Genomic DNA, 288,358 nt, shown 5'->3' with positions numbered 1-288,358 from the left:
AATACTAATAGAATTATAATGCAAAAAGGAAGGATCTCACCCGAATGATCGGTAATCAGCCCGCCTCTTCGTGATTCTTAAGATCAATTGTTCTAGCAAATGGAGCTCCATCGCCTTGATCCTGATAATAACAAATCATATTTTTTTCATCAATAGTCTTTCCATAAACTTTAAATGGATCATTGACCACTCTTGAAACCACGGGATACCCTCGGGGGAGTTGCGGCCTTTTCAATTGTTGGTCTTGATTTAAAGTTTAAAGAAAGCCTATACATGAAAAAGAGGTGTCGCATGGCATGTTTTGGTGTAAAAATGTAATTGTCCCCTACTACAGGTTCCCCCGGGGTATTCCGGAGGTTCCGAGAGCGGTCAATGGTCCATTGAAAGCCTATTGATGAAAAACCATGAAGAAAGAGCTGTCGCAAGGCATGTTTTGAGTGATTAAAATATCTGACCACATTCAGAATACTCCATCAGAACCGATGGAGGAAAGTGGCCATATTTCGATTGATTATAAGCCGATGTCAGTTATTGACATATCATTCGCTTTGGAAATTGTTTTTCTTTCTGTGTATTTACTTTAAAAATATCGATTTTTACCCCGGCCTATAGAAAAACACATCACAAATATAACATGTTGAACAAGCTCTCCGGAAACCCGGAATATCTCCAGTATCCGGTGACCATGGTTATTTTTGTGGTTACATCATAAAACTATATCAGTTTTTCAGTCGAATGCTTTTGGAAGAATAAAAATCGGACCATATTTGACAAGTTACAACACTCCAAAGTTGACCAAAAATTTGCCTATCCTAGTTATTTTGGGTAACCCTATGCCCTATGATTTTAATATTCAAAATTGGCTTACCCTCACTAGAAGTTAGGGAGCTTTTAATAATTGGAGCATACGTCTCAAAAGAAAATACATTATTTATACAGATTCATCGAATTTCGAAACGGCTTCATAATATTTTGCAGATCCGAATTTCACTTAAATAAGATCCTTTTGGTTGTTTCTTTTGTTGGCCACATCGGAAATTTATCGCAAAAAAAAATCAATTGTTTTTTTTAAAACGTGGTTTGTAAAATCAAGACATTTTTTTAATCATTGTCCAGGCAAATCGGGGAAAAACCGAGGAATTTTAAAATGGAAATTCAGTTGTCACCCTACCCGAGGAATTTCCTGGCCATTTTCTCACAACTCCAGGCCGCATTCCTAAGGATCACAAGTTATTCTAAATAATAATCGGTGTCCCATATAACAGTTTTGGTTTTATCGTGCTCTTGCAAAACTCCGATAAAGCTTATCATATTTAGCTGTTTCAATCAGCCCGGGAAACTACGTCCCCTATTATGTTGTTTTTTCAGTTGCGTCGTATGTCACAATAGGAATGTATGGTCATGACTGATCCCTACCGCATTCTACCCCGATCGGTTGGCAGGTTCCTGAGTTCAAATTCAACCTCCATGGGACGGCATTGTATTCTTTCATGTTCAAAGATCACCAACCAAACCATGTCAAAGCCCCGGAGATGTTCCGCGTCGTATCGATTTCCCCGCAGCGGAAGATAATTGGACAAAAGGGAAAACTTTATTGTAGGTCAAGAAAACAATCGCAATTGAAATATATCTAGTAGGGGAAATGGCTCTAATGTTGGCCGCCTATGGATCTAAGATTGGGCCCATCGCTAAAAATCTGCTATTTACCAATTTTATCTAGATGAACGCGGTATTGGGATGTTACAAATGGATATTTTTGGCCGCTATTGAAAATTTAGTCGATTGCTGAATTTATGTATCATGGGCCCAAGTTAGGGGCATTTAGGCCGACATCCATTTCTCCTATAGGAGCAGTTCCAGGCAAAATAGCAAAAGGAAAATGAGTTTTTGAAATTGTTCAAGCTGGCGTACTTCCAACCAAAGTGCCGTCTGAGACAGTGTTGTACGAAATGATAATTCCTTTTCAAGAAAAATATGATATAAAAAATAAAAAAAAAACTGTTTAAAACTTAAATAACGAAGAAAAAAATATTGAATAGTTCGTGAAAAATGCTATATTCTTTAAAATTTTTAAACGTTTTATTTTTAAAAAATGTAAAAAATGTAAAATGTAACCATTTTATTGAATTATAGGGACATTTTCTGTTATTTAAATTGAATTCACTTGTTTTGATTTTTTACCCAAAATTAATCCAAAAAAATTACCGTGCCTATTTTTGCTGAAAAGGAATTATTTTTTCTACTTACTATTTGTTGAAAAATTAAAAAAAAAACATCACTTTGAATTTTTTTGCGGAATTCTAGCTCATATTGGCCAAAACAAACACTTATGTAAAGTTTCATGCAAATCGGAGAAGGTCGCGTCAGATCGATTTGTCATTTGGCGTGGAACTGCTATATAAGTACCTAGTTAGTACCAGCAATCGAACACAAGCGTAGGTACTTTTTATCCCGATCGAAGCTCGAGACAATTTCCAGTGAACTCTGCTGTGAGAGCAAATGAGCATCATGTGTATCCGTACTTGCATGGAGTGGACTGCACTTCGCTCTGTGGTACATAAGCAATTACTATCCGCTTAGTTTTTCGTCCATCGGAAGTACACCGAACCGTAAGTGCGGAGAGGGGCAGTTCGTCATCCGTCGTCGTCGTCGTTTGTGGGTTGATGACGACCGTCTCTCGTGAAGCGTGCAGTCTTTTGACCGTATAGTGCATAGCTTTCCAGCAAATGAAGTCAGCATTGTCTGTCTGTGTAAACAGCTTAGTTGTAGGTATATGGTATACTGACACTGTTTCAGCGAAAAGGGGATTTAGGGTTCAAAGCACATGTAAAATGGTTACATCCAAAACTTTTCCCATACAAATTTCCAAAATTTATATCCTATGGCTCCTTCAATATCAAGTACGGACGAGTTGACTGTGCCATCATTTGAGTCCATTTTTCACTCAATCCTCAATTGTATGAAAAATATCGACATAGAAATTGTTTGTTCGTGATCAAGGCGTCACAATATCAGCTTCAATCGATAAAATCGATGCGACGAAGAGACTGCTAGGTTTATTTTTTTGTTGACGTCGAACACCTTTGCAGTATTCTAGAACCTCAGTCGACGTCTACAAACAAACTTTCAATCGTTTGTCTGTTTTTCTCCCGTCGCTTCATTGGTCTTTCCTTTATTTCGGTGAAGCGAACGAGTGAAAGAGAGCTTGGCTTTGATAATGAAGGCTGTCATGAAACACATCAACAGAGGTTTCATGAAGTATATGACGGAAAATGAAAATATATATTTAAATCATTTCTCACGTGAAAACACTTGAAAAAGCGGTGATATAGTGTCGGTGAAAGGGATTGAAAGCCATAAGGAGGTTTCGTTTCACCTCGATAATCGACGTTACTTTCATTGAAAGTGATGAGCAAAGCGACGACGAGAAGATCCACAGCCAGCCTTTCGTTCCAAGTGTGCTTCTTTTTCATTTTCATTTCGTGCTGATAGTCTAGGTTAGGTGTTGTAGAAATGATGCGTTGAACACGTTGTATGAAAAAGGCAAAACTCGAGTTCATTTTAGAGCTTCGAAAATGAAGAGCCCTGTTCATGATCCCCCCATGGAAAATGTATGCAGTAGTCTCAAAATGCAGGAGAAAGTATTTTCTTTTAAAATCCCCTGGTTCTTCTGCAGAGTGACAAGTGAACCGGCATATCGGGGAATTCGAAGTCACCGAGAAAACCCCATGAATTTCAAGGACAAATCGGGAAAACATATAATTCGTTCTAGAAATAAGATTTAGATCTTGAAAAAATTTCAAGACCCTTGGACTGGACTAGATGTTTAGGGCAGGCTTGATGGAGCCTCGCTCGCGAGTTTGAAATGAGCCGAGCGTAGCATTTTTCTGAGGAGTAGAATGCCTACTGCCAAATCATTTCAATGAGCTTCAGAGCTTGTGAGCGAAGGGGAATAAAATGAGAGTGAAGTTTGCTGCCATTCTTGTTCATGTTTTCTATCACTCGCTCTTACTCTCACTCTGGATGAAAATCATCCTCTCGCTGAATTTCACTCTCCCTCGATGAGTTTTTGTTTACTTCTTCCAGGACAAGAGTGTTTTAAAACTTCCAGTGAGTTAGAGGAGTTTCAGCAAGCCTGGTTTAGGGTTAATTCATTTAGAAGAGTAATTAATCGAATTTTAGCAATTTTGAGGAGATTTTACAATGAATTCTAGTAGTTCCAAGCAGGGCTGTCATCTGATCACTCAACGCGCGCAATGTACTGATTTTCTGAAATAAACAAAATGAGAATCAAGCAAACACAAAGTTTGCTTGTCTTTCACCCTGCGCAAGTGTAAAGAAGAGAGACAGACACACACCCAGAAATAACGAAAGCTCAATGTGTAGTCATCCTTCCGACGGATCCGACACAAAGAGCGCCACTTAGTGTAGGGTTGCAAATAGTAAACCCAGCAAAAAGACAAAATTCTTCTTCGTTATGCTAAGTCTGCACAGAACTCAAAGAAGACATTAGCGCTTGTTGTATTATATTAGCTTCCTGCGCCGCACGGAGTGTACCGCTCATTGTGTAGGTCGCTTTCTCACAGTGTTGTGAGATGCATGCACAAAGTTGCTTTGCTAACGCTCTGAGGCACTTTCCAGCCCTGGTTCCAAGTATGTCAGAGAATCTTTCCAAGGGAGTTTTTGACTAGAACTCTAAGTCAGTTGTGAGAGCTTAGAGGAATTTTTTTTAAGATGCTCCAGGATTCCAGGATTCGTTAGAAATACCAAATTTTGAGTATACAGTTCGAGAACATTTCGAAAAGCGTATTTTTTTTTTTAGACTTTCAAGGTGAATTCCTAGTGAATGTTCATAAGAATTAACTTAATTAACACTTTTACGTCAACGCAACGCAAACGGATATAGTGTGGGTGGTCCTCAACAATGTATTTCATGATTTTTTTCTGAGTGTTCTACATAAAGAAAATTTGTCCGAACTGAACTGTCCGAAGAAATTTTCAAAGGATTCCCAGAGGGAAGCTCAAATTTATTTTGGAAGGATTCTGAAAAGAACTGGGAAATGATTCTAAATGAAATGGTTTAGAACAATCCAATAAAATCCTGAACAGAGTTTTAAACAAATTTTCAAGGTAAATTCTGAAGATTTCGAACGCAGAACCAAATTCAAGATCCAGGACACATTCTAGTGTATTAGTAATAACCCAATAATTCTAGTGTCTTTTTTTCGGCTCAATCGCATTCGTTTTTATGCTTAATTTAAATGTCTATTGCTAAACCGGGAAAATTATCTAAATTTCGGAAAAAAAAAACGAGAGTACCCTGGAAACTGCAAATCAGGATTTACTGGTCACTATGCTTCTGACTTCCTTAAGAAGTTTCTGACTTTTCCTGAAAATTTCTCCCGAATTTTTTTCTGATTGATCCCAGAAAGTATTTTAATTTTTTCCGGAATTTTCTTCTATCTTTCGGCGGAAACTAGTGCAAATTTAAATAAGAATAGTTCCTATGACTTTCCCCGGAAGATTTTTCAGGAGTTTTCTTTCGATTTCTCCCAGAAGTGATTTCCTCCGGAAGCTTCTCCCGACATCATCTGTGTGTTATTTCCAGACTTCTGCCAGAACTGCTGTTTCTAACTCACCCTGGATGCTGATTTCCTAAAGAAATTCTGTCAGCTTCCCCCGAATGTTGCTTCCCATATTCTCCGGAAACTTATTTTTCTGGAAATTCTCTGGAACTTCTCTTAAACCTCTCCCAAAAGTTTTCATCAGCATCCAGGCTGTCCCATTGTTTCGCAATGTTCTCTGATTTTTGCTCCGCGTCCAAAATTCCCTTTCTACATAAACAATCAACTCATTTGCTCATAACAGGACCGAAATCCTGGCTGCGTCATTGTACGCCGTACATCTGAGCATATAATTCATAATTCATTTGCTTGTTATTTTCATTCAATTCCCCTGTACGACAGTTACGTCGCGAGCGACGACGACGACGATGGCCATCCATTTTAAGCCGAGTCCAAAAAAGCGCTGTAGGTCTTGGGTCGCGTATGTGCGGGTATTTTTGTTGTTACTATACCGATGTCGATGATGATGATGGCGATGATAGTGACGATGGAATGCGGGATAATGGTTCGCTTGCTGCCGCCAGCTGCCCTGTTGCAGTGAGAGAAGGTCGTAACACAGCGCTGTATGCTGCTACCGCGCATTTCCAATTATTTGAGGCCTTTTCTACGAGCAGCCAACGCAAGCGGCGACTCCGGTGATCCGGGCAGGCCGCCCTCCGTTTTCTAGCCCATGCACCGCGATCCATTGATCATTCGCTGTCAATGATTTATGCAAACCAAACCAACCGACACCGCACACCAATGTCAGCTGACGACGTCGTCGTCGTCGTCATCGTCGTCATTTGCAAACTATCACCGACCGTTTATTCTCAGTGTGTGTCACTGAATGCTCGGTGCGATTCGGTGCAGTGCTGCCAAAAGTATTGCGTGTTGTTCAGGTCGAGTTAAAAAGTTGCAAGATTTTGTTATCATGAAATTTATAAAGCTCCTATGAGGGTCGATAGCGAACCTGGATTTTGAAAAGTAGCCCGGAAAACCGGGAAATCTGGAAAATCAATAAACAATTAGTGAACCAGAGCAAGTCTTTACCAAAAAGAACGACTTGCTCTTTTTGCTGCATAATTTCCACCAGACATTATTTTTTTTAGGATTTAATTACCCTGTAATAATCGGATTTAATGTGCATGATCCTTGAAGTGAAACATTCAACATGCCGGAAAAAATATGCGTGAAAGTCGCAACATATCCAAACAATTGCCGGATATTGATTTGTTTAGGGTCTCACGTTAAAATTACCATGCAATGCTTTTCAGATTTCCCATGGTATTAGTCTCAGGAATACAATGTAATTCCACTCAGAATTAACATGACGTTCATATTATCAGAAAACTTTTATCGTAAGACAGGCCATGGAATTCCATTGAAACTCTCTTTTGAATTTCTATGGAATTCTTCTTGGAATTATTTTGCAACTATCTTGAGAATTCGATCCATTTTAATTTCTTCCCAAAATAGTCTTGGAACTCTATTAATTCTCTTCTCAGAAATCCTTCAGAAATATATTGGAATTCTCCTCAGAAATTCGTTCGATTTTTCTTGAATCTTTCCTAAGAATTTTAATTAACTTCAGAATACTATTCCTTTGGTATTTTTTCAGGGAATTCTTGTTCCCGTTCCTGTTTATATTACCCTTGAATGTTCATAATCATTCTTTAGGGATTCTCCTTAAAATTAACCTGCTGTTTTCTAAGAATAACATAGCAATTCAGTTTAAAACTTACCATCTTCTCCCCGGAAATTCGTTGTAATTAATCACAGAATTCCTTCGGACATCAACTCAGAATTAAGGTGGAGTTTTGGGCAAAACTCCTTGAAATACGTCCAAGAATTTTGTAGGAATTCTTTTCAGTATTTCTTTGAAATTAACACTGAAATACTTTTGACTATATGTTTAGTATTACTTCTGCGTGAAGTCAACGATTTACATAGATTTCCAAACCTACGACTGGATGACTTCCTTCAGATAACAACTTAAGTGCGGTAAAAATCGATAGAACTGTTTCAAACACATCGTCGGTACTTGAGCGTGTCGTTGATCATCTCTTTTTTCCAGTGGTCGCGGGGGGAATACCCCTCACCATCCCTCTCCAACGGGGGAGTTTGGTAAAGAGAGATGATCAAACCGATTTGTACCTCCCTAAAGTTGTCCTTGCTCGCTTTCTACTCTCTATATACGATTTTCACACTGCCGTATTCTAACGGAACTATCAATTCTATACTTTCATCTCCTCATCTATCGTATGAAAATTACCACTTTATTCTGTTATTTGAAATTAGCATCTTCAACTATGTACTGAAATACTTTTTAATTTTTCCTCAAAATTCCAAAGGTATTCGCACTAACATTCTTTAGCATATTTTTTAAATTGTTTAAATAATTCATAGAAGTGCCAGAAATATTATTTTGATCGTTTTACAATGCAACATAATTTGATCGTAATGTTTGGGAAAGTGGGGGACCGAACATCCGTCCAGGTCCAGGAAACGCCTAAATGTGATCAACGCCTATGTGATCATCGATGATCAACCAACGATTTTTTGTAAATTTTGAGTACTTCTACCGATTGGATATGCTTAAAATTTAGCAAAAATCGAGACTAATGTTTATTGGAACTAACTATTTGATTAATTTGGAGTCGCAATAATGCTAAAATCGTGCATCGAAAATTAGCAATTTCCTATACATTTTTGTACGGCGTCCGTACATTTATTTCCGTAGGAGAAAATCACATTTCCATTTATTTCTCCTAGGTAGATGTTCATTCTTAGGTTTATATTGAAACATGATAATGTGACTTCCAAACACACATGATTTAGGATTAATCTGATTCTTAAAGTTTGGAAGAGCCATGCTTTTGAAGGGTCTTATTAAAGCATTTAGTTAAGTAAAGTAGCTCTCAAGAATGTCAAAACAGTTTCTAACACAACCAACTTTATCTTCCTCGTTATTCATTTTTGATCAATGAACAGACTAATTCTGGCGTGGATTTACCTTCCGCAACAGGGGGCGACTCCGGCGTAGTCGTTAGAATCCATACCTCTCACGCCAAAGTCACGAGTTCGAATCTCACCCCCGTCACGAATGACCCAAGAGCGTTAAAGTGACCATAACAAACAAACAAAACCTTCCGCAACAACATTTATTCTGATATTTGAATTAGATGGAACAGTTAATCCCAAGCGCCCAGTGGCGTTCCATAGCCTCACTTTTTGCCAGGGAAAAATAGTGATTGTGTGATGAGTTTCAGGTGCCTCTGAGGATAATTCTAGTCGATTGTGAGGAAGATTCCAGGTCCAATTCTAATAAAGTTTCCCAATAAGTGCTGAGAATTCCAAGAGGTTTCCTAGGATGAATTATATAGACAATTTTAAGGGAATTCCGAGAAGTATGCCAAGGGCATTCGAAGAAGATTTTCTCGGGAATTGTGAGGAGAAATCCAAGTGAATTTTTAGAAGAATTAAAATGAGAAGTCGAAGATACCCAGGTAACAATTTGATGCTTAACAAGTGTTGATTAATCGATTTCAATTCAGCCTTAGATTGAATAATTGCTGTACATAGACCACGTTAACCTCTGTCCAGCTTTTAAACATCTAAATCTGGTGATTTTAATCAGCCAAAAGCTTAACAGTAATATACATTATAAGTTTTTTAAGGCATTAAATAACAGTCTTTTCCAACCCTTGTTCAGTTCAGCCTTCTAGTTTTATTTCAAAAACAATAATGGAAGACCGCTTCATATCTTGTGCATTTATATGGAACTGCTTTAACTTGTTGCTGATTAATTGGATTAACATATTTATATTGTTAATATAAGTCTAAAGATTACCTTTGCATTTCGGGATTCAAACCGGCAGTCGCTGATTCATAGGCGTCAACCATACCTACTGGACCATTTAGGCATATGTGTGGTAAAAGGTATGATCATTAACATGAAGCACATCAAATTTAAGTTGAATAACAGCAACCGAAAGAGTATTATACAGCAATGCAGAATTGTAAGCAACAACTGGTGACAGTTCAATATTTGATAGTCATTTGGATGCTATTTTAGTGCCATAATTGAGTAATACTGTTGGAATGCGGTCTGAAAATTCAGTGCAATATAAAGTGGTGAACAGTTAAAACACAGAAGTACAATTTGTTAATACTTCCGACGACACTTCTACCTGGAGCTATTCCTAAAAATCTCCTTTGCCTTGTCTCTACTGCTGCCACTGCCTGTAATTAGAAAGGTAGGCAGTGAATTTAGTAGAACTAAAATGCCGGACATGCAACGAGTGACACAGACACTGACGACATTTAACAAATCAAGCTATCAAAATATGTGTAACGCATTGCTGATTTGTGGAGTTGTGTTAAGCTTAAATAAGGCTTGTTCAATCTTTGGATCAGCTAACCTATTGAGGTTGGATTATGGGGATACAATTCGCTTCATGCACTACTAATCAACTATATATTCAGCCTGATGTTAATCAGCTTTGTACACCTTAAATCAACCAATAATCAGCTTCTGTTCTTAATGTTCAGCTTTTATTGTTACTTGGGTAACCTTGAGCTAAATTTCAAGACATTTCAGAGATGAATTGGATGAGAATTCTAAGGAGAATTTAAGTAAATTTTTCTAGGGGAATTTACGTATTCTCGGCAACCTAAGCAGCGACCTTCTTTCTATAGCCTTTTTCTCTAAGGAACGCACACATATGCAGTATTGGTTTGTTTACAATCTATTGCTGCCAGCTGCTCTAACAATTTCAGTCGAAAGAATTGTCAAAAACTGTTTTGAAACGCTTTTACAAAGCTTCAATCTTCTCTAGTGAGAGCGAGTATTGTCGGCAACCAGTTTTTCTTCGGCAACCGTTCCATTTGAACTGCATGTAAATCTGCTGTTCTATTATCGGCAACTCGAAATCAGCTACAATTTGTAGTGCGTGTGTTTCATTTCAAGAAAACCCTGCTAGATTGCTTTTTCTCAGTGGTAAAAATATAGTCAAATTGAAGCTGAAAGCATAAAGAATCGTTTGCATGCATTCAGCGAAGTGTTTTCGTAAGAAAATCCAGTGAAAATAGTGTTTCAATTTGGGTTGCCGAAAATAGTCTGGCATGCCGAAGCCGTCATTTCCCCTATATAATCAAGAAAGAAAGCTTCAGCAAATTCTTTGCAGAATCATTGAAACTTCAAAGAGTATCTATAACAAATCTAAATTCCATGAAATTTTCGGATTATTTTCTAGAGAATTTTTGGATTGCGAATCGCATTTTTATTAGATAGGAATTCTGAAAAGACCCAAAAGTAATGATACTCAGAAAAGTATTGAGAACAGTACAAAGTACAGTTACTCATGGAGAATCGACTCACACCGCTTGCCGTCGTTAACTTTCTCGGAGAGCCAACAATTAAAAAGTGAACTGCGCACTGGAGCGAATGAGAAGTGACAACAGTGATTTTCACTTCATTTCAAATATTCATCGTCACAGGAGAGCTTCAAATCTTTTGAAAACTACGTAGCTCATGGACAGCCCCCTAAGGGGCATTGATTATAATTAAAGATAAAAACCTATAGCAATACAAAATTCTACAACTTGCTCCTGGGAACAGCAGCAATTGGTAAATTCTGGCAACACTGCACTGACCACCGACTCAACGTTGAGCACGTTGCGAAGATCTGCAATGAATGCAGAACAACGACGACGCAACCCACCGTAACGCTGTGTTTAGAGACTAATTGAACTCGTTTCCAATAATTACGGAACCGTTCTTGGTCTGTGGCATCACCGGAATCGAATGACAATTTGCCCTTATGGTGGATGCTAAAACTGCATAAGGAAACTGCTCCACTATACCGATGATGAGTGAGTCGTCGTTTTGGCATGTGGAGAAAACGTGCTCATCAAGCGTTATTGTGTTAGCAACTCTCTTCCATCAGTGTGCCAGTGTATTTTTTCTGGTGCAAATTTTCATCTGGTCAACTACTTACTAGTTGCTCCGCTGGTGTGTACGTACAATAAGATTGAATCATATTTTCTAAATGCATATTTCACGCTGTGTGCCATGCCGAATGAAGAATGTGCATGCACACGACAACCCTAAGTAGCAGAAACCCCCGAACCACTATCGTTGCGTCATCATATAACGCGAGAAAGCTCAAAGAAAACTAATGAAACTAGCTACTACTACACTCATACAGCATAGGAACATAGCAAAACGAAAACCACATGAAATGTGGTGCCCTTCACTCGCGCAATGGGTCTGGCTCTTTCTCCGGCTGCTGGTGCTGCTGCTAGTGGTGTTGCTAGTTTAGTAGTTCGTCGTCGTCGCTCTGGCGAACAAAAGTCGAACACTCGAACACCACCGCTCTATAGCAACCAAGTGGGTACAAACACCAACAGAGAGCATCGAGCAAGGAACACAGCAACTGAATCATAGCTACAGTTCATACCAAGATCCATCCAAGTTAAAGGTTACTCGGATTGCTGAAGCGATGCAACTGACCATTTTGACAGTTTGTATATTGTTTACGATAAACTCTAGGAGTCCCATGTGCTCTATTCGTTTAACTGTTCTCGTTCCCAATGTATTCCAATCACTGCTGCAAAGCAGCTTTCGTCACTATCACAAAATGAAAATGATCTTTCTAACGGTCCCATGTAATTTGAGTCAGTGACGAACATGTGCATGTTTTGTTTTCAGGTAAGGTGAAAGGAGGGGTCATTAATTTTCAAAAATTCAAAAGGAGTTTTTCGTTCAAAATCAAATTACGTCCATGAAAATGAGGTCATTGCATTTTACTTGCCTACCGGAACACAGTGAACAAATTTTCATTGACAGAATTTCGGTTTCAAACGAAAAAAAATGCCTTTGAATTTCCAAAAATTAATGACGTCCCCTTTCCCCTTACATTTCTTGCAAAATTAAATTAATTGAGTCAAGTAAATCCATAGACCCGTCAAAGTAAACACGAATATACGTTCTCAATAATGTGAACAAGAATGAACAAAATTACACTTTTTGTTACCAGGTGAACCTTCGTCACTGAAAAAAAAATAATGAGATTTTGACGATGGTTTAGTTGGGAGTCAATTCTTCCAGTGACGATGTCAAACATAATTTTAATGTTGTCAATATGGCGTGAAATCTGTCAGCGACAAAGCCAAAACTCAGTACTGATTCCAATATAACAGCAAAGCACTAGTCGAGTTTTGTCCCGTTAAATTAGTAGTTGTTTTGCCTTCCTCCTCCCCGCAGCGCTTTGGCCCGCAAACTGTGCAATACGAGTAACCTGCAAGTTGGATGGATCTTGGTTCATATAACTAGTGCCTGCTGCTGGTTTGTCGAGCAGTGATGTACGTAGACGGATGTGAAGTTTATAGGAAGCATTAGGGGGGCGAACATTTTTGGTCACATAAATTCAAGCGCACAGAAACTTTTTGCTCAGAACAGTTATGTACAATAAGTCATAAAACTTACAAATTATACTATTGTAAAAAAACCCATCGTTTTTTGGATTTAAGCTTTTCGAAATTCTTCACAAATTTGCAACCACCATTCTCCGGTTTCAGTCAGCGTCAGAAGTGCGACTCGCTAGCACAAAACTCGTCTTTATCTTTTCGCTGGTAGTGTCTTTGGTTCTTCTTCCTTTTTTTTTGTCGTTTAATTTTCCTGCGCAAATACACTTCGTGCTGTGTCGTTAATAATCAGATTCTTGTTGCTCTTTCACACTACGTTGGAGAACACATATTTTGCGTCTCCGAAGTCGTTCATCATCATGTGTCGCCTCGGTTCGTAAATCGATACACTGTTTTGATTGCGTTGTCTTGGCCAAAACAATCTAGTCTGGTTGTCTAGAAGAAATTCTGCGTTGGGAGAGTTGTTGTGTGAATGATGTCCATTATTAACTAAAATCCATTCGAAGATGGAGTTTTTAGTAGAATGAGGTCTCGTCACAGGAGCACGAAACGTTCGGAGGTGTTGTCTTAAGGATGATAGATGTACTTTATCCGAGACTGTATCATCAAGTCTACATCAACTACCATCATATCTTGAATGGAAGATCTAGATCATTATAAACTGAGGTAATCCAGTTTAAGGAGACACTCATTTCAGAGCGCAAAATCAAGGTTGCAAAGACTCATTTCAGCTAAAACAATGTTTTTCTAAATTATGAAATAATTAGATGCCATGATCAAATTTTGAATTGGTAGGATACAAGAAGAGGTTACAAAGAATGTGTTTGACATATTAAACCTGTTTATTTCACTTCATGAGAGTCACAATCAGCGATTTTTCACAAACTCACTCACTCACTCAGCGATCAGCAAATCGCTGATTGTGACTCATAGAAAGCAACATTTACAGGTTTTATGTTTCCAACGCATACTTTGTAACCTCTTCTTGTAAGTTACATGTAAAACATGCCATCATACCATCTTTTGGTTTTATTATTCCGAAAAACATTATTTTAGCTGAAATGAGTCTTTGCAACCTTGCGCAAAATTTGGAACATTGTGTTTCGATTAATATACCATATAAATAAGCAAATTCTCCCTTAATCGATGAAAATCCAGTTCTAGTATAGTCTATCTAGTGGACTGTAATTGTTTTATAGTTTTTTGGTTACAGAAAAATGGAGTTCTGAATAGAAAAATGAACCAAATTCGAATTCTTCTGACAAGTGGTCCCAGGAAATAACCGGGAATTCGATTGAATCCTTCAAATATTGTTTTCTTTGTCCTTTAATCGAATTCTGTTATGTTAAATCCATCTATCTCGTATCTCGAATATTTCTCTTAGAAACTAGAATATTTCTACAAGGTCAGATTTTTGTTAACTTATCCATAGTACAGGATACCAAAAATGAAGTCTGGGATCTGAAAAAATGCATTTCCCAGAGTCTGGCTTTTCACGTAACAGAATCTGGAAACGAACTTCATTTCTGGGAATACTCGTCCAGACATTTCCTAGCTTGGGATCACAGATTGCTTATTGTTACACTTTTCTGTAATTTTGAACAGTTTTCTAATATCTAGTTGTTGAAATTTCTTCTCAATCAAAGTGTCATAATCTTGAGATTTTTTTATTAATCTTTGATCTTGTATTTCTGTTTACGGATTCTGGATGTTTCTATTTCCAATGTTTGAATTTACTTATTTTATTCTTCTGAACTTATCTAAGGATATCCTGGCAAATGTCTCAAGGATTTCCTTAGGATCATTCTAAAATGTAGAATTACTTTTACTTTCAGGATTACCCTTCAATAGCTCTATAATTCTGTGCGATATTCCTTAGAAATGTGTTCCAAAACAGTCTCGGAATTCAGTACAGAACATTTAAGCAATTCCTTAAAAAAAACTTAGGAAATTTACTCTACATTTATCTTCTTATATTCTTAATAAGTCTCGCGAGAATATTCTTTAATTTATCCATAATGTTCTTAACAATTCGCTTGGAAGATTCCTCGGATAGATTTTCTTCTTTTTTTCAATCTTTTATATGCTTGGCTCAAATGTCTTAAAAGACTCTACGGAGCCGAGGACCACTTCAATAATATTACATTCCCCATGCCCGTAAATCCCTTCTTTTCTTCGTTTAGCTTTTGCAGTTGCTTCCACTGGTCCAAAGTTTTTTTTTTGTCACACAATCACAGGGCTGGTGGTGAGTCTCTTTTTAGTGAATTGCTTTGTGACGTTTAATCGTCTTTCTATATATCTACAGGGTGTTCAATCATTTTTCTACATAAAATTTCCTGGGTTTTCCAGGTTTTTCCAGAACTTTAACGGATACATTCTAGGCTTATAATAAGAAAGCTATTTTTTTTAAATTCGTTCAAAATATGATTTTTCTGGAAGATCAAAAACAACTGTAATTAACCCAAACGTTTTTATGACATGTCAATCATTATAATCTAATCCATTGAATTTTGAAGTTTAGTAGGGGAATTTACGTATTCTCGGCAACCTAGACAGCGACCTTCTTTCTATAGCCTTTTTCTCTAAGGAACGCATACATATGCAGTATTGGTTTGTTTACAATCTTTTGCTGCCAGCTGCTCTAACAATTTCAGTCGAAAGAATTGTCAAAAACTGTTTTGAAACGCTTTTACAAAGCTCAAATCTTCTCTAGTGAGAGCGAGTATTGTCGGCAACCAGTTTTTCTTCGGCAACCGTTCCATTTGAACTGCATGTAAATCTGCTGTTCTATTTTCGGCAACTTGAAATCAGCTACAATTTGTAGTGCGTGTGTTGCATTTCAAGAAAACCTTGCTAGATTGCTTTTTCTCAGTGGTAAAAATATAGTCAAATTGGAGCTGAAAGCATAAAGAATCGTTTGCATGCATTCAGCGAAGTGTGTTCGTAAGAAAATCCAGTGAAAATAGTGTTTCAATTTGTGTTGCCGAAAATAGTCTGTCATGCCGAAGCCGTCATTTCCCCTACTTAATTAATTTCTCACTTTAATAAAGTTAAAAAAAGACGTGCTTAATTTGAGTAAGTCCAAGATCTAAAACTATTCAATGTCTTGTAGTTTCGTATTCCATGTACAAGTTCAAGATATTGAAAATTTTCAAAGTGTCTGAATTGAGGTAAACATGAAATGATTGATTCCAAGTTCGTAATTAACTTTATGAAATATTAAAGATCTTCATTGCAGTCTCATTAGCTTCACAACAATTTTTGGGAACTTTGAAGAAGTTATGAGGGAAAGGAAATGCTGAGAATTTCTGTGAAGCTCCATAAACAAACTACGGTAACATAAGGGAAGTTAACACACTGAAATTATGGGGAACTTACTGGAAGCTTTAAGAACCTCAAATCGGTTCTTTTTACATCCGAAAATTTATGAAGTTGCTAGAATTTCAGAGCACATGTGTCAAGTGAACTTGAGAAATATAGAAACCTTGAGGGGTAGGATTAACTACCCTATTTTCAGCCTATTAAGCACAACCCGCACTTAGTCTTTCCTAATCTAGCGCAGTTTAGCACCAAACGGAATGCTATTATTACTGATGGCTTCCAAATTTATTTACCTTTCTGTAAGTACCGTAAGATTTGATAAAGAGGAACCAATCGTTGAGATATTGCCAAAAGTCTAACACTGCTTCTTGATGCCAAACTCGGCCTACGGATTCTAAACTCGGCCTAACGAATTGAAACGCAAATTAATTCACTTCGGCCTATCGGATCAAGATAAAAATTGATTCGGTCGGAGCGCTTCTTTTGGTTTTTGTGAAGTATGGGTACAAACCTTCATATCACGCGTTCTCATTGACTTCGTTCGGTAGCTTTTTAACTAAAGTATCGTACCAAACTCATAATTGACTTGTTAACTCTGAAATCATGGAAGTATTTTGTGTTTTCTGCACGATAGGCCCAAAATGGGCGATTAGGCCGAAGTAGTTCTCTACCCTATTGTGCAATTTTTTTTGAAAATTTCTAAGCACCTCAGAAAAGCTAGATCTAGAGATCTTTGGGGAATTTCAGATCTTAAGAGCAGTTCCCATGGCTTTAGTTCAGACTTTTTGGAGCAAATTAAATATCTATGATCGCAAATTTAGAAAAATTGAGAACCCTTAAGATGTTTTCAAAGAATTTCAAAGAAGTACAAAGACCGTCAAAGAATTTATGAAAATAATTCAGGAACTTCACAGAAGTCCAAAGAATTTCAGGGACATTTATCAATATGAGAGCTTTAGGGAAGCTTCGAGAACATCAAGACAGATCAGAGAATCAAAGGGCAGTTCAAATAATTTCAAGAAAATTGTAGAAACCTTAAAGAAGTTCCGGACACTTCAGCAAAGCTCCGATAGAACTTCTGGAACGCGATAAAATTTATATGAAAATATGGAAAACGTGAGAGTATTTTAAGGGTGTTATATCATGAAGATTTCAAGAACTTTAAAAAAATGCGACAATTTAGCTAAGTTGATAAGAGAATATCAACGAAGTTCCATTAATTTAAAAAAAATGCGAGAGCTTTTAGCAAGCAGCAATATCTTCAAGAAATTCCAGAGAACTTAGAATTTAGATAGTTTTAAACTATCTAAATTCTAAGTTCTCTGGAATATTCAGCGAAGTTCTTAATAGCTTCAGAATAATCCCATCAACTTAGGCAAATTTGCAGACACTTGCAAGGAATTCCGTGGAATTATGAGGTATTCGAAGTATTCTGATTGATCCAAAAACGTTAGGGAATTTTGAATATATATATATCAGAAAATTTGCCGGATTATTAAAAAAATAGAGAACTTTAAGTAAGCACAGGGAAAATTAGTGAGGATTTATAATGTTTAGAATATTTGAAAAAAATTGTCGAAACTTAAAGGCAAATCAATTAATTTCAGTAAAGTTGCGGGTTCTTAAAATATACTGATCAATTCAGGGCTGTCTAGAGAACTTCAAAGAAATTCAATAGTCGGTTAGGTAGTTTTAATAACACCAGGAAAGTCTAGACTATTGAAGAAGTTTTAAATTAGCGTCGATAATTTAATGGAAGTTTCATGAACTTCAGAAAAATCATGCGAACTTCAGTGTAAATCATAAAACTATATTAATTATTTCGTTCTAATTCCATGAAAATTGCGGGAGCACAAAAGTTCCAGAAATTTAGAAAAATTTCGAAAACTTTACAGAAGGACAGTGGTCTTCAGCAACATTTCGAGAACTGCATAGAAATCTACGGAGCTTAAGGGAAGATCCGCGAACTTCAAGATTTTGACGTAGGACTACGTCTGTGATTTCTATATGGGGGTACACTTTGTGAAAACCGAAAATGGAACATGTAACAAAATTATGAAAGATTTTGAACGTTAATGACTCAACTACCCCTGGACCAATTCCAATAATTTTATCAATAATCGATCAGAAATATTCCTACGCATCTGTCAAATTTAAGACTTTATCATTTTAAAAAATGTCACTGTTGAAAAATGCACTAATGTGCAACTGTTGCTATGATAATTAAAATTATCACTGATTGCCAGCGAAAAGCGATTTTCCTAACACAGATTTCAAAGTTGAATTCCATCCGGTCTCACCAAATGATGTTTATTCAATCACCGCGTGGTGAGTGGTGGTGTTCTCTGGTCAAGGCTGACCTCAACAGCTGATCGGATTCAGTCACAGTTATCGTGTGTGGTGGTGTACGGTCGTTGGCATCAGCAGCAGCAGCAGCAGCAGTGCTTTCGGCACGTGGCGTTGAACATTGTTCTCCAGTACACAACGAAAAGGTGCCTGGAAACAGCGAGCTGCAGCCCACATGAGCATCCATAGAAGGAGGAAGAAGCTGCACCGCTAATGATCGGAATCAGTAGCTCGTCGTGAGTCACTGTGGGTCATCTATGTCAAGCGCGTCATACTAAATAGTATAAACAGAGAGAACCCCGCTTACTATATAAGACCACGAAGTGCTACGTCGCCATTGCGTACAACCCCATAGGGCTGTCCCTTGTAGTTTTTTATGAACATTAGCAAAATTAGCAGAGACGTTAAAAATTAAATTGAGGTCTTCGCACAAGTTCAAAAGTTCACTGAAGCTTATGCATTTTAAGGACGGGTCAATTAAATTCAGCGCAGTACAACAAGCTTCATGAGAACTGCAAAAAACGTTAGAGCAGTTTGGAGAATTTCAGATAAGGACATAGAACCTCAGTTAACATTAGAGAAGTCACATAAAGTTTAAAGAAGTTTAGAGAACTTCAGCGAATTGTTAAACCTTTAGAAGAGATTCATGATCGTTAGAAAAATTAAGGGAAATTTAAGAATTTGATGAGTAGTATTGTGAGCATCAGCCTAGTTTCTCAAAATAAAAAAAAACTTCAAGGTAGATTCATTAACTTCAGGAAAAACTTGGGAAGTTCTCAGAATAGTCCATTCCATATTCAATAGTAATTACGATGAAACTATCCTCCGAACTGAATTTTATATTAGTTTTCCTCGTAATTACCTTGAAATTCCCCACAATAAGACACCCTTTGGAAAGATTATCAGAATATTCATTGAATTCATTTAAGATTTCCTTTTGAATCTCACTCCTTCCCTTGGAATTCTACAAATTCCTTAGATTTCTTCTCATAATTTGTTGGACTAACTCTCCTGAATTTATTTTCCGAATTCCTTTGAATATGTCCTGGAGTTATTCTCAGATTTAATTGTAATCCGTCTTTTAGTATCTTCAAAAAAAAATCCAAGGACTTACGTTCCGAATTTGTTTTCTACCCCAAACTTTATGAAATTATCCTCAGAATGCCATTGAAATTTTCCTTTGAAGTTCACAGGAGTTGTGCTCCTTAGAAATTTCTAAGAGTTTTCAATAAAATTTACTTTTAATTCAATTCAGGGTCACTTTTTGGTCACTATTTAGTCGCTTATTTCTTTAACATGGTCACTAAAATCACTATATTTGACAGCAGAGATCAGCCCTGCAATCACACGATGATGGATCTGGACTTCGTCCTTAGTCTTTTCCTCACTGTTTTCTGCAGTGTTGGGGGGCTCCATATCTTCCCATTTCCATACTACCGTTCGGTTTATCTTTAGTAGAAAACTTTCAATAGGTAACAGTGCATCAGGAAATTTAATGCTGATACGCCAATAAATGAAGGGCTGGTAGTGAGTCACTTTTTAGTGACTTGGTCACTTTTTAGTGGCTTGGTCACTTTTTTCAAGCCAGTCACTAAAAAGTCTCTTTTTTTAAGGTCAAGTCACTAAAGTCACTTTTTCTTGTAATCAGTCACTATTTGCAACTATTTTAGCGTGAATTTATTTCAATATTGATCATTATATGCTTTGAGGCATTTAATCGTCTTTCTCTATCTACTCTACTATCTATGAGTTTTAAAGAAACAAGTTTGTAATCAAATCCAATGAATGTTGAACTTAATTTTTCACTGTTCACAGTTTAAAAAAACGTACTTAATTTGAGTAAGTCCAAAATCTAAAAACATTCAATGTCTTGAAGTTTCTTATTCCATGTACAAGTTCATGATATTGAAAATTTTCAAAGTGCCTGAATTAAGGAAAACATTAAATAATTTATTTCAAATTCGTAATTAACTTTATGAAATATTAGAGATCTTCATTGCAGTCCCATTAACTTCACAACAATTGTAGGAAATTTGAATACGTTCTGAGGAATGAAAGGAAATTCTGAGAATTTCAGTAAAGCTCCATAAACAAACTGCGGGAACATAAGGGAAGTTAACACACTGAAATTATGGGGAACGATCCTCAAATCGGTTCTTTTAACATTCTAAAATTTTCAGAAACTTTAATGAAGTTCCTAGAATTTTAGAGCACATCACAGGTGTTAAAAAAAACTTGAGAAATATAGAAACCTTAAGGGGTATTGTGCAAATTAAAAAAAAAATCTAGGCACCTCAGAAAAGCTAGATCTAGAGATCTTTGGGGAAATTTAAGCAGAAAAAACTGCTTAAGAGCAGTTCCCATGACTTTAGTTCAGACTTTTTAGAGCAGTTTAAATATCTATAATCGTAAATTTAGGAAAATTTAGAACCCTTAAGATGTTCCGAGAATTTCAGGGAAGTACAGAGACCATCAGATAATTTATGAAAACTTCATAAATATTTCAGGAACTTCACAGAAGTTCAAAGAATTTCAGGGAAATGTACCTTTAATAGAATTGAGAGCTTTAGGGAAGCTTCGAGAACATCAAGACATATCAGAAAATCAAAGGGCAGTTTAAATAATTTTAAAAAAAATGTAGAAACCTTAAAGAAGTTCCGGAAACTTCAACAAAGCTCCCATAGAACTTCTGGAACGTGATAAAAAAAGAGATTATTTTAAGAGTGCTATATCATGGAAATAACAAGAACTTTAAAAAATACGAAAGTTTAATGAAGTAATGAAATTGGGTTGTTAGCGGAATGCTTTAATAAAACAGCAAAAAAGGTTATCTGGTTATGCACATTGTAGTCGAAATACGTATCTGTCATGGATACCAAAATTAATTAAGTGGAATTAAATGGAAGATAACCTTTTTTGCTGTTTTATTAAAGCATTCCGCTAACAACCCAATTTCATTACTTCATTATGATGGCTACCAAGCCTTTGGGATTTTCCTTATTAGAGATTTGAATAGATTTTTCTCCTTTAGCTTACTTAAATCTTTGGTTTTAATTAGTTAGGTAGGTTCCGATTCAACACATTGTAGTTTCATTTATATACCTGTGATCTTGACATTTATACCTAGGGGATGAGTACTTAAGGGGGTTAGATTTTGATAAGTTCTTTAGTGGGAATGACACTGATGAAGACTGCACATTGTAGTCGAAATACGTATCTGTCATGGATACCAAAATTAATTAAGTGGAATTAAATGGAAGATAACCTTTTTTGCTGTTTTATACGAAAGTTTAGCTAAGTTGATTAGAGAATATCAACGAAGTTCCATTCATTTAAAAAATGCGAGAACTATTTTAGCAAGCAGCGATAAATATGAATTCCGTGAAATTATGGGGTATTCTAAATAAATAATTGATCTAAAAACGTTAGGGAATTTTAAATATATAATATATATTAGAAAATTTGCCGGACAAACAAATTCAGAGAACTTCAGGTAAGCATAGTTCAGGGAAAATAAGTGAGCGTTTTTAAAGGTTAGAATACTTAAGAAAAATTGTCCAAACTTCAAGGCAAATCAATTAATTTCAGTAAAGTTGCGGGTTGTTAAAAAATACTGAGTAATTCAGGGCAACCTAGAGAACTTTAAAGAAATTCGTTTAGGCCGTTTTAATAACACCCGGAAAGTCTGAACTATTGAAGAAGTTTTAAATTAGTGGCTATAATTTAATGGAAGTTTCATGAACTTCAGAAAAATGATGAGAACTTAAGTGAAAATCATAAAACTATACTAATTATTTCATTCACAAAAGTTCCAGACATTTAAAAAAAAAACTTCGAAAACTTCGCAGAAGGACAGTGGTATTCAGAAACATTTCGAGAACTTCATAGGAAAAATTTGGGAAGTTCTCAGAATAGTCCATTTCATATTCAACGGAAATTTCAATGAAGCTATCCTACGAATTCAATTTTCTTTTAGTTTTTAGCGGAATTATCTTGAAATTCCCCACAATAAGACACCTTTTGGAAAGATTATCAGAATATTCATTAAATTCATTTCAGATTTCCTTTTGAATCTCACTCCTTCCCTTGGAATTCTACTCACATTGAAAGTCTCCTAAGAATTCATTGGCATTTCTACTCACAATTTCCTTAGAATTTTTCTCATAATTTGTTTGGAAAACTCTCCTGAATTTGTTTCCCGAATTCCTTTAAAGATGTCCTGGAATTATTCTCAGATTTAATTGTAATCCTTCTTTTAGTATTTTCAAAAAAAATTCCAAGGATTGCCCTTGGAATTTTCCTTTGAGTTCACAAAAGTTGTGCTTCTCAGAAATTCCTAAGAGTTTTCAATAAAATTTATTTTTAATTCAATTCAGGGTCACTTTTTAGTCACTATTTTTACAACTAACAGTCACTATTCAGTCACTTATTTCTTCAACATGGTCACTAAAATCACTATTTTTGACAGCAGTGATGGCTACCAGCCCTGATGATAAACAGGATAGTAGGAAAATCGCATCATCAAATGTCAAAGATGACGATGGTCCCGCTACTTACCCCTACAAAGAATTGAGCTTGATGATCTTCTTCTTATTATTCGCATTTTCAAGCTTATTGCTTAGCGAATATTTGCTTATTGCGTGCTCTCAACTTAGTGTTCTAAATGCACTTCCACAGTTATTACTTGAGAGCTTTCGATGCCAATACCAATGCATGAATTTGTATATTGTGTGGCAAGCACAATGGTATTCTATGCCCAGGGAAGTCGATAAAATTTTCAACCCGAAAGATTCCCCCTACCGGACCGGGAATCGAACCCGCCGCCTCCGGCTTGACTAGGCTATGAGGCCCCTTAAATTTAATGAATACATTTAATGAATACATTTTGAACAGGTTTGCAAAAAGACGAACTGATTTCATCTACAGACAATTTCTTGGAAATTTTTAAATTGCTTTACAGCGACATAAGTGTGAAAAGGCTGTTGGAGTCAACCACAAATATTAAATAACCCATTTGTAATCGTAATTACAGCATCCAATATAAGGACATTAAACAATGACATCATTTACAATTACATTTGTTAGCTATCCATTGTACTGCATTATCGGCATAAAAATATCGCAACACCATCAAATTCGTCGCATATTTTGATATACCTTATAAATAAAACAAGCTCTAATACACTTCCCTGAGGCATACTTCGATTATTTCCCATGGAATTAAAAACAGAATAATTTATACCATCCTTTGTTCATCCTTTCCATCGCGAAACATTTTTCGTGATAAATCCGAAAGTTATATAAACAGAGTGTAAAAACACGAACCGTGATAAAACCGAAACTCCACTGTATCCACCAAACTTTTGCCTGCCTTGCAACTCCGATATCTACCGGCCAATAGTTGAATGTCGGTATACTTTCAGATTAACAAACATCAATTAAAAGCTAATTAATTGGATGTTGATTGCTTCCCTTCGGGTGCTGGCTGTGCCAGGTACACCCAACTGGATGATTTGTACAAGTTTGTATAGAAGATTTACAGAATCTGTAGTAAATCATCGCATATGAATTTGTTTGCGTTTGCCAATTTTATTTATTTATTAAATTTTCACCCATCTTGTGAATGTTTAATCCGAAAATATTGACTCAGGAAAAAGTTGCTTGTTCATTACTTTTCTTACTTACATTTCCCGTAAGAAACATATACAGATAATGTACTTGCCCTTTGTTTTGCGTGTATATACCTCTCATTTGGCACATCGAAAGTAAATGAAAGTTCTCCCTCCACGCAGCACTGTCTGATTCTGTCTGGTATGCTTCCAATTTCCACTTCACCAGATATTAAGCCAAAAGTGAACCAGGTGGGGTTCGTCCCTTGTGGTTATCCTTAATTTTCGCTTCAGAAAAAATAAAAGTTGCTCTTTCGCTTAGTAACAACATGACAGGAAGGAGGTAAAAGCCTCCGCCTGTGCTCGGTGGTGTATGTATTACCATGCATAACTTGTGCCAGCTTAGCTGCGCAGAACTGCTGCGGATACAGCGAGCGATAATAAATTCTAAAGTTTATGTGAGTGTTCAGAAAGTGTCTTGCACGAGCGCAGATTTTGTTTGTTTGCTGTAGGTTATGTAATTTGCTCGATCGAAGATCCCACAACAATTTATGCTTCTAGCCTGGGAATGTCATACCAGCATTAGTCACTGTCGGTCGGTCGGTTGCTGCTGCCCGCCAATAAAAGCGTGTGATTTTGAGCGTGACAATGGGTTCGATGCCAAACATCATCGTTACCGGTGTTGGTAGTGTTGAGAACAACACGCATATGGGAACAATGTCCATTCGGTTTCGCGGGAGTGACAAACCTTGGCATTTTTTTTCAATCTATGGTAACTAGATCAAGGCAGATGAAATGCAAATACAACATGCCATTCCTTTCGATTCAGCAACAGTAATTTGCTAATTGATTGCCAAACCTCCAGTTCAGTTCCAATTCACACTCCAATATCCAAAAGCCGGAATAGCAAGTGGCGTGAGAAACAGCTCTGCTAATCGACCGAGCCGGCACCAATAAATGCAAATATGCAATCACCCAACCCCGCCCCAATCTTGCCCATCCTGGGTCCGGGGTTCGTTCAGTTCGATTGAAGTCTGAAGTCAACCAGAGTGAGATAAGGTGCAAGCTTCTCGCAACCTAAATTGCATATATAGGTATGCACCGCAAATACTACGACCACTGTAGGCTTTGCTGTATGTTTCGGGTACGTAGGTATACATTTTTTCGCTAATGCGCGTAATTTGCGAGAAGAAGAAAATCGTACGCTTTGCTGCTGATGTGTGCAATAGAGCGGCGGAAAGAAGACAAGATACGGCTCGAAGACTGGCTTTGCCTGGCTCGGGTTCAATGTACTTTTGACATTTCTTGCTCTCCATCATCATCGGCAGCAATAGCGGACAGCAGCAGCGCAGTGGCATCATCTATATACCAAAAATTGCGAACCGAGATTTGGTCAATGCACACACCAAATCTAGATATTTTCCATCATCCTCTTTTGCTTGTGTCCGCCCTCTTCTCACGGTTCACAGCTCCATCGTCAGCCATCAGCGTGATTCGCAAAAACTCTTTGTAGATAAAAAAAAAACCGTATACATGTAACGTAATGGACAAACACATCAGCTTAAATCGTGTGCCTTGACGGTATAGTGGATTATTTTAGCGTTCAAAGCATTTTTTTTTTTTACGTTTTGCAGAGTCTCCCTTCTCCGTTCAATCTCCTTTGTGTGTGCAGCAAAAAGTGGTGAAATTGCTCTAATAGCCAAACAACAACAAACGTGAACCACATTTGCAGCAGCAAGGCACGTGAAGTAGCTGGTTCGCCTAACTTTGGGAACCTTCACTCATGGTTTTCTGTGATTTATTTTATGGTAGTTGGGCTCGGTCAACCATGCTTTGGGGACGAACCTTGCCGCAAGCTGTCACCTTTCTGCAGTGGCACTTCCATTCACAATTTGCGAATGGACATGGCACATCCGGACGATCCCTGATGGTAATGATGATGGTACGACGAAAAACAACAATCGCAACGTCGCTGTTTTTCGACATGCCTCGGTATTTATTTTCTCTCGCCTGCTATGTTATGCACCTATTACTCGTCGAACCGTTCGCTTTTTTTTTTCTCTTGCTCGCCGCAAGACGGAGCAGGCGTATTTGCAAAAATTTGCGAAAGTGTCGATTTTGAATGAATAGGTAATTTGGCGTTTTTTTTCTGCACTCTTCTCGCTCTCCGCTTGCATCGAATCTTTTTTTTTTTCGTTTATGTATTGCGTTAGATACATTATCGTGGTTTTGAGGCCTGCGATTGCTTCGCAAGGGTGCAAAAAGAAATAGTCGATAAACACCACTATTTAGGCGTTTGTCTTGGCACCACTCGAGCTCTGCAGAGAGGTGGGTTATTTCCTATATTTAATACCAGTCAGTTGGTCGGTGCCGGACCAAGTAGGGAGAGCGGCGGCTATATTCGTCGTCGTCGTCGTCGTCGTCGTGGGGATTAAAGTGGCGTGTATGAATACCTGATGATAGGAGACACACCTGACTGACTGACTGACTGTGACCGGCGACCTACGCGGAAGGTGCCAGTGTTGCTGCTAATCAGAAAAGTTTTTCTCTAATAGCCGTCACTGCACTCTGTGCGTCGATGTCACCAATCTAGTGACTTGATGAAATCAATGCCGGAGTGGAATCAATATGGGATGTTCGTATGTTTGACCTTGAATTAGCAGAACAATAACGAACAGTTCACCTTCTAGTCAGCATGCACTCCACGATTCCAGGTGAAACGTAAGCAGGATTCCAAGGTAGTTTTGAGTAGAATCCTGATTAGGATTCTTAACAGGGGGATTCCATGCGAGTTCTGACTAAAATTATTAGTTATTTTGAGGAGAATTCTAAGGAACGACCAAATGACAGCTAAATCTATTGTCTAACTGTCAAATTTACGTCAAGGCAGCGCAAACGGATCTAATGTGGGTGACCCTTCAGGGATTTGTAAGGAGCACTCCTAGAGAGAAAGGAAAATCGAAAGGGACTTCTGAAAATAGTTCCAAACAAATTCTGAAATTTTCGATGAAAATTTTAAGGGAATACTATACTATACTATTCAAGTCTATTTCTGCAGTTTTTTTTAAAGAATTCAAAGCAGAGTCTGAGGCGCATTTCAAAGAATTTACGGGACTGCTCCAATGAAATTCTGAGTGGAATTCATAGGGGATTCCAAATATAAATTCATGGGAAAGTATTCAGAAGAATTCTCTGGGTAATTCCTAGTTACTGTAGTACAGCAAACCCAATTAAGCAGTTTGCGAGAATAACATAGTGAATCAAAGGGTTTCCTATAGCGAAATTCTAGATTAGTATGAAACAAATAGTAAACATGTAACATTTCTGCATAAGTATAATTGTGTGGCAAGTACAATCATACTCTAAGCCAAGGGAAGTCGCGTCTGGCTGAAAATCTCCTTAATAAAGACAACCAACCAACCAAGGGAAGTCGAGAAATTTGTCAACCCGAAAAATGGAATCTAGCCGCCTCCAGCATGGTTTTGCTTTAAGCTGCGCCTTTACCGACTGACCTAAGGGAGGCCCCATTTTTAGAGTATTATAAGGAAATTCTTTTTTTTAACTAGTTCGTTCATTTGGAAGGCTCAATCGCGTTAGCTTTACGGAGCCGATAGTTCATTGTTCTTTGTTTGTAACAAAATTCACTTAATTCTATGTCTAGTAGGAGTTGGGCCGAATACTCGCGGCTTACTCGAGGTTAGAGAGGTACATTGTCGAAGGATAGGATCAGGGGAGGAGCTTGGGGTAAGGTTTCGTTGTCTCATCAGAGCGTTGTCGCCAGTATGAATGGTAGTGCGGTTCTAGTTTCGTCTGGAGTTCGACCGGCTATGGTGATCAGTGGGCGACGGGGAGACAAGATAACTTCTTCTTCTTATTCGCATTTCAAGCTTATTGCTTAGCGCATATTAGCTTATTTCGTGCTCTCAACTTAGTGTTCTAGATGCACTTCCACAGTTATTAATTGAGAGCTTTCGATGCCTGTGCCATTTTTGCATTGGTATAATTGTGTGGCAAGTCCAATCATACTTATATGTCCAGGGAAGTCGAGAAAATTTCCAACCCGAAAGATTCCCTCGACCGGACCGGGAATCGAACCCGCCGCCTCCGGCTTGGTAATACCGTGCCTTTACTGACTAGGCTATGAGGAGACAAGATAAACAAAAACTATTAAAGAGAGACAAAAAACAAAGGAATTAAATTCTTATACTAGACATTTGAAGAAACACATAAACCGACTGCATATAGCAGATGTTGCTGTCCACGAGGTTTATTCTATTGAGATGAGCATCTAGCGAGTAGTGGTTGGACATAAGTCTACTCATCACGCGAATGAAGTCACGACTTAAGTCCAAGCCTTTACACCACGCTCTCGAAGAAACATTAGGAATAATTGAATGTAATAGGTTTGCCAACTCGAAAGGGTACTCTGTAGCACTAAATGGTAAAATTCATCGTGTGAAATTTGCCTGTCATAAAATTCACCTTCCTGCGCGCCCACCTTTGCGAGAGAGTCCGCCTTCTCATTGCCTGGGATTGAGCAATGTGAGGGGACCCATACAAAGGTAATCATATATGATCTTTCGACCAGCACACTCATCTGCTCCCTTACCTTTGAAAGGAAATAAGATGAGTGCCTACCTTGTTTCATCGACCGAATAGTCTCGATCGAACTGAGACTGCGGGCACGTTGGAAATCATCCCCAATGCGAAGTTGATTGCTGCCAGCTATAAAGGAAATTCTTGTGAGAGTTCTTACGGAATCCTGTGCAGAGTTGACATTCGCTTCCATCGTCAAATTCTCACAAATAACAATACATATCCCAATTGGATTCTAAAAAGTGAGGTTATCTCCGAAGGTGGTGTTACTATGCATGGATCAATAGTTATTTGCAAGAAATCGGCGATGGAAGTGAAGAAAAATCACTTACGGATAATCGAGTCCAACCTGATTGAAAGGTCTCGAGCAAAGCGAGTCAAATCCAACCGATTTGAAAGGTCTGAGACTCAGAAAGCAGCATCCTTGTATGTATCCAGGATCTTGAGATGTCAATTGTTGTTCATATAAACACTAGAGCCGCCTAGTGACAGAATTCCAAACTACAGTGTCCACAACTGAAAAAGTCTTTGTTGACCCCTGAACACAATTACTAAAAATAGCAACTTTGTATATAGCCTGGATCTTGAGATGCCGATGTGTGTGTGTATTGTGAACTAAACTTGCTACCTTTTAAAACGTCTAACCCTCTGCAAAAAACAGCTACCTTGTATATAGTAAGGAAATGCCGATCCTGCATAAACACGAAGCTTGTCAGAACACTAGTACTGCCTAGTGAGAGGATTCCGAACTTATCTGCCCTCAATTGCAAAGGACTTAGTCCCTTGAGCAACATTGTCGAAAACCGGAACCTTGTATATAGACAGCACCTTGAGATCTCGATCCTGCAAGTACACGAAGTTTACCATAACACTAGCGCCGGCGCCGGTGGTGTAGTGGTAAGCGTGACTGCGTTCTAACACCCCAGTAGGTCTGGGTTCAATCCCAGCCGAGGTCGGTGGGTTTTTCTGAGGCATAAAAATCTCTGGTCACATTTTCCTTCGGAAAGGAAGTAAAGCCGTTGGTCCCGGCCCATGTGTGTTGTGAATGGGTGCGATATCCTACGCAGGTGTGGAAGCTCCCTTCCTGTACATTCGGTTGCCGTCAATGGATGGCAATCGATGTCCGTCGGTGATTGGCACTAGATTGCGGAACAAAGACCGACGTTAAATAAAGGAAAAGAAGAAGACTAGCATCACCTAGTGCGAGAATTTCGAACAAAGCTGTTCGCCATTCCCTTAGTTCAGTCGGTAAAGGCGCAGCTACAAAGCAAGACCATGCTGGAGGCGGCTGGGTTCGATTCCCGGTCCGGTCTAGGAATTTTCCGGGTTGGAAAATTTCTCGACTTCCCTGGGCATAGAAGTATGATTGGACTTGCCACACAATCATATCAATGCAAAAATGGTACAGGCATCGAAAGCTCTCAATTAATAACTGTGGAAGTGCATCTAGAACACTAATTTGAGAGCACGCAATAAGCTAATATGCAATAAGCTTAAAATGCGAAGAAGAAGAAGTCTTCGCCATTCAAAACTTCTAAGCCACGTGAACAAAATAGCAGAAAACAGCAATTTTATTTAGGCAGGATCTTGAGATTTTGTTCCTGCAAGTACACTTAGCTCACCAGAACACTACAGCACCTAATGAGTGATTTCCGAACTAATGTCTCCACAATTCAAAAGGTCTTATCCCCCTGAACAAAAAATGCAGAAAATAGCAACTTTTTATGTTGCCAGGATCTTGGAATGTAGATCCTCAATACGCGAAGCTTACCAGAACAATAGAGCCCCATCTAATGAAAGAATACAGAACTAAACTGCCCACTATTAAAAAGCTCTAAACGGCCTGAACTAAATTGCAGAAAACAGCAACTTGGAATATAGCTAGAATTTTGAGGAACTAAACTGTTCACAATTTAAATCCTCTACGCCTAGTGAACAGTATTGCTGAAAACATCAACTTTTTATACAACCAGGATCTTGAGATGTTGATCCTGAAAGTACACTAAGCTCACTAGCACACTAGAGCCATCTAGTGATATAATTCAAAACTAATTAGTTCACAATTGAAAAAGTCTTATTCTCCTAAACAAATTTGCAGAAAACAACATGCTTGTATATAGGAAAAATTTTGATATGACAAGTTTTTCAGCTACCTAGTGAGAGATTTCCGAACTAACCTCTCCACAATTCAAAAAGTCTTAGTCTTAGAACAACTTAGTGCATGGATGGAAATGGATGTTATGTCGGCCTAAATGCTCCTAATTTGGGCCCATACATAAATTCAGCAATCGACTACATTTTCAAAAGCGACCAAAAATATCTATTAGTACCGTCCCAATGACGCGTTCAACTATATAAAATTGATAAATAGCAGATTTTTAGCGATGGGCCCAATCTTAGATCCATAGGCCAACATTAGAGCCACTTCCTCTATATAGTCAGGATCTTGAGCTCCCGACCCTGCATTTACACGAATTATCAATGCAAATTCTAGTGCCGCCGCCTAGTGAGAAAATTCCGAACTAAACTGACCAAGATTCAAAAGGTCTTAGACCTTAGTCTCCTGAACAACATTGTAGAAAATAGCTACCTTTTATGTAGCCAGGATCCAGAGATATTATATGTGTACTATGTTCACATGAGCACTAGAGCCACCTAGTGAGTGAATTCTGAACTGGACAATCCAATATAATGTTGGTCTTTGCAACATTAACAACATTGCCGAAAAGCGTAACTTTCTAGATAATTCAGATCACGAAAGCTAAACGATGCTTTCCATATACATTAGCACAACCTAGCAAGTGAATTTCAAACTAAATTGTTGCTAGGAAATATTCCAGAGAACAATATTGGCGAAGACTTTTGAGCTCAAGCTTTTCGACAGTAACAAAAAATGTAACTCTATAAATAGATCACTGGGCGTCTGAGAATTTTAGTTTTATTTTAACTCATTAAGGACAAGATTGATAGAATCCACAAATAACCGCTATCATAGCTGATTTTTTTTCTGTATTGCGCTGAAAGTGTCTTAAAATTACTCCCAGAATTTTGTACTGTGGTTTCTTAACATTTTCCCCTGAACTTTCCTCCATATTTCAGCGGAAGCTTGTTCCAGTTTTATTAGGATTATTTTTTACGACCCACTGGAAGGTTCTTCTGACTTCCACCGGAAGATTCCTGCAACCTCTCCTGGAAGCTCGTTCCAGTTCCTCCAGAAGTGTCAATATCGGTGAAACAGTTCCTATCCAGTTCATTTGGACTAGTACTGAACATCATTTTCAGGGCTGATTTCAGACGCACGGAACGCCAGTACCATCTTGCTGACCTGTATACTTGTTTGGACCAATAAGCGAGTTCGACTTGACATGGCCACTTTTGGAATATTCTTCCCAACATTCACGGCTACACGATGCAAAACCAACTGTGGAATTGCTTCTAATCAGCATCCTGGAAAATGATAAACATATCTCCAACATTTTACTTGTCTATTTGGTATATGTTGCAGAGATGGGCAAAATATTTCAAAACGGCCAGGCCTACTGTGCAGCATTTAAGGGGCAAGATGATTCAGAAACATCGGGCCTGTTTAAGTCAAAGATTTAAACACAATGCTTCAGAATCCAATAAATGGATAAACCGTGGACATCTCGTACCACGTTGTTATTTATAAATGATCGGTCGTTGGGAGCATCTAGTCTAAAAATGTTAAGAGATGCTCCATCTTCCTTTAGTGGTCCGGACATGAGCACTAACTCTTGTCTTAGCCCTATATGGCCTATGGTTATAGCGCCATTACTCGCTTCTTTCTAGAAAAATATTGCAAAAAATCAGCTGTGGAATTGCTTCAGATAATAATCAAAGGACAGCCTGCGAAGAAGAAGCCACTACAGCAGCAGAATCACTTTACCCGGATGAACTTTCCCCGTCAAGGACCTCTTCGAGGATATAAACAAGATCTTTATAAACTGCAACAAATTCAATGTCGACTTGTAGGCCACTGATGAAGCCATCTGATTACAGTTCGCTTACCTATGAAGCCGAAGGAAAGAAACTAAAATATCGTGATTGTGGGACCATCAGCAATTATCCGTCAAATCAACATCCGTTGATTCCGAGCGATCATTTTTGGTGTCCAGAAATTTTGGAAGCGATATTCATTCTTAGCTGAATGATGAAACTTACAATGCTTATAATGATTATTTTGTCAATCACAAAGATTGAATTGGTACAATAGTCGGTTGAATAAAGCTGCATATTTTCATTCCGCCTCTTTTTTTCTAATTTTGATTCAGTAAAATGCATTTTACCAGGTATACCGGTGTTTTTTTTTTGAATTCCAATACCGGAAATACCGGTTTTAAACAATTCCGTCTCAAATGACGAATCGCGTATTTGAATTTTATTAATAAATTGTATTACGGAAACCGTCACTTCTGATCGAAATGACGTCTGAGACAAAATTTTAGAAAAAGTCTTTCTGGAAAAATATACAAAGTCAATTGTTTTAAGTAATTTTGAGCAAAACAAAAAAAAAGTTAAAAACTGAAATATCTCGAAATGCTCTTGTTCAATATTTATATTTATTTTTATTGAAAAACAAAAGCTTATGACAAATGCAATTTTTTTGTTCTATTTTAAACCTTGAAATTTGAGAATCCTAGAACAACAGTTTTTTTTTAATTTTTTTAACGTTTACGTACGTTTTTTAATTAAATTTATACACAGGAATCAATATTTGAGAAACTTTAAATTGTTTTCTATCCAAAAACTACTTTTTATTTACTTTGAAAAAAAGTTTAAAAATTTAATCAAAAGTTGATGTTTTACAATTTCTGACAATTTTCAAGCGTCCAAGTTTTTCAATATTTTAAATGTTTTAATTTTTCATGAGCTTATTTTTAAAAACAAAATTATAGGAATTTAACAACTACATTATGAGATATTTAAGTTGTTAACACTTTTTTATAATTTTTACTCAAAATTATGATAAAAAATTACTGTATATTTTTCTCTACAACTATTTCTCGGACGTCATATCAATCCAAAGCGATGTTTTCGTGCTACAAGTTATTGAAAAATGTCAAAAGCGTTATACCAAAATGTGAATGATTATCCACAACAAACAATTATACAAAGCTTCATGCAAATCGGAGAAGTTCTAGTCAAAAAATATTTTTTTTTTGCTTTTTGGAACTGCTCTTTTCAGTGTAAGTGCCTCAGTGTTGCCAACTCTACATTGAGGCAAAAGAAGGTAAAATTTTTATAAGAACCACTCATGAATTTTAATCACAAGAAGTCGGTATGAATTTCATTGATTTGCCTTATGAAAAATAATGTTGAGAAAAAACATTAAACAGAGCAACTGGAACCAAACCATGGACGTTCGGATTACGGGGTCCGTGTGTTGACCACTCGCCTTTCAACGCTTGGGAAAATGAATCGGTTTAAGGCGTATAAGAGCTGCCTAATGTTAGACGAAAATCATTCTTGAGTCATATGTGTCGCTCATAGGTTAAGTCTTATGAAATTCTTAAGTTTATTTGCCTCAGTGTACTTCTAAACCTTCATTAATCTTTACCATTATTTGCACAGGAACATATTTTGGGGTTATAAACCGAATGTTGGCAATTTTTTTCCGGTAAAGCGCCCTACTGATCATGTTGCACTGGTTTAGGGATAAAAGGTCGAAAGGAAAAATGCTCATGTAAATATTCTGAAACTGGTTCCTCGTGACTTCAACCAAATTCTCAAAAGTAAAATATGATTTTCTACTATTTCTCCTTCTTTGAAAGCTGTTCGTTCTTTGAAATTTGGTTTTCGTTGATTTCGCTGTGATGTTGAATGATATGATAAAAATATTATCTATTCAATGTACCCTTAGAAAGTTTAATAATGAGAATTATTTGAGATACTGTGTTGATTCTCTAGAAAGTATTAGGCATTTCGAGGAAGTTCAGGGAATTCTTGAGCAGTTCAAGAAAGGCACTTTTTCAAAATTTATAGTGTAGATTCGCTATATTTATTAATAAAAATGTGTCCAAAGGAGTGATTTGCTTCTAAAGGCTAAAAGCCATGTGACGTTCAGGCTAATCTCTATCCATTTCAAGATCGTTTAATTTTGATAATATAAATTCTAGCAAATTTGGCGTGCGTTTGATTGGCGTAAATGTCAATTCAAATTTCCCGTAACAACATTGCAATTAGCAGGTGGCTATATCCTGCAATGCACTATTAATTCGTCCTTGCGTACCAAAACATCTTTTCTGATGGAACTAACATTCCATATGGGTAGGAACTCTTGCTACATCCAAATATCCCATATCAAGTGCCCATTTTTACAATGATCCCTTATCACGATAGATCCGCCCATTTCCCCTAATCATGTACAATTATCAAATGAAACTGCTCGCGTACGTTTTGCACTTTTGTGTCACATGATTTCAGCGTTTTACTATCACTACGACGGAGGCTAACAGCTACTACCATTGCCCATTAGGTCAACAATTGCCTAATTGAACTCATTCAATTTGATTAGATCCGTCGTAATGCCATTCAAGCCAAGTACCCGCAGCTCTTCTCGCCCTTCCGCCACCGATGATTCACCACGATGGTCGGTGATATAGGTCATGCCTTCGTCGTTCTCTAAATCTCTCCGGTTGCAGATCGCATGTGTTCTCCCTCTTTTCCATTTAAACCATAACTATACATCACCTCCGGCAGATCCATCCTCTCCTCGTTTCACCAAATCATACTATTTCCATGTCACCGAAAACCTCATTTTTCGTCAATTTTTGTTTTCTCTTGTCTTTTACATATACATTCTTTTTCCGGTTCTTTTTTTCTCCCATCTCTTCTAGATTCTGCTGGCTTGTCTCTGTCTAAGGCCAGATCTGCTGGTAAGTGTGCCACCACCGCCGTGCGCGCGCCCGCCACCATTATAATTGTGTCAATATCAATCGATTTTGTGTTTGTTTCGTTGTTTTTCTTTTCTTTTCGCCATTCGATTCGGCTCCTATTCTGTTTCTTCTTATTTGTTTACGTTTTTACTAATTTATCCCCCGCATCTCCTCCTCCTCCTCATTCTCCTCCATACCTAACAAAAAATCGGATTGTGGCTGATTTCATTATTTCCCATTTAATCCATTGTATTTGATTTTGCTTTATTTTTCTCGTGCTTCCTGATTCCAAATTTTGCGCATCTAACACCTCATGAATTTTCCACTCTGACATCGATTTCATCCCGCGAGCATTTCTGGCCTTGGAAAAACAGACAGCGAGAGCAGGATCAGGAACGGCAGTTGTTGTTTTAGCGGCGGTTTCTTTTTTTTTTCTGACGCGTGTCCTTGTGTCTTTCCATCCCAACAAACGGCTCAAGAAGGCAAACCGAGGGGAGGGGTCGCTGTTTTCGCCCCATTCAAAAGTCTATACCTCACGTGGGAACCGAACCGAATGCTTTGGAATGCTCTTTTGTTTGTTTTTAAGCTTTCTCGAATTGCGCTTTTGTTTGTGTTCGTTTTGGTTAGTTTCCCCTTCCGTGTTCTTGCATTCGACCGTCGCTTCCAGCAACGAGGGATGTTGCGAAAGAAGCGTACATTTGGATAACAATTACTAATTCGTTTGCTTCAAATCATCATTAACATGTTTAATATGCACCAAATTTTCGGAATCAATTTGTGAAACAGGGCCATTCTTTACCAAAAGAAAGATTTGCTCTTTTGCTGCATAATTGCCATCAGTTTTTCGCCTTATTTTTATTGCTCAACAATTTTGGAAATTAATTTATCGTCCCTACTCCAATCCGGATGAAAACTACAAGAGCCTTGAAGTAAAATATGCAAGATGCCGAACTTTGTGAAAAAATACGTGTTAAAACCAAAACTCAACACTTAAAATCAAAATTATAATTCACTTCTTAATAGGTATTAATCCCAGAATTACCGTAGAATTCTGTTCAGATTTATCGTGACATTCTTATTAAAACTAACAAAAAACTATTCGCGTAGAAATTTCTTGAAAATGTCCTAAGAATGTCTTTTTAATTTTCCTCGATTTTTTTTTTATTAATCTAAGAATACGATTTCTTTTGTATTTTTTCTCTCTGAATTACCATGAATCTGTTCCCTTGAGTTCTATTTATAATTCCCTTTGAGTGCTCATAAAAATTCCCATTGGATTTTCATTAGAATTAATTTTCTATTCTCCTCAAGATTCTCATACAATTATCAACGGATTTTCCTTGAAGTTCTCACAACTACATTGGAATTATTCTCTGAATAACAGGAACTCAATTCATAACTTCATTTTTCATTCTATCTAGAATCCCTTAGAATTCGTCTCAGAATTCCTTGGGACTTCATCTTAGAAATATGTTGGAATTCTTGTCAGAACTCCTTACAATTTTTTTATACTGGCGACAACGCTCTGATGAGAAAATGAAAGCCCACCTTAAGCACCTCCCCTGATCTTATCCTTGTACCCCTCTAACCTTGGATAAGCCGCGAGTATTCGGTCCAACTCCTACTAGGCCTAGAATTAAGTAAATTTGGTTACGAAACAATGATTTGACGGCTCCGTAAAGCTAACGCGATTGAGCCTTTCAAATAAACGAACTAGATAAAAACAATCATTTAATTTCAGGATTAGTCTGTCATTTCAGGGCATTTTGGCGATTTCTAGGCCATTTTAATATTTGATAGCCATAAGTATTGAATAGTTTAGCCATTTTAACATTATTGGATCATTTCTAAGGCAATTTTGGCGATTTATGTAATGTAATGTCGGCCCTAAATGCCCCTAATTTGGGCCCATACATAAATTCAGCAATCGACTAAATTTTCAATAGCGACCAAAAATATCCCTTAGTACCGTCCCAATCTAGATAAAATTGATAAATAGCAGATTTTTAGAGATGGGTCCAATATTAGATCCATAGTCAACGTTAGAGCCATTTCCCCTATTACTATATATCAAAAATTTGGGATGAGAGTGAAGATGTCAACTCCCTGTTGCTAACATTTCGTGGATAAAGGGTGGGCTCTTCTCCCCATTAATTGGGGCATCTTCCTGTTGGATGGCTCGTATAGTTCTTTTAATTGTCCAGGCTCATTCGCAGTAGCTTTACGGAGCCGCAAGTCAGTTTTTGTTTAACAGAATTACTCAAAACTTATATTAGTAGAGCGGGGGCCGATTACTCGCGGCTTGCTCGATGTTAGGGATAACAGTTGATAAACAGGAGGTTTGGCGACAATTAATAAACACAAGGTTTGGGGATGCAGTGCTTAGGATTTCGAACCAAGCGCTTTGTTTTGATGTTGCGTTTCAAAGGCATTTTAGAGATTTTTAGGTTATATTGGCCTTACAACATCTGTATTCCATATTGGTGGGTCGGTAGCCATAGGAATTCCTTATAGTGGGTCACAAGCGACAAAAGTTTGAAAACCGCTGGAATAGCGTAAATGACGGATTCAGCAATAGCTTTGCCTACTATCAGCAGGGGCTAAAAGAAGTCATATGAAATATACAATTGTTTTCAAATTTTGTAAAATCGTCTGAAGGACAGAAGGAAAAAGTTTAAAAAATGCTTACGTAGCATATGGACGGCCCCTTTTTTATGTCTACATGAATTCATGATTTTTTAACCTACAAATTTTTCACAATTTACTAAACTCACTCGCCAAAGTACCAAATTTAACGAGCAATATCCGGAGACAGAATGTTTACATTCCTAAAAATCTCCAGCTATTTTAAATATTAAAATTTTACAAATTTTAAACTACGCACGAGACAGGCAAAACTATTCCAATAATCCAATCATTCACTTTCCTGCTCAAAGCTGGCACCCTAGAGCTCTCGACTCGACCCCCAGCGGACCCTTAAACCGCAAAACTATGCACAGACGATGACGACAACACGAGTCTATCATGATTGCACCGTTTCGATTAAGCTATACTTATCCATTCGCATTGAGACGGGGAGCAGCTCCGGTGAAAGCTATCATTTTCAGCTCGCCCAACCAACCCAAACAAAAGTGCTTATCCTTGCCAACTGCCGGCGGGGCACAGCATAACCATAAGGGACGTGGCGCGCTCGAATCGTATCGTGTCCATCGGCCATTATTATCATCGGCATCAATGGACGGAGAGTCTCGTGGGAGACATAAGCGCGCCCACTACTCTCCTTTGCCTGCCAAACACTACTCGATGTTCGTTGATGACTAACTTTCCGAACTTTTCCACGACTACCTTTCTTTTTTTTTGGAGAGGGGTGGTAGCTTTTGCATTATCTTGCCCCCTGCTCCACGCTCTCTGGGAGGTCAGCCTAAGGAAGCTAAAGGAAAACTGCATCAACATTGCTGCTGGCATCATCGTAGTAGCAAAAGCGATCGATATTAAATCGAGTGGAAAAAAAATGGATGTTTGCGTGCTGAAAGCGTTCAATTCGACCAACGATTGGGCAGACCTAGCGGTCGACGACAGGGCGGCTACACAGCCACACATAACTACGTAACTACTAGACGCCCCCGGTTGGCTCTGGGTTTAGATGTGGCCACCGGCAATTATTCTTTTTGATGACTGTTGTAGAACGCCATGCATCCTCTCACTACGGTGCTATAACAAACCCATCTATATGTACCGTTATAGGGGTGGTTATGTCCAGCGGCCGGTTGAATCGTTCCGTTTTTAGGGCAAGGTTGAATTTGATGAAACACTGCTTTGCGTTGTTTAATTTAGCGCAGTTGAAAAATTTACGGTATCAGCTTCGAGTCTGGTATATGGTGGTTTAGATTGCAGATTTGTTGCCTCGTTTGAAGAACTCGAACCTAGATTGTTGTTTTTGGCCAGATTGTCTTGATAATCAGCAATACATTTGGTGGAAACATTGTAGACTAGACATTTGAAGAAACACATAGATCAACTGGATCTGGCTAGCAGAGATCGCGAGTTCTCAACACGTCTCTGATGGGAACATAGGGTTGTCTTCCTTGGGACTCAAGGATATTCAAAAGGCGCTCTCTGGCGGCGTCATTATTCGCATATTGCCAAACTGCAGATTAGAGACTTGACCTTAATTGTTTTGTGATCTAAGGTGCTTGGTGGCCTAGTGGCGATCGTTTTTGCCTAGTATTTTAGTTCAATAAATTTATGTTTTCTATGAAGGGTTACGGGATGTAAACTCGGCCTAGCCCCTCAACTCGATCTATCCAGCAAATAAATCCTTTTTCAGCAATAAATCCTAATTATATGGACACAAAAACTCACTACCCTTTTTTAATGAGACGAATTGCGTACATTTCCTGCTGAGAACAACATGAAGGTTAAGTTAACTTCAGGGAACTCGTGTGAAGTTTATGAAAATTTTGCGAACTTCGGAAAATGTTAACGGATTTAAGTAAATTTTATCTTTAGGGAAGTCTATGAACTTCAGAAAAACTCTAGATAAGGAAGACAACAAACTTCAAAATAATTCTGCCAACAATTCCTTTAAAAAAATCTGTGTGTTTCCTACAATACAGCACACAACTACAAGAAAGTTCTAAAAGCTATAATAAAATATTGGAAACTTCAGGAATATTATGCAAACTTAAAAAAAAGTCAGCTCACTTTTGAAAAAAAAAATACAGGCAAACTCCAAGGAAATTCTAAGCCTTTAGGAAAATTTTGTGAAATTAAGAAAAATAATTAGATCTACATGCAAGTTCATTGAAAATTGATCAAACTTTAAAAATATTGCGAAATTTTCTGAAAAATTTAATAAACTGCTGAAAAGTTTTGAAAAATTCAGAAAACTTATATTAACTCGATTAAAATAATGTGACCTACAGGAAAAATCTGGAAACTTCAGAGACGTCTGGGATCTTCAGCAAAGTCTGTAAACTTTATAAAACTTCAGAAAATTGTACTATTGTATTATATTATATTGTATCTATTGTATTATCAAAAAGAATTTCTGGGAAATTTCGCGAACTTCAAAAATATTCTGCCAATTTCAGTGAAGTTGGTGAGCTTCAGAAAAATTCTGCGAACTTCAGAAAATTTCAACGGACTCTTGAAAAGTTTTGAATAGTTCAGAAAAATTGCAAGAACTCCAGGAAAATTCCGAGGATTTCAGGAAAATTCTGCAAATTTCGGGAAAAACCTCGAAATTTCAGAACAGACTGGGAATTTCAAGGAAGTTTAAGAACTTCAGGAAAATTTTACTTAATTCAAGAAACTCTGCGAATTTAAAAAATATTCTGCCAACATCAGCAAAGGCGGCGAACTTCATGAAAATTCTGATAACTTCAGTAAAGTCTGCTTCCACCAAGAAAATTCTGCGAACTTAAGGAAATCTCTGCAAGTAACAGGGAAGTTTACGATTTTTCCCAGATCTGAAGGGAAGTTCTTCCTAGAATTTTAGAAAAGTTTTTCCCAGAACTCCAGAAAAATTGTCCTTAGAACTTTGGGGATGCTCTTCCCAGAATATCAAGGAAGTTCTTCCCAAAACTTCAGGAAAGCTCTTCTCCAAAACTTCACGAAAGCTCTTTCCAAAACTCCAGAAAGGTACATCTTAGAACCACAGAAAAGTTCTTACCAGAACTCTAGGGAAGTTTCATCCAGAAGTTAAGAGATGTTCTTCGCAATACTTGAGGGAAGTACTATCCAGACCTTGAAAGGATTTCTTCCCAGAACATCAAAAAAGTTCTTCTCAGAATTTCAGAAATGCTCTTCCCAGAGCTCCAGAAAAAATCTTCTCAGAACTTTAGGGATGTTCTTCCCAGAATATCAAGGAAATTCTTCCCAAAACATCAAGTAAGTTCTTCTATCAAGGAAATTCTTCCCAAAACATCAAATAAGAGCTTTCAGGAAAGCTCCTTCCAAAACTCCAGAAAGGTACATCTCAAAACTACAGAAAAGTTCTTCCCAGAACTCCAGGGAAGTTTTATCCAGAACTTCAGAGATGTTCTTCCCAAGAAGGGAAGTTCTATCCAGAACTTGAGAGAATTTCTTCGTAGAACATCAACAAAGTTCTTCTCAGAACTTTAGAAATGCTCTTCCCAGAGCTACAGGGAAGTTCTTTTAAGAAGTTAAGTAAAGTTCGCCAAAAAACTTAAGGGATGTTCTTTCTGGATCTTCAGAAAAGTTTTTCTCAAAATTCCAGTAAAATCTTCCCAAAACTAGAGGGAAGTTTTTCTCAAAACTACATGGAACTTCTTCAGTGGCGTTTCCTTAACCTCAATCTACCTGTGCACCAACTCTCAAAACATAAACAATCATCAAAATATTGCTTTCAATGGATAGATATCGAGTAAACTAGAAGATTAAGCGTATTTTTCAATTAATTCGAGTATGAATATGGCATTAAATCTGGTTTTGAAAGATGGTGCACAGGTAAAAAGTGAGGTTACGGGACGCCACACCTGAACTTAAGGGATGTCTTTCCCAGTACTTTAGGGAAGTGCTTCACAGAACCTCAGAAAAGTCTTTCCTACAAGTTCAGGGAACTACTTCCTTCAATTCCAGAGAAGTTCTTCCCAGAACTTTGAAGAAAATCTTCAGAAAACATTAAGGAAGTACTTCCTAAAACTTTAGGAACATTTTCCCACGACTTCAGAGATGTTCATGGAAGTTCTTCCCAGAACATAAGGGAAGTTCATCCCAGAACTTGAGGGAATTTCTTCTCAAAACTTGAGGGAAGTTCTTCTCAAAACTTTAGGAAAGTTCTTCTCGCAACTTTAGAAACTCAATCAGCACAAATCTGTGGTAGGATCTTACAGCAACTGGACTATGTCTAAAATAAGTCACATACAAAGTTGTCTCAACCGTTTTGCACCAAGTGTGCTGCTAGGAAAACTTCAGAAAAGTTCCTCACACAACTTCAGAATAATTCTTCCCAAAATTTTAAGGATGTTCTTCCCAGAACTTGAGGGAAGTTCATCCCAGGAGTTGAGGGAAGTTCATCTCTGAACTCCAGGGAACTTCTTCCATAAACTTAGGGATTTTTTTCTGAAGTTCTGGCAAGTTCATCCACGAACTCTAGAAAAGTTCTTCCCATAACTTTAGTAAAGTTATGGAAAGTTACAGAAAATGTTTAGAAATTCAGAAAATTTCTGCAAACGTCAGGAAAGTTCAAGCAAATTTTTGGAAAGTTCTGCAAACTTTCTGAAGGTTCAAGATCTGTTTTCAAAAGTCCATAGGCTTTTCAAATGTTACGCGAGAAGTATTTACATGCCAAAATATGCGACGAACTAGTGTCACTCACAATATGCCGTGCTCGTTACATGAACAGTGTGAATAGGATGTAAACCTATGATAAACTGTAAAAATGATGGTGATGTGTATGGGCTTGTATCCAGTTTATAGCAAACTAATTATGTTGTTGTCAGAATTTCACGCAAGAAATATGCTTTTGGCAACGATCAATTCTTGCACTATTCCAGTATTTTGGGTGTAACAATTGGCTTGTTAGAATGGACAGTAATTTACTACGCTAAATCTCTTGATATACCATTTGGAATTTAGAAAAGTATTCATGGATTTCCTCTCAGAATTTGTCAATCTTCTCAAAATGTCCTCGAGAGAATATCTTGGAATTTATTGCAACTCTGCTCAGAATTTCTTTGGAAATTTCTTGTGAATCTCCTGAAACAGTACTCAGAGTTTCTTTGTAAATATGTTCAAATATTCTGGCACCAGAAACTTCTTGAAATTCACTAATAATTATTATGAATTCTCTAATTGTCTTGAAGCATTCTTCAAACTAGCTTGAAATCAAGATCCTGAAGTCAGACACAAGCTTTCGCTCAAAAGTTAAAACTCCGAACAAATGTGAATCAAAATCAATATATCGAGAATTCAATTCAATAAAAATGGGTGAATTGTATTGTAAATCCATTAAAGCATCTACATCATAAAGTTGTACGTCATTATACGTCTAAATCATAAAGCTTTAGATACTACTGGCACTTCTTTAGTGTGAGCAATTATTGAAACAACGAAATGCAGTATTTTTCGCTCTGCCATTTATGACCAAATTATCGTTGCCTTGAAGCACAATTCCCACACGGCTTTTGGGCTTGTGATTAAATAATTCAGCTCCACCAATTAATCAAAACCCTTTCAGCGCCTAGCCACTGGGATTCAATCGATCCGTCTGGTGGCCCTGGCAAGCAAAATTACAAACAGCCAAAACATGAACATGGAAAGCTTTTAAACGGCTGCCCGAATGTTTTTTGAAACCGAAAACCCACCACTATGCTAGTCACCTTCATCTAGCTAGGGCATCATTATTTCTAGAAAAGAGACCGATCCGACCTCACGCGGCGATATATTCGTCCTCCCACACAAACGTGCCCCGCAGCTTATTATGAGACCCTGTGACACCTCATCAACGTCACCGGGATGCTCGAGAACGATTGAGCATTGATTTTTACGGCGCTGTTGCTCTGAAGTTTTGACATTTAGTCACACCACCACTACCCGCTTTATTAGGAGCATGCATGTGTTGCGTTTAAGTGCGTATATGTACAAGTGCCCGCTGTCTATGCTAATTAGCATTAGCATATTCGACGAGCCGAACCGCGCGTTCGGGCAAGGGTTTGGGTTACGTACAATAATCGTTATTGTCACTTCGCTATTATATTGATCATAGACGTGACCTCGTCGCGCTTGAAGGGAGTGAAAGCTGATGCTCCCCAATGTATTTACGTGCGTTCGTACGTCGTCGTAATGACGCGAGGTAGGAACATAGGAAGCGCACTAATCACAACTTCCTCTCACGCGACACTACATGCAGTCCGTGGCAAAGTGTATGTAGGTACCTTACTTCACCTTCGTCTGGTCGACGCCATTAATGGTAAAAGCTATTAGGGCTACAAATTTGCTTCGAGTGACAGCTATTTTTTTTTTTTTTCGTTTGTTTTGCTTTACTCGATATAAGTGTGTAACTGATGGTGCAAATTTAATCATGAATTTGTGATTCCGCCGTGGGGAAGTGAAATTGAACAACAATGTATTGCAACTCCGCGCAACATAAGGCCGATAAATCAAACGGATAATAGACCGATCAATACACCGCTGGCTGCAATATGTTGCCTTTTTCTCAGGGGTTGTCTTTTCCCATTACCTGCGATTAGTAGAGTCGCTACACTCTTTGGCGCTGCATCTGGCCAACTAATCCAGTACACCTAAATACCTTGACGTGTGGTGCCAGCGATTAGACTGAGTTTACCACCCATCCATCCATAGTGGATGCCATTTTTTCCTGTGCAACTTTTTTGCCGTGTCTCAATCTTCATGCGGCTGCACAGTGGGGCGACTCCATACAAAAACCGATCATAATGATTTTTTTTTTCGGTTAAAATCGTAAACAACATACTTTTCAAGCAATTTGATACTCCTGAATCCACATTTTGAGTTCAAAATAATTTATTTAAACAAATCGAGGGTGGTTCTGCACAATATTCAATTCTTGTCGGGTTATCCTAAAACTTTGCACTCCGAGGCTAGAATCTATCTGCGAATCTTAAAAAATATTTTCAAAATAATAGTTCACGAAAATAAAGTTAAATTACGACCGGCTTCGCCCCACTGTGGGCTGTTTTGTTGTTCCCCGGTTTCAGCACTCTTCGCCAAACGACGTAGGTAGTTGGTTACTTTTTGTCGTTGTTGTATTGTTGTCGTGATTCGCTGTTCCTTCGTCCGTCTGTTGTTTTGCCACCGGCCGACCGACCGACCCGACCGTGTCTGTGTGTGATTGCGCATTTTCTCTTTCCTAAATAAAATGAACTCCAGTGAACCGTAACAGCACCGATGACCGTTCACCGGTTGTAGGTTTTATTAGTCAACCACCAGCACCGGTTGCGAAACGTTGCATCGTTGAGTGCCATACTGGGACATAATTATACTTTTATACCTAGGAAGAAAAGAAAAATTTAGTTATAAGCCAAAGAGGTTGGTAACCATTGTTGATGTAAGAGGACAAAACAAAACTATTTGTAATCTTGGTTTTGCGAACATTTATCTTTATATGTGTGGTCAGGATCAGTCATAACAAATTTACAAGAGATGGTGTATAAGATAATATCCTAAATAAATGTCAAAAAGCTTACCGTGAACATTTTATGAAAATAGTCCAAATGTCTGAAGTTCCGTGAAATTATTTGAAGTTCGCTGAATAAGGCAGAATTTTTTAATCGACAATTCGACTCCGATTTGTATGAATTTTTGCATAATTGTTTGTTATGGGCAATGATTAACATTTTTGCTAAAATTTGGTGATTTTGAATATTGTAATATTTTCGAAATGGCATCCCTGGAACAACACGGAAACGGCATTTTTGATCGAAATGAGAAAGAATAATGTCTTTCTGGGAAAAAATACACATTGTTTTGAAGTGAGCATTTAAAAATAAATGTTAATTCAAATCTCCCAAAAATGTCCCTGGCAATCTTTGAAAAAATAATATTTTTTTTGACACTTTAAACCTGGCATAAATTCAGGGTGGCCAGCGCACCGGGAAAACCGGGAATTTTAAAAGACGCCGGGAATTTGACGGGAGAACCGGGAAAAAATTGAAAGTTGAATAACAGCTTGAGCTTAATCAAGCAAACATATGTTTCTTCAGCTCTTCTGAATCTTCCTCAGTATTCAGGGCTGGTAGCAGGTCACTTTTTAGTGGCTTGGTCACTATTTTCCAGTCAGTCACTAAAAAGTCACTTTTTTCGGCACAAAGTCACTAAAGTTACTATTTCTTAAAATTTAGTCACTAAAGTCACGTTTTTACGGCTAATATTGAGAGTAATGGTTGCTTTTGAATTTCCAAAAATTAATGACATCCCTCTAAAAGAATTTGTCTTTAAAAATCTCATAAAAACGCTTGATTTCGCAACAAATTTGTTTGCCTCGGGTCTCCTAAATAAAGACATCATACCAGCCAACAAATTCGTGTTAGGCCGATACCATATAGAGACCGAAGATAAGCGAAGAGGCGAGCGAAGCGTTGAAACGAATTTAAGGAATTGAATTATTATTTATTGTTCCATAAAACCACTAAACTTGAGATAGGCCCTATGGTTAAAATCTAGAGCACTAGTGTCATAACTGACTCCCATACCCTAGACATATTTTGCATGTCCTTTATCTTAAAAATTAATCCAGATTATATAACTTAAATTAATTCCCAGCTTGTGATCTCGAAATAGTCATAAACTTATCACAGACTTTCTTAGGTTAGTTGTCCAAACCTAAGAGGTCGAAAAAAGGGCCTAGGAAAATTTCCAAGCTCTACACATTTTCGCAGGGACCAGAACTTATATGTCCAGAATCAACAAATTTCCAAGTCCAGATTTTAGTAAACAAAATCAAGATCATGAAATGTTTTCTATCTTTCTAAAATTATTTCAGGCCGCAAAATTTTCTTAATTTGATTGTCTTAAGTCCTAGCATTGAATAAATAATGTTCCACAATCTCTTGACCACATTTTTCAAGATCGAGATTTTAAGGCCTAGATGCATGCAAAATTGTCTATGATCTCCCAATCTCATTAAAAATACTCATTACAGAATATTTTTTTTTTCTTATAGGGTAGAGCACTACTTCGTCGTAATCGCCCATTTCCGTTCTATCGATCAGAAAAGATCATTAATATCAATGATTTCACCATGCACAAATCAATAAATGGTTTGTTCCGATGCGTTAGTTCATTAGCTACAACATAAATCCTATTAGAACGCATTGTATGAATATTTACACTCATTGCTCTCAAAACAAAAGAAGTGTTCCTAGCGAATCCTCTTTTTCTACGTTTATCCGTAGGACGAAGAAAATCTAATGGTGTTTCAATGCGTTAGGACGGAATTGAAACTCGTAGAACGAATTTAGAATCAAGAAGCAGTGTTAGATTTTAAACAATATCTCAACAATTTGTAACTCTTTATCAAATCCAACGGTACGTATGGAAAGGAGAATGAATTTAGAAGTCATCTTTGACAGAAATGTTCCATTTTTTGTTTAAACTCGTTCAGAAAAGAGAGGTAAAGCGCGGGTTGTGCTTAGTAGGACGGAAATTAGATCAAAATCCCTATTGCGATCGAGAAAAGTTGCCTTGGTCCATAGTTATAAAAATTTGTTAAGAGTTTGAGGTTTTAAAAAAGTTTCTGCATCCGAAATCTTCAAAATTGTTTGTCCTTGAACTGCCAAAATTTGTCTAAATTCGAGATTTATTCATTTCAACAATTCACGTTCTGAATAAAAAAAAAACTTAGTGAATTATTCGTTTAAAAAAATCGAGGTAGATAAATGAGTGAAGAGCGAGAAAATGGAGGTTAGAATTAGATTATGCTCTTGCTTATTTGATAAATAACAAATTCATGGGATTCTTAAACCATGTGCATTATTTTAAAGAAGCATGATAACTGATCATGAGTTGTAAGTAGTGATGCACCGAATAGTGTTATTCAGCCAGGTAATTGGTATTTATACCGAAATGCTAACTGATATTTTGCCATTTTTCTCTAAACTAGCGGCCAGTCAAATTGTGATACTGCAAAGCTATATATTCAGCCGGACGCTATGGTGGCCGAATATTCGGTGCATCACTCGTTGTGAGTTTATAAAATTTCGCGAAGTGGGTAGCAATCAACGAAAGATTGAAATCATATCTTTTTGCTCAATAAATGTCACTATTGGTCACTTTTTCATAGTTTTAAAGTCACTATTTGGTCACTATTTTTGTTATTTTAGTCACTAAAGTCACTACTATTGTATCAGTATATATTACCAGCCCTGGTATTCATTTGAATCTATTATCCGAAAACCCTTTAAATTCTGTTTATTTTTTAATTCTCCTCACAATTCACACACAATTTTCTTCAAAATAACCTAGGAATTCTCCTTGAAGTTCTTCCCACAACTCCCTTGCAATTCTTCTAAGTGTTCGTCAGGACTTAATCCTAGAATTATTTTGGGATTCTTGTTAGAGCTCCGTTGATTTTTTTTTTCGAGTTCTTTTCAGAATTTTGAGCTTTCATGTTATTAGAACCCTGTACATTTTTCCAAGACTTGGCACTGTTTGGAACCCAATGCTTAAAAATTTTCTGATTACTGGCAGCACTGAGCTGGCAGTCCTTGGTGTTGAATGCAGTCAGCAGCAGATCCTCGGAGATACCGGGTGGGGTATTGAAGAAGTGGAGAATCTTACTCGGGAAAGAAAGCGATTGTTCTTGGAGGCGCTGTAGTCCTTGAAGCTGATCGAATTGTACGGCAGGGTTGGTGGACTCTGACGAGTAGTTCTGCTTGGAAAATGCAATCTGAATTTTACTACCATCATTTCCGATTGGAATGTTGTTCAAGTGCTGAATGTTCTTTGGTCGTCAGGAACTTTATCCTGACAACATTTCCGTACAGGCAGAACTGATTGAACAGATTATCGATGATGACTGTGTTGTTATCGAGTCCGTAGACCATCATCACTGCGCCCTGTTGCTTCGGTGCAAATCCGTTTCCTCCGCCGGCTCCCAGAAGGGCTGGTTCAGGATCATGGTTGACTAATAATTATTGACGGTCGTTGTACGGGGTCGGCCTTCTGTCGAAGATGGTAGGATCGTGTAGCAACGGGGCTCGTCCGCTGCAGGCATCCTTGGAGAAGGCTGCTTCCAATGTGTAGTCCCCCTAATAAAAAATACCATACCCGAACTATAACCCAAATTGTTGAACTATTCCACAAATGGTTGGGATGATACTCTGAACACGACGTTAAGCAAAATAATTATACAAATTTTATTAGGGCCCGTGTCGTTTTTGTCATTGAGTTTTTCTGGCTTGACATAGTCGATCTTCAGTGTGTAGCAACCGGAGTAGATGTCACAGCCGTTCATTGCATCGCGGGCTCTGGTGGCGGATTCAATGCTGTCAAACTCAACCATAGCTTGGACTCCATTCTTCTTGATACGTTGCACTTGTCCGTTGGGTGAGCAGATGGTGTGTAGAACGTCCACTGTAATAGGATAGACTGGATTAATGATGCTGAACAGCAGGATATGGTTGGGCCGGGTAGCTGACTCGCAATTTCGCCGAGACTCATCTATTACGTTGAGACAGTGAATCCAGATCGAAAATAACTGCAATCAAAATTATCCCGTTTTCGTGTACTTCCCACGCAACACAATCAATTCGTTTAGGTAGTTGACAGTTCGATAGGTAGATTTTGGTTTCAGTTTGCGTAACTCTTCTATTATCAACTCTGTACTTCACTACATGAGAATTCAAGAAAAAATCAAAAGAAATTCTGTGACAAATTTTTAGAACTACCGATACACAAAAAAAATCAAGATTTGAAAAATAAGGAATTTGCTCAAGATATTTTCATTGAAATTTTTGGAGATTTGAGATTTAACACAAGTTGCGATATTCCGAACAAAGTAAAAATTCAATCATATAGTATATTCTAATCAAACGGATCGCTTCTATTGGAATTGTGACCCCTCTCCTTTGTTTGACGCCTGGAGCCAGAGTTACATTTTCCTCGTGTGTGCAAAAATGTGCTGCCGAGACTCTCAACAAACCGTCTGCAGTCGCAACGAAAATAACAAGTGACGAGCGAGAAAGAGACACGCGAGAATAAGATACGAGCGAGAAACAAATGCGACACCCAAAAATCCTGGCGAGCCTCGCGCTGATCTCATGTGTCTCATCTCATGTGCTACGATTAATGCTAGAACTGCAGAGCTCGAAGTTCTGGAAGGTGTAGGTAAGCGAAATACAGGCTGTTGAAACTTGGTTACTTTGATCGACATTTGCACAAACCATTCCTATTTTAGAGGAAAGGTAGTATATATTTGCAGTGCTTAAATTCTTGAAATCCTCTAATAGGAAAAGCCTTTAATTTGCCGGTCAATTAGAATATTCTTTGTTTATTTTTTCCGGTTCAACACTTAACTGCACTTGCATGACTAACATCTTTAGACACGTTATTTTCAAAATATAGAATGGACAAAAATTCTACAAGAAGTGTATCGGTATTGTTTAGTACGGGGATTTGACCGTTGCAAGACGTTCACACATTTTCAACGTACATAATTTAACCATTCATCGGCAACACAATTGGTATACATTGTTAGATGGGATGTTACGTATTTTGAATAGATTATATCGGAATGCTACGAATGCAGCAATGTTATGATAATTCAATGGGTGGAGGATTTTTTGCAGAACATTTTTTTCTTGGCGTGTTACCTTTACGCTTTCACTTGTACTTTGTTACCATTACTTTAAAAATATTCAGATTTTTTTAATGTGCCTCATGTGATCGAGCATTCAGATAAATTCTATAACAGAAGCGATGACCCACTGGGTGATGGCGCGGTCTATGCTATTTAATAGCTGCAGCAAAATTTGGGCATGAACGGGCATCATTTGCTGTAACTCAGATGAGCGTGTAGACTAGTGTAGTGATATATTTACCATTCCAATTATTAATATCACCAAGTCTACCGACCTTCTGTTCCGTTCCTTCAAATCGCTTCCTGGTTGGCACGGTACGATCTAGGTGGCTTCTGCTGATCATTGCTCTGCGGGTTTCGATGGCATCGTTTTTGCGTCGATGTCCGTAATCGCTAAGAAGAAATAACCTTTTCGGTTGAATAATGGGCGACCTTGCCTTTGTATACCAACAGTGTCAGAAGGAAGCGCCTGAGTATCGGCACCAATTCCACAAAGTGACCACCAAGCGCCACCATCTCGCTACAACAAACCAGAAAGTTGTACAGCCATTGCTACTAGCTGCAACAGATCAACCAATCAAATCACCGTGTTGCCAGAGTGTATGGTTTAAATTTGGAAAGACCGTGTTGAAAGTTGATCTATCCATTTGAAAAATTATGATATTCAAAAACTTAAGCACATTCTTAAGTCATCCTTTTTTTCAACAACTCGCTAATTCAGATCAGAAGAACATCAGCAAATGCTGATCTTTTAAATCTTCCTGGCTGTCTAGGGAGCATATCTAAAAGAATATCCTGTTACTTATGCAGCGTTTCCTGAACATCTACAAAATTTCCTTAAGTTTTAGAAAATTTACTCAAATTTCAAAGTACCTTGAAATTAAACGATGGTGCAAAATCTTCATCTTCAGGAAGTTCATTTAGATTTTTAAGATCTCTGACAAACTGCTATGAAGTTCCCTAAACTAAAACTAAGATCCCTGAAGTCTTCTATTTTAACTTAACTAATTCCCTGAAGTTTTTCAAAATGCCCTGTACTTCTATGAAGTTATACGCAGTTCCTCGAATTATTACGCAGTCCACAAAACTTCATCAAAGCTTGCTTCACGTCTAACGTTTCTCGTTGATTTTCCGCAATGTTCGACGCACGAAATTTCCTGAATTTGTGCGGAATTATCTGAACTATTTCAAGTCCATGAGGTTTCATCAAAGCTCTGAAGTTATAAAAAAGGTCCCTGAATAATAAAGAGGTTCCCTGCCATCAAACAATAAACTTCTACGAAGATACCTAAACTTGTATAAAGTTCCCACTTCTACGAAGTTTTCTGAACTTTTACATGATCTCAGAACCTCAAATAATTTCACTAAATTAAGCTCATGATTCATCTGACATATGTTGGTCCTAATGCATAAAACAAAATATAATAATAATAATACCAAAGAAACATTCAAAATCAGGACAGTGTTCTAGTGAAAACAGTTAACGGAACATTAGAGTCAAACGAAGCATAATTGTTACTAATCACATTAGCGACAGTATGAATAGCCTCATTCGGCCCATACTGTCAATTACGAGCTGCGAGGTGTATGAAGTGTCGTTGTCTTATAACTTTTTCAGGTACGAAGAAGAAGAGTTACCGAAGCAGTTCAATGAAACTTTACGAAGTTCACTGAAGTTCGGTGAGCTTCTACAAAGTTAGCTGAACTTTAAAGAAGAATTGAAGTGCACTTCAAGAAAGTTTCCTGAACTTTTAAAAAATTCCCTGAAGTACCACGAAATTTCTTGAAGAACTACAAAGTTCCTTGCAACTCGGATAGCAGTTCGTACCCTGGTGTAGTGGCTGTAGGTGCATTGTCAGACAGCACCAGCAAATCAACAGAGGAAGTGGTAGAGGTGTTGCATGAAGAGGTGGTGATAATGGACTTGCCCTCAGGAGGCCGATAAAGCATGCAAAAACGAACATCAGCATCCTCGGCAGAAAGGGTTTGCGGATCTGTCGAGATTCGATGCGTTGCTAGCACAAAAAAATATAGGAAATCGATCTAGATCTCCATTGTAATATTTGTTTAGTCCTTCGGCTCCGCAGAGCTTTCAAAGATATTGAGCCTACTAAATAAACATTTTGGAAAACATGGTTTTCGATTCAGATACTGACCGTTGAGTGTGACAAATATGTTGGATTCATCCCAAAATTTACAATCCAGCTTTCTTATTTTTCATCATATTTTCAGGTTGACTACTACTTGGGACGAACACACCATGCTTTTTGTCTAAATATATTTGAACAGTTCTCAAATTTAAGTGCATGTTTGAATTAACTAGTGATGTCGGCTACAGCTTGAAAGGCTGAAAATACTGATGGATGAAGTCACACGAATCAATTTCAACAACGAAGTTTTTTTTAAAGGGCCCTCCGAACTATTGGTTCTCTGCCAGCTGCAAAATACCTATCAATTTGATCCACCAAATCAGGCTGATCAATGTCCCAAAATTTGAGCTAATTTGGTGGCGAACTGATTCTGCACTGGCTCTTTGAAATTTATATGGGAATTACTATAAGAAAAGTGTATTTTTTGTCCTCATCGTTCTAGCCCTGCACCCCCCCCCCCCCCCTTTCTTACGTGAAAGTTTCCCAGCTACAACTTTGTTGAAAACCACTTTATAATTGAATGTCAAGAAAATTTGTTATTAATTAATTTCCAAGTTGATAACTTGCTGGCAGGATTAATCGGCTGTTTTCAGGGCAACACTGCATCTTGCCCTTATGATATAATAGCCTCGATTTTTTTCCTATTATTCCCATGTTGTCTGCTGAGTAGTAAATGAACCATGTCAGAAGAACAACATTTTCCTGATCAATTAAAAATTAGTTATCCTAACGTTCAATCTTTCAATTCCCACATAAACTTCAACGGGGCAAGTGCAGTATGAGTTCGCATCCTAATGAGATCAAATTTTGTGAGAATGATCAGGAGCTGATTTGAGATCGTTTGAACTTGGTGGAGCTAAATCAATATTTTGAACCATGAAAATTCCATGCGCATGGATCGGTAACAAATAACCCCGCCGGTAATTGGTTCGTAATCGTTTAACTCATCTTCCGCAATCTCTCAACCCTCAAAAACTGAATATCAACTGATTGAAATCAATCAGTTGTACCAGCAACACGAGAATCTGACAGGACTACAACAGTTCTCTGCTGTTTTTTTTATCACCAACCAGCCACTTTTAGCATGTACGCAGGACGTAGGTACGCTGCCGATCTCCCTGGAGCTCGCCGAGCTTAGCTCATGAGACACAGCACATGTGACACGAATGAGGCACGTAGGAACAAAAAAGAAACGCGTCTCGAAATGTACCAGGCACCTACGATCTTATAGAAAGTGTGTCTCTATTACGCGAGATGGATGCACGTGTACATTAACTCTGCCTGGAGCTGCCTATGTCAGGACTTTAACAATTCTAGACTAAGAAAATTGTTAAACATTATTGACCTGAACAAGTATTTAGACCCAGGGAAAAATCGGATCCGATGCTTGAGAAATATCAAGATGTTTGCTATTCTGTGAAACTTGAAAAAAATCTAGATGTTATGATTTGAATTACCTATGCATCGAGATTAAGTGTGTTGAGGAAACCCAATGTTTTACGATTCAATGATTTAGACAACAACATTTTATTTTGATTCTACGCTTCTCGAAAGTTGTTCAAATGACTCCAGTAAAAGTAATGGCAATTGGTACTGCTTTCTGCATGGTCATATCAGCCTCACAATCTTCTATTTATGACTCGTAAATATGTTTTATTTAGGCAAAACCATAGATCGCATAATGTAAATATATGTTCCACAAAACCACCTTGAGACGATTAAACTTAGCTTCCTGCCATCATCTACCTACCCCACAATGCGCTAGATTCGAAGCATTTCTTGGTTCGTCCTAGAAGAACAAAGAACCAACCCACCACAGTGCAGCAGGCAGCGAGAAATTGGTCTCGTTTAGCTCATCATTTTCCTTGTCCTCGTGGCAGTCCGGTCGGTCGGTCGGTCTGTCTATCAGTTGTAGGTTGTAGAGTAGGATTAAGATGTTGTTTACTCCGCATCAGGGTTTCCCATCCATTTCCATCGTCCTTCTTCCAGTAATATACGAGACCTAGTTTTTACGATTCAACTGCCACCACCGACTGCATGGCCCTGGCTGGTGAATGGATGACTATTATCCTGGTTGGGGCGGACGGAACCGCCCTCGTCTGGCGTCGTAAAAAGTGCAATAAAGAAAAGAGTAGCTGCTGCAGCTCCATTCTTCTCACGAATCATCCACCAAAATGCAATTCCGTCCATTTCGCCCCGCTTTCCTTAACCCCTTCCTTTCTTTGCGATCGATGGTCTTATGCACTTGCTTCGTTCTTCGTCCTTGTCTTCCCACTTCAGAGGCGGAGGGTGGATGATAAGAATCTTATTTTCCTTGCAATTTCTCGTTCCTTTCCCCCAGCACGACCCACGTATCTCTCGTATCTACGTATCTAGGTATACGGGGAATGCAAGCGAACAGTGGCGTAGATTGATGATTTGAACGTGTGGGAGCCGCTGCTTGTTTGCTATTCCGGAAAATTTCCCCAATCCTTGGACCGAATCGTGTCTTGCATATATCTATGTAGAAAATTGCTAGAAAAATGTTGCTAATGCCGTGTTTCTTTTTCTTGATTTCCCTTTTGCAGGTTGACTCATTCCCACTAGATCAGCAATCGATCGAAATTCCAGAGACCGAGTGCTCGGATAGCTGCGAGAACGACGTCGACATGGATGAGTCGGACAGCTGCGACAACGATGCTGACGATAATGAGGATTCCGAAGGTGGGTTAATATTGATTGGATAATTTCAGTTATTTTTGGAAATTCTGAAAATAATCTCTTCATCTAGACGACGAGGAGGACGACGATGATATCCACAGTACGGTCGTGACGGGCAAGTTCCTGCTGGAAAACGACGACGATATGGATCACGAGAGCGGAGGTGGCGGCGGTGGCGGAGGCGGTGGTACCCACGACAAGAAAGCCCGCCTCGAAGCCTTGCTGGAAGCTGCAGGTATGCAGTTTTTATTCTACCTATCAATAGATGTGGGGACAGAGTTTCCGGTGAAGGATGTTGGCTGCCGGAAGGGCCAGGGTTTCCTGATAAGTGGATGATGGGACCAGGCGAGGAAGGTCCATGCGGGGAATCAAATGGATTCGAGGGAAGGTGGCATTCCGGGGCCGAAAACATTCCGGATGGAAGTGCCTGCAGAACCGACAGATGGCTTCGGCTGTGCGCATCGTGATTGGAGATTTGCGTGATGTGAATTGTTGTTCCTGAAAATGGTCGAACAATTTAGATTGGTTACGAATGGAATCTTAAAGATGAAAAACGTTACCCGATTAGAAACTTCAAAAGGGTACTTCATGGCAAGGGTTTTCTTCCTGCAGATATCCATTTGAAAAGTTGTTTGGAAGTAGTGATCTATCATCATTTGCTCGAAGAAACCAGGCTTTCGGAAGAAGTTTGTTGCGTTGGTGCATTCTTGAACATCTGGATTCAGAAGATGACGGCGTACACAGCGGCAATGATTTCCGCGACGGCTACTGGGGATTTGATACTCTTGTTGATTTGTCGTGCGCCACATCGCTCAAATGATTTTCGGTTTGATCAGACCTGTGATGAATGGTCATGGCCTTCTTTGTAACTATGCAGGGGAAGTGGGGGTAAAATGAACGCAGCAGGTGAACCGAACTAAGTCCTGACTTGTTTAACGGTGAAATCAGCAAAATTATGTTAATGTAAAGGGGTAGAATACGCAGCGATTGAATTGCCTGGATGCTTAATTGGTTGATATTTTGATAAATAAGACCTTACAAACGTCAAGTCTCGAGTACTTTTTCAAAAGGTCCTAACTACCAAATGTAAACAAATAGAGTTAATCGATGCAAACTATTGCTCTTCTATCATTTCAATTTTCCACTGAATTTGGTATCATTATGATGGCCAATCTGCCTACTTTCCTCTATAAGAAGTTTCATACACTTTAAAAATCGTGACGTCCGATTTTCGTCAAATTAGTTACTTTGACATACATTACACGTCATGTTCACTAAAAATTTTGGTGAAACGACCGTATATTAAGCTTCAACGAGGATATGAGATTTTCTGAAATCTAGATTAACTTCTAATAGACCATTCGGTAAGCACCTAGACAGGATGCAACTTAGAAAGCACGCAGCCATTTTCTCTCGCATAGTAGAGAATATCAAGGTGTGAATATATTCAGTCATGCAGGCAGGCGGAAGAAGAGCATTAGATTAATAATTGAAATAGTCGGAACAACCAAACGTAACGCAAACTTCTTGAGAATCAGAACCCAACAATGCCATTCGGAAGTTTGCTCTTTCCGATGCTGGTGTTAGATTGCATGGGTCTGTTTTGATTCTCGTGAAATTTGAAATTGCTGCTTTAGGATCTGCCGTCGATGTTGGAAGCCGTCTTCGTATACCTACTTCTATCTTGTCCAATGAAGCCAGTTCAATTTAAAAAAAAGCATACCCAATACATTTCTGGACGATGATGCTATCCAAGAGGTATAAAACAAGGGAGTGATTGGTGATGGTACGTCAGGTGGGATTAACTTTGATCATGCCGATGTGTTTTAGGTTACTGGGTGAAGTATGCGACAAGACATTTCTATAATGCAGCTGGATATTGTAAAGTCGTGTAAGAAGATTATTTCGGAGATGCTGTACTGCGGATTGATGATAAAGGAGCACGCTTCTCACCGTCAGCATACTCTTACGAATCACGACAGGGTGTCGACTACCTGGAAAATCAGGGAATACATTTTTGGACCTGGAAAATCAGGGATTCTCAGGGAATTCAATTGAAATTCAGGGAAATATTTCTTAATCACAGAAGTATGTGTAGTTTGAGGATGTTTTAAAATTATAAATAGAGTTGCGAATTTGTGGTTGCTCCATGCACATCAGTGGCATTTTTGCAAGTTAAGCAAGAATTACTAAAACAAAAAGGTCTTTTAATGATGTTGCTCCTAATATAAATTCAGCTCCTACTGGGTGTTAACACATTCCTGAGTTAAACTGAAATCCTGAGGGTTGATAAAAAAAAATCTATATTCGTCGACACTAGACGTTGTTATTTGTTCCATAATATATCCTCCAAATGGGTATGTGCGTCTTTTAATAGATGTTACGACTGATTGCGTCTGACGTAGATCCTTTGGGCGCATTGGAGCGCTTTTTAACAAATTCAAGACTGGTAAATAGTTTTTTCTGATCACTTGTAGTTCTTGTTCCTTATTATGTTCTTAACAGCCTTAGTCAGAGCTCAGAGAATAAACTAAATGAGTATTTACGATAATGGCCTTGGAATAGCACTTTTATGATTGAATAATGATTCAAGAAACGTAGACTAACATTGCCTCGACAGCATAGAGTGGCGTTATTCAGTATTCTAGTTCTTCATTGGATGCTTGGAAAATTATATTCTCAATGAAGTTTTAGCATTGCAATTGCGATGAAATTAAGCTACTGAATGTTGGAGGTGAAAGCGTTGTTTTTACAATTTCCCACCATAGGAATCTGCCCGTGAATTAGCGTAGTGTTAAGCGTATTATCCGGAATTATTTTCTTGTGCAGCTGGGTCGCAAATTTTTTAAAGGGATTAAAGACAAGTGTTTCATATGCTAGATGTAGGAGAAATTTGTAAATGTTTGCCCCTAGCGTTGATTGAAAAAGTTCACGATATTTAACGAAGTTCAACAAGGGAAAAGTTCGCGAGTCATTGGTGTACATATTTCAACACTGCTAAGGGTGAGAAAATCGCCATGCCAAGCAAGGACCTCTTCTCATATCATGAAGTTAATCCAGAAAATTTGCTGCCAACTTTAAGCGATTAAGAAAGCTTTGTTTGTAGATTGACATCGAGATGGTTGCAGTTTCCTTCACACATCACTAATAATCATGAATTGAACTGATTCCCTGGCGCTTACAATTTGTTAATTTAGAAAAATGCGGTGCCTTCCTTATTTTGGAAACATGCGATTTCTTTCTTTTTTGGCATCCTATAAAATGTATCGAACGCTTTATTCAATTTGAGATTGTACTGTACCACTCTTCATGGGTTAGAGGTCCATGTGGTATTTCATGAAAAACGGTCCATAAAGCACTACCCAACTAACAATGTTGGCTGCAGGCTAGCTAATACAGCCAAAAATTTCCTTATGCAGCCAAATTTTGCCTGATAGGCTGGTCTGCAGCTAGAATTGTTTGTTGAGTAGTACATATCTGAGGAAAGTAATTGCTGATGAGGTCGTGTTCACAAAACCAATTAGACACCGACCCTGGATTTTTTTTTTAATTACTGGAAAATCAGGGAATTTGGTTTTCTTCATTGAGTCGACACCCTGCACGAATGTGATATCGGACTTGTTAATGTTTTCCGTGAGTAGTTTGGACTGGTCAGCTCAACGCTGGGTCTCGTTGAAGAGAGTACGCATTAATAAGAGGAAGATGCTCTATAAATGACCTAGATGGAGCATTTATGGCAGGATCATCAAGCTTTTCTGGACCATCCCGAGAGTCCCGACATTTACCATCATTTATAGAGCAGCTCCGTCTTATTAATCGAACAGGATTGCATTTCACATCCAGTCCAAAACACTCACCCTTTAGTCACTAACAAGTCCTCACCCTTAAGTCAATCACTAATAAGCCCAACGAGAAGTTCATGGAACTTCCTTGAAGTTCCGACGAAAAGTTTAGAGAATTCCGACGAGAGGTTCAGAGAACTTCAACCAAGAAGTTCACAGAACTTCTTTGAATTTCCTACGAAGAGAGAAGTTAGTCAGAGAAATTCCTATGAGAAGTTCACAGAACTTTTGAAGAAATTTTTCTTAGAACTTTCCTTAAGTTTCCCAGTATTTTCATGAAGTCCACAGAACTTCATTAAAGTTCGCTGGAGTTCCGACGAGAATTTCAGAGTATTCCCGACGACAAGCTCAGTGAATTTCCGACAAGATGTTCATTGAACTTCGGACAAAAAGTTCACAAAGAATGTAAACAGAACTTTCGACGAAAAGTTCCCAGAACTTCCGGCGACAAAATTCACAGAACTTCATTAAATTTCCCTAAAATTCTTGGAACATCATTAAATTTCACTGAACCTAGAAAGTACAGTGAAGTCTCATCGAAAAGTTTAGAGAACTTCCAACAAGAGGTTCACAGAATTTCCGACAAGAAGTTCACAGAACTTCTTGAAAGTTCCATCGCAAAGTTTAACGAATTCCTACGAGAGGTTCAGAGAACTTCAGAGAAAAGAATGAAAAGTACAGAGATGATCAAGAAGATCAGGGAATTTTCGACAAGAAGCTCAGAGAACTTCCGACGAGAGGTTCAGAAAACTTCCACCAAGAAGTTCACAGAACTTCTTTGAATTTCCTACGAAGAGAGAAGTTATTCAGAGAACTTCCTATAAGAAGTTCACAGAACTTTTGAAGAAAATTTTCTCAGAATTTTCCTGAAGTCCACTGAACTTCATTAAAGTTCGCTGGAGTTCCGACGAGAACTTCAGAGTATTTCCGACGACAAGCTCAGTGAATTTCCGACGAGATGTTTTTTTTTTTTATCTAGTTCGTTTATTTGGAAGGCTCAATCGCGTTAGCTTTACGGAGCCGATAATTCATTGTTCACTGTGTGTAACAAAATTCACTTAATTCTATGTCTAGTAGGAGTTGGGCCGATTACTCGCGGCTTACTCGAGGTTAGAAGGGTACATTTTCGAAGGATAGGATCAGGGGAGGAGCTTGGGGTAGGGTTTCGTTGTCTCATCAGAGCGTTGTCGCCAGTATGAACGGTAGTGCTGTTCTAGCTTCGTCCGGAGTTCGACCGGCTATGGTGGGTGACCAGTGGGCGACGATGAGACTCATCGAGACGGGGGGACAAGACAAACAAAAACTAATAAAGAGAGACAAAAGACAAAAGGAATTAAATTCTTATACTAGACATTTGAAGAAAAACATAAACGGACTGCATATAGCAGAGATCACGGGTTGCCAACACGTCTCTGATAGGAACATAGGGTTGTCTTCCTTGGGCCTCGAGGGTATTCAAAAGTCGCTCTCTGGCGGCGTCATTATCCGTACATTGCCAAACTGCGTGTTCGATGTCATCGTAACCGTTTCCACACCGACAGATGTTGCTGTCCACGAGGTTTATTCTATTGAGATGAGCATCTAGCGAGTAGTGGTTGGACATAAGTCTACTCATCACGCGAATGAAGTCACGACTTAAGCCCAAGCCTTTAAACCACGCTCTCGAAGAAACATTAGGAATAATTGAATGTAACCACCGTCCAAGATTTCCAGTGTCCCAATCGGTTTGCCAACTCGAAAAGGTACTCTGACGCACTAAATGGTAAAATTCATCGTGTGAAATTTGCCTGTCATACAATTCGCCTTCCTGCGCGCCCACCTTTGCGAGAGAGTCCGCCTTCTCATTGCCTGGGATTGAGCAATGTGAGGGGACCCATACAAAGGTAATCATATATGATCTTTCGACCAGCACACACATCTGCTCCCTTACCTTTGAAAGGAAATAAGATGAGTGCCTACCTTGTTTCATCGACCGAATAGCCTCAATCGAACTGAGACTATCCGAGAAGATGAAGTAATGGTCTGTGGGCATATTGGAAATCATCCCCAATGCGAAGTTGATTGCTGCCAGCTCAGCAACAAAAACGGAACAAGGTTCCTGCGACGAGATGTTCATTGAACTTCGGACAAAAAGTTCACAAAGAATGTAAACAGAACTTCCGACGAAAAGTTCCCAGAACTTCCGGCGACAAAATTCACAGAACTTCATTAAATTTCCCTAAAATTCTTCCCAGAACTTCCAACAAGAGGTTCACAGAACTTCCGACAAGAAGTTCACAGAACTTCTTGAAAGTTCCATCGAACAGTTTAGAGAACTTTCGACGAGAGATTCAGTTTACTTCCGACGACAAGTTCAGAGATCTTCTTAAAACAAGTTCCGGGAAGTTCACAGGACTTCATTTAAATTCCCTGCAGTTCCGACGGGAGGCTCACAGAACTTCCAATAAGAAGTTAACAGAAACTTTGACGAAAATTTCACAGAATTTCCAACGAAAAGTTCAGAGTACTGTCGTTGAGAAGTTCAAAGAACTGTCGACAATAGCTTCAGAGAGTCTTGTTTCTCTGTCTCGATGAGTTTCATCGTCGCCCACTGGTCACCATAGCAGGGTCGAACTCCAGGCGAATCTAGAACCGCACTACCGTTCATACTGGCGACAACGCTCTGATAAGACAACGAAACCTCACTCCCAAGCTGATCCTATTCTTCGACAATGAACCCCTCTAACCTCGGGTCAACCGCGAGTATTCGGCCCAACTCCTACTAGACATAGAAATTGTGAATTTCGTTAAAAAAAAATGACTCCGTAAAGCGATTGGGTCTTCCAAATAATCGAAATAGATAAAAAAGAGGTTCAGAGAACTTCCGACCACAAGTTCAGTGATCTGCCGACAATAAGTCCAGAGAACTTCCGATGAGAAAATCCAAGATTTTCTGACGATAAATTCTGGGAACTTGTGACGAGGAATTCAAAAAATTTCCAACAAGAAGCTCTTAGTATTTCTGACAAGATGTTCACAGTACGTTGAGAGAACTTCCGAGCAGAAGTTCACAAAACTTCCGAAGAGAAGTTCACAAAGGACTTCGGAGGAGAAGTTCAGAGAACTGTGAAGGAGAGGTTCAGAGAACTTCCGGCGAGATGTTTAAAGATCTTCCGAGGAGAAGTTCAAAGCTTCCGAGGAGAAATTCAAAACTTCCGAGAAGAAGTTCAGAGAAGTTCTGAGAACAACTTACGAAAAATTCATAGAACTTCCGATGCGAACTTCTCAAAATTTCCAACGATAAGTTCAGAGAACTTCCGAGGATAAATTCTGGGAACTACTGACGATAAATTCCGAGATCTTTTAATTAGAAATTCGCAGTACTTTCGACGAGAAGTTCATCCAGAAGAGCAGCATAATCAGTAGCAAAATACCAACCCGAATAGGCAATAAGTTTCGTGTGGTGGACAGGCATGGAAAATCATTTGCATTCATTTCGTGCATTCATTTACATTCATTTGCCCCTTACTTTTTTCATCAACAGAATTCCGCTAAATAATGTATGGAGCTTTTGTAGGTTTTGTAATTAGCTACAAATTTTGTTAACATTTCAAATCCGTATCTCTTATGCATGACGAACCAGAGCGAACAGAAGCCACTACTGTTTTTCAGTGAATGTATTTTACATTCACTGAAAAACAGTAACAAGTTCTGCCCGCTCTTATTCGTGATGCATAAGAGATACAAATTTGAGTTATGAACAAAAGTTGTAGCTAATAACAACAGAAGCTCTATACATCATTTTGCGAAATGCTGTTGATGAAAAAAGTTAGAGGCTAATGAATGTAAATGAATGCATGAAATGAATGTTAATGATTTTCCATGCCTGGTGGTGCAAGAACTCCTCAAAGATTAAAAATTTCTCAGCAGCTCGACAGTAATTTTATTATTTTAAATTTATATTTATTTATATCCAGCTATGTATTCACGTAAATCGGACGTGAAGATTTTTCAGAGTGTGCGAATTGGAGAAGGTCGAGTCTAAATTTTGTTTTTGCTATTTGGGCTGGAACTGCTAACGTACGTAGATACGTAGTTACGTAGATGTAACAACTAGTCTTCTGAAATTATGTTAAGTTTTCAGATGTTTCAAGATCAGCGGAGCTTAAATGCAATTGAAAATATTTGCTTAAAATGAGAAAACACCAGGGATCTAATGTAGAATGAAGTTTATGCAAAACCCGAATGAGAAATGCATGAAGTCAGTCGGCTGCAATAGTCGATCCAATCCGAAGCCAGCTAGATGACATGAACCCGACATTGAATCGACATGTCAAATCCAGAACCTTTATCTGGTTTTACTTCACAGCCCATTTGGCAGTGTGAATGTGACTGAATCGACATTAAATGAGGTTCCTTTGAAACAGCTCTCTTCGACTGAAATTATGAATGAAATTAGCAGCAGAACCAAACAATAGCTCACTGATTTGCTGTTGACCGGGTAGATTTAAGGTCCCAACGGATTAGCCACACCTCACCCTTATTCCATTTTCTTGCTGCCACACGGTGTACAGATTCATGTTGAAAATTTTCCATATCTTCCGTCTCATTACAGATGAAGCAGCTCAAGCTCTCACCCGCATGCGTTCCAGCGAAGGTGGTGGAAGTCCGCGAGACAAGAAGTAAGTTCACAGCAGTCAGTGACAAGCCCAACTGCTGCCTCACCTGTCTATCTCTCCGACTATCTCTCTTTCTCTTGTTCTGTTATTATTATCGATTCGTTTATTTTGACCAAACCTATCTATGTATTTGTTTTTTTTTCTTTATTTTCAAAATTTATTTTCCAAAACCAAACCAAAACCAAAAATTGTTACCCGTTTCATTGACACCAACCAACATTTGTTTTGCTTCTTCTTCTATTCCGTGTAACACGCAGAAATGCTCTTCGTAATTTCAGCTTGCTCTCGCGCTCGCTGCTCGCCGCCTGTACCGACAACGATGTCAACACCGTTCGGCGGCTACTGGGCGAGGGCAACTCGCTGAACGAAGCCACCGACGACGGGGACTCGCTGCTGTCGTTGGCCTGTTCCGCCGGGTACTACGAGCTGGCACAGGTAACCACTGCCGTCGCCGTCGAAGCGTCCTGATCCGAAATCTAACACTGTCTAACACTCACCCATCTAGGTTCTGCTGGCGATGTCGGCCCAAGTTGAGGATCGAGGCCACAAGAACGATCTGACGCCACTGATGGAAACGGCCTCGGCCGGCCATGTGGACATCATCAAACTGCTGCTGAAGCACGGTGCCGATGTGAACGCCCAGTCGTCCACCGGCAGTACACCGCTGATGTTTGCATGTGCAGGAGGACACGAGGAGGTGGTCAAGGTGCTGCTGGATCATGGGGCTAACGTCGAAGACCACAACGAGAATGGGCACACACCGCTCATGGAGGCAGCCTCGGCCGGACACGTGGGAGTGGCAAAGGTGGGTTGAAGTCTTGGGAGTCTTGGTTCCTCCACATGAGACGCAAATGATTAGAACCGAGAACGGAGTCCTGCAGTTGGTTCGTCTTGGGAAGTGGCTGAACGCTTCATTGATGCTCTCCGTGAGCTTCTGAAGTCGGTTTTTCCCGGGGGGAGCTCAATTCGGACAATGAACCCAGTTTGATCTTATCTGATGTACATTGGTCAAATTCGTACTGCGCGCGCGTATTGGAAGCTTTGAGATTGTGACTTTCTTTATTTGTCTTGTTTCCGCAGATCCTTCTGGAGCATGGAGCCGGCATCAATACGCACTCGAACGAGTTCAAGGAAAGTGCACTGACGCTGGCCTGCTACAAGGGTCACTTGGACATGGTCCGGTACCTTCTGGAGGCTGGTGCTGATCAGGAGCATAAAACTGATGAAATGCATACAGCGCTGATGGAAGCGTCGATGGACGGCCACGTGGAGGTAGCCCGGCTGCTGTTGGACTCCGGTGCCCAGGTCAACATGCCGACGGATTCGTTTGAGTCTCCCCTGACGCTAGCGGCTTGCGGAGGTCATGTAGATCTGGCGATGCTCCTGATCGAGCGCGGTGCCAACATCGAAGAGGTCAACGACGAAGGCTACACCCCGTTGATGGAAGCGGCGAGGGAGGGTCATGAGGAGATGGTGGCATTACTATTACAACAAGGTAAGTTTAATCTGGAAAAGTTGACGAGACTTGATCTCATGCAATCTGAAATCATCCCACAGGTGCGAATATTAATGCTCAAACCGAGGAAACTCAAGAAACTGCCCTAACGCTTGCATGCTGCGGAGGCTTCGTGGAGGTGGCCGACTATTTGATTAAGCATGGCGCAGACATTGAGTTAGGCGCGTCTACCCCCTTGATGGAAGCGGCTCAGGAAGGTCACATCGACTTGGTGCGTTTTCTGCTGGAGAACCGAGCGGATGTGCACGCCCAGACGCAAACCGGCGACACGGCTCTGACCTATGCTTGTGAGAACGGGCACACCGAGGTGGCGGACATTCTACTCTACTACGGGGCGGAACTGGAACACGAGTCGGAGGGAGGCCGGACGCCTCTTATGAAAGCATGCCGTGCTGGTCATTGGTGTATCGTGAAGTTCCTTATCGAGAAGGGGGCGGATGTGAATCGGCATACAACCAACAATGATCACACTCCGCTGTCCCTGGCATGTGCCGGTGGTCACCAGAACATTGTGGAACTGCTGCTCAAAAATGGAGCTGATCCGTTCCATAAGCTGAAGGACAACAGCACGATGCTGATTGAGGCTGCCAAAGGAGGCCACATCGGCGTCGTTCAACTTCTGTTGGACTTTCCGCATTCGTTGATCAGTGCCAACACGGCGGCACAACAGAACCTTCTGAACAATGGCCAAATCCAGCTTCAAGCTCAGCAACAGCTTCAGCAGCAACAGCAGGCAGCCCAGCAGCAGCAGTTGATTATCACCCAGAATCAACAGCAGCAGCAACTGCTTGCGGCTCCGCCTGGTTTGCACGAGGTTCCGGAATCAATCCGGGTCACCAACAAGCAAATGTTCCAGCAGCATCCAGCCAAAGATGGCCTCGATCAGCAGCAACAGCAACAACAACAGCAGCAGCAGCAGCAACTGTTGGCAAACAACCAGATGCTCGCCAATTCGAACGTATTCCTCGATGGTAACATAGCTTCAACCGATCCTTCGATCCTCACCCAGATGCGGCTGATCCAGATGCAAGGCTTCAAAGACGGTCTAGCGCATGGTCTATCGCGAGCACCTGGCCAACAACCACAGCAACAGCAGCAGCAGCAACAACAACAAGCTATTCTATCGCAGCAAATCCCATCCCACTTAGCAGCTGCCCAGCAGCAACAGCAACAACAACAACAACAGCAGCAGATTATCCTCCAAGGTACCAACAATGCTACCGTTGTCCAACAGCAACAACAAACCACTGGTGTCGCTGGTGTTCCCGTAGGTAATAAACAGCGAAGCTTGCTAAGGAAGAAGCAACAACCAACGTCCACTGCGGCGGCCGGATCGGCTGTAGTTTCCCAGCAGCAGCAGCAGCAACCTTCGCCGTTTGAGGCAAATCTCACCAGCTCGGAAGCGCAACAGGTACGCAGCGAACCCATCGGCGAAGACAATGGTGGAGGCGGCCAACAGCAACAACGGGCAGGTGTGGTAATGCGCTCCGATTACGAAGTGCAATACCAGAAACAGATGCGGGAAATGTACCAGAAGGTAGGCTTTTCTTTTGTTTTCGCGGTTGAGTACTAATCATGTTCCTATCCTAACCCGCAGTCACAAAAAGCCAACATCCAATTCATCTGCGATTCAAATGGTCCACCACCAACGCTGTTACCACCCACGGGAACCTACATCGATATCACCACCCCAGCTCAAGGTAAGTGTGTTGCTCTGTGTGAAATCTGTTCGGACACTGCTTCCAGTTTCGATCTACATGAATTTTCCTTTCTCTCTCTCTCTCTCTCTCCCATGATTTTTGTTACAAACGATCTTATTTTTGAACAATTGCAATTGATGATTCACATCCGGTCCCAAATTTACAAAATTGTACCACCGAAACAAAACAAAACAATAGGATTGATCTGTGGCACTGCTGGTGGCATGAGCTTTGCCGCACCGAATGGGACACCGTTGCTAGGGCCAATGCCGACGGGAGGCGGCGGCGTTGGTCAGCAGCAAGTTCCGACGAGCGGTCTTGCCAACATCGTTTCGGCAGGCAAGTGGTCTCTTTGTTAACAACCTCCCCCACCCGCCCGTTTCCCCTTTTCCATTACCGTATGTAGAATGATTGTTTACTTCCCATGTTGAGTGCTTGTTTTAGTTGACTTTGACCAGTATTATAGGGATCCTTAGATATAGCACCTGTAATTGAGTCCTTAGAAGAGAGCAGATGGAATTTTAGGAATAGGGCACCTTTCTTCTCTTGCAGTGGTCTTGCGATTTTGAATGTATGCACTGAAAAAAATGTTCATGTTATTTCCATTGGAAATGCATGCATTTCGTTTCATTAACCAATCCAATTATGTGTAGGGTAAATTACGGCCTTGGCAATACGTTTACCTAGCATCGTCAGAGGGTTAAACAAAGTCCTTGAGCGCTCAGGTTTGGCCAAACGAAGCTCACAAACATTATGTATCCTCTATGCAAGGAATGAGCGCTCAAGGACTGATCTGGTCATCCAAACAAAGGCATATGTGCTGAACAAGCTGACAAAGAACTTACCGGACCAAAAGATTGATATTGGTCGTTTAAAGTGATTGGAATCATTGCCACTAGCGGATCCGGATTTCGACAAGGCAAATATCGACATGATTCTTGGAGTCGATGGTTTTCTCTCGATTGTAGTGGACGGCAAGGTGAAATGGAAGTTGGATGGTTGCTGGCCAAGTCGTCGTTGAAGCAAGCAACAAACGTCAGATGCCACGTCAAGAGGAACATTGACAAAACGCTCCGCCAGTTCTGGGAAGTCGAAGATTTTTCAAGCTACCTATCAACGTGAAGAATCTGACAGATTTGTGGTGAATCTTCCGTTCGACGAAGCTATCCGCCATTGGGAGATCGGCAGCGATCCACCGACTCAAGGCAATTGAGCGAATATTTGCAACCGATCCTGATTTCAAGAAGATGTGCTACGGTTTTATGTCTGATTATTTGGCACTTGGAAACACGAAAAGAATCCCGGACAACAAGATCGAAATTCCTACGGATCAAGCATTTTATTTCCCACATGATGGTAGTCCTGAGGAATGATAGTTTGACTACCAAGGTAAGGGTTGTTTTTGATGGCTCTTGCAAAACATCGACAGGAGTGTCATTGAATGATCCATTGGTTACCGAGGATGTACCATTAGTTGTTACCCGTTTCAGAACCTACGCCGTCGCATTCAAAACTGATGTAGAGAAAATATACCGCCAGGTACACAAGAAGGACATCAATTACCGGTTAGTTCTGTGTGTGGACACAGGGATCGGGTCATACTATCGAGCATTATAGATTATTGACCATTGGCCATTGAATCTCTCCGACAAGCTGCTCGAGATAGTCCATTGCAGTATCCGGCAGCTGCAGAGCGTGTGTTGAAGAATTTATGACCTGGATGACCTGCTATCGGGTGCCGATTCGATTGAAAAAAGCAGCAAAATTGAGGAGCAAGATTATTCAGATCACCTCGTCGGCTGGATTCAATCTTAGAAAGTGGTCATCAAATGATCCTCGCTTGTTCAATGGGTGTGCAGAAGCAGAAGAAGCAGTTTCACTTCATTTGGCACCGGAAGTAGACTCCGTTAAACCGTTGGGAATACAGTGGCATCCAGACACGGACACCTTTGGCTTCCAATCAAAGATGGATTTTGAAAAAAACGAAACACGAAGCGTCAGCTGTTATCAGACACATCCCGAGTGTTTGATCCCCTAGGCTGGATCGCTCCCGTTATCGTTCGTATTAAGATTCGCTACCAGCTGTGATCAACGATGAGTGGAACAAGATCAAGACGACCCTGAAGGAAATCGAAAAAAAATCCGCATTCCCAGGTGGATATCAAACCATAGTGGATTTGCTCCGCTGCCGAGCGTCACTTCCAAGGTTGGAGCTCAACGCTGCGGTACTGCTTACCGAGCTTATGAACCAAGTCATGCAGTCGTTCACGCACTTGAGCGTTGCTTATTATGCATGGACAGATTCGGAGTCTCATCCGACCTGGCTGAATCGCTTTTCATCACTGCCAGTCGCACAACGAGTCCTAGCATGGTGCAACCGATTCAAAAACTGAAGCCAAAATGCAATTCACTCGGCAGGTTTTTGGCCAAGACATAGTGCAGTGACGGGAGTGGCACACTACGAGTTGGAGGAAGGTTGCGAAATTTGGAGCAACCATACGATAGGAAGCATCCAGTCATATTGCCGAAATTTCATCGATATGCGAATCTTCTGGTTACAAACTCCCACATCCAAAACATGCATGCAGCACCGACTCTGCTCATGGCATCGCTGCACCAACGGTGTCGCAGTGTCGCCAATAGTTGTGTACGCCTCCTGCGATGGAAGGCCAAAACCGCGAACCAGCTTATGGGAAGCCTGCCAACTGCTTTTGAGTTTGTAGATGTCGATTATGCCTTGAAAGCCAGCGTGCTGCGAACGACAAAGACGATCAAAGGCTACATCGCTGTTCTTGTTTGTCTTGGAACAAAAACCACTCATCTCGAAGTGGTTACAGATCTCTCATCGAATGCGTTCCTTTCAGCGTTGAAGCGTTTTTGTAGTCGTCGAGGCCTGCCAAGCCAGATAAGGTCCGACATCGGGACGAACTTTATTGGCGCTAATCGTCAGGTCATGCAGTTAGCCTACTTTGGTTCTTGAGTCGATCATTATTTGAGTAGCCTGGGAATAAAGTGGACATTCATAAAAACGTTCTGCTCCTCACATCTCGAAGACTGAAGCAACACCTCGAAGCACGCTTTCCGACAAGGTTTCGGAACGACCACCTATTTCGCAACCCTAGGGGAAGTTCTCAAGAACGCCTATGACAGTGGTCTGCACAGCGAGATAGTATCGCTCGACATATCAAAGGCCTTCAACAGAACGTGGACGCCCTTCGTCCTTAAGCAACTAATCGACTGGGGTCTTAACGGACCCATCGTTCACTTCATCCTTCATCCAGTCGGCAACAAATCCCGGCTTTTCCCCGAGGAAACGGGTGTCAAACAAGGATCGGTTATCGCCGTTACCCTGTTCCCCGTGGCGATGAACGGAGTCTTCCGTCAACTACCGAAGAACATATATGTGTTCGTCTACGCCGACGACATCCTCATCGTCACCACCGGACCCACGCCAGTACGTACAAGGATGAGAGCCCAAGCGGCAGTCTCCGCCAGCGCCAGGTGGGTCCACTCATTAGGCTTTGAATTATCAGCCTCTAAAAGCCAGGTACCATGTCTGCCCTTCTCGACACAGAATTAGCGGACCACCGATCAAAATCGACGATCGCTGAAGAAGACCGTCCGGGTTCTGGGAGTTCTCGTTGACCGATTCCTCAACTTTGAACAGCATTTCAGTGTAGTCAAGAAAAATTGCCGCAGCCGAGTGAATCACATCCGGACCATTTCCCGACAGAATTGATCGAACAACCGCAGCATCCGTTTTCACGTGGCGAGTGCAATTATCGACAGTCGCCTTCTATAAGGGTTGGAGATGACCTGCATCGCAACGGATAAGCTTTTAGCTACGTTAGCACCAGTCTACAACACCTACGTCCGGATGGTCTCTGACCTGCTGCCATCCACGCCCGCTGATGCTGCATGCATCGACGCAGGCATCCTGCCTTTCCGCTTCCGTATAACCGCGCAGCTATCGCAACCAAAGCCGCTGCTTTCATCTCGCAGACATCCGGAAATCAAGGGATCTTCCTCCTCGACGAGGGGAACACCATTACCGAAAATCGAAAGCCGGATTAAGGACACGTTCAAAGCCGGAGACAATTCCGTGGCCATGAAAAGGACTGTAGCTGAAATAACCCCACACTGACGGATCTCGCTCTTGGGCTGCAGCTTACCGCCGCAAAGTTGTCTTCTCTGCTGAAGCTGCTGCTACTACAACGCTCTCCAACCGACCGATCCTGGTCCTCATGGATTCGAACAGCGTCATACAAGCCCTGAAATCCGAGGCCCCGACTCGATGAAGTCCGCGCCACCAAACACGGTATTCTGATGGGTTCCGGGGCACTGCGGAATACCAGGCAATTCGGAAGCTGACTTTCTGGCTGGGGCAGGACCATCTGCCCCTCGCTATACTAACGAAGTACCGTTACACGATGTCAAGCGCTGGATCGTGAGCAAAGTACGGGAAGCTTGGGACGCAGAGTGGGCTCAAAACCGCTCCCTCTTCATCAGACGGATCAAAGGGACGACGAGGAAATGGACAGAACACTTGAACCAGCGGGATCAGAAGATAGCGTCACAAGATCTCGCACAATTTCGGTGGAACGCCGTTCCACAGGACTTGCGTCGGTTGTAGAACTCCAGCCTCAATCGAGCACATTCTATGCGTATACCCTCAGTATCAGAACCACGGGCTTCCAAATGCTGGGTGATGATCCCTCCACACTGGCAGCAGTAATGCGTTTTTTAAAGGATGCTGCATTGTATTTTAAAGTTTAGTCTTTTTTAATTCCTTTCGGCTGTTGGGACATCTCTGGTGGGGGCCTTCCCGGTTCCCCCGGTGTGGAGCTCTGTCTTATTCAGATTTTAATGTTGTGTCCTGTGTAAATGTACGATCGAGCCAGGAACCAATTTTCGGTTGAAGTAAACACTGTAAAAAACTACTCTGTTGGGGTCCTCCTTCTGAGGCCCCACCTTTCATGAACTAGTAGTCCGCAACGTGACTCTTCAAAGAGATCAGACCACTTACCAGCGACCTGTGCATAAGCCGGTGCTTCTGTTTTCCAATTGGGGCATCCGCCTCAAGGCCGGGAGTATGTTACGGAGTGCTCATTTGTCTCATGGGTGAAACACTGATCACCCTCTGCAAGGAAATCAAACATTTTCTGAGCTTCTATGATGTTCCCTGGACTTCTTCCAAGGTCCATATTTTTTCCCCAAACTCTGTTAACTCGACCAAGATCTCAGAGTATCGATGACCGTCTCCAATCTTCCGACAAGAACCTTAAACTTTTCTAAGAACATTCCTAAACATCTGGGCGAAACAAAGTTCCCAAAACTCTTCCAGGGAGATAATTGAGCTTTCTTCTTTGATAAAATGATACGAAGATCCTTGAAGTTCTAAGCAATTTAATGAGCTTCTACGAAATTTCCTGCATTTCTACGAAGTTCGCTGAACTTCTACAACATTTGCCAAACTTCCACACAGTCCTTGCACTTCTTGCACAATTTGCTGCGCTAATATGAAGCTCGCTGCACGTCTACAAAGTTTCCTGAACTTCTACGGGATGCTCTAAACTATTCCAAGTCTAACAAACTTTAACGAAGTACTCTGCAATTAAAATAAGGTCACGGAAGCTCCCAAAATTGCACAAAGTTTCCACTTCTACGAAGTTCTTCCTAAATATTCACAAAACTCCCTGAATTTCTACGAAATTCGCTGAGCACTACGAAGCTCACCGAATTTCAATTAAATTTCCAGAATTTCTATCGGTTCATTTCCTAAAGTTTTGAGAAGTTCAATGGAGTTCCATTAACTTCAACGAAGTTTCCCGAACTTATAAAAATTACGTTAAATTACTGCAAAGTATGTGAAGTTTCACAAAGCTCTCTGAATTGTTTCAAAATTTACAGAAGTTCTACAACAATATCTACACTTCAACGAAGCTTACTGAAGTTCACTGAACACCTAAAAATTTTGCTGCATTTTTGCAAAGTTAGCTTAGCTCTTATTGCTGCACTTCTAGAAACTTCACAGAACCTCTACGCAGTTACCAGAACTTTTGGAATTTTTTTTTAAAGTTCTTCGAAGCATCCGGAAATTTTACGAAGTTCCCTACACGTCTAAGAAGTTCTCTGAAATCAAATGATGTTCTCTTAACCTCTACGAATTGCTCTTGATTATTAAGAAGTTCCCTGAACTTCTGTGAAGACGCATTTTTTTTTAAAGTAGCGCAGTACAACAGTGATGACGGATATGGTCCGATAAGGCCCAATTATGCAGGACTCTGCACGTCAAAGCCTCTATTTTATCCAGTAGGGGTAATAGGGGCATAGTGAACAGGTGGGGCATTTTTTTTTTTTTTTTTATCCAGGGGGGAATCTACTCCCAGACACCTGAGAAGATAACTCAGGGTGTGGGATGGGAGAAGTAGCTCTCCCGACCCACTAAACCTTACCCTGTGCTCTAGGCCCTTGCCCTCCCCGGAACCGCCCGAAAGCATTACGTCATGGGAGGGGGCCGGTTGCGCTATGGCGCATCACTAGGTGTTGTGTCCGACGTGACACTCGCTACTGCACAGTGAGCAGCTGTGCAGGGCCTTCCTCTTGTTGCTCGCTGTTCGTTGTTCGCCTGAGTTCTAGAGCAGACGTGATAGCCAGCCAACTGTCCAGGGCCCATACAGGACAGATGTGACCGCTTATCAGCTGCGTGTGCTAAGCACTCTAAGAACCCGGCGTCACTCCTGCCTTTGCACAACGAGGGTTTATGCAGGGCTTCTCAACCTCCTCTTGTTGTTCGCTGTTCGTTGTTCGCCTCGGTTCTAAGCAGACGTGATAGCCAGCCAACTGTCCAACAGGGTAGCTTAGGACAGATGTGACCGCTTACCAGCTGCTTGTGCTAAGCACTAAAAACCCGGCGTCACTCCTGCCTTTGCACAACGAGGGTTTGTGCAGGGCTTCTCTGCGGTAGTTCGTTTAGCTGCAATATCTCTCCCTTGGGTTCGACAATTAGCGTTTCCAGGGTACACCACGAGGAGGCGAACTACTTCATGCCCCGTTCGGAACACATTTATTGGTGGTAAGATCAATATCATAATGACCTACACCAGTTGATTTGTTTCATGCAGCTAGAGATTCCTCGCCAAACTGCGGGATGCTCACTATGCCCCTCCTCCCCCTACTCCCTTCCGTGGTCCACACAATGATCTTCCAGCACGAAATCCTGCCTGCTGTCGTCAGAAAGTGGCGTCGATCTTCACCTCAGGCACATCCCCCTTCCTAGGAACATTCACTAAGCAGTCCTTCATCCAATCGGCCGACAAAAATCGCGGTGTCCCAGATATTACATAACAATTAATGCAACATCTGTGCGGGATAGCATGGGGTCATCTTTGAGCATCTTGCATGATAGCAATCTCTGATAACGTCGAGTGCCTACACGTTTTTGAGGCAGTGTTGTGGACATATTTTCAACGGGAAACCTTCGGATACTCCGATGGTCAACCTCTGTTGATCATATTCAAAACTCATTTCAGCTTCTACTACTCCTCCTGTTCCTGCTTCTTGCTCACAAGGTTCGCTTCGACTTGTCTCCTTCGGGAGGGAATTTTGCCGGTGGTCCTCGGCTTTTTGCACTTAAAGCATTTGTTCTTCAGTCCATCGTAGTATACAAATAAAAGCAAAAGTTGCATGTGTTCACTGTTTTCAGTGTGTAGAGATGATCCTTTTTGTAAGAAGTGCTACGCTCCAAAGTCCCTACCCCCTCAAAAAAAAAAAAACGCCAAAAACGCTAACTTTCTACCATCTTCTTCCACAGGAGGAAAGCCGTCTGATAGTGGTCTAGTTATAGCTACATCATTGCCAACCGCACTTCAGCAGCAACAGTTGCAACTGACAACGACAATAGCTTCCTCAAGCACGACGGTTCCTTCTAGTGCAGCAGCAGCAGCAGTGGCAACAACAACTGCGAATACCGCGTCGTCCGGAAGTGGAACCCTTTTGACGGGCCCGTCGGAGGTATCCCAAAGCACGGCCATCAGCGATCGACCCAAGGTGAAACCGGTCTCGAAAAAGGATGCCAAGAATAACCGTAAATCTGCCGCCGCCGCCGCAGCAGCAGCAGCAGCCGCTGCTGCAGCCCAACAACAACAACAACAACAGCAGCAACAAGCCCAGCAATCGATTTGGCCAAATACGGCCAACGTCCTCCAGCAGAATCAAATGGTGTCAATTTACAACAACTTGGTAAGTCGGATGAACATTTTCCTGGAATGCATAACCCTAACGTTTCAACGTTTTTTTTTGCAGTCTGTGATTCCAACCTCCGAACAGAATGTTCAAGTACTACAGCAGTCGCTGTCAAACCTTAGCCTCCAGTCACCAGCAGCAGCAGCAGTAGCAGGCTCAGCGACTAGCTCGGGAGTGGGAAGCACTCAGCAACAGTTAACCATTTCAGTGTCGCAGGGCACCAGCAACAACAACAACAACAACAACAGCGCCCAGCAGCCATTGATTGCCGGCAATCGAATCAGCCTTGGCTCGACTAAAACAGCGTCGATTCCATTGAGCAACAACATTGTTCCTACGCCCAGTATGGTGATTACCAGTGCCGCTGCAGGTGCAGCCGGAACGGTCACCTCGGTGCCAGCGAATGTAATTCAAACCCGAAATAATCTAATCAGGCTTGACCAGCAAACGCTAGAACTAGCAAATTCCACTTCACCGTTTGCGACCGCAACGAGCACTGCCACCAGTAGCGCTGCCAGCAGCCAGAGTGATGTAACCATCCCGGAGATCGGCAGCAGCAGCAGTAGCAGTGCCAGCGGAAGCAGCAGCAGCGATAGTAGCAGTAGCAGCAGCAGTTCTAGCTCCAGTGGAAGTGGCAGCACAACGACTACCACTAGCAGCAACAACAGTGGCGGTACGGCGGCCAGTGGAACTGGTGTCGTCGGAGGTGGTGGTGGTGGTGTTGGTGGTGGCGGTGGTGCTGGTGGAGGTGCCAGCAGCAGTGGAAATAGCTCCGAACACGAAAACCAACTCAACCAGCTCGCCCTAAATACCCTATGCAATCAGAAAATGTTGCAGAAAATCGCTCAACGCTTCATGGTGGACCCGCCAAAGTCTCCGCCGGATACGCCTCCGCTTAGCTGCGCCAATCCGGACGGACCTTCCTCGCCACCGCCCAGTGGTAAGGGACTAGCAAACAGTGAGTGAAACGTCGGAATGATTTCCTGTGCATCTTTTACTAACGCGATCCTCATTCGTATTTCAGACGCCGAACTAGCCGACTTGTCGCGCATATTCTGCGAAGTGATGCACGACTTCCGTTCCGACCTGCTGCCCACGCCGGAGTTTGTCCAAGTGCATCAGCATGTATCTAATATCATTCAGCACAAAGCTGGTAGTAATGTAAGTTTGCGGTTGGAGCGTTGTTTTTTTTTTGTCGGATGATTGTTAATGTACCGTCTTCCGTTTCCCCCGAAATAGCAAATTAAAATCAGCGAAGGCGACGGGCACCATCAGTACGTGGAGGACGGAGACGAACACCTGCAGATGTTCAACATTGACGATTCGGAGAATGAAACCATGTCCGAGTGCGTCGGCGGGATCTATCCCACGTTGGACGAGTCGCTGGAGACATTCAACCCGGAGGACGGGTCGGTAGTTGCTGCAGATGGTTCGAGGGAAACGATCTACAACTACGAATGGGTCGAGTGTATCGACGAGGTAATTCACGCGCTGAACGGGTGCACCGACATACCGGTGGCTTTGCAGGTTTGTTACCGTAATTGCCTTTTTCTTGTTCGCAAGCTCACAGTCTTCGTCTTTTTTTTCAGGAAATGGCAGCCAACCTCAGTTGCCAGGATATCGATGCGTACGCCAACCTCATCGGGATGAACTCGTTCTGCAAGACGCGCTGGGCGGGCAACCAAAGTCAGCTCACTCCGTCCGGCACGTCTTCGCCCATCGAGGACGACGGCAGCACCATCAACCTGTCCGAGGCAACTGCAGAGCAGTGTGCCGCCTTTGCCGCAGGCCAAGCCGCCGCCGGTCGACTGATGACGTTCGATGCCAACCAACAAATATCGCTCGACCAGCTACAGCTGCTCAGTCAACTACAGGTAAGCTTTCGATGGTGTGAAAATGGGTCCTTTCCATCAGGGGATCTTACAAAACAACTTTTTTCCATTCGCAGGCAGCTACCGCCCCCGGAGCGACCGTATTGCATCACGCGGCTACAGCCGGTGGGGCACCAGGTGCTCCCGGAGCAACCACTGCCGATGGCCAGCAGCCCAAGTTTGTGTTCAACGTGGACGCAGACAAGGCATCGCAGGTGCATTTGCTCTTTCAACTGCCGACAGCCCAACAGCAGCAACAACAGCAGCAGCAGCAACAACAACAACAACAACAGCTGCAACTTACCCAGGAACAGCTGGATCAACACGCGCTCGCCGCTGGTCAATGTAATGTGACGCTCCAGCAGGCAGCCGCTTTGCAACAGGCCCAGTTGCAACAGCAGGCAGCCGCTGCCGCAGCAGCAACCGCAGCGGCTTATCAACAACAGCAACAATTCCAGTCGCCAAATATCGTTCATCCCAGTTCTGTGATTCTGGCTCAGCAACAACAAGCACAGTCCGCGCAACAGCTACAGCAATTGCATGCCCAGGCCCAGGCAGCACATTGCACCCAGCATGCGCAGGTACAGGTTGCAACGCAAACTCAACAGCCCCAAACCGGTGGACTGTTGATCCCTCGTCAGCAGAGCCCACAGACGGTCGATACGGCAACCTCCACCAAGAAGAAGAGCGAAAAGTCCAGGAAGGAGAAGAATCGAATTGCTGGTGTCCGCCAAGCCCCAGCCGGTCAGCAAAGTGCTACGGCCGGAGGGTACCAGTTCGAGGCAACTCCTGCACCAGCACCGATTCAATACCCGGCCGGAGTACCAACCAACGTGGTTCAGGAGCGTCAAATCGACGTGGACTCCGAAACCGACTCCAATCACGACACTGCCCTAACGCTTGCTTGTGCCGGCGGTCACGAAGAACTGGTGGAACTTCTGATCAGTCGAGGTGCGAATATAGAACACAAGGACAAGAAGGGTTTCACTCCTTTGATCCTTGCAGCCACGGCTGGTCATGAAAAGGTCGTGGAAACGTTGCTTCGACATGGCGCAGAAATGGAAGCCCAGTCGGAACGTACGAAAGACACTCCCCTGTCGTTGGCCTGTTCCGGCGGACGGTACGAAGTGGTGGAACTGCTTCTAAATATGAACGCCAATCGAGAGCACCGAAATGTGTCCGATTACACACCTCTTAGTCTGGCCGCAAGCGGAGGATACGTGAATATCATCAAACTTCTGCTCAGTCACGGTGCGGAAATCAACTCTCGAACCGGCAGCAAGTTAGGAATCTCTCCGCTTATGCTGGCAGCAATGAACGGCCATACGGCAGCTGTGAAATTGCTCCTGGACATGGGATCCGACATCAATGCCCAGATCGAAACGAACCGGAACACGGCCCTAACGTTGGCATGCTTCCAGGGACGTCACGAGGTCGTCAGCTTGTTGCTCGATCGCAAAGCGAATGTTGAGCATCGAGCTAAGACCGGATTGACCCCGCTAATGGAAGCCGCTTCCGGTGGGTACATCGAAGTGGGTCGTGTCCTGCTGGACAAGGGTGCCGATGTAAATGCCGCTCCAGTTCCTTCCTCGCGTGATACTGCTCTGACAATTGCCGCCGACAAGGGGCATCTGAAGTTTGTCGAGCTACTCCTTTCGCGAGGTGCCGCCGTAGAGGTGAAGAATAAGAAGGGCAACTCACCGCTCTGGTTAGCGGCCAACGGTGGACACCTGACGGTGGTGGAAGTGCTCTGCAATGCCGGAGCTGACATCGATTCGCAGGATAACCGCAAAGTGTCCTGTCTGATGGCTGCCTTCCGCAAAGGACACACCAAGGTGGTCAAGTGGATGGTCAATCACGTTACCCAGTTCCCCTCGGATCAAGAAATGACCCGATACATCAATACGATAAGCGACAAAGAACTGCTAGAAAAGTGTCACGATTGTGTGAAGGTGATCCGAGCCGCCAAGGATCAGCAGGCAACCAAAGCGAACATCAATGCTTCGATCCTGTTGAAGGAACTCGATTTGGAGCGCAGCAGGGAAGAAAGTCGCAAGGCGGCTGCGGCGAAGCGTCGCGAACGAAAGAAGCGCAGAAAGGCCGAGAAGCGCGAACAGCAGCGGAAACTCGTCGAGGGCGACAAACCGTTGGATAACAGTGATGACGATGACGACGGGGACGATGATAAGGATGACGATGACAGCGATCGGGACGATGATGAGTTGATCACGACCGTTGTGCATCAAGTGTCCAATCGTGTCGCAGTTGCTAGCAGAGTGCAGCCTCGGGATCATCACAGTGCGACTACAACTGCCACGACTACCACCGCCGCCGCCGCCACCACCACCAACACCACTAGCAATAGCTCCAACAACGACCGAGAGGAGGGTGATTCCGGTATTGATGCCAATAGTCAGGGTTCTTGTTCGAGTTCGGATGTCAAATCGTCTGCCTTGATTGAGCAGCAGAAACGGAACAACAAGAAACGCAAACAACAACTGCAGCAACAGCAGCAACTTCAGCAGCAGCAAGCACGACTCAATGTCATCAAACAGCAGCAGCAGCAGCAACAACAGCAACAGCAGCAACAACAACAGCAACAGCAGCAGCAGCAACAACAGCAACAGCAGCAGCAGCAGCAGCAGCAACAACAGTATGCTAGCCATCAACAGAATCGTCAGAGTAAGAGTCCGGATAGTACCGCCACCACGGCGACTACCCTGGCCAGTAACACTAGTTATGTGGTTCAGGATAAAAACCAATACCAGCAGCAGCAACAACAACAGCTACAACGAGAAAGGGATAAACTTGTTGCTGGTCAGCAGCAGCAACAGCAACGTCGTCATCAGCAGCAGCAACTTCAGCAACAGTTGCACTACGAAAACAGCCACAAACGGGAGAAAACCGTCGAAAAGGAGAATGTGGCTCCCAAGGAAGTCGCGCTTCACAAGAATGAATCGAAAAAGGATCACCATCACCATCATCATCCACATCAGCAACCGCAGCCGCAGCAGCCACAGCAGCAACAACAACAACAATCGAACTACGCCCAGCAGCAACAGCAGCAGCAGCAGCAACAGCAAGGGAATCGTAAGTCTATCATCGTCTTCGGCAATCGACATGCTGCAGCAGCAGCTGCTGCCGCCGAGAAGGACGATCATGACACCAGCGAATCGACCACCTTCTACAGCAATCTGAAGAAGAATCATTCGAACAACAAGACTACTACGTACTACCACAGTGAAGATCAGCTGCAGAAATCGACCAGCCCCACTAAGCAAACGAGCAGCGGTGGCGGTGGCGGCCAGCAGATTGGTGGTGTGATGTTGTCCAACAACGCGGTGTCCGCTGTGAAGCGCGAGGAGGGCTGGAAGGAGGTCGTCCGCAAGAGTTCCGTTCAGCAGAGCCAATCGGCATCGGTCATGGAATGTAAGAAGGTCCAAGTGCCAGTGCATGCAATCTCCCGCGTCATCGGCCGTGCCGGAAGCAACATCAATGCGATCCGTGCGGCCACCGGTGCCCACATTGAGGTGGAAAAGCAAGGCAAAGTCCAAGGCGATCGATCAATCACAATCAAGGGTTCGCTGGAAGCCACCAAGCAAGCCCACACACTGATTGCCACACTAATCAAAGATCCCGACGTAGACATTCTACAGATGCTTCCGAAACACAACACTGCCACCAGCAAAACCATTTCCTCTTCCTCCTCTTCTTCGTCGTCTTCGTCTTCATCCGTACCGGTATCAGCAGTATCGATTTCTGCGACTGTCAACATTGTCCCCACAGGGTCCACTGCTCCTACGCTGTCCGCTGTGGTTGCATCCGGAAATGTAGGTCCGCAGTTAACCTCCTCCGGAACACCCAAAGGGAAGAACATATTCGTCGCATCCAACCAGAACAAACCGGTAACGGCCTCGGCAGTCCTGGCAGCCGCCACGGGAAAATCCATGACCGGAGGAATGCCTGCTCGACCACCGGCAGCGAAGAATCTTTTCTCCGGCAGCTCGGGGAATGCCTCTCAAATGTCACGGATTATCTCTTCCAACACTACTGCAGCCTCGTCGCTGGTAGGACTCGGCAAAGATGGAAAGCGGATGTCTTCTCTTCCGCCGAACAACCTTTCGACCATGAAGACGTCCTCGTCCTACACACACATGATGCAATCGTTGAAAAATACCATCAAGAGTTCGTCCGGTAACATCGCAACCGGCGGCAATGTTGGTGGTACATTTGCAAAACTAGTCGCCGATAGTACCGTAGGCTCGAATACTACGCCATCCATCGCTGTTCAGAATCAGAAGAAGCCAATCAATGCAGCACCAGGTTCCGCACTGAACCTAAATCAAACATCAACATCTAGCGCTACCAGCAACAACACTTCCTCGTCGGTATCGGCCAGTGTCCCAAGTACGATTCGCCCACCGGTGCAAATACTACAATCTCCTGCCAAGGGACTGCCTGCACCGTTTGGAAGCTCATCTATCGTATCCAGCATCGCCAGCAGCAACTCTAGCAGTAGCGGTGTTCTAACCAGCATTACCAGCAGTGCTTCTGTTTCCATTGTAACGTCGATGAGTCAGGCAGCTTCTTCAACGGCTGCGCCATCTCAGCATCTTCCTGCTCCAATTCAACCTCCAACTAAGACAACTTCCAGTTTTATTCCGGCAGTCGCTCCGCCAACTCCTGCCGTAAGCAGCAGCAGCAATACCACCAAGATTGCCCCGGTAGGAACGGGCTCCGGTCGATCGATCACTCCGATCGGTCACCAACCAGCCCGTGCAAACATCACCCCATCTCCGTTGCTACACACGGCGTCGTCCGCATCGCCGTCCTCCCATTTGGACACGGTCATTGTACCGAGCAATAGCAGCAACAACCCAGCCTCCGCTAGTCCTATCGGAAGTGGTCTGGCAACGGTGGTTTCCTCCTCATCAACTACCACTTCAGCCATTGCCCAGCTGCAATCCAAAATAAACAACAATCTGCATGCCAATGCGCAGGCGCATGAGTATTCTCTATTCAATGACTCCTACGGCAGCAGCCAATGGGGTACCAATGCCAGCACGGGTGCTGGTAATAACAGCAATGGTGCTGGAACTGTCCACGGTCAACACCAGCATCATCACCATCACCACCATCACGCTGGTCACCATCATCCCGGTGGCCATCATGGCGGTAGTGTTGGTGTGTTGGACAGCGCCCCCGGTGGAAGTAAGACCATCTACAGTCATCCGCACGGTGCCGGTTCGTCCTTCATGGAAAATGAACCTCCCCTACAGGTAAGTGCTTTCCGTGCGCCTTCCAAATTTCCCCAATCTAATCGCCGTTTTCCATCCAGGTTGACGCCTCGAAAGCTCCTGGTTACCGTGGAACAACCGTTTCATCACCAGTTAGTTCCAAAGCCTCGAGCAATTCAACGACACCGCCGTCTGGTTCGTCATCTGTGTCACTTTCGCAGCAGCAGCAGCAGCAACAACAACATCAATCCCAGCAACAATCACATATGCTTTCTGGTCCACCGACCAGCAGCAGTGGTTCATCGCTTCAACAGCAGCAGCAGCAGCAGCAACAACAACAACAACAAGTTGCATCAGCCCAACAGCAACAACATCAGCAATCTCAACAGGGACCTTACCCAAACGAGCAGAATGTCATAAAACCCCCGCAACCGCAGCAAACTCCTCCCAGTGGACTTGCAGTTCAGCGTCCCATTCTGAACACCTCGTCTCAGATTCGACCGATCGGACCAGTCACTTCCGATTATGGTGGTCTGGTAAACTCGCGAGATCATCCCCCGCCGCTAGTGGGTAGCTCACGGCCACCGCCTTCGATGTTCGATGCTTTGCAGTCGCAAAATCAGCACGTACTAAACTTCGGTCCGGATCCCATGCAATCCTCCTATCAAGGTCACATGGGTCTTGGTGCAGGGGCGGGTGGTCTGCCACCACTTTCCCGTCTAAACCCAAAGGCATCCGCGTTTTCAGCAATTCCTCCCTCGCAAAACCATCAACCTTCCGCTCCCGGAAGTAAGCTTTCATCCTCGAATCAATTCGGAAATATGTTCCACCCGAACCCCCCGCCCGGTCCCATCGGAAAGTACCAAAATCTTCCGCCCAACGGTGGAGGACCTCAGCTACCTCCGTATGGACCTGGTCGTGGCAACAACCAGTCTCACGGTCAGCATGGACCGGCGCCTGGACCTCCGGGTCCACCGGGAAGTAACCGTAACGTAAGCGGTACCAATTGGTTCTCCGATCTGGCACATCTGCAGTCCCGAGATAACCTAATGAACATTGAAAACGGTATTGCAATGGCCCTGGGAGGATCTCCCAACATTTCGCCGAACAACAACCAACCGACTACGAATGGCGGTGGACTTGTGGGTGGCCCACAAGGACTTCCGCCACCACCAGATGATGGTCGCAAGATGGCACGAGCCATAGGATCCGAACGAGCCAGCTGGAAGTATAACTACGGTTCTAGCGGCGGAATGGGGGGCTTGGATAACGATCCAAGTGCCCTAGCAGCGGCAGCTGCTGCAGCCGCAGCCGCCGCTGCCGGAAGTGGTCACTGGATGGTGGACAAGAACCTTGCTGCCATGGGCGGAGGTGGAAGTGGCGCCGGAGGTGGACCGCAACAGTGGATGGGTCCGCCGCCGAGACATTATATGGAAGACCTGCACCTAGCGGATCATTTTCAGGTAAGTTCAGCTGGCGTGCCTAGTCTCGTTCAACAAGTGGACTCTAATTTCTATTTAGCCATTGCAGATGGAGTACCACAATACCTTGGGTGGCAGTGGCGGTGGAAGCGGAGCTGGGCCGAACCAGCCCAATATGAATTTTATGCAATCGCTCCAGTATCAGTTCATGCCGGGCGGACCGAACGACATGAACGTTAACGATGGACCATTGCAGCAGCCATGGGAACATGAGAAGCATGTAAGTACAGAGCCAAACGAAACATATTAACATTCGGCAACGGAAAATATCGTAACGTTATGTGCGTGAGGATTGTTTTGGTTTTTTTTTTTCTACACCGTGTGGTATATTCAAACGAATTTCACAATTTACCTCTCAGAATTCCATGAAACTTCGCATACTTTTATTTGCTATAGACAGTGAACCAAGATTGTGCTGTAATTCGTCCATTTTGGTTATCGCTAAATTTTACAAAATGGCGTATTCGATATTTTTTCTATAAATCATAGCACGAAAAGATATAAAAGATGAGCCATCATCTAATACAAATGACGTTTGGACAATTTTTTAGGAAAAAATCGGATTGTCTTTTCAGACAAAAATATATACTGAAGAAAAAATCACAAATTTTTGTCAAAAATTAAAATAAAAAAAAACTATTTGAAAACTTCAATAACTAAAAAATGCAAATTTCTCAGTTTTTAAAACTTATGTTTATTTGAAAGCTTATCAAAAATGCTAACTTTTCTGATATTGGACGTTTTGAAATTAATCAAAATCGTACATCAACTTTTAGAAAAATGTTTGAACGTTTTTTTTTTCACGTGAATCTGAAGAAGTTGTCTCCACTCTACTCTATCCATGGGCACATGTCGCCAGCGTCGTAGTCGTACCCGAAGCTTACCATTTACTGGTTTTTCCAAAAAAAGTTAGCAAGTGAGAACACTTCTGTTCCTTCTGAACTGGTTTTGTCCAGGCGAAGTGGGCTGTACTGGGCGGGAGCGAACGGAGTTGGCTAGCGTCAATCGAAGTTCTAAACTCAGGAGCTCTGAAAAGAGCTGGGGGTTTTGACGCTGCGGGGATTTTTATAGAACGGCACCGACCGTTTGCTCGTTGCTGATTGGTCGACGTTTGGTGACGACTCTCTTTCGGCGGTAGGCGGAACATCCTCCCCCCGGTTGAGAGATCTCAATATCTTTTGGCAGTCGGAGGGCTTTGACGGGGATCATTATCCTTGATGGGCAGATTGGGACACCTTATTGATGGGACGTCGATACGTGGTTCCATTCACGAAGACATCAACTGCTCGGACCAGGCCGTCGGTTCTAGGATAGACGGCTACGATGCGACCTAACTTCCAGTTGAGTGGTGGTTGGTTACGATTGTGAAGCAACACGATCATGTCTTCCCGAATGTTCGGCTTCTCTTGTCGATTTTTCTTCCGAGGCTGCAGGGTATTCAAATAATCCCGGCTCCAGGCTCGCCAGAATTGCTCGCGCATAAGTTGGAAATGTTGCCACCGTGTCAAGTGGGATGCTTTGACGTTTTCCAGGGATGGTTCAGCTGGGGCGATCAGCGGCCGTCCAATCAAATAATGCGCTGGAGTTATCACCAGCGGGTCCGCCGGGTCGTTGGAAATTGCGAACAATGGTCGGGAGTTCAAGACAGCCTCGATTTCTGACAGGATCGTACACAATTCCTCGAACGTTAGAGTCGTATTGCCAACTACCCGCTTCAAATGGATTTTGGCCGACTTCACGGCCGCCTCCCACAAACCACCGAACTCGGGTGTGTCGGGTTGAATGAAATTCCACTCAATCTCATGATTGCGATAGTCTCCACGGCTTGTTGGTCACAAAACTGCTGGCAAAGGTTGTTCAATTCGTGGTGAGCACCACGAAAATTGGTTGCGTTGTCCGAATGGATTTCTTGGACCATTCCACGGCGAGCGATAAATCGTCGAAGGGACGCCATGAAGGCATCGGTACTCAAATCGGAGACGCCCTCCAAATGGACGGCTTTGGTTGCCATGCAAACATAAACGGCCACGTACGACTTCCCCAAAGTTGGACGACGTGTGCCTTGCTTGGTCCAGAAAGGCCCGGCGTAATCCACGCCGTTAACAGCGAAGGGGGGCGACGGCACTACTCTCGATCTCGATACTGGCAGGTTTCCCAGTTGGTTGGGAGTGGTAGGATTAATCCGGAAGCATCTCAAGCACCGGCGTGTGATAAATCGGATGGTGGATCTTGCGTTCAGCAACCAATAACGTTGTCTCATGGCGTTCATCAGGCCCGTTTGACCGACGTGAAGGAGCTCGACGTGCATTTGTTGAATTAGTAGTCGTACTACCGGATCCTTATCTGGCAGAATGATTGGATGGCGACTTTCGAATGGTAATTGGGAGCGGTCCAACCGACCACCTACTCGAAGCAGTCCGTCGTGGTAAATTGGACGAAGACCGAGTCTCTTGCAGGGCTTGTTTGCCAGAATTAGCTTAATCTCGTCGGAGAAATGTGCCTTCTGCAAAACTTGATGGGGCTTTATCTCTCGATTGGTCGGGTCCTTTTTCCGACAATTGGCAGTGAATCGCAGGACATAGCCCACAACTCGTTGGATTTTGCGGAAGTTAATGAGCTTTGGAAGAAAAGATAGGAAGTCCATACTCACATCTGGCCCTGCTACCAAGGCCTTAAGTTCCGGTAGCTTCTCGTCTGGAACGTCTTCAGGGGCATCTACGTAGTACTCAACTCTTTGCAGGAATTCGGGCCCATTCCACCAAGGGCTGCTGTGCTTCAGGGATTCAACTAGTTGACCTCGGGATACGATGTCTGCTGGGTTCTATTGGGACCGGACATACTCCCACCGGTATTTACTGGTGTGCTCTTGTATAATTGCGATTCGATTCCGTACAAACAACAGTAGCTGGTTGAGAGGTTTCTTAATCCAAGCGAGGACTATCGTACTGTCGCACCACAGGACTATGTCACGGAAAGTCATATCCAGGGCTGGTAACACCTTCTGTACCAACCGGGTTAGTAGAAGAGCGGCGCACAATTCCTTTCGTGGGATGGATAGCTCTTTTAGGGGAGCCAGTTTCGATTTGCTGGTGAGAAGACAGATTCGCCGAGCCATCGCCAAAAATATTTGGCAAAAAGATGCAGGCTCCATAAGCCTTGTTGGAGGCATCAAAGAAGCCGTGCAGCTCGTAGGCGACCACGTTGTCAATCGTCACGCGCCTTGGGATCTCGATCTCGTGAAGATGCGATAAGGAATCTTGGATGTCTTCGTCCCACCCGGACTTAAGCTGCCACAATTTCTGCGCTAGAAGCTTCACCGAAACAATGACCCGTGAAACCAGTCCCAGGGGGTCAACAAACTTGGCGATCTCGGAGTACATCGTTCTTTTCGTGGGCCGTTGCGGATGCAATGTTGGATTTGGGCGATAGGCTATGAGTATCGAGTCTGCAGAGGGATCCCAGAGTAAACCATGCACCTTGATGGCTTCATTTACTCCATGCTCTTCCACGGGAATATGCTCTAGAAATTCCGGTGAATTTGAGCACCACTTGTGTATGGGGAAACCTCATTGTCCAAGGAGCTGCTTCAGCTGTTGTTGAGCCTCCATGTAGGTACGTTTCTTCTTTCACAATACGAGCGGCGACAGGAAAGTCCTCACCATCCTCTTCGACGAGCTTCAGCAAACACCTGGTTGCTTGATATGGTGCCGATGCCGTACCGTACGTAACGGTACAGAGTTCCAGGACTCGTAGGGGTAACGATGGGTGCTCTCTCCAAAAGATTCGAAGGAAACTACGATCCAACAGGGCTTTGAGTATTTGACGGTACATTTTAGAGATGTCTCCGGTGATGGCAACCTTGAATTTTCGGAACCGTAGCGCGATATGGTGCAGATCGTTCTGTACTACTGGACCAACTTGCAGTACATCGTTCAGGGAGAGTTTCGATGGCGACAACTTTGCACTTGCGTCGAACACGACTCGACATTTCGTGCTCGAGCTGGACGGACGTAACACTGCATGATGCGGCAAATAGTAGGTTCGCATGTTGGGTGGATCTTCAGACTCGTTGATCTCGGTGCAGTGGCCGAGAGCTTCGTACTCCCGGATGAAGTTCACGTACTGAGCCTGCAGCTCGGGATTGCGGATAAATCGCTTCTCCAACATCAGGAATCTTTTCAAAGCTAGACTGCGACAGTTATCCAATTGGAGAAGATTGTCCTTGAACGGCAGTTTCACGATGAATCTTCCAGTTTCGTCACGTTGGTAGGTGAAAAGGAAGTGGGCTTCGCATGCTGCTTCCTCGGTCGACAGCTTGGGAACGTCCGGCACCTCCTCAACTTGCCAGAACCGGTGCATCCTTTGCTCAATGTCTTCAACGGCTGTGTTGGATTCGAGCGACACCCCAAGTAACCATAGGCACGTTATTTCGTCTTTTTGGCTATATACAGCTGAACAACGGCTACACCAGTGTTTGCAAGTTCTGATGAGGCCCGTATATAGCCAAAAAGGCGAAATAACGTGCCTGTGGTTACTTGGGACGTTTGAGACGAGCTGATCATTGATGGCACCTGCTACGATCCACCCCAGATAAGTGTCTCGCAATTGTGGAAGACCTTCGGCTAGGCTCAGTTGACCAGGTTTCAGGATATCGAAGAATAACTCCCCACCGATCAGCAAGTCCACCTTATCCGGACTGTGGAACTTGGGATCAGCTAGGATTACCCCTTCAGGGATCATCCATTTGGTGATGTCTATTCTCGATGTAGGGATCGTGCCGGTCACTCTCGGGGTAACCAGACACTCGAGGCTTGCGTGGAAATTGGATACACGGGACTGGAACCTGACCACCACCTTGTCGCGGGCGAGGGACCGTAGGGCGTTGATTCCCACGATCGGAAGGTGAAGATGCGAGAAAATGACCAGCATTGCCTACGTTTCTTCTGGAAGGACGACGACCAAGCGACGGAGCCGAGTGTCTACGTAGTGCAGGTGATGACTTTCGGTGCTTGTTGCTCACCAAGTACTGCACAATATGTGAAAAATAGTAACGCTATGCAGTTCGAGCGGGATCATCCGGAAGCTGACAATGCAATTGTCAAACTGCACTATGTGGATGATATGGTTGTGAGCGTGGAGTCCGCAGTGGAAGCAATTCAGCTTGTACAGGACGTGAAAAGGATTCACGCATGGTTAGCGATCTTTCCGCAGATAGCAAACGTTGAAATACCACGCTGCTATCGAGTGCAAACACCTGGTGGATCAAGTACCGTAGTGCAAATGGATACATTTGTTGATGCAAGCGAGAACGGGTTTGCTGCGACGGTGTACCTACGATTCGACAACGGCGATACCGTCGAATGCGCACTAGTTGGTGCCAAAACAAGAGTTGCGCCGCTCAAGTTTCTGTCGATTCCTCGTTCCGAACTGCAAGCGGCAATCATCGGTGTGCGTTTTGCGGATACCATTTCGAAATCACTCTCGATCAACGTCAGCCAGCGAACGTTCTGGACAGACTCCAAGGATGTACTCTGTTGGCTGCGTTCAGATCACAGGCGGTACAGCCAGTTCGTGGCGTTCCGTGTCAGCGAAATCCTCGAGACTACGGATATCATCGAGTTGCGATGGGTGCCGACGAAACACAACGTTGCTGACGAAGGAACGAAATGGAAAAGAGCCCCCAACTTGTCAAGTGACCGCCGCTGCTTCCGTGGACCGGAGTTCCTTCTCCTCAAAGAAGAAGATTGGCCTGTGAATCCCTTTCCTGGAAGAACTACCGAGAAGGATTTACGACCGCATCTGCTTCTGCACACTCAATCTAGTGATCCAGCAATTCATCCACCGGATTTCTCGAAGTGGACCGACCTGCTACGCGTAACGGCCTACGTACTGCGTTATATCAACAACCTGAAACGTTGCTGCTACGGACGACCGCGAGTGTCGGGACCGCTGAAAAGACAGGACTTTATCGATGCAGAAAATCATCTGTTTCGCCAGGCTCAATCTACCACTTTCGCAGAAGAGGCACCTATCCTCATGAAGAACCGTCTGTTGAAGAATCCAGCAAAAACGGTTCCCAGATCAAGCCTGCTCTACCAGTGGTGTGCCTTTCTGGATGAAAATGACGTGCTGCGTGTCAAAGGTCGAACGAAGGCCTGTATATTTATCGATCGAGATGCAGCCGAACCGGTGATTCTTCCCCGGGATCATCCTGTTACTCGCCTCATCATCTCTGCAGTACACGATGGATTCAATCATCAAAACCACGAGACGGTGGTGAACGAGATACTGCAACACTACCGTTTTCCTCGCCTGAAAGCAGCGTACCATCAGATCCGGAAAGACTGTCAACAATGTAAAATCCTCCGCGCCAAGCCGCAGCCACCAGCAATGGCTGACCTTCCTCCAGCTCGCCTGGCCGCCTTCACTCACACGGGAGTGGACTACTTCGGTCCGATGATGGTATCGGTTGGAAGACGTACCGAGCAACGGTGGGGGGTTCTCGCCACTTGCTTAACCACTCGCGCCATCCATCTGCAGATCGCTCACTTACTGACCACCGATTCCTGTGTAATGGCTATTCGGAACATCATGGCTAGAAGGGGTATACCTGCTGCGATCTATAGCGACCGTGGGACCAATTTCCGAGCTGCAAGTAAGGAGTTACAGAGTGCTACAGAAAAACTCGACCATGATGCGCTAGCGAAGGAGTTCACCTCCAGCCACACTGAGTGGTCTTTCAACCCTCCCGTCACGCCTCACATGGGTGGAGCATGGGAGCGTTTGATTCGGAGTGTCAAGCAGAACCTCGGACGAATGCAAACGAGCAGAATCCCGACTCCCGAAGTACTGGAGAACACGTTGGTGGAGATCGAGAATATTGTCAACTCCCGTCCTCTGACCAACGTACCAAGCGATGGTGACAATTTCCCGGTTTTGACGCCCAATCACTTTCTCTTGGGATCCACCAACGGCCTGAGATCGTGGGCTCCTCTGGACGATAGCCCTATCCTGCTTAGGAACAGCTGGAAGCAGCCGCAGGTGATAGCGAACGCGTTCTGGAAGCAGTGGGTTCAGGACTACCTGCCTACAATTACCCGTAGGACTAAGTGGTTCACACCGGTGAAGCCGATCACAGTTGGAGATCTGGTAATCATTGTGGATCCGAAGCTACCACGAAACTGCTGGCCAAAAGGCCGAGTGATTGCCACGTGTCCGGCTCCAGATGGTCAGGTAAGGTGGGCTACCGTGCAAACCGCATCGGGGGGTATCTACGAACGACCAGCGGGGTCTTTGGCTGTACTCGACGTAGGCGTTTGAGACGAATACGCTTTAGGAGGAGTCTTCGCGTATTCCGGGGGGAGTGTTGGTTACGCCCGCTCCAGATGTGTGTACTCCCACCGCTGATCTACGCCACTGACGAGTGAGTGCAACCACACCCATCGCTATACGAGGGATTGTCACGCGGTGAGAGGAAAAAGTGGTCAGGATGTAAACAAATCAAATCCATGGAAAGAAGACAAAACAAAAGTGAAATTGCCCTGCCAATTGCGAAAATTAAAACTACTTATATATATACTTATTATATACATTAAATCTACTGCTTAAACCTAGTGAACTAAACCTAGTGAACTTGAGTGCTAAATATTAGTTGCAAATTATTGATTCTTAATCTAGAGGTGAGAATATGAAATAGTATGACAGGAAGATTCTTAACCTATTATGTGCTATTATTAAGGTATCGATGAACCACTAGAACTTCTACTTGCCTTCTGAATAAGTTATATGTGGCCCGGAAAAAGGTACCTTAGAATATTTAGCCTTTTGTGATTCGGCCTTCTGTACGGGTCCCGCTTCAACTGGTAGTCTTTTGTCATCATATGACTCGGGGAGGCGTGAGGTAGGAACTTGTGAGGACCAGAGCTAGGTACCCAAGTAACCAAAGGCACGTTATTTCGCCTCATCAGAACTTATAAACACTGGTAATGCCAAGGGGTAATCAACTCTGCACACTGTGCCAAAACACAGCATGGCATACTATTCGGCACTTTAGGACAAACGTTGACAAGTAGGATACAATCAACATAATATAAAACGGCATCACTGTCGAGAGTTGACGTTTCGCCAATCGTTGCTAAGGTTGATTTCTTTGTTTACTGCATTGGGCTTCAAATTGGGTTTGGATTCCAAGGAAAAATGCTGTGAATATTGCCTGCACCTGTCTGCACCATGAAACTAAGTTTATCTCATCCGATTCGTAGCGGAAATTCCAGCGGCTCGTGGTTTCGTCCTGCCAACAGAGTTCTTCCACACCATGGTCGGTTGAGAGGGTCGATACGACAGTCAAGATGGCCAAAATGGGTTTCCTCCAGTAGTCAGTAGTTAGTAGTCAAATGCCTGTAAGATCGTCCAATACGACGGTACGGGGTTGCATAGGGGGTGTGGGTGATGGGTTTTGTATTTCGGCCAGTAATGCCAGTCATTGGTTTCAATTGGTATGGGCTTCGATGAAAAATCTACAGGACTTTATAGGGATGTCCATACAAGTCCCAGTACTTATTGGGGGATGTCAATACGCATTAACTCCAAATATTCCATCAGATCTGGACGATTACCTTAGCGAAACAGTATAGGATTTATAGGAACAGATTAATGCATCAACGATCTAATCTGCACTCTTCTGTTGCATTAGTTTGTCTCTAAACGACCCGGTGCGATCAGAGACGTTGATAGAGACGCGCATTTGATGGTTTTCACTGGTGGTACATTGGCCATTGGTTTTGATTGGTGGTACCTTGTGGAAGGTATCACGTCTGCAAAGGATCGTGAACTTGATAGGCTTTTGAACGTGATGTTCGAGTTCTGGGTTTGATTTTGTTGGGGAGCATTTTACTGGCAGCTGGTGAAAATCTCGTCCACCGTCCGTTGTATGTGGACGGGTCGTATAGGTTGTATTGCTTCCAGTTCCTCTTGCACTGCCCAATCCGCTCTCATTCTAATGAGAATGAAGCTTAATATTTGCCATGAGCCATGGTCACGAATTAGAGAAATTGAAAATGTAAACACAATCACTAAAGTCTAACTTCAGGGTTGCCAAACTCATGGGATATTGACATCTTGATTTATACACTTGAATACCCCTTGGGTATTTGTTTATTTGTTTATTTGTTATGGTTGCATCAACAGACTAGAAATAGTCCCAATTATGTGTTGTAAAAAAGTACAGATTATACAGACGACATACATATACTACAGTTACTACAGTTATAAACGAAAATAACTTGGAAAGCATTGTCAAGTTACTAAAAATTTATAAGTCTTAAATTTTACACTTAGCTGTTGGGTATCAAGCACCTTCGGTCAGCAAAAAAGGCAGAGAATCTTCGGCGAAGCATATTCCGTGTCAAGTGGAAATCGAACATCGACGCTTCTCGGTTGAACACTAGCTGCAAGCCGTAAATAGCGCTCCCTATGCTATAATTAGTTCGAAGAAGTGGAAGTCTCAGCATAAGACTGTTGCGTAGTGATCGAGGTTGAACATTAATGTTCACTTGTTGCAGAATTGCTTCGCAGTCAATTCTTCCTTGCAGAGTATCGGCGACGGTTAAGGCTCTGAAAACATCTCTTCGGATACGTAAGGGCTCGATATTGATCAATTGGCAGCGATTCTCGTAGCTTGGAAGACGAATTGGGTATCTCCAAGGCAGCTTCCGGAGCGCGAAGCGAAGAAAACGTCGTTGAACAGATTCAATTCGCTCGGCCCCATTATTGTAGTTCGGGCTCCAGACAGCACAGCAGTATTCCAACGTAGATCGTACGAGAGAGCAATAGAGCGATTTCAAGCAGTAAATGTCCGTGAAGTTCTTAGTAATCTTGAAGACAAAGCCAAGCGTTCTGGACGCTTTGTCGACGACATACGATATATGGTGTGAGTATGTCAGCTTTGAGTCTAGAAAAACGCCTAAGTCTTTCACGCAGTGCACCCGTTCGATAATCGTGCCTAGTAGTTTGTAGTTGAAAATAATCGGTTGTTTCTTGCGTGAGAAAGTAATAACTGTACACTTAGCTGGGTTGACCACCAGTCGGTTTAGACTACACCAGTCAGCAAAGATGTCAATCTGATTTTGGAGAGAACGGCAGTCGGCGAGTGAGCGCATGCGCAGAAAAACTTTCAGATCGTCTGCAAACGATAATCGTGGCTCTGTGATAACATGGTGAACGTCGTCGAAGTAGAGGAGAAATACCAATGGTCCCAGATGGCTGCCCTGAGGTATACCGGACTTTGCGCAGAAGCTTGCTGAGCGACAAGTACCCAAAGTTACTGTCAATTGGCGCTCCGTGAGGTATGAACGAAACCATCTCAAAAGATTTCCACCGATCCCTAGCCTATCAAGCTTAGCGATCGCAATTTCGTGGTTCAGCTTATCGAAGGCTGCCGTAAGATCTGTGTAGATAACGTCCGTTTGGGTCCGAGCAATCAAACTGTCTGTGATGTAAGACGTTAGGCACAGCAGTTATGAATCCGTGTTGATCTGTACTTAGATATTGCCTGCAATGCGCATTTAGGGACTCTATGACAACCAATTCAAAAAGTTTTGATACAGCACTCAGCGACGTGATTCCCCGGTAGTTGTTTACGTCGCGTTTGCTTCCCTTTTTATGAACAGGAAACATATCCGCAGTCTTATACTCGTGGTTGAGTCTGACATAGTAGCATTTCAGTGGCAGTGTGCGGAGTTTAGTAAATCTTCTGAGAGCAGCCTTCTTAGTTCTTTTCAACGAGCGAAGATCCTTCGTCATCCACGGGACGTGAGAGTCGATATGGATGATCTTTTTGGAAACGTGTCTGTCAATGACATATGCCAAGACGTGAGAAAAGGTTTGTGCAGCAATGTTGACGTCTACAGGATCTAGAATATGCTCCCAATCTAGATTAGACAGCACATGGACGATACTGCAATGGTCAGCTCTACGGAAGTCATATGACACAGCGTTTGGAGTGCTGGTGAAATCATGGACAATATTATTTTCGATCACTGTTCCGTCTCCGCCGAAAGTGAACCAACCATCTTGACAATCGCCGCTGACGAACAGCGACAAACAACACTAACCAATCAGCGACGTCCATATCACCATGCGCAGACAGCGCGCTCCTATAAAAGTGGCACCCATTAGGCAAACTGAATTCAGTTTCCTTTTGACCGGCCACGAGCAAGCATCAGCAGCAGAAAAAGCAAACCTTTGTAGAGAGATAGAGGAGAGAAATAAAGTAGTTACTAGCGTAGCCGTTCGCCGTTTAAATAATTACCAAGCACACATCCCTGGTTCGGAGCAAGCGTTGAAACCCACCCCCAGCTCTTTTCAGAGCTCAAAGAGATTGATTTAGATCGACGCTTGCCTCCTCCACCAATCATTGCCGATACAGTCCACTGCCGAAAGGGAAAGTGCCTTCCCAGACCGAACAATCACGATAACTAAAGCAGGGTGATGATGCACTACCTTGACTAAAGGTTCGGGTGCCGTGGAGAGGAAAGGAGCTGTATCACGAGCACTCACAAAGCAGAGATCCAGGGTGCGGTTGTTTTCATTCAACAGGCCATTGATTTGTGACAGAATTGCGGTACTATAACTGTCCAGGAGCTGGATGGTTCCTACGTGGAAAGATGAACGCTCGTGATCAGGACAAAAGAAACCACTATGGGTTGGAGTCCATGCAATGTCCGGTAGGTTAAAATCGCCAAGAACAATAACTTCGTCGGAAGGGCCTGCTTTGTCTGAAGCGGCCAAGACGGATCTGTTCTGTGGTATAGCCACAGGAGTGGAACTTTGGATCAGAAAGTGGCTTCACTTGTCATTTGTGAACACTAGCGCACCTAGCGGTAGAAGGCATCTTCTGTCTGAAGTTAAGATAGGCAGCATCCTATGATAGTGTGAGTGCATATAGAAAGCCCGTGTGGAACGCTACCACAATACATCGCTTGTTGAGCAGAAAAACGAACCACCTTTTGATTCACCGATTTGTTTGCACTTCCCCTTCTGTTCTGTGGTATAGCCGTTGTTCAGCTGTATATAGCCAAAAAGGCGAAATAACGTGCCTATGGTTACTTGGGTATCTCGCTCCTTCCATGTTGTCAACTCATCCGTTTTGTAGCTGTTTGCACCTACGGGTACGAATATAGGATTTGTTCCTCGCTGACCGTTGTTAACAGGAGAGGAATTAGTGCCTGGTCGGGAACGTGGAGCGTTTCCTATCTGCCGCTTAGAAGAACAAGATTGTAGGATCACTTTGCGAGTCTTACATTCCCTCCACAATTTGAACATTTCAATTTCGTAGGATCTTTCTTCACAGGACAGTCGTCCTTTGCGTGAGAGAGGAATCACCACAATTCATGCATTTAGCTGGCATGTAGCAAAAGAAAGTTTCTCCAAATCGACTTCCTAGCAGATTGCTACAAGAATCCGAAGAGGAATTTTCCAAATCGATATCCAAGCAGGAACAAGGTAGAACATTTGCAGTAATATTCAGTACTGACAACAGCAACACTTCCTTCGACAAAAAGCAAATTGATCCGCACGGCAAGAGGGCACGAAGCGGACTGCATTGAAAGCACTTATTCCTCAGTCCGTCATGGCACATTTTCTCATTCGCAGTTCACGAGTCTCAACGGATTACTAAATCACATTGCAATCACTAACAACGGAATATTTTCTTCTTACCTTTCAGGGTTGGCCTGCCAAGTGGAGTGGACATTAGGAAGTGAAATAAAAGAAAGAAAAAAATCGTAAATGTTCCGCGTTACTAATTTTTGGAAGTCATTTGTGGAGGAAAAGAACAAACAGTAAAACCAGCACAGTGCAGAGTAGATACAGCTTTTGATTTGAACGCCTCAATAACAAAACACACACACACACACACAAACACTCACTCACACCCACATAACAGACACATATAGAGTTTGCGTAGTGGAAAATTATACAAGCGAACGAACCGCTTCGATTAGCGATCCAAAAAACACTGCTTTGTTTAGTAGGAAAAGAAAGGCGGTTTAGAAATGTTGGCAAAAACGGAAACAAAGAAAATTGTTTTTCTTTTTTCATCTTTGTATACTATTCAACAATATTATGCCGTTGTTTAGTTATGATTAGTTACTTTTTTTTCTGGAGAAATATGTATAAACAGTTTGTCGCATAGAAGTTCTGTTTTTTTTTTGCGTTTGCGTTTGGTTCGTTACAGAAAAAGGAAAGCATTGAAAGGAATGGAACTTCTGGGCAAAGTTTTTTTTTTGTGGACGGTCTTATTTATACATAATTTTATGTTCTTTTTTTTTTGTATACACTCCACGTGGCTTTCGGGCGAAAGTAGAAGTTTAGTTATAAAAAGTTACACTTTATCTTCTCTGGGACTTTGAAAGCGACTATATTATGGCGTAAATATAAAACTGATTGAAAGCTTATGATGATTTTTAGTTGTGAACTGTGGAAGGAAACCAGAAAGCAATAAAAAGTAGAGCAACTCGAAGAAACCCATTGGCTATTTTATTCCATCGCTGCAGAATCTGTTGGTTGAAAACTTTCCCAAACCTACCTACCCTACTCGCGCCAACTACTTTAATAAATCCGCTACACTCAGATAAAACAAAAAATTATACACATTGATATACCAACGGCTGAAAGCTAACGACATGAAGATAACCCCTTCTTACGATAAACAAGGAAACAAAATGTTACTCTAACACAAAAATTAACGTATTTCTAATACAAAACACAACAAGTATGAGCAAACATAAAACAAAAAAATCTACTTACATCTACTCAAATTCTACCCCATCATAACGATGAACTAGGAATGCTGACACATTACGCATAAGAATATCGATGGAATGGAACTTTCTTTGGCCTTGTGTTTATTTCGAATAATTTCGTTCACAATCCTCCTGCCTGTTGCAAACCAAGAAAAGCTAGAATCGCGAAATCTGTTTTTCATTCTAACCAATAAAAAAAATACAAGCTGCTAATCACAAAAAAAAATGGTAAAACTATGGAATAACACGTTTATGAAAAAAAACATATGGTAAACAATGATAACAAACAAAAAAAAAATATCTCGCCTAAAACATTGGTGTGTGTACTCTTAGACATTTTTCACTTTCTCCTACACATAAACATTATTTGGTGACCGCGTCTGAGAGAACCGGAAACAGAATTGAAGTGGCTGAACACAAAAACACAGAATCCTTATACGAATTGGAACAGCGATGACAAGAGGAAGAGGAGCAGGAGGCTTACGCGTTTTGGAGAAGTGAATATAACTAAACGAAAAAAAAATAAGTACTATTATAACTTACTACTACTAAAAAAAACCAATAGAATGATGAACATTGGTAGTAACTAAAACACGCAAGCTGTTGGTAGTGGATTAAAATGGGCTTAGTAAAATAAACTAAAAAATATATACCGCAGAAACGCAAGAGAAGCAGCAGTAGAACAGCAGCCGCCGCAAATGACGAAGTTGCAGTAATGATTCAATACAACAAAACGCTAGATTTTATCCTTATAACCATTTTTCCTTTCGTGCGTATCTTGTAGAGCTGACGATGATTATTTTCCGACTACGTTTAACCTCCAGGTTGGGGTCTGTTAGGCAAAACGTAAAAAAAACATGATGATGATTCAAATGCGAACGGTTCTTCTACTTGGGACCCCGGTCGGCAGGGCTGTAGCTAGTTCGAGCAGCGGACGGATTCAATTGGGCCTGAGTTCTTTTCCCGCTATATCGAACCGTGCGCATTGCCAATCGAAGGTTTGCCAAGCACAAGGATACGTTCTCAATCAAGAAGAAGAAGAAGAAAATACGATTCTTATCGCCGTGCGAAAAATTGATTCCAACACGCGCATGCATTGATTCGAAACATAAAATACCACTGATTATAGTCGTTATCAATGAAGATATAAAACAAGAAAAAAAAATATGCATACAAAGCAGACATGATGATGATTTGATTCATGGATTGATACAGTAAAAATAAAAAAAAAAAACTCGATAGTTACAATAAAAAAACAACAAGTAATGAAAGTATGATAACAATTGCATTAGCGTATGATTAAAAATATATATGATGATGGAAAAAAATGATGACGAAAAAACATTAAAAAATGATGCAAAAAGAAAAACATTTACTGATTATTAACTAATTAATGATTATTATTATATATTATTATTATTCTATAAATTATATATTATATTTGGAAAGTAACCATATAAAATGAAAGGAAAAATATAAGTAATGACAGAACAAAATATCCCGCAATGGAATCGAATGCTGTTTTGGTGATCCGAAAAAGGCCATTTTTCTTCTCATAGATTTTCATCAATTTACTCTCTATCTACTCAGCTCTCAGTCGAACTGGCTTTTTCGTTACGGTTGAAAGTATACAACTGGAAATGTCCGTTGAAATAAACTGCCCATAAAAGCGTAACAATCACATCCTTGCTTGATTTTCTATTTAAATGGAGCTGTTATGCGTTTATGGGTAGCAAAGAATACGATCAAATTCAGCTTCCGCAATCATCACCATTGGCAATGGAAACGCGAACACAACCATGGGTGAAATTAGGATGCTAATCCCGTTCAGATGGAAGCAACCTACCGGATTGCGGAAGTTCAAGTCAGAAGAATCGATGCTGCATGCATTGACGTATAAATCAGAAAATTTATCATTTTCTCGCTCCTCCAAATTTAAAAACTTATTATGTAACCTACTGATCTGATATATCATAATATACACAAAATCATACAAAACTTAAAACCTTAATCAAGCGTAACTATTCAAATCGAAGTATCTGCTTTTGTAAACACTTCAATAAACGATGTGTATTAACTGCTAACTCACCCACGCAAACAAACACTATCACCAGGTAGGGGAATCTTTTTCCTACTAGCTGGTGTTGTTAGTTTCTGTGAGCTAGCAGTCGATTTGAATAGTTACGCTTGAATAGTTCATTAACAACAAACCAATTACTATTATTGGTATTTCACATACAATGACTATGTGCGTTGTCAAATAATTTTTTGCATGAATTCAGTGTACAAATTGTTTTAAAAATGCACAAAAGGCCGGATCAAATGAATGCTTTTACCATAGAAGGAATCTAAGATGACACCAAGGGGTAGGTTACTCAGCACAGTGTGATGTGATGTGATGATGTGAATGGAACCCACCATCAGTGCAAGGATTACCAATGTCTGCAGATACTTTACCGGTTGTAAAGTTCTGCCTGATGGTTTGTTGCAGCAGGGTGAATCAGCTTCATTGAAGACTTTGGAAGACAAAACGACCAGATGGTCATCTGTAATCACGTGACAAGGGATTGGCAAATCCACGAACCCTCGTCCAGTCAACAAATCCTTTGATTCCCTTAGGCTGCCCCCCCAACCCAGTATATAATATAATGTTTTAATATACAGGGTGTTTGGTTCCGGGTTTTACATATTCTCAACTTTGAATTTTTCACAGATTTTTTAATTTTTACCGAAGAGTTCCGCAATTCAAAAACTCGGTAAAAATTACTGACTCGATAAGTGTGTACTGATGTATGGTTGGTGAAGAGGCTAGCATGTGGAGGGTATTCTCGGGCTAGTGAATGCCACCCATCCCCACTTATAATTCAGTAATACACTATTTATTCATTTCTGTTTGATATGTTTACAAAGTTTGACAAACAGAAATGAGCATTGCAGTGTAGTTACCAATTTTCCAAATCAAAGACTTCAGATAACTGTTCAAAGTCCCAGATTTTTTATAACGGAATCATGAACAAAAAACCAAAGACCACTATGACAAACGTGATCGTGAACTTCGAGTTTTCTAGGGAGTTGATCTCGAGCACTATTGTGATTTTAGGCACTAAATTGTCATCACAGTTTTGTTATTGTATGTTTTCCGGTAGCAGATAATGGACTCCTGGAAAAAGCGAAGTGGAACCAGAGCCCGAGGTTCTGAATCATATTACCTTAAAACAATTTCTATGTAAAGATCCCTTCAGACCGATCACGTTTGTCATAGTGGGCTTTGGTTTTTTGTTCATGATTCCATTATAAAAAATCTGGGACTTTGAACAGTTATCTGAAGTCTATGACTTGGAAAATTTGTAACTACACTGCAATGCTCATTTCTGTTTGCAAACTTTGTAAACATATCAAACAGAAATGAATAAATATTTAGTGTATTACTGAATTATAAGTGGGGATGGGTGGCATTCACTAGTTCCAGAATACCCTCCACATGCTAGCCTCTTAAAATCTAAAAAATTTGTGAAAAATTCAAAGTTGAGAAATGTGTTACCAAATTTTACAGACTAACTTCTGTTAACCCCGTGTAATGATGAAAAATAAAAAAAAAATCGATTTTATCCAATCTTTACGAATAACAGTCATTTGAATTTTAACCGAGTCAGTAATCCAAAAATCCAGTAAAAATACTAACTCCTGTAAAAAATCTAAGTGTGTATGCAGAAGCAGCGGAGTTGCATACTCCTCCATCGAAACAGCACCGCAGCTGAGCTGCGAGTGCTATGAAATGAAAAGGACATCGACTTATTACCACTACCTACTTCTCTCCCTTCCGCTCTCAAGCAAACCCCACACGCATCAATATATTGACGCGAAGGGGAATTATTGACAATAATATTGATGATGTGAATTCAGAAATATTGTCAATCTCGATATATTGTCGTCAATATAGAATGTATTGACAATACGATTATTGTCAATAAATGTAATCGTGTAGGGTCCACTTCAGAACTCGCCGATTCGGTGTCTCTCGTTGAGTTTTCTGCTGAGACTGAGCAATATTCGATACCGCGAAACATCTCCGCAGTTATGTTTTCTCGAGTGTTTTCTTTCGGCGCAGAAGATGTGCGGTAATCAAAAGTTAAGAATGTAGCTAAACAATTACAATAACATTCTACCAAATTTTCATGTGCGTAGTCCACTACACTGAAAAAAAATTTCATATAGTTTCCATTGGGAACGCACATGATATTTTTCCAATAACAAAATTAATGATTTTTATCTGAAATTCACATAACATTCTCATGATCACATGAATTCTATGTGATAAATCACATAAACTTCATTGGACACATAAGGTTCATGGGATTTCGTGGTGCGATTCCCAATTATGAGATCACATGAAAGTTATGTGAAATTCTAATGGATATTTTCCATCGGCAATGTGATTTCTTTTTTGAGTGTATACAACAACCGAACGTACGAACGAATAGGGTGACTATAGCGCATTTTATGAAAACGTCACAAGTTTTTATGGCTGTTTTAAATCAATAATTACGAAGAAACCATAAAGCCTACAAGCACAAACGAAGTGACAGACGACTAACTGGCGAAGAAATCCATTTAAATAATGTGGTTCACTGTAATAGAATTTTCTTGGAAGCTTGTGCCATCATCCACCAGATGGGTTAGTTTTTTTGTTTTGATTTGAACAAAGTTGATTTTGTGTACAATGATTCTTTGACAGTGTGCAAAGAGTGCGTATCATTTTGTCATTTTTTTATACATTTCAGTTTTGAGTAGAGTGAATGAGATAGAACCAAAACATTCTAGTACATTTGGTGAAAATGCTAGTTCAATCTAATAGTAGTGTTGCCATGTGGTACAATCCAGTAGTAGTGGTGTTACCATGTGGTACACTGAAAAATTGCAATAGCAGGTTAGTCACCAAAGTTTTCGAGCCGCTCCGTCTGTGACTTCGTTTGTGCTACAAGGTTACTACCAAAGGCACAAATCTAGGGAACTGAATGGAAAATGTTTTGTAGAACAACTAAATAAACAGAAATGAAAATTTTCAACTCAAAAACACTAAAATTTTTAACATTTTTTTTTGTACTTTCAACATACTTTTCAATTTTAATGTATGATAATTAACTTTAATCGAGTTCTTTTTCATAGAGCATTGATAGCTAAGACTTTAATCTTTCATTTGGTATGTTGAAATCAGAAAACCACATTAAGGTTAAAAAAAATATAGCTAACCAAAGTTGGCAATACAAAAAAACATAAAATGTTGAATAACTCACTTAGCAGTCATTTCCGACCCTATGTTTCATGGGGATTTTTTCATAACTTTAGGAGCCCTATCTACCCTGAAAATATGTAAAACCCGGAACCAAACACCCTGTATATGAATTACAGTAATGTTCCACCACATGTTCAAAAATGTGCAGACATTTGGCGTTCGATGATGGTTTCAAATACACAAAAAATGGGATGTGTGGAGAAAACTCCTTTAAGAATTTGCCAAATTTAAGAGAATCATGTAAATTTAGTTTAAGTAGATAAAATCAGATACGATCTCACCAAGTTAGTCCAAATGAATCCACAGGAAGCAACCGAGCTATTGTTGTATTGTAGTTCCAATCAAAGACGGTTCGCTTGATGGGGATCGACATAAACTAGTCCCGTCATAAGCATAAAAAAACTCCGAGAAAAAAACGAAAGTCATGTTCGTTCACACGCCCAGCCTACTGAGGTCACTCAGCACAGTGTGCCAAAAACACAGTAGGGCACACCATGACTCACTCATTGTCACACACCCATGGTACATATTTTTTGTGATCTCTAAAGTAACTGGCATCACTGCATTATTTCTGCGCATGCGCAGCGGGGACAGGGTGGCAAGATTTACCGATTTATCGGTGGTCGTACCGATTTTCGGGATGCCTACCGATTCACAGACGATAGGTTAAAAACTACCGATTGTTCACTTTTCCTACCGAGAATCACAGATTTTTAGTAATCTTGAAGAATGTTCAATACCTATGTTTTGTTTTCCGTGCAGTCAAAAATTAGCATAATTAGAAATATTGATTTCGACACACTTAAAGCAGAAGAACTGAAGGACAGTGTAGTTATCAAAATAGCCATTAGTAAGAGCTTAACGACGTGTTCGGCGTTCATCCGTTCATCCAAACCATTTCTGGGATTGTTCTACCATCCGGGTTACCGTTCGTTTATGGTATTTGTTTATTAGGGTAGTTCTGGAGGATGTGTCAAAATTTGATTGTTGAAGATCGATCTTCCAAATATCGATCCAAGATCGCCCAATCCTATTGTTGATAAAAACAATTTCGGCATCCGCCGAATTGACCACTTTGTCAAGCAGTTTTGGCGTGACTTTCTACCAGCGTTCTCACAAAACTGGAGCAACTAATTTCTATTTTTTTATGAAACGCACAAATGTTGGCTACTTTTCTAGAGGTTCTAGAAGAAAAAATCTCAAAATAATGATTCATTTCAAAGTTCGAGTGGTAGTAAACGTCATTTTATCTGCTCGAATGAAGTGGTTAATTCTAGATGCTCAACAAATCTCACACTAGCGAACCAATATTCGAAAAATCTTATTTCATTTCTCGCATCTACTTGCATCGTGCATCATCTTTTTGCAGGAAATCTTCAGAATCGACATCAATCTTCTTTATCTACTCAGCGTGCGTGCAGCTAACCCCAGCAAAACAAAAAATTTCCGGTATCGTAGATAGAGTCACCCCCTCGGTATCCGCAACAAATAATTTGCCGGCACCGGTGGTGTAATGGTAAGCGTGATTGCTTTCTCACCCTAATGGGTCTGGGTTCAATACCAGCCGTGGTCGGTGGGATTTTTCTGAGGCATAAAAATCTCTGGCCACGTCTTCATTTGGATGGGAAGTAAAGCCGTTGGTCCCGGCCCATGTGTGTTTGAATAAGTGCGATATCCTACGCAGGTGTGGAAGCTGCGTTCCTGCACATTCGATTGCCGTCAATGGATTGCCGGTCACCAAAATTTTCGAGCCGCTCCGTCTGTCAGTTCGTTTGTGGCAGAAACTGCCACGGAATTGGGAAGTTTATGCACTTCTGTCACAGAGAACAGACGTTGAGGCTCGAATAAAATTTCTGTAAAAACTAGTCTAAACATTCCTGTTAGACTTTAGGCACAGAGAACAGACATGGAGGCTCGAATTGATTGTTGCTTCTACGGCACGACCGAGTACTGCAGTCCGGAAGTGTTGGTAGGGAACCGCTACTCCTACCCTGAATTGGAAATGTGGGCTCTCTGTGTGACTAGTAGGTCCCGAAGAAACGTACTCAACTTTTTGGCTCAGCTCTGGTACTCTCTTCGGTCCCAAGCTAATCGATTCACCCCTCGAAACATAGGAAAATCCAATAATCCCTCATTTTATCTGTCAAACTTTCATAGCGAATCAAAACAAACATTGTGTAGTACTAGAATTTTGACTAGAATGGGGTACGTTAATCGATTTGCTTGGGACCAATAGGCTAGTCAAGTGGTGAGCCAATTTTAAATCGTTAGTTTCCACCGGTTGCTGGTACTCTCTTCAGTCCCAAGCTTATCGATTCACCTCTCGAAACATAGGAAAATCCACACGGAACCGAAAAATTACCCAAAATTAAGTTTTTTATACTCATCTCCATGTTCCGTTCAATAAGCTAATTTTGAATAAACCGCTTATAGTAGTTTACATTTGACTACGGCAAAAATAATTACTTACTGATGAGTATTTTCTACCCAAAATTAAGTTCAATTGACTCAAATTAGAGAATATCTCATATACTCACTAATAGCATAGAGGTTGCTAATAGCTTATTGAACAATAGTCATGAGAAAGTCGAATCTCTCGTTCCGTTTTTGACAACAACAAAAAGTGAGAGTGGGATGCAAAACTCTAAATTACCCAAAATTAAGTAAAAAGAACTTAAATTTAGGGTACTTTTTTCTCTGTGCACTAACCCCTCATTTTATCTGTCAAACTTTCATAGCGAATCAAAACAAACATTGTGTAGTACTAGAATTTTGACTAGAATGGGGTACGTTAATGGATTTGCTTGGGACCAATAGGCTAGTCAAGTAGTGAGCCAATTTAAAATCGTTAGTTTCGTATTGATTGTTGGTTGAATACCCCTTGCAAAATACCGGGTTGCCAAACATACAATTATTCACACACACAAATCAGTTCGATGACATGGCACTCTCGGCACAGAATATCAAACACACATGGGCCGGGACCAACGACTTTACTTCCCTTCCGAAGGAAGACGTGACTACCCTAATAAAAAATAACCATAAACGAACGATAACCCAAATCATTGAACTATTCCATAAATGGTTTGGATGATACCCAGAACACGTCGTTAAGCAAATTAACCATACAATTTTTATTAGGGTATAGAGATGATTTTTATGCCGCTCAAGAGCTTTGTTGAATCGGTAAATTGGCATAAAAAAAGTCAGCTCGATGTAAGGTCGCCCAATACTATCATAACCAAAATTCATTTTACAGCGGCTCATTTGACAGATCAACGAACGAAGTAAATATAAACAAACGGGTTTTCAAAAAGGTGGGCGCAGCTTTTCCCACTATCTGTCGGTTTTTCCAGTTTCCATTCCCCATCGATGGCAATTTAACGAAATTTCCGTAAGTAACAACAATGACTGATTCTGACGGAGTGCCACCGCAGCCGGAGAATCCGTTCGCTGGAATGCACATCGATGACACGACATTCCTGAAGGATGTCGAAGGTAGAAGCTCTTGTACGGGTTGCGGAAAATCGAGGAAGTTCTTTTGCTATCACTGCTACGTTCCAGTAGCCGAGCTTCAGGGAAAGCTGTCCTTTGTCAAGGTAATCTTTCGCGTTCGAAGTTCCCCACTAACAGAAATTTATTCCGTTGTCTGTTTTTGTTTTGTTTAGCTACCGATCAAAATCGATATCATCAAGCATAAGAATGAAATCGACGGCAAGAGTACCGCAATCCATGCTGCGATTCTCGCTCCGGAGGACGTAAAAATATACACCTATCCCAACATCCCAGACTATAGGCAGGAGGAAGGTGCAGTATTAATTTTCCCAACACCAGATGCCGATACTGTTGCCAGTTTGTGCAGCGGAGAGCCACCAAAGGTCAAGGACAACTACGGACTTCCCAAGGGACATCATATGGGCACATTGCTTCGGTGTCGATTGACAGACATAGTTGCGGAGGTTTCAAAGAGTCACGAACTAGCGCATCGATTGCCTGTTCAAAAGGCTGTTTTTATCGACAGCACCTGGAGCCAATGCCGAGGGATTTACAAGGACGAACGGGTCGCCTGCCTGAAGACGGTCGTTATCCAGAACAGAATCTCTCAGTTTTGGCGCCACCAGAAGAACAGTCCACGGTGGTTTCTGGCAACGGTGGAAGCAGTTCATCAGTTTCTCATAGAACTTCACATCAATGCCTACGGACTGGACTCGAGATATGAAGGGCTGAAGCATTTGGGATACTTAAATTTTCCTCACGATAAAGTTGTGCAATTCGATCATCTGATGGAAGGAAAACCGGCACCGTACAACGGCCAGTATGATAATCTGTTGTTCTTTTTCCTACACATGTACAATTTGATACATGACTACTACGAACATCATACGCTCAGAGCGTATCGGAGACCACTGTTCCTTGAGGATAAATACCAACAAAAACAGAAGCAACAGCAAGAGCAACAAGCAGACACCTGAAGAATAATCTTCTTGAGCTACTGGAAGAATAAAACGCGATTATGTTATTTTTCATTATTTTTAATTCTTATCAAATACGAGATCCCCAGAAAGCTATTTCTTCTTCTTCTTACTGGACTCGGTTTCCGTTCCACCGGTGGTTGATTGAGGCTCTGGTCGGGGTTTTTGCCAGCTCAATGGTTTGCGACGATAAATCGGCCATGGTGGAATGGTAAGCTGCAAAAGTGAAAAACTTGAGAATTTAAAGATATTATAACCTTGGCAAGGAGAGCTTACGATCGAAGCCAGCAGCACACCGGCAATCAGAATGTACACCGTTTGGGAGAACTGTTGGATGATGTAGCCCCAGATCAGACCGACCACACCGAACAAAGTGATGATCACTCGAGATAGCTTCTCAGCGCGTCCCTGCCCCTCATAGTCCTGGTGAAACAACGAATAAAGTTTAGGTCCGTATCACAACTATTTCGACCAATTTGTCCGATCCTATCGCTAGTCTCGCTTACCATGTGAGTTGCAATGTTAAACATGCTGAAATATTTGTGAAATGCACGGCTTTTCCAGAGATTTTCACGGAAAACTTAAGAATACTTGCGGAATGGAAACACGTCAGACGATTTCGGCCACGGATGAAATTTTGTTGGATTTTTGACGGCTGTTTATTTGTAAACGTCACCAAGCTCGGCAGGGTTGGCCCAAAAGACGAAACTCGTGGGCGATGTTTTTAAGCCCAGTGGGGCTGAATATACAAGAATAGAAGCGCACGGAAAGGGGCGGAACACCATAGCTGAATATATTAAAATATATGATTGATATCTTAAATTTCTTGATTTATATAGCTAATTCGGTTTTTATCGGGGTTAGAAATATGTTCATTAAAGATTCCTATTGACCTTTCTGACGTTTATAACTCGCACACTTGCGTAATCCCATTTTCAAGTGCGAAGTTTGCTATCCGCAATTTTGGCTCCAGCCAAAAATGTTGGTTTGTTATTGTTATCCTCACTTTCGGACCATCAAAACTCGTACGCAGAATGGACTATAGCACCTGCAGATAATACTCACCAGTAGGGTAGCTTGACTGATGTTCGGAAAAGCTTTAGTGTGATAATTTATTAGCTAGAGAATGGTCTTTAGAAGAGGGTAGGTAGATAGTTCCGTTAGAGTACGGCACTATGAAAATTGAATAGAAGTTGAAAATGAGCGAAGGGCCATTAATGCGACAGGACAAAGTCAAACGCACACCTTTTGCCTAACCCGTACGTAGTACGCGGAGATTTGAAGTATGTCTTCAAATCTTCAGGCAAAAAATGTGCACCCGCCTTTGATCATGACTGTCTGCGGTTGTGGAATAGTTCTAGCAACGTTTCATTATACTGTCGCATTAATGGCCCTTCGGTCATTTTCAACTTCTATTCAATTTTCATACTGCCGTACTCTATTGAATTCTACGACGTTTAATCAAATAATGTCAAATAGAATTAGACTCCTGGCTGTTGGCTTTCCGTAACAACGAAGAACTAAACAAAGTGATGTCTGGTGTTAACATCAACCAGAGTGGAGTTCTATGGAGACTACCCTGTTGCCTAATAGTGAATTTGTTTATTATCGGGGTTGGAACCAGTTTCTACCCAGTGCGAAACCGAAATTTTTGTCAGTGCGAACCTCAACCTGAGATTCAACCACCGATAAACCGACGTTACAGCTCATACAAGCTATCATACAATCGAGCTTCTTACTCTCCTTAATTTTATTGAAGAATGTCCTTCGGAAAGTTGTGCGAGGTGTTTGACGGAGTTGACCAATGATGCCAGTAATGTAAATTATTATTTCTATTTTTAATTTGGAGTTTCTACTGCAGTTTAGTTTAAGCTTGTACATCATTTTGCTCAACACAATAAAAACAACCATAAGCAAACATCAATATCCATCGCTTAAAACACGCAGAGCACTCAATTTTTCAACGTTCCTTTCGCAAATATAAACAATTAACAACGCCACTGACGTCAAAATTGATTCTGGCGTCACTGCCAGTCAGATTGATGCGATCCCTCTGTCCATTTTATTCCACGATTGCTACTGTCAAATCAACCAATCAGAAACTGGCTCGGATCTGACAGCAAATTGGCTCGAAATCGCTACCCGATTGTCAAGTCCCGTCCCAGGTTTTCAGCTAAGAGGAAGAGGTGACAATTGGCTTCTTACTCTTTAATTTATATCTCTATCTCTATCTTTATCTACACGGAGATAAAAAACTACTCAAAATTAAGTACTTTTCCCTCAATTCCAGAGTTCAGCCCAGTAACCCAAATTTGAGTAAATCGCATATAGTAGTTTCCATATAACACCAGCAAAAGAATTACCTACTCTTAAGTATATTCTACCTAAAATTAAATTTAATTCACGTAAATTTGAGAATATGCAATTTACTCAAAACTAACTCATTGGGCTGAACTATATCGTTGAGTCGAATCTCTTGTTCAGCCAATCACGAGCTGGTTCACGTTTGACAGAAAAGTGGTTCATAATTGCCCCCGTATTGTCACCTCTTCTCTTAAGTGGATCCTACACGATTGCTTTTATTGAAAATAATCGTATTGTCAATATTGCGCGTTTCACACCAAATTGGACTAATAAGCGTGTTTTCACTTATTAAAAAGTGTGATAAAACTGCAAGTTTACGTCTAATCGTCTTGGTGTCTTCGGTGCACTTATTCCTTATGAAGCAATAAGTGCTCCGAAGACATCAACACGGTTTGACGGACACGTGCACTTTTATCACACTTTTTGTATATTTATGACAGTCCAGTTTCAAATGCAATCAGCAATACATTCTATATTGACGTCAATACATCGAGATTGACAATATTTCTGAATTCACATCATCAATATTATTGTCAATAATTTCCCTTCGCGTCAATATATTGATGCGTGTGGGGTTAGCTTTAGGTTCTTAGTAGAAATACTCAGAGGGAGAGATGGGCGGAGAGAATGTTTTGAGCCAAATGAACTGTCATAATCTGAGCCAATCGAACATTCCAATTAGATTTTTTCTTATTCTTACTAGACTAAATTTGAGAGAATTGCAATAGAACAGAAATTCAATCACCTTTATGTTTTGTGTGCTTCTCAAATTCAACTAGTTTTTGGAATCATCTATTGATCAATTTATCTTCGCCGGTTAGCAAGTGGCACCAAGAAATCTCGCGTAACATTTGAATAGGGCCTATGATCAAAATGTAAACAAACCGATTTTTGATACCATTCTGTAGCACTGGTAATTAGCTACCAGTCGTATAGGAATGTTCCGCATTATCGATAAAAATCATTAAAAATAACTTGATTTTAAAAACGGCCGATCCACGAAATTTTTCCAATCATTCATGCTAAAACGGCCTAACCTCGGGCCTAACATATATTTTTTTCGTTCGATGAGGTTCCATTCATAAGCCTAGCGACGTAGAAGGGCCGATGATTGAAAAATTTCAAATCAAAGCTAGGCCCTACTGCTTGAGGCAGGGCCGATGATTTATTTGACGTTAAGAAAAGGCTTAGCAAAGGGCCTACAATTTATGATGACAAGCACAACGGCTTAACAAAAAGGGCCTAACCATTTAAAGATTCACAAAAAGGCTTATTACTGTGATATTAAATTTTTATCGATTTTCATGTATTTTTGAAAACGTTTCGCATGTTTTGGATGTTGTGTACTGAGATATAGTTACTATTGTTATTGTGAACAATATAAATGCCTAAAATGCTTCAATTTATTTATTTAGGAATTAAATACTGGCGGAAAAATTTACAATTCATTTTCTGGATTGTTTACATTTTGGACATAGGCCCTTTTCAAATGTTACGCGAGAAATGTGCCTTACACTCAAAAAATTTATCACATATCTAATGGATGAAAACCATGTGAATTTCACATAGCTTTCATGTGATCACATAGGTAAAAATCTCACCACTAAATCACATGAATACTATGAGGCCGATGAAATTCATATGAAAAATCATATAACATTAACGTGATCGCATAAATGTTATGTAAATTTCAGATGAAAATTCCATTAATTTTGTTTATGGATGAAAATCATTTGCGATTCCAATGGAAGCTACATGAAAAATATTTTCGGTGTAGTAGGGGAAACGCTCCTATAGTTGCGGTACGTTAGAAGCGTTAGGTTCCTATAGTTGTGTATGGAGTCTCCATACACAACTATAGGAACCTAACGCTTCTAACGTACCGCAACTATAGGAGCGTTTACCCTAGCATGTTTCTGCCCAGTGGTGTTCTGAAATTTTCTCTTTGAAAAACATCGCATCATTCTTCCCGGAGCTGGTGAAGCGACGGACGGACGGTCAACAAACCGAACTCCGGTCGTAAAGCTTTCGGGTTTCGCTTTCTTCATTCCTCAGTTGAGATTCGCGTTTCCCATCGTTCGGACGCACGCAAAGTGTTGGAGCGGTTTACGTTTCTTCTCGCGGTTTAGTTTTTTAGTTTTTTTTTAAAGCAGCCACACACCACTGGACAGAAGAAGACTCACACCGAAAAAAATCGGTCGCTTTTCCTTGGTTCTGTTCTGATGTTTGCCCTTCTCGGACGCTGATAATTTAATCCAATTATCAACGGAATATTGGCGATACATTCAGTTTGGACACTATCAGTTAGTGCGGGGTGACAAAAAGTGTGTGCAATGTTTCGTGGAGTAGTCCTCCAGAGGTGGTTCCGATTTGCGCTGGCGGAGGAAGAAAAACTGGCTGCCTAGTGTGTGGTTAGCGCGCATAGTGGTAGTGGTAGTGGTGGTGGCTGGTTGGCAAGAATCTAGAAGTAAAAAAGAGGTGTCCAAAGCAGCAGCAGCAGCTAGCAAGCAGTGCTTGTTTCGTGGGTCCGTGTCTTTTCTTGGGGAGCGAGCTGGATCTGGATATGGACAGCAGCTAATAAGAAGTCACGCTGGTGGTGTGAGTGCGAAGCAGAAGAAAGAAGCAAAGCATACTAAGCAGGGCAACAAGAAGAGTGTCGGGAAAAAGGTTTGGAAGAAGAGTGGTTTGGTGAGTGAGGTTCCCGCTTGCTGTGCCAGGCCAGAGGAGAAAGAGTGTGTCCGTCCAGTCCAAAGGGAAAAATCAAATAATATCGAAATACGATAACAGCCGGAGGAGAGTGGGCTGCGATTGTAGGAAGAAGGAATCTGGAAGACGAATACGAGGAGAAACAACGAAGTTTCGCTGCATTTGTTTTTGTATTCGTGTCAACCGTGGTCTTCGTCGTCGGGGTTCTGCCTCTGCTTTTGCTGGTGGTGGCCGCGCTGTCGTGGAAGTTTTCTGCTGTTGTTGTTATTGCTGTTATGGTGTGCGCTGGTGGTGACCAGTACAATAGGCAGAAGAAGAAGGGTCGCGAAATTCCGGTGCACTAATTGGATGGAAGACGTTTCGATCAACTCTCGGACTCGAGTGCGTGCGTGCGATAATATAGATAGGGAAAGTTAGAGTGTAAATAATAGAACCACGATGCTGAGGTTCCTGAGTCGACGGAAGACCCGGAACGTACCGGGGACGGACACGGCTGACAGTCAGATCAAGTCGCAGCGCATCCCCAACAACAAGAACCTGGTACCGTGCCGGGTGATACTGCTGGACAATACGGACCTGTCGGTGGATTTATCGGTAGGTGGATTTGCAAATTAATATCACCATGAAGATAATGTAGAATATAGATAGAAATCGTATGGGAATATCCACTTTCAGATATGTAGACACGGTCTTGTTGCTCCCATTTTACCCATCATTGAATCTCTCACACAAGAAACCCGAGGAACGTTCGGAATCAATGTGTTTAGATCACATCCAGGTTTATGCTACATTTACGGTGTTGAATCAATAAATTAGACTGATAGTTCCTTAAATATCGAGTTCGGGCGAGTTGGCTGTATTGTATCACAATATCATACTGTGGAAGCTCAAAAAAACTTTTTTTTTTAATTAATAAAGCTCCTTCTAGACGATTTCTCGCGTAACATTTGAATAGGGCCTATGATCAAAATGTAAACAAACCGATTTTTGATACCATTCTGTAGCACTGGTAATTAGCTACCAGTCGTATAGGAATGTTCCGCATTATCGATAAAAATCATTAAAAATAACTTGATTTTAAAAACGGCCGATCCACGAAATTTTTCCAATCATTCATGCTAAAACGGCCTAACCTCGGGCCTAACATATTTTTTTTTTCGTTTGATGAGGTTCCATTCATAAGCCTAGCGACGTAGAAGGGCCGATGATTGAAAAATTTCAAATCAAAGCTAGGCCCTACTGCTTGAGGCAGGGCCGATGATTTATTTGACGTTAAGAAAAGGCTTAGCAAAGGGCCTACAATTTATGATGACAAGCACAACGACTTAACAAAAATGGCCTAACCATTTAAAGATTCACAAAAAGGCTTATTACTGTGATACTAAATTTTTATCGATTTTCATGTATTTTTGAAAACGTTTCGCATGTTTTGGATGTTGTGTACTGAGATATAGTTACTATTGTTATTGTGAACAATATAATTGCCTAAAATACTTCAATTTATTTATATAGGAATTAAATACTGGCGGAAAAATTTACAATTCATTTTCTGGATTGTTTACATTTTGGACATAGGCCCTTTTCAAATGTTACGCGAGATTTCAAACATTCCTAGAAGTTCTGAACTTTCTAAAAATCTCTCCTAAAGCTTCTTGGGATTTAGTATTTTGTTATTTAAAATAATAGGTCCTATGGACGCGTCCTCTAAATTTTCCAAGCAAAATCTCCGTATTCACCTCAGAAGTTCTGCGAACTTGTTCTAGAAATCAAATCTTTCCTTTAATTCCTATGTGTGAACGAATTTTAAACGTCTCAGGAAGTTCTTCTAATTCAATTTTTACGTTATATGTTTTTCTGAAAAACTTAGGAGCCTTTCCGAACTTTTTCCGAACGTATTTTTTAATAACGTACGATTTAATTCAAAGTTAAAAACTTTACATCAATTCAGGATCAGTTTAATGATTTCTCGATTACTTTTTCGAAGGGATGTATGAGCTTTTTTAAACAATGCATTTGATCGTCGGTTTGGCGTAACTGGTAGCTCGCCCACGCATGCTGATCCTGATAGTAGTGCTAGTATGCGTGGGCGAGCTACCAGTTGCGCCAAACCGACGATCAAATGCATTGTTTACAAAATCTGATACGTCCCTTCGAAAAGGTAACCGTGATTTGTTCACTTTTACGGGTGCTCTAGACCTACTACAGTACGAATGATATTGTTGAAACGCTGTGGTCAAAGTAACGAAAGCAAGCAGCATACAATAAATTATAAAAAGTCATTGACTTTTCAAGTGCAATGTTTGAGGTTCCTCGCTTATTATTGCATGCAAGTTCACACACTTAATGAAAAAAAAAAAAAAAACAAACTCAATTTGATAGTTTGAAATTTTTCAAAACTATGATCAAATGGATAAAAAAAAGTATGCATGTCCATAGTATAAGCATGAGCAGTTCCACGCCAAGTGACACAAATCATTAAACAACTTTTGGACAAATTTTTGAACTTTTTAGACTTTCCAACTTTTTGCCGATAACTACATTTTGTACTAATTTTCGAACAATTCGAAGGTGTTGTGCTTTTATAGAGCTTTTTGACGCTTAATCGTTTTTCTCTAAAAACAAGGTGTTAACTTTATGAAAGATTAGAGATCTTCAGTGTAGTCCCATAAACTTCATAACAATTGTAGGAACTTTACAAAAGGATGCTATGCATCTTCCCACGTAATGAATCATAAGCTAGAAAGTGCATTTCCATTTAAAGTTCGTTCAAATACTAAACGCCGATATCGATGCAATTTCCGAGCAAACCCTTTTGCCACACATTGCAACGGACAGTAAAGCATGAACGAGGCACACATGTTTTGCTGACTCAAATTACTCATCCGAGTGGCCTTGCGCAGCAGTGCCAAACAGAAGAAACCAAAACACCAAACAATTGCATCGATGGGGGCGCGCAAGGGCAAAATACCAAATTCCAATATTTGTCAACACTCCGTCCCAGGCGTCTCTATCTATCTCTTTTTGATTCATTAGTTAATAGCAAAACCCAAATGTAAACCTTTGTAACAGCGAGCTATATAACGAGATGAACTAGCCAACGGCTATAAATCTCAAATATTAAGTTTAAAAAATGCGAGCTATAAAACCCCAAGGATTTCGAAATACATAATAGTCTTTTGTCAAGAATCCCCTTGCAAAAGCGATTCCAAGTCCTTGTGATGGAAGAACATCGCTCACTTGCCAGATTTTCGACGCTCTCGCATACATGTGATTCAATAGAATCGATCTTTTGAGACAAAGTCTCTAAACGCGAGCATACACGCGAGAGTATGAAGTAGTGACATCCGATAAAAGTTCTGAGGAATGAAAGGAAACAAACTGCGGGAACATAAGGAAAGTTAACATTCTGAAAATATGAGGAACTTACTGGAACCTGTAAGAACTTTAAAGCGGTTCTATTCTTCCCAGAAACAGCAGGAACTTTTAAGAAGTTCCTAGAATTTCGAAGAACTTCACCGGTGTCAACACTCGAGGAAAAATGTGGAAACTTAAGAGCAGTTTCAGTAACTTTAGTCCGGACTTTTAGAGCAGTTGAAAGATCATAAGCGTGAGTTTAGAAAAAAAATCTGAGAACCCGAGAAAAAATGTTTCGACAATCTCAGGGAAGTAGAGCGATCTTCAGAGAATTTATGAAAACTTCAGAAATATGTCAGGAACTTCACAGCAGTTCATAAAATTTTGAGGAAGTTTTAATGTGCTTGTGACAGTGGCGTTGCCCTACCCTCAATCTACCTGTTAAACAACTCTCAAAACGCAAACAAATAAAAAGATATTTGAATCGATACCAGGGAAACTAAAAAAACCCGATTTGAATATAAACATGGCTCTAAATTACGTTTTAATTTTGTTGAACAGCTAAAAAGTGAGGCTACGTGACGCCACTGGTTTACGAGAATTCCATTTATTTCAGAGCAGAACCTAGGTTTTCAAAATAATTGAGAGCTTCAGGAAAATTCCGAGAACCGATCAGTGAGTCAAAGGGCAGTTCAAATAATTTCAAGGAAATTTCAGAAACCGTAAAGAAGTTTGGAGAATCTCAGGGACTTTCCGGAAACTTCAACAGAGCTGAGAGAGAATTTATGGAAGGCAATAAAAATTATATGAACATTCGGAAAATGTGAGAAGTGAGAGTATTTTAATGGTGAAAATTCAGCTAAGTTAATTGGAGAACATCAACGAAGTTCCATTAATTAAACAAAATGCTTCGTTATACTCAGCGAAGTGCCGAGTACTTCGAGGATCATCAGATAACTTTAGAACAATCAAATTTATTTAAGGAAGTTTGCAGTGACTTACAAGGAGATCCGTGGAATTATGGGATATTCTGGGAATTCTATGATTGAACCGAACACTTCAGAAAAAAAAATAATGGAACATTAAACCAATTTAGAGAACTTCAGGTAAGCATAGAAAACATCAGGAATGTCCGGATAAGTTCAGGGTAACTTAGTGATTTAAGGCTAAGTTCCGTAAACGTTTATAAAGTTTATAAAACTTAAGTAAAGTTGTGGTAATTTCAAGGCAGTTCAATTAATTTCAGTAAAATTGTGGGTTCTTATAAAAAAAATACTGATAAATTCAGGGCAGAACTTTGAGGAAATCCAAAAATCTTTTAGGCAGTTTCAATAATATTAGGAAAGTCTAGACTATTGCAGAAGTTATACATTAGTGTAGATAATTTAAAGGGCAGTTCCATGAACTTCAAGAAAATTTTGAGAACTGCAGTGGAAATCATAGAACAATATTAATAATTTCGTTTTGATTCCAAGAAAATTGCGGAAGCTCAACGAAGTTTCAGAAATTTCAAAAATACGTCACAGAAGTGTGTAGTAGATAGAGTTAGTGGAAATATATAAATGAGTAGAATCGAGTGAGTGTAAAGCGTGATAGACCGTATGTAAACGGAATCTGATTGGTTCGGAAATTTTGATACAGCTAGAGGTATAAATATGAGGTACCTAAGCTCGTTGACGGCATTCTTATGACGGACTGTGGAGAGAGCGGACGACCAGCAAAGGACCACCAGCAAAAGGGATAGCGGCACTAGCGGACCAACAGAGGGAGCAGCAGATTCGTAGAACCGCGAATGGAGGCTGGAAGCCTCGGTCCAGTCACGACAATGGCGCAACTCGGTAAGTGAGAACCATCATCTTTCTTGCGAGGAAGCTACTGGTGCTCTCTGAGAGGGCAGTTGAAATTCCCCCGAAAGGGTAGATGAAATTCCTCCGAGAGGGTAGAAGCAATTCCCCGAAAAGGTAGAAGAAATTCCTCAGAGAAGGTGGAAGAAATTCCTCCGAGAAGGTAGAAGATATTCCTCAGAGAAGGTGGAAGAAATTCCTCCGAGAAGGTAGAAGAAATTTCTCCGAAAGGGTAGAAGTAATTCCCCGAAAAGGTAAAAGAAATTCCTCCAAGGATGTAGAAGAAATTCCTCCGAAAAGGTAGAAAAAATTTCTCCAAGGTAGGGGAAAAGTCGGCTTCGGCAATACCTTAACCTATTATCGTCAGGGGGTAAACCACGTCCTTGAGAGCTCAATTTTGACATGTAGATACATTGTGTTTCAGAGCATCTATTGGCCAAATTTGAGTGCTCTAGAACTTTGCTTACCCCCCTGACGATAATAGGTTAAGGTATTGTCGAAGCCAACATTTCCTCGAGAGGATAGAAGAAATTTCCCCGAGAGGGTTGATAAATTGCCCCCGATCCTCAATTAAGGAGATAAGGAGAGGGTAAGAATGTTGTAGATAGAGTTAGTGTGGAATAGAAATGACTAGAATCGAGTGAGCGTGATGCGTGATAGACCATATGTTAACAGAATCTGATTGGTTCGGGAATTGTGATACAGCTAGAGGTAAAAATATGAGGTACCTAAGCTCGTTGGCGGCATTCTTATGACGGACCCTGAAGAGAGAGTGGACGACCAGCAAAAGGGATAGCGGAACTAGCGGACCAACAGAGGGAGCAGCAGATTTGTGGAACCGCGACCGAGGCTGGAAACCTCGGTCCAGTCACGACAATGGCGCAACTCGGTAAGTGAGAACCATCCTCTTTCTTGCGAGGAAGCTACTGGTGCTCAATGAGAGGGCAGTTGAAATTCCCCGGAAAGGGTTGATGAAATTTCCCCGAAAGGGTAGATGAAATTTCCCCGTGAAGGTTGAAGAAATTCCTCCGAGAAGGTAGAAGAAATTCATCGGAGAGGGTAGATCAAATTCCCTTGAGAGGATAGAAGAAATTTTCCCAAAAGGGTAGATGAAATTCTCCCGAGAGGGTAGAAGAAATTCCTCCGAGAGGGTTGATAAAATGCCCCGAGAGGGTTGATAAATTGCCCCGAGAGGGTTGATAAATTGCCCCCGATCATCAATTAAGGAGATTAGGAGAGGGGAAGAATGGGGGGGCTTCCCTTAGCTCAGTCGGTAAAGGCGCAGCTACAAAGCAATACCATGCTGGAGGCGGCTGGGTTCGATTCCCGGTCCGGTCTAGGAATTTTTCGGGTTGGATAATTTCTCGACTTCCCTGGGCATAGAAGTATGATTGGACTTGCCACACAATCATATCAATGCAAAAATGGTACAGGCATCGAAACCTCTCAATTAATAACTGTGGAAGTGCATCAAGAACACTAAGTTGAGAGCACGCAATAAGCTAATATGCGATATGCAATAAGCTTGAAATGCGAAGAAGAAGAAGAAGGTAGAAGAAATTCATTCGAAAAGGTATAAGAAACCCCTCCGAGAGGGTAGAAGCAATTCTCCGAGAGGATTAGAAATTCCTCCGATAATGTAGGAAAAATTCCTCCGGGAAGGTAGAAGAAATTCCTCCGAGGATGTAGAAGAAATTCCTCTGAGGATGTGGAAGAAATTCCTCCGAGAAGGTAGATCAAATTCCCTTGAGAGGATAGAAGAAATTTCCCCGAGAGGGTAGATGAAATTCTCCCGAGAGGGTAGAAGAAATTCCTCCGAGAGGGTTGATAAAATGCCCCGAGAGGGTTGATAAATTGCCCCCGATCATCAATTAAGGAGAGGGGAAGAATGTAGTAGATAGAGTGAGTGTGGAATAGAAATGAGTAGAATCGAGTGAGCGTGAAGCGTGAAGCGTGATAGACCGTATGTAAACGGAATCTGATTGGTTCGGGAATTGTGATACAGCTAGAGGTAAAAATATGAGGTACCTAAGCTCGTTGACGGCATTCTTATGACGGACCCTGAACAGAGAGTGGACGACCAGCAAAAGGGATAGCGGCACTAGCGGATCAACAGAGGGAGCAGCAGATTCGTGGAACCGCGACCGAGACTGGAAACCTCGGTCCAGTCCCGACACAGTGCAGAGATCTTCAGCAACATTTTGAGAACTTCTGTAACTTTCAAGAACATTAGCCAAATGCGGGAGCATTTCAAAGAAGTTTAGTAAGCGCCAACAATTTGGGGAATTCAGTTTCTGAAAACTAGCAGAACATTTTAAGAAGTTCCCAGATTTCCAGAGAACTGTTGTGTTGTTAGAAACTTATTGAGGTCTTCACATAAGTTCAGAAGTTCACGGGAGCTTACACATTTTTAGGACAGGCCCTTTGGTGTGAGAGGCAATCAGGTTTACCACTAAACCACCGGCGCCGCTAATTTACAGATGTTCCAAGAACAAAGTCCAAAAGACGTCAAAGAAGTTAAGAGTGCCACAAACGTCATAAATTGCAGGAACTTAAATAAATTTTCAAGAACGTTTGAAAACAATTGTAAAAGTTTATTTTAGCTCCATTAACATGAGCAAAATTGCGGGAAGATCTGAGAGCATGGAAATTCCAATAAATTAAGGGAAGTTCCGAAAACATCCAGAACATTCAAAACAACATGGAAGTTTTAAGATTGTTTGGGTTGGTTCCGATAGCTTCAGGGCAGTTCAGGAATGTTTCAAGAACTTCAGAGCAGTTTCATTAAATTCATGAAAATTACAGGAACTTCAGAATCGTCAGTTGTGAAAACTTCAGTTGAGCTTAAAGATTTTAAGGGAAGCTACGTAACTTCCGGCAGTTCTGAGAATTTAGGGCGGATTCATGATTATCTGGAAAATCTTGGAAGCTTCAGATGAATGTTCAGTACTTTAAGACAGTTCCTTTAAGTTCAAGAAAATAGCGAGAACCTTCAAGAAGTTCCAAACATTAATGGCAGTCTAGAGAACATCTCTAAGGCAGTTTTATTCATTTCAGGGTGATTCCAGGAACATCATCAGAAGAGTGGCGAGAACTCAAGGAAAGATAAGAAGACTTCAGGACGGTCAATACATATTGAAGGAACTTTGAAGAAGTTTTGAGGAATGAAAGGAAATACCGAAGATTTTGAAGAGTTTCATGTACAGACTGGGATATTAGGGAAGCTTCTGTAACATTTCGGACACTTTAGGGAAGCTTCGAGATCTTCAAGGCGATTCCATCAGCTTCAGGGAAACTTCAGAAAACTTCAAAGAAGTTTCAAGAACCTCAGGGAAGATATGTCTAAAGATTATCAGGGGGGCACCAAAAAATATTTTGATTAACTGATTTAGAAAATTAAGGTCTTCACATAAAATCAAAATTAACCATTTTTAGGACAACTCTCGTGTCACTTTTCAAACAGACCAATGTAACATATCCACCATTTAAGGAAAATCGAAATTGAAGTTCGACAGATTATTTTATTAACTGTTTAGAAACAATGCATTTTGCAATACTATTTTTAATGTAGTCAGTGAATAATAACGTTGAAACTCAGTAGAAACGGTAAAATCACAATTTTGCTTTGAATTTCATGCTGCAATGTAGAAAAGACACATAGGTCGTTTTGTCTAGTCAAGTTGTACATAGGGCATGTTACATTGGACGATGTTTCTCAATGACATAATCAATGAGTGTTGCATTGGACGTTTTGTTCTACATGATACTAGATTCCCTTTCACAGATTTCAGAGTAGAGTACTTAACTTTAGATTGGCCTCGCCTTTAGAAAATGAGCACCAATCATGTTAGGCAGTCTGAATGACCGAAGTAACAATCATGTACCCATCATTTCAAATAGTACATTGGATAATTTTTTACCTATGATTATCTTAAATAAACGAAAGTAAATTTAGATGGGTGTGTTTGCATCATATACAATGATAGAAGAGCAACAGTTACAATGTTATATGCAATGATAGAAGAGCAATGGCAATAGAACATCGCTTAACTCGATTTGTTTACATTTGTTACTTAGGACCTTTTGAAAAGTGACGCGAGAGTTCAATTCTATTCAGGGCAGTACAACAAGCATTTTTTTTCCTTGATTTGTTTTCCGTCGATCTTGTTTTCCGTGCTGAGCACCAATGCTACCGAGGGAGGCAGCTCCCACACCTGAACCCTACCTATCGACCCATCAACTCAAGAACAGGCGACCAACGGGTTTACTTCCCTTCCGAAGAAAGGCGTGATCAGAAATGTTATGCCTCTGAACATCCCGGTGGCGCTGACTGGGATTGAACCCAGGCCTGCTGGGGTGAGAGGTAATCTACTGCAACAATTTAGAGAAGTTTCGATAACTTCAGGAAAGAACAGAGAACCTCAGAACAGCAGTTCCGTTAACATTAGATAAATTTTAAAGAAATTTCGAGAACTTCAGAGAAAATCCATGATCGTTAGGAAAATTGATAAAACCTTAGAAAGTTCGAAAAATTTGATGCGAAGTATTGTGCATCAGTCTAGTTTCTACAAAAGAACTTCAAGGCAGATTCATTAACTTTAGGAAAAATTCGGGAATCTTCAAGTAGTTCTGAAAGCTTCAGAAAGTTCATTCCACGGAGATTTCTTATGAAAATTTACTTGGAGTTCTCCTCAGCATTCGCTTTGTATTTCCTCGAAACTCTTATGAAATTATTCTAGTAATTCATTTGAAACGCTTTTCGGAATTCTCTAAAAAAAATCACCAGAACATACTTGGAATACTTCTCGCAGTTCCATTGAACATATCATCTGAATTAAATTTTCTATTAATTTTCCTCGGAATAACCTTGAAGTTCTCCTCAGTGCGACACCCTTTGAAAAGATTCTCAGATTTTCTTTTCAGAATGCTTTTGCACTTTTCCTCACAATTTTCATAGATTTCTCCTCATAATTTGTTTGGTAAACTCTCCTGGAATTCTTTTCCGAATTCCTTCGAAGATCTCTTGGAGTTATTCCCAGCTTTATTTGTAATTCTCCTTTTAGCAGGGTTGGTAACGAGTAACTTTTTAGTGACTTGGTCACTTTTTCAAAGTCAGTAACTTAAAAGTATATTTTTTAAGGCCAAGCCACTAAAGTCACTTTTTCTTGTAATAAGTCACTATTTTAAACTGTTTTAAACGTGAATTTATTTCAAGATTGATCATTCTTCTGGCCTGCATTTTGTTCTGTTTTTGAACAATTCGAATCATATTTCTCTATCTACAGGGTGTCGACTCAATAAATAAATAAACAAAGTTCTCTGAGTTTTTCAGGTTTTTCCATAACTTTGGTGGATAGTTTCCAGATTTATGATAAGAAAATTTGTTTTTAACGCAAACGTTTTTAAGACATGACAATCAGTTTAAAAGAAACAGCTTTCCTATCAAATCCATTAAATTTTGAGGTTGAACACTTACTTCATTTTAGTAAGTCTAGGATCACAACATTTTTAATGTCTTGATATTTCGTATTAACAAAAAAGTGGAAACTTTAATGAAGTTCTATTGATTTTGGGGAATTCCAGAGATCTTAAGGGGAAGTCCCCGAAACTTTAGCCCAGACTATTGAATTGGTTTAAAAAAAACTATAAGCGTGAGTTTGGATAAATTTAGGGTAATTCCATGAGGTGATCGAGAACCCATAAGATGCTCCGAAAGATTAGGTACAGAAACATTCAGAAAATTTATGAAAACTTCAGACATATTTCAGGAACTTCACAGAAATCCAGAGAATTCCAGGGATGTTTAAATGTGTTTACGAGAATTCCACTGATTTTCAAGTAGAACCGAGTTCTTCATTAGAATTGAGAACTTTAGGGAAGCTCCGTGAACATCAAGACAGATCATAGCATTAAAGGGCAGTTAAAAAAATTTCAAGAGAATTGCAGAAACCTTAGAGAAGTTTCAAAAAAATTTCCGGGAATATCCGGAAACTTCGGTTTGCTCTGAGAAAAATGTATGAACATCCGGAAAATGTGAGAGTATTTCAAAGTTTTTATATCATGGAAATTTCAAGATTTAAAAAAATCTAAAATATAGCTAAGTTGATTTGAGAACATCAACGAAGTTCCATTAATTTGAAAAAAGGCAAGAACTTTTAGCAAGCTCCGATATTTACAAGAAGTTCCAAAGAACTTCTAAGAAATTGAGATATTTTTAGATTGTTTCATTATATTCAGTGAAGTTCCGTGTACTTCGAGGACGATCAGATAACATCAGAAAAAATCACATTACCTTGAGGAAATTTGCAGCGACTTACAAGGAGTTCCTTAAAATTATGCGATATTTCGAGAATTCTATGATTAATCTGAAAGCTTTTTTAGAAGCTTCAGGAAATTATAAATATATGTCAGAAAATTTACCGGAACATTTGATCAATTTAGAGAAATTAAGGTAAGCATAGATAACTTCTTCCAGTGAAAATTAGTGATTTACGGCAAAGTTCCGTGAGCGTTTATAGACTTTATAACACTTAAGAAAAATTGTAGAACTTAAAGGCAATTAAATCAATTCCAGTTAAATGGTGGGTTCTTAAAAAAAATACTAAGGCAGCACAGTCTAGAAGATTTTAAGGAAATTGAGAAATATTTTGGACAGACTATTGAAGAAGTTATGAATTAGTTTCAATAATTAGGCAAATTTCAGGCAAATCTTGAGAACTTCAGTGAAAATAATATAACTATATTAATTATATTGCTGCGAAAGCCCAAAGCAGTTCCTGAAATTTCAGAATAACTTCGAAAACTTCACACAAGTACAGAGATCTTCAGAAACATTTCGGGAACTTCATTAAATTCTATGGAACTTAAGGAAAGATCCGAGAACTCCAGGAACTTTTATGATCATTTAGGGAGCATCTCAAATAAGTTTAGTAAAGCTCCAAAAACAAAGGGAATTTCAGGGGAGTTCAGTTTCATTAGTTTCACTAAATTAGCGGGAATATTCAAGAAGCTCCCAGATTTTCAGATAACTTTAGAGATGTTAAGAAAATTATTGAGGTTTTAACATAAGTCCAGAAGTTCACGCAAGCTTAAACATTTTTAGAACAGTTCAATTAAATTCATGGCAGTACAACAAGCTTCATAAGAACTGCAAACACTTAAGAGAAGTTTCGAGAACTTCGAGAAAGATATTGATCTCGCTAATAAAGCTCTAAACAAAAAACTTCAAGAAAGAACGGATATCCTCAGAGCAAAGGTATTCCAGAGTAAGGAAATTACATAAATTTTACAAAAGTTTCGAGAAATTCAGTGAATTTTTAACAATTTAGAGAAGATTCATGATCGTCAGGAAAATTGTGGAAGCTTTAGGAAGTCCGAAAAAGTTTAGATACAAATGATGAGAAGTATTGCGAGCATCAGCTTAGTTTCTCAAACTACAAAAAAACTTCAAGACGTCAGGAATATTTTGGGAACTTTCAAGTAGTTAGGAAGACCTCAGAATAGTCCATTTCATATTCAATGAAAATTGGCTTGGAGTTTACTATCTTAGGTTTAGACTTCACATGAAGTCTAAAATTTCTCAGAAGTATCATGAAAGCAGATTGCAGTTTATGTTTTTCTCATAGATTTTTTCCCCAAAACTTCCGTGGAATGCGGTCCTTAGAAATTATAATAAAATTCCATGAGCCTTAAAACTGTGCAAGCAATGTGACTCCAGATTCTTGAAAATTTTTTGAAGTATTATAACTTTTCATTCGTGAATTTATAAAAATTTGTGGGAAATATGCATATTCTAGGACCAAAAAATATCATTTGAAGAATCTGAATTTTAAACATGTATTTGTTACTGAAGATTAATCCATTCTGGATCTTTAAAGTTCAATGTGTTAATGAAAATAACTAGACATATTAAATGTTTTTTTTTTTATTTTAAAATGCATTCTTAGTAAGAAAATTATTAAATTTCCTGGCTAATGGTAAGATTCCCTGATACTTCCACGTATTTTCAGGAAAAATAAAATCCCCTGCGAATTCTCGGTTTTTCAGGATTTTCCAGGTAGTAGAAGCTTGGAGATTTAGTCATAAACTTTCCATTGAATCTTTCGTTTCAAAGGTTCCTATCGTACATTTAAGTGTTTTTGAGAATCTAATTGAATAACATTTATTTGGTATGCCATCAGAACAACTAATTTTCTTCCCTTAGGTCACTTTTTAGTCACTTTTTTACAACTATAAGTCACTATTTGGTCACTTATTTCTTCAACATGGTCACTAAAATCACTATTTTTGACAGCACTGATCGCTACCAGGTCTGAAACATCCCCTCACCCCCTAAGTATTCCCCAAAAAATTCCAATGACTCCGGATTCGTTTTCTCCCACAAACCTTATGAAATTATCCTCAGAATGTCACAGTAGTTCTGCTTTTCAGAAATTCCTTTGAGTTTTCATTAAAATTGAATTCAATTCAGGGTTTTCTTGAAATTCTACCCAAAACTACCTCAGGCTTTACATGAAATCTAAAATTCCTCAGAACTACCTTGAAAGCAGATTGCACTTGATGTTTTCCTCAAAGATTCTTTTTCTAGAACTCCCTTGGAATGAGGTCCTTAGAAATCATAACAAAACTCCATGAGACTTTAAAGATTCTGATTTTTTTTTAAATTTATTTGTTACTGAAGATTTCTATCAAAGATTGGTTCAAGTTTGCAGGGCTGGTAGCGAGTAACTTTTTAGTGACTTGGTCACTTTTTTCAAGTCAGTCACTAAAAAGTCTCTTTTTTTTTAAGGCCAAGTTACTAAAGTTACTTTTTCTTGTTCTAAGTCACTATTTTCAACTTTTTTAGCGTGAATTTATTTCAAGATTGATTAATGTTTGCGTTGGGACGTTTAATCTTCTTTCTCTCTCGGATAAAATTACCTGAGTTTTCCAAGTTAGTTAGTCCAAGATCTAATAATATTAAATGTCTTGAAGTTTCGTATTCGATGTACAAGTTCAAGATATTGAGAATATATTCAAAGTGCCAGAATTAAGTAAAAAAATAAATCCTGATGAATGTGGGCGTCTTAGTGGAATACCTGTATAATGAGAGAGAGAAGGATTAGTAATTTCCAGTTAATTTCACTACGTTATTTGCTTATCCTTGACAGATACGTGTATTTCGTCTACAGTGTGCAGACTTCTTCAGTGTCTTGTATTAATACTCGAGTATTAGTACAGGGAATTCACATTGACACCTTGTGAACTTGACTAATTTAGAAAACTTTAGGGATATTGTGCAATTTTTTAAGTTCTAAGCACCTCAGAAAGCTAGATAGATTAAAAAACCTATAATCGTTAATTTAGATCAATCAAGACCAACAATTGAAATGGCCTCAACTGCATTTTGTAAACAAACCTTGTAAGGCCATTTTCTCGCAAACCGAAGTCCGCCAAGGGAAACCAACATAATGAACAGGTAGGGGGAATTCTCCTCTACCCGACTGTGGTTTAGATTTGCGAATGTAGGTTTCGGTTCGGGAGAAAATGGCCTTACAAGGTTTATTTACAAAATGGAGTTGAGGCCATTTCAATTGTTGGTCTTGAAATTCAAGATCATTCCATGATGTGCTGAAAAACAAATCGAGAACCCTTAAGATGTTCCGCAAATTTCAGGGAAGTATAGAGACCTTCAGAGAATTCATGAAAACTTCAGAAATATTTCAAAAACTTCACATAAGTCCAAAGAATTTCAGGGAAATTTAAAGGTTACTATTCGAGCAGAACCGAGATCTTCAATAGAACTGAGAGCTTTATGGAAGCTTCGAGAACATCAAGACAGGTCAGAGAATCAAAAAGCAGTTCAAATAATTTAAAGGAAATATTAGAAATCTTAAAGAAGTTTCGAGGAACTCAGTGAATTTTTGTATAGTTCAATGACATTCAGCGAAGTTCCGAGTAATCGCATTAAGTTAAGCAAATTTGCAGCGACTTACAAGGTGTTCCGTGGAATTATAAGGTATTCCAAGAATTCTATGATTGATCCTAAAATGTCAGAAGCGTCAGGGAATTATGAATATATATTAGAAAATTTGCTGGATTATTAAACAAATTTAGAGAACTTCAGGTAAGCATAAATAAGTTCAGGGTAAAGCGAGTGTTAATAATGGTTATAATACTTAAGGAACATTTTGGAAACTTCAAGGCAAATTAATTAAATTCAGTAAAGTTGCTGGCTTTTAAAAAAAATACTGATAGATAACTTTAAAGAAATTCAGTAATCGTTTAGGTGCCACAAAAGTCTAGACTATTACAGAAGTTTTAAATTAGTGTCGATAATATAAGGGAAGTTTTATGAACTTTAGAAAAATCTTGAGATCTTCCGTGAAAATCAAAGAACTGCATTATTTATTTAGTTCTAATTCCATGAAAATTGAGGGAGCATAAAAGTTCCATAAATTTAGAAAAACTTCGGAAACTTCACAGAATGACAGTGATCTTTTTTTTTCTTACTGAAGATTAATCCACTGTTAATCTTTAAAGTTTAAAGTGTGAATGAAAATAAAGAGAAAAAAATAAAGGGTTGTGACACTAAACACGACCGCAGAATGATGCAAAACTACGCAAAATAGATGTATGTCATGAATTTTTTACTATTATGCTTTTATTAAATTTTTCAAGTATTTCAATGTTTCGGTTATGGTTCAATGTTGGTTCAAGTATTTTTCCTGGAATGTAATAAATTATGAAAATTCAAATGTGCGGATTTGCAAGCGCTAGTCTACTAGCCAACTAGCACATGCTGATAGACGCTGATGTCCTGCTTACAATATGCTGGCTGCTTTTTTGCACTAGCGCTAGCAAATTCACATAGATGTAAACACCACATTAACCGACGACTTGCTCCTGCTTGCTGCAGAACACAGTGCCACGCCGTCCGAAGCGATAATGAGCAAAGGCATGACATCAGCGCTGCTTGATATCTTACCACGTTCAAGCAGAACGATGTTCAACCAAGTGGTACTCGATTATGACGGCTGGGTTTGGGAAAATTGGTTTACTTCATGAAAACAGTGATAAAATTATCATTTGTTCATTTTCCAAAGTTTTTTGATGAAATATTGGAAATGTATTTATTTCAGCAGATTCGTAAAGTAATATCCTATCGATTGACTTATATGGATTTTATTTTCATCTATAAATGGCAAAGTTACAAGCGTTCAAAACCTAACACTATTTCGCCACACATATTTTTTGATTTGCACCCCAGTATAGTCGACAAAGACGTAGTTCTACGTCAAAATTAGGTGGTTGTATTTTAAAATTTATTATTATCTTTAAAACATCCTTAGTAAGAAAATTTTTAAATTCTTTGAGACTTCCAGGTATTTTATGGAAACAAACATTTTCCTGAGGATTCCCGGTTTTTCAGATTTTTGAAGTTAGTAGACACCGTGACTAGTACCGTGGGTTTGGTTATAAAGGGCGAACACGAAATTATTGCGACACATTCAACAGGGCATAACTTTTTTACCATTGGGTAAAAATCAACCAAATTTTGCACACTTTCTCATTGATGTGTATTGTGTACATGCTGTCAAACTCGAAGTCGTGTTTTTCGATTCAACGAAAATGGAGGTGAACCAACGCGAGTTGAGAGAACAAATTCTTTCCAAACACCTGGAATTTCCTGACCTGTCGCACCGGCAGTTGGGAAAAATGTTGAACATTCACCATTCAACCGTCTCCAGAGTGTTGAAGCGGTTCCAGGAGCGGTTGACGTTGGACCACGGCAAAGGAGCTGGAAGAAAACCGGGACCGGAGAACAAAAAGACGGAGGGAAAGGTGAAGCGGATGATTAAAGCAAATCCCAAGGTCTCAAGCCGTGATTTGGCTAAAAAGATCGGCATGTCGCAGAGCTACGTCCAGAATGCAAAGAAGAGAGCTGGACTATATACATACAAGGTACAGAACTTCCCAAACCACGATGAGCGGCAACAATCGACGGCTAAAACTCCGGCACGGAAGCTCTACGAGAAGATGCTGACAAAATATGGCTGCTGTGTGATGGACGACGAAACGTATATAAAAGCCGATTTTAAGCAAATTCCGGGGTTGGAGTTTTTCACCGGCAAGAGCAAGTTCGATGTGGACGACAAATTTAAGAAGAAGAAAATGTCGAAGTTCGCCTCCAAATATCTCATTTGGCAGGCCATCTGCTCTTGCGGACTGAGGAGTGAGCCTTTCGTGACAAAGGGCACAGTAAATGGCGAGATCTACAAATCTGAGTGCCTCGAGAAGCGCCTTTTGCCGTTCTTGCAGGAGCACGACGAAGCTCCGCTATTTTGGCCAGATTTGGCATCATGCCACTATTCTAAAAGTGTCCTGGAGTGGTATGAGGCCAATTCTGTCCATTTTGTTCCAAAGGACATGAATCCACCAAACTGTCCGGAGCTGCGCCCGGTGGAGCAGTACTGGGCAATAATGAAGCGGGAACTTCGGAAGAGCAAGAAGACAGTCAAAGACAAGAAGGACATGTTAAGAAAATGGAAAAAAAAAACTGAGAAACTGGTACCGGATGACACTGTAAATACTTTGATGGAGGGCATCAAGCGAAAATGCGTTCAATTTTACACTCAAGGCTCCATCGATTAACTTTTCTTTTGATTTTTGAAGTAAATATATGTATAAAACTACCCTAAAATTTTGGTTTGATTCTTAACATTATAAGAAAATTGGCATGACATTTTCGGTGTCGCAATAATTTCGTGTTCGCCCTTTAAACTTTCTTTCGTTTTAACGGTTCCTGTCGTACATAAGTGTTTATGAGATAATAGTTGAATAAATCTGAAACATCACACATTTATTTGATGCGCTTTCTCTTAGGTCACTTTTAAGTCACTATTTTTACAACTAGAAGTCACTATTTGGTCCCTTATTTATTCAACATGGGCACTAAAATCACTATTTCTGACAGCAGTGATCGCTATAAGCCCTGAGTTTGTTCTTCGATAAAACTCGGAGAACTTCGGGTCCTTCGATTTAAGTCTCAGACCAGAAAGTTTCCAGGAAAGTCTGCGAAGCAATTTTAGCGTAAGTAAGAAAAAAGCTGAACCGGTTTTACCCGTGCTATAAAAACACTGAATTAGCCAAAACTCTGGCGCACTGGTTAAATATTTATATACGACAAAAAAATTCCGCCGTCTGTGTTCATTTCCATCTTCTGCAACGTGACCGTAAACCGTTGGTTCTCAAACATCTATTACACGAGTAAGTAGGAATGCATACCTACTACACGGCCATTGAGATAAGATATCGAAATCTTCAAGCATCCTCTCCTCCTGCTCGTTTATCTCCTTCAAGAAACGAATGCCAAACGGCAGCAGCAGAAGAAAAAAAAAACGCATAGAAATGTAGATTCACAAACAGTCTTGTAAGCGGTCACGGTAGTCGACACATTTTCTGTGATAATCGACTGCTTTTGCCTCCGACACTTGGAAAACAAGCTATCATAGTACAGTACCAAACTCAAATGTCATACGACAGGCTCTGTCATATGAAACTGTCGTCGAAGACCGTCACGAATGTATGTATTTTAGTTTTTCTCATAATAAGAGCTGCTGATGTTGTGCCTGTGTGAATTCTGAAAATAGCAAGCAATGATGTCCTAGGAATAACATTTCTGATCAGAAATGGTTTAATTTACACCAAATTGAGGAATTAGAACGAAATTACTCATTTCATATGATAGTTATTTGATCATTTTCTTTTCTTTCGAATGTTATTCTACCGGTTGTGTTGTGTGAGAGAGACGACGGTAGAGCATGAGTGTAGGAATAAAAACAGACTGTCGTGCATGACAACGAAGCGAGTGTAGTAAAAAACGTCAACAGTTTCAACCCCTGTTCACAAACTCAAATAGTTGCATCAATTAAACAATTACCATCCCAGGCGGGCAAACAGATCCTATACATACAACTTAAACACCCCGACGAAATCGAACTGTACGAGCGAGTGGAAAGCGTTTCACTTCCGAAAAGTGAGGCACTTGCGGAGATTTCTTCTGACTGTACGGATTTTTACGGATGATTATTTATTTTTTTTTTCGGGGTGGGTTTTCTTCTTCTGCTGAGTTGGATTAATTTCGCTGGCTCGCTGAACCGTAATGCAAATGAGAGGATGAGATGAAGCACTCTCGTCTAACGCCACTCCAGTAGGTATGTGTGTTGTGTGTAGAAGATTCGGAGGCTGCGGCACCGAGCCAAACAAACACCAAAATTGACCCATTTTCTCCTCAATCAGAAATAATTTTCACAAGCAATATAATTACAATCGTGTGCGCCTCACTCGGGCGATCGGACGATCGGTTTTGGTGGTGATGGCGATGTCGGAGTGCGTTCACTCTGCTGTTTGGCTCGAAGTTTCCGCAAGTAGGATGGCCGGCAGACGTGGTTGGGAAGTGGTGGGGGTGGCAAAAGAGTGAGAGTGGTCGACCGGTACGGCGAATGAAACAAACACTAGATGGGCAAAGAACAACCGAAAAGTGAAGCGAAACAGTAAACTTCTGCTGCAAATAATTATCCAGCTTCGGCGGTGAGCAGCTGGAATTTGCACCAATTTGAGAGTGCAGTTGGTTTATTGGCGCGTGCCTGGGTCAAGGAAAGGAGTTGACTGTAAATCACCACTTGATCTGACGATCAGACTGGTAACATTCGATTCAGTCCAATGGTTGTACACCCAATTGCGAAATGTAAAATTTTCTCCTTAAAAAGGATTTATGTTGTATTGGTATTGGGAATATCAAGAGGGTCACAACCTTTTTTCGTTTACGAAAATCTGTGTTTTTCGTATCGCTGATGCTGATACGAAGCAACGGTCAACACACATAACAAGCATCCAGAACGATTACACTTTGGTTACATTGCTTTTGTTACCTCATCACGTTATCTCTGTTGTCATTCTTTCTAGCAAAACAAGCACCCCAACCGAGTGAGTTGCGTGCTTCAGAACCAGTACTCGACGACCACCGCTATCATCAACACAAACTATAAAGTTTGTTTAATACCAGTTTCGTACGTGGATGTAGAGAAGTCAGGGTGTCTACTATCTGGAAAAAACTAGAAAATCTGAAATCTTCAGGATTTTTTTTACCTGAAATTATCATGAAATTTTAAAATTTCTTTTTCAAGGAAGAATTGAATATATTGAACTACGCCAGGGAACCTTAGTAAGAATTTTAAAATATTGTGTAATAAAACCAACTTTATATTCGACGTAACTAACGAACATCATAATTCTGCACTGAATGTATCTTCAGTAACAACATAATCCTTACGCTTCAATTGTGTTTTTTTAAGTTTCTGGAACATGGATGCCAAAATATCAGTCGCATTTCCTTAATCTGTGCACCAACTCTAAAAACATAAACAATTCTAGACAGAGCTGGAATCAGGGCGTAATAGCTTTTGTAAACAATGACTTCTCTCGATGATTTCTAGAAAGCCAAGGCTCGCTCACTTAAATCAACATCACTATCGGGTAGGGAACTCTTCCCCTTCCCGTTGATTATATTGGTTTGCGTGGGCGTGCCTTGAGTTTCGAGAAATCATCGAGAGCGGTCATTGTTTACGAAAGCTGTTACGCCCTAATTCCAGCTCTATCAAGAATTATCAAAATATTGCTTGCAATGGATAGATATCGAGTAAACTAAAAGATTTAGTGTATTTTTCAACCGATTCGAGTATGAATATAGCATTAAATCTGATTTTGAAAGTTGGTGCACAGGTAAAAAGTGAGGTTACGGGACGCCACTGCAAAATATAGATTTGAAAATTAGACTATTTTTTTTTGAAATCTTGGAGCTAATGAAATCAAACTTGGAGAAATTGTCAAGACTGGATTGAAAATAAATATAAATAAATTCTAAGAACCCAGATTTTAAATAAATTAAGGGCCTTGAAAATGCTTCGAAGATTATGAACTTTAATGAAGAGATAATGTCAAAGAAATTCATAGGAAACTACACGGTGGTAAGTCAACCAGGAAAACTGGGAAAAATTCGAAATTTTATTTTCACCGGGAAAAAGTCGGGAATTTGAAAAATCCATTAGGAAAATAATCTTATTGCAACGATTTAAATGATTCAAGGATGATTTTTCTAAAGGCGCATATGCTTTTGTAAACAAAGATTCAAATGTCAATTTTTCACTACTCTTAGCTCTCCCACGCAAACTAACACAATTATCTTGTTGGGGAAACATGACTCTTCCTGATGATGCTGTTAGGGCCTGTTCATAAACTACGTAGACAGTTTTTTGGGATTATTGACCCCCCCCTCCCCCTGCGTAGACAATTGTCCATACAAAAAAATTAAAATTTGTATGGGCCGTGGATAATTGTCAACCCCCCCCCCCCTAAACTGTCTACGTAGTTTATGGACAGCCCCTTAGCATGCATGGTCGAGTCATCCTTAACGAAATATACATATCTGTTAAAAAAAATTAAAATTTTTACCAGCGTGATCAGTGAACCGCAACTTTAGAAAACCAGGAAAACTATTGGGAAATACATTCAATTCCGATTAAAAATTGTGGAACTTTGGAACCTTGGAAACTTTCCAAAGATTAGATTTTCAAAAGTCTTTCAAGGATGATTAAGAACTTTAAAAAATCCAAAGTAATTTTTAAGAAAATTTTAAAGGATTCAAGGGATGACACCAAGATATTCAGAGAAGAATACCAAAGTACAGACTACGAATGTAAATGTAAAATTAGGTGCTATGGGGACCGATTTCTTCATCTCCGATTAAATCTTAAGCTAGGTTTACCTACATAGTTAAACTTGGATTAACACATACCAACGTCGCTTTTGATTATTGTTTAAATTATAAAAAAATTCCAATATAGTTGAGAGTGCATTTTTACGAGAGTTCTGAGAAGGATTCTATGAGGATTCTAGGTCCAATTCTAATAAGAATTCAAAATTAGTTCTGAAATTTTGCTTAAAGAACTCTGATGAAAATTCCGTGTCTCTGCGGATAGTTCTAAAATAATTCTGGTGTGATTTCTGAAGATACTTCTAAAAGAATGAATTCTAAAGAGTTCGAAATAAATTCCGAGAAGAATTCCAATGGAATCGAATTTAGAGGGTTAAATCTCAGGGGCCTCCCTTAGCTCAGTCAGTAAAGGCGCAGGTACAAAGCAAAACCATGCTGGAGGTGGCTGGGTTCCATTCCCGGTCTGGTATAGGATATTTTCGGGTTGGAAAATTTTTCAACTTCCCTGGGCATAGGGTATAATTGTACTTGCCACACAATTATACTAATGCAAAAATGGTACAGGGATCGAAAGCTCTCAATTAATAACTGTGGAAGTGCATCTAGAACACTAAGTTGAGAGCACGCAATAAGCTAATATGCACTAATCAATAAGCTTGAAATGCTATTAAGAAGAAGAAAGAAGGGTTAAATCACAAAGTAATTCTGAGAAGAGTTTCACAGTTATTCTGTGAAGGATTTTTGTTTTGAGATTTCTGAGGAAATACTATGGTAATTCTAAGGAGAATACGAATTGAATTTCCAAAGAGGAAAAGTCCAAGATTATTCTAAGCAGAAATTTATGAGTTAATGCTAAGGAGAATTCAAATAAATTTAAAATGGATTTATGGAAGGAGTCTTCAGGGAGTTCCTAGAAGAATCAATAAAAAATCGAAAATAATATACTTTAACTAATCATGTGTTATTGCTTCATACGTGATTTACATAGTCGGAGATGCTTAACGTCAAATATAAGACTTAAAGTGATAGATGAAGAGATGAAAGTATAGAGTTGATAGTTCCGTTATTGTACGGCAGTGTGAAAATTGTATATACAAAGTAGAAAGCAAGCAAAGGAAGGTACGAATCGGGTAGTTGTTTACGTCAGATGGCGACTTGAGTGTGAAACAATCGATAGAACTGTTTCCGCACATCAGAGGTACATGAGCAAATCGGCGATCATCCCTTTTGCCAGTGGTGGTAGGGGGAACACTCCTCACAGTCCCTCATTAACGGATGAGCTTGGTAAAGGAGATTCTCTACACACTTCGTACCTTCCTCAAAATTGTCCTTTGTTCGCTTTCTACTTTCTTCTTGGAGGCGAACCAGCCTAAGGCTGAAAGCCTCCTAAATAAAGCTAAATTAATTAATTAATTTCTACTTTCTATATACAAATTTCACACTGCTGTACCATAACCAAACGATCAACTCTTTACTTTCATCTCCTCATCTATCGTATAAAATGTTCACTTTAATTTTGATATTTGAATTTGATGTTATGCATTTCCAACTACGAAAAAACCCATATTGATCCACCGGGCAGGTGAATAGAACCTTTGTTACCCAGTAGAATCTCGTTTTTGATATTATCCATAGATGCCTCGTATGGATATTTTTATTTTTATTCGTCTCAGTTTCTGCACTGCTCAATTGAACAGCAATTGCTAGTTTGAATTGGAGTCCAAATCATAATTCAATAATCAATTGATTTATGTCTTCACGTTAGTTTCCTAACATGACAATAATTTTAACATATAATTGTGGCTTATCTAGTAAATTAATTTCCCAATCAGTGTGTTGATTCAGGCGCAAGCTAACTATAGTCGCTATATTTATAGTCTGGCGGATAGAATTCCGATCGATCAAAAAGCGGAACCAATTCAATATATTGTAGACTAACAATTGAAATGTTACTATCAAGTTTTATAAACAAAACGTTGATTATCCTTTCCTCGCCAATCGAACGCAAATTACCGGCATCATCGGATAGCGAAAACTTTCTTCAAATATGGTGTTAGTTTGCGTAGGCGTGCCTTAAGTCACGAGAAAATAGCAATAGCTGATGTGCTCTTTTCTGTTGTTGGTCGTGATTTGACAGCTCAATTGATCAAACAGCTATTTGACAGCTCAATTGGTCAATGCATAGTGACTATGCTCGAACTATGTCGAACTGTCCTGTTAGCTTAGCGATAAATTCGTTGACAAGAGATAGGCTCTTTTCAAATGTTACACGAGAATACAGAATTACATTCGAAAAATGTGCCATCACCTCATTAGCTCTGAGTTTCCAGATTTGTTTCACGATGTACCAGTTCTAATAGCGATTTTTTTAAAATGAGGGTGATGTAAAGACAAAGATTTAAAGCGCCAGTTACACTTTCCTCCTTGTGAATGTATTGACATGTGTAACGTCCGCTTTAGATGTATAGGTGTTAGGAAATATGGGTACAAACAGCGCAGGGTGCAAGCTATTTCTAAACAACCAAAATTTGAGTAGAATCTACTCATATCCACTAATATTGAGTAAACAAAGTTGGGACTGACAAGATGACGAAATGACGAATGAACAACATCGACCTAAATCCGAATGTTAATTTGTTATCTTGTCAGTTACAATCTAGTTTGCTCAATATTGGGTAGCCATACTGCTGCTGGAAATAAGTAGATCTTACTGAAATTTTGTTTGTTTAGAAATAACGTGTGCAGAAAGGTGGAAAAACTCGCTGTACACGGCCAACGAGATCAACCCAATCTAGTGTGATTTTATTTTACTCATAAATCGCAAAAAGTGCAGAAATTCAGAAAAAATTACTTCATGTTTTCCAGTTTTTTTCGCGCATTTTCAAGGAAGAAATGCCAAAATATGATTACACTAACTATTGGATTTTCTCGGTCTATTGGTACTACTACTAGACTATGTAAAATTTTCGTAAATTTTCCTCTTTTTCCAGCAGATTATTGAGGTTTTTATTTGGGTTGATGTCATCGGTCGTGCATAAATTTGAAGGGACAACATCTGACTGGTTTTATAGAGCTTTTCGACGTCTAATCGGTGCACACTATTGTTCCTTTTAAATCCAACGAGTGCGAGCAAGAGGGAAATACATCGTCGAAAAAAAAAAAAAAAAAACGGGCGTTAACCGACATGCACGTATCACCCATATTGATCGGATAAGCCATCTCGAAAAAAATCTTGCCTAGATTAAATTGGGAATCGATTGGGCTTTATAGATTGAGAATGTGTTATACATGTGAGATAGCTTGTGTGGATGGCTATTGGGCGCAGACGGAAAGACGTGTGAAAATCGATTCTAATACCTATGTTACGCTAATATGAAATTTTTTCTACATGTAGATATGGATGATGATGAATTTTATGTTGATTGGTTAAAAATTGAAAATCGTTAACTAAAATCATTATATCCTGTAAATCTCCGGAACCGGAAGTCAGATCGGTTTGAAATTTTTTTCACAAGTAGGTCTTGATGAGATCATTCTACCTTTAAAAAAATCATGTTGATAAAGTGTACCGTTGATTTAAAAAAAAAAAACTTAAAATCATTCTGCCCTATATATCTCCGAAACCGGAAGTCAGATCGAGAAAAAATTCAATAGCGATCAGTGGCGAAATATCAACCATATTGATCGGATGAGCCATCTCGAAAAAAGCATGCCGGGTCGATTTTTTATATTCAATTTGATTCTACGATGTCGTAATCAAACTGTCGAGCAAGATCGAGCCGAGTTCTATCGATTGAGAACGTTTTATACAGGTGAAATAGCTTGGCTATTGGGCTATTGGGCGCAGACGGAAAGACGTGTGAAAATCGATTCTAATACCTATGTTACGCTAATAACAAAGGTAATAATCTGTTTCCATGAATTTTGTTGATTGTTCTGCAAAGAATGTCAAGAATGCAATGTTATTTTTTGAAAAGCTTATATGCCTCTAAGTTCAAAAGAAGGGGAATTATTATAAAAAAGTTCTTGAGATCATTCTGAAGAAATTCAGTGAAAATTTCTTAGCGAATTATCAAAGTTATCTACCTAGATATATCAAAATTTTAGAGATTTCGAACGCAGAATCAAATTCAAGATCATAAAAATGAGAATTACTATTTGCTAGTCATCATGTATAACGTAAGCAAAAGTAAATTATTAAAATCACTTCAAATGCTCTTCACAGGAGATTCCGTTGTAAGATTAAATTAGAGGAATTTATGAAATTTGATTTTAAGTTCCATCGTTCTATGACATAAAAAGTTTATTTCAATATCAAACCATATTTGAATTTCTAAGTTACCATATAAATGGTTACATATTTAGTTTTTACAAGTCACTATTTGGTCACTATTACCGAAAGGTGTTATATCCTAGAAAAATGGTAAGTTACAAATTCGCTGTTGTCCCATTAACTTCACAACAATTGTAGGATCATTGAAGAAGTTCTGAGGAATGAAAGGAAATTCTGAGAATTTCAGTAAAGCTCCTAAAACAAACTGCGGGAACATAAGGGAAGTTAACACACTGAAATTATGGGGAACTTACTGGAAGCTTTAAGATACTCAAATCAATTCTTTAAACATTCTTAAATTTTCAGAAACTTTTATGAAGTTCCTAGAGTTTCAGAGCACATCACAGGTGTTAAGCAAACTTGAGAAATATAGAAACCTTGAGGGGTATTGTGCAAATTAAAAAAAATCTAAGCGCCTCAGAAAAGCTAAATCTAGAGATCTTTGGGGAATTTCAGATCTTAAGAGCAGTTCCCATGACTTTAGTTCAGACTTTTTAGAGTCTGATCGTAAATTTAGAAAAATTTAGAACCCTTAAGGTGTTCCGAGAATTTCAGGGAAGTACAGAGACCATCAGATAATTTATGAAAACTTCTTAAATATTTCAGGAACTTCACAGAAGTCCAAAGAATTTCAGGGAAATTTATCTACAATAGAATTGGGAGCTTTAGGGAAGCTTCGAGAACATCAAGACAGAACAGAGAATCAAAGGGCAGTTAAAATAATTTAAAGAAAATTGTAGAAACCTTAAAGAAGTTCCGGAAACTTCAACAAAGCTCCGAAAGAACTTCTGGAACGTGATAAAAATTATATGAACATCCGGAAAACGTGAGAGTATTTTAAGGGTGTTATATCATGGAAATATCAAGAACTTTAAAAAATTCAAAAGTTTAGCTAAGTTGATTAGAGAATATCAACGAAGTTCCTTTCATTTAAAAAAAATGCGAGAACTTTTAGCAAGCAGCGATAAATATCTACAAGAAATTCCAGAGAACTTAGAACTTAGATAGTTTCATGATATTCAGCGAAGTTCCGAGTACTTCGAGGACAATCAAATAGCTTCAGAATAATCCCATTAACTTAAGCAAATTTGCAGTGACCTACAAGTAATTCCGTGGAATTTTGGGGTTTTCCAAAAATTCTATGATTGATCTAAAAACGTCAGGGAATTTAAAATATATAATATATATCAGAAAATTTGCCGGACAAACACATTTAGAGAACTTCAGGTAAGCATAGTTCAGGGAAAATAAGTGAGCGTTTTTAATGGTTAGAATACTTAAGGAAAATTGTCCTAATTTCAAAGCAAATCAATTAATTTCAGTAAAGTTGCGGGTTGTTAAAAAATACTGATAAATTCAGGGCGACCTAGAGAACTTTAAAGAAATTCGTTTCGGCAGTTTTAATAACACCCTTTCCGGAAAAAGTTTTAAATTAGTGTCGATAATTTAATGGAAGTTTTATGAACTTCAGAAAAATCATGAGAACTAAAGGGAAAATCATAAAACTATACTAATTATTTCATTCTAATTCCATGAAAATTGCGGAAGCACAAAAGTTCCTGAAATTTAGAAAAACTTCGAAAACTTCACAGAAGGACAGTGGTTTTCAGAAACATTTCGAGAACTTCATAGGAAAAAATTGGGAAGTTCTCAGAATAGTCCATTTCATATTCAACGGAAATTTCGATGAAGCTATCCTCCGAATTCAATTTTCTTTTAGTTTTTATCGTAATTACCTTGAAATTGTCCACAATAAGACACCCTTTGGAAAGATTATCAGAATATTCATTGAATTCATTTCAGATTTTTTTTGAATCTCACTCCTTCCCTTGGAATTCTACTCACATTGAAAGTCTCATAAGAACTCATTGGCATTTCTAGTCACAATTTCCTTATATTTCTTCTCATAATTTGTTTGGAAAACTCTCCTGAATTTATTTTCCGAATTCCTTTGAAGATGTCCTGGAGTTATTCTCAGATTTAATTATAATCCTTCTTTTAGTATTTTCAAACAAATTCCAAGGACTTATGCTCCGAATTTGTTTTCTCCCACACACTTTATGAAATTATTTTCAGAATGCCCTTGGAATTTTCCTTTGAAGTTCACAGGAGTTGTGCTCCTCAGAAATTCCTAAGAGTTTTCAATAAAATTTATTTTTAATTCAATTCAGGGTCACTTTTTAGTCACTATTTTTACAACTATCAGTCACTATTTAGTCACTTATTTCTTCAACATGGTCACTAAAATCACTATTTTTGACAGCAGTGATGGCTACCAGCCCTGTAATCGTCGTCGTAGTCGCCGTAGCCAGCACCGTTGGTATATTTAAAATTAACCATCAACCGCTGAAAATATGAATTATCGCGTATTTCTGTTGTTCATTACATGCCAAGTGAAATTCGAGAACGTAATTTCATTTGAATAGCTTGTTTAACCAGGTCTTAAACAATCGTCACGTCGGTCATAGCTTGTTATGATTGCCTGAACCATTGCCGTAAAGAGAAAATCGAAACATTGAACGACGCGTGAAAGTGGATCTTAATGAAGGCCTAAGTACTCTTTCGTAGTTTTAAGATTTCAAAGATTGTCGGTTGCAGTGGCTTGCTTACTGAGCAGAAAAACGCGGTCCCAGGTCCTTTCATATTAAAAATGTATAGTAAGATCGCTTGTTTATCGTGTATTTTGTAAAACTTTTCGTTGTCGTCGGTGCCGGGTTTGAATAGTCTAGTCTAGTCTAGTCTAGTCTACAGTCCAAATCATGGTCTACATAACCCTCATAAAATCAAAATTGTTGCTTGGGATTCGACTCGACCCACTTGTCCAGACGACGAAAAATAATCATTTACTCCATCAACTTCCGAATGCACGAATGCGAGTTACGATCGGACATGAGCTTACCGGGTTTTTGTATTGCAATAACTCTCACTTGCCTCCAATCATCCACGTTGTGCTCATGAACCTAATTGAACAAGTTTAACAAGTGCCTCTTCTCGACGTCTGGCAGGTTTTTGACCAAGTTGAACTTGATTCTACCCATTCCCAGAGCTGTATTGTTACATGAAAGGAGAGCAAGTAAAAAGTCAACCATGAAAAAAGGAAAGTTCGTTTCGTTTCCACCCGATGGAGGATCACGTATGCTGTTTTGAACCGGCACTGAATCAGGACAAACTTTACACGTGAATTCAAAAATCCACCTGTTTGAATTTTCCGTGTTTTCGTTGACCGATGACGTCGCGTTTCGCATTCTCCTGTCGACAATTCAGAGCGTTTTCATGGAACTCTCCAGCGTTAACCCTTCGACAAATAGCGGCATCAGTAGTGTAGTCGTCGGTGCCGGGTTTGAATAGTTATAAAAACTTGAGTAACGATATAATGTGATAGAGGGGCTCGGTGACCTTAGAGCAACCGGTTTTGCTTACTGATCAGAACATCATGAGTCTAATCTCAAGCCCATCCACATTCAAGATTCGTCAATCGTTTTATTTGTTAACATGACCACATAATAATAACAGCAACTCGATGATCAAAAAGGAGCTCGTCTGCCTAGTGGCAAACGTTTTTGCTTACTGAGCAGAAGACCGTGGGTTCAATCCCAAGCTCCTTCGCGTCATATGATTGTTAGGACATCAATTCAGCTTGTCGTTTACCAAAACGAACCCTGCTGCAAACCCAACCCTATTACCCAATATCCCAGTGATTCCTCGTGGAAGTGCAGAGGTGTTCTCGGCTTCCATCAAAGCGAGTGTAACGTCAACACATTCCTACCCCATCCTTTCTTGACCTGTGTTCGGGCGCAGTCGGCACTGGTATTGCCTAGTTTGAGATCACCAGTTTTAACACATTGAGGATGATTGCTAGTCCCAAGCATCGTCTATTGGTTCTCTATGTAATTAGAGCTGGTCTGGCAATAACAGAGTAGCAACCGTGGGCGGTCAATCATGCTCATGCGCATGCTTACTATTATTTGGTCACTATTTCCATAATTTTAGTCACTAAAGTCACAAATATTATATCGCATCAGCACTACCAGCCCTGTCTAGGAAATATTCTCAGGATTCTCCTGATCTTGGAATTCACTCGGGGTTTCAGAAAGTATTGTCCCAATATTATGATGGAATTCACATCTTAATTCCATGGGATTGTTTCTCGTAATTCCCTTGAAATAATTCTTAAAACCCCTTTGATAAAATCCATTAGATTTTTTTTCAACTATTCTAAGAATTCGATTCAGAATTATTCTCCAAATCTCCATTACTTTTTCAAAGGGATGTATCAGCTTTGTAAACAATGCATTAGATCGACAACTTGGCGTAACTGGTAGCTCGCCCACGCATTCCAAAACTACCCAAAGTAATCGAGAAATTATCTTGGAACATTCTTCTGAATCTTCCTGGAATACTACTAAGAATTTTTTGGAAATTTGCTCAAAAATCTCTTTGAATTGCTCTATACTCCCTGGAATTTTCCTCACAATTCTCGTTATAGTCTCTTCAGAATTACCTTGAAATTTTCCTTTATTGCTCCTTACAATTTTCTTGAAATACTTTTCAAAATTATCTACAACTTTCCCTTAGAATTTCTGAAGAATTATCTTTTTGATTTCTTAAATTTTGGCCAAGCGGTGATTTTTTTAAAATCTGAGATCTTGTCAATCACTCCATATTTGATATTTTACATTTATCGGGGTCTGAAGTCTCGAAAAGTTCAAGAAATTATCTCTTGTAATCTTCAGTCCGAGATTCCAATGTTCGGTGCAATGATCACTAGACTGATGCAAAATTTGAAATTTTCGCTCCACACTGTTCAAACGGTTTCAAATCAGGTCCTGATTAGCCTCCAAAAGTTTAAACTCATTTGATAAAAAACTTACTTGGCACAAACTATTTGAAGTTTATATGGAAATTACTATGGGAAAACAAATTTTTTTGTTCTTTGTCTTCTAGCCTTTTTACATATTGTACTGTTTACAAATTCTATTGCTATTCTTATGGGAATTTTTATCAGCTACAACTTTGCAGAAAATTGTTTTTCAGCCAAACGTCAAATTAAATAGTTATTAATTGTTTAAGAGATTGATAATCTTATGGCAAGATTAAGCAACTGAATTGTGGGCAACACTGTATTCTGCAGTGTGACATAGTAGCCATGATTTGTATCCTCTATTCTACGCGCCATAAACACCAATGTTGCCTGCTGAACAGTTGATTGAGCATAATCATAAGACATCAGTGACTTGAATCATTAATAATTTTTGTTCCTTACATTTGATCGAAAAGTGGTCTTCAACAAAGTTGTAGCTGGGAACATTTTCAACAAGCTCAACTATCATTTTCTGAAGTAGAGTGAACTGGTGAGTTTTGAGATAAATATGAACCGAAATTATAGTTTCTTCATAGTAATTCCCTTATAAACTTCAAATGGTTTGTGCCAAGTCAGTTTCTCACTAAATGAGTTAAAATTTTGGGAGGCTAATCAGGGCCCAATTTGGAACCGTTTGAGCGTTGTGGAGCGAAAATTTCAAATTTTGCAACAGTCTTATGATCACATCGGACTTTGAAAAAAAATACATGTAATCAAGAGAAATATCAAAATTTTGAGACTCTTAAAGTATTTTAAATTTTTGGTCTTATGTATACTAATTTTTTTTTTATAATTTGATGCAATCTTGGCGCCTTTTGGAGTAACCATAAGTAGCTATTTATATGCAACCGAGAAAACTATGATGGGCAACCGGAAACAACCTGGTATTTAATTTCTTAAATTCAGTGGCCACCCTGTTACATGTAATATCTGAATTAAAGAGGTCCTAAAATATGGGGTTCACAAAAAGATGTAAAATTTCACCAGGTTGAGAGTTATCAAATTGCATGACATGAAATCATTACAGCATAAATACTTAATGTTTAGCTACTTAAACAATAATATTCCAAGTGACCCAGCGTCTCCGGAGAGGTAAACCTGTCGCACTGTTACCCACTTCCATACGCACATGCCAAACATGCATCATCGGCTGAAAGAGATAGCCTTCGGTCACCTATCTCGGTCTTGTTATCACTTACATTGAAAATCCATTCCGTCTGTCTGTTTACCGAGCTGCCACTGACTGCGATGAACGATGCAGACAGAACTGTTAACAATGAATATGACTGTACGGTCCCGGTCGGAGTCGGTAGCTGCCAAAGTTGTGACTCATTTTCCCTAAGCTACGCCTCATCGTGATCAATGATCATCATCATCATCATCATCGGTAGCAGAAAAGCTATTACTGTGCTGATGAGTTATCATGGATCTCCCGTGACGAACAGTCTATGTAGGGTGCCGACATTGAAACGTAAAATGGAGGAGGGAGAAAAGCAAAGATAACAACAATTATCGCTATTGTTCTTGCCTCGGCAAGTGGTAAAATCATCACATATCGTTGAACGTTGAAATTTACCGAGACCTCTCGATGACGACGATGATGATGGTAAATCATACCGTAGCGCTGTGATGTGAAATAGACACATTATGATTATATGGGGGTTTGTTGGTTTTTTTTCTCCTTCCAAGTGAGAGATACAGAGCTGGAAAAAGGGCCTAACAGCTTTAGTAAACAATGACTTGTCTCGATGATTTCTAGGAATTCAAGACTCGCCCACGTTAAACAACTTCGCCCATTGCGTGGGCGTGGCTTGAATTCCTAGTAATCATCGAGACAAGTCATTGTTTACTAAAGTTGTTAGGCCCTTTTCCAGCTCTGTATTGATATTAGTTTTGCTTTCCGCTTATCGCCATCATTTCAGCTGGGAAACCTCCCCCGAATCTAGGGGCTTGCGAGTAGTGATGGTAGCTGAAGTGTCAAACTTAATTATTTCATTTCTCACCCGATGGATGACGGTGGAATGCAGTTAGCCAGCGCGTGTGTGTGTGAAGAATTTCTTATTTTTTTCGTACCCATTTCTGATTGCTTTACAATGCTCGTTTTTCCCTTCGTTTGATCTAACGGTGAATAATTAACTCTTCTTCCCTGGTGGAGGGCTGCCGGCATGATGCAGGTAAATACACATCTCCCTTCTAGACGAGTTATAGTCACACGCGCATTTTGCGTGTCTTTGTTATTGTCGTATGCCGAGTTCTCGCAGTCACCGACTGAATGATTGACTGACTGGCTTCGACCGGTTGTTTGGTTGGTTGGTGGCTGCGGCTCAACTGACAGGCCTGGGTGAGAGCGTAAGGTGACGCGATGATGTTATAGTAGTTGATGTTGTTGTTGTTGTTGTTTGATGACACCGAGATTATATATGCATTAGGCCTACCATAGAGAAAGAAATGGGAACCTTTCGTGATTCGTGATCGTGGTACGGTTGTAATGGGGAACTCATCATATGCAGAGTCACGTACGGAAATTCAGTTCTTTTTCGATTTCCCTTTGTCAATTACACATGCCACCGGTGTGGGCTTCTGGAAGAATCCAAAACGTGTTTAGGAAATCCCTTTCCTGACACCGCGGCACCATTGACGCTTGTGGGTGTTATATCGATAGATGAACGGACGAGCGCACACTACTGTGAAGGGCGACGAAAATCTATTGATAATCCACTTATAACATGTGATAGTATGTGCACCAAGTAGTATGAAGATCAATTTGCATGCAACGCAGAACGTTGCCTGTCGCCAGGCTGCGAATCAACAATACCTAGTGGAGACAGAAATTGGATTGTTTTGGATTACCTATAGCTCATTTCGAACGCTTCCAGACGGGTTTGAATGGCGTGTTTTGCCGGTTGGAGTTGGAAACACAATTGAGAGGGTTCGGCAGTTGTCAAATTTCAACCTCAGACAAACAGGCATATGTTGTATCGCGGAAGATTAGATTGTTGGTAGAGTAGTGATGGTGATGAATCATTAAGAAAAACTAGTCAATCATAGAAGCACATTGTTTGCTCGTATCTCTTGACAATGAATTACCATAGTCGTTAGCTTCCGGACTTAGTCTGCAAGACGACTTTTGCAGACCGTTTGTAGTACAAATACCAACATTTTTAATCATGTTTAATTTCAAAATATACTGACTGAACCAGATACCTAATAACACAGAAATCTTGAGTACTTTTTCATAATGACCATTGACAGCAATTTATAAAATAACGAACATTTTGGATGGCTTGAGTCTCAGTGGATTCATATTACTAAAAAAAATCACCTATCAATTAAACAGTCATCGGTCGTAAATGAAAAGCAATGCAAATGTCAATCTAATTGAAACTTTTATTGGCTCTGTTGTCTTGTGAGTTTTAGTTATAACCAGAGGCGTCGCGTGCCTCATTTGTTTACCTGTGCACCAAACTTTGTTCGTTATAGTTTACCACCACATATTACCTTTTTTTTTTTTTTTCAATGCTCCATGAATTCGAAGGACCTATCATGTTGTGTAAACAAAACTTGTATGGCCCTTTTCGCGTTAACCGAAGTAGGAGGACTGGAAAACTTAACTAATTCTCGTTTTTATCACAAGGAAGTCGAAGAGTTATCTTTCGACTGAAGCGTTATGAAGAATATCCGTCAAACACTTCCGAAAACATTTTTTGAAACAAAACAGTGTCAAAATCTAGAGAAAATTCATGAAGTCCCCTGGGTAGCAAACTTGAATTAATCAACTCTTTATTCATCAGAACAATACTATCAGAATGGACCAGGGAAGCTCAACTCAACCGACGCAACCATCGGAGAGATTTGATTGAGAGATTTACAACTGCCAAGAGAGTGAGAGCGAGCTTTTGCGCTCTCTTTCTCCATTAATCTCTTTGCCTGCAAACAGATATCCAAGTGCACAGAGAGAAATGCACACTTTAGCACCCATACATCACAAATATTCTTCAAATTAAACTCACACATTCATACCGGTCTGCAAGTATGATACACGTCCAAAGCGTACCAAACTGCTGTTTCCGTGTTTCTCCCGTTTGACGCGTGACTGCTGAAAGTTTCAATTACAACTAGTGGTGCAAGCCGCCATGTATTGTGGAAAATTTGTGGTATGTTTCAAGAGGTGATAGAAGGTTTGCTTGGCTTACATCAGGCATTTGAACATTCACAAACTTGTCACCCGCCACCCAAAAAAGCTCGCTTTAGGAGCACAATTTAACGAGTTTTGTCATGGTAGTGTTATCGACATGCTTAGAAATCAACGCATTAGGGATTAGGCAGACCATCCGAACTGAATTTAATCCTTTTTAAAGCAAACCAAGGTCGAAGATTCAATTAAGCAACACTATAAATTAGTGTATTCATGGTCACTTGTGGTTTGGAGTAAAGAAGTACTGCTATAATGTGGCCATAAAATCTATAAAAATAAAAACGAATATTTTTAAATTATTCACACCTGTGTCGTGCACAGGTTGCACATGTGGACGCGACGCCACTGGTTATAACAGCCTCTTTTCTGATTTTTATCTCTCAATCTATGGAATCTACACGAAAACTATGTTTGAACGAAATTTCTAGAACGGTATAAGGAACATTATGCTGTAGATTACACATTTTTATATCATATGAGTGAAAAGTTCGTAGAACAAATACTTTACACTTTTTAAGATATCTTCGAGCATGAAACTAAGTCAAACTTCTATAAAATCACTTTGAATGAGCGGCGAAAATTTCTTAAAATATGCGATATGTGAATGTTAACCTACGAGTATCTCGAAAATAACAACTTTGGGAAATTTTGCACTACGAGCTTTTTTGTTGTAAATTTGATGTGTTTTAATATTAACACTATTTTAAAGATATTCGATAACTGTAGGTGTTATTTTGGAAAATACTTATTTTTTCAATAATTCATAACTTTTTTGTTTATGATTTGCCCAGCAAATGCACAGTGTCAGTAGGTATTACTTTATCTAAACTACAAAATAAATAGTAAAAAATAAATTAAAAAATATGCAATTTGAGTAATTTTTATTTTGATAATTTTGATTTTTTTTTTATTTTTTCTTGGAAGGCACAATACTTGTCCGCAACTTCCTCTAAGACACCATCTCGATCAAACAGATCGTTCACGAGATATATATTTTTTCTATTGATGCGTATCATTTTTGCATAAACCCTTTTCAAGTGTTAGTCGTGTGCAAAACTAGGGAACCATATATGTAAAATGGCATGTTGGGCATTAACAAACAACTGTGCAAAGTTTCATCATAATCGTAAAACGTCGATCCGAAACGATTTGCGAATCTGTGTGGAACTGCTCAATAGTCAACCTTTGGTCACAAAGTTGGCAGAAGATAACACATTAAGCTTTGCTTTGAAAGTTGTTACAGCAGTTTTCGTTGTTTCAGTCTCGAGATACAAATATTATAAGCCTTAAAAACATAAAATTAACTTAAAGCACTTCTAAATCATCACCGATTTTGCTGAAAATTTGCTCCGAAGTTCAAATTAACATGACGAACAGTAATCACGGTTGACCCGGTGCATCCCAAACATTTCTGTTAACTGTTACAATGAACAGGTCAATTTCCGCCATATTGAGAAAAACTATGTTGAAGTTGGATAGTTTATTTTTTTAACTGTTTTGAAAAAATACGTTTAACAAAACTATTGTTGCCATAGTCAGTGAATAATAACGGTGAACATTCAGCAAAAATGGTAAAATGACACTTTTATTTTGAATTACGTGCACAGTAAAGAAAAAATCACAGGACGTTTTGACTAATCAAGTTGTACTTCGGACATGTTACATTGGACGATTTTTCTTAATGACATAATTAATGAGTGTTACATTGGTCTACATAATATATATTCCCTTTCACAGACTTCAGAATAGAGTACCTAACACCGGGAAAATGACTGGTACCCTTACTTATAACCTTATATTGGTTTTCCATGTCCCACCTTTAGAAAATGAGCCCCTTGGCGAGCGCTAAGCTGTAAGCTAAGTAAAGTGGCAATCTCATTTTGACGTAGGACTACGTCTGTGATTTCTATATGGGGGTACACTTTGTGAAAACCTAAAATGGAACATGTAACGAAATTATGAAAGATTTTCAACGTTAATAACTCAGCTGCCCCAGGACCAATTTCAATAATTTCATCACCAATCGATCAGAAATATTTCTACGCATCGATAGCAATCGGCAGTTACTGCTGATTTCCACCAACAGGGCTGGTAGCGGTCAATGCTATCAAAAATAGTGATTTTAGTGACCATGTTGAAGAAAAAAGTGACTAAATAGTGACTTATAGTTGTAAAAAAGTGACTAAAAAGAGACCAAAGAGAAGAAAAGCCTGAAGTTTTAGACTTATTCAATTAGTATCTCATACTTATGTACTATATGAATCTTCAAAGCGAAAGATTGAATAGAAAGTTTATGGTCAAATCCACGGATTAGCCAAGGTTGTCTACCAGCTGGAAAAACCTGGAAAACCGGGAATCTTCAGAAAATTATTTTTTTCCTGAAAATAGCTGGAAGTCTCATAATACTCAGGTCATTTATAGAATTTCTTACTAAGGATATTTGAAAGAAAAGAATGCACTTTAGAATACAAACATTTAATTTTCCTCGTTATTTTAATTCACACATTGAACTTTATTGATCCAGAGTGGATTAATCGCCAGTCACAAATTTTTTTTAATTCAGAGAATTGAAATGTTTTTTTTTTTGGAATGTGAATATCTGAAAAAAAAAAATAATTTGAACAAGTTTTAAAATTCTGGACTTCAAAGTTATAATACTTCAAAAATCTGGAGTCAAATTGCACGGTTTTAAAGGCTCCTGGAATTTTATTATAATTTCTAAGGATCTCATTCCAAGGGAATTCTGGAAAAAAAATTAGAAAGCATCAAGTGCCATTTGCTTTCAAAATAGTTCTGAGGAATTTAAGATTTCATGTGAAGCCTGAGATAGTTTTGAGTACAATTTTACGAAAATTCTGAACTGAACGTAAAGTAAATTTTAATGAAAACTCATAGGAATTTCTGAGGAGAAGAACTCCTGTGAACTTCAGAGGAAAATTCCAAGCGCATTCTGAGGATAATTTCATGAAGTTTGTACGATAAAACGAATCCGGAGCAGAAGTCATTGGAAATTTTGAGGATGCTATAAGGAGGAATACAATTAAATCAGGATATCTTGAATTCGGAAAATAATTCTAGGGGAGTATGCCGCTCAAATTATGAGGAGAAAACTAAGGAATTTAAGAGGAGAAATGTAAATTAATTTTTAGAAGACTTTAGAGATTCAAAAAGAAATCTGAAATGAATTCAATGAAAATTCAGATAATCTTTTAAAGGGTTTTTTGCTGGATAACTTCAAGGAAAATTAAAAGAAAATTAAATTCGTATAATTCCATCGAAATGTTGCGGAGAACTCCAAGTGAATTTTCACGAGAAATCTTAGATGAATATGGAATAATAGTCTTCGAATTGCAGGGCTGTTACAACAGGTGCAGCGCGTGGATTTCGAATTTCAATCGCAAAAATCGCGGAAACATTAAATGATGTTGCGAAAATTGCGAAGGGACTGATGTGCTGTCCCAAAAATTGTGGAATTCATTGTAACCTTTCCGTCCCGGATTATTTTGCTGTCATCAATTTTGTTGTTCATTTGGCTCTCAATTTTTTACCGGTTCAAACCAAACACCCTGTAAATAATCGAGAAATGATCTCAATTCCATAAGTCACACCGGATTTACACGGAAGTTCCCTGAGGTCTGTACAATGTGAGACATTTTCCTTTTTTCCAATATGAACATAGCATTTTCGTTGTCAAATCACAAACGAATCGTATATATGCGAGTAATTGCCATGTATACCGGATATTTTAGGTTCTTGAAATCGTCCTTGAGTTCAGTTGATTTGTTCTATCAAGACTCCAATAATGTCTGTAGTATCGAAATATGTCCAAACAGATTCAAAGTGTCTATGTGGATTGTACCCGACCTATTGCTACGTATACAAGATGTTATAGGTTCTGAAATCATTCTGGATATCAGATTATTTTTCTACTAGATCACCCAAGACTAATTCAATATCTGTAGTATAGAAATATGCCCAAACAAATTTGCAGTGTCTATGTGGATTTCCAAAGCGATATTTCGATACTACAGATATTATCCTAGTCTTTGTTGATCAAGTAAAACAAATCATCTGAACTGCAGGACGATTTGGAGAACCTAGATCATCTGGTATACGTGGACATAATTAAACATTATCCATATAGACACTATGAATCTGTTTGGACATATTTTGATACTACAGACTTCATCCCAGTCCTGGTTGATCTAGTAGAATAAATCATCTGAACTCCAGAACGATTTCTTCTTCTTCTTAATAGCATTTCAAGCTTATTGATTAGTGCATATTAGCTTATTGCGTGCTCTCAACTTAGTGTTCTAAATGCACTCTCAAAGTTATTAATTGAGAGCTTTCGATGCCAATACCAATGCATGAATTTGTATATTGTGTGGCAAGGCAAGCATAATGATACTCTATGCCCAGGGAAGTCGAGAAAATTTCCAGCCGGAAAGATTCCCTCGACCGGACCGGGAATCGAACCCGCCGCCTCCGGCTTAGTATAACCGTTCCTTTACTGACTAGGCTATGAGGCTCAGAACGATTTGGAGTACTTAAAACATCTGGTATACATGACCATAGTTCGTGCATGATCCACATAGACACTGTGCATCTGTCTGGAAATATTTCGATACTAAAGACATTGTCCCAATCTCGGTTGATCTAGTAGATCAAACTAACTGAACTCCAGGACGATTTGAAGAATTTTGAACATCTGGATTACTCGGAAATAGATCATGCATGATCCACATAGACACTGTGCGTTGTCTGGAAATATTTCAATACTAAAGACATTATTGCAGTCTTGGTTGATCTATTAGAACAAATCAACTGATGTCCTGAACGATTTGGAAAACCTATAATTTCCGGTATACATAGTAATAAGTCGCGCATGATCCACAAAGTCAAATATACACGATTCGGTTGGTTATGATTTGACAGCGAAAAGAGGTAGGTTCATATTAGAAAAAAAAAATATCATGAAAATGTCTCACCATTGGACAGACCCCAAGGAACATCCGTGTAAATACAGAACCGCGACGGGACCAACAATTGTGACTTTTGAAACTCTGGTAATTTCTCGATTATGTGCAGGGTGTTTGGTTTGAATCGGTTAAAAATTGAGAAAACTAGAGCCAAATTACTACAACATTTAGGACAGCAAAATACGTCTCTGGTTAATTTTCAAAAAAAATTGCGTTTCAAATGAAAATGCATTAAATTTTTTTAAATAATATTTCATCAAATCCAGGCCGGTATTATTAAATAGAATCTCATAATTTAAGGGTGTTTTATTATGTTCACTAATTACTCAGAATTTATACCATACATCAATAACTATGATACAATGTTGTTTTTTTTTAATTCAAAGGTTATAAACGATACTCCTTTAGCTCAGTCGGTAAAGGCGCAGCTGCAAACTAAGTCCATGCTGGAGGCGACTGAGTTCTATTCCCGTCCGGGCTATTAATTTTTCGGGTTGGAAAAATTCTCTACTTCCTTGTTCATAGGATGGTACAGACATAAAAAGCTCTCAATTAAAATGGTTAAGTACTTCAAAAAACACTAAGGCAAAAATCTAATATGCTATAAGCAATAAGCTTGAAATGCCATGTAGTAGTGTACAAATGCTATTTTTAGGCAATGAAAACAGTTTTTTTTGTCGCGGATTAGTATTTGAAGTCGCGGATTTCTTTTGAGAAATCGCGGATTTCGCGGATCAAATTTAGAAAATCTTGTAACAGCCCTGAATTGAAATTTTCCTAAATTTTTAAACTTCTTTAAAGCTTTTTTGTAGTTTTAAAACTAGCCTGATGCTTTCAAAACTTCTCATCATATTTATAAACTTCCCTGCACTTTTTCGGACTTCCCAAAGTTTCCTTAATTTTCCAAACGACCATGGATCTTCTCTTAAGTATAAACAATTCGCTGAGGTTATCGCAACTTCTTTAAAATTTTTGCATTTTTTTAATGTTAACGGAACTGCTCTGAGATTCTCTGCTCTATCGTGAAGTTCTCAAAACTTACCTAAATTTTTTGCTGTTCTCATGAAGCTTGTTGTACTACCCAGAATTTAATTGGACTATCCTAAAAATGTTTAAGCTTCCGTGAACTTCTGAACTCATATGAAGACCTCAATAATTTTATCTTCTAAGTTCTGAACTTCTTAAAATTTCGCGCTAATTTTCTGAAATAAATGGAACTGAACTCCTCTCGAAATTCCCCCTATTTTTGAAGTTTACTAAACTTCTTTGAAATGCTTCCCCATTTTACTTAAGTTCCATAAGTTCTCGGATCTTCCCTTAAGTTCCATAGACTTCTATAAAGTTCTTGGAATGTTTCTGAAGATCTCTGAACATCTGGTACTTCTTTACTTCTTTGGTTCTTGGGTTACACTTGCTAGTTGCAATTCTGTTGTTCGACATTTTTGAAGGACCTCCAAAAAACATGATATTACACTAATTTCTAGGGATGCCTAAAAGTCCAATTATTCGATTGATTGATCGTGAATATTTTTCCAACTATTCGATTAAATATTTATCGAATTTTCAATTATTCGAGCGCGTAACCGACATCCCTTCTTATTTCTACTCGTTTGATTTAGCGCAGTAGAGAAAATAAATAAAAGTACTAATTTATCTGAACAGGTATAGAGAAGAACCATGACGTGAAATAGGATCATAAATTCGCCGAAAAAAGTGTTAAACGTCTTTCTGCTAAAGGCTAAGATTAACCAACTTGTTGAGAGAAGAGTTTATCGAGAAAAACTAAAAAGGGGAGGAGCTTTAGCTAAGTGGACAGTAATATTCTGCGGCCTTCCAACCTGTCGCAGACACCAGTTCAACCCCTGTCCAGCAGCAGACGGGCCGAGACTCTTGCGAGATCCCAATCACTAAACCGAAGAATATGGGATTGTCCGGTCTGATTTGCTAATACAGCTGCCTACACGTCATCATCATCTTCCAAAGGCTTTAAGCCTGTACTACCATCGGCCCTTTTCAGGGCCACCAACATTTTCAAAAGAGTTACATTTCTGAACATTTCCGAACTAAAATTCATATCAAAAGGTTTTTTCAGGGTAATCATAGTCATCCCTCCGCTCAAATTCCTATTCGTACACAAAACACAAGCTCCTGCTGCAGTTAACAAATAACATTTATTATATAAGACCACGTAGTCCTACGTCACCATTGCGTAGAACCCCACAGGGCTGTCCCTGGTAGTTTTTTCATCAGATTTAACCAATCATGCGGATATATCAAACTATTTAAAGACCATGTGTCAATGGCGGCCTGGTTTCAACGAGAATTACTCAGTTCTGGACCACTGTGCCCGCCTGCTATCAAACTTGAAAAAAGCGGAGAAGACAAGTGAAGACATTTTTTCGATCTCGTTGAAGATCTTTTCTCAAAGCCCCTGGTTTGCAGTGCAATGCACAGTGGTACAGAATGCAGATTTAGGTGGAATGATATGTTTTGAGCCTGAAATTGAAACTTTAGACTAAAAGTCTCTTCTACAAAGTTGTTCCTTATAGTTAGGCCCTCATTTTTATGACAATGAATTCTAGGGTGGTTCCTATTATCATTAAAATCAAAAATCTAACTTTTTTTGTTTGAATAAATTAAGGTATACATTCTTCGGCAAAGTTATAGCTGAGCTAATTTCAAGCAACTTTGTTGAAAATAACTTTTTTGTATCTCTTATTGGCCGATTTAGAGCTATTTTCTTGGATTGAATTAGGGTGGCTCTTAAAAAAACATTTTTTTAGCTCTATTTTTCTTATTTCGAATTTCTCAGCAAAAGTGTCTTCAGATAACTTTTAGATCTTAAGAAGGCGCAAATTTTTGCTGCATAAAGCTTGTCAATATCTTTCGCCGATCAAGAGTTATTGACGTTTTTATACTAAAAATATTCACTTTTCAAATGTTAATATCTCTGGTTGGGGCAAACAAAAAAAAAGTTTTTTTGTAGCATTTGAAAGGGCGTATGTTATTCTCAATAATATGAAAAAATTGGAGGTATGTTATGTTTTAAACTCGTATAAAATCAATTTGAATTTATTCATATTTTTTACTATATTTGAGTATATCTTTTTTATTAGAAGAGATACAGGCAACAAATCCAGCTATAAAACATTCGTCTTAAAGAGTTTTAAAAGTCTCTATAAACTATATTTCAGGCTCAAAACATATCATTCCACCTAAATCTGCATTCTGGACCACTGTGCAATGGTGCAATAAAAGGCGGTAACTGCAGTCCGCATCGTGCTGTCTTGCCGTGCGGATCTATTTGCTTTTTGCTGAAGGAAGTGTTACTACTACCTAAAGCTACAACAAATTTAAACAGCACTTTTCAGTGCTCAGCCTGTAAAAAATTTTCAACCTTGTTCAACTCTTATTCCTCTTCGATCCTTGTTTGGACCCTACCCGAGGTAATCCTTCTTGGATATCGATTTGGAAAATTCCTCTTCGATCCTTCAGATTCTTATAGTAATCTGCTTGGAAGTCGATTTGGATAAAAATTTACTGCCGCCATGGCGCCTAAACGCAAAAGAAAGGGGCAAACTCTTGATCCCCCTTCTGAAGAAATTAATTTGAGTAATCAATTTGATTTGCTCACGGATGATGAGAATGATCCATCATCCAAGAAAAATTCTAGTAAACTTTCCCGGCTTAATGCCAAGAAGGAAAAGATTCCCCCTATTGTGATAACCACTTCCGATTTCCATGCTCTTCGCATGGAATTTTTGAATTTCGTGAAAGTTAAGTTTTCACTACAAATTGGACGCCGGGGTGAATGCCGTGTATTGCCTGAAACCTTTGACGGATTTAAATGTCTTCTCAAGCATCTTACTGAGAAGAAGCACAATTTTTTTACTTACGACACCAAAACTGAACGTGTGTTCAAGGTTGTCAAGGTTGCCCAGTGGTGAATCCCTGGATCAGATCAAAGATGAACTGGCAAAATTACTTGGAGTTGTGCTACTCCAAGTAATCAAAATGAAAATCAAATCCCGTCCTGGCGATTCGCGCAACGGGATTTCTAATGATTTTTTATTTAGTTCACTTCAAGTCTAGTGAACTAAACAACCTTAAGGCCTTAGAAAAAGCTAGCCTTATGCTCCATGTCCGAGTGAAGTGGGAACACTTCAGGAAGACTGGAGGAAATTTCCAAAACCTCACTCAGTGCCGTAAGTGCCAGGGATGGGGTCACGGAACTAAAAATTGCTACATGCCAGCTAAATGCATGAATTGTGGTCATTCCTCTCACGCAAAGGACGACTGTCCTGTGAAGGAAGATCCTAAGAAATTTAAATGTTCAAATTGTGGTGAAAACCACAAATCCAATTTTTGGGAATGTAAGACTCGCAAAGTTAGTTATCTGGCGGGATTTGCAAAAACAAAGAGCGATTCTCTGCTCTGAGGAACAAAACTTTTGAAAATAATGTTTCTAAATTAGACCCGAGTTCCAAATCCTTTTGGAAACTCACAAAAATTTTGAAAAAACCTCAAAAGCCAATTCCAGCGCTTAAAGAAGGTGGTAAAATTTTGATCACAAATTTGGAGAAAGCTCAGAAACTTGCTAAGCAATTCGAGAGCTCCCATAATTTCAGTTTGGGTCTTACTAGTCCTATTGAGAATCAGGTTGCTCGGGATTTTCTGAATATTTTCTCTCGGGAAAATATTTTTGATGATTCCTGGGGGACTGATTTGGACGAAGTAAGGTCTATAACTAAAAAGTTTCAAAATATGAAAGCTCCAGGTGATGATGGAATTTTCTATATCCTCATCAAAAACTCCCAGAGAGTACCTTGTCTTTCTTGGTAAAATTATTTAACAGATGTTTCCATTTGGCATACTTTCCTGATAAATGGAAAAATGCAAAAGTTGTTCCAATTTTGAAGCCGGATAAAAATCCAGCTGAAGCTTCTAGCTACCGTCCAATAAGTTTGCTTTCTTTAATAAGTAAACTTTTTGAAAAGATAATTTTGAATAGAATGATGCTTCACATCAATACGAACTCAATTTTTGCAGATGAGTAGTTTGGATTTCGCCATGGGCATTCAACTACTCATTAACTCTTAAGAGTTACCAATTTAATACGTTCAAACAAATCTGAAGGCCACTCAACAGGAGTTGCTCTTCTAGACATAGAAAAAGCATTCGACAGTGTTTGGCATGAAGGTTTGATTGCTAAATTGAAAAAGTTTAATTTTCCACTTTATATTATGAAATTAGTTCAAAATTATTTAACTGACAGAACTCTGCAGGTAAATTATCAAAATTCCAAATCTAATCGACTACCTGTTAGAGCAGGAGTTCCTCAGGGTAGCATTCTTGGGCCTATATTGTATAACATTTTCACTTCGGACCTCCCTGATTTGCCTCAGGGTTGCCACAAATCTTTGTTCGCTGATGACACAGGCATTTCCGCTAAAGGAAGAAGTCTTCGTGTTATTTGCAGCAGACTTCAGAAAAGTTTAGATATTTTCTCTTCTTATTTACAAAAATGGAAGATTTCTCCCAACGCTTCCAAAACTCAACTTATAATATTTCCACATAAGCCTAGAGCTTCCTTTTTGAAACCTAGTAGTAGTCACATAGTCACTATGAACGTAGTTCCAATTTCCTGGTCAAACAAAGTGAAATATCTTGGATTAATACTTGACCAAAAATTAACTTTTAAAGATCACATTGATGGCATTCAAGCCAAATGTAACAAATATATAAAATGTTTGTATCCTCTTATAAACAGGAAATCCAAACTTTGCCTGACAAATAAACTTCTAATATTTAAACAAGTTTTTAGACCGGCCATGCTTTACGCTGTGCCAATATGGTCTTGTTGTTGCACTACCAGGGAAAAAGCACTTCAAAGGATTCAGAACAAAGTTCTGAAAATGATTTTGAAGTTGCCTCCCTGGTACAGTACTACCGAGGTACATAGAATTTCGAATGTTGAGACTTTAGAACAAATGTCCAACAAAATAATTAATAATTTCAGGCAAAAATCGTTGCAATCCTCAATTGCAACGATTAATTCTCTTTATACTTAGATAAGATTTAGTTTTAGTTTTTAGTTTTAAGGTATCAATTGTTATACTGACATGCAGGTTAAAAAAACCTGTTTAAAATACTGAATTGCCAAGACAGGAACAATGTAAAAACACTTAGATATATATCATAACAATTAAGGCTGGTAAGTTACTGTAGTAACTGGAGCACCTAGGTTAAAAATGAAATGTAATTTATTTTGAATTTGGAACAAATGAAGAGTTAAAAAAAAAAGGCGGTAACTGCTGTCAAAAGTTCAAAACGTGTCATCGTCTGCTGTCAATTCTAGACTAATATTTGAAAAGGGCGTAATTCCAAAATGACCATATCGAGAAAATCGCTTCTGAATTTTGTTGACCTAAAAATTAATCCTATTTCACGACTTTCTGGTTGATTTTATAAGCTTGACATATAGTTAATAGTGTAATCTATCATCGTGCATCACTAAAAACTCAAAAAAAGTTTTCTTTGTCGTGAAATTGAGAAGAAAACATCATACGCCCTGATAATTTCATACATGTTGTTACCCCCCAGATCTTCCACCCTTTGAACTGCCAACACTGGTGATACGCCGTGGAAGTACACCCTCGGGATTTTTTGTTTGTTGTTCCGCCTTGGTTCTTCGTTCGCAAATTTTGTGAGAGTGGAATTACGCCCGGAGATTTTTTGGTCTGCTTTTTGTTCGTTGTTTAAACGTGAACTATCAATCGGATGCATTTCAAATGAATCGGGCGTGACTAGATACTACAGAATCAAAACATTTGGCATATTAAAACCATATAATTCGTAGTTCTGGTGCAAGGCGTAACAACCAGATTTATCATAGATTTGAAAGTTGGAAATACGCCATGTAAGAAGAAACGTTTTTGATAATTTGAATGATATTTTCTTCTACTTTTTCGTATTTATCGAGTAGTTTGTGAACTATTCTCTCTATATGTGGCAAAATATGGTTTGTTTACATTTTGGCTCTTCCGCCCCTTTCAAATGTTAGTCTAGAATTCTCCAAAAAAGCCTGGCATGAGTAAATGCGAAATTCTTCGCCGATTTCATAAATTCATGTAAACATTAGACACAAAAACATCAAATAAAAAAAAATGCATAATTGTACCCCTTCACAAAAAAAAATCCCCATCAAGCACCGGCGAGATGAAAGTATGATTTCATCTTTTCCTTTTTTCATACTTTCCGGCGCTTTTCAATACGAATCACATTTCCATCATCGCCAGCCACTGTTTTTTTTGGCAACGAGAAAAATTGGTAGCGTTTTTTCCACATTTATTTCGGAAGATGCGCTTGGCGTTTCTTTTCTCCTGTTCACGGCGTGTGACTGACTGACTAGCTGACTGGTGGTCATAACCTCAACCACAGCGCACCCATACTCAAGAAAACGGCCACGGAGGGGAAAATGGTTTTCACTTTACTTTTCATTTCATATTTTAATGCAGTTCACTCTCGCGACCGCGGGAGCATTGCAAATTGGAACTGATGTGTAGTAAGCTTTTGCCACTGCTGCTGGTTTGCTTCGCATTGGCCTTGTCCATAACCGTGAACCAGTCGGAAGATGAATATCTTTGGCACGGATCCATCCATGGTTAGCGGATGCCAAAAAAAAAAAAAAAAATAACAACTCTTACCGAACAACAACCGTACCGGTGTAGATAAAATCTCCGCTCACCGCTTTCTGGTGCATATTTTCGAGCGGTGATGAAAATGCCTTGACTAAATGTGCATGTCCAAATAATGAGATGGAAGCGGAAGCAGTTTCACTCGAAACCGATTTGTAAATTGTAAAGTTTTGGACTGTCTCTATATGATTTATAACGGCAATGCCGAGGTGGAGAAAAGTTGGAGAGAGAATGTGAATTATTGAATATTTTAAGTTCATGGTACCGTCGTAACAGGAATCTGTTGAAAAAAAAAAATAACAAGCGATTAGCACAATAAAAAATGTGACTCATTCCAGCTCAAAGTGTATACCAAATTTTCGAAAATTATTTTTTTTTTAACTTTATTAGAGAGATTTTTAGCCGTTGGCTAGTTCATCTCTTTAAAATGGGAGGCCCCAGAGGGGGGTTCCGCCAGAAAATTTTGTTACGGAGTTGGCTTACAATGCACATGTACTCAAATAGAAGCAATTAAAACAGATTCCAGTAAAAAGACTAACAATACAGACAACGAGAAGAAAAAAAAAACAATCTGGTACATCAAAGTTAGGTAGGGTTTTGAAAGAGATCGGAACTCCACCGTAGGAGGGGTAATCCCCCGTCCGGTAGAGATGTACCGTCAGCCAAAACAAAGTTAAAAGGACCTAAATGTTGTTGTATAACCCAGCGTCCTTGAGGAAATAAATAACTGTCGCTAAAGTGGAAGGTTCGTCGCCCAGTATGTCCCTAATGCTGTTGGGAAGTGCGTACTGCTCCCTTAGTTGTTGGTATTGCGGACACAGGCATAGGATGTATTCCACCGATGCAGTGGTTCCGCAAACGTAGCACATTCGGTGGAACTGCGTCCCACCAAAACTATGTGAGATCCTTGTATGGCCTGTCCTAAGACGAGAAACCACCTTCTGGTCCCGTAGTTTCGACATATCCATCCACTTGCTCGTCGTTCCTTTGATTCTTCGGATGAAGAGGGATTGGGATTGGCACCACTCTGCTTCCCAGGCTTCCCACATTTTGCTGACTATCCATCGCTTTATGTCCTGTAGTGGCACTTCGTCGGTGTAACGGGGGCCAGCTGGTCCAGATCCTGCCAGGCTGTCGGCTTCGCTGTTGCCTGGGATACCGCAGTGCCCAGGGATTCAGGAAAACACCGTGTTGGGAGGTGTGGCCTCCACAATACCCTGTATCCAGGGGTGAGTCATGGTCTCCGATGTAAGGGCTTGTATCACGCTGTACGAATCGGATAGCACCAGTATGGACCGGTCCGAGGGTGTTGTAACGGCAACAAAGATGGCCGCAGCTTCAGCGGAGAAAACCGAGCATTGTTTATTTATTTATTTGTCGTCAATCAGTGTAGACCGTTTTACAATAGTGCTGTTGCCTTACATGCTATTTTAAAACATACGTTTTATTTGAAATTGTCAGCAAATGTAGACTGCATATACAAATATCTAAAAAATAAAAATTGTTTAAAACTTAACGAGATGAAATCCTAGCAGTTAGTGTTCTCCTTACTGTATCTTTAGACATCGTTAGATCTATATGCTCACAATAATTATTATACACTCTCATCATTCTATTAATTGGTCCATTTTTACCATAATTCGTTCTGTGAGGTGACAGTTGAAATACATTTCGAGTTCTTAACATGCGTGATGGTACGTAAAAATTTAATCTTGCTAATATTTTTTCTGAATTTACGCGTTGTGAGATAATATCATTGACAAAGGAAATCATGGAAATTTCTCTTCGTTTCTTAAGTGTTTCAATGTTTATCAACATGCAACGGGACTCATAAGAAGGAAGGGGAAAAGAGGTCCAGCCTAGTTTCCTAAGAGCAAATAACAAAAACTGTTTTTGAACTGATTCCATACGATTTATATAAGTTTCATGGTATGGAGCCCAAACCACACTGCAGTATTCGAGAATTGATCTCACGTAAGCTATATAAAGTGTTTTGATGGTATATGGGTCTTTAAAATGATAACTAAATCTTTTTATGAATCCCAACATATTATTTGCTTTGTGAATTATGGTATTCACATGATCTACAAATGTCAACTTCGAGTCAAGAATTACTCCTAAGTCCCTAATTTTATCGCACCTTACAACCAGCTGGTTTCCTAGAGTACATGTAAAATCTAGAGTAGTGTTTTTTCTGGAATATGATATAATATTGCATTTTATAACATTAATATCCAGCAGACTTTTAACGCACCAGTTGTAGAAAACATCAATTTCAGTTTTAAAATGTAGCAAATCAGAATTGTCAAAGATTTCCATGTACAGTTTCATATCGTCAGCATATATGAGCACATTTAAACGATTTAACACAAACTTCACGTCATCCACAAATAAAATAAATAATAAAGGACCTAAATGAGATCCCTGTGGAACTCCCGAGGTAACATTAACTGGCGAAGATATTTTTCCTTTAAAGCGGACCATCTGTGTTCTTTCTGTCAAGTATGATCCAATCCATTTTAAAAGTGTACTTGTCATACCTAAACGTTTTAATTTAAAAAGAAGTAAGGGAATGTCTACTCTGTCAAAGGCCTTACTAAAGTCAGTGTATAAGGTTTCAACGGTATTACCTCTATCCATTGCTTCAATAGAAAAGTTTACAAATTCCAACAGATTAGTAGACGTTGACCGACCTTTAAAAAAACCATGTTGATTATTTGAAATGCGATGCTTAACCTGGTTAAATATTTTCTGGTTAACAATTGCTTCAAACATTTTAGGAATGCATGACATAATTGCAATACCTCTATAGTTTTTAATATCTGACCGTTTGCCAGATTTAAATATTGGAACTAAAAATGATTTCTTCCAAATTTTTGGAAAATCACCTGTTTTGAGAGATAAATTGTAAAGCCAAAACAATGGTTTAACAAAACTTGTTGCTATTTTTTTCAATAAAAATGGAGGTATTTCATCAGGACCAGGTCCTTTGCCAGCATCGAGACTTTCAAAAGTCATAAAAATTTCTTTAACAGTGATATTTTTAACTGATACGTCATTTTCCCCTTCATGTAGGTAAGAAAAATAGTTCAAATCGAGAGCATTACTGGATTTCTTATATGTGTTTTGGAAAAAACGAGCAAATAGGTTACAAATATCCTCACTATCAGTGCTATCACACTCTTCAAACTGCATGCGTGATGGGAATGTACATGACTTCATTTTTTCGTTCGCGAAGTTAAAGAACGTTTTGGGATCTGATTTTATATTGTTCTCTACTCTTGAATTGTAATTCTCATATGCTGACGATATTTCTGCCTCAAGTGCTCCGCAAATTTCAACGTATTTTTCTAAATTGTGTGACGTTTTAAACTTTTTATACGCCTTGTGTGCTTTTTGCTTCCTGTTTTTAATATTTCTGATTTCTTGTGTATACCACACAGGATATTTGGTGCTGTTCACTATTCTCTTTTGTCTTTTAGGAACGAATTCTTCAATAATATTGTATAAGTTAGTATAAAATATGTCAACAGCCTTGTCCATGTTGTTTTCATCTTTTAAAAGGTTTTGCCAACTTATGTTATTCAGTCTGTTGTTAAATTCCGGAACATTTGCATTTTTAAAATCATAAACTAATTCAAAATCAACAACGCTTGGGCGTGACCGATGCGAGTCTGTGAACACTGAGTATTCAATAGCCGTATGAAATTTTTCATTCTTCCATAATGGAACTGCTGCTTCTACAATACAAAAATCTTCTGTACAATTAGTAAACATAAGATCCAAATAGGAATTGAGCTGGTTACGAACATGGTTAATTTGATGAAGTCCCAAGTGGCTGCTTTTATCAAAGATGAATTGCAAAGTATCGTTTTCTCCTACAATTGGTAACAACAGAGAATCATTATCACTATCCTGTATAAAATTAACAGTATTCTGGTTAAAATCTCCATAAATATGAATTTTGGTTCTTGGATCTTCTATTTGAATTTTCAGTTCTGCAGCAGTGAAAAACTTTTCGTAAGCTGGTTTTTTGGAAAAGTGTGGAGGAAAGTAGACAGAAGCGAAAAGATGTTCTTCGCCGTTTATTAAAATTTTAACCCACACATCTTCAAATTCTTTTTGGCTTTCACTAACAATTTGTTCAGCTTGAAATGTAGCATTCACAGCAATAAGTACACCACCACCTGATTTTTTACCTGATAATGATAAATCGCGGTCACATCGAAAAACACAATATTTACTACCAAAGACCTCTTCGCTATTAATGCTATCAGACCAACTAGTTTCTGTTCCAATTATTATATCATATGTGCATCCGCTTATTTTATTTTGAATTTCATTTATTTTATACGCACTACGCATACGGTTAAAATTTTGGCAATAGACTGTAGTTTCACTTAAAAAAGAGCTACTTGATAAACTAGCGACATGGTCACTTACGTCGTGCTGGTCAGGGGGTGAAGTGGCTGCATCCTGTCCGAAATCCCTCAAGTTATGTGAGATGCCATGATCCTCGGGCTCAGCTATGTTGTTATATTCATTGTGGTGGTAGGCTGCTACTCATCGGTGCTGAAATTCCGGCTACTCCAATTCCGACCCCGGCTCGGGAAAGCGATCCGTCTGTGTATATGTGGGCATGGGTTGGATAGTCCGAGCCTAGCAGTTCGGCTATTGTTCTCCTCAGCGCTGCAGAGTTATCTCCAGCCTTGAACTTTTGTCTCCGTACCAGTGGACCTTGGCCATTGGGGGGAGCTCCGAATTGGCAGTCATGCGGAGGAGTCTGTTCCCCTCATCGAGGAGAAAGATCCTGTCATTTCCGGAGGTCATTGCGGTAAAGGCAGCGGCTTTCGTTGCAATTGCTGCGGTTATACGATGGCGGAAGGGCAGAATACCCGCTTCGATGCATGCGGCATCGGCGGGCGTTGACGGAAGAAGACCGGAGACAATCCGAACGTAGGTGTTAAAAGTTGGTGCTAGTATCTGCACGAGCTTTTCGGTGGCGATGCACGTCATCTCAAGACCGTACAGTAGGCGACTATCGATGACGGCTCTTGCAACCCGGAAACGAGTGTCACGATTGTTAGACCGGTGGGGGCGAGAGATAGTGCGGATCAAGTTGATCCTACTGCGGCAGTTGTTCTTGATCGCCTTAAAGTGGATCGGTCAACAAGTACCCCCAGAATACGGACCGTCTTCTTCAGTGGTATGGGCTGGCTTTGAACTTTAATAGGTGGCCCGCTGACACGGTGCCGGGATGGACACACGTGGCACCTGACGCTTTTCGTGGCTGAAAGCTGGAAACCTACCGCGCTGGCCCACCTGGCTACAGCGGAGACTGCTGCCTGGGGCTTGATCCTGTTGCGTGCTGCTGTTGGGCCGGTAGTTACGATAAGTACATCGTCTGCATACACGAAAATGTAAACATTTTTCGGCAGTCCTCCGAAAACTCCGTTCATGGCCACAAGGAAGAGGGTAACGGCGATAACTGAACCTTGAGGGACGCCCGTCTCTTCTCTGAAAAGCTGGGACCTCGTGTTGCCCACTGCGACTCTGAAAGAGCGATCGGTCAGGAAATTTTTGATGAAGTGGACCATGGGTCCACACAGCCCCCAGTTGACAAGCTGCTCTAAGACGAGGGGCGTCCACGTCCTGTTGAAGGCCTTCGATATATCCAGCGAGACGATCTCGGTGTGGAGACCGCTATCGTTGGCACTCTTGAGGACCTCCCCTAATGGTGCAAAATAAGTTGACGTTCCGTACCCTTGACGGAAGGCGTGCTGTCGATGGTCTAGAAGGTTTTCGGCTTCAAGGAAATGCTTTAGCCTCCTGTTGACCATTCGCTCCAGGACCTTGGCCATACAGTATGTCAAGGCTATTGGCCGGAACTTGCTAGCTTCACGGGTTGTTTCATTGGCTTTTGGGATGGGGATGACTAAGCTCTCTTTCCACGACGCTGGATACGAGTTGGTGAGCCAGAGCTTGTTGAAAAGCTCCAACATCCGTAGCTGGCCTGGCGTTGGTAACCTCTTGAGTAGAGGGTACCCGATTTCGTCGGGACCCGCCGACTTTCCGTTGCTGCAGCGGAGGGCATGCTGCAATTCCTGCCAGGAGAATGCTTGGTTGATGTCCGAGTTTCCAGCGTCAGAAGAAACAGAAAAACTTGCAATGGATGACGTCGAAGACTTAGCTTTCCGCTTGAATACGAATTCGTACTTCTCGATGGCTGCGAGATCGGCAAAGTACGAGCCGAGTTCGTCCGCTTCAAGTGCAGGGTCAGAAACAGCTTCACCGTTAATCTGTACGTGGAGCGGTTTCATGCGCCGTTTCCCACTGAGGGCGTTGACTTGCCTCCATAAGTCGGCCGATGACTGTGACGAATTCATTCCTTCCAGAAAGTCCATCCAGCTGGTTCGTTTGGCGACACGGATTTTTTGCCGGCATTGATTGTGCGACTCATGGTAGTGACGGAGAGCGTCCTCGCGATCGGGATGTCCGATAGGAAGGCGCTTTACACGCTGAAGTGCTTTACGCCGGGCTTTAACGGCTTTCCTCGTATCTTCATTCCACCAGCGTAGCGCTTTTCGCCCCGGAACGCTGCTGGTCTTTGGGATGGTTGCTGTTGCTGCTTCGTATACCACTTCTGAAAAGTCTTCAATCTTCTTCTTCTTCTTCGCATTTCAAGCTTATTGCATATCGCATATTAGCTTATTGCGTGCTCTCAACTTAGTGTTCTAGATGCACTTCCACAGTTATTAATTGAGAGCTTTCGATGCCTGTACCATTTTTGCATTGATATGATTGTGTGGCAAGTCCAATCGTACTTCTATTCCCAGGGAAGTCGAGAAATTTTCCAACCCGAAAAATTCCTAGACCGGACCGGGAATCGAACCCAGCCGCCTCCAGCATGGTCTTGCTTTGTGGCTGCGCCTTTACCGACTGAGCTAAGGGAACCCCCGAAAAGTCTTCAATGCTGTTCGGATTACGCTGTAGTAACAAGGACTGAAAGGCTTCACCATAGCTATCCCAGTCCGCTTGTTCATAGCGCCATCGGGGCCTCCGTGTTGTCATCGGGAAGATGGCGGTCTAAATTTGAACTTTGATGGGTTAGTGGTCACTACCATAGAGATCAGTGTTCGCGCTCCACTGAGTTTTTCCGGCAAAGCAGCGGCTGACAGCAGAGACGTCGATGGCCGCCCGTTAAAGTACATGGGCACACCGTCATTCAGAATCACCATGTCTTCCTTCTCGAAAATATCGACCAGGGTAACACCTCGAGGGTCGGAGCGGGGGCAGCCCCAGCTTGGGTGGTGCCTGTTCAGATCCCCAACCAGGATGCGTGGTTCCGGTAGTTTAGCTATGGCTTCGCTGAGTTGATCGTGCAGGTTTGGCAGCCGTCCGCATGGCAGGTATGCACATGCGACGGAGATGTTCGCCGGTGCCGCCAGCTGGACACCAAGTATGGGAAGCTCGGAGTCCATATCGACAACCTGGAAAGGTATCGTCTTCAAAACCCCGATGGCCACGGAGTGCCGGAAGTTGTTTCCCCGTTTAGCTGTCCACGTATACTTACCGCCTAGAGAGCGGTTCATTTGGTCTGTTGTCGCTTTGTTAGTTTCCTGGAGTGCAATGACCCAGGGGGGATCGCCGTGGCAAAGGAGTTCTAGATCACCAATGTGGTTCAGGAACCCGTTAATGTTCCACTGCAGGATAAAGTTTATTGGCTTAGGCAAGGTAGGAGTGGGGTACGAGTGCGCTGTGATTGTGGAGCTAGTGTCATCGCGACGGTGACTGCCACTCTGGTCGACGGGTAGATCTATATCGTAGGTGTCCGATCCATCGCGATAGTCGGAGCCAGCTGACAGATTGATGTTGTATGCTGAACAGGCTTCCAAAAAGCACAGCCTCCTCGCGACAGTTGGTTTATACCTGAATTGACTGTTGCTTTGTGTGCTTTACTACCGCTTGCTACCGTACGTTCAGATCTGAATTCGAAATGTATTGGCAACAGCGCACGCACCAACGAATGAAAGCTGTATTAGAACAGTCGCATATATACCCGCTTTGCTAAAATCATCGTGCTTGGAACGTAGTGAACCGAATGGGCTGTATTTATTCATTTCTTTATGACCAGGTTCTCAATGTTTCTGTCGTCATAACAGCCTTCACAAACCGACGACATCCCTCAGCTTACGCAAGTGGCTGTCGCGAAAAGGCTGTCACGAGACATTATATACAATTGATATACGGCAGTAGAGTATGGAAGAAACCCAGAAGAATGATCCCGAACAGAAATGTCGGCCCGATGTCGGATCAATGTAAGGTCAATTTACGGTAGACGTCGGCCAAATGTCGGGTCGATGTCGGGTCAATTATGTGTTTATGTCGGGTCAATGTCGGGCCAACATCGGGTTGGGGTTTGGTAGAAGTCAGGTTGGTGTCGGGTAGGCTATATTTTTCGCCGGAGACCGTGTGTTTTTAAAAAAATAACGGATGAAAATTTTGCAATGGGCAGCACGAACGTGATAGCAACCGAACGAGCTCCGGCGCCACACTGGTAGTGTAGTAGCAGTCTTACGACATACAAACAAAATTTCAAAGACAGCAGCAACGAATCGGACGTTTGACGGACTGCTTGTGTATGTACGAGGAACGTTACGAATGACCATCCGAGGCTGTCATAGCCGAACGAACAAAATACATGACTAAGAACGAGCTGTCGTGTACTGCACAAGACGGCAACGTTGCATGTCGTATAACAGCCTCACTGTGGGCTGTCGCTTATAGCTCAATCTCAAGGCTGTCGTAGGAAAAAGAAAGCGACAGCCGTTGGAATACTGTCATGAGGAGGTACTTTTGGTATGCCTGATGCTGAATGAGACAGAGCCCCACCAAGGGTAGGTGTAGAAGTTCCACCCACCCAGGGCAGGGATGACCGAACAGAGAGAGAAGAGGTATTACATGATGGCGTACTGGGTTTTCTCAGCTTCGGTCGTTGTTATAGCAGCGTGTTCGAGTCCCTCGAAGTCCTTCGGGGAATGGGTCGATGAGCCCTTGTCCGTCCCGATACTTGAAGCAGGCTTGACTCCCTCGTCGTCTATAGGGGGATGAGGGTTTCCGCCCTTGTGCGTCCCTCTTCCAGACATCCCCCGGCGAAGGGGGGTTATCGTCAGTTCCGGTGTGGAAATGGCGTCCGCACCGACGGGGCCCCAACTACCGGGGGCTATCGCTGGGCTCTTCTTTGGTTTCTTCGTCCGCGGGCCGCAGAGGCGATGGTGGGGTTATGACGTCCGCACTCGTTAATTCGACTGGTTGGCTCGGGCGCCGAGGGGTGTCCGAAGATTCCGGTTGGGGTATAGCTTCCGGTTCAACGGTGCCCCGGCTACCCGAGGCCAAAAACAGACACGGTTGACGGTGGCTGGCAGTTGATGGAGGTGTTGAGGTGACCATTAGAGTTGTCAAGGTGAATAGCGAGCGTCGAGGTGCCGTTGAAAGTAGTCAGCGTATAACGTACTACTTCCACTTTTCATTCATTTGCGTGGCTTTTTCCGGAGAGACTGGCGAGGTACGGGCGAGAGTGGATCTTTGGATTTTGGGAGCTTGGGCTATGCGAGGGGGGTGTCCAGGAGGGTCTAGCCAAAATTATGGTAAATGTCACCGATTTCAGTTAAACTTTTCCAGGTGGCTTTTTTTGATATTGTAATAAGCCTTTTTTGATTTTGCTCTAAAGTGCTTGGTTAGATTTTAAGAAATTTCTTTGAACAGAGATTACAAACTCTTTGTTTTCTTAACCCACCATTTTGAAGGGTTTTTTAATATAAAATCTAATAGTTTTATCGAAATTTGATTTGTGTTATTGAAACTACAGTAAGCAGACACATTATTGGACGGTTTCAAAATTTTAGAAAGAGGAATTTGTTTTTTTTAATTCCAACCTGAAATAATCTCTTTGTACTCAAACACACTTGGCACTGGTGAAGTGTGCAAGTAGTAGACGAAATACGCGTATCTGTCGAAAGATAAGCAATTGTAAAAGAATTAAAAAGAACTAAATCACGAAGCAGCATTAGACTGATGCAAAATTTGACTTTTTCGCTCCACAGTGCTTAAATGGTTTCAAATCGGGTCCTGATTAGCCTCCCAAAGTTACAACTCATTTGGTTAGAAACAGACTTCGCACAAGCCATTTGAAGTTTACATGTTAATTACTATGAGAAATCTCAACTTTCTGTTCATTGCCTTCTAGTCTTTTTCCATATTGAGCTACGAAACAGTTCGATAGCCATTCTTATAAAAAAAATTCTCAGCTACAACTTTGCTGGAGATCGTTTCTATGTAAAACGAGACAGAAAAAAGTTATTAATTATTTAAGAGATTGGTAAACTTATGACATGATCAAGCAGCTGCTCTGTAGGCAACACTGTATTTTGCAGTGTGACATAGTAGCCATGATTTTTGTGTCCTATTCAACGCCCCAGAAACACCAATGTTGCCTGCTGAGCAGTTGATTGAGCATGATCATAAGACATCAGCGCATTGAACCATTGATAACTTTCGATCCTTGCATTTAATCAAAATGTGATCTTAGGCAAAGTTGTAGCTGTGAAAATTTCCTACAAGCACAGTTAAAATTTTTTGAAGCAGACTCATATGGTGAATTATTAGGTAGACATGAACAAAAATCTTGGTTTTACCATAGTAATTCCCATACAAACTTCAAATGGATTGTGCCATCTCAGTTTCTCACCAAATGGGTTCAAATTTTGAGAGGTTAGTCAGGATCCGATTTGGAATCGTTTAAGTATTGTGGAGCGAAAATTTCAAAAATTGCATCACTCTAATATACATGTACGTAATTGGTGGATTTATTAGTTATTTCGATGCTTTCGGACATTGCCTGACAGCTACCACCTTTTCAATAGTTTCTTGGTGAAAATCAGCAGTAACTGCCGATGTTGGTATTGGAATTATTGAAATTGGTCCAGGGGCAGCTGAGTTATTAACGTTGAAAATCTTTCATAATTTCGTTACATGTTTCATTTTCGGTTTTCACAAAGTGTACCCCCATATAGAAATCACAGACGTAGTCTTAAGTAAAAAAAAACTACTGTGCAGTGTTATGGAAAAATTCCCACATCTAGGTGCAATTGCACTTCAAAAAATATGTTCTATTATATCTGCTGAAAATATATTTCGTACAAGGATTTCATTGTCAGTCGGACATTGTCCCGTAGATGGGCAGCATCACGCCCGAAACCGGTCGACAGTAAGGTAAATTTTAATTTATTTTAAAGTTGTAAGAACGATAAGTGTTGTGTCTTGTCTCGCGTCGCGTCTTGTGAATGTGGATTTAGGGAACCCAAATTTAAAAAGACTATCTCATAGAAAGTCACTCGAAAGCCATTTGAGGGATTTATAAATTTCACCCATTATTTTCGAATTTGAGATTTCAAAAATGTCCAGAAACTAAACTAAACACCATGCAACCATGCGGAACGATACCATACATCCTCATAGCGTATTCATTTTAAAGGCATACATTTATACATTTGGTTTAATGTAATAATTAATTTCCATATTTACGTTTTATGTAATCAAATTGCCCCGAATTACGGTATTGAATTTAGAGTTGCGTTCATTCTCTTTGTTTGCTACATACAAACAATACAAATCAGTAACTAAAAGAACTCAGTCATTCATCAGTTATCGATGTCCTCAATGACCTTAATTTGTAATCAATCAAAACTAATTTGCTGAAAGACCTCTCAACTCAACTCAACAATTGGTGACCAACAAGTTCAGATATATTGGCAGACCAACGTATACAATTTAATCAGAAGTTCTGAACTAAACTTTATGATTGAACGTAAAATGAAAATTGAACGTCGTAACGGATTTTACAAACTACTTGCCCTGTAACATGGGTAGATCACCTTGTCGTGGTACGTTATGGGATGTAAGATCTATCACCGATTACTAGTTCCGACTACTTCAAACTAGAGGAACAGGATTTTTCAGTAATCAAAGGAACACAGCTTAGTCCTTGTTACTTTTTATGCGTCTCGACTTTGTCCACCGAGGATGATATTGAAACAAGGAAAAAATTAGTTAGTTAGACTTCATCTATGTGATTCCTTATCTTCTATTCGTTGTTCCCTAGTTTGAAGTGGTTAAGACTAGGGTTCTGATGCATGGTCAATATCGGTGTCATACCTTAATTTTGTTGCTAAGGAATCCAATTTTGACTGACAGAGGGGCACGCCTTTGGAGGGTGTTTCAACACTCCGAAGGGTATAAATAGCGGGACCTTTCAATTAGAGTCGGATCCTTGCGATAAATGCAATAATGACAACTGTAAAAAAATCGCATACTTCATCATTTCTCAATAGTGATGGAGTAATACGACATGCACTAAACTAAGGACACGGGATATACTACAATAGATCAAATTACTGGTCGTAGTGGTGTTAAGTCCCAAACAGAGGAAAAACAAAAAAAAAAACACTTTGAATGTAACAACTCAAGGCGGGAGTAGCCGTCAACAATGCTGATAATGGTACAGCACGCAACAACCACCCTACTGCTTTCTCTCTGAAATGACCAATTTGGTCATGACGAGAGGAGCAACACAATAGTTGGGTAAAGAAGAATTGCATTATAACACACCATCGACTGGAAATGCTCTCAGCAACGTGGGACTTTAGGTAGTGATGAAACATCGCTAGAACTATTCCACAGCCGCAGTCAGTAATGAGCAAAAGGCGGACGCATATCTTTTGCCTGTAGACTTGAAGACATACTTCAAGTCTCCGCGTACATCGTACGGGTTAGGCAAAAGGTGTGCGTTTGACTTTATACTGTCGCAGTAATGGCCCTTCGCTCATTTTCAACTTCTATTCAATTTTCATACTGCCGTACTCTAACGGAACTATCCACCTACCCTCTTCTAAAGATCATTCTCTAGCTAATAAATTATCACACTAAAGCTTCATGTTAGCATTTCCAACCTACTCAAAAAAAAAAAATAAACTACTTCCAAGCCTAAGTTATCAGGTGGTGTTAGTTTGCGTTGGCGAGATACCTACTTTGACAGATCGACGTTTGAAGTCCTTTTTACAGATGCAGCTACGCCCTTTTTTATTATTTGCTCGAGAATGCTCTTAGTACCATCTTGAAAATTGCTAAATATATTCAAATACCCAACATTTGAAAATGAAATTAGAATCTTGCAGTGCCAGGAAAAATGCTATAAAACCTATATAAAGCTTGCAATGTTACTTAAGAACTAACCTGAATTTGTTTTGCCTCTTCAATATGTTGTAACTGTTGAACTGATTGAAGTTTTTTTTAAATGCAAATTCAATAAGTAGGGTAGAGAACTACTTCGGCTACTATTTACGGAAAGGTAAATAAATTTGGAAGCAATCAGTAATAATAACATTTCGTTTGATGCCAAACTACGCTAGATTAAGAAAGACTAAGTGTGAGTTGTGCTTAATAGGCCGGAAATGGGGTAGTTAACCCTGCAATAAATTATATTTGAGATGTGTTTTTTCAAACATGGTTCCCATGAAAATACATACGCCCTTTTAAATATGAAGCTTGAGCCAACATACTAACATTGACAAAGTTGCATTTAAATCGGAAAGTTTCTGGTCAGATTTCAGCTTTTTCAGGAAGATTTCGCGCTCTATTTAAATTGAATACTACCCCACAAAGCTGCCCGAAAACCTTACTCACTTAGTTTTATGATATTCATAAGCGTTACTGTGTTTACTGTCATCTGGAAACTGATAATCTAGAAACGCATTTTAGTTAAGTATAGCAGTAAAAACGCGATAATGTCCACCAGCATTGCGTTCCTCAACTACTGCTAAATAAACTCTTAGCAAACGCTGAAATAATCTCACTTTCAAACCCATAAAGGTCACTGCCCAAAAATGTATTACTACAACTGGTCTCTAGAGCACCGACTGTCTGACTGGGACTAGCAGCACAATTTCCACGGTCGGTCGGTTGCCTCTGTGCCACTGACTTTAAAAAGTAAAGTGCAATGAAAAATTCATGAGTCTTTTCTTGCCTTTGTGTTGATATTATCTGAGTTATTACCACCAAGCGTTGCCACTGCTGGCGCCCGGTAGATAGGAGTTCTCCAGTAGATGTTGACGTCGATAAGCCGGAGGTACACTTATCCGCCCCGAAAACAAAAATCCAACGGAAAAGAGGCAACGCTTCACACCTAGCTTTGTTGGCGGGTTTTTCTCGTTGCATTTCCAGTCAGTCTGTTTTGTTGTTTTTCCCACAGAAACTAGGTCCGGGCGTTGGTTGAACGATGTTGGTAAAGAAAAGCTATTTCTTGAAATTACCAACTCCACCAACAGCTGATCTTAAGACGTGTTTCAGTTGTTGATGTTGCTGCTGCACTTGAAACCGAACGCTGCCCGGACGGTAAGAGTCATCGAAGGCTTGCGGTCAGCCTCGGACGGAGTTGAGTCAATGGACAGGTTTTTCTGGTGGTTGACTGGATAATTGTCGTCATCGTCAGTTCCTTGAACTCGGCGTGTCATTTCTGCATATGATGCGGTGATCTGCATGCAAATTCAGCGTCCGCACAGTGATCTCTAATGACTCTCTCAAAGCAAAAACAAAACGCTCAATTTGACATCGATCCCGTTAGTCGATGGGAATATTCGGCTCCGACAAAACAACCCACGGAACGCTATAATTAGAGTAGGTAATTTCATTTTATTGACTGTGGGTTCGTTCCATTTTTATTTCGTGCCCTACAACTGACGTGTTCCCCCATTATCTTCTCCGTATTCCCTTGGCTGACAAATTCCGGCATTTTGGCTCTGTGCCCATCACTGACTGGTGTCTTATTTCCTCTCCTCTAGAAGCGTACAGAAATGGCGTGGAATCTACGTCACTGGCTGTTTGCCCCGAAGGGAATGTTGCCATGGAAATAGCTGAGCAGCTCTTACTTGCGCTGTTTACCTCTGTTTTGCCTCTTCGCTGTTTTAGTTTTCCGGGATTCGGTGTCGCTGCCTTTTATGTCCAGTTCGACCCGACACCTGGTTGTAGTAGGTTAAGTTTTATTTTTAGTTTGCTTTACTTTAACTGCTCAATGCTTTGGGAAAGGCTCTTATCGTTTCCATTGAGCAACCAAATTCTTTCCGTATGTTAACGACGACACGAAATGATGGGAACAAGAGAAAAGCATTCGTGTTTAGGCTACGTGTACATGTGTAATGGATTGGAATTATTGTGTCAGTGTCACTAACGATGAACGATATGATGATGCAGTTTTGTCTGTCGCTTCTTCTTCTACTTTAGCTTGCTTATCGACTTGCTTTATCTTCTGTTTACATGAGCTGCCGAAGAGTGATAATAAATAAGATATCGCACATATATGGTAGGATGTGTGTTATTGTGTCAATGTTTGTTTTGTTCGGAACTTGTTGGCAGTTCGGTTTGACGTTTCAATGTCTGTACCGGTTTGAAATGTTGTTGTGATTGTCAAGTCCAATAAAGCACTGTGAGAATGTAATGTTGTCTTTTCGCTTTGCACACCAATCTTAATAATTAATTTATTATACATCTTCATAATAAATGCCTCGATTTCAGACTGTGGATTGCCTAGAGGTTAATAAAACAGGTTAATACAGTCAATACTCTCTTACTCGATATTAAAGGAACCATCCACTTAGGGAGGCATCGAGTTATAGATCGCAATTCCTTAATTCCTAATCGTAACCCAATAATTTAGATGATTTTGATATGAAATTGGATATTGTATTTAAGGTTTATTTGAGTCAAGGAGAACTAGGAGAGAGCATTGCTTGCAAAGTTGAAAGGACTTTGAATTTCATCGTGTTAGGGAAAATATCGAGTTATAGAATATCGAGTAAGCGAGAGTTGACTGTTAATTAATTTCAACTGCTGTCATAGGTCATGTTTTTCTCGACTTGATTCATCATCTGTTCGTTACAGTTTATTGATTAAAAATCTACCATGTCGAGAACCAACGACCGACTACCGTTCAGTTTGTGCAGCTTTCTCGATTCATGCTACATCTTTGGACCCCTCGTCACAAATCTCAGCTTAAAAGTTCACTGTCGCCGTTAGCCCCAAGGCACGTCCCCTTATGCAGGATAAGAAGCACAGAGTAACCTACGCTGAAAACTGTGAACAACCTCTCACTCTCGCTCGATCGCCTTTTTGCCAAACGATACCCAAGCAAGAGGAAGTATGGAGACGCAGTATTGCAAGCAACCTTTTCTTCGACCCACTCTCGGAGGCGAGGAGAAAGACATCGCAACTGAGCAGCAGCAGCAGCAGCGGTTCTGGTTAAACCATTTCAGTCACTAAAAGCTTGCTTCGTCGTACCTACCCCTCTCGTGGCCGCACTGAGCGTGATCCCCACGATTTCGACCGATATTTTCCAATCCGGTAACTTATTGCACTCGTTTTTGGCCACCACCTTATGCAATTTATTATTTGCGCTGCATTTGGTGCACCGGGCCTCACCGACCGACCGACGGTGCACACACCATGTCTACCCAATGCTGGAATCGAATGCACCAACGACTCAGGTCTATACAAGCGCGGTTTCATATTTTTTTACCTTTCCTATGCTTGGGAAGGGTCTAAGAATCAGAGTTGTTCAGAGCTCAGCGTTTGATTTTGATTTTTTGAGCTCTTCTTTAAACAAAGATGCAATCCAGATCCAAAGATGTTCTTCGGGTGGACTAGATCTATGAAGAACAGATTTTATTTATTTATTTATTCATTTCGTCAAGCAAAAGTAGTTATTAAGAACTGTTCATTAAAGAAAGTGGACACCTGTCTATCAATGGTTTAGGGTTTAAAAGCAAGGAAAAATTGTGAATTTTCGCTGTGACTAAATCGCTGTTTAAAAACATTGTTTATTTTGGCTACGCACCTACATTCAAACTCACGTGAAATCGGCCATATGTATGTTGATTTTCATTTATATAAAGTAAACTTATGAATTTGTTCGAAAATTAAAATTTTTCTTTGAGAAACAGGTGTCTACTTTCATTAATGAACAGTCCTTAAGGCATAAGGTTTTGAACTCTTATAAATCAATCATTTATGGATGGATTTACATGTTTTTTTTTATTATTATAGCCATTTTAATACTCTTGGGTCATTCGTGACTTGTCCGGGGGTGAGATTTATGGATGTTAACCACTACACCGGGGTCGCCCCCAATGGATTTACATTGTTAATGTAATATTTCGTATCAAAATTATAATTCTCTATCAATAGTGTACTAATGAAAATAAATCAAACTTGCTTGCCTGCTTTGACTATCGATTGTAGCGATTCCCACACGGACTTGAATGTCAGATACCAAAACACTAACACTACTCGAAATGTGAATGTTAATGGGTGGAGCCTCTTTTATGAATCTGCGTATGAAACCTAATAGGGGAAATGGATGTAATGTCGGCCTAAATGCCCCTAATTTGGGCCCATACATAAATTCAGCAATAAACTAAATTTTCAATAGCGACCAAAAATATCCATTAGTACCGTCCCAATGACACGTTCATCTAGATAAAATTGATAAATAGCCGATTTTTCGCGATGGGCCCAATCTTAGATCCATAGGCCAACATTAGAGCCATTTCCCCTACATTTTAAAAATTTTGGAAATTTATTTTCTCGCTAGGGGGTTTCCTCTGGTTTTCTAGATTTAAAATAAAATTCAATAACTTATTTTTTTCAGTAACAGCATAGGCTGAAATCAATCATTCTGTTATTGATTGATTGATTTCTTTATTATAGAGACTTCTGGTATTGAGTTTCTTTCCATATTTAGCTGTTTATAAAAAAAAGGGGAAACATTAGTTGAGCACCCGGGAAAAACCGAGAATTTAATTTTATGAATTCAGTGGCCACACTGTATATGTCACTGAAATTATAAGATGTATTTCTATTCTTTATGAATGCTCAAGTTTATTATAACTGAAATCGCCATCTCTGAGCCATGAAGATTCAACTTTACCAACATAGGTGTTATTTTTCCAAATACTTTTTAATTAACCTAGGTTTAAAATCAAAAACATTTTTTTACATAATTTCTGGTCAGAATAACAATCGGATTTCCTTAAACTCACAAGAATATGCTCGTGGAACCCTTCCCGTTTCTTGAAATTATTTTCGGAATTCGTATGAAGTTCCTTAAAGCATTTCCACGGAATCCTCCAAAGAAACAACTTTGGTATTATTGTAACAATTCAATTCCTTTTTTTTCCTCTGTTCTATTGTAGTATATCCCGTGTCCTGTTACTCGTATTACTCCATCACTATTGAGAAATGATGAAGTATTCGATTTTTTATACAGTTGCCACTCTTGCATTTATCGCAAGGATCCGACTCTAATTGAAAGGTCCCGCTATTTATACCCTTCGGAGTGTTGAAACACCCTCCAAAGGCGCGCCCCTCTGTCAGTCAAAATTGGATTCCTTAGCAACAAAATTAAGGTATGACACCGATAATGACCATGCATCAGAACCCTAGTCTTAACCACTTCAAACTAGGGAACAACGAATAGAAGATAAGGGATCACATAGATGAAGAAAACTAACTCATTTTTTTCCTTGTTTCAAGATCATCCTCGGTAGACAAAGCCGAGTCTTGTCACTATAAACAAGGCATAAAAAGTAACAAGGACTAAGATGTGTTCCTTGGATTACTGAAAAATCCTGTTCCCCTAGTTTGAAGTAGTCAGGACTAGGAATCGGTGGTAGATCTTACATCCCGTAACGTACCACGAAAAGGTGATCTACCCACGTTACGGGGCATTCAATTCCTTATAAAATTATCTCAAAATTTTAATGAAAACTCTCCTCAAGAATCCTAGTATGTGTAGACTAGAGTAGGCTAGACTAGAAACCTCTCCTAAGGAATCCTCCTGAGTATATATCTTATGAAATTATCATCAGAACACCCTTTAAATTTTGTTTATAATTCTCTTTGAATTCTCGCCGAATTTCTCTTGTAATTATCTTTAAAATTCTTCTCCGGAATTATTCTATGAATTACCAAAGAATTCATGTAAAAATTTATTTTGATATTATCTCGGAATTATCTTGGAATCCTGGTTAAAACTCACTTAGGATGTTTGCCAGAGTTTTGTGGTAATTAGTCTCAGCATTTCTCCAAAAAGTTCAACAGTTATTCTTCCCAGATTTAAATAGATTTTTTATTGTTGTAGCCTTGAACATTCTTCCAAGCTGCAGGCCTTACTTTCCAGGACCAAAATGTTAATTTTTTTTAAATCTGGGATTTTCGAAATTTTCCAAAATTGCTTATTTTGAGTATTACTAGGTGGGGTGAAAAGTAACTTCCTTGGGAATGATTTTTTTTTATTTTATTCAATATAGTGCCCTTTTAGCTCGATACACTTATTCCATTGATTTTCCAGCTTCATGATCCCGTCCGAAAAGTAATTTTCCGGATGGTCTGCAAAAAACTCCACCGCGGCGTCGATGATTTCCTCACGTGAGCTGAATTTTTATTGATGAGCCATCTTTTGAGGTTTGGGAAGAGATAATAGTCTGAGGGAGCCAAATCGGGCGAATACGGTGGATGCGCAAGCAATTAATCATTTCGTCCGGCCATTTTCCACAGAGATGGCGCTGTTCCGCTGGTAGAAGTGATAAAAATTCCCATATAGAAATTGAGAGAAGTGGGAATAATTCGGGGGTCTCATAGCCTAGCCAGTAAAGGCACGGTATTACCAAGTTGAAGGCGGCGGGTTCGATTCCCGGTCCGGTCGAGGGAATCTTTCGGGTTGGAAATTTTCTCGACATCCCTGGGCATAGAGTATCATTGTGCTTGCCACACAATATACAAATTCATGCATTGGTATTGGCATCGAAAGCTCTCAATTAATAACTGTGGAAGTGCATTTAGAACACTAAGTAGAGAGCACGCAATAAGCTAATATGCGCTAAGCAATAAGCTTGAAATGCGATTAAGAAGAAGAAAAAGGGAATATTCGCTTTCGGTGTATTTTCAAGTCAAAAAAAGTGAACGACAACCTAAAGAAATTAATCAGTGACTTTGTCGTTCACTTTTGTCCCGGAAATTATTGTTAAACAAGCTTCAATTAAATAAAAATGATTTTTCCTCATACAGTTTTACCTGCTTTACTACCAGTCCCTAGAGAGCCAACAAATTCAAAATTGAGTGAGAAAATTTGCTCTTACGACCTCAATCTCTCAACATGCCATGTATTTTGATGACACTCGATTTGTGATTTCCCTTTCACAGATTACAAAATAGAGTACCTGACACTACGAAACATGTCTGGTACCTCTATATATGCATTTACTTCAACATTTGAAGTCCCTCCTTTTTTACATATTCTGCGCAAAAGATACTTTATGCCCCGCCCCATTCATAAAAATCGGCGGGAAATTCAGTGAGAGGTGAGCTATTTTGTGTGCAGATGTGTAAAAAAGGAGGGACTTCAAATATTAATCTAAATGCATATATAGAGGTATCAGACATGTTTTGCACTACAGTGTCCTCTGTGAACAATTAACGTAAAACAGATTATGCGTGATTTACGATAGATGTTACCGCAAACAACAGCAGTAACATCTGATGGAAAATGAATGCAGAAGCTTGGCAAAATGATTAATTGGAGCCGTAAGTAATTGATTTTAGCCGTGGTTGCGATGCTCTTGTCTTGCAAAAACAATTTGTTTTTTCGCTTCAAGTGAGGCCGTTTTGCAGCGATTTCGGCCTTCAATCGCTCAAATAATGCACAGTAATACTCGCTGTTGACGGCTTTTTCTTTTTCGAGGTAGTCCACGAAGAGTATGCCATGACAATCCCAGAAAACCGACGCCATAACCTTTCCGACCCTCGGCCGCTTCGGAGCACTCGTGCCGGCTTCAGTCCATTGTCGGGCACTCATTCTGTTCTCTGAGGTGTAATAGTGCATCCAGGTTTCATCAACAGTTACCAATCGACGCCAAAAGTCCGCCCGATTCCGCATCAGCAAGTCCAAACACTTTTTCGAAGTACTCTCGCGTTCGTGTTTTTGGTCAAGAGTGAGCTTGCGCGGCACCCAGCGGCAGGATAACTTTTTCATATGCAGAATCTCGCCCAAAATATGGCGTGTGCGCTCAGTACTAATCTTTGCGGTATCTGCTAGCTCGCGCACCTTCATTTTCCGGTCAGCCAACACCATTTCATATATTTTTTACGTAGGATTACGTCAGGGGTGCAATTTCAAACAACCAAAATTGATCGCATTACGAAAAGTGGTCAGGTTTTGACCACATATAAATCTGTCAACAACGGGTGGATTCTTATTCTAAACAAGCTACTCGATTAAAAATTTTGCTACAAATCTGCTAAATTGAACACTTTATTAATTTTGAATAGGTCACTACTGAAAATTACACAAATGTCCAACTGTTGCAATAGTGATCAAAATTATCACCGATTGCCTGCAAACAGCGCATTCCCTAACACAGATTTTAAAATCGAATTCGACTCTTACTCGCCGAACGGTGCTTATTTAATCACCGTATGTGGTGGTGTCAGCAGCAGCAGTAGCGAGCTGCAGCCCACATGAGCGTCCATTCACCGAAGAAAGAGGAAGAAGTCTCACCGCTACTGATCGGGATCCATCTTCGTGAGTCGCTGTCGGCCATCTATGCTAAGCGCGTCACCTTCGTTCCAAACAACAGCTCGCCAGCCTCATCCGTGTTGAACACCCTAATACCTCAGCATTACTCAACGTTCACAACAAAACGGTCATTTTCAGGACCACTATAAATTTGATAAAGAGTATTTTTTGGACATTTGTCAAGGTCATCAATTGGATGTCAGTTCCCATATGTTAAAATCTAACATACCATATATTTTTAAGGCAACATTGGCAGTACAATTTCAGAATACAAAGTCTGTTGCGGCATGAAAGTGGTCAGATTTTGATCCAGAGATGATGGATTTTAATTCTGTTGCTGGCTCATGCTGCGATAGAATGGCGTCATGGGCAGGCAATGGGGAGAACCAAAGATCTAGTCTAGCAGTGATAGTATCACACTTGTTACTCCTTTAATTGAGAGCCGCGTCGTAGTACGCTTACGTATAGGCACTGACGTTGGGTGTGATACTGGCGGGTTTTGCCGCAAATCACTCTTATTTTATTTATTTTTACGCAGATAGATTTATTTGGGTTTACAAGGGAATTATACTATTGAAATATTTCAGAAAGTGCCCAACGGTGCTCCTTCTACTTGCGTGACAAGCTTTCATTGTTGTTTTCATTGAAGTATTACTCAGGAAACAATGTTAAACATCATTTTTGTACATGGTATTGTAACTAATCTTATAAGTGCTTCATTTTGATTTGGGATAAGTGTTTGAACTATGGCTCGGAATTTAAACTGTGGCGTGCTTCTATTGTGACATACCCATATGTATTTTTGTGGTGCGACATAGTGGAAACGTGAGAGCGTAATTGGAACATATACCCTATATAATTTAAAAATCAGCTAGGAAACTAACTTCAAAATGAAGCATTTTAGTCACATGAAGGTGTTACCTGGGTCGAACTAAGATATAATAAATAGGTATAGGTCAAAATCAAAAGTACTTGAAACACGTTTAATTTTAGATTACAAGCACAAGTGCAGGTACTTAATAAAGCATGGGTTATGATTGATAAGGTGAATTAGAGCTTTTAATAATTTATTAAATTAGACTAATGAGATATTATAATCATCAAATGAACTTAAATAAGAAACTTCAGAAAGTCTAATGACATTAAGTAGTTTAACAAAATAATTAGGATGCGGGGGGTCCGCTTAGGGAGGCAACTAACCTTTAAAGTTGTAGAATAAATCTTCTTATTTAGTCTTGAATTTTAAAAAGAAAACACAAGCAGACCAATAGCATTAAGCAGATTAACAAGGAGAGGAATAGTTTAGGAAATAAGTAAAAGTAGAGGTATGTGACAATTAATAGCTTTTAAACTTTTGGAGATATTGTATTCCCCTGAGTTTGTTGTACTCGATTACTATATAATTCTCTCAATACGCGAAATCTCTTATATATGCGGTTAAAGCATTTGAGTTAACTTATTTCTTAGTGTTCAAGTACTTACATTTGTAAACAGCAGTCAATGTTAATCTATGAACTAAACCATACGTAAAATCGATCTTTCCTTATGTGGTATTGATGCATGTTTAACTTTTCGTGGCTGTCGGAATCAACGCGCCTACGTCTACGGAGCTTACGCAGAAGTGATTCGCATTTCGGTAGAGCTTGCCAAAAGTGTTTTGAGCTTATGTAGTCTAGAATTTGTTCGGTACGGTCGCGGAATTTTGAAATGATTGATACGTGCGGTAAAATAACTAAATTGAAACAAAGCTCAACAGTAAAATAAGTAGAATACTTAGGGAGGAAACCAAAATTAATCAACTTGCCAACATAGGCTATCACATTTATTTTGGTGGCACTAATAAAGTGATAATAAGCTGTTTTTTTTTCTCTACGGTTGTTTCGCGTGGCTTTCACAATTTGCGCGATTTTCGTATCTTACGTAATTTAGATGTTTAGCTATAAACGGTTTTACTGACTCGAGGTCGTTCCTTAAGCGGTGTTGGTACAGGTTAAACCTTTGCCGACTGTCGAATTCAACGCGCCTACGTCTACGGAGCTAACGCAGAAGAGCTTGTCAAACGCCTTTGAGCTTATGTAGTATAGAATTTGTTCGGTGCGGTCGCGAAATCTTGAAATGATTGATACGTTCTTTAAATTAACTAATTTGATACAAAGCTCAGTAGTAAATAAGTACACAGCAAAAAAATAATTTTGATATCACGTCAAAGTGGATGCACTACAATCATGTCGAAAATATGGTGTAATATTACTTGCTAAAAAGGACAAAATTATCATTAATACAATGCATGAACTGACATTACGCTGCTTTTACTGCATTTGTTTATTTATGTGGTCATAAAAATTACATGAAATTTTCGACATGATTGTAGTGCATCCACTTTGATGTGATATCAAAATTATTTTTTTGCTGTGTAGAATATCTAGGGAGGAAACCAAAATTAATCAACTTGCCAACATAGGCTATCACATTTATTTTGGTGGCACTCTTTAAATGATAATAAGCCTTTTTTCTCGCTTCTGTTGTCTCGCACGGCTTTCGGAATTCGCGCGGTTTTCGTAACTTACATAATTTAGATATTTCGTTCGAAACGGATTTACTTATTCAATCGGTTTACTACGCGGATGTATCTACGCGCACACGTCACAGCATTTTTTCTATAACTATCTTAAAACAATACAAACGGAATCCAGTGTTCAAGCGGCCAACATAGGCTAGTCCTTCTGCTGTATTGTCAAAGATAGAAGCAAAATTTATTCAAATGGGTCAAGTCTTGAAAACTAAGCTGTCACGCAGCTCCAGCTTGATATCCAATAAAAAAAGAGATGAAGGATTTTAATTCTGAATACGCAAATCTAATCTGTTAAAATTAAGGATTTATCATTTATCATAATGTCACATCATAATGTCACATCATAAAATGGTCACCGATTGCCTGCGAAAAGCGCTTTCCCTAACACAGATTCCAAAATTGAATTCCATCCGGTCTCAACGAACGCTGTTCATTCAATCACCGCGTGTGATGAGTGTTGGTGTTCTCCAGTACACAACGAAAGGCTCCCCGCAAGCAGCTAGCTATCAAGGCTGCCCTCAACCGCTGATCGGATTCAGTTGCTCGTCGTGAGCCGCTGTAGACCATCTATGCTAAGCGCATCATTCTCGTTCCGAACAACATGCAGCTCGTCAGCCTCATCCGTGTTGAACATCCTAATAGCTCAGCATTATTCAACCATAACGACAAAACGTTCTTTTCAGGACCACCATAAATTATTCTTGTTTAAGAGTTAATTTTCATTGAACGTTCGCTCGCCTTGCTGCCAGCCACATCACCCCCAAAGCTCTTTGATAATGTATTGAAGTGGTACATAAAAATTCTCGCAATGACCGAATACCACATGGCCATGTCAAATAACTAGAAACACTTCGTAAGGTTTTCTCCAGGACGCGTGAACGTGAATTTATATGATTGATCGCGAATATCTCGCGATTGAAAAATTTTGAACAAGAAATTCCTCCAATCAATTTTTGATTTTTTTTTAATTATATATTGAATAAATCAAAAGCTCTGTGCGTTTTGTGCGCGAAAATGCGTAATTTTTACATCAGAAAACGAGGCGTTTCCGTGATGGGAAAAGTGGTTTCCCTAACACAGTCGCTGAACATTGATTCCAAGCGTTGAGCATGCTAGACCGTACCTATCTTTATGCCTTTTGTTGCAAATTTTAAGCCCCTCCTATTCAGAGAATTATGCAAAAAAAATATCTTGCCGAATTCTCTTAATGGAAGAGTCTTCAAGGCTTCATTTCCGCGCCGCTATCATCTCCAAGAACATTAATTTAATAATACTATACTTCTTCTGTGACATCAAAACTACCTTTCATAATCCTACGTCAAATCTGCGGTCCCGGTTGATTCCCGGTAAGGTCTAGGAATTTTTCGGGTTGGAAAATTTCTTGACTTCCCTGGCCATAGAGTATGATTGTACTTGTCACACGATTATACTAATGCAAAAATGGTACATGGTGATATCGAAAACTCTCAATTATTAACTGTGGAAGTGCATCTAGAACACTAAGTTGAGAGCACACAATAAGCTTATATTCGATTAGCAATAAGCTTGAAATGCTAAGAACAAGCAGAAGATTGGCCGAAGCCGTCATTTATCCCATATGTTGAACTTAGTCATCCCTTAAAGTGATTTTCATTCTCATAAGGTAACAGTCGTGGTTAAATCTATAAGCACAATTGGAACACATAATAAAAGGAACGAACAGCCATGACTGGTACAGGTACGCCTATCCCAACTATACGATTGTTAATGTTAATCAATCTATAGTAATTAGCAATTCTATCTCTGCGTCTATGACTTCTGATTGTCTGGGTCCTTGTTTGTTGAACTTTGCTCAATGTAGGTTCGCAAGCATTTCTTCTGGAATTCATAGCGTCTTTACTCTTCATTCAAATGGAGGCAGAATTGTTCGTCCATTATAAAGTGAAAGAAGCTTTCTTCAAAACATCAAATAACCTCGGAAATTTAAAAAACCATTATTTGATTAACTAAGAAAGGTTAGATCTCACCAAAAGTGAATTGATTCCACTGCACTAAGAAGGTTGAGAACATTCGCGATCACTTTGCTGCGATCTGTTTTTTTTGTGTGTCTTTCTCGACCTAAGTGAATGCTGAATGTGTGTACAGACATTATTATTGCTTGTTGTTGTGGTTGGTTGTGTTTCGGGTTTTCGCGATCGACGCGGATTTATGGCTTTGTGGCAGTGGGCGCCACGTTTTGTTTAGGTCGTATAATTTTATTTCGTGGCGTGTTGAAAGAAACGAAAGAGAAACAGAATCTGTTTTGGGGTTTGTTTGATTTGTGACCACACCACACACCAGCTGGTCCAATTTGGGATGAATTACTTCTCCTACCGTTTTTTTTTTGATCTGCCGTGTATATCGATTCCGATGTTCTGAGAAGATTTTGATCCAATTATCCGGAAACTAATCATAAAAGAAACTCAAAGCCATTTCTTCGATCTTAACGGGAACGTGATTGATTTAGCGGGTCGATGTCTCTTACGGATAGCTAGCAATTATCGACGAACCGGACGTCGTTAGTGTAACCCGGTGAAGATCATGAGTCAATTTCGGCGATGATCTAACACGAGAATACCCGTGTGCATCGAAGGTTCCCGGGTGAGGTAACATGCTTTTGGGGGGTACTTTTCATCTGAGTCGAAACAAAGTCGTCGAGTGTTTGTAACGATGATGTTACGTGATTTTCTTGCACGCCCGCCTGACTGCATGACTGACTTGAAGATATGCGTGAGGTGGCAGCACAAAGCGACTCATGACGAGCAGCTTGTTATGATGCTGCTGCTGCTTCATGATCACTCAACTACTTTGCGCGCGGTTGTTCCTCAAAAGCCCAAAAAATGAAACATCGCATACGTGCAGCAACAAACAGACTGGCAAGATGGTACACATTATTCCGCATAGATTCCATATATGCAGCCGGGTGGCATTGCTCCTCTAGAGTCGACTGCTGCTGGCGTAATTCACTGCCTCTGCTCATACACATATTAGATCATCGAAGTTAGCTGTACGTTCGCGCGGGTAGCAGTTTTTGCTCTAAAGTGGATCAGCTGCCTGCCAAAAGCAACGGGTAGTGCAAAAATTAAGTTAATTAATTGTTAGTTGAGGGAATTTGGCCAATACGGGTAATGCTGTTTTTGGAAGCAGCTATCTTTCGGTGATGAAAACAACAGCAATGAACGGTAACAACTATGGGGGCTGCGACGACGACTAGACGGTTGGTCGGTCGGTGGAAAAAAAAATGCAATGGATTGGCATTTTATGCGGTTGCGGCTGCTGCAGTCAGTGTTGACATTTAGCAGCATCCAATCTCTGTGGGTACGAGATATAAAAGTTTGAGAACGTATAGATTGTGGTACGGACGAAGTTGGGCTGTGGCAAAATCTGCCAATCTATTTAGAAAGTGTGTTAGGATTGTGCATGGCTTAGGTAGGGGCGAATTCTATTACAACTATATTTTTTTTTCAAGAAAAGTGATCGAGAATTCATTCAGAAGACTCTATAAGACGTGAACACACAGAACACGAGCATTGAAGGATACATCCTACCCTTTTTTCCGATGTTAACATAAAACCAAGCTGGTGTCAAAAAATCAATAAAAAAAAAGGGTAGAGAGCTACTTCGGCCTAAACGCCAATTTTGGGTCCATCGAGCAGAAAACTTCAAATAAATCCATGATTTCAGAGTTAACAAGTCAATTATGCGTTTGGTACGATACTTCAGTTAATAAGCTACCGAACGAAGTCAATGAGAATGCGTGATATGAAGGTTTGCACCCATTATTCCCAAAAACCAAAGCGTCGGAGCGACCGAATCAATTTTTATTTTCATCTGATAGGCCGAAGTGAATTCATTGGCATTTCAATAGCGTTTCAATGCGTTGGGCCGAGTTTAGAATCCGTAGGCCGAGTTTGGCGTCAAGCAGCAGTGTTAGAATTTATAATATATCTCAACGATTGGTTTCTCTTTATCAAATCTTACGGTATGCACGGAAAGGTAAATAAATTTGGAAGCCATCAGTAATAATAACATTCCGTTTGGTGCTAAACTGCGTTAGATTAAGAAAGACTAAGTGTGGGTTGTGCTTAATAGGCCGGAAATGGGGAAGTTAACGCCACCTATAGAAATTGTCTAACCTCACTGCAGAAAATGAAAATTGGAAAACTGTACCCGCCGAAAAAAAAAGGTTACTTGTATTGTTTACTACTAACTTGGTCTCTCCTCTGCTCAAGACATGTCCGGAGAACTTTGAGATTTGGGCGTAATTTCTTTTGTAAACAAACACGTCAATCGCCGATTTTTCGGGTATAAAAGCTTTATCTCACAAACAAACTATATTAAATGAAATAGGAATCATTTCTTTACCTTTTTGTGTTTTCAGTTTTTGAGATTGAGCATTAATTCGCGAGAAATCGGTGATTGGCGTGTTTGTTTACAAAAGCAATTACGCCCTAATCTCAAAGTTCTCCGGATGTGACACTAGAGTGATGCAAAATTTGAAATTATCGCTCCAAAATACTTAAACGATTCCAAATCGGATCCTGACTAACCTCTCAAAATTTGAACCCATTTGGTGAGAAACTGAGATGGCACAAACCATTTGAAGTTTGTATGGGAATTACTATGGTAAAACCAAGATTTTTGTTCATGTCTATCTAATAATTCACCATATCGGTCTTCTTCAAAAGCTTTCATATGTCCTTATAGGAAATTTTCCCAGCTACAACTTTGCTGAAGACCACTTTTTGATTAAATACAAGGATCGCAAGTTATCAATGGTTCAATGCGCTGATGTCACACTGCAAAATACAGTGTTGCCTACAGAACAGCTGCTTGATCATGTCATAAGTTTACCAATCTCTTAAATAATTAATAACTTTTTCCTGTCTCGTTTTACATAGAAACGATCTTCAGCAAAGTTGTAGCTGAGAAAATTTTCTATAAGAATAGCTATCGAACTGTTTCGCAGCTCAATATGGAAAAAGACTAGAAGGCAATGAACAAAAAGTTGAGATTTCCCATAGTAATTTACATGTAAACTTCAAATGGCTTGTGCGAAGTCTAACCAAACGATTTGAAACCATTTAAGCACTGTGGAGCGAAAAAGTCAAATTTTGCATCAGTCTAATGTGACACCCTACTTCAAACTCTTAATTTATATAAGTTTATGTTAGGAACTTCTTAAGTTGTATCAATACCTGAAAAAAATAATGCATTTGTGCATTGCATACGCAAGTACATAATAATGATAATTATTTTCAATCGTTTATCTTGTATGCTCAAATGTCTTAAGAGGCTCTACGGAGCCCAGATACTTTACAATAATTTTAAAATTCATTCATACACTATTTCGAATCAGTTTCGGAAGGGGCTTGTGAGGAGTTCTTCTTCTTCTTCTTCTTCCTAGGACTTACTATAGGCTTCTGCTTTCTTCTGTGCCCGCAACTCCTTTCTCTTCTGTTTTTTTTTTTCGAAAGCCAACAACTTGCTGCCGTTGCTTCCATTATTCTAATGCTTTCTTGTAACTCTCCTCATTCCGATACTTGATAACTCGTTGCTGAATTCCGGGTTTCGACGTTGCTCGTCTTGTCCTCACCAGTGCTGATAAAAATCATTCCTTCTACACTGAACTTAGCTTAAAATTAGGACAACCTTAACACATAGACCAACTACCTTTAACCAACTGACTTTGAATTTTGACGTAAACATATTCTCTCGATCAAGGCAACCTTTGAGTATCGAGGTCAACACTTGTTTTTGTTCATTCGTGGCTGGATGTTCATTATCGCCTGTGTTGTTGTCAATATTAATATTCGTTTTCATCTTGGTGGGAATGATTTTGAGGATCAAATGCAAAATATTTATTTTCATTTTGCACAAATATAGCGCTGAAGAACGCTTCGTGTTGGTTTTTACACACAGATCGATGAGAAATTATTGCCTCATGCTAAATTGATGATAATATCGAGCTTTTAGGCTCTGGGGTCGATTATATTCAAAATAATAATTTTGCCCAAAATGAATTTGATTATTTTGCTTTTGAGGATCGGTTCTGATTTTGACAATTTTGGGTTGGATAATCAAGCACTGGTGAATATCAACAAACACGTATTCGATGATATATAATCAACTGTCACGTCACAGCGAAGATATTCAAAATGAACGCAATTCATATACACTGGGTTGAAGCGCTACTCCTTGCGTGTGATCTTGAATGATAAAAACAGACACTGGTCCTCACTGCATTCTTTAGATTCCGGGGGTGAAACATCTTCCATTTCCACCTCCTCTTCTGCCAGCTGTTCAACCACTTCCACCTCCAGTTATCACATCTGCACAAAAACCGGGAATTTGATTGGACCCTTAAAATCTAGATTGGTACATATATTCATTGAACTTTGTTAAATATTCTAATACCGGAATCTCGAATATTTTACTTAGAATCTTGAATGTTTCCTCATGCTCGAAACTCTTAACTTTTCCTTGGGACTTTCAAAAATTATGTCTGAGATCTAAAACAAATGTCCCACATCCCGAGCAAGAACCGATAACATATGAATATCTTAATGTGGTATAATATCATATTTTGGCATGCTTGTGATATAAAACTTTGTTTTGATATTATTTAGCTACCATTTTTTTGTTAAATATCAAATAATTACCAACATAACAAAACGTGATCTTTCAGTTTTAAGACAACAACACCTAAAAGAGTTGTTAGATTGGTATTAGGAGACCTTTTAAATAACAAATTATGGTATTTCTGGCATCGAAAAAAGGGTTGGATCCCTCTACTCACATGCTATAAAAAATGATTTTTGGTATTTTGAAATTATTAGATATTATAATGATATTTTTTACTTGCTAGATACATGCAGAGGTTGAAAGGCAAGGGTTTGACACTTAAATCATGTCAAATTCGCTTTCAGATAGTCAAAATCAGCGATTTTACGACTCGCTAGCGCTAGCTCTGAGTGAACGCTCACGAATCATAGAAATGCTGATTGTGACACTCTGAAAGCGAAATTGACTAATTTCATGTATCAAACACATACTTTACAACCTCTTCTTTTAACTTACGAGTCCAACATATCATAATAACATCTAATGATTTCATAATTCTGTAAAAAAAAAAAACATTTTTTTTATAGCAAGTGAGTGGAAGCAACCCTGGTTGGATCAGTTATTACAATAACTAAATTATTTATTAGATCGTAATTTGTAGAATATTGTTGCGGTATTATTTTTGGTATTTTACCTCTTATATCAGGCTCATCAATACCATATTTAGGTTGCTTGTTGTGCTGTTTTCATACCTGAATTTAATATTCATAAGTTATTGTCTCCTGCTCGGGATCCCGAAAGAAAGTATTTTGCATGTAATTTTTTTTTGGTATTATTCTTTAGTATTTTACCTCTTATATCATGCTGGTCAAATTTTGGTGTCAGGGCAGAATTAGGTATTCATTAGTTATTTTCTCCTGCTCGGGATACTACAAAACAAAGTATAAGTGATTTAATTGAGAATCCTAATAATCCTATGGGAAATCTCTTTAAATTCCCTCCCCTCTCTAGTATTAAATTCGGCAAAGCATTTGTTTTATTTATATTCAGAATTATTATCGGTATTCCCTTGACGCCCTCCTCAGAATTCTCTCTGATTCATTGATTGATAAAATTCAAGAGATTTTTAGCAATAGCTGATCATTAGGAGTAGCGTCCGAATTGTAATTGTTAAGTACCTTTGAATTTTCCTGCGAATTCCTTTAGAATGGTCCCGAAATTTCTTCAAATTGGCTTCATAATTCCCTGGAATTGTTCATAATAATGGTCTTTTCAGTACACGGAATTCACCTTTAGTTCTCCTACACACTACGAAAAGTCTTGTAAATTTCAGTTCGCTGAGACCGACACATGTCACCGGCCCTTTTGTTGAAAGAAACGAGAAAATCAATTCAATCAAACGTTCTCTTCGTCATGTTTCTTATGTTTCGGTTTGAGAACACTTAATTTTACATGAAATGATTGTTTACGTTCAATGATTTCTTGTTGTGTTTGTCGTATTATATGCTGAATAAAAGCTGATTCGTGCTGAAAATACACGAGAATGCCTTTACATGGCCATGGAGATACAAAGAGAAAGTCGACGAAGAGAATCTGTCAATGTTACTTAGGACCGAATGCAATGTTCAGCTTGAATTGTTTGAAAGTTTGATTGCAACAAACGCGGTCTACGACATAGCTTGATCGTATTGGTGGAATTACATAACAAAAACTTCCCCTTTGATTTAAATGTACCATCAAGCACGTGTGTTGCAAACAAACTTTCAAATAATTCTATCTCTTTCCTTTTACCGTTCCAAACAAGATACGTTGCAGGGAGAGTTTTTCATGAAAGTTGTTGCAAGGGTGTCAAGCTTTACAGTGATGGCCTTGAAAATAGCACAATAGGCCGATTTTTATACAAACTATACAACTTTGGCATGTTGTAACTATGTTTAATTATGATCAATTGAGATGTAATTTTTACACAGAACTACAAATACATATGCTGAATTTTGTGTGTACGTAATATCAAATAATTGGAAGCGCTTGCCGGAAATTGACGGGCTGGTTGAAATTAGCCAATAAAATAGCAAATTTATAATTCGAAATTTTCGAAGTCTATTATTTCGGAAATTTTTGACCATACACAAAACAAGATTCTGAATTTTATATATCGCGTTAAATATTCCCTCGTTTAATGTTGTGCTATAGTTGGTATAAACAACGAAATCGTTTACAAGCTTGCATACAATATTGCTAATTTATGCGATATTGCGCTTAAATTTACACGAAATATCGTGTAAATTGACGCCAAATCAGCGTTAAATTTATGTGCGCTATATGTCGCAGAAATTTACATGAATTTTTTAAACGGTGTATCGTAAATAACTTTCTTAAGCACGCTGTCGTTTATTAGCAATATGGTTGAACATGTTAAAACTATAACACTTCGGAAATTTCGAATTATAAATGTGCTATTTTATTGGCCATTTTCAACCAGCCCGTCAGTTTTCGGCAAGCGCTTCTAATAATTTGATATTACGTACACGGAAAATTCAGCATATTCAGCATATAAAATTTCAGCTCAATTGATCATAACAAAACATAGTTGCAACATGCCAAAGTTGGCTAGTTTGTATGAAAATCGGCGTATTGTGCTATTTTAATGGCCACCACTGTACGTCCAATATGGATTACTTCTCGTGTAAAAGTAGTTATTTTTAAGTGTGTAGATTTCTTGAAATGCTTCTCAAAATTATCGGGAACTTCTAGTCAAGTTCTTTTGGAATTTTCCTCAGAATTCCTTTAGAATTATCCCTAGAGAGAGAGAGAGCGAATTGTAGATGACAATAATTCTCATCAAATCTCATTTTGCATTATCATAAAAATTCTATAGACAATTCTTGATGTCAGAAACGTTAAATTTAGTTTACGTCCAAGAATCGTGATTTTTTTTAAATATAATTGAGATTTTTAAAGTTATTATTATGGATATTCAAAATTTGATTTTTTTTTTCATATGAATCTCGAAAATTTCTATAATTATAAAAACTGAAAAATTAACATGTAACTTAGACAAATTTCAAAGTTCTGAGACTTTATTTGAAACATTTAAATTTTCGGACTTCAAGAATCTTATTTTTTTCAATTGAAGTTATTTGCTGAATTATTTCAAAAAAAGTAAGATGTTGTATCCATGGCAATATTCGGCGACTGTGCTAGGGAAACAGTGTTTTGACAAAATTACGCATTTTCGTGCACAAAACGCACGGATTTTGTGGTTTATTCAATAGATAATATCATTGGCGTTCCGTAACCTCACTTTTTACCGGTGCACCAACTTTCAAAACCAGCTTCAATTCCATATTCATACTCGAATCGGTTGAAAATACACTTAATATTCTAGCTTACTCGATATCCATCCATTGCAAGCAATATTTTGATAATTGTTTATGTTTTGAGAGTTGGTGCACAGGTAGATTGAGGTTAAGGAAACGCCACTGGATAATATAAAAAGCAAAAATTGATTGGAAGAATTTCTTGCTAAAATTTTCCATTCGCGAGATATTCGCGATCAATCAAATAAATTCGTGATTTTATCATGGAAAAACCTCTCCTTAATTCGAAGTGTTTCTGGTTAATTGACAAGGTCATGTGATATTCGGTCATTGCGAGAATTTTTATGAACCACTTCAATACTGTTAAGGATTTCACCACAAATGTTTGGTTGCTGGGTACATTATCAAAGAGTTCTGAAAAGAACCGTTTTGTCGTGATGGTTGAGTAATGCTGAGCTGTTAGGGTGTTCAACACGGATGAGGCAGGTGAGCTGTTTGTTTTTTTGGAACGACGGTGACGCGCTTGGCATAGATAGCCAACAGCAGCTCACGACGAGCAACTGAATCCGATCAGTAGCGGTGCGACTTATTCCTCCTTCTTCTGTGAATCGAGGGCAGCCTTGATAGCTAGCTGCTTGTGAGGAGCATTTTGAAATCTGTGTTAGGGAAAGCGCTTTTTGCAGGCAGTCGGTGATAATTTTAATTATCATAGCATCAGTTGTACATTCGTGCAATTTTCAATAGTGACCTTTTGAAAATTAATAAAGTCTATCGATTGGCGTATTAAGAATTAAAATCTATCATCTCTGGATCAAAATCAGACCACTTTCATGCCGCGACCGACTTTGGTTTTGGAAATTGCACCCCAATGTTGCCTCAAAAATACATGGTATGTTAGATTTAAACTTATGGGAACTGACATCCGATTGATGAAAAGTCCAGAAAATACTATTTAACTTATTTATGGTAGTCCTGAAAAGGACCGTTTTGTCGTGATGGTTGAGTAATGCTGAGCAGGGGTTGAAACAGTTGACGTTTTTTACTACACTTGCTTCGTTGTCGTGCGCGACAGTCTGTTTGTATTCATACCGTCTACCGTCGTCTCTCTCACACAACACAACCGGTAGAATAACATTCGAGCAAAATGAAAATTATCAAATAACTATCATATCAGGCATAACATTTGATAACGGCACAAAAGCATTTGTAAACAAACATTCTTAGGCCCTTTACACGCGAACCAAAGTACGCCCACGCAAACTAATACCACTTTCGGAAAGGTAATAGATGCCCCTATCCGATGATGTTGTTGGTTTGCGTGGGCGTACTTTGGATCGCGTGTAACGGGCCTTAGAAAGTTTGTTTACAAATGCTCTTGTGCCGTTATCAAATGTTATGCCTGATATGACATGTGTGATTTCGTTCTAATTCCTCAATTTGGTGTAAATTAAACCATTTCTGATACGAAATGTTATTACTAGGGCATCGTTGCTTGCTATTTTCAGAATTCACACAAGCACAATATCAGCAGCTCTTATTATGAGAAAACCCAAAATACATACATTCGTGACGGTCTTCGGCGACAGTGTAGTATGACATAACCTGTCATATGACATTTTAGTTTGGTACTGTACTATAGCTTGTTTTGCAAGTGTCAAAGGCAAAGGCAGTCGATTATAACAGAAAATGTGTCGACTACCGTGACCGCTTACAAGACAGATGCTGAGCTATTAGGGTGTTCATCACAGATGAGGCTGGCGAGCTTATGTTGTTTTAAAAGAGGATGACACGGTTGGCATAGATGGCCCACAGCGACTCACGAAGCGCTACTGAATCCGATCAGTAGCGCTGTGGCTTCTACCTCCTTCTTCGGTGAATGGACGCTCATGTGGGCTGCAGCTCGCTGTTTGCGGCAGCCTTTCGTTGTGTACTGGAGAACAATGTTCAAAGCCACGCGAAGAAGCACTGCTGCTGCTGCTGATGACGACCGATCGACCGGACACCACCACACACGGTGACTAAGCACCGTTCGGCGAGACCGGATGGAATTCGATTTTGAAATCTGTGTTAGGGAAAGCGCTTTGTGCAGGCAATCGGTGATAATTTTGATCTCCATTGCAAAAGTTGGACATTTGTGTAGTTTTCAATAGTGACTTATTGAAAATTGATAAGGTATTAATTTTAGCAGATTCGTAGAAAATTTCCAATCGATTGGCTTGTTTAGAATTAAAATCCATCCGCTATTGATAGAGTTATAAGTGGTCAAAACCTGACCCCTTTTCGTAACGCGGTCGATTTTGGTTTTTAGAAATTGCACTCCCAATATGTTGCCGAAAGACGTAATCCTACGTCGAAAAAAATACAAATTTGCCAACAAATTCCTTGTCTGTCAGGCGATCTGTAGATGTGGTAAAATGAGTCAGCCCTTCATCACATCTGGCACCATTAACGGGCAAATTTACAAGGATGGATGCCTTCAGAAGCACCCCTTGTATCTTGCCATTACGCCCGACCAGTATTAGACCAGTCGGACTTAATCAGAATTTTTGGCGACCATTTGTGTGTGCTTCATTTTTTTCGAATACAGTCTTTAGTTAAAACTGTTCATGTATTTGCCATTATTTTTTATCGAATACACTCTTTATTAAAGGGTGTCCACGATGAAATTGCCACACTATGAAATTGCTCTAACTTTTTAACCGTTGGGTAGAATTTAATGAAAATTTGGGTGGATTTAGTTCATAGTGCATTATTTACATCCTGCAAGTTTTAAAGTCCTGTGATCAAAACTCGCGGAAAAAGAGTCGAAAGAACAGCTCGTGCGTGATAAAATCTTGCGCATTCATCACGAGAACAAGGATCTCTCGCATCGTTCCATGGCTAAAACGTTGGGAATCGCGAATTCCACGGTGTCGCGAGTGATTAAGCGGTTCGAGGAACGGTTGACCACCGATCGGAAGCCCAGAAGTGAAGGAAAAAGTATTCCGTACAACACCAAAAATCACAACCGCGTAGTTGGGGCCTTCAACCGAAATCCGAACGCCTCCGTTAGGGATGTGGCTAAGAAGCTGCACCTAAGCCGAAGTTTTGTCCAGAAGGCCAAAACTAAGGCTGGGCTTCGAACGTTCAAGGTACAAAAGGCCCCTAATCGCGACGAGAAGCAGAACAAGTCCGCCAAAACCCGTGCCAGGAAGTTGTACCTCAACATGCTGACGAAAGTTGAATGCTGCATCATGGACGACGAAACATATGTGAAGGCCGACTTCAAACAGATCCCCGGCAACCTGTTTTTCACGGCCAAGGATAAGTTCAGCGTTCCGGAGCATGTCCGCACTCAGAAGATGTCCAAATTTGCGAAGAAATTCCTGGTTTGGCAAGCCATCTGCACGTGCGGGAAGCGGAGTGCACCTTTCGTGACCCAGGACACGATGAATGGACAGGTGTACATAAAAGAGTGCCTCCAGAAGCGGCTGCTTCCTCTCCTGAAGGCCCACAACGTCCCAACAATCTTCTGGCCGGATTTGGCCTCATGCCACTACTCCAAGGACGTGCTGAAGTGGTATGCGGACAATGAGGTCAATTTCGTGCCGAAAATGTTCAACCCTCCCAACGCTCCGGAGCTCCGCCCCATCGAGAAGTACTGGGCGATTATGAAGCAGCACCTTCTTAAACGACCTAAGGTAGTGAAGACAGTCGAGGAACTGAAGAAAGTATGGGTTTACATGCAAAAAACGGTTGATTCACAGGTTGTGCAGAATCTTATGGCCGGGGTTAAGGCCAAGGTGCGGGCATTTGCGTATGGACTGTAAATAAAATTCGAGTAAAATGGTAAAATGAAGTTTAATATTTATTTCTCAATCCCTGAAAATTTGATGGCAATCGGATGAAAACTCGAATTTTGCGAATCAATTTTGTGTGTGGCAATTTCATCGTGGACACCCTTTATCTTGCCATTACGCCCGACCAGTATTAGACCAGTCGGACTTAATCAGAATTTTTGGCGACCATTTGTGTGTGCTTCATTTTTTTCGAATACTGTCTTTAGTTAAAACTGTTCATGTATTTGCCATTTTTTATCGAATACACCCTTTATTATATCATACAGTAAACTTTCGCTCGTTGGGCTAAACCCATAACCCACTTAGTGAAAGGCTGGGCTGAGCTGTCAAGCTGAAAATGGGTTGAGAGACACACCGATTTATTATTATCATCGCAATCCTTGAGCAATTCGATACTTGTCATCCATGAGACCCTCGAAAATGAATCAGCACTGTCAGAAGTGACATTTGACTCAGATTTAGGTAGGCTACAGCCCATCTAACGGGAGCCCAACTATAACGTAGCTCACTTAAAGATAGCCCAACGAGCGAAATTCGACTGTACTGACTACTATCCTGTACTAGCAACCTAAAATATCAATTTACATTGTCCAGTAAGGTGTTGTTGATTCAGGGTGGTCACTCAACCGGGAAAACCGGGAGATCCGGGAATTAACCAGGAACCGAACCCAACCGGGAAATAATCGGAAATTTGATTGCAATCTCAAATTATGTTTGTATGCAAACTGATTTGTCTTTTTCAGAAGTGAAACACTTAACTTATCGAATTAATTTTTCTTAAACCTGGATAAAGAATCATACAAAATGTGTTTACTCTCAAGCATTTCGGAGTCTTATATATATTTTTAAAGTCGTGAGATGTTTTTATCGATCAAACCGATAATGAAGTCAAACTCCATCCAGTCCCTTTTGAAGAGTTTTTTTTTAGACAGAAATCTTGATTACTTATTGTGTCAGGTCAGGATTTTAAAAGCTATTTACTAAATCGTAAATCTTGGTCTTAACACACTTTTAATGTCTGATTTATCTATGTAGATAATTTGTAGAATTTTCTCAAGAATTTTCTTAAATCTCCCAAGATGTCTACCCTCAATGTCACCCTAATGTTTACAGTTACCAAAATAAGGGACTTTTCAAGAAAAAAAAAACTTCACCAAAGGCACCGAACGTCTATTCCGGCTAAATTCCCATTCTGGACCACTGTGCATTGTTTAAGATTTTATTGGGTTGCTCTACAGGCTGAAAATGTTAAATCCAGAAAAGTTTGAAAAGTCTAAATACCTCGTTGGTACCATACCATGATGTGCATATTGTCAAAAGCTTCTCTTGAGCTTTACGAACTCATAAAACATTTCAGGACATTGTTAAAGACTTCATTGAACCTGTTGAACGTTATGATCTTAACTCCAGAATTGTGGTTGAAACCATTCCTCGATTAGAATGTTGTCAACAGCGCACAACTTTGCAACTACATGCATTCTGATTGTCTGGGAAAATCGCGCGGCCCCTCGCCGATGCAGCAAACAAAGTCGAGAAAAGGTAGTTCCAAGCCTATGGTAACGACGCCACGATCGACGCCCTGCGCGCTCTCCGCATTCAAATCCAGTGAATGCATGTGCGCTTGTGTCTATCGTTCAGCAAAGCGCGGCCAATTGCATGTCCCGAGGTGATACTTTGCGCTGGCTTCCTTACCCACACCGTGCTGTTCCTTTCTTCGTGTTACCATCCAACCACATGCAACTTCTCACCCTTTCCCATATATGCATTAGAGGCACCAAAGCGACGATTGTGAAACAGCAAACTGCACTCTCTTTATTATCACCATAGACTGCGGAAACCAATAAAGCCTGTCATTTGCATGCACGATAGCACTATTCGCACTCGGTCTACATAGATCTTGGGAACAGACACCCCCTCCCCTCCCCTTACCAAACCCCATCATGTTCCCATGCTGAGCGTGAACTATTGTCGACTGACTTGTAACCATTTCTTTCTCCGTTTCCCACGTTGTTCGTTTTTTGCAGAAGAAAGCCTTGGCGAGTGATTTGTACGAGCAAGTCATCTATTCGCTGGATCTGATCGAGAAGGACTACTTCGGGCTGCAGTTCACCGATGCCAACAATGTCAAACACTGGCTCGATCCCACGAAGCCGATCAAAAAGCAAGTCAAAAGTAAGTTCGATTCTAATAAAGCGGTTGCCCGTCTGATTAGCGTTATTTTTTCTTGCAGTCGGCCCTCCCTATACCCTCCGGTTGAAGGTGAAATTCTACTCCTCCGAACCGAACACCCTGCGGGAAGAGCTCACCCGGTACCAGTTCTTTCTCCAGCTGAAACAGGATCTGCTTGAAGGCCGGCTGGAATGTCCGGATCCGCAAGCAGCAGAATTGGCGGCCCTAGCGCTACAATGTACGTGTTTGTAATAATGTGTGACCTTCCTATAGGAGCTTGTTTGTTAGTCTAATGTGAGCACATGTGTTCTCCGTTATTATTGTTTATACAGCTGAACTGGGTGATTTTGACGAGACAGTCCACTCGGCCGTAACCGTGTCCGAGTTTCGCTTCGTTCCCAACCAAACCGAAGAGCTGGAGCTGTCGATCTTGGATGAGTACAAAAAATGCAACGGGCTGACGCCGGCCCAAGCGGAAACCAGCTTCCTCAGCAAGGTCAAGTGGTTGGATATGTACGGTGTTGATATGCATACTGTTTTGGTAAGGTTTTCACCGTTTGCCTTGGGAAGAATTATTGATTCATGCGTGATATTTTCTAGGGCAAAGATGGGTGCGAGTACCACTTGGGGTTGACCCCCACCGGTATTCTGGTGTTCGAAGGTATCCAGAAAATAGGTCTGTTCTTTTGGCCCAAGATAGGTAAGCTGGATTTCAAGAAGAAAAAGTTAACCCTGGTCGTGGTGGAGGACGACGATCACGGCCGGGAACAGGAGCATACGTTCGTCTTTCGGCTGCATAATGAGAAGGCCTGTAAGCACCTGTGGAAGTGTGCCATCGAGCATCATGCCTTCTTCCGGTTGCGCGCTCCGGTCAAGGGACCATCGGCACGGCAGAACTTTTTTCGGATGGGCTCCCGCTTCCGATACTCTGGCAAAACAGAGTTCCAGACAACGCAACAGAACCGAGCCCGGCGAACGGTCCAGTTCGAGCGACGGCCCTCACAGCGTTTCGCTCGTCGTCAATCGCACGTGCTGCGAGAACGTCAGAAGCAAGTCTTTCCCGATCAGCAGCAGCCAGCGCAACAGCAGCAGCCACAGTTATTATCTACCGCTGATGACACTCAGAACTCCACCTCGGGAACATCAACTCCATCAGCGAACACGGTGATCCATAACCATATCTCGGCATCGGCCAGCAGTGCTTCCGACATCGGGATGCATGTCGTCAACGGCAATCTACCCTCGCTTAGTTCGAATAAGTCGATCTCCTCGAATGAGGATGTCACGTTCGGTAAACTGGGATCGTTCGGGAAGGCTGGAATCTCCTACAAGTGCGTGTTGTTTGCTGCATTTAACAACCCGGCGTTCAGATTTACTAACGATTTCCTTTTCAGACCTGAAGAACCAGTCGGTAAACTGATCGATCACGACAATCCCTTTATGCGGGTACCCGGCCATCACCACGGTGGATCGTTCGGCAAAGCTTCCATTAGTTCTGGTTTTAGCATTAAAACCACCTCCTCGGATCGTGACAGTCACATAGATACGCTAATGAAAACCATCGCAAAGGATCCATCGCCCTCGCTGCATGGAGTGGAACTGAATGATGCTAGTAGCTTTAAGGTCACCATCAACAAAACTTCCGAACTGGAGACGAACAACGATACGCTGAAAAAGTTGTCCACCAGTGCGGCGGAGAAACCCAACAATCAGATCAAGCTGTCAAATGCGGCCGTTACGCCGCTTCCACCAGGACAGATCAAGTGCAATATTCTCAAGGGTAGGCGCGTGCGAAGCTTCCGGTTGGGAAGTAGATTAATCCTTGTTTTGATTTTCAGCACGCGCAGAAGAAGAGCTACATCCGAAGCTGACCAATCACCAGCTGTATGTTCCGCTGAACGATGGACCAGATTCGCTAAGCGCGGCGACATTTGTGTCGGTGGTAAGTACCCATCTGCACAACGTTTTGTATTTTGGGTCTAATACGATTTTACCGTTGCCTGCACAAGTTTCGTTTTCTTTGACGATTTGCCAGCAAATAGTTTACATTCACATGCTACATATCATATCGATTTCATTTATCCAATTTAACCTCCTTGTTCATAGAGTGCTAGACAGTGAAAGATCTCTTGTTTTTGTTTTGCTAATTGCATTGGCAAATGATTGCAAAAGCGTATCGCTCGTTTGTTTATCATCCTCAACTCATGCAAGCTTTATGTATTCTTCGTTTTCTTCTAATTCCATATATTATACCCCCCCTGAAACATTTATTGTGTGTTGTTTGGTTTGAACTTTCAAAATTGTATCATAAATCAAACTCGCATCCGATCGAAAAACACCGCATCCGGGACAACACCGTGTCATTTTGTAGGGAGGTGATAAGCTAACCTTGAACCTAACCGGGACCACGACTCCTACAGTCAGTGGCCACACCACAGTAACGACAATGATGTCCAGTCCCACGGTGGTCACTCCGACTTCACCGACACAATCGCTGAAGAGTTTCCTCCATCCGATAACGCCACCACCCTCGCTAGTGTCAACCACCAGCACCACTGCCGTCCACAACAGTTTACCCGATCAGATCCCCCTGCTGCTAATGAACGGTCTCACCCCGTCCCCTTCGGACAATGTAACCGTCACCCACTTTTCCGAACAGAAAGGCGGAATCGTCGAAAAAATTAGCGTTCCTTCCCACTCCCTTGCTACCAGCCCAACTTCTCTAGAAAAGCTAGCCAACAACAACCCGTTCCTCAACATGTCCCATCCGTCTTCCCCGACTATTCCGGTAACCCCTAGCAAAACATCCACCAACCCATTCCACAACATATCCACTTCCTCAAACAGCTCGGGAACCTCCGAAGCCGGATTGAACTCAACTGAGACCGTCAGCGTGCCGAGTTCGCCCCAGCAACACCAGCAGCCACTAGTACTAGCACCGGAATTCAAGAATAGCAACCCATTCAAGGAAAGCACGAGCCTGAACAGCTCTCGAGCTCGCAGCAAAAGTCCGGCGGCTATTGGCAAAGTGACCGTAAGCAGTAGAAGCAATAGTAGCAGCAGCAGGGGCACCTCTCCCAGCAGCAATGGCAATGGCTTGACGACGAATGCCATCGAATTGAAGCGGATCCCTAGCATACGGAGACCTACGGAGGCAGTGGTGTCTGGTACGTCTACTACGGCGTCAACGGATGCGACGGATATGTCAGCGCCGCAAAGCAATGGTACCTTGGAGAACAGCAGCAAGAGCAAACCGGCCAAGGTAGGTGTGAATGTATGTATGGGGTGCGTGTGTGAACAGGGTATCGGTTTGTGTACTGTAGAACGGGGTTCGGGTTGCATGCCCACAGGGGAAATCGAGGTATGTGTTGTAGTGGATAAGAATCATTGTCTGCATGGTGTTCATTTTTCATACAAGACTAACCCCCCACCCCCGGTGGAAACATTGGGTTTATATTAGGTATAGTAAATGGAGTCGTTTGACTCTTGCTGGTTAACGTAGCGTAGGTAGATCAGAATTGGGCGGAGTTTATTGAAACATGGTGACCAGTTTCCTGCGCAATTTCAATAGCAAATCGGAAAAAAATCTTCGTAAGTTCTTCGAAAAAAAAAAGAATATTTTAGGCATTGAAAAAAATTCAAAACCCTTGAACTGGACTAGATTTTCAGGGTAAAGAAACTTTGAAGAACTATCAAGAGAATTTGGGAAATTCCATGACGAATGTTAAGAAGATTTCAAGATCCGTCCAAGGGAATCGATTTTGTAGGGTATAATTCCAAAGGAATTCTACGAAGAGTTTTATTTAAGTTCGGACGATGATTCCAAGGGCATCTCGAATAGAGTTGGTAGTTAATTTTAACGAAAATTTCAAGTGAATTTTTAGATAAAAATAGAGGCGGGCTTCAAAATACTTCTGATCAAAATTTCAAGATAATTCTGAGTACAGTGAATTCATAGAAGAAGAACTGTAAAATTCGTAAGTCTTAATTCGTTCCAGGACTTCATTGAGGTTTCGGTCATGCTCTTCCTTCTTCCTACCGGCAACTATGATATTGTCGAGATTCGGAATTCCTCCAACCATGGTATCAATAATCCTTTGGAACGCGCCAGGGGCCGATTTGATTCCAGGATACAGACGGCTGTATTCAATCATTCCTCGATGCGTGTTAATTGTAAGGTACATTTTTGATTCCACCCCAACCTCGACTTGCAGGTAGGCATCAGACAGGTCCAGTTGGGAGAAATACCGGCCATGTCAGCAAAAATATCATCTGGACGTGGAAGTGGGTGAGCAGAGCATTCGATTCCAGCGCATTATTCAGCCCCGTAGAATAGTAGTCACAAATTCGAACAGCAACGTTGTCGGATTTCCTGACCACAACAATTGGAGTTGCCCAGCCAGAAAACTTCACTGGCGTAATGATTCCGTTTTCTTGCAGTCGATGAAGTTCGGCATCGACCTTTGGAAGTGCTGCATAAGCCAGCGGTCTTTTTGGACAGTAAACGGGACGGACGTCGGGCTTCAAATAGAGTTTTATCTTCGCTTTAGTCCACCGACCAAGTGTGCGCTGGAACACTTCAGAAACTTCGAGCCTAACTTTTGGACAGTGTCTTCCGGTTTCTGGAGAGCATCGGCGTTGACCAGCGAGTTGAAAGGAATCGACCTCAGATCAAATAACTTGGTTGCTTCAATTCCCAGGACATTCAAATCAGGGTTTGATAACACGTAGACAACTCCTGTATTCTTCACATCTCGAATGGTTAATTATGCGGAGAACTCACCAACAATGCTGATCTTGTCTCCGGAAGCGCTGATTGCCGTTATCTCAGTTTCCTTGATGCTTAGTCTTCCGATTGCTTCCCACGTTTGTGTTGATATGAACGTGACATCGGAAGAGTTGCATCGTTGCCATTTTTTTTTAACTAGTTCGTTTATTTGGGAGGCTCAATCGCGTTAGCTTTACGGAGCCGATAGTTCATTGTTCTTTGTTTGTAACAAAATTCACTTAATTCTATGTCTAGTAGGAGTTTGGCCGAATACTCGCGGCTTACCCGAGGTTAGAGAGGTACATTGTCGAAGGATAGGATCAGGGGAGGAGCTTGGGGGTAAGGTTTCGTTGTCTCATCAGAGCGTTGTCGCCAGTATGCACGGTAGTGCGGTTCTAGTTTCGTCTGGAACATCGTTGCCATTGATTCCAACAGAAACGTATTTCCTCTTGCCTTGAAGATCGATACGCTTGAGGGAAATTCATTTGGACTTGATGCGCTCCTTGGGCTTGGGTTTTTTTTTAACTTCTTGCCAGGTTTCGATTTAAATTCGGCAATACCCTTCTTTATGCCGCCTGCGTTCGCACTTGCTGCAGTTCTTGTCTTGATAGGGATATTCCTCCACAAAATGCAGACCACCGCATAACCAGCATGGGGAATTCGGCTTCTTTTTTCTAGAGAAGCTTAATTACGGACGGATTTCTCCGGAATGGGTTTCTCTATCATTTTGGTGTTCTGCTTAAAGTTGTTGAAACGATAGCACTCTTCGATGAGCTTTGCAAGGTGAGCTTCGAACCTTCCGCCGGCGGAATATTCTCTTCAGCTTCCAACTTACCGATTAATCCGGTGCGGATGTGTGCATCTCGCGGATATTGAAGACCACAAACAAAACGTAGTGTCGCTTCACAGTGTTTATTCACGGAGGCAGCATAGCTTGAAACATCGTCAGCATCGTTTTTCATGTATTGAAGGCACAGGAACCGATCGTAAAGCTTCTTGAGTTTCTTCACCATTTCGTCGCGTGGATGATTTGGTAGGATACTATTGACGTACCGTTCATGGAATTGGGTGCCAGTCTACGTCAAGAGTCACCTTCGCGGGGTCGTTCAGATTCTTGCCGTCGAACTTGAAAACATCTTCGTAGCGGGCGTACCAATTGTCGAAGATCGTTAGGATCGTAGTAGAAGTCTTTAATTCCCGTGGCCAACGACTCGATGATCTTCTTGCTTCCCGGTCGGTTGACTTGACCGGCCCGATTGATGCGTTGGATCTGTTCTTGTTGACTGGCTACCAGCTCGGTGAGCCGAAAAAATGCGTGCTTCAAATCTTGGTTCGACATCTTCAAATGACTTGATATGGATCGACTTGAATTGAAGTGACTCGAACTTGTTGTCGTCGCTAGATATTACAGACTTCAATAAAAGACTGATTTTTGGTTAACTCACAGCAAAAAATAAATTTTAATATGACGTCCAAGAGGATGCAATTAACTCCTGTCGAAAATCTCATGTAATTTTTATGGGCACAAAAATAAACAAATGCTGTATTAATGATAATTTTACACCATATTTTATATATTATAAGTAATATTACACCATATTTTTGACACAATTAAAGTGCATCCATTTTGATGTGACATCAACATTAATTATATGCTGTGATGCTATATACTTCCGAGGTCAGAACATTAATAAATGTAGAAAATAGTTGTGTCAAACAGCTTGATTATTCATAGGCTTCTAAGGGCACGGCCAGGGTAGACGCGATTCGCGACGCGACGCAACGAATTAAAAAGGATCTTATTAGGGGAAATGTAGGTAATGTCGGCCTACATGTCCCTAATTTGGGCCCATCGCTAAAAGTCTGCTTTTTATCAATTTTATCTAGATGAACGCGTCATTAGGACGGTACCAATGGATATTTTTGGTCGCTATTGAAAATCTAGTCGATTGCTGAATTTATGTATGGGCCCAAATTAGGGACATGTAGGCCGACATTACCTACATTTCCCCTATTTATTATTATTCATTGCGTGAGTCGCATCGCGTGTCGCGTCTACCCTGGTCGTACCCTAAGGCCGACAACATAGTAGAAGCAATTCGAAGCGATTCGATGCGTTGGCAATAAGCGAAGCGCTTGCGTGAAAGCTCCCTCTATGAGCGTCCTATGGGAATCGCCCAAACCTATCATAGTGAAAGCGATGCGAAGAGGTGTGCAGCGTTCAGCAAAGCGACAGAGCTGTTCGTGTTGTGTTTTGACGCCTACGAACGCAAGTGGGCTGATAATCTTGTTTGTCACTAGATTCAAAATCAGATCCATGTGTTCATATTGTGTAAGACCGAAACTTCTCTGGATATTTACGAAGATCTTCGTACAATCTGAAGAACTCCTCATCTCATCTGATTGATCGGTGAACTATACACTCTCTTTTGTTGTTCATTACGAAATTAATCGTGCTTGAGGAAGCGAAATATTCCTCATCGGAAGAATCCACGGTGAATTGAAACAAATATGAACAAATATGTTGTACTGCGCGCGCGACTGTAATGTTTTCAAAAACGCTTTCACTATGGCCGCGGCCAGGGTAGACGGGACACGTGACGCGACGCGATGCGACTCGCATAAGGAATAATAATAAATAATAAGGCCGCGGCCAGGGTAGACGCGACACGCGACACGCGACGCGATACGACTCACGCAAGGAATAATAATAAATAATAAGATTCTTTTGAATTGGTCGCGTTGCGTCGCAAATCGCGTCTACCCTGGCCGCGGCCTATGTCATAGGTTGCTTTGCTTGCCGCTTCATTTCGCTTTGCCAATTGCTATCGCTTCGAATCGCTTCTACTATGTTGTCGGCCTAAGATATTCGTTTCATGTGGTTACTATGGAACACATATGTATGTCGGTCAGCGTTGCCAGATTGTTTTAAAGTTTATCGGTATCGAAGGTTTTAAAAAATCGGTATTTATCGGTATTTACTACATTAATTCATTTTATATTATAGCTGTTTTTGAAAGCGAATTGAGAAACTTCTAGTGAATATTCAAAGAAACCATCGGAAAAAAATCGGATTGCACATCCAAAGGAAGCCAGAAAAGTTTTGGATAATGGAAGTTAATTCCAGAAGTAGCCAGTTCTAGGGTAAGCCAGAAGAAGTTCGGAAAACCCTTCCAATAAAAGTCGAAAACCTATGGCTTATGGACACACTTCCAGAACAAGATGGAAGAAACTTCCTGAAGACGCTGGCAGACACTTCCTAAGGTAGATTGCAAGAAACTTCTGAAGAGGCCTATGGAACAGTCGAAAGAAACAAGGACATAATTCCGGAAGAAAGAGATTTCTGGGGGATGTTCTAATGATCCAGCAAATTTTCCTGATATTCATAAAACATCCCTGAAGACCCCGCAATGCCCCTGAAGTTTTCGGAACATTCCTGAAATGCACTTAGGAATATTCCATAATTCCTCGGAATTCCTTAAAATTTCTTGTAATTTTCTTGAAGTAAATGGGGCTGTTTTTAGAGTCCTCTGATCATCCTCTAAGTTAACGGGACTTCCATTATTATAATGAAGCTACCTGAATATCTATAATCATCTTTGAAGGTATCTGGATTTTCTTGAAGATTATGAAATTTCTTAAGAGCTCTCAAATGTTTCTTGAATTTATTATATCATTTGCATTGAAGATCTCTGATCTTCCCGATTTTTAAAATTTTAATTCTTGGCACTGCCATTAAAAAGCATGGAATTTCCCATAAAATGTTCTCGCAAGGTTCTTATGTTCAAGTAACTTCCCTTAAGTTTCCCAAATTTGTGGAACATTGCTTGAGTTTCTTGGAAATCCTTTAAAATATCAGCATTTCCTTGAAGTTAATTGATCTGTTCTGATGTTCACGGAGCTTTCCTAAAGTTCGCTCAGTTCTCTGAAACATATGAAACTTCCTGAAAATCATTAAATTTCCCTGAAGTTCTTTGAACTTTCCTAAATATTTCTGATGTTTTCGTAAGTTCAATGGAGTTCGCTGGACTTTCCTGAAATTTTCGGGTTTTGGAATTAGAACAGAAGTTAATAAAACTATCTTTAATTTCAAAAGCCTAGACTTTTCTGAAGTCTCAGAACTTCTTAAAAGTTCCTGCAGCTAGTGTGAATCCGGAATAAAAATCTGGAAACATCCCACAAGTTCAGGGAACTTGAAAACAAACAAAAAACTGGTGGGAGAAGACGAAAGAACCATTCGAGCCATGGCTGAACAAGCTTCCAAGGGAAGTTGAAATAAGTTGTCGGGAGGAATCGAAAAATAAGTTATGGTGTAAGATGGAAGAAAATTCCAGGCGAAAGTTGGAAGAAAATTCAGGAAGTAAAATATTAACAAAAAATTTAGGAAGTTAAATAATGTTTAAAAAGTATTCCGGGATTCTCTAGGAATAACCGGAAAGAGCCATCGACAGTTTCTCGATTTATGGGTAGCCAAAAACGGTGAAGAAATTTAAAAAATTGTCAAAAGAGTGTCAAGCATATAACATTTCCAAAGATTATTTTGAGTGCTCAAATTTTTTGAGTTATTCAAAAAGATACAAGTCTATCACAGTTATTTACTCCGAAATTCGAGCGCGGGTAGGCAATACTAATTTTGATCATTTAAAATGCGGTATAAATCGGTATACAATTTCAAAAATTGGTATTCTGAGGAATCTTATTTGTGTATCGGTATCTAGTTCGGAAATCGGTATAAATACCGATAAATCGGTATATCTGGCAACGCTGATGTCGGTTTCCTGCAAGTCCAAGGGGTGAGACAACTTTACTCTGAGATCCGTTTTTTTGCTGCGAGTAACTCTATGTACCTCAAAATTAAATCGACGTTCATCGATTTACTGTCTGTTTACTCCTCGGCTTACTCCGTTTACCGCCTTCATACCGACAGTGAGCAATGAGCATGCATAAGGGCGTATACGAGATGACCGATTCTCTTCAACGATTTTCTCTTTGCATTGCCACAGCTAAGCGAAACAATTTTCTAGAATTTGTTCAATGCAGTGTTGTAAGAGGTTGTATTGGCTATCAAAAGCAACAGCAAACGTTCAGAGAAACGTTAATTCTAGCGACAAAAGAGAAAATCGACGAAGAGAATCGATCATCGCGTTTACGCCCTTATGCATGCTCACTGTCGATATATTAGGCGTCAGTCTTGTTTGTAAACAAAATAAAATCCTCGCGTCACTTTTCAATAGGCCCTTTCGGCATTGATCGATTCGGTTCATCGAATTTCTCTTAGGATCGTCAATACCGTGTTAGGATATTTCCGAATATTTTGGACACCCAGATCGATGTAAGATGCAACCATCTAGCATCTAATACGACAAAGACGGCAGGAAATGTTTTTGTAGCCGAGTTATTTACGAAAGAGAGAGTCGATGAAGAGGATTGAGAGAATGTAGATTTTTCTATTTGAAATCGGAGTTGGTAACCTGAATGACACGACGAGAGCGGGATTGTCAGCATCTAGACTGATCAGTGACCGGTAATGAGAAATCATTTGTCGGGACAAGATCTAGCAAACGTCCGTTTCGGTTGGAAAAAGTGTTTACTCGACTAAACCCGTCCAAAAGAGTACAGTAAACCACCAGCATATGCAATAGCAGTGGGTCAATGAATGGTGTGCCGCAAAAATGCATTTTTTTCACTTCGGTTGAACCCCAAAAATGCATACTAAACGCATTCTGATCCCGTTATTGTCATTCTCCACACCCACGGGACAAGACAATGCACCATCCTACAATGGTTAGTAATGGTTCTGAACTCGTTAAGGGTGCTTTTTTTGATGCTACAAAAATCGCCAAAAATGCATTTTTTTCACTTCGGTTGAACCCCAAAAATGCATACTAAACGCATTCTGATCCCGTTATTATCATTCTCGACACCCACGGGACAAGACAATGCACCATCCTACAATGGTTAGAAGTGGTTCTGAACTCGTTAAGGGTGCCATTTTGATGCTACAAAAATCGCCAAAAATGCATTTTTTTCACTTCGGTTGAACCCCAAAAATGCATACTAAACGCATTCTGATCCCGTTATTGTCATTCTCCACACCCACGAGACAAGACAATGCACCATCCTACAATGGTTAGAAGTGGTTCTGAACTCGTTAAGGGTGCCATTTTGATGCTACAAAAATCGCCAAAAATGCATTTTTTTCACTTCGGTTGAACCCCAAAAATGCATACTAAACGCATTCTGATCCCGTTATTGTCATTCTCCACACCCACGGGACAAGACAATGCACCATCCTACAATGGTTAGAAGTGGTTCTGAACTCGTTAAGGGTGCCATTTTGATGCTACAAAAATCGCCAAAAATGCATTTTTTTCACTTCGGTTGAACCCCAAAAATGCATACTAAACGCATTCTGATCCCGTTATTGTCATTCTCCACACCCACGGGACAAGACAATGCACCATCCTACAATGGTTAGAAGTGGTTCTGAACTCGTTAAGGGTGCCATTTTAATGCTACAAAAATCGCCAAAAATGCATTTTTTTCACTTCGGTTGAACCCCAAAAATGCATACTAAACGCATTCTGATCCCGTTATTGTCATTCTCCACACCCACGGGACAAGACAATGCACCATCCTACAATGGATAGAAGTGGTTCTGAACTCGTTAAGGGTGCCATTTTGATGCTACAAAAATCGCCAAAAATGCATTTTTTTCACTTCGGTTGAACCCCAAAAATGCATACTAAACGCATTCTGATCCCGTTATTGTCATTCTCCACACCCACGGGACAAGACAATGCACCATCCTACAATGGATAGAAGTGGTTCTGAACTCGTTAAGGGTGCCATTTTGATGCTACAAAAATCGCCAAAAATGCATTTTTTTTCACTTCGGTTGAACCCCAAAAATGCATGCTAAACGCATTCTGATCCCGTTATTGTCATTCTCCACACCCACGGGACAAGACAATGCACCATCCTACAATGGTTAGAAGCGGTTCTGAACTCGTTAAGGGTGCCATTTTAATGCTACAAAAATCGCCAAAAATGCATTTTTTCACTTCGGTTGAACCCCAAAAATGCATACTAAACGCATTCTGATCCCGTTATTGTCATTCTTTACACCCACGGGACAAGACAATGCACCATCCTACAATGGTTAGAAGTGGTTCTGAACTCGTTAAGGGTGCCATTTTGATGCTACAAAAATCGCCAAAAATGCATTTTTTTCACTTCGGTTGAACCCCAAAAATGCATACTAAACGCATTCTGATCCCGTTATTGTCATTCTTCACACCCACGGGACAAGACAATGCACCATCCTACAATGGTTAGAAGTGGTTCTGAACTCGTTAAGGGTGCCATTTTGATGCTACAAAAATCGCCAAAAATGCATTTTTTTCACTTCGGTTGAACCCCAAAAATGCATACTAAACGCATTCTGATCCCGTTATTGTCATTCTCCACACCCACGGGACAAGACAATGCACCATCCTACAATGGATAGAAGTGGTTCTGAACTCGTTAAGGGTGCCATTTTGATGCTACAAAAATCGCCAAAAGTGCATTTTTTTTCACTTCGGTTGAACCCCAAAAATGCATGCTAAACGCATTCTGATCCCGTTATTGTCATTCTCCACACCCACGGGACAAGACAATGCACCATCCTATAATGGTTAGAAGCGGTTCTGAACTCGTTAAGGGTGCCATTTTAATGCTACAAAAATCGCCAAAAATGCATTTTTTCACTTCGGTTGAACCCCAAAAATGCATACTAAACGCATTCTGATCCCGTTATTGTCATTCTTCACACCCACGGGACAAGACAATGCACCATCCTACAATGGTTAGAAGTGGTTCTGAACTCGTTAAGGGTGCCATTTTGATGCTACAAAAATCGCCAAAAATGCATTTTTTTCACTTCGGTTGAACCCCAAAAATGCATACTAAACGCATTCTGATCCCGTTATTGTCATTCTCCACACCCACGGGACAAGACAATACACCATCCTACAATGGTTAGAAGTGGTTCTGAACTCGTTAAGGGTGCCATTTTGATGCTACAAAAATCGCCAAAAATGCATTTTTTTCACTTCGGTTGAACCCCAAAAATGCATACTAAACGCATTCTGATCCCGTTATTGTCATTCTCCACACCCACGGGACAAGACAATGCACCATCCTACAATGGTTAGAAGTGGTTCTGAACTCGTTAAGGGTGCCATTTTGATGCTACAAAAATCGCCAAAAATGCATTTTTTTTCACTTCGGTTGAACCCCAAAAATGCATGCTAAACGCATTCTGATCCCGTTATTGTCATTCTCCACACCCACGGGACAAGACAATGCACCATCCTACAATGGTTAGAAGTGGTTCTGAACTCGTTAAGGGTGCCATTTTGATGCTACAAAAATCGCCAAAAATGCATTTTTTTCACTTCGGTTGAACCCCAAAAATGCATACTAAACGCATTCTGATCCCGTTATTGTCATTCTCCACACCCACGGGACAAGACAATACACCATCCTACAATGGTTAGAAGTGGTTCTGAACTCGTTAAGGGTGCCATTTTGATGCTACAAAAATCGCCAAAAATGCATTTTTTTCACTTCGGTTGAACCCCAAAAATGCATACTAAACGCATTCTGATCCCGTTATTGTCATTCTCCACACCCACGGGACAAGACAATGCACCATCCTACAATGGTTAGAAGTGGTTCTGAACTCGTTAAGGGTGCCATTTTGATGCTACAAAAATCGCCAAAAATGCATTTTTTCACTTCGGTTGAACCCCAAAAATGCATACTAAACGCATTCTGATCCCGTTATTGTCATTCTTCACACCCACGGGACAAGACAATGCACCATCCTACAATGGTTAGAAGTGGTTCTGAACTCGTTAAGGGTGCCATTTTGATGCTACAAAAATCGCCAAAAATGCATTTTTTTCACTTCGGTTGAACCCCAAAAATGCATACTAAACGCATTCTGATCCCGTTATTGTCATTCTCCACACCCACGGGACAAGACAATGCACCATCCTACAATGGTTAGAAGTGGTTCTGAACTCGTTAAGGGTGCCATTTTAATGCTACAAAAATCGCCAAAAATGCATTTTTTTTCACTTCGGTTGAACCCCGAAAATGCATACTAAACGCATTCTGATCCCGTTATTGTCATTCTCCACACCCACGGGACAAGACAATGCACCATCCTACAATGGTTAGTAATGGTTCTGAACTCGTTAAGGGTGCTTTTTTTGATGCTACAAAAATCGCCAAAAATGCATTTTTTTCACTTCGGTTGAACCCCAAAAATGCATACTAAACGCATTCTGATCCCGTTATTGTCATTCTCCACACCCACGGGACAAGACAATGCACCATCCTACAATGGTTAGAAGTGGTTCTGAACTCGTTAAGGGTGCCATTTTGATGCTACAAAAATCGCCAAAAATGCATTTTTTTTCACTTCGGTTGAACCCCAAAAATGCATACTAAACGCATTCTGATCCCGTTATTGTCATTCTCCACACTGCAGGTAGACAGTACCAATACTGAGAATGTTTTGTGGAAATTCCACGACAATCCAGAGCTGTTCCAGCGGACTGGAAATGGGCGAGATACTTAGGTAGCTGGTTAGTCTAGTTGAGACAGCAGTCAGAACGCCTTTTGACTGTGCAGGGGAGATCGGTCACTTGAAGACGGAATAAAGTGATCCGAGGTTGCGATTCATAGATCCGGTCATCCAGTCCCGTTTCCGTCAGTACGATCAAATCCAACAGTCAAGACAAACGAGTCGATTTTAGTCCTCAGCAAACGCACGATCCCGGGAGCTGGAAACCGAAAGAAATTTGGGACCGAAAGTTCAAAATCCCAACCATACTCGCCCGGAGTTGTAGGCCGGAGGTCCCCGATTTTTGTTGTTGTTTTGCTTGACAGCAGCTTTTTGACTTCGCATCTCCTTATGTTGCTGTGATGCGAAAAGTAAGAAGGCAAATGACAGTGATCTTGCTCACTGAGCAATGTGAGTTACTCGAGGTGCCTCAAAAGCATCTCTGAAATTGCTCATGATTAGGAGCTGTCTTGCCCCTTGTGCAAGTCCTTCCTTCGACATTCCAGATGGGTTGGTTGTCAACTCTGCACTCTGCGCCGAAACACAACAGCATGGGCACATTAAGGCACACTTTGATAAGTAGGACACAAACAATGTAAAACGGCATCATTGTTGAGTGTTGACATTTTGCCAATCGTTGCTAAGGTTTACTACTTGGTTCAATACTTTGTTTACTCACAAATGAAGGTAGTGAGAGAGTGTCAAACATAAAACATAGGATCATAGGATAAAAACAACAAACGTGTACCCACCGGTGCTGAGGATCATTCGAAAAATTCTGTAAGTATTGTCGGAATCGTGAATCTCTTCAAACCTAACAAAACTAAGTCCGTCTCTTCCTAATCACAGCACAAATCTCAGCGGATTGTGTTTTATCTAGAACAGCTTCTATTTGGGCCTCACTTCAGTCGAGTTCATCTACACCATGGCCGGTTCTTGTCGGTACTGCAGTCAAGACGGCTGAAATGGGTTACCCCTAGAGACGATTCGATTTCGGTGATGGAATAATTGTGGAAAATGTCCGACGGTTGTCTTTGGTGTTAAATTCGGAAGGCTACAGCAACAATTTCATCAATATTAAGCAAATTGATCCCAACAATACGACGGAGATGGTGGAACACCTACGCTGTTATTCGTGCGAAATGAACTACGAAGGAACTATGAGCATCGAGCTTGATGAATCCTCACATTCAGTATTGGAAAAGTTCACCAAAACTCAATACGACTCGCGACTTGATGAACTTCGCCCACATGGTGGCATGGACTTCGATGGCATGACCACAGGACTTTATAGGGATGACCATTAGACTGATGCAAAATTTGAAATTTTCGCTCCACAGTTTTCAAACGGTTTCAAATCGGGCCTGATTAGCCTCTGAAAGTTTAAACTCATTTGATAAGAAAATGCCTTGGCACAAACCATTTGAAGTTTATATGGAAATTACTATGGAAAAACAAAACTTTTTGTTCATTTTTTTTTAATAATCCATTTATTTGTCAAGGCTCAAATGCGTTAGCTTTGCGGAGCCGAAATTTTTTTACATTATTGTGTGTGAATATCATTTTCTTACAACTAATGTTAGTAGAACGGCAGCCGATTACTCGCGGTTTACTCGAGATTAGGGATTACATTTATTGATCATTTGGAGGGAGGACAAGGGAAAGCATTTTGAACTAATTTAAAACTTAAACGTAAAGGATGACTAAAACACAAAACATTAAACACATACATCAACAGCTTTAAGAAAGTCGTAAATAAGCTTCATAAAGTCGATATCACGGCAAGCCAAGACGTCTCTAATTGGCTTAAAGGGTTGTTTTCCTCGGAGCAAGGAGCAGGACCAAACAACATGCTCGATGTCGTGATAACCGTTTCCACAGGTGCACAAGTTGCTGTCGGCAAACGTAATACGGAAGAGGTGGGCGTTTAACGAACAGTGATTGGACATGAGCCTGGACATTACACGAATAAAATCACGACTCATATCCAACCCTTTGAACCAGGGTTTGATCGACACCTGTGGAACAATAGAATGTAGCCATCTTCCCAGATCACCATCATTCCACTTTTGTTGCCAGTTGGCGAGGACTTGCTGACGAGAAATCGTAAAACATTCGTGGTAGGCGATTTGTCGTTCGTAAATATCGCCTTCCATAGCGCCCACCTTGACCAGCGAGTCCGCTTTCTCATTGCCCGGGATAGAGCAATGAGACGGGACCCATACCAAGGTGATGACATGCGAGCTGTTTGATAAAGCACTCAATGACGATCGTATTTCCTGGAGGAAATACGCCGAGTGCTTTATCGCCCTCATTGAACGCATAGCCTTCAGGGAGCTTAGCAACGTATACCGAACACGGCTTTTGAAGCTTGTATGAGGCGCTATGAAGATCGTGGAATACTCCAAAACCAGTGGAAGCATTTATCACCGACCCAGCTGTGAAAAATCTCTTCTTGGTGGGGACGTGGCGGTATTTGTTCGCAAAAATAGTTGGGACAATCAGGGAACGGTGAGGCTCTGGAATTCCTTGAATCTCCTGCCTCATTGTGAGATCGAATCTCACGGAAGAACAACTGAAATGATGGGAGACAGCGCGATTGGGGTTGAACGAGGAGGGGCCGATGTATCGTGTTTGAGGATTCCGCTCTAGCAGCTTCTCAAAGTTTTCGATCACCAGCGGGTTCATGACTTCACAGCGGATGAGGAACCGGAACGATAAATCCGCAAAACCATTTGTTAAGGGGAGGACGCCCGCAAGAACTTCAAGACTCATGGTATGCGTCGATTGCATACAACCTAGCGCGATTCGAATGTAACGATATTGAATCCTTTGGAGCTTCAATATGTGCGTCCTCGCCGCCGATTGAAAGCAATAGCTACCGTACTCTAAAATCGAGAGAATGGTGGTCTTGTAGAGTCTTATCAGATCTTCCGGATGGGCTCCCCATGAAGTGCCGGTAATGGAACGAAGAAAATTGATTCTCTGTTGGCATCTCTGCCTCAGATACGCTATGTGTTTTCCCCAAGTGCACTTGGAATCGAACCAGACACCTAAATACTTAAACGACATGCTGTGAGTGATTGTTCTACCCATAAGTTGAAGCTGAGACTGTGCTGGATAAAGCTTCCTAGAAAAAAACAACCATCTCTGTTTTCTCCGGAGAGAATTCGATACCCAGATTCATTGCCCAAGTAGACAAATTAGCCAAGGTATCTTGCAATGGTCCTTGCAGGTCCGGTGCTGTTGGTCCAACCATGGAAACCACGCCGTCATCTGCAAGCTGCCTTAGCGTGCAATTTTCGGTCAGACATTCATCAATGTCTTTGACATAGAAATTGTACAGGAGGGGACTTAAACATGAGCCTTGTGGAAGACCCATGTAGCTGATTCGTGCAATTTCCGTGTTGCCATGAGAGAAGCTCATTCGTTTCTCGGACAATAAATTAAACAGGAAATTGTTGATAATCGGAGAAAGCCCACTCGCATGGAGTTTGTCCGAAAGGATGTCGATGCAAACAGAATCAAACGCCCCTTTAATGTCCAAGAAAACTGAACCCATCTGCTGTTTTTCAGCATCGGCTAATTGGATTTCAGTTTAAAGCAACGCAAGGCAGTCGTTCGTCCCTTTGCCCCTGCGGAACCCAAATTGCGTATCTGAGAGTAAGCCATTCGCCTCGACCCACTTGTCCAGACGAAGAAGAATCATTTTTTCTAACAGCTTCCGAATACACGACAGCATCGCGATGGGACGGTACGAATTATGATCCGACGCGGGTTTACCGGGCTTCTGGATGGCGATAACTTTCACTTGTCTCCAATCATCCGGAACAACGTTGAGCTCAAGGAATCGATTGAACAAGTTCAACAATCGCCTCTTTGTGACTTCTGGGAGGTTCTTGAGCAGGTTGAACTTGATTCGATCAATTCCCGGAGCCGAGTACCGGAACCGAATCGGGACAAACCTTACGCGCGAAGTCGAAAATCCACTTGTTAGAGTACTCCTTGTCCTCGTTGACCGACGATGCCGCGTTACGAATTCTCCTGTCGACATTCCAGAGCGATAGCCCTTCGACGAACCGACGCCAGTAACCGCGTTTTTTGGCCCTGACCAAGCTCTTAAACTTTTCCTCTAGCTCCGTATACCGCTCAAAGTATTCGCGGGAACCGTATTTACGAAACTGTTTAAACGTTTTTACGTTTTGTTCATTGTCGTGTAGCCTTTTTACATATTGTACTGCTAACAAATTCTATTGCTATTCTTATGCGAATTTTTATCAGCTATAACTTTGCAGAAAATCGTTTTTCAACCAAACGTCAAATTAAATAGTTATTAATTGTTTAAGAGATTGATAATCTTATGGCAAGATTAAGAAGCTGTATTGTGGGCAACACTGTATTCTGCAGTGTGACATAGTAGCCATGATTTTTGTGTTTTATTCTACGCGCCACAAACACCAATGTTGCCTGCTGAACAGTTGAATGAGCATAAGCATAAGATATCAGTGACTTGAATCATTAATAATTTTTGTTCCTTAAATTTGATCGAAAAGTGGTCTTCAACAAAGTTGTAGCTGACAAAATTTTCAACAAGCTCAGCTATCATTTTCTAAAGTAGAGTGAACTGGTGAATTTTGAGATAGATATGAACCGAAATTATGGTTTCTTCATAGTAATTCCCATATAAACTTCAAATGGTTTGTGCCAAGTCAGTTTCTCACTAAATGAGTTCAAATTTAGGGAGGCTAATCAGGGCCCAATTTGGAACCGTTTGAGCACTGTGGAGCGGAAATTTCAAATTTTGCATCAGCCTAATGACCATAGAATGCTCTTGAATCAAGAATCGCCCACGTCTGTCATCTGTGTGGAGCTGAGTGGATTGAGCATAATCTGCTCGAGTTCTATAAAGACCTACAGGTGCCGGATAAAGCGCTTCCGCTGAAGTTTGCGGTGGCCGAGAATCCTATTTTCGAAGCATGACAGATGCTAGATAGTTTTCATCGGTGGTACATTGCGGAAGGTACCAAAACTGCATCAGATCGTAGCTTGATAGGCTTGGTGGTGTGTAATTAGGAGGTGGTAATTAGCAATACGATAGACTTGGCTTATATACTTGAGGACACGCACTTCTGAACGGATCAGATGATTTAAAACTGGTTCGACGATGTTGCTCCTAGCGTGGGATTGCACTATGGCTCGTTCCAGTTGTGGGTTTACTTTAGTCGGGGAGGAATTTCATTCTTCATCGATCGGGTTTCTCCTTTGTTTCTGTACACCTGCAAGGAGTCAACAATTCAAAATGACATCGAGTCAGAATCTTGTAGAATTTGCTTGAACACCGTATTGGTTTGATGGTTTTCAGTTCCTCTTCCACCTCTTGACCCGCTAACGCTCTAATGAGAATGAAGCTGAATGCTTGCCATCCATCCATCAGAGAAATTGAGAATGTAAACACATTCACAAAAGTCATAACTTTGAGGGTTGCCAAACTCAAGGAATATTGACGCCTTGATAGGCATACTTTGATTGACTTTGACAGGCACGTTCGGCACAGCGCTTGGCATAGCTTTCGGTACAGCTCATTACTCGCCACGAATTAATGTGTGCAGAGTTGAATACCCCTAGGATATTGATTTGAATGATATTATGGGTGGGACTGGGTTTTTTTTTTATTGTAAACAAATAGCTGCTTTCGGAGAAATTGAACATATTTGATATTTTGTATTTGGTTGATATTTGCAAAACATCCAAAAATACCAAATTCAACTCAGGGCAAGAAACACTAAGTGGATAACAACACAGGGAATTAAACGTGTAGACTACGTAACCGGATTAGTGTCTGTTAGGATTTTTTGTATCTATAATCTAGCTGTAAAGTTCTTTGTACATACAATTGTAACTAAACCATTCAAGCAAGTAAGTAACCCTAACCAATCAACTAAAACTATAGCGTGTAAGTATGCATGCTTTTTATGCTTAGCAGAAAAAAAACCTAAAGCCTGTATTCCAATAGTGCATCATTAACTGCCTGCATCCTGCTTGCCGTAGAATTTCCCAGCACAAAAGCTTTGTATTTTTTTTTTGACTTGTTCAAGAAAGCCCCAAACTACACTAACCCAAGCATTGACATCATAGGAAGCCCTGAAGGAGAACATCAAACCCCACTCGATGGACATCTCGCCGTGGCTCGTCTCCGCGGATGTCGTAACCGGTTCGACAAAGGCCAAGGAGGCTACTATTATCCGGAAGTCGGTCATCACCACGCAGCTGTAGATAACTATCTAATCTTAAACTTTCGCTTGTTTTAGATGTCAAATATCTATCAGAAATCGCATGTACTAGAGAATGAACTAGTATGTGTTCAGTTTGTCCAACTGAGTTTACTTGTTTTCTTTTTTTATTTTATTGTTAAGCAATTTGATGTGCATCTTTGACTACTTTTTGATCACGAAGGGCTTGCAATTCTGTCTTTTACGGTAAAGCTAACGAAGCTTCGGTTTTTTTTTGTTCGTTGAAAAAAATTATCTACTTAGGTGAACAATTGTTAATGTTGAATGAGCCTTGCAATAGAAACGATATTATACTAACAAATAAATTGATTTGCTCTGATTTTGCAGTGTAAAAAAACGAGATCATTCCCGCAATTGCTTAATCGGTAAAGCAGCTCAGCAACCCGCATATAGTATTAAATGATCTCAAAACATTCCGTCTTCTGTGTACACATCCCTCAAGTATGATTGAACTGAATTTAGATCGCTTTTTGTTATGCTACTTTACTTATATTCGTGGTGCTTTACTTTGCAGTAGGCAAACGACGCGCATTTCCTCTCAGCTGCAACCCAAGTACTTAATTTTGCCTTGATAGAGCTCAAACGACCCTTAAACTAGTAGTGTGATCCTGAATACATCGAATTAGTGCGTAGCTTGTTTCCTGAATTGAAGTTTAATGTATTTTTCTCATTTTTTTTTACATTGACTTTGACACGTTTTCTCCTAAATCTACGCTAGAAGAATAATAGTGCACTGAAATTCAGGTGCCATGAATGAGGAAAGTGAGTAGAAACCTGAATGGACAACGTCTGAATCAAATTGGATAGAGTATATATATATATATATATATATATATATATATAAATAACACTTAAAGTATCAACTGTAAGAAGAAGCCCATGAAAATCTTCATGTGAAGAACGACACCTTTATCGTTAAGTATTTATTTAGAATGTGTTTTTCGCTTCATCTGTTCCACTTTTAACAGCGACTAAAGTCAAGCAAAACAGCGAATGTGGGATGTGAAGTAATAATTTTAAAAATTATTATTATTCCGTAGAAACAGGATAAACGATGGTCTTATTAAGGTCGCATTTGTAGATGGAAATGTTTATCAAAACCTTTTATTTAGTGAAACAGATGAAATCAAAATATGGAACAAAAGTGAGAACAAGAATCAAAATTTTTACCTCTATCCATATACAACATGATTTTATGTAGACGACTTGTAATTTGAGGAAATCTTTTTATATACACTCGTGCGCTCAGTGCATGCAATTCTATTTACCCTAAATGGAGAAGTGGTTTGCTGGATGTTGCAAAACGAAAAGAAAGAATGGATTAGTATTTGCTTAATTACTGAAAAATCGGTCTGATGAAGAAACATTTGTGCCTGATCTAGCAGGAACCTTCGCCCACAAGTGTGTGGATGAATGAAAATATATATATTTGTGTATTTAGAGGATTTTTACAAGGAAATAAAATGCAGTGATACATTGTGGAATAAATGAAAGTGAATATTATCAAAGTATAACCGTTTTAATGATCCGAAATCTTCCTTGGATGGATGTAGTCGCAGCATGATTGAAATGATCTCCATGGTGCAATGATAGGAACGCTCGATCGCAGTGACAAATTATAGAGCCAATCTCGTAATTTTGTTCGAGGTTCTTAAAAACAATTTCTTTCGCACTAAAATACTCCTTATAATTCTTATGCAGTTCACCTCCAGATTGTATTTAATAATTGCTAGAATATTGGAAGGAGAATTCGAGGTGAATTTTCTGAAGAATTTAGAGGAGTACTTCGAATTAATTCTGAAAAAAAATCTAAAAAATGACGTATCTTACCACTCGAACTTTGCCTTGCAACATTACTTTGAGATTTTGTCCTCTAGAACCTCGAGAAAATAGGATCTTATTTATTCTCTTCATAAAATATCAGCTATGAGTTGCCTGATGATGATGGTGATATGAAACTACCACTCACTGTAGCAAGACAACCTTTGGTAGAACCTCTAATTGTAATCAACCTGTCATTGTATGAAGGGTCAAAACCGGTTTGGGTGAATCCGTGATCATACAACCGCTCAATAAACAAGCCATCAAACTGGAAGATCAATGAGTGGGGAGCAGAACCCGCCATCTATTCACGCAATGTTTAAGACAGAGAGTTGGCATTTCCACTCTCCTCATCCATTTCGCTTCAATCGGGTGCTCTGGTGGACCCTCCCGTACCAAGCATGTACACTGAAGTCTGTTTTTTACACGTTTTTTTTACGCGGTTTTTTTTTACACGGTTTTTCGCGATTTACACGGTACGTTTTTAACGATTTCTCGACAATGATACAACCTATCGACTTGATTCCAATCACATTATCCGTTTTAAGCTATAGGTAATCAAATGGCGTACTTAACAATTTTTGTTGAAAATACAGAAATTTTTTAAATATGTCTATATGGACCATAGCATGCGATAAAGGGTGATACGGTCAAAATTTGGTCAATATCAACTTGACGTATTTCTTTCAATTTTGCATTTAAAAAACCTGAACACCCCTCATTTTGAAGGTGTGTGTGTGTAGAATGTTGCTCCTATTTTGATTTTGGAATTCACTCTTCAGTTGTCAAAATGCCGTCCAAGCAAGAAGAGCAGCGTATCAAAATTTTGCTCGCGCATCGCGAAAATCCGAGCTACTCGCACGCAAAGTTGGCAAAATCGCTAAAAGTTGCCAAATCAACCGTTACAAATGTAATTAAAGTGTTTGGGGAACGTTTGTCGACAGCCAGGAAGTCTGGATCGGGGGGAAATCGAAAACCGGAAGCCGCTGAGACGACAAAGAGAGTTGCCGGTAGTTTCAAGCGAAACCCTAACCTCTCTCTCCGAGATGCCGCAAATAAGCTGGGTGTATCGTCTACAACCGTGCATCGAGCCAAAAAACGAGCCGGACTATCGACTTACAAGAAGGTAGTGACTCCAAATCGCGATGATAAACAAAATACGACGGCCAAAGCGCGATCCCGGAGGCTGTACACGACGATGCTGACGAAGTTTGACTGCGTGGTAATGGACGACGAAACCTACGTCAAAGCCGACTACAAGCAGCTTCCGGAACAGGAGTTTTATACGGTAAAAGGAAGGGGAAAGGTAGCAGATGTTTTCAAGCACATGAAACTGTCAAAGTTCGCAAAGAAATATCTGGTTTGGCAAGCCATCTGTACCTGTGGCTTGAAAAGCAGCATTTTCATAGCTTCCGGGACTGTCAACCAAGAAATTTACGTGAAAGAGTGTTTGAATAAACGTCTGCTGCCTTTCCTGAAGAAACACGGTTGTTCCGTACTGTTTTGGCCGGATTTGGCATCTTGCCATTACGGTAAAAAGGCCATGGAGTGGTACGCCGCCAACAACGTGCAGGTGGTTCCCAAGGACAAGAACCCTCCCAACACGCCAGAGCTCCGCCCAATTGAGAAATACTGGGCTATTGTCAAGCGGAACCTAAAGAAGACCAAAAAAACTGCTAAGGGCGAGCAGCAGTTCAAGGCAAACTGGCTTTCTGCGGCGAAGAAGGTGGACAAGGTGGCTGTACAAAATCTGATGGCAGGGGTCAAGCGTAAGGCCCGGCAATTCGGATTTGGAAAAGCGGAAGCCTAACTGAATATTTTTCCTGAATTTTATACTAATTGAACTTGAAAAAGAAATTTAATTTGATTTTTTAATTTACACGCGTTTTCCCTTGACCAAATTTTGACCGTATCACCCTTTAAGTGGATACAACGATCTTATCAAGATGTTGCACTTGGTTTTCGTTTTGTCAACGTGCTCCCTGAAAAGAAGCTTGCTGTCTAGTGTTAGCCCGAGGTACACGACCTCTTTGGACCATTCCACTACTGTGCCGTTCCGGCAGATCTTGTTATTCTCCGACGGAACAAGTCTTGGAGATTTAGAGTGTGGAAAGATGGGTCTTTGCCGCGTTGATACGGATCTTCGAGCTGTTGAAATATTCAGACAGGCGTTCAGGCCTCTCTGAAGTTTGGCAGTCAGAGCTTTGATGACCCTACCCTTGTAGACGATGGATGTGTCATCTGCGAACAGAGAGAACGATCCACCATCAGGGAGAGCCGGCATATCGGAGGTTAACAGGTTGAATGGGATGGGGCCAAGGATGCTTCCTTGTGGAACCCCGGCACCGATGTTGAAAGCATCCGATGTGATGCAATTCAGAGAGACTCGGAACATCCTGTCTGATAGATAGTTGTTTATGATCTTCACTAGGAAGATTGGAAGACCGTACTGCTGCAATTTGAACACCAGGCCATCATGCCAGACATTGTCGAACGCTTTTTCAACGTCCAACACGCCATGGCAGATGTTTTCGAAACAGACTGGTTCCGTCTGAGACTGTGTGTTACTCGAGTCCGCTGGTGGACGGTCGAACGACCTTTCCGAAAACCAAACTGTTCCTCGAGTAACAAGTTGTTTTCATCGGCAGATGTTAGGAGCCGGTGGTATACTGCTCTTTCGAACAGTTTTGATAACCCTGAGAGAAGGCTGATTGGTCGATAACTTGAAGGAGAGGACGGATCCTTCCCAGGTTTCCGGATGGGTATGGCTTTAGCTGACTTCCAGCACGAGGGGAAGTAGCCAAGTCTGAGGCACTGATTGAAAATCAGTGCCAGGTGGTTGTAGAATCTGGAACTCAAGTGTTTGAGTTCCAGATTCAGGATGTTGTCGAAACCTGGGGCCTTCATGTTTTTTGTTGATTTGATATAGGCCAACAGTTCGTCAGCCGTAATCTCGGATTCCTCTGGAAAAATGTTAGGAATCTGAAGAAGATTGGTTGCATTTTCAGCAACCTCAGATTCATGAGGGCTGACGATGTTTTGTCCGAGATTATGGGAGCTGACGAAGTGTTGACCTATCGCGGCAGCCTTCTCTTCAGGAGTTATCAGATGAACCACTGGGTCGCCGCGACGATCCAGTGGGGTCAGTGGTGGAATGAGCCTAGGCTTGTTTTTAAGAATTTTTGTAAGTTTCCAGAAGGGCTTAGCACAATCTGGGAGAGAGCGGATCTTACTAGCAAAATCGTTATTTCTGAGATCCACCATCCTGGCCTGAATGATCTTTGTTAATCGATTACAATTGGTCTTCAAGTTAGGCAGGCCAGTACGCTGGTACTGCCTACGAATGGTGTTACGGAGTCTAATGAGATCTTTGGTAGGGCTGTCAAGGTGTTACTCACCTGTCTGGATACTGGCACGTGTTGTTCCCTGGCCTGGGAAATCGCCTCCTCGATGGTTTGTAGACACCGGTCAACATCTCCGAACGTCCCCGGTTGGACATCGTAGTCGATGGTTGTGTCGACGCAGTGTTTATATTGCGCCCAGTTGAGTTGGTGGTAGTTGCGCCGGGAAGCTACGAATCGGTTTACCGAGTATCCAACTTCGACCCCCACCGGGTAGTGGTCCGAGCTCAACTCCTGGAATGCCACAGGTTGCGAGATGTTGTGTCCCATGTTGCTTACGAAGATGTCGGTGGTCGCATGGACCCCAGATCGACTCAACCGGGTGGGAGAGTCCGGGGCCAAGATGGTATAGTGGCCCTCTTGCAGGTCTTCGTTCAGGATGGTGCCGTTTCGATTGCTCAGACCGTTGCCCCAAGCTTGGTGTTTTGCGTTCAGATCGGCAGCGATTATAAAGTTCCCGCTCCTCCGGGTGAGTTTGATGATGTCTTTCCGGAGGGCCACTGACGACCGGTCCCTGATGTTGGTTTGCTAGTAGCCGATTTGCTGCGTCATTCGAAGCAGCGCTGGGATCCGTTTGGGCCTTCTGGATAGGGTCCTCCGATGCAGAGCAGTAGTACGCTTGCGTACCATGCTTTGTTTATTGGCAAGAGCAATTAGACTTGCCAATGCGCCTGTCGATGACGGCACTCCCACGATGCGAACGTAGCAATAAAACGAACTAGAAAAAACTCGACAGCGAAGCGAACTGAAAATACTGCCAAATACCTTTCAATATTTATATTTTCGGAATCAAGGTGACGTCTAGAGACCGTAAATCGATGTCCGACGCCATCTTGAAATCCAAGATGATGGTTTTCAGTTCCAGAAAAAGAGAGAAATACTGTCAAATATCCTTCATTACGCGTATTTTTGGGACGTCTAGAGACCGAATATCGAAATCGGACTGACGTGAACTCCAAGATGGCAGCTACAGGATACAGGGAAAGTTGGGAATACTGTCAAATACTCGTCAATGTGTGGATTTTTGGATTGGCGGTGATAGCTACGGACTAGCAATTACTGTCCGATGCCAAATTGATTTCCAAGATGGCAGCTTCTGGTTACAGATAAACTGGATAGTACTGTTAAATACCCCCACAATATGGGTATTTCCGGAATGGGGACGATATGTAGTGGCTCAAAATCGATGTCCGACGCAATTTTGTAATCTAAGATGGCAGTCCTCTGTTTTATAAATCTGTCAAATACCCTACAATAGACGCAAAATTGATGGCTAATTCCATTCCGGCATTCAAATTTTCGGCATCTACATGTTGTCCTTGTTCCGAAAATATCCATATCTTAGAGTATTTTATACTTTTTTCTTAAAACAATGGCCGCCATCTTGGATTACAAAATGGCTTCGGGCATAGTTTTTCGGCATATACACGTCGCCCGGTTTTGATAATACCTATATAGGTAGTCTGGAACGATGTCGTCTTGACGGTAACCGGTGAGACGCTGGAAGAAGTGGAAATGCTAGCGGCCAAGGTGATACATACGATTGGTAACTGGACGCAAGGAGCGAAGCTGCAGATAACCCACCACAAAACAGAAGTGATGTTGGTCAATAACTGCAAAGCAGTGCAGCGGACAGAAATCACCGTTGAAGAGCACACCATTGTTTCGAAGGGCGTGCTGAAGTATCTGGGAGTGATGATCGACGACCGGCTAATCTTTAACAGTCACATCGAATATGCTTGCGAGAAGGCGGCGAAGGTCATCAACGCAATAGCCAGAATCATGTCGAACAATTCTGCTCCAAGCAGCAGCAAGAGGCGTCCTCTGGTCAGTATGTCCCCATCGATACTAATGTACGGAGGTCCAGCCTGGATTAAAGCGCTGAAAACGAAGCAGAACCAAAGGAAATTGAGCAGTATGTTCCGGCTCATGGCCAAGCGAGTCGTGAGTGCGTACAGAACCATTTCGATGGAGGCAGCATGCGTTATCGTCGGTATGATCCCAATCGGCATCACCTTGGTGGAGGACTACAGGCTAATAACGATTCTTTCGACCTGGGTGAACAGGAAGCATGGAGAAGTCAACTTCGACTTGACGCAGTGCTTGCCTGGTCATGGCTGTTTCAGGAAGTACCTGCATCGGTTCGGACACACAAGGTCACCCTTCTGTCCGGAGTGTGGGAATGTCGAAGAATCACCAGAGCACGTGATCTTTGAATGTCCTAGATTTGATGCTGTGCGAGAGGATATGCTCGCCCTTAGCGCGGAGAATGTCGTCGAAGAAATGTGTCAAGAGGAGGGCACCTTTAACGCTGTCAGCAGAGCAGTAACGCAGATCATGTCAGCGCTGTAGCGAAAATGGCGAGAAGACCAGCTAGAAAGTAGTAATGTGCTCACACAAGTGCGAAGTGAAAGCCGAAGCCGGAAGAACTCTCTGTTAGAGTAGGCTGAATCCACCATCGGAGTTAACCGAGTAGAACGCGACGCTGGGAGCTAAATGGCTCACAAATTGGAGTGACGATCAGCGAAGTGGAAGCGTCAGTTAGCTGATGTAAAGTGAGGTGCGAAATGCACAGCCCCCTCCGAAGTAATACGACAAGTTGTTCCTGGGGAAAAAGGGCAAGGCGTTCAAGGAGGTTTTAGTGCGGTAAGAATCCCACACACCGTGTCACCGCGACCGTGCGCCCGTTCGTCAAGCTTTGGCATGATGGCCTTTTGAAGGTTTACTCCTTGCCAAAAAAAAAAAACAGGCAGACAGACAGACATACAGACAGACAGACAGAAATTCATTTTTATATATATAGAAGAAGATAGATATAGATTGAATAACAGAATATTCAATTAGTGATTAACTACACTTACGGCCAAAAACTTCAAATAGACCGTCTGGGAATCCCAAAGCGACTAACAACGACGAACTAACACCTTCTTTCTATCGCCATTTTGAACTTACAAATATGCAACGATAATTATAACACCAATTTCACATAACATTCACCAGTATGACACTTGACTTCGACCAGCCAATCTAATGGAATTTCATATGCAGTAGGTGATTCTTATTGAATTACTATTTTTGGGAAGTTACCTGAATTTTCAGGTTAGGTTAAGTGTAGGCTATCAGAGGCTCCAAGCTGCCTACAGCAGTTACATAATATTTGAACGGTCCCTTATTCCAATTTGCGTTAGTAAAGGTTTTCCAAACATGGATTAATTTGGTGCTTAAAATGAGGGTAGAACGATTACGTAAATTCGGGTCATTGTTTCTTAGCGTGTGCTTTATTTTCTTGCAGAATGCGCCTAAATGTAGACTACCTGTTAGGGCATTGCTGTTAGGGTAGGAAAATTTTCCGGTGTCTTATCAGAATCAATCCTCGTTGATGGAAATGCATGTAAGTAGACTCATCCCGTTCCATTTCTTCATATTTTTCCTACAAAATCTTAATACTATTTGAAATCAGTGCAGTGGCTCGTGTACTTGTGTTGCAATTTCGCGTGTTAAGTTATGCTGCAGTTCGTTTTTTCTTCTTTGGTTTTATTACGTCCATGCTGGGCGTTTTCGCCGGTCCTCAATTCAGTGTTCTAGATGCACTTTCACGGTTGTTTATTGAGAGCTTTCTAAGCATGTACCATGTTCGCATTAGTAGTATTGTGTGGCATGTTTAATCATACTCTATGCCCAGGGAAGTCGAACATTTTTCAACCCGATAAATTCCTTGACTGCACCGGCCGCCCTCAGCATGGTCTTGCTTTATAGCTAACTGTTTTGTTGTAATTTATTTTAAATACTCCGGATGATCTAATGTTGGTTGACTTAACGGTTGACACAGCAAAAATGAGAGCAACATTTTACACTGTTAAATCAAACGGAATACTAATCCTGCAATCAATAAAATCAATTTGACTACTGATTTTGCATTAATAATATTTAACTGGATACGGGCCTGGCGTAAATGGTTAGCATCCATAGGTCGAGTTCAAATCTCACCCCGGACTAATCACGAATGTCCTAAAATGCAACCCAACAAACAATTTGAGTTGAAAATGTTTGAATGAGCAATTTTTTAGCTGAAGAAGCTTGTTTTTGCCTGGAAAAGTTATTATTTTGCTTGAAATGTATATTTGGAAGGATCCCCCACTCACAAATTCCCTGCGCTTCGGTCAGGAATCGTATTGGGCGTCGTTGTGTCAATTTGGTCGTGGCACATTTCGAGTATAAGAGAGTAATTGCAGTTAGATCAAAAGTGCCTGAGAAAAATGTAAGTACTTTTGCAGATTACCCGAAGTTGCGATAGTGTAGGTATGATCACAGACAAGCAGACATAACACTCTTAAAACGTTCATCGAAATCGCTTTTAACGGTCAATTTAAATGTTTCTTAGTTGGTAGTACCGCCACTTGTGGAGAACATAACCAATTCCCTAGCGTTTGACGTTTACACACTACAGTCATCTGTTGAGTGTATTGTCCATCATAGTGTAAACGACAGATGGCGGTAGGGTTTACAATTATAAATGTTGTGTCTGTTTGTCTGTGATATAACATTGAGGTAAGGTTAGGATAAAATCAAAACATTGATAAATATAACGCATCACTTTCAGAAATACCGCAACCGATGAACCATTCTGACGGCCATATTAGTACCCAAGTAACCATATAGTCGCAATATAGATTGTATATTCTTACTTTGCTTGTGTATGGTTAGTTGGGGAATCTGATGAAACTGTCACTTTTCTTAAAACTGATCCCTTTCGTATTTCTTTCATTCTCTTTTCGCACACGAAGCACTCGGTGGACCAGCGATTTTGGACGTGAGCCTCGCCCCAAATCACCATGGCAATTCAGTGACAGATGGTGGACATAAAACGGACTACACCAACCAGCGAGGAAGTAGTCAACATCGAATCAGGAACGGAAATTCTCCCTCGGAAAATAAGAAAAACCCGGAAAAGGCGGAATCATGTTAGAATCAACCAAGGACGATCTACGGAAGGAAATTGCCGTTGAAGCACGGAATGAAATACGAAGTGTTAGAGAAAAAGTCCAAGGGATTCTTAAGGAAACAATTAACGGAGGCGGAAGAGCAGAATATGGTGAGAGCTTTGCTTTGGTCATTCATGTCGGTTTTTCGGTGGAGCTATCACCTTCTAACTCCCGGACTAAAGCTGTCTACAATGACCATAAATGCGGCATTGTAGAGAAAGTTCATCCATAATAACACGCCGACCAGTGGGGGTTAGAGGGAATACACACATACAAACACAAGGATCCCCACTCACAAATTTGCAACGTACTGATGAAGGAGTATGTCCCAGAATTTTTGGTGTTTTTTTTTGACTCGCCGGTCTTTTGTCAAGCTTGTCAAGTTCGATTTTACTACTTGACAGCGATTAATAAAATTGGACACCACACATAGATTTTAGTTAGTCCAGGAACAATGTAAAAACAGCTCGATAGGGGTAAGAGGGGCATAGTGAACAGGTGGGGCATAGTGAGCATCCCGTGCACCAGCTTGGACTTCCGGCCGTTCGGAACAAATTGTTTGGTGGTAGGATCAATATCATAATGATATTGAACCTACTACCAGTTGATTTGTTTCATGCAGCTGGAGATCCAGAGCCAAACTGCGGGATGCTCACTATGCCCCACCTGTTCACTATGCCCCTCCTCCCCCTATACACTGGAGTCGCTTTTTAAGCGGGTGATACGTCCCGGGTAAATTCCGGAATCCGCGTAAAAAAAACCGCGTAAATTCCGAAATCCGCGTAAAAAAAAAACTGCGTAAAAAAGACCGTGTAAAAAAACCGCGTAAAAAGCGACTCTAGTGTATAATGATAAACCGTGTAAATTCTGATATCCGCGTAAAAAAAACCGCGTAAATTCCGGAATCCGCGTAAAAAAAAAACCGCGTAAATTCCGAAATCCGCGTAAAAAAAAACCGCGTAAAAAACCGTGTAAAAAAAAACCGCGTAAAAAGCGACTCCAGTGTTTATCATAACAATTAAGGCTGGTAAATTTATTTTGAATTTTGGATCAAATAGAGTTAAAAAAAATCCTTATGTTCTGGACTAGAAAAAAACTATTTTGAGAAATTATATTGTATCGATATTTAATCGATGGCATAATAAGACGTCTTCAGGCTCTACCAATTGGCCATGGGCCCAGGGATTTTTCTTTAACTTCTGCGAACTTCGTAAAACTCAAGGACTTCTAAGAAGTTCAGGGAACATTGTAGAAATTGAGAAATCTTAGTACAAATTCTGGGAACTTCATGGATCTTCAGAAGAAATCGTAGAAATAAGGAATTAGGAAAAGTTCTGAAAATTGCGTAGAAGTGGAAAATGTATTTAAGTTTGAGGAGCCTCGTAGAAGTTAAGGGAACATTATTTTATTTCCGGGAAGCTCATTATTTGTCGGGAACCTCTTTATAATTTCAGGGCACTTTTTTGAAGCCGCATGGACTTGGAATAGTTGTGGAAAAAACGTACAAATTCAAGAAATTTCGTTCGTGGAACTTCGCGGAAAATCAGTTTTGTAAATTTCGTAGCATTTTGAGGAGCTACGTAAAACTTAATATAATGGTAAGAATTTTGAAAGAGTTCAGGGAGATTTGTAGAAGATCTAAAAATAGTTCAATAAACTTCAGGGAACTTTAGGGGGATCCTTGGTTCAGTTTAGGGAACTTCGCTGCAGTTTGTCAGAGATCTTACTTCATACTTCCATAAATTTCTTGAAGATTTTGGGAACTTCGTTAAATTTCAAGGAACTATCTAGATGTGCAAGAATATGTGTAGATATCTTAGGTGTCTTTCCAGAAGTGCTTAGAGGTTCAGAGATCTTCGTAGAATTAAAATATGAAATTCGGAATAAATTCCGGGAACTGAGGAAAGCTGAGGAAGCTTGGTAAAACTTAAAGGAGTTTTGTAGATGTTCAGGAAACGGTGCATAAGTTACAGGCTATTCTTTCAGACATCATTCCTAGACAGCAATATTCAAATGATCTCCATATAGACGAAGATATTGTTCTCTGGATATTTTTCCAAGACGTCAGGTTGATCAAGGATCTTCAAATGTTTAAAAATTCAAATATTCTTTCAAGACTGTAGGTTGTGCAGGAAGTATTCTAATGTTTTTCAGCTAATTGAATCTGATGGAATTTTGAATGATGAATCTAGATTTTATGGAAATGTTTGTACATTCTCTATAGGGAAGATACTATGTGATTTAATTTCAAAAAGCATGAACAAACGATAATTCAGGCGTAACATTTGATAACGATACAAAAGCTTTTGTAAACAAACTGTCTACGGCCCTTTACACGCGAACCGAAGTACGCTCACGCAAATCAACAACATCATCAGATAGGAGCAACTTTCACCTTTCCGAAAGTGGTATTGGTTTGCGTGGGCGTACTTCGGTTAGCGTGTAAAGGGCCTTAGAAAGTTTGTTTACAGATGCTTTTGTGCCGTTATCAAATGTTACGCCTGAATTGCTTGTTCAAAATCATATTACGGGTTTAATATTTTGCGATAAGGAACAAAACTACCAATTTTTACGAAATTCTGAGAACCACCATATAGTTTTGCTATGGAATGGCTCTGCTTCCATGTAACTCTAAGACTAGTAGGTCCCTAAGAAACGTACTCAACTTTTTGGCTCAGCTTTGGTACTCTCTTCGGTCCTAAAGCTGGGTTTAGATAGGGCAAGTCAAATGATCAACTCAGTTGAATTCAATTGGCTTGAAAAGTTGAGCCTGGTTCAACTTTTTTCAATTAAAGTGAGTTGATCAAGTCAGTTGAATGGCATGGTTTACACCAAGGTTGCAAAGACTCATTTCAGCTAAAACAATGTTTTTCTAAATTATGAAATAATTAGATGCCATGATCAAATTTTGAATTGGTAGGATACAAGAAGAGGTTGCAAAGAATGTGTTTGACATATTAAACCTGTTTATTTCACTTCATGAGAGTCACAGTCAGCGATTTTTCACAAACTCACTCACTCACTCACTCACTCACTCAGCGATCAGCAAATCGCTGATTGTGACTCATAGAAAGCAAAATTTACAGGTTTTATGTTTCCAACGCATACTTTGTAACCTCTTCTTGTAAGTTACAAGTAAAACATGCCATCATACCATCTTTTGGTTTTATTATTCCGAAAAACATTATTTTAGCTGAAATGAATCTTTGCAACCTTGGTTTACACGTTCAATTCGCGTTCAAGTTAGTTGAATTCAACTGACTTAATCAATTGACTTGCCCTATCTAAACCCAGCTTAAGCTGATAGACGCACCCCTCGAAACATAGGTAAATCCACGAACCTCTCATTTCATCTGTCAAACTTTCTTAGCGAATCAAAACTAACATTGTGTAGTAATAGCATTTCGACTAGAATGGGGTACGTTAATCGATTTGGTTGGGACCAATAGACTAGTCAAGTAGTGAGTCAATTTTAAATCGTTAGTTTCCACCGGTTGCTGCTTCTGTACAGCGAACATATTGATTCATGTTGAACTCTGTACGTTAAGTAGATTGCCAGATGTGGGTCCATCAAAATGCCAAGTCTCGATGAACATTTCAAATTGTCCTATCTGCTTTTATCCATTCTCTGCATCGACTCTCTCTTTTGATAACCACCGCTATGCAAACAGATTGCGTTCTAATTTTACCACATAGTTTGCTAAAGGAGGTTGTTATCTCGCGTCCAAAACGTGAAATACATCAGAGAAATGTGTCGCTGCTGAGTTAGTTACCAAAGAGACAGTCGATGAAGAGAGTCAATCAATGCATATAGGACCTTTTGAAATGTTTGTCTAGAAGTGATAGGTAAAATGGAGTCCGTCATTGTCACTAAAATGATTAACTGTTCACGGAACCGCCGAATGTCCTTTATCGAGCACACGCAGCCCATCCAAATTATACCTTGCTGTGTCAGATCAACAAGCTATCAATGTGGTTCTGCATCTAGATTTCTATATAATTTTTTTGTTGTTGCTGTGATCGATTCCGCTTTTTTCCGGTTCAGCTGGCAGTCTGCCAAAGTTCATGTTTGTTTCTGTGCGAAATATGAACTTGGATAACATGTTTTTGGCACGCGCGACAACCGAGCACAAAAACACACACTGCGCGTGTCAATTAATTGCTGATCTCTATTTTATGACACACGCTATCTTGAAAGTACCCATTAATGAGTAAAATTTCGCCCATTTTTATGAAATATGTTTATTGATTTAATTAGTAATTATTACCCATTATCACATTTAATCAGTAATGGATACTCAATAATGAATAACAGATACTCATTTAATGGGGTAAACATTAAAAATGGGTGAAATTTTACTCATAAATGGGTACTTTCAATATAGCTTGTAGACAATTTGTTTTCTTCTTCAAACCGGAAGGACTTATTGCTAATCACAATAAAACACCAGCATATTAAAAAGTTTAACAATTTTATTTTCTCGTTTCGTAAAATAAATAGTTTCTAATGTCAATAAATAGGTTGGTGTAAAACAATCGCTTAGAAGTTCGATTCGACATTTTATAATAATAAAAAATAAATAAATAAATAAATAGTGGGATGCGCAAGGGATGACAACTTATGATTAAAATTTAGTAAAACGTAAAAACTAAAGCTCGATGAAATAGGCAGTCTTGAGACGATTCGATAAGTTCGAACAGAAGAGTAAATTTTCGCAAATAATTTGCATCATTAAAGCTATCGGTAGTACATTTAAGACTGTTTTGTGGCATTGTCCCAGTGGTGGTGGTGGTGGTGGTGCACTTAGAAGCACTTGCGGTGGACGATTCCGGGGCCGGATTCGTCGTATTCCTGCTTGGAGATCCACATCTGCTGGAAGGTGGACAGGGAAGCGAGGATGGATCCACCGATCCAGACGGAGTATTTACGCTCTGGTGGGGCGATGATCTTGATCTTGATGGTGGACGGAGCGAGGGCGGTGATTTCCTTCTGCATACGATCGGCAATACCTGGGTACATGGTGGTACCGCCGGACATGACAATGTTGGCGTACAGATCCTTACGGATGTCGACGTCGCACTTCATGATCGAGTTGTAGACGGTTTCGTGGATACCGCACGATTCCATTCCCAGGAAGGATGGCTGGAAGAGGGATTCTGGGCAACGGAAGCGCTCGTTACCGATGGTGATTACCTGACCGTCGGGAAGTTCATAGGACTTCTCTAGGGCGGTAGAAGCGGCAGCGGTGGCCATTTCCTGCTCAAAGTCCAAGGCGACGTAGCAGAGCTTTTCCTTGATGTCACGGACGATTTCTCGTTCGGCGGTGGTGGTGAAAGAGTAACCACGCTCGGTCAGGATTTTCATCAGGTAATCGGTAAGATCACGTCCAGCCAGATCCAGACGCAGGATGGCATGTGGCAGAGCGTAACCTTCGTAGATTGGGACGGTGTGGGAGACACCATCTCCGGAGTCCAGGACAATACCGGTGGTACGACCGGAAGCATACAGGGACAGCACAGCCTGGATGGCGACGTACATGGCGGGCGAGTTGAAGGTTTCGAACATGATCTGAGTCATCTTCTCGCGGTTAGCCTTCGGGTTCAGTGGGGCTTCGGTCAGCAGGACTGGGTGTTCCTCGGGAGCGACACGCAGCTCGTTGTAGAAGGTGTGATGCCAGATCTTCTCCATATCGTCCCAGTTGGTGATGATACCGTGCTCGATCGGGTACTTCAGGGTCAGGATACCTCGCTTGCTCTGGGCCTCATCGCCGACGTAGGAATCCTTCTGACCCATACCGACCATCACACCCTGATGGCGGGGACGGCCTACGATGGAGGGGAACACGGCACGCGGAGCATCATCGCCGGCGAATCCGGCCTTGCACATACCGGAGCCGTTGTCAACGACCAGGGCAGCAACATCGTCGTCACACATTTTGTTGGCGGGTTTGGATTAGCTGGTGGGAAGAGAGAATGGGATAATGACGGTTCGGTTAATGTGATGTGTAATTTCGCGGGGAGTAGGTATTCATTGTTGAATTTGTTGAAACAAGTGGGCGAGATTCGAGGGCGGGATCGCGTCAGCGAGATGTGGACTGTGGTGATCTATTTTCAGCGTTGGGTGGTTTTGATTTGCTCCTATGCTAATGGAGCTAGATGGAATGAGTGTGCCAATTTCCAGTTGGTGGAAGATATTTTTAGATTTGATTTTGGAACGTGAATGATATCGGTTGGAATGTACATGTAGCACGATGGATCTAGCGAGAGCAGTTTTCACTTCACTTCACTTTTTTTAAAAGATTTCGATGAGTGGTGCACCTATTTTGAACGGTGAATGTACCGTTACTTAGGGCTACGCTCCTAATTTGATTATGTTGGGGATATAGAGGATTAAGGATTAACTGGAATAGGTCATGTGGCTGATCATGCTCCAAATAAGGCCATAGTCATTAGCAGACTCTTATAGGGAATCAACATACAGCCACAGACAAACAGACATAACACATTGAATATTTCTCACTGTAAAACATCGTCGCTAAAACATTACCGCCATCTGTTGAGTACACTGTGGTGGGTAGTACGCTGAACAGATGGCGGTAGTGTGTAAACGTCAAACGCAAGGGAATTGACTATGCGCGCCACATGTGGCGGTACTACCAACTACGATATTTTTAATTTGACCGTTAAATGCTTTTTCGATGAACAACTTGCGAGTGTTATGTCTGTTTGTCTGTGATACAGCCATTCCATACCAAAACGGTATTTTGATTCTCAAAATTTCGTAAAAAATTGTAGTTTTGGTATCGCAAAATATTAAACCTGTATTTTTATTTTCTCATTAGGATGGTCAAAAAAATAGTTCGTTTTTGAGTTTTCGCTTAATACACCTATGCGACTAGACTACCAAAGAATTGATTGCAACTAAATATTAAATACGTGCAGGGTTCGAAGCCATCTTGCTTTTGCATCTACTCATATGAATTCAAAAAATGGTTCAAGAATCCATTTATGGAACTTCTGAGTAGTTGATTTATAATATTAAGCCAATAGGTTCTGGGCATTTCCAGATGTGGCACTATCGCCCTGAGGGTGACCAGCCATTAGGAATTGTCATTAACCCAGACAGAAATAAATTTTGACAAGGTTCCTTACACAGTTTGTTCGGTATTTGATCTGACTATTTGGACGTTCCAGAATCTTGGAAATGTCTCCATGTTCGGGTATTTTTAAAATAAACTACCTGAATCTGGAAGATTTCTTATTAAATTAAATTTAGAATTTATTAAATCCTGGATCTTGATTTTTTTTCTTTTTGTTCAATATCTCGAAACAATGTTGGAATCATCCTGATACCCTTGGGAATCTTTACAGGATTTCTTCAGTATTTTCTGAAGAGTTTGCTTGGATCATCTCAGAATACCCTCAGAGTTCATCTTAGACCTCCTTCTGGTATTTTATTATAATTTGCTCCATAATACTCTTGAAAATCATCTGCAGAACACACTTTGAATTCAATCCGTAATGGTCTTAACAAATAATTAATAATGTATGCAGCACTACCGAGGAATTCCCCTGAGATTTCTCCGGAAAATTCACTTTGTATTCTCCAGGAATTCCTATGGAATTTTTCTAGGAATTCATTTTCAGTTCTGCTCAGGATTCCCATATTTTTTAAAATGCTCATCAGACTTCCCTTGGAAATCACCATTGATTTTTTTCTTCAAAATTATCACCGGAACATGCCTGCAATTTCATTGAAATGTAATTCGAATCATCCTGGGAATTCAATTCCCATGGAATTACTTTGAAATGCTCATCGGTACGAAATCCTTTGGAATTATTCTCAGAATTTTCAATGCATTCATTTCAGAATGCCCTTTGAATTTGATTTCTTCCCTTGGAATTCTACTCACTTTGAAAGTTTGCTAAGAATTCGCTTGCAGGGAAGTAGCAAATTCCATAGATTTCTCATTAAAAGTAATTTGGCATTCAAGTCAGAACTCGCCTGGAATGCTTTTCCCAGCTGCTTTGAAGTTTTCCTGGAATTGTTTTACGATATAATTGTAATCCCTCTTTTAGCATACTCCCAAAGTATTGCATGGATTGGATAAACTTATTGTAATTATCCTCAGAATTCCTCTTGAATTCTTCTTTGAAGTTCCTTGTTGTCCTCCTCAGAATACCTTACCAGAATTAACAGCAGAATTTCGTATGAATTTTCATTAAAATTTCTTTCGAATCTTATTCAGGGATTCTACTGAAAACTACCTTGGTATTCAGGTTTCACATAGAATCTGAAGTTCCTCAGGATTACCTTGAAAGCAGATTGCTCTTGATGTTTTCCTCACAGTTCTTCCCAGAACTCCCTTGGAATGAGTTCCTCGGAAATTATCATACAATTTCATGAGCCTTGACAACTATCCAAGGTCCTTAATCTTGATGTTTTTCAAATCTGTGTCCTTGGAAAATTACTAAGATATAGGTTCTGGAAAATTTCTCCAATTGAATTATATTTAAGTCCAGAATTTCAAAAAAAAATCGTTAAAATTTAAAATTTGTAAAAAATATCCATATTGCAGATCTTGAAAAAAAAAAACAAAACAAATCAAGCCCCTGAATTTTTAAATGGTATAAATTAAAGGTACGGACCATTTCCCCGAAACATCAGGAACATGTTCTGTTCCACCGATGGGTCCGGGATGTTCACTAGTTAAGTTTTTAAAGTTCATTTGATTTTAAAATTAACATCACAGAATTCAGAAACTCTACCTTTGACATATCGAGTTATCGAATCAAAATAACACTACATAGATCATCGATCGAAGGAGGCATCGAAAGGGAAATATCGACATATGGAGAGTATAAGACATGGGAAAATGAAGGGACTGCGAAATATCAAGTTGTGGAGAGTTGACTGTATTTACTACTTTTTGCACAAAATGATTTTTTTCGTATTATAGTCACTTTTACAACACATTGTAGGTCGAATATTTGAATTCACAACCTTCAGCATGAGGGGTTTGGAAGCTAACAACTAGGCCGTCCTGTTTCCACAGCTTAAATGTTGTGAATTGCCCACATTCAGGCGTTTTCACAACATTGAATCTGTTAAGAAGTAAACTCCTAAGATTCCTAAGTTTCCTAAGATTCTCAGGATCAGAATCATGCATCAGGAAGAAAGAAGTTATTCAAGCTAGTATTTATCATGCACTGAACGGATCCATTAACAGTTGGCTTCGGTTATTAAACGACTCCGGATAAATTTAATTAAGCCTACGTCAATGATCAAAAGTCGTTGAAAATTACAACAAGGCAAAAAACCTTAAAATCGCATGACTTTCATCCTTGCCATCTCGATAAATAATATCTTGATTGATTTAGGCTCATCTTGTACGGAAAACGGACACTTCTAAAATCACAAACCCTTATGACCACTCAAATTTAAGCAAAAGCTATTCATCCTTATTCCAATTTTCAGTTTACTCCAATTTCGTTACACCAATTCTCCGCTTTTCTCTGTCACACATCACATATTCTGATAAGGCCAGTCGAACACACCGATACCACACAATGCACTTGCGTTCGGTTCCTCTATAGACACTGATAAGAACGCACTTGTCGCTATCTTCCCAACCGCCCAATCAGCTCCATTCAAATGTCCACATCACGTGAATTACTATTTTCAGCCAAAACCCAATCTACCCTGGATCGGTAGATAACCACACACTGAAGGCAACTGGCGTGGTGTGGCGCTCACCTTAGAACAAACTTCCGACAGACGAGGAAAACTTTCCGACACTATTTTACTATTGGCGAGGAGGACACAACTCGACAGCTCTCCGGTATAGTACTGGCTAATTGGATTTATAATAATCCAATATTTATACCCTCGGCGGCGTTGGCGTCGCGATGCCTGCCGGGCGACGGGCGCGGGAACGCACGGGGACGAACAACAGCTGGACGGACGTGCGCGCGATTTTCTCTTGGATGTGTGTGGGAAACCAAGAAAATCAGCACATTTCCCAAAGTAGCAGCAGTGGAAAAGTCGAAATTTTCATTCGGAGAAGTGCTCAAGATATGGAAGGGCTTACTCATTGTTGTTGATTTCACCGTTGCTTATCAACAGGATGGGAATTAACGGCACCATATGAATTACTTGATTGTACGCAGGGTGTGAGTTTTACCTTATATGGAGTGTTTCAGTCTATACAATTTTATTACCGAACAATTATTATCAGTTGTGTAACAAGATTACTTAGAAGCACTTGCGGTGAACGATTCCGGGACCAGATTCGTCGTATTCCTGCTTGGAGATCCACATCTGCTGGAAGGTGGACAGCGAGGCGAGAATGGATCCACCGATCCAGACGGAGTATTTACGTTCTGGCGGGGCGACGATCTTGACCTTGATCGACGGTGGGGCCAGTGTTGTCAGCTCACGCTGCATACGGTCGGCAATTCCAGCGAACATGGTAGATCCTCCAGACATGACGGTATTCGCGAACAGATCCTTACGGATGTCGACGTCGCACTTCTTAATCGAGTTGAACACGGTTTCGTGAACTCCGACAGATTCCATTCCGATGAAAGACGGCTGGAAGAGAGTCTCCGGGCAGCGGAAGCGTTCGTTGCCGATGGTGATGATCTGTCCGTCGGGAAGTTCATAGGACTTCTCCAGGGCAGTCGAGGAAGCGGCGGTGGCCATCTCCTGTTCGAAGTCCAGTGCTACGTAACACAACTTCTCCTTGATGTCACGGACGATTTCTCGTTCGGCGGTGGTGGTGAAAGTGTATCCACGCTCGGTAAGAATGGTCATCAAGTAATCGGTTAGATCACGGCCAGCCAGATCCAGGCGCAGGATGGCATGTGGCAGGGCATAACCTTCATAGATCGGAACGGTATGGGAAACACCATCTCCGGAGTCCATCACAATACCTTTAGAAATAATCAAACATGTCAAGTCATTCCACTAAATCATATCTATCCAAACAAATATTACCAGTAGTACGTCCAGAAGCGTACAAACTAAGCACAGCCTGAATCGCCACATACATAGCGGGGCAGTTGAAGGTCTCGAACATGATCTGAGTCATCTTTTCGCGGTTGGCCTTCGGGTTCAGTGGAGCCTCCGTCAGCAGGACTGGGTGTTCCTCGGGAGCGACACGCAGTTCGTTGTAGAAGGTGTGATGCCAGATCTTCTCCATATCGTCCCAGTTGGAAACGATTCCATGCTCGATCGGATATTTCAAGGTCAGGATACCTCGCTTGCTCTGGGCCTCATCGCCGACGTAGGAATCCTTCTGACCCATACCGACCATCACACCCTGGTGTCGGGCACGGCCAACGATCGAGGGAAACACGGCACGCGGAGCATCGTCTCCGGCGAATCCGGCCTTGCACATTCCGGATCCATTGTCGATGACCAACGCGGCAACTTCTTCGTCGCACATTTTTTCTCTCTTCTGTATCGTATCACGTAGAGCACTTCCACCAACCCCGAGGTTCACTTCAACGTCGACTAAAGCACGTCCCCAGCATCGATTGGTAATTTATAGGGTATTGATAAGATTCTTATCCTTATCAGTTCGACCGTGCTCAACTGTGTGCGCGTCTGAGATAAAAATGAGCCGTACGTCATAAGTTTGCTTTTGGATTGCAATACTTCTCCGAACCGCTGCGATAATGGGATGTGTGTGAATTAACCAGCGAGTGATCGGTCCTTTTGGTGGCGTGTGAGTGAGTGTACATTTCGACTATGGAGGCGATGGAATTTCGACATGTGGGTGGTTCGTTCTCACGTTCCTTACCCAATCTGGACCGATTCGGGGGTTTTATCAAGAAAATTTTGCAGCACAACCAGTGCTTCGATAGCACGGTGGGTTTGATAGTCTTGTGTTGGGAGTGTTCAATTGGGAGATTTTACTGTGTGAATTAATCATCAATCACTTGAAAAATATTGCGAATCAAGCTAGATTTTTGATTGTTTAGTTTTTCGCAGGCAATAGTCGTTAATTTATCATCGAACCCATTGTATTGCGCATACTTTCTCACCTGTCGGAGATACCGCTTGGATGATTCAAAGATACACTGGCACAGACAGTCATTGATCTATTGGAGATTTTAAATTTTGTTGAAGCGTTCAATAAAATCCTTACTTGAGAGGTAGATGAGGAAAACTTCGTCTACGTCGTTTATTTTCATTATTGTTTATCAACATGTCTCAGATAGTCTTGTCAGTAAAAAAGGGGCCGGTGGGTTCGATTTCCGGTCCGGTCGAAGAAATCTTTGTAGCTGGGATATTTTTCGACTTTCATGGGCATAGAGTATTATAGGTATTATTGTGTTTGCTACTCAAGAAAGATACACATTCGCGCATTGGATGCAGGGTGAACTGAAACTGGACCGGGAAAATCGGGAAAACCAAGAATCGAAAGCAATCAAGAACATCCAGAAAATAACCGAGAATTTGATTGGAGCTTTAACATATATTTTTAATACCTATTTTGATTCAATTTTGCTACAGAGCATATCCACCTCAAATAGCAACACGAGCTTTTCCGATTTGAATGAAACATTGCACATTAGGGTAGGTCATCTTTACAACCTCCTGTTACCCACTGCTCTTTCGATGTGTATTAGGCCCCGAACAGTTGTTCAAAACCGTAACCTCATCTTCCTTAAGTTTCTTCCCATTACCTCCGCTGGGGCTTAGCCTAGGGAATGGTGTACAAAGTATCGTCGATTTGTTAGATTAACCCTGTAGATTTTCGTGAATCGGCTTTTTATCATTGTTCAATTGCATTGGACAAGTGGCCAATTCCAGCTCCCGGTATGGATCAATCGCTGGTAGAAGTGGACCGCCCCCAGCTGATAAATCATTTGCCTAACCTCCTGGTTGATGAACTGCGGGCACCGGGTCGTGAACCCAAGCCTCGCATCACAGTGTGGGAAGATCTCCCGGAACACATCCCGCCAGAATGTGCTTAACGATTCCTGCGAGTTACTGGAGTACAGCAACCCGCCAGTGTTTAAGGTACCGCCGCCGATGCCGACAGGCATAACAACGTTTTGGAAGCGGTCGTACGCTGGAACAGGCGGTACCATATAGTCGGTCGCCCCAGCCGTCGTAGTTCCTCTTATGACGACGATGAAGATGTGCAGGGAGATCTGGACCGTGATGAGGATGAGTCGGAATGCTGGGGGCTGAAAATTAAAGTAGTAGTTCAGTAATTTTATTTTATAAGAATAAAATAAAATTACCTACCGGCCGTCGCCGGCAGGAGCCAAAATAAAATAGACTGTTCAAATATTGCACATGTCTTGGGGACAGGGAACAGGGGGTTGCGATCCAGCATAGAGCATTTCAAGCCCAAAACGCAAACCGGTTGGTTATGAGTGTTTCCGATTTGAATGAAACATTACTCATATGTTCGCTGCTATCGATGGTTGCATTTTTCATTTAAATATGATTTTTTTCTCCAGAGTAACTTTCGAAGAAGGCGTGTTCAAAAAATTGATTATGTATGACAACTGATGTGATCAAAATGACATCAGAATCGGAGCCGGTGGTGTAGTGGTAAGCGTGAGTGCCTCTCACCCAGTTCAATCCCAGTCGGCGCCGCCGGGATGTTCTGAGGCATAACAAAGAAGGGAAGTAAAGCCGTTGGTCTTCGGTTCATGAGTTGATGGGTCGATAGGTAGGGTCCAGGTGTGGGAGCTGCCTCCCTGGCGTCGGTAACATTGGTGCTCAGCACGGAAAACAAATCAAGGAAAAAATGACATCATTGAAAGTTCTTTGAGAAAAAAATACACTGAAAGGAAAAAAAACTAAGTAAATTCGATGTATAGCTATTTTCAATACATAGTTCGATAAAAGAAGCTATTATCTAGCATCTAATACGGCAAACACAACAAGAAACGATTTTGTAGCCAAGTTATTAAAGTGCACCGTACACGATTGATTTTATTGATAATAATGGGATTGTCAATACATTATATATTGACGTAAATTCATCGGTATTGACAATATTTCTGTATTCACATCATAAATATTATTGTCAATAATTCCCCTTCGCGTCAATATGTTGATATGTGTGGGGTTTGCTTAACGAAAGAGAAAGTCATTTTACACAACAGTCTTATTTCGGTTACAAAATGAACATTTTTTAAATCTTCTTGCATAAGATTCAAAAGTTTACTTTTAATATTCAATTTGTATTCATGATGTGAATACCCTGTCCAAGGATGAGGGGCTTGACGATGGATCGTCAAGTGTCGATATAGTCTTATTTTCTGAATTAAGTAATTGTAAATATTAAATCCATAATATTAGATTATAATTGTACTAATAAAAATAGTTTTAAAATTGAAATTTAAATAGCTTATTTGGAGTTGTTAAAGAACATTTTTTTTATTTAGGCTGATGCAAATATTAAATTTGTTTTATGTCCGACATCTTTCAAGGGGGGGGGGGGGGCAAAAAAAAATAAAGAGGGACAACAAAAAAAAAAACGTCAAATTTTATTTTCATTTTTCGAAACCGAAATGAAAAGCACATCTGAAGCAACAATTTATTTACACCTTCTTCGGTCTGCCCCTAGCTCGACGAGTAACGGTAGCTGATCCACAGTTCTTCTTCTCGTAGCAAACTTTGCACAACAAAACTTTACTGTCGGAAGTAACAGTGTTCTGATCAGCGCATTCAGCGCATAAATCATAATATCCTGGAAGAGATGGCCCTGTTTGGTAGTAGTGAAGTGAAACTGCATCGTGACAGACCAGTTTTGGATTTTGAAACACTTCTGGGAACGAGTCCAAACTAGAGCCGCATACATAAAGCTTTTCTTCAAAGAAATTCTCTAGCTTTGAGAGCGTTTCTCTATCAAGCGCGTATTTTGAATACAGCAAACGTGGAAAGTTGCATTCAGTGCAGAATACGATCATTCGTGCTCTAGTGTGTGCCAATGGAAACGGTGCTTTCGGAAGATCATTGACTTGGTCTTGCCGGGCTGCATTCTTACTAGGAACATCTGCATCAGTTGGTTCTTGTCCATAAACCGAATGGAATTCGGCAAACTTATCTCCGATCACCGCCGGTGTTGGAAGCCACGCAATCCTGTCGAAAGTCGCTTCATCCAGCCTTACTGGCGCATGAGCTTTACAATTTACGTCCTTGCATTTCTTCACCTGCATTGCATAAGTAGTGTACGTGCTTTTCAAAAAAGTCCTTCACAGAATTAACTTTTAGTACATCCGCTTTGGTTAGCTTTTTGTCCATGTCTATCTCGGGCCAGACGTCTGATATTTTTCGCTTCAAACGATCGATCTCTTGATCCGTGGCCGCATCACCAACCACAACATTTTCACCTTTGTACACTAATGCCTCAAAACGTTTTGTCAAAAGTTCCCTCGCATCTTTGGTTCCGTCCAGCGCCATCTGACGGTAGTCGATATTAGGATGCTTGCTTTGTGCATCTCTCCATTGCTTTTTGGACAACAGAGACCGTACTTTTGGTTCATTTTGACCTAGATGGTTTCTGGCCAAAGAGACACCCATCAAAGCAATGTTAGCAACGCTCATAAAACGTTCCGCTGGGTTGATGACCGAAAAATTGGGAGGAGTTCGAACTGCACACAAAAAATCAAGATCCAATTCGAAGAATAAAGCTAAATAGCTTAAGATCACTTGAATACTTGTGACGTTGTGATCCGGACCACCATCGGTGCCGATAAACATCATTGGTCGGTCATCAACGTCCTCATCCGTATGCTTAATCAATTCTGCGGCATGCCTAAAAGCATGGGAAGCTTCGAAAATGGCATCCTTCAAAATGATAAGGGGCTTCCCCTTATACCATGATTCTGATACATCCTTCGGTGGTATAAGTTTTATGGAAACTGATGGTACGATATGTTGGGGGATATTGTCATGATCCATGGCATTTAAACCACGTCCATCTAAGCCAGCCATCAATACGTGCCGCTGACGACGCGTCGCACTTACTGGTGCACCAGTAAACCTCACAGGAATGGACGCTTTGTCGTCTAAGAAGTGTACTAGCGAATGATCCGAAAAGATGCCTGCGTTAATGATAAGATTAAGTAATAAAAATTTAACAGATATTTAAAAGATATTACCCGCCATAACTTTCAAAAACTTGAATTACTTAGCACCGTAATGTTGATCTACATGAGCTTTGTGTAGTATTCGTTTTTGCAATCCAAACTTCACGTTGAATCGACCATAATATCTGCTCCCTACTACTGATTTGCTGTTTCGAGGAACAAACTGGATTCGAAAATATTCATACGATGGAATAAAATTGTTGTCGGAATCCGGGAAAAGCTCTTCCATTCTTCTCTCACATTGTGACATCAAATCACGTAGAGAAACACACAATGGTGATATCCAAGTTGTTTCTCCGTTACGTCGTTCGTCAGCAACGGTGTAATCGTTTTCAGCTAGCACGTTTTCCACCGCTTTCCAGAAATGCTCAAATTTTTCTGCTTTCGACTCTTGAGTCTGTTCGACCAATGTCAAAGCATCAGAGAGCTCATACCCTTCGTCCAATAAAAGTTTAAATTCAGCCACAGTATCATCTGTGTCGTCCTGCGAGAGATGATCATCATCTAAAAATAACAAAGCATGAAGCATAAAGGTAAAAACAGTAACATGTTACAGTCTGATAGTACAAACTAACCTGCTATAAACGATATCAGCTTGCTGACGTTATCCATGGACCATTGTGCTGTATTGCCGAACAAGTTGTTCATGTGTACAGCTTTGTCGTGTTTAACACGTTCTTCAATATTTTTCTCATTGCGAGCGATCGTGTTTGCCAGAGCAGTTTGATCGTTGTCTGGGGATTTCCATACAAACGTTGCGCCAGGTTTGAAGGATCGATAAACGTAGATGGTGAACTCAAACGCTAAGCCAGCAATATAGTTGTATTTAGCGCGACGTTCGGTAGGTGCAAAAAAAAAACTACGTTATGCTCAAGGTGCCGACTCTAGTTCCGTTTCCAGCGCTGCGTAAAGAATCTTGCTCATGTTTTTCCGGTCCGGTTTCGCTGGTACCTTCTTAAGCGAACGATTATCCCGATGAGAAATGGTTTCCTCTTCCGCTTTCCCACGTACTTCCGCCCGATTGATATGGGCAATATATTCTGCGATACAAACTTTCAGTTGACACACGTCATCTAAAACTGATCTCCATGCTGCTGCCTGGATGAATGATTTTGAAGAAAGGAACTCAAGTTTGTTGAAGTGCTCAATCAAGTCGAGTTTCTTGAGCCGCGGTAAAGTTTTCTTTTTTTGATCTCCATGATGCAGCTTCCGAAATGTGTCTTGATTTTCAGGAGCAAAATGCAGCCTCTGTGGCATTTTTGATACACCTGGCGCTGACGAAAACTTTTCCCAATGGCCGTCGAGGTATCAAAGTACCGAAACTACGGTGGACATAAAAAGTTCCATTTCAACCTTTTGGAACGTTCGGAATCCCAAGTCCAGATCCTGAAGATAATCAACTGTGTGGTTATAAATACCGTCTTGACCACGATTTTCCGATCGTTTATCCGGACGTTTGAGGATGGATGCATTGTTCATCAACGTATCAAAAGCACTAGGAAGTGGCTTCTTCACAAGAGGGATCATGGATTTTAAGATGCACAGTACTTTTGTGCAAGAGCCAATAGCAAGAATAGCATCATCAATTGTGGTAGTCAGTGAAAGTTCGAAGAGATGTTCCTTTTCCAGTGACTTTGATCCGGCGTAGATAGTTTCAATTTCGACAGACCCCATCACCTGACTGATCAAGTCGGAGAAAGATTTATCTGCCGTGGTCGAAACGATCGATTGATTGACCAATTTCCCGTCTCTTTCGATCCGGATGGCCATCGGGAGCTTTTTTTCCTAGAAAGAAACATTGATGCCAGTTTTTAGGTTATAAAAAGTACACACAGCTTACCATATTGTGATACATGGGCACGCAATATCATTTGTGAACGAAGATTGCACTGAAACACAACTTTTGATCTACGAAAAGCAATTTGGTCCGAAAGAGTACACTTTTTTACTGCGTTTATCAAAGCAAAATGCAGCGGAGTGCTTACTATAGATCAGTGCACCGTGTCTAACCTCTCATTTTGCTTCAGAGTAAAAGAGATAGCGAAAAGAAACCACCTAAAAACGACAGCACTTATGCGTGAGAGAAGCGTCCTGCGAAAACGTCATTTTTACTCACGGTTGCTGTTGATGACGGGTAAACGATAAAAACGGGCAGTTTAGCGTAAAACACGGCAAACCAAAACAACTCAACAGTCGAATTTTTTCAACATGGCAAACCAAAACTAAGACAGTTTTCGTCAAAATACTTAAACCAATTTTTTTTGCCCCCTCAATATTTTGACATTTTGAAAGGGGGGGGGGGTGGGGTGACATAAATAAAAATAAAAATTTGCATCAGCCTTATGTTTATTTATTTATTTATTTATTTTTATTATTTTTTTTTTGCTTTTTTCCGAAACTTGACTTTTCATACTTTTAATATAACTATAGTAAAAGTGTCGCATGATCTAACAACAGCTGCCTATGGCTTATGTTGGAGGGGCTGACAGGGCTAAGTACGGGTCTATACTGAAATTATTCTAACACTAACAAGACCCCGAAACCAACGCTCATCTATTGCACTTGTAGTTAAAAGTAGTAATATTTCATTATAAATTTATACTATCATCCTTTTTTATCATTATTATTATCATCGCTCATATCTTTTAATAAGATAATTTTTGTTTCTTTCTTTTTTGCGCCTTTTATGCATGTAAGACAACGAGATTGAACGAGATTAAAGTGAAATTCTAAAATAGAACCGATGAAATATACTGAAGGTGCAGTGTTGGTAAGGAAAATACCTGGTGATGGATATTGTCTCGGCACGTGGAACTGTCGATCTCTCAACTTCATCGGGAGCACTCGAATACTCGCCAATCTACTGAAGGACCACGGATTCGGCATCGTAGCGCTGCAGGAGGTGTGTTGGACAGGATCCATGGTGCGAACGTTCAGAGGTAATCATACCATCTACCAGAGTTGCTGCAACACACGCGAGCTGGGCACAGCTTTCATCGTGATGGGCGAAATGCACATGCGTGTGATCGGTTGGTGGCCGATCGACGAAAGAATGTGCAGGTTGAGGATCAAGGGCCGATTCTTCAACTTTAGCATAATCAACGTGCACAGCCCTCACTCCGAAAGCAATCATCAGTGGATGGACGCATTTTACGCGCAGCTCGACCGCGAGTACGATCGCTGCCCAAGCCACGACGTCAAGATCATCATAGGAGACCTTAACGCTCAGGTAGGCCAGGAGGAGGAATTCAGACCGACGATTGGAAAGTTCAGCGCCCACCAGCTGACGAACGGGAACGGCCTACGACTCATCGATTTCGCCGCCTCCAAGAACATGGCCATACGTAGCACCTTCTTCCAACACCACCTCCCCTATCGTTACACCTGGAGATCACCACAACAGACGGAATCGCAAATCGACCACGTTCTGATTGATGAACGGCACTTCTCCGACATTATCGACGTCAGGACCTATCGTGGCGCTAACATCGACTCTAGCCACTACCTGGTGATGGTCAAACTGCGCCCAAAACTTTCCGTCGTCAACAATGTACGGTACCGACGCCCGCCACGGTACAACCTAGAGCGACTGAAGCAACCGGATGTCGCCTTAGCATACGCGCAGAATCTCGAGGCAGCGTTGCCAGAGGAGGGCGAGCTCGATGTGCCCCCTCTAGAGGACTGCTGGAGTACAGTAAAAGCAGCCATCGCCGACGCAGCCGAGAGCACCATCGAGTACGTGGAATGAATAGTTCGACGAGGAGTGCAGAGCGATTTTGGAGGAGAAGAACGCAGCGCGGGCGGTAATGCTGCAGCATGGAACCCGACAGAACGTGGAACGGTATAAACAGAAGCGGAAACAGCAGACCCGCATCTTTCGGGAGAAAAAACGCCGCCTGGAAGAAGCGGAGTGCTGTGCCGTTCCCAAGAAACACGGAAGTTCTACCAGAAGCTCAACGCATCCCGCAACGGCTTCGTGCCGCGAGCCGAAATGTGCAAGGATAAGGACGGGAGCCTCTTTACGGACGGACGTGAGGTGATTGAAAGGTGGAAGCAGCACTTCGATGCGCACCTGAATAGCGAGGAGAACGTAGGCACGGGAGACCAGCGCAATGGAGGAAACCACTACGTCAGTGCAGCAGAGGACAGAACTGACCCAACTCCCACGCTGAGGGAAGTTAAGGACTCCATTCAGCAGCTCAAAAACAACAAAGCAGCTGGTAAGGATGGTATCGCAGCCGAACTCATCAAAATGGGCCCAGAAAAGTTGGCCACCTGCCTGCACCGGATGATAGTCAGGATCTGGGAAACAGAACAGCTACCGGAGGAGTGGAAGAAGGGGGTAATCTGCCCCATTCACAAGAAAGGCGACTATTTGGAATGTGAGAACTTCAGAGCGATCACCATTTTGAATGCCGCCTACAAAGTGCTATCCCAGATCATCTTCCGTCGTCTATCACCTAAAATGACCGAGTTCGTGGGTAGTTATCAAGCCGGCTTCATTGACGGCCGATCGACAACGGACCAGATCTTCACCGTACGGCAAATCCTCCATAAATGCCGTGAATACCAGGTCCCAACGCATCATTTGTTCATCGACTTTAAGGCGGCATACGACAGTATCGACCGCACAGAGCTATGGAGAATCATGGACGAGAACGGCTTTCCTGGGAAGCTGATCAGACTGATCAAAGCAGCGATGGACGGTGTGTAAAACTGCGTAAGGGTTTCGGGTGAACTATCCAGTTCATTCGAATCTTGCCGGGGACTGCGACAAGGTGACGGACTCTCATGCCTACTCTTCAACATTGCTCTAGAAGGTGTAATGCGACGAGCCGGGCTCAACAGCCGGGGTACGATTTTCACGAAATCCGGTCAATTTGTGTGCTTTGCGGGCGACATGGACATTATCACAAGAACATTTGGAACGGTGGTAGAACTATACACCCGCCTGAAACACGAAGCAGCAAAGGTCGGACTGGTGGTGAGTGCGCCAAAAACAAAGTACATGCTAGTAGGCGGAACCGAACATGACAGGATTCGTCTAGGAAGTAATGTCACGATAGACGGGGATACTTTCGAGGTAGTGGAGGAACTCGTTTACCTTGGGTCCTTACTGACGGCTGACAACAATATGAGTCGTGAAATACGAAGGCACATCATCAGTGGAAGTCGTGCCTACTACGGTCACCCCCGCACCAAATGTACCATGTACAGAACGCTAATAAGACCGGTGGTACTCTATGGACACGAGACATGGACTATGCTCGAGGAGGACCTGCAAGCACTCGGAGTTTTCGAGCGACGTGTGCTAAGGACGATCTTCGGCGGTGTGCAGGAGAACGGTGAGTGGCGGCGAAGAATGAACCACGAGCTCGCTGCACTCTACAGCGAACCCAGCATCCAGAAGGTGGCCAAAGCCGGAAGGATGCGGTGGGCAGGGCATGTTGCAAGAATGCCGGACAACAACCCTGCAAAGTTGGTGTTCGCTACTGATACAAGAAGGCGTGGAGCGCAGAGAGCACGATGGGCGGACCAGGTAGAGCGCGATCCAGCGAGCATTGGGCATGACCGAGGATGGAGAGCGGCAGCCGCAAACCGAGTATTGTGGCGTACTATTGTTGATTATGTCTTATCTTAAATGTGAAGTCGTACAAATAAATGTAGGTATGTATGGATATTGTCTTTTCTCGGCTATAAGCAACCAGTTCTACAGAACGGGGAAAATAGCAATGAATTGGGTGGAGAAAAAACTATCGCTGCAGCTTCAAGATTGCTTAATCGGAAAATTGATGTCTTCTTCGAAAATGGACGTATCATTTCATACAACACACCAGCAACAGCCAATGGAGTCATAAGATTAGCATACAGAGTAGCAGGAAGGGCATCACGAAATGTTGTACGAAATCATTACGATGTAGTTGTACAAAGATTAATAGAACCGTCTATAAGTCAAGTTAGCAGTGACAGTAGTTTCCAGCCACCGACTTCTCTCTCAACTCGACAGAAGTTACTCTAACAAACCGGCAAAGGCTCAACGATGGTATGAATTTCCTGTTTCTTACGTGGAACGTTCGTGGTTGCTCAGATGAAGCAAAAAGGTTTTCAATGGATTTGCTGTTTTCCAAGGAGCAGTATTCGTTAGTTGCTGTTTAGGAAACGAGACTTGCGCAATGTACAATGGAAACACCCAACTATTACTGGTGTAATGTAAACGTAATGACTCATGCTCGTACTTATGCAAAGTCTTTAATCGTAAGATAGTTTTCATATCATCTTACAAACGATCAAAGATCAACAGCGGAAATGTGGATTGATGGAATTCATCATACATTTACCGGATCACCTAAAGGCTAACGTCATCATAGCTGGAGACTTACACCCCTATTCTGTAATTCGTTTCGAACGAAATTCTTGCAAACTTGAAAGATCTTTTGACATTCAGTAAGTCGGAATCAATTAGAATCACTTGGATGACTGGAAAAAGTACATCCCAATTAGATCATATTATAATGTCCAAAATGGGGTTGTTGGGAATTGCCAACGATTCGGGAAATTCCGAAATAATAATCCCAGAAATAAAACGACCGGTACTGGGGTGTTACTATCCGGTTGATTATTATTTTCCTGTAAATATCATTAGTTTTAACATGTTGTGATGTTTACATTTTGTTTCAGACAAAACGGTCCGTGTTTGTACCTTGTGTTGTAAGTGTTTTGTGTTCAAGTGTTCGGTGTTTGCTCATCATATTTTCAATCATGCATGAACTTACGTTTCGTCCCTTTTTATTTGTTTCGTGTCCGTCAGCATAGACAGTTCTAGCTCTGGTCCTAATCGTCTACTGTCGACTGTCTGGCAAATTTGTTCGTGCAATCACAACATTTGCCCGTACTATTCAACCGTACTATAAAATATTAAGTTAGGCGTATTTTACATAAATTGCAATTTGTAGGTTTAGTTTTGGGTTACAAAATGGTGAGTTGACAACCTGGAAGGAGCGGAATACCTAGCCCTGGTCCTCACAAGTTCCTACTTCACGCCTCCTCGAGTCATATGATAACAAAAGACTACCAGCGGAAACATGGACACAGCTGGGTGGCGTAGCCTGGGCAATGTTGCCAGTCCGGCAATAGCAAAGTGAAGAGGTGCGACGCGAACACTGGCGCGGTAACCATAGTACGGTGATAGAGGAAAAGCTTCACCAAACCCGAGCGTCTGTTCACCATGGAGGTGCGGCTCAAAACGGCGTCTGTTCTCCATGTTAGGAGCGGCTGATCACCGTCCTAGTGCCAGCGTGGGACTCTAAACAGAGCTGTGCACGATGGTCCCCCGGTGAGACAGGGGGTTGGGGCAGGCCCAACAAGCCGCCCTGAAAAAAAAACAAAGTTGCAAATACCGAAGAAAGAAATACGGATCGGAACAATCGGCACAGACCTACGCGACGAAATAAGGACTACGATTGGAAACTCGGAACATGGAACTGCGAATCGCTCGGCTTCCCGGGTTGCGATAGGTTAATCTATGACGAACTTCAACCACGCAACTTCGAAGTCGTAGCACAGCAGGAACTTTGCTGGACGGGACAAAAGGTATGGAAAAGCGGGCATCAAGCGGCTACTTTCTACCAGAGCTGTGGCACCACCAACGAGCTGGGAACCGGCTTTGTAGTGCTGGGTAAGATGCGCCAACGCGTCATTGGTTGGCAGCCGATCAACGAGAGGATGTGCAAGTTGAGGATTAAGGGCCGTTTCTTCAACTACAGTATCATCAACGTGCACTGCCCACACGAAGGGAGACCCGACGACGAGAAAGAAGCGTTCTATGCGCAGCTGGAGCAGGTGTACGACGGCTGTTCGCAACGGGACGTCAAAATCGTCATTGCCGACATGAACGCTCAGGTAGGACGGGAGGCAATGTATAGACCGGCAATCGGGCCAAACAGCCTTCATGCCGTATCGAATGACAACGGCCAACGATGCGTGAACTTTGCAGCCTCTCGGGGTATGGTAGTTCGAAGTACCTTTTTCCCCCGCAAGGATATCCACAAAGCCACCTGGAGATCACCTGACCAACACACAGAAAACCAAATCGATCACGTTCTAATCGACGGGAAATTCTTCTCCGACATTATCAACGTCCGCACGTACCGCAGTGCGAACATAGATTCGGACCACTACCTAGTTGCAGTATGCATGCGCTCAAAACTCTCGACGGTGCATAACACACGTCGAAGTCGAACGCCGCGACCGAACATTGAGCAACTACGGGACGCCGGAGTTGCCCAGGACTACGCGCAGCAGCTGGAAGTTGCACTACCCACGGAAGAGCAGGTTGGCGCAGCTTCTCTTGAAGATGGCTGGAGGGACATCCGTTCAGCCATAGGTAGTACTGCTGCAGCGGCACTAGGTGCTGCAATCCCGGACCGAAAAAATGACTGGTTTGACGGCGAATGCAAACTGTTAGTAGAGGAGAAGAATGCAGCACGGGCGAGAATGCTGCAACACCACACGAGATTGAATGTGGAGCGATACAGACAAGCGCGGAACAGACAAAACTCGGTTTTCCGAAGGAAGAAGCGTCAGCAGGAAGACCGAGATCGCGAGGCGATGGAAAATCTGTACCGCGTAAACGACACACGGAAGTTCTATGAGAAGTTAAATAGTTCGCGCAAAGGCTACGTGCCGCAAGCCGATATGTGCAAGGACTTGGACGGTAACCTTCTCACGAACCAGTGTGAGGTGATTGAGAGGTGGAAGCAGTACTATGACGAGCACCTCAACGGTGAAGCAGCAGAAAACGAAGGTGGCACGGCAACAGACCTTGGAGCACGCGCAGAATACGATAGGCTACCGGCCCCTGATCTTCAAGAAGTTGAGGAGGAGATCGGTCGGCTGAAGAACAACAAAGCAACTGGTGTAGATCAACTACCAAGTGAGCTATTAAAATACGGTGGTGAAGCACTGGCTAGAGCGCTGCACTGGGTAATTGCCAAGATTTGGGAGGAGGAGATATTACCGGAGGAGTGGATGGAAGGTGTCGTATGCCCAATCTACAAAAAGGGCGACAAGTTGGATTGCTGCAACTATCGCGCGATCACACTGCTGAGCGCCGCCTACAAGGTACTCTCCCAAATTCTATGCCGCCGTCTGTCACCATATGCAAGAGAGTTCGTGGGGCAATACCAGGCGGGATTCATGGGTGCCCGCGCTACCACGGACCAAATTTTCGCGATTCGGCAGGTTCTGCAGAAATGCCGCGAATACAACGTGCCCACACATCATTTGTTCATCGATTTCAAATCCGCATACGACACAATCGATCGAGATCAGCTATGGCAGATTATGCACGAGTACGGATTTCCGGATAAACTGACGCGATTGGTCAAGGCGACGATGGATCGAGTGATGTGCGTTGTTCGAGTATCGGGGACACTCTCGAGTCCCTTTGAATCTCGAAGGGGGTTACGGCAGGGTGATGGACTTTCGTGTCTGCTGTTCAACATCGCGTTAGAAGGTGTGATCAGAAGAGCTGGGATAGACACGAGTGGCACGATATTCAGGAAGTCCATCCAGTTACTTGGCTTCGCCGATGACATTGACATTATGGCACGGAACTTTGAGATGATGGCGGAAACGTACATCAGACTGAAGGCTGAAGCTAGACGGATTGGACTTGCCATCAACGCATCAAAGACAAAATACATGAAAGGAAGAGGTTCTAGGGAAGACAATGTTAGCCTCCCACCCCGAGTTCAGATTGACGGTGACGAAATCGAGGTGATCGATGAGTTCGTGTATTTGGGCTCACTGGTGACCGCCCAAAATGATACCAGCAGAGAAATTCAAAGATGCATTATGGCAGGGAATCGTGCCTACTTTGGACTCCGGAGGACGCTCCGGTCGAATAAAATTCGCCGCCGCACGAAGTTGACTGTCTACAAGACGCTGATTAGACCGGTGGTGCTCTACGATACGAGACCTGGACTATGCTCGTGGAGGACCAACGCACCCTTGGTGTTTTCGAATGGAAGGTGTTGCGTACCATCTACGGTGGAGTGCAGATGGATGACGGAACGTGGAGGAGGCGAATGAACCACGAATTGCACCAGCTGCTGGATCTAGAAAGCGACCCAACAGGAACAAGAAGAAGAGGCGTGCAGCGGGCAAGATGGATCGACCAAGTAGAAGGTGACCTGCGGACCCTTCGCAGACTACGAGGCTGGCAAACTGTGGCCATGGATCGAGTAGAGTGGAGACGACTTCTTCGGACAGCAGAGGACAACAAGGCCTCTGCCTGATTGGTAAGGTAAGTAAGGCTTAGTTTTAGGTTAGGAATCACGGGGAATTCACTTTGTAGTCATTAATCACTAAGTAAATAAAGTTATTTAAAGTATAATTCAATTTCAATCCATGCATGTTTTACCTAATAAATTCAATAGTATCAATAGTCAACTAGTAGCTTTTTATTTTAATTGTTTGAACTTGAAAACTATTATTGAAAACTAAATGCAACACGATGCTATGATTGATGTACTTTTCTACTTTCAATGTTATCTACTTTTTCTCTACCTTGTTTGTTTACTCTGTTTATCTTTAGTTTTCTACTCACTCACCACTACTGACATGAAGATGTTCAGACCGGTGCGCATTGGGTTGGTTGCACGATGGTCGAAACCGAGCTGCAGTCGATCTACAGTAGCTGCACGTTGGCGTGGACTCGCCAACAGGGGTTCTTGAAAATCCCAGTTATAAGAAAATATTTTAAATTTGACGTGCATAGTGATCATAAAATGATTGAATGTACTTTAAAGTCAGCAGCTGAAGTTACACCACGAAAGAGACGCCAGATCCAAATGGAAACGGCAACGGAAGCGAAGCGTTATAAGTTCAATTTGGAATCATTAAGGAAAAATGAAGAAGAGCGTGAAAAATTCCAAGCCGAGATTGACCGAAACCTAACACCAAAACTACTGAGGGAAATCGCCAATATTGAAGACAAATGGAGCAGGATCAAGTCGACTGTAATAGAAGCTGCCAACACAACAATTGGATCTAAACGTTCTCCCTTGACGCCTTGGAGAAAACAAGCTACTCATGACTATTTTATGGCAAATCAGAAGCATTTAACAAACAAAAACAATATTACTTTGAAGAAAAAGGCTATTGAAGCACGAAAACGGAAGCAGGATGCTTTCGAAAAACACTTCCCTGAAAAAGTTGATGCTTTGTTGACAGAAATTAATGATCAAAATCCGTTGTCTCAAATGACAGCAGTGTTTAGATTCATTAAACAGCATAAGAAAAAGAAGGAATCTAAATATCGAAAGTACATCAACATACAGAAATAGGAATAGAAAGCTCAACAGCAGGCATCCAACAATAATCATACGGAACAAATTCATACAGTCGATGAAGATGATGGGAGAGATGCAAGACCCGAACCTACAATCGAGGAAGTTAGGAGTATTATATGGTCTATTAAAAATAACAGTGCACCTGGTTTGGACCAAATTCATAATGAATTTTGGAAATATGGATCTGAAGAACTACTAGTAGAACTTACATATCTACTAAAATAATTTTTTCAAAGCAATGTTATTCCTCGAACTTGGACGGTCGGAATAGTTTCCAAATCCCGATTCCGAAAAAGCAGGGTGCTCAGAATGTAGATGATTATCGAGAACCATATGCTAAGTATTGTAAAACAACTGGGCCTAGAGGAGGATAAACGGTACCAAACCGAAGGTAATGACGTCGAAGATTAGATAATACCTTTAGTCAACCCGGAACCGATCCCAGAGCACGCATCTGAGGACATGTCTGCAAACAACAACGAATTAGAATCAGAAGATGTGCATGTAGCTCCAAAATGGCTTAAAGGAAGAACGATCAATAACAAAATTAGAATAAATCGTCTCAACTCCTATGGACATATACTCCGCAGTGATAACAAAGGAGTACGCAAAACGGCTACGGAACATAAACTACCTATGAAGAAAAAAAATAAGCAGACCTGCATTTACTTGGAGGACCAGTATAAGACAAGATATCGACATAACAGATTGGCAAGCAGCATCTTGTGATAGGGAAAATACAAAAGCATGACAAAAAAATTATACGACACCATGGTGGAATCGGACTACGAGAAAAAAAAAGTGACATCGATGAGGACAACACAGGCAGCTCGTTGATTCCATCCGAATTTGAAGGCTTCAGTGGAGATAAGTTGCCATGCTTTGGTTTGGACTTTGATCGAGAAGATGGAAAGTAACCAAGAAAATACAGCTCCTGCCTGATTTGATTATATGACACCATAAACCACACCTACTCAACATGACTTCAAAACGAATTTACGAAATGACGACAAGCAAGTTAAATGAGGCAACTGTAAACAGCTAATAAAAGCAAAAAATAACCAAACAACCATGAAACAGGTAAGAATGAATCTATTTATTTAGAAATTCCATTTACATTTACTACATGATTTATCACATATCATCATATCATATCATATCACTACACACATTTGATCACAATACGAGCCTGAAAGCTGCAGTGACCTAGTGAGCACCATAGCTCGAGTCGTCTGTTAGTATTGTGTATCGCATGGAGAGCCCAACCGAGATGCTAGCCTATTAAGACTGCAGTTGGTCAACTCTCGAAAAAAAAAAATGTATTCATGATGTGAATAGGGCTCAAAACTATCAATTTGGTTAAAAATCATTCGAAGTTTTACTCAGAATTTGGTATCATTAGTGATGATTTTATTAAGGTCGCCTAATTGCCCCATTTTCCTCCATTGTTTATTCGAAGAATGTTGGAACAGATCGAAACCATGAAGATGACGGTATTTCGATTCATACTTTATTAGTCCTTAAAATCTAGACTAACATTTGAAAAGGGGGTAATTCCAGAATGACCATGTCGAGAAAATCGCTTCCGAATTTTGATGACCTAAAAAATAATCCTATTTCACGACTTTCCATTTTCTGGATGATTTTATAAGCTTATCATATAGTTAATAGTGAAATCTATCATCAAAGCAAAACTAAAAAAAAAGTTTTCCTCGTCGTGAAATTGAGAAGAAAACATCATACGCCATGATAATTTCTTACATGCTGCTATCCCCCGGATCTTCAACCCTTTGAACTGCCAACACTGGTGATACGCCGTGGAAGTACACACTCGGGATTTTTTGTTTGTTATTCCGCCTTGGTTCTTCGATTGCAAATTCAGTGCCAACATTTCAAAGGGGCCTAATTGCATTTGTAAACAATGGCTTTAACCGTCGATTTCTCGCGATTAAAAGCTTACTCATGAAAAATAATGACACCAACATGTAGAGGAATGTTTCTTCTACTAGCTAGCATTGGTAATTTGGAGGGGCGAGCTTTTAGTTGCGAGAAATCCGCGGCTAAAGCCATTGTTTACAAAAGCAATTACGCCCCTTGGAAATGATGTAACTGAATTTTGTGAGAGTTAAATTACGCCCGGAGATTTTTTTGGTCTTATTTTTGTTCGTTGTTTACACGTGAAATATCAATCGGATGCATTGCAAATGAATCGCGCGTGTCTAGATACTACAGAATCAGTACGTTTGGCATATCAAAACAATATAATTCGTAGTTCTGGTGCAAGGCGTAACAACCGCCATGTAAAAAGAAACGTTGTTGATGATTTGAACTGATATTTTCTTCTACTTTTTCGTGTTTATTGAGTAGTTTGTGAACTGTTCTTTCTATGTGTTGCAAAATATGGTTTGTTTACATTTTGGCTCTTCCGCCCCTTTCAAATGTTAGTCCTTGAAATAAACTTTAAAAAATAATGCAATTTTTTTTGCGCAACTTCATTAAAGTAACAAAAGTTTCGTTGAAACTCGTTGACCTATGAAAGTGATTTCAATTAAAGTAAATCGTTCCGTTCAATCACTCAACCTAAGAACACTTGCGTTGAACGATATCCAATCCAAACTCATCATATTCCTCCTTCGTAATCCACAGTTCCGTGTAGCTGCTCAGCGTAGCCAGATTGGAGCCACCAATCCAAGCGGAAAACTTTCTTTGTGCTGGGGCAATCACGTTAATCTTTGCCGCTTTCGGAGCCAGTGCAGCCAGCTCTCGTTCCAGTCGTTCTCGAATCGTTCCAAACATGGTGGACCCACCCGAAAGAATCACATTCGAAAACAGATCCTTCCGAACATCGATGTCACTCTTCATTATCGAATCGTACAGACTCTGGTGGATGCCGGAACTTTCCAATTCCATGAGTTCCGGTTGGAACAGAGCCTCCGCGCAGCGGAAGCTCTCATTACCAATTGTGATGCTTTTTTCGTTTGGAAGCTGAAAGTACCTTTCCGAGGCCGATTCCATTTCTTTTTCAAAATCCAAGGCCACGTATCCAAGCTTTTCCTTGATATCGCGAACGATTTCTGTCTCAATCGATACTCCTCTCTCGGTTAGAAGTTTAGCTAGGTAATCCGTCAGATTCCTTCCCGCAAAGTTTAGCCTCCGAATGGCATGTGGGAGTGCATAACATCTGAAGATCGGAACTATATGCGTTACGTCGTGGCCACAGTCCAGCACAATTCCTATAAAAGGGAAATTTTAATCATGTTTCCATTGAATCTGCTATGATAAACAGTGAGTGAGTCTCACCAGATGTACGACCAGAGGCATACAAACTCAAGACGGCTTGGTTTGCCATGTACAGTGCTGGGCACTTGAACGTTTCGAACATAACCTGTGCCATTTTCTCACGATAAACCTTCGGATTGAGAGGGACGTCACTCAGCAACACAGGGTGCTCTTCAGGAGCAAGGTACAGCTGATTGTGAAATGTATAGTGCCAAACCTTTTCCATGGCATTCCAATCGGTGATGGCCCCGTGCTTTATCGGATTAGTCCGAACCAATTCCTCTTCCGTGCAGCCCTGCAGCTCATCACCTACGAACACTTTTTTATGGACATCTTCGATTCCGACGACGGTGGGGAACACGGCACTTGGTTCGTCCTCTCCGGCCAATCCAGCCTTGATCCATCCAGATCCGTTGTCAATTACAATCGGAGTGCACTGTGGGTCGGGCATCTTCGGGTCTGATTTAGCTCACTGCATCAAATGTTGACTAAAGTGGTTTCCGATGAATCGTTTTCCATTTATATCATCAGGCATCGATAAGACAATCGCTAGCTTATCACCATCGGTTATCTACAGTGTCATGTTGATTGTGTGCGTATGTGGAGCACACCGGATGAGCTTTCGGGTGGTTTTACAAGGTAAGGTTTTACAGATAGACTAGAATTTGGGATTTATAAGGCTTGATTTTTCTCAGTATCGGCAGACGGTGAACATTGAAATTTTAAACCAGGTGCTTGATCGTTAAAATACCTTTTAGGGGAAACGGATGTAATGTCGGCCTAAATTCCCCTAATTTGGGCCCATACATAAATTCAGCAATCGACTAAATTTTCAATAGCGACCAAAAATATTCATTAGTAGGGTTCCAATGAAGCGTTCATCTAGATAAAATTGATGGGCCCAATCTTAAATCCATAGGCCAACATTAGAGCCAATTCCCTGTAGCCTTTGCTCCATGCTGTAAATATTAAATTAGTCATAAATAAAATTTACACGAAATAGATCTAATCCATACGCCAAAAACTATGCCAGTAGCGAAACGACACTAGCTGATTTACGTTGAAATTGGAATGCCTCGCGAGTAACGCCACTCAATCTTGCGTAGTTTCTCCCAAGGCCGAGTCCAGGGAAACCTTCGGAAAAGTTGGGGAAAGAGAGAGTGTGGCTACACCCGACTTTGAACGAAGGGCCAACGATCAGAATAATCTCTCGCATTACCGATCTCATTCGAAGAAGTTCGCGGGAAAATCGAACTTCCGTTAAGTTCGGCCGAGGTCACCTTCTCTAATCTGTGGGTCACGGTTTTGCTTCACTTTCGTCCGAACCGCAGTTACCGAACCGAGAAGACAGAGAAGAGCACAGCACAGATAGGAGGTAGTTGTACCATAGAGGTAACTCTAAGACAAGTAGGTCCCGAAGAAACGTGCTCAACTTTTTGGCTCACCTCTGGTACTATCTTCGGTCCCAAGCTTGTCGAATCACCCCTCGAAACATAGGAAAAACCAATAACCCCTCATTTTATCTGTCAAACTTTCATAGCGAATCAAAACAAACATTGCGTAGTACTAGAATTTCGACTAGAATAGGGTACGTTAATCGTTTGCTTGGGACCAATAGGCTACTAAAGTGGTGAGCCAATTTAAAATCGTTAGTTTCGTATTGATTGTTGGTTGTACCGAACGCACACAAGTATAGGGCTAGAAGTATAGAGAAGTAGAATAAAAAGGAGTAGAAATACAAACAATCACAACAGATCCGCAAAAGCATGCTTTAGTTTAAAAACAATAAAAATCAACTTACCGTTTTCCGTTCGTAAATAAATATTTTGATTTGAAATCGATGTTATGTTGTTGATCAGTCCTATCAAATATTAGAATGAGAGGAAAACAGTAGAAGGGTCTGTGCCTAGGGGCACGAACGGAAACTTGACGTAGGACCGCTAGTGGACGGAACAAATGTGAACATTTAGTTATTTTAATTGATTCATCATCAATTATCTTAACTCTTTCCGTTTTTTATTTGTAAGCGTATCAAATTTGTAGTATTTATTTCAAAGAGAAAGTTGATGAAGAGAATCCAAGGGACTGTCAACTTGAGTATTTTCGATTCATCTACCCGACTTTAAAAGGTATATTTTGAATTTTTTGTTAGTTATGAATTTTTAAGTTTGGTGCATTTTCTTTCCGAATTATATGAATGGGGCGGGGCGGAAAGTATCGTTTGTGCAGAATATGTTAAAAAGGAGGGACTTCGAGAGATTGAACTCGTGAGAGCTAATTTTCTCAAAAATTTGATTTTATTGGCTTTCTGGGGACTGAATATACACCCAAAGCGAATTATTCCCACTTCTCTCAAATTCTATATGGATTCTTAAAACTTCCTACCAGCGTGTTCTGGAAAATGGTCGGATTACCTTATATAGAGACCAGGTTGAACCTTGATAGCTAGCTGATTGCGGGAACTGATGACCTTGACAAATGTCTAAATAATACTCTTAACAAATTTATGGTGGTCCTGAAAAGGACCATTTTGTAGTGATGGTTGAGTAATGCTGAGCTGAGCACGACGAGCTACTGATTCCGATCCTAGCCTAGCGGTGGGACTTCTTCTTCCTTCTCTATGGTTGCTAATATGAGCTCTGCAGCTCGCTGCTTGCAGGCAGCCTTTAGTTGTTGTTGTTGTTGTTGAAAGCACTCCTGCTGCTGCTGCTGCTGCTGCTGGGCTGGACTCCACCACTTACGGTGATTGAATGAGCACCGTTCTGTGGGACCGTATCGAATTCGATTTTTATGTCTGTGTTAGGGAATGCACTGTTTTCAGACATACGGTGATAATTTTGATCACCATTGCAACAGTTGGGCATTTGGTATTTTTCAATAGTGAGCTATTGAAAATTAACTATGTGTTCATTTTAAAAGATTGGTAGATAAATTTCCAATCGTTTGGCTTGTTTAGAATTAAAATCTATCTACTATTGGCCGAAACCTGACCTCTTTTCGTAATGCTGTGCATTTTGGTTTTTTAAAATTGTGTGCATTCTATAGATTCTGTGGAGATCTATCTAGCCCTGATGTATGTGTTGGTAGAGGGAAAAATGTAAACTTTGCGGGAGACGATGTCTTAACACTCGAAAGTAATTTTGTGAAATATGAAGTAAAACAAATCCTAGCTAGTTCTACATGATGATTTTGTTTGATTTTATTTATTTGTAAAGTCGCCGGGAAATACCCGCTGGCGATTTGTTTTTATGATAACGCCTTAATTGAAAACAGGCAAAAACTCACAAACAGGTTGCTTTTTCATGGTATACAGTGTGATAATTCAATAATCAATAAATCTAGATAGAGCTGGAATTAGGGCGTAACAGCTTTTGTAAACATTGACTTCACTCAATCATTTCTACTAAATCAAGGCTCGCCCACGCAAATCAACATCACCATCGGGTAGAGGAAGACTTTCCCTACCCGATGGTTTTATTGGATTACGTGGGCGTGCCTAGAAATCTTCGAGAGAAGTCATTGTTTACAAAAGCTGTTACGCCCTAATTCCAGCTCTATCTAGAAATCTTCTCAACATTTAGTGGCAAACCATTCATAAATTTTGGTAACATACAAAAAATTCTATAATCCACATTAAATTTCATATGTATAAGCGCCGATTAAAACAATAGTTTCGACGTCACTATAAGGGTGATTGATGAAACGAAAGAAACGAATCGTGCGGAATGAAAGCCGAGGAAAAACTAATTGCACCAATATATTCAGGCCTACAATTCCCCATCTTCTATAGACAGGTTGCGCCTTGATAGCTAGCTGCTTGCGGGAACTGATGACCTTGACCAATGTCCAAATAATACTCTTTAACAAATTGTTGGTGGCCCTGAAAAGGACCGTTTTGTAGTGATGGTTGTGTAATTCTGAGCTGGGTGTTCAACACGGATGAGGCTGTCGAGCTGTATGTCGTTTAGAGCGAGGGTGACACGCTTGGCATAGATGACCGACCCGCAGCGACTCACGAAGAGCTACTGATTCCGATCCATAGCATAGCGGTGCAGCTTCTTCCTCCTTTGATGGTTGCTTATGTGGGCTCTGCAGCTTGCTGCTTGCAGGCAGCCTTTCTTTGTTACTGGAGAACAAATTTCAACGCCACACGCCGAAAGCACTGCTACTGCTGCTACTAATTTCGACGACCAAACACCACCACACAGTGGTGTGGTCGTTGGGAGCGTGTGGTTCTGAGTATGGCGATGAGTGTGCAAAATATTACGCAATTCCATCCTCCGTATTCGTACGCGCCCGAGGATCGGAGGCGAATGCCACTTCGACTTGTTTTGTCTACTTACTACTCTCTGGCGACTGTGCTGGGGAAGCAGCATATGCATGTAGGTAATTGGTGGATTTGTTAGTTAATTCGACGCTTTTGGACAATGCTGGACATTTACCAGTTTTTCAATAGTTTCTTGTTGAAAATCAACATTCGGAAGCATTGCGTAGCCATATTTCTGATCAATTGGTGATAAAATTATTGAAATTGGGCCAGGGGCAGCTGAGTTATTAACGTTCAAAATCTTTCTTAATTTGTTACATGTTCCATTTTCGGTTTTCACAAAGTGTACCCCCATATAGAAATCAAAGACGTAGTCCTACGTCAAAAGTATTTTTACGTTGTTTCGGGTCCGTGTAATTATGTTGTTGTCTTCCGCTTGGTCGGAATTTGACTGTTATGTTGCGTACCTCTTTTGCTGCGGCTGCGCCTCTGGCGGAATTTAAGTGAAGCTACCGATGAGGAGAACTTGACGTGGACCGTCGTTTAGGGTTTGTGTATTCTCTTACCGGGAGCTTTTCAGAATTATTTCGATGTTGTGAGAGATTATGCTGTTTCGCAATAGGGGTTTCTACTCGATCAAATTCGGTAGTAGTCAAGCTGGCTGGATCTCTTCTTTCTATGAAGATTTTCACTTGGACTCGCCCTGAGGCAGTCTCATCCGGGCAAACTCAACGTGGCCTGCGGTCTCCTTTGACGGAGTGGCGCTTAAGCCGCAGGCTTAACCTAGATCGGCCAGTGTCGGCTACATCCCCTATCTTTTTGTTTGGAAAACCTTTTTACAAAATATAAAAAAAAGTTTTTTGTCGAATAAGTGCTTTTTTAGTCTGAAAATATTTTCAGGTGCAACAACCTTAAATAATGATTAATGTGCAGGGCGAGAAAAATGTCCAAAGGGGAATACTGTACACTAGTTGCATAACTAAAACTTATACCTTAATATTCAGCAATTAACCAAAGAAGAAGTGCCCTTCAGGTTGTATCAATTGTAATGCCTTTAGTAGTAGCAGTAGAGCGAACAAATTTACTACTTGTCATACAATTAACTGTGGATTTTTGCCACTAGGTATTCATATGAATCAAATTATGAATGTTTTGACAGTGCAGGCAGTATGCGAAAGCGTGGCTTCATACATTTCGTTTCGTTCCCGGAGAACCAAAACTACCCAAAGGTTGAGTTCTTTAAAATTACTTTTGAGTTGATGCCTCTGTTGTCGTCAGAAACGAAAAGAACAAAACAACCTAAAATTGAGTTCTACTCACCCAACTCGACAGCTCCGTGCGCCAAGTTAAAATTGAGTAAGTTGTGAAAAATTAAATTTTAAGTAGTTTGAACTTGACGTTGAGTGAAAACAAGTTAAAAGTAAGTAATGCTGTTTACATGCGAGTGAATGACAACAACTCAAAAGCACGGAACAGCCAACCAGGGTGAAAATAACTCAAAATAAGGTACTTTTTTCTTTCCGTGTATAGATAACTAGGTATACGTTTATATCCTACACGCTTTTTCAAAACTACCCAAATTTGGGTAGAATCCACCCAGATCCGTCAAAACTGAACCTACCCAAAAATGGTTAAACTGTGTTGGGAGTGACAAGTTGTCAAATGAACAACATTGACATCAATCCGATTGACGTTGTTCATTTGTTAACTTGTCACTCCCAACACAGTTTACCCATTTTTGGGTAGGTTCAGTTTTGACGAATCTGGGTGGATTGTACCCAAATTTGGGTAGTTTTGAAATAGTAAAAAAAAAAACAAACGATCGCCCACAGAAATCTCGCGTCACTTTTCAAATAGACCAATGTAATATATCCACTATTTTGAGAAAATCGAAGCTGAAGTTCGACAGATTATTATTTTAACTGTTTAGAAACAACACATTTTGCAATACTATTTTTAATGTGGTCAGTGAATAATAAAATTGAATATTTAGTAGAAAAGGTTAAATCACAATTTTACTATGAAATCCATGCTACAATATAGAAAAAAAAAAACACTTAGTACGTTTTGACTAGTCAAGTTGCACATCGGACATGTTACATTGGACGATTTTTCTCAATGACATAATCAATGAGTTTTACATTGGACGTTTGTCTACAAGATACTAGATTCCCTTTCACAGATTTCAGAGTAGAGTACCTCTCTTTAGATTGATCAGACTGAAGCTGAAAGACTAAAAATTCGTTTTTTAACATATAGAGCAGGTCCAGACCATCCTCCGATTTGCATAAAACTTTGCGTGACCGCTTGTTATGGGCAATGAATCCCATTTGTGCTAAAATGCAGCCATTTTGAATTTCGTAATTTATTTCAAAATGGCGTACTTGATGTTTTTTTTTTTAATAAATCATAGCATGCAAAAGTCACTTTTAATGACGTCTGAGACAAAGTTGTAGGAAAAGAGTACGTCTTTGTAGGGAAACCTTACATGGTAAAAAAAAATAAGTTCAACATTTTTACCAAAACTTGTTGTTCTACTATATTTGTCAAGTTCAGGGCTGTTACAACAGGCACGGATTTCGTGAATTGTCGCGGATTTGAACTTTCATTCGTGAAAATCGCGGAAAAATTAAATGGTTTAATTTTTAAGAAAAATTATCACGATTTTCTTTTTATAGTGTGTTATGATGTACAGAGCAATGATGTCAGCATTCCTGTTTAAACTGGATTCTCAGTTTTTTTTTGGACGCATCCAGTCAAACAGTTAAAGTTGTAAATCTTCCAGTTTTTTTAGAATTCATCCATTATTATCCAGTTTTCCATTATTAATAGGCAGTACAGAATGATTAAGATGCTTACACTTTTATATTGGAAATGATATCTGGAAATGCAGTATTTTATTGAAATGCAATATTGCAATTCAAATCTGCAAAATGCGTAGCGAACAGGCGTACCAACAATCAATACGAAACTAACGACTTTAAATTGGTTCACCACTTTAGTAGCCTATTGGTCCCAAGCAAACGATTAACGTACCCTATTCTAGTCGAAATTCTAGTACTACGCAATGTTTGTTTTGATTCGCTATGAAAGTTTGACAGATAAAATGAGGGGTTATTGGTTTTACCTATGTTTCGAGGGGTGATTCGACAAGCTTGGGACCGAAGATAGTACCAGAGGTGAGCCAAAAAGTTGAGCACGTTTCTTCGGGACCTACTTGTCTTAGAGTTACCTCTATGGGCGTACTGTGTCACAGCAACGACACGCATTTTGCAAGTTTTTTATTATGACCGTTAACATAACTTTATGTCAAAGTTACCCTAACTGATATTGAGAACTTGTAATAAATCAGTAAGTTTCAGAACAATTGAACCATCTCAAATCTTGCCGTTAATATTAACGATGCATTTCTGTTGTTTATCAACCAATATCATTTGAAATTATCGGGGTTTCTTATCCCAAGTAACAATTTTGGTTTTATGAGGGTTCTGTAGACCATGAATTGGACTTGTAGAACGCTTTAAAACCTTAATAAAACTTGCAATGTTACTTGGAATGCCTTCTTCATTTTTAACCCTCTTTCTCCCACGCTTTTTCCTATATTACCTCCTCCCCTCAAGAATGAACCTCATATTTGAATCTCCCCTAACATTTTAGCTGATTCTTTTTGAGGGTGTCTAATCATTTCCTGAGTTTTTCAGGTTGTTCCAGAACTTTTTGGATAATTTCTTTGTTTGCAAGAAAGCTGTTTTCTAATCAGGCTTGCAATTGCTCATTACAGCTAAAATGCTATTTTTCGTTATAATGAAACAATGGGATACTATAATGATGATTTTTATTTGTAGGGTAGGATGGTGCAAAACGCACCGTTTAAGCAAAATCGTCAATTGCTGGCGTATGGAAGCTAAAATCAAGAAGAAAGTAATGGTGTTTGGTTCATTACCATGTTTTCTACGAAGATCAAGTGATTTCGAACTATAGAACGATGCATTTTCATGATTTTCAAGGTATTTTATAAATTGGTTCCAATATGATAGCGGGGCAAAACGCCTGATTCATGGTGATCTGACACCTGATGATTATTCCTTTATGTTACATCAGAAATAAGGTCGCAATAGAGTGTTAAGCTGTGATACATTAAGTAAAACATCTAAAAAAATACGAAAAGTGAATTAGTTCAATTTTTTGCGATATATGCTGTTAAAATCTTAATTTGAAGTCGACGATTTTAACAACTGTATCATATTTTGCACAAAATGCTATTTCCTAAGGGAATCAGTAGTTCAAAATATGATTTTATGATCAAGAATCAATTGTGAAACCTCTAGTTGAAAACAAACACAATCCGTTACCCGGAAAATGCATCTGAGGAAAAGTTATCGCTGTTTTTCTATGAGTGGGCATTTTACCCCAGGGGTGCATTATGGGCTGTTCTCCCTTACCAACGCAAGAGGGCACATTCTGCTGGAAGCTTCGGCGAAGCTGGAAATTAGGCTGTTCAATAAAGGCACCACCAGCACTTTTCGCAGAGATGGTCGGAAATCCATTATTGACGTCACTTTATGCGGATTGCAGTCCGTCGCTGGTGGAAAACATGAATTGGAGAGTGTGTGAAGGATATGCCATAGTAACCATCAGGCAATCCGATATGGCATCGGCCAACGGAATCCTGTGGCAGTAGAGAGGACGAGAACTTGCGACGAGGCTGCAACGAGGCAATTAGCACCCTCCGCGCTAGTTTTCTCAGAGCCAGAAGACGTGTTCAGAGAACAAGAACAGAAGCAGACAGAGAGGAACGTAGAGGAATGTTCCGAGCACATAAACGAAAGATAAAGCAGAGCAAGTCAAACTGTCAACTGGAGCTGGGTCGAGACGCTGCTACCAACGACGTACACCGTGTCGTGATGACGAAGATCAGATGTCAAGTCATGCCTGCTGAAATGTGCTTAGACAACCTGAAAGTCATCGTGGAAAGACTTTTCTCGAAGCACGATCCAACTACCTGGCCACCTACATCGTATGGAGACGGAGAGGGAGATAACGACGGAGTCACCAACGAGCAACTCACAGCTGTGCCTGCTGGATACACTCGGAAAACTCTAGGAGAGGATCACCTTAAACAGATTAACGAAATGCATGGAGAGTGAGCAAGGATTGTCAAAGAGGCAGTTCGGATTTCGAAAAGGAAGAGCAGAAGTGGATGCAATTCGGATAGTGGTCGAGAGAACCGAGAAGGCATTGAAGCAGAAGTGGAGAGGAGATCGATATTACGCCGTGATAAAGATCGACCTCAAGAATGCGTTCAACAGCTCCAGCTGGGAGGCCGACGCTACTTCCAGAACTGGATTCTGATCTACAAGCCAAATATGGGACAGATATTATTTGCATTTGTATTTAAAATAATTCATCTGACAATTTAGTCTTAATGAATAAATTAGAGCTAATTTAACACAGACCTAATCCGATTTGCAAAACGTTCGGTTGGTTCACTGAACTCGAAAAACTCTTCGACAGCCGTAAACGCACGAATACACGCTGAGATTGGTTCGTTGTTCCCAAACATGGTTCGGTAAAAAACTTGGTTGCAGTAGCGTTGTATTCCGAAGAGATCTGCTCGGCACACGAAAGTTCAACATCGCAAGCAGGTCGGGGGCATCAGTTTCACCATTCAACTGCTTAGCAATTAGCAACGATTGCTGTACTTTCCGTCGTTGTTCCAGTGTGTCTAAGCCCAACAGTCGGCATCTATCAGGATACGGCGGCAAATTGTCAGGATCACTCCACGGCAAGTATCTCAGTGCCAGACGAATGAACCGTTTCTGAACCCGTTTGATCCGTAGGCACCACGTGACATGGTGAGGATGCCAAACGACGGACACATTTTCCAAAATTGAACGGACAAGTGCACAGTACAATGACTTCCAACAATGTGGATCCGAAAAATCCTTCGCAACTTTGGAAATAAAGCCCAACTGTCGCGTTGCTTTCGATATGAGCGCTGAACGGTGTAAATCAAAAGTCATTTTTGTGTCTAGTTGAACCCCTAGATCAGTCACACTGGTAGCTCTGGTGAGAGTATCGCCGTCGATATGATAGTCAAACAAAATTGGATGTACCATGCGGTGAAACGTGATTATCTGACATTTTTCCACACTAATAGTCAGTTTGTTTCTCAGGCACCAATCGGTAAACAAAGTCAGCGAGTTTTGCAGAAGCCAACAATCTTCTTGTGTGCGCACCACAATGTACAGCTTTCTGCATAGACCAGTTTGAATCCTTCGCCCAAAACCAAAGCAGCATCGTTGAAGAACAGAATAAACAACAACGGTCCGAGATTACTGCCTTGTGGAACTCCAGATTTGTTTGAAAACGGCGAAGATACAAAACCCTCAACCTTCACTCGAAGTACACGCTCTGTAAGGTAGGATTCCAACCAAAAAACCAATTGCATAGAAACTCCAAGACGAGATAACTTGTGTAGCAGTATGTTATGATCAATTTTATCGAACGCCGCCTTCAGGTCGGTATAAATTACATCGACTTGCGCTTTTTCCTCCATACTTTTTATGCACTTCGACGTAAAATTCAACAAATTGGTGGTAACCGATCGTCCGGGCATGAATCCGTGTTGATCAGTGGATATGTAGCTTTTTGTGGCATCGAGAATAACTCCACCCACTATAATCTTAAACAATTTTGAGACAGCTGAGAGACTCGTGATTCCCGGATAGTTAACAACATTGTAACGATCACCACGTTTGAAAATGGGTGTCATAAACGATTGCTTCCAAATGCGAGGGAATTTTGCTTGCTGAAGTGAGCGAGCAAACCATCAGGACCAGGGACAAACGAACGTTTCAGTTTATTTGCAGCCAATGAAACTATTTCTGGATTTACAGCAAACAGTCCAAACTCAACAAAATCAGCGGGAACATCACTGGTGGCTTCATCGATTTCCAAGTTTGAGGCGGGATTCGTCGCGAATACGGATGCAAAATGCTTGGCGAACAACTGGCATGACTCTGAAGCTGACGCTGCAGTCGTTTCGTTCAGGTAGACATTCGTTGAGAACACTGCACTTTTCTGTTTGGAGTTAACAAAGCGCCAAAAACCACGTGGATTTATTCTCAGACCAATTTGCACACGCAATACGTAAGATTTGTAGAGAGTGGCATTCAAAAACCGGTACGCATTGCTGGCTAATTGAAAACTTCGTTTGTTGCCAGGCGTTCGTTGACGACGTAGCTTCCGTTGACAAGCATTGCGAGTGCGTTTTAAATCCCGTAAACGGAGAGTACTCCAGGCAGGCGAAACTGACGGCCGAATTCGTGGAACATTCGAAACAAGCCAATCATCACGGCGGCAATTCCACAAGGCACCATCCTTCGGAACGTGATTTAAAACGGCGGTCTAACGCTGAAGCTACCCAAACGAGTTGAGATCGTTGGCTTTGCGCACGTCGTCTCACGGAACAGGCAAGACGCTGGAATAGATGGAAATGTTGGTGAGGCGGTCGACATGATTGGAAACCTAATGCATGGAGCGAAGCTGCAGATAGCCTATAACAAAAGCGAGGTGGTATTGATCAGTAACTTTAAAGCGCTGCAGCGGTCAGAAATTACCGTTGAGGAGCAAGCAATAAACTAGAGGTGATGGTCGACGACCGTTTGGCTTCAATAGCTACGTAAAATACACCTACAAGAAAGCAGCGAAGGCCATCAACGCGGTAATCAGAATCATATCGAACATCTCGAGACCAAGCAGTAGCAAGAGACGGCTCCTGGCTAGTATATTTACGTTGATACTGAGATGGGATCGATAAAAATATCGTTGTGCTAAGAGAACGAAGCTCTTTCAGATGATGAAACCGGTATGTTTGTCGAAATTAAACAATCCAATTCTTCCCTTTCCCGATGTCCGTAAGGATGTGGCCGGTACCGTTATTCGTCATACATTGAGAATAGTTAGCTTATCGCAGCCCCGTAACGTGGGTAGACCACCTTTTCGTGGTACGTTACGGGATGTAAGATCTACCAACGATTTCTAGTCTTGACTACTTCAAACTAGGGGAACAGGATTTTCAGTAATAAAAAAAACACATCTTAGTCCTTGTTACTTTTTATGCCTTGTTGATAGTGATAATTCCTCGGTTGCCTGGACCGAGGATGATCTTGGAACAAGGAAAAAATGAGTTACTTAGTCTTCACCTATGTGATTCCTAATCTTCTATTCGTTGTTCCCTAGTTTAAAGTGTTTAAGACTAGGGTTCTGATGCATGGTCATTATCGGTGTCATTGCTTGTTTTTGTTGCTAAGAAATCCAATTTCGACTGACACTCCGAAGGGTATAAATAGCGGGACCTTTCAATTAGAATCGATTCGTAGTCAGCAACCTCATGCTCGGCAACAGCATCAGGAGGATATATTCATTCGCTGCCAGACTGTTGAGCAGTTCAGTCGATTTGAATTCTCTCTAGTTTCGTTCGTTCGTTCGCAAGTCGAATTAGCTCCGCGTTGTGTAGTGACGCTCTCGCTGACCCAGCCATGGGTAAGAAATCGCGCGGTAACGCGAGTGCCGGTTTACCGGGAAAACAGACTCTCCCAGGAGACGGCGCGACCACCGAGCCAGCCCAGAAGAAGCAGAAGAAAACCCCATTGCCCATCCCGACAGGCGTTGCGGACCCGCAGCCGGGGCCTCCCGGAACTAAACGACCCAGACCTGAAGACAGCAGCGCCACCGTATCAGCAGCAAAAAAGCTGCTGAGCAACAATCCGTTCTCCGCCCTGCAGAACGGAGCGCAGCCGCAGTCGGACCCTGAGACGGTGCCGAAAAAAGTTAAGCTGCCACCCTTCTATGTGAAGGGCTTCCCTTCCGGGCTATGGGAGCAGCTGGATTTCTACATTAAGCAGGGCCTTCGCTGCACCATTCAACGGTGCACGGAAGGCTACAAACTGATGGTCCCGGCCGAAAAACACTTCAACGCAGTTCAGGCCCTCTTGGACAGAATGAAGCTGGAGTACTTCTCCCACGACATCGAGGCCACCAAGCCGCTGAAAGTGGTGCTGCGCGGGCTCCACGACATGGACACCACCACCTTAATGGACGAGATTAAGGCGAACGGCCTCAAGCCGGTCGAAGTCCACAAGATGACCCGCAGCAAGGCCATCAAGTATCGTGACCAGCTCTACCTGGTCCATCTGGAGAAGAACTCCACAACCGTGAAGGATCTCCAGACGACACGCACACTGTTCCACATCGTAGTGAAGTGGGAGCGGTATAAACCCACCCACCGTGGCGTCACTCAGTGCTCGAACTGCCTATTGTTCGGGCACGGCACCAGGAATTGCCGCATGGCCAGCCGCTGCATCAAATGCGGCAAAAACCACAAGATCGACAACTGCGACAGCATCGAGGAAGCCACTCCCACATGCGCCAACTGCGGTGCCGCCCACAAGGCCACGAGTAAGGCCTGTCCGAAGCGGGCCGAATACGCCGAGATCCGAAAGAAGGCCTCGTCCAACAGCCAGCCCGGTCGCAAGAAGGTTCCAGAAAACAACGCGCAGAACTTTCCTCCGTTATCACCGGTCCAATCACGGCCAATTCCAGTGTTGCCGCCGCTCCCGCTCAACCAACAGTTGGCTGCCGCTGCAGTACCCGGTCAAGCCTCCGGGCCATCGACGGATCCCCCTGCTCCGGGATTGGCCGGTACAACCGGTGAAGCTACAGACGATTCTCCGCTGTCAACGGATGAGATCGTCACACTGTTGGCCCAGGCCATCATCATCAAGCGCACCTGCGCAACAAGAACACAACAGCTCCAAGCTATCATCTCCTTCGTCGCTAATTATGGACCGTGAACCCATAAAGATCGCCAACTGGAACGCTCGCTCCGTAGGGGCGAAAAACATTGAGCTTGCAGACTTCCTCCGCAAGCACGACATCGACGTGGGCCTTCTCACCGAGACCCACCTCAAGACCGGTGACAGCTTCTGGCTGCCCCACCACAGCATTGTCCGGCTTGATCGCACCAGCTCCAGGGGGGGGCGGTGTCGCGGTCATCATCAAGAAAGGCATCAAGTACTGCACCCTACCCCACTACCGCACTTCCATCATCGAGGCCGTCGGCGTTGAGGTGGAAACATCGACCGGAAACGTCCGGTTCATCGTTGTCTACTGCCCCCGGCAATGTACCGTTAGCAATGGTACAGCACAGCAGTTCAAGAACGACCTTGCCATCATAATCCACACCAATGCCCGCTTTGTAATCGGAGGGGACCTGAACGCCCGGCACGAGGCCTGGCGGAACTACCAGCAGAACCAGAACGGCCGCCTGCTATTCGACCATTCCCAGCATGGTCTCTATTCCGTCTGGTTTCCGGACGAACCAACCTTCACATCACCGACGGGCAACCCATCGACGCTGGACCTGTTCTTGGTAAACACCAGATTAGCCAAGCCGGTTGCCGTCAACGACCTGAGTTCGGACCACCAACCGGTGCTGACCGAGCTGGGCTACAACGTGGCCCCTGCACCGTGCCAGCGGAAGGACTACCATCGAGTCAACTGGGTCCAGTTTCGACGCGTGGTCGACCGCCACATCGACGACAACCCACCGCTCGACACAGTGGATGACATCGACCGGGCCCTGGAGGGTCTCCATCAAGCCATATCCGTGGCTGACGAAGAGTGCGTTCGACGAGTTCCTGTGAGGGGTAAGTTTCAAGCAATTGATTCCCACACCAAACTCTTGATTCGGCTCAGAAATGTTCGTAGACGCCAGTTTCAGCGGACTGGGGATCTGCAGCGTAAATACGAAATGGTCGATCTGAATCGGCGGATCGCTTCCAGAATGGTCTCAATCCGGAACGAGAGTTTCGGGTGGCTCGTTCAGAACCTGGACGACCGTTCCAGACCATTCTGGAAGGTTGCCAAGGTGCTGAAGTCTCACCCCAAGCCCATTCCACCACTTAGAGTCAATGACGAACGGCTTATCACCAACGAAGAGAAGGCCAATGCAATTGGGGAGCACATTGCCCAGTCGCATTTGCTTGGCTCTACAATCCCAAGTCCACTCGAGAACCAGGTTGTGCAGTGCGTCCAGACGTTAGATGCCTCCCCTTGTGCCGTCCCTCCAGAAGAACGGATTACAGAGGAACAAATTTGCTCAGCGCTGAAACACAGTACGAACATGAAGGCTCCCGGGTTTGACGGAATATTCAACCTAGAGTTGAAAAATCTCAGCGCGAGGGTGCACTCGCTGCTGGCTGCCATCCTCAACAGATGCTTGGAGCTGCACTACTTTCCAAGCATCTGGAAGGTGGCAAAAATCATCCCGATCCGCAAACCTGGGAAAGACCCTTCACTACCGTCAAGCTACAGACCGATTAGCCTGCTCTCAGCGCTGAGCAAGCTGTTCGAAAAATTGATCCTCAGCCGACTAAACAAGTTTGTGGAGGAACATGACATTCTTCTTCCGGAACAGTTCGGGTTCCGTAAGGGGCATTCCACCAATCATCAGCTAGTGCGGGTGATGAATAACATCCGGAGTAACAAAGCTGTATCCAAGTCCACAGCCATGGCCTTGTTAGACGTCGAAAAGGCGTTTGACAATGTCTGGCACGACGGACTTATATACAAGCTTTGTAACTCCAACTTTCCACCATACCTTGTGAAAATCACCCGTAACTATCTCCAGCAAAGGTCGTTCAGGGTGTCGTTGAATAGTTCCCTTTCGGGACAATTTCCGATCCCAGCAGGTGTTCCGCAAGGGAGTCTGCTGGGACCACTGCTTTACAGCATCTACACGTCGGACATCCCTCCTCTAGGAGACGGTTGCGTGTTCTTTCTGTTTGCAGATGACACCGCGATAGCCGTCAAGGGTAGGATGCCTCGTGAAATTACGAACAAGCTCCAACGATGCCTTGACACCTTTACTGATTATGCCACCACGTGGAAAATCAAAATCAACGCCTCGAAAACCCAAGCGATCATGTTCCTTCACAGACAATCATTAAAACTTAAACCGTCTCCCTCCTGTACCTTAATAATGGATGGTACAAGGGTCGAGTGGTCCACTGATGTTACTTATCTCGGGATGTTGTTCGATGAGAAGCTCCTGTTCCGCTCGCACATAGAGAAAACCCTAGTTAAGTGCTCCGCCTTGGTTAGGTGTTTGTATCCGCTCATTTGCCGCAGATCCCGCCTCTCAAGGCAAAACAAACTGGCTGTCTACAAACAGATCATAGCCCCCGCGATCTTCTATGCCGCCCCGGTGTGGGAATCGTGCGCTCAGACCCACAGGAACAAAATCCAGGTTGCACAGAATAGAGTGTTGAGGATGATCCTAGATCGTCCATTCGACACAAGAATAGCAGACCTCCATCAAGAGGCAGAAATTCCCAAAGTAGATTCCAAAATTGATGATATGACAACTAAATTTATTCAAAAATGCAATCTTTCTGAACATGCTTTAATAAGCAATTTGTACATAGTAGGTTAAGTGTATATAGTAGAGTAGGTTAGTTTTAAGCTGTAAATAGTAGTATTAAGTAGTTTCTCTTCAAATTCTAAAAACAAAACAAACCAATCCCACCAAGGTGGTCGACCGTGTACTAAGTCTAGGACTAATTCTGTAAAACAAATTTTGAATTTTGCCCATACCTAAAGATGAAGAAAGCAATTAAATCACTTAGTAAAAATTTATATGGTAATCGTCCAAGTTAAACTAAAATAAAGATCATTTAAACTAACTAAAAAAATTAGAATCGATTCCTCGCGATGAAGGCAAGAATGACAACTGTATCAAAACCGAATACTTCATCATTTCTCAATAGTGATGGAGTAATATTTACGACGTGCATTAAACTAAGGACACTGGATATACTACAATAGATCAAATTACAGGTCGCAGTGGTGTTATGTTTCGAACAGAGGAAAAAAAAGCTTATCGCAAGTCGTATTAATTTGGACCTTATGCAAATTTGACTGGTTCTTGTCTATCACGGAGTAGCAACTACGAAATCTACGGTCATCTAAACAAGAAATACAATTTTAGCCTATACTAGGTATTATCTTTCTTTGGTTAATAGCCTGAAAAATATTGCTATTTTTTAAACAAAAGTCTTATTTTACCAATCATCCATCCCACCTCACCCGGCACGCTAGCACTGCAAAAAAAAAACAAATCGATTCTCTGAATCATTTACAGCTGTCCATAACGCATCTCCCTGTTCCGAAACAAACAGAATGCTATTTTTACTGCTTTTTGGAAACCACCAAACCACCTCGCCAGCAATTTTTATTTTTTCGTTATCTTCAAATATTTATTTTGAGTTTTCATTAGTCAGCTTCAGCTTGCCTGCGACCCCCCTCGTCACCTCGTGCGACGATATGATTTTTGTAAACAGAGAACTTGAGCGAAACACTTTCCGAATGAGTAAGCGAGCGGTGGACGTCCAGATGTGAGAGAATGCTCTCCCTCGTGAGCATGCGGATCCAAGTAAGCAGCGCGCGCGATTCCATAAATGGTTGCGGAAAAAGGGAAATCTTCCTGGTGGGTTGCGTCTGCCTACTATGTTTTATGTGTGATGGTCAGGTCAGGCGGGATTCCTTTCCTCCTCTGGCTGGAAGCTGGTAAAGATTAACGAGCTCGCAGCTATTTTCGTGTGATGCAGCGATTTTTAATCGAACGGACAGAAATTTTGTAATTTGTATTCAATTTGTTGCTGATGAACGAGTTGAACGGCTATGCTGGATCTCGGACATATATATTGAATTATATTTGGAAAATCTTATCGCCGAAAAAAAAAATGATCAAACAGAACGGAAATACCCTTTTCGCTCTGCTTGCGATTTTTTATGCATTAATCACTGCCTGTCAGCGGCTCAATTACTGACGTCCGTCAGATTTTTGCTGGCATGGGTTGGTTCAAAACTTCAAATTTGAAAGACAGAAAATTGATCGCAGACTTTTGGAACGCTTCCAGAAGTGAGCCGCTAGCTCAAGATTCGTTTCAAACTGCAGGAAAAGTCAAGTCAATCGACTAAACTGTGTGCAAACAAGTTGATTTATTTGAAAACAAGAGAAATAGTGCACTATTTTTAAGCATAGGAAACCGCGTTTCGACGTCGACTTTAAAGAGTAGCAAAGAGTAGCTAGCAGGGTGTTTGGGTAATTTGGAATTTCATGTCGGAACAACAGGTGGAACGTGCGCGCTTACTCGGATCGGATGATTCAATCGCCTTGTTCGGCCATAGTGCTGAATACACAGCGATGACGTTTCGTGACATAGTTTGAGCATGCGTTCTGACCACGGTCTTTCTTGATGCGTTTAACGATCGATTGTGGGTGGACGCTAGGCTGGTTCGGATGGTAAGAACTGTAGACATTTGACGATACATTTCAAATAAATTCGAACCTGGTCGAAAACAAAGATCAGTGTTTACAGTATGCTGGCCGTGGTGCATCAACCGAGGGCAGATGGTCCCAAACAACAGTCGTAAATTCTCCTCATCTGCGTTCGTGGAGCAAGCTAAAAATAGGAAGTATGGATGAAATTTTCCTGCGGCATGGAGAATTCGAAGCGAAAACCCCGGAGGGCGCCACACGCTTGGTGTGGAATTCTTGGTAAATGAGTGTGTTTTGCTCGCTGTAGAGGACGACGACAACGAAGTGACGTCTAAATCTGAATCGAATTTGAGAAATGTGAAGCAGACAGGGAACGAGAAACTGAAGAATGAAGAATGTGCGATATTGGATTTGCTTTCACCTAGTTCTACCTACTACGCGGAACAAACCATGACCATATTTGGCGATGGAAACTAGAGGTGTGCTTTAATAGGCTCTGAGGAAAGTGAATGTGCTACTTGTTGATGGGATATATAGCGCTTTGTGTTTGCGGTACCTGTGTTGAATCAATCATGCGATTAATCGGATTAACGTTTTATCCAGGAGATCATGTCGTTAACAGTTTCAAGTTTACTTTTATGGCGACGTGATTTGTTTGATGTTGTAGATTTTATAACATCCTCAAATCGCCTTTTTGCCTGCAACAACTCGTGGATTTGTGATTATGAATCTCATTATTTATCAGATCTATAAACTTAAGTCATTGTTTGCTTCTCCGAAACCAATAATCGATTCGATGCATCGGGATTTGAGCTTGTGCTGCACTTCCCGAGTGTTACATGTGGGAAATAAGTTGCTTATATATTGAAACAATGAATCGAATGTATGTTCGCTCGCTATTTTTAACGCTGTAATTCTGACTTATCAATCCCTGATTTTATGTACGTGAAACACGAATGTGTCAAATAATTCCAAAAAATTGTTAACTAGATTCGCATTTACATTAACCAAGGGTAGGGTAGGTGAACCAGTTTTGGTCCTAGTGGAAATTATTTATTTATTTAATTTCTGCATCAACAGGCCCGTGGCCCCAATGATGGTTAGTTAACACTACCTGACTGTCAAGTACATAATAAAACATATAGTATAGCTTATTGTTGATAACATAGGTGAATTGGGCTCTGGGCTATTGTATTTCAAGGATAAAACATATATTATATTTATAGACAACGTTTCAGAGTATAATGCACGAGTACGGATTTACGGACATACTGACGCGATTGGTCAAGGCGGCGATGGATCGAGTGATGTGCGTTGTTCGAGTATCGGGGACACTCTCGAGTCCCTTTGAATCTCGAAGGGGGTTACGGCAAGGTGATGGACTTTCGTGTCTGCTGTTCAACATCGCGTTAGAAGGTGTGATCAGAAGAGCTGGGATAGACACGAGTGGAACGATATTCAGGAAGTCCATCCAGCTCCTTGGCTTCGCCGATGGCATTGACAATATGGCACGGAACTTTGAGATCATGGCGGAAACGTACATCAGACTGAAGGCTGAAGCTAGACGGATTGGACTTGCCATCAACGCATCAAAGACAAAATACATGAAAGAAAGAGGTTCTAGGGAAAACAATGTTAGCCTCAAACCCCGAGTTCAGATTGACGGTGTCGAAATCGAAGTGGTCGATGAGTTCGTGTATTTGGGCTCACTGGTGACCGCCGAAAATGATACCAGCAGATAAATTCAAAGACGCATTATGGCAGGTAATCGTGCCTACTTTGGACTCCGGAGGACGCTCCGGTCGAATAAAATTCGCCGCCGCACGAAGTTGACTGTCTACAAGACGCTGATTAGACCGGTGGTCCTCTACGGCCACGAGACCTGGACTATGCTCGTGGAGGACCAACGCGCCCTTGGTGTTTTCGAACGGAAGGTGTTGCGTACCATCTACGGTGGAGTGCAGATGGATGACGGAACGTGGAGGAGGCGAATGAACCACGAATTGCACCAGCTGCTGGTTCTAGAAAGCGACCCAACATGAACAAGAAGAAGAGGCGCGCAGCGGGCAAGATGGATCGACCAAGTAGAAGGTGACCTGCGGACCCTTCGCAGACTACGAGGCTGGCGAACTGTAGCCATGGATCGAGTAGAGTGGAGACGACTTCTTCGGACAGCAGAGGACAACAAGGCCTTAGCCTGATTGGTAAGGTAAGTTCAGAGTATAATTAATTAATTTAGTAGCATTACAGCCATTCCATAGATATAGTGATTCTCATAATTTCGTAAAACATAGTAGTTTTGTTCCATATCGCAAAATAATGGACCAGTTTTTTTTTTTGTCATTAGGGTGCCCATTTCCATGTTAGGGTGGTCCAAGAAGTTCTTTTTTTTTATTTCTAAAAATGACATTTTTCAAAAATTTATACATTTTGAACCAATGATTTCAAAAATAAAAATATCAAATGAAATAACACTTTTTTGGAAAAATATAATGATGTTAAAATAGTGGGATTTTGTATTGAAAAACTGAAAAACAAATTGATTGTATTTGTTATTTTTTATGGTTTTAATAGTTGGTAGACAGAGGGTGCAATATGTTTTACATTTTTTCTTGAAAATTTAGGCCATTTTACACAACGATGTGTTTTTTTTTTTCGTTTTTGAATTATATTTTTTTAAGTTATAAAGTTTTGGGTTTTCACTCAATACTCCTATGCGACTAGACAGAAAACATGATTCATCATGTTTGCAAGCATGAGCAGATTTGGCGCTATCGGCGTTGTTCGATTTTTTTTCTCCCGGACCAGACATTTGTGGCTTAGCGAGTGATAATTTGAATTTCTGTTTATGATGTTGGTTCGTTCGCAACTATTTTTGAAAAAAAAAGTGTTTTCGATCGAAAGTGTACCAAAAGTACTTTTGAACGTGTTTCGTAGTTGGGTTATGGTGAAATTCGTGCATTCCCGGGGTGAAATGTGGAAATTCCGTATCACAAAATTGCCCACCGATTATTTTTTTTGCCGTTCGACGACGACGGGTGTGCTTTCGCGAGAGTGACGTTTATTGGATCCGTTTCTTTGAACGACTGTGTATTTTTTTGTGACCAGCTGTTGTAAGTGTGCCAATTGCATTGCCTCCTGGGAGGCCGGTTCACCGTGTTCGGATGCCACACTTTCATCGTGTAGTTCTAGTTCTAGTTCTATCGAGAGACAATAGTTTTTGTTAAACTGCAGAAAGATATAAATCGTTCTCTAATCTTTGGGAGCTCTTCGCAATCACCGTGAAGTCATGGATTCCTTTGTAACATATCGGGTGAGATATTTCCTTTATTGTTCTCTTAACATTCATTTCATTATTATATGCTGGGTATGGGACGGTCCAACCAGGAAACCCGATTGAAGCGATTTGGATGGGTAGAGTGGAATTGCCAACTTCCTGTCGTTAACAGATCGTGAATTGAAGGCGGGCTCTTCTTCCCCACTCATTGGGACATCCCCTCGTGCGATGGCTTGTACATTACCGGGTTGTAGGATTTTATTGTTGGAAGGAGATTCTATTTGATCCCGCAGACTAAGTGTAAGTGTCTCTGCTTACAGGTTCGCCTTCCGTTGTTGGCCCTTTATACAATGGTAAATTGAATACAATCAGGTGTTGTACTTGATCAAGTCGTACGATGTGGACAGTCCACTGTCTAATGGTTGTGCCTGCAACAATTAGTGGTGTCCTTTACATACATACATACAATACTCCTATTCGACTAGACTACCATGCGTCTCTATCATGTTACAAATTCAAATGTGACAACTTCCTCCTGATTTGAATGTTTGTGAATTCTTGAAGATACAACATCCTTATTTGTTCTCTATGCGAATGCATTGCATTTTTTGCGTACAAAACACGTCCTACAACACGTCACTGTTTCAAAACATGCACAGGGATGTCCCGTGGTGTAGCAGCAATTACAATGAGGGGCGTTCAAATTAGTGTATCACTTGCACATTGCATGTTGACAGATTGAGCTCGTTGGGACTTATAGCAAAGGTAAAAAATGTATGAGAAAATACTGTTTTAATTGGATTGTAGTTTGTTTAACAACAATATCCGGGAAAAAACTAAACGACATAGTCCCTGACTCAGTGTTCACTCGGCTGTCGACAGAAGCAGGCCACTCTCGATGACACATCGTCACGCGATCGTCTGTTTACTCGGCAGCAACCATTGTGTGGTCCTCCTCATTGTTCTTCATCAGCAGTTCTTTCGGTCGATGCGTCGTCGACTTTGGAAAGCAACCGTTTTGTGATGAATGTGTGGTGAGTACTGACCACGTTTTACGTCCATTGCTGCAATCGATGCGCTCTGCCCCCGTTGGCGATACTGCCATACAATGAAACCACTGGAAGCGGCTCCCGTTGTTATCGAGAAAGTTTATTGGATAGCGGAAGATAAAGTGCTTTTTGTGTTGTACCTTTTGACTATATTTTTAAGATGTTTTGTATAATGAACAAGAATCCTCGGCTCTGTAAAGTTAATTCGATTCAGCCGTATCAAATAAATTAATAAACAACAAATAGTCCCTGAGTGTTTTCTTTGGGTTTTCGTTCACATTTTGACCTGAATATGCATCGAATGCGAATTACTTCCTACCAGAGGAACAGCGCCATATCTGTGGAAATGACCAGACACATTGTCTGGTCACATCGATTCATTGCAAAAAAAAAAATTAAAAAAAAACAGGGTGGCCAGCGAACCGGGAAAACCGTAAAAACCGGGAAATAACCGGATATTTTAAATGAAGCCGGGAAAACCGGGAAAAAGTTGGGAATTTGACGGAAGAACCGGGGAAAATCAATAAACCTTAACATATCATATTCCAACAAAAATTAATCAAGCAAACATATGTTTCTTCTGCTAAATATTGGTTTATTCAGCTCTTAATTATATTCATAAACGGAACACGATTCCTTCGGCATTTTTCTCGGATTGTGCTTAAAGTTGTCTTGTGAATCTTCCTCAGTATTCCTTTGAAATCATTATCAGAAAACCCTTTAAATTATGTTTGTAGTTCTTTTTAAATTTTCCTTAAAATTCACCTGCTATTCTCCTCACAATCCGCATACAATTCTCTTCAGAATTTCCTAGGAATTCTCTTTGAAGTTCTTCCCACAATTCCCTTGTAATTCTTCTCAGAGTTCGTCCGAACTTAATCCTTGAATTGATTTAGGATTCTTGTCAGAGCTCCGTTGAATTTTTCTTCGAGTTATTCTCAGAGTTTTGAATTTTAGAACCCTGAAAATTTTTCCAAGACCACACAATTTTCCAGCGACTGTATTTTTCCAAATCTGGAATCTTGAAACATTTACTAAACCAGGGATCTAGAATAATTTTCAAAATCCCACATTTTGACTATTTTTCTCAGCTTCATATTGTTGGAAAAAATCCAATCCTGTTTTTTCTTCTTCTAATTCTAGGATAGATTTTCATGAGTCACAAATCTCTAAAAATGGCATATTCTAAGACTCGAAACACATGTCAAAGCCTCAGAATCATAGAAATTAAAATTGTTTTTTTTTAAAGATTTATATTAGTACACATCACGATACTTTAAAACATTTTCTTGCTCCGCATCAAGTTCAAGAATTTTAAAACAATTTCTAAATATAATCTCTCCCTCTAGTATTTGGTATAATGAACCATTCAGCTCGATAGCTTTGTATATTCTGACGCTTTACAATCATAAGAGGACTCGAGTCGAAAAAAAAGTTATTCGAATTGATTCTGAGTACCTCGAAAATAACTTGATATTGCAATTATTATTTTAACTAAATATTAAAAACCGGGAATATTTTAAAATTTGAACCGGGAAACAAACCTGGAATTTTAAAATGAAAATTCACTGGTCACCCTGATTAAAAATAGTAGGCGAGCAAAATGACTTTACCTTAGATGAACGGGCGAAAACGAAAATTAATAAGAAAAAATCTAATAATTTTCAACATTCTTTGCTTCAAAAGGCTGTATCTCAGGAAACTCATTTCTGATTGGACTCAATATAAGGAAACCCTATCTGAATATAATAATGAAATACGGAAATCTAAGAGGCGGTCTTGGATTCAAATGTGTGGAAATATAAACAGTACTCCTATAGTCGCGGGATTACAGAAAACTCTTGCGAAAGACCATACGATTGAACTTGGTAATCTTAAATGTCATGATGGAGGTTTTACCAAATCTCCCTCTGAAACTTTACATTTAATGATTGAAACACATTTTACAGGTTCGGTATTGTGTGTGGAATCAGATAATTCTGATTCTGTTGGTGAAATGTGTTCTATAGAGACCTCGCCAGTGTCTCAGAGAACAGAAAACACCACACCAGATATAGCTGATGTAATTTTCAGTGGAGAATGCTGTGACATCTTTTCAGCCTTTTGAATCTGCGGGTGTGGATGGCATATTCCCGATACTACTTCAAAACGGTGAAGCAATGCTGATTCCGTCTCTAACTAAGATTTATAAGGCGAGTTTAAGATTAAATTACATTCCATCAAAATAGAAATTGGTAAGAGTTATATTCATACCGAAAAACGGGAGGCGTGATAAAACGCAGCCAAAAGCATTTACGCCCATTAGTCTCTCATCAATTTTACTGAAGACTATGGAAAAGGTGTTGAATGACTTCATCAATTCAACTTACATGTTAACGCATCCAATATCTAATTTTCTGTTTGCGTATTAATCTGGAAAATCAACAGTTACTGCTCTCCATACTTTGGTAACTAAAATCGAAA

General features: G+C 40.9%; 7 protein-coding genes across 22 annotated transcripts in view; 3 read left to right on the top strand and 4 right to left on the bottom strand.

Moving 5' to 3' along the window:
* The window catches only part of mask (multiple ankyrin repeats single KH domain), a 129,500-nt gene extending 29,688 nt beyond the window's left edge, over positions 1–99,812 (top strand). For 3 of the 16 annotated variants that reach the window (XM_065217019.1, XM_065217027.1, XM_065217026.1), the window contains exons 2-19: positions 55,818–55,953; positions 56,021–56,185; positions 64,387–64,453; positions 64,708–64,885; positions 64,956–65,255; positions 65,531–65,945; positions 66,008–67,503; positions 67,564–67,666; positions 67,865–68,005; positions 75,480–75,907; positions 75,971–76,868; positions 76,935–77,071; positions 77,150–77,437; positions 77,500–77,784; positions 77,859–83,060; positions 83,120–84,481; positions 84,540–84,719; positions 97,224–99,812. In XM_065217019.1, the coding sequence (XP_065073091.1) occupies positions 55,818–55,953; positions 56,021–56,185; positions 64,387–64,453; positions 64,708–64,885; positions 64,956–65,255; positions 65,531–65,945; positions 66,008–67,503; positions 67,564–67,666; positions 67,865–68,005; positions 75,480–75,907; positions 75,971–76,868; positions 76,935–77,071; positions 77,150–77,437; positions 77,500–77,784; positions 77,859–83,060; positions 83,120–84,481; positions 84,540–84,719; positions 97,224–97,253 (11,811 nt within the window). In that variant the 3' untranslated portion in view covers positions 97,254–99,812. Of the gene's footprint in view, positions 1–35,760; positions 35,800–55,817; positions 55,954–56,020; positions 56,186–64,386; positions 64,454–64,707; positions 64,886–64,955; positions 65,256–65,530; positions 65,946–66,007; positions 67,504–67,563; positions 67,667–67,864; positions 68,006–75,479; positions 75,908–75,970; positions 76,869–76,934; positions 77,072–77,149; positions 77,438–77,499; positions 77,785–77,858; positions 83,061–83,119; positions 84,482–84,539; positions 84,720–97,223 lie in introns of all 16 variants that reach the window. The other 13 variants (XM_065217030.1, XM_065217032.1, XM_065217024.1 and 10 more) reach the window with 11 other exon arrangements.
* A 7,115-nt stretch (positions 99,813–106,927) lies between these two features.
* On the top strand, positions 106,928–108,110 carry LOC135697255 (tRNA-uridine aminocarboxypropyltransferase 1). The gene is made up of 2 exons (XM_065216879.1): positions 106,928–107,193; positions 107,263–108,110. Exons 1-2 carry the CDS (start codon positions 107,002–107,004, stop codon positions 108,064–108,066), a joined length of 996 nt encoding a protein of 331 aa, XP_065072951.1. The 5' UTR covers positions 106,928–107,001; the 3' UTR covers positions 108,067–108,110.
* A 13-nt stretch (positions 108,111–108,123) lies between these two features.
* Positions 108,124–108,716, bottom strand: Spase12 (Signal peptidase complex subunit Spase12). Its single transcript, XM_065216880.1, has 3 exons — positions 108,573–108,716; positions 108,343–108,489; positions 108,124–108,282 (listed from the first exon to the last, which is right to left on the bottom strand). Exons 1-3 carry the CDS (start codon positions 108,594–108,596, stop codon positions 108,160–108,162), a joined length of 294 nt encoding a protein of 97 aa, XP_065072952.1. The 5' UTR covers positions 108,597–108,716; the 3' UTR covers positions 108,124–108,159.
* A 3,780-nt stretch (positions 108,717–112,496) lies between these two features.
* yrt (yurt) lies at positions 112,497–223,476 on the top strand. The gene is made up of 9 exons (XM_065217084.1): positions 112,497–113,730; positions 201,172–201,319; positions 201,378–201,554; positions 201,649–201,857; positions 201,917–202,647; positions 202,711–203,096; positions 203,155–203,258; positions 203,688–204,578; positions 221,839–223,476. The coding sequence occupies exons 1-9, from the start codon at positions 113,575–113,577 to the stop codon at positions 221,974–221,976; spliced, it is 2,940 nt and encodes a 979-aa protein (XP_065073156.1). The 5' UTR covers positions 112,497–113,574; the 3' UTR covers positions 221,977–223,476.
* A 13,404-nt stretch (positions 223,477–236,880) lies between these two features.
* LOC135697380 (actin-87E) lies at positions 236,881–242,063 on the bottom strand. Its single transcript, XM_065216994.1, has 2 exons — positions 241,955–242,063; positions 236,881–238,154 (listed from the first exon to the last, which is right to left on the bottom strand). The coding sequence occupies exon 2, from the start codon at positions 238,130–238,132 to the stop codon at positions 237,002–237,004; it is 1,131 nt and encodes a 376-aa protein (XP_065073066.1). The 5' UTR covers positions 238,133–238,154; positions 241,955–242,063; the 3' UTR covers positions 236,881–237,001.
* Positions 242,064–242,394: 331 nt separating this feature from the next.
* On the bottom strand, positions 242,395–243,727 carry LOC135697378 (actin-87E-like). Its single transcript, XM_065216993.1, has 2 exons — positions 243,197–243,727; positions 242,395–243,132 (listed from the first exon to the last, which is right to left on the bottom strand). The coding sequence occupies exons 1-2, from the start codon at positions 243,645–243,647 to the stop codon at positions 242,453–242,455; spliced, it is 1,131 nt and encodes a 376-aa protein (XP_065073065.1). The 5' UTR covers positions 243,648–243,727; the 3' UTR covers positions 242,395–242,452.
* An 18,515-nt stretch (positions 243,728–262,242) lies between these two features.
* On the bottom strand, positions 262,243–263,442 carry LOC135697377 (actin-like). The gene is made up of 2 exons (XM_065216992.1): positions 262,977–263,442; positions 262,243–262,909 (listed from the first exon to the last, which is right to left on the bottom strand). Exons 1-2 carry the CDS (start codon positions 263,404–263,406, stop codon positions 262,257–262,259), a joined length of 1,083 nt encoding a protein of 360 aa, XP_065073064.1. The 5' UTR covers positions 263,407–263,442; the 3' UTR covers positions 262,243–262,256.
* Between the last annotated feature and the right edge of the window lie 24,916 nt (positions 263,443–288,358).

Source organism: Ochlerotatus camptorhynchus, unplaced genomic scaffold, assembly GCF_037179485.1.
Source record: "Ochlerotatus camptorhynchus isolate MF236.1 unplaced genomic scaffold, CSIRO-AGI_Acam_v1.1 ptg000070l, whole genome shotgun sequence".
Taxonomy (NCBI): domain Eukaryota; kingdom Metazoa; phylum Arthropoda; class Insecta; order Diptera; family Culicidae; genus Ochlerotatus; species Ochlerotatus camptorhynchus.
Note: the sequence above shows the minus strand (reverse complement) of the source record. Positions and strands in the feature narration are given on the sequence as shown.

What these genes read in the sequence shown, in the direction of transcription:
- LOC135697380 (XM_065216994.1), bottom strand. Translation starts at nt 238,132, where the DNA reads ATGTGTGACGACGATGTTGCTGCCCTGGTCGTTGACAACGGCTCCGGT.
- Spase12 (XM_065216880.1), bottom strand. Translation starts at nt 108,596, where the DNA reads ATGTTTAACATTGCAACTCACATG. An exon ending in TTAACATTGCAACTCACATG is followed by an intron (nt 108,490 to 108,572) that starts GTAAGCGAGACT and finishes TTGTTTCACCAG; the next exon opens with GACTATGAGGGGCAGGGACG. An exon ending in GTGTGCTGCTGGCTTCGATC is followed by an intron (nt 108,283 to 108,342) that starts GTAAGCTCTCCT and finishes TCACTTTTGCAG; the next exon opens with CTTACCATTCCACCATGGCC.
- LOC135697378 (XM_065216993.1), bottom strand. Translation starts at nt 243,647, where the DNA reads ATGTGCGACGAAGAAGTTGCCGCGTTGGTCATCGACAATGGATCCGGA. An exon ending in CGCTTCTGGACGTACTACTG is followed by an intron (nt 243,133 to 243,196) that starts GTAATATTTGTT and finishes TTATTTCTAAAG; the next exon opens with GTATTGTGATGGACTCCGGA.
- yrt (XM_065217084.1), top strand. Translation starts at nt 113,575, where the DNA reads ATGCTGAGGTTCCTGAGTCGACGGAAGACCCGGAACGTACCGGGGACG. An exon ending in ACCTGTCGGTGGATTTATCG is followed by an intron (nt 113,731 to 201,171) that starts GTAGGTGGATTT and finishes CGTTTTTTGCAG; the next exon opens with AAGAAAGCCTTGGCGAGTGA. An exon ending in TTGATATGCATACTGTTTTG is followed by an intron (nt 201,858 to 201,916) that starts GTAAGGTTTTCA and finishes GATATTTTCTAG; the next exon opens with GGCAAAGATGGGTGCGAGTA.
- LOC135697255 (XM_065216879.1), top strand. Translation starts at nt 107,002, where the DNA reads ATGACTGATTCTGACGGAGTGCCACCGCAGCCGGAGAATCCGTTCGCT. An exon ending in GAAAGCTGTCCTTTGTCAAG is followed by an intron (nt 107,194 to 107,262) that starts GTAATCTTTCGC and finishes TGTTTTGTTTAG; the next exon opens with CTACCGATCAAAATCGATAT.
- LOC135697377 (XM_065216992.1), bottom strand. Translation starts at nt 263,406, where the DNA reads ATGCCCGACCCACAGTGCACTCCGATTGTAATTGACAACGGATCTGGA. An exon ending in TGCCTCTGGTCGTACATCTG is followed by an intron (nt 262,910 to 262,976) that starts GTGAGACTCACT and finishes TCCCTTTTATAG; the next exon opens with GAATTGTGCTGGACTGTGGC.